Source organism: Marmota flaviventris, chromosome 11 (genome assembly GCF_047511675.1).
Source record: "Marmota flaviventris isolate mMarFla1 chromosome 11, mMarFla1.hap1, whole genome shotgun sequence".
Classification (NCBI taxonomy): domain Eukaryota; kingdom Metazoa; phylum Chordata; class Mammalia; order Rodentia; family Sciuridae; genus Marmota; species Marmota flaviventris.
The window spans coordinates 33,532,428-33,749,179 of NC_092508.1; the positions used below are offsets into that span (position 1 = coordinate 33,532,428).

At 35.9% G+C, this 216,752-nt stretch overlaps 3 protein-coding genes and 1 non-coding gene across 7 annotated transcripts; 2 read left to right on the top strand and 2 right to left on the bottom strand.

Moving 5' to 3' along the window:
* The first annotated feature begins 7,918 nt into the window (after positions 1 to 7,918).
* On the top strand, positions 7,919 to 123,608 carry C2cd6 (C2 calcium dependent domain containing 6). Its single transcript, XM_027941943.2, is given in 16 exon segments — positions 7,919 to 8,008; positions 9,488 to 9,539; positions 11,124 to 11,269; positions 22,927 to 23,049; positions 24,497 to 24,541; positions 32,958 to 33,026; positions 34,883 to 34,962; positions 39,330 to 39,476; positions 56,776 to 56,881; positions 58,636 to 58,714; positions 61,077 to 61,120; positions 62,524 to 62,817; positions 115,968 to 116,042; positions 117,198 to 120,656; positions 123,319 to 123,585; positions 123,588 to 123,608. Coding segments are annotated over 16 exon segments (5,097 nt in total).
* Positions 123,609 to 129,933: 6,325 nt separating this feature from the next.
* Stradb (STE20 related adaptor beta) lies at positions 129,934 to 149,579 on the bottom strand. Of its 3 annotated transcripts, none has more exons than XM_027941826.2 (12): positions 149,330 to 149,579; positions 146,065 to 146,166; positions 143,947 to 144,027; positions 139,716 to 139,815; positions 135,881 to 136,002; positions 135,394 to 135,502; positions 134,267 to 134,390; positions 132,782 to 132,953; positions 132,372 to 132,476; positions 131,958 to 132,202; positions 131,233 to 131,275; positions 129,934 to 130,734 (listed from the first exon to the last, which is right to left on the bottom strand). In XM_027941826.2, the coding sequence occupies exons 2-12, from the start codon at positions 146,074 to 146,076 to the stop codon at positions 130,591 to 130,593; spliced, it is 1,257 nt and encodes a 418-aa protein (XP_027797627.2). In that variant the 5' UTR covers positions 146,077 to 146,166; positions 149,330 to 149,579; the 3' UTR covers positions 129,934 to 130,590. The 3 variants fall into 3 exon arrangements, with proteins under 3 accessions (XP_027797627.2, XP_027797625.2, XP_027797628.2); XM_027941824.2 differs by having other exon boundaries at positions 146,065 to 146,169; XM_027941827.2 differs by having other exon boundaries at positions 130,676 to 130,758; positions 146,065 to 146,169.
* Positions 149,580 to 149,686: 107 nt separating this feature from the next.
* Positions 149,687 to 207,181, top strand: Trak2 (trafficking kinesin protein 2). 2 transcript variants are annotated; one of them, XM_027941727.2, is made up of 17 exons: positions 149,687 to 149,950; positions 158,129 to 158,228; positions 168,525 to 168,814; positions 177,092 to 177,286; positions 184,655 to 184,731; positions 187,021 to 187,137; positions 188,060 to 188,269; positions 188,870 to 188,948; positions 191,018 to 191,148; positions 191,499 to 191,573; positions 192,660 to 192,797; positions 195,105 to 195,181; positions 195,601 to 195,804; positions 197,106 to 197,404; positions 198,908 to 199,174; positions 201,009 to 201,114; positions 203,291 to 207,181. In XM_027941727.2, the coding sequence occupies exons 3-17, from the start codon at positions 168,724 to 168,726 to the stop codon at positions 203,967 to 203,969; spliced, it is 2,745 nt and encodes a 914-aa protein (XP_027797528.2). In that variant the 5' UTR covers positions 149,687 to 149,950; positions 158,129 to 158,228; positions 168,525 to 168,723; the 3' UTR covers positions 203,970 to 207,181. The 2 variants fall into 2 exon arrangements, with proteins under 2 accessions (XP_027797528.2, XP_027797527.2); XM_027941726.2 differs by lacking the exon at positions 158,129 to 158,228.
* Trnaa-ugc (transfer RNA alanine (anticodon UGC)) lies at positions 201,267 to 201,340 on the bottom strand. The gene has a single exon. It is a non-coding gene; the product is annotated as a tRNA-Ala (tRNA).
* Positions 207,182 to 216,752: the final 9,571 nt, after the last annotated feature.

Consider the following 216,752-nt stretch of genomic DNA (forward strand, 5'->3'; position numbering starts at 1 on the left):
GTGGCGAGCGGCGGATCAGTCAGCCTGGATCTCCGGTTGCACAGTTGGCTTGCGTTCGAGATTCAATAACCGGTCCTCGGTGATGGAAATCCTTCCTCTAGGTTTCGGTGCACCCCGATTTTGCTGTAAATTACTGACAAGATAGCTTTTTGTTGTTCTAACTCGTTATTCACCTGCGCAGTATCGCGGTACACGGGGTGTGATGCACTCTATTCGCAGCCATCTTCCCATCCCATTTATTGATGGTTGATTTTAATTCTTGCGCCAAAGGAGGCTTATTAAGGAAGTTGGGGCCTAATCCCACATGATGGAAATTAGGGCCTACTTTTTCTTCTATTAGACGCAGGTTCTCTGGTTTTATTCCTAGGTCCTTGATTCATTTTGAGTTGAGTTTTGTGCATGGTGAGAGATAGGGTTTAATTTCATTTTGTTTCATATGGATTTCCAGTTTCTCCAGTACCATTTGTTGAAGAAGCTATCTTTTCTCCAATGCATGTTTTTGTAACCTTTCTAATATAATTGTAATTTTGTGGGTTAGTCTCTATGTCCTCTATTCTGTACCATTGGTCTACCAGTCTGTTTTGGTGCCAATGCCATGCTGTTTTTGTTACTATTGCTCTGTAGTGTAGTTTAAGGTCTGATATAGTGATGCCGCCTACTTCACTCTCCTGCTAAGGATTGCTTTAGTTATTCTGGGTCTCTTATTTTTCCAGATGAATTTCTTGATTGCATTTTCTATTTCTATGAGGAATGTCATTGGGATTTTGATTGGAATTGCATTAAATCTGTATAGTGCTTTTCAAAGGATGGTCATTTTGATAATATTAATTCTGCCTATCCAAGAGCAAGATAGATTCTTTTCATTTTCTAAGGTCTTCTTTGACTTCTTTCTTTAGGGTTATATAGTTTTCATTATATAGATCTTTCACCTATTTCACTAAGTTGATTCCAAGTGTTTTTTTTTTTTTTTTTGAGGCTATTGTAGATGGGGTGGTTTTCTTTGTCTTCCTTTCTGAGGATTTGTCACTGATATACAGAAATGCCTTTGATTTATGGGTGTTTATTTTATATCCTGGTACTTTGATTAATTCATTTACTAGTTCTAGAAGTTTTCTGGTGGAACTTTTAGGGTCTTCTAGGTATAGAATCATATCATCAGCAAGTAGTGCCAATTTGAGTTCTTCTTTTCCTATGTGTATCTCTTTAATTTCTTTTGTCTATCTAATTGCTCTGGCCAGTGTTTCAAGAACTATGTTAAATAGAAGTGGTGAAATAGTGCATTCCTGTCTTGTTCCAGTTTTTAGACGGAATACCTTCAGTTTTTCTCCATTCAGAATGATGTTGGCCTGGGGCTTAGCATAGATAGCCTTTATGATGTTGTGATGTGTTTCTGTTATCCCTAATTTTTCTAGTGTTTTGAACATGAAGGAGTGTTGTATTTTGTCAGATGCTTTTTTTTTTTTTTTTTTTTTGCTTTATTGAGATGATCATATGATTCTTATCTTTAAGTCTATTGATGTGATGAATTACACTTATTGATTTCCGTATGTTGAACCAACCTTGCATCTATGGGATGAATCACACTTGATCATGGTGCACGATCTTTTGGATATGTTTTTGTAATTGATTTACCAGAATTTTATTGAGAATTTTTGCATCTATGTTCATTAGAGATATTGGTCTGAAGTTTTCTTTTTTTGATGTGTCAGCCTGGTTTTAGAATCAGGGTGATATTTGCCTCATAGAATAAGTTTGGAAGTGCTCCTTCTTTTTCTGTGTCCTGAAATAAGTTGGAGAGTATCAGTATTAGTTCTTCTTTTAAAAGTCTTGTAGAACTTGGCTGGGTGTGCATCTGGTCCTGGGCTTTTCTTGGTTGGAAGACTTTTGATGGCATCACTTAAAATTGATCTGTTTAAATTGTATATAGCATTCTGGTTCAATTTGGACAAATTATATGATTATAGAAATTTGTCAATGCCTTCGATATTTAGTTCCCTCATTTCTAAAGGTAGGAAATTTTTCTGCTATTATTTCACTGAAAATGTGCTGCCACCCTCACAGTAGCAACAAAGGATCTTGAGTAGGGGCAATGAGAGCTGGAGAAAAATACCAAGACAAAGAAAACACACAGATATTTTTAAGTAAAGCTAGGGCCAGGTAGGACAGTGCACTCTGATGGAGGAACAGTGACTCAGAACTCACTCTGCAAGTTTATTATGTAGGGTCTCATAATCACGAAGTTAACTATAGGGGCATTGTAAATAGTTTAAGGCTTGTGAGTTATCAAGAGGTTTCTTTGTGCACTAAAAAGTTTCTGAGCTAGTAACATTTTTGTAGCTATCCTACTGTTGTAGTGCTGGGAACATTCTTCTATTATCCTGCTACACCCAGGGAGCCCATTGTCCTGGAATGTCTGAAAACGGTTAGTGTAAGAGCCAAGTGTTAATAACATCCTTGCCTGCTAAGAGCCAAGTATATGATGCATGGCATTTTTGGTCGAAAGGTGACGCCAGCTAGCCATTGAGATGATATGATTATGTTAAGATTTGCATTCATATGGATCTTGGATTCCTGCTGTTCACCTAGGCGGCTACGGGACTCCTGGAGAGTTCCCATTGGTTGGGGAAGTACAGTAGGAGGGAGTTCCGGGGGAGGAGCGCTCTCGGGCGGTTCCGAGAGGAGGCCACGTGGGTGGAAAAAATTTTTCCCGGGCGGTACCGGACATTGGCGGCAGTTTCAAAAAATAAACTTTGTTCCTGCTTGAGTGGCTCGTGATTTTGTGCCCAGCCAGACTGCTGCACTTGCCTTTTTGAAAAGGAATTTTTCCCCCCAGGCTTGGCTTTTGCTGACTCTGCAGGATCAACCAATGACTGGGGACTTATCTACTGTCCACAAAAATGTTTCTTAATGCCATTGCCTGTATCTTCAGGGTCGCTTCTAACCCAATGACTCTTAAATTTTGTCTTTTGCTGTCCCAGAGTTCTTACATATTCTTGTTGTATTTTTTTTTTCCTTTATTGCATCCTGAGTATTCAAGTTTATATACTCTCTTCAAAGCATGAAGTTCTGTCTTTGAGGCCCAAAGTTCTATTTTCTACATAATCTAATCTGTTGGTCATACTTTCAAATGGAAGTTTTTATTTGATTCATTGTGTTATTTTCAAAAAGTTCTGAATATTTTTAGTTACTCTTTTTTCTCTCTCTCTTTTTTTAATTGAAATGGCCTTTTACCTTCTGTATTTGCTCCCGTAATTTTTTTCCTCAATTCTTTTACTGGATCAAACCTTTCAATAATCATTTTTATAGTCTTTTATAGAAGTGGAATTTCATCCACTTCTGTATCTATGGGTTCCTTTGTTGGGGAATTATAAATGGTAGGGGCTTAGCTGTTCCTTCATGTTTTCAGAGGTCTTGAATTTGCTCATCTGTTGAGATGGATTCCTCTTCTTTAGGTGTATAGTTATTGTGTGTGTGTGTGTGTGTGTGTGTGTGTGTGGTAAGTTCTGTGTTCTTTGTATCTTTTAGCTTTAACCTCTAAGCTCCATGTAATCTGAGTATTAATTTGAGACTCCAGTGCTACTCAGTTTAAATCAATTATTCTCCAGTGCCACTAAGTTTTCTGCTGTTGAACAACTGATTTAATTTATTCTTAAGAGAGCTTCTGCAATCCTCTGGGTTTTTCTAAACTATGGCTTTGTGACTTTTTTTTTTCGCTGTATGAGTAGATATCCAGGAGTGGGAACTGAGGTCTTCTTATAGCTCTTTATACTTGGGACCTGGTTTTGGTTTGGAGTTTTTATCTCCCCTATTCTTTGTGTTGAAGTATTGTTGGATCTCAAATGGGACTAGTTTGTGCATGGAGTGAGGTTCACTGTTATTTGGCTGAGTTGTAGCTCTGCAGTAGGATCTCTACCCTGTGAACTTGTAATTTCTCAGTCACTTTTCAGACCCTTTTAGAAAAAGGAGGGGCAAGCAGTAGCAATAATGGTAATGACTAATACACAGCCTTAAAATAAATGTCTGGTGCCTACTTTGATGTCTAGAATACTAATTGCCACATAGAAAGGAATGGTGTTGTCAGCATTTAACATCAGTATCAGTAACAAATACCTGTGAACTACATTTTCTCCTTTAACAGCAGCTGTAAACTGTATCCTCCATCATACTAATAATCACAACAAAGTGAATGGTAGGGGCAAGAATTCTACAGACAGACAGTTTGTAGAATAGCTGACAGACAGTAAAGTTACAGTTACTTAAGTGAAGAAAAAATGAAGTAGGCAGGCATGAGAAAGTTTAAAAATATATAAAAAGTGAGCAGAGAGGAAGCAATGGAACAATTAACAGATAATGCTACAAAGAATAAAGAATGAAAATAACTAAAAATAATAATATAAAGAGGAAGAGGAAACAAAAGAATTTGGCTATTAGAGGAGAAAGAAAGTGAGGAGGAGATAATGAGAGGAACAAAAACAGATAAACAAAAAATCAAGCCAAAACGAACCCACAAAGAATCTGCCCTTCCAAAGTTAGAAAAAAAAAAAAAGGCTAAATAATAAAGAGGTAATTAAAATATGATTAAAGTGAAAGAAAAATTATCAAACTGATTAGTGCAGTGATAACACACAGAGTAAAATAGAGTAAAAAAAAACAAGTAAAAGAGACAGAGATGGAGAAAAACCTAGAGAAAAAATTCTCAATGAAAAATGAAGGGCTTGTCTGCACTGAGATGGTTAAAAACTGTTTTGCAAGGATGCATGTCACTGCCTATGCTGTTGCATCCTTCTGTGCATTTCTTTGTGGGCTATGAATCCCTTGGATCAAGGACTGACCTCTTTATGTTTCTCACCAAGATGCCAGGCAGTGTGGCCTGGAACTGGCATATGTTGTAGTAGCTCTCTGCTTCCTATCTTATGGTGTAGGGTAGTACATGTTGGGGAGTACTGACAGTTGGAGTTTTGTCTAGATGGAAAGGTCCATGCTGTCCCAGGGCTGATGCAGAGTTCTAAATGGAAACTTCCTGCAGAGAGATTTTGAGCTTGCCCCACCACCTCTGGGTTGGTTAAGATAGCCGCCTCCTCTACTCCACAGGTTCTCCCACACCAAATTTATTCACAGTGCTTTTTTCTCTTTCTGTCTCAGTTATCCCTCTTCTCTGCAAGGAACAAAGCTGATGCATCTCAAGTACATTTCTTGTTCTATGACTAAAGCTTTTTAATTTCTGTATCTCTATAATGATTTTACTGTCAGATGTTGAATTTTAGTGAATTCTTTTAGAAAACTCACCTTGCTGAGAAGGAATATTCCTACTGCTTGAATCTGAAACTGGAGTAACTTCAAAAATCTGTAGTGTTTTATACATTAATAGCAAACTATCTGAAATGTTGCATTTGTACTAGCTATAAAAAACAAAATATATGTGAATAAATTCATCCAAGGAGGTGAAATATTTCTACCCTGAAAACAACAAAACATTGATAAAAGAAGTTGAAGTGAATACAAGTAAATGGAAAGGTATTTCCATGGATTAGAAGAATTAATGTTGTTTAAATGGTTGTATTACCCAAAGCAATCTATAGATTTTATTTTTGGTATATAGGACATTAACACACTTTCAAAAAGTAAAACCACTAAATAATATACTTAGGAAATTATCACTTTCCCTTTCAGCTCATTCTCTCCACTTCACCCCACCTTCTTTCCAATTTTGGTAACCTGTTTATGATTTATTCTTCCTATATGACTTCAGATGTATACTTTAATTTTTCCCTGTAATACAAAATATGCTTTGCTTTTGTCATTCAATAATAGTGTAAATCACTGTTATTTCATAGCAATCTTCCTTATTGTTTTAAGTATATGTTATAGTTTATTCAACCAGTATCCTATTTTGGCTGTTAGGTAGTTTGCAGCATTTTGCAGTTGCAAATAATATTGTAATGAAAAACTTTGTGATGTGTTTTCACATTTTAGCAGTGTGTACTCAGGGAAAATGTATAACTTTTAAATCTTTATTTCTGATTATGTCTTTTGGCGTTAAAAAGTGTTCTCATTTGTCTTGTTTAGTAGATGTTTTACCTGAATTCTACCGACTCATATCATGGTCTAGATATCTCTGCTTTCTTATTGTTTTCTTTTTATTTAGTGTATCTGTACCTGTCCCTTTACACTTGCCTTTTGGAATCACTATTTTAGGTATATCTCTCATATTAATAGAGTGACTGTCTTGCTAAACTATCCTATCTGAAAGTCCAGAGTCCTAGGAAATACCTCAGTTCTGGGCAAACTGGAATGGTTGGTTACCCAATAATATTTATGCATAGACTTGAGTTTTGTGAATCCTTGAGCCCATTTAAATATCCTTTTCCTTTAGTATATAATGTTTAGCCCTTACATATTTATTGATGTAACTGATAATGTTTGGTTTCAATATGTCATGTCATACTTCCTATGTCTTTTTCATGTGTTGTGATTATCATTTTTCTTTAAAATTTTCTTTGGTACTTTGCAAAATGTTTTAATTTTTGTTTCCTGATCTTTTATACTTATTTCTCTGTATCATTTTCATTCTCTTCATTGTTTTCCTATCTTTTCCAGTGCCCTGTATCAAGTTTCATTTGAAACCATGCTACCTTGGGCACCTTGTCTTTATTTCTAAGATGGTTTTTCTTTTTTAGAAAATTTATTTCTTGAGTTGATACACGCTCATTTTTTTTCTTTTCAGACATTGTTGAATTGTGAATGTAGGCATTAAAAAATATCTCCAAATGCTTGTTTGAAGATCTTTAATTCAGTTTGAAAATTTGTGCTATAATTTACTTCTATTTTGTGTTGTTTTTGGAGGGCAGAATTTTTGTCAGTCACCCCCCATCCCCATTTCTTTTAATAAGAGCTTTTAATGGAGTTTGTCTGGTTTTTCTTATTTCTAATTACTTCATGTGTGTGTGTGGGGGGGTGGGGGCTATGCATGCATTTAGGTTCAGTTAAAAAAAAAAGATGAACTTGTAGATGATGAGAAGTGAGGGGATAGGTTAAATACGGTGGCCTATGGTTCCTTGTTATTTTGTTATCCTTAATTTCCCCTTGTCACATCATTCTTTCTCATTATTAGATGTATTCAAGGGACACCTCTTTCTTCCTCAGCCCAGAAGTAGTGCTTTCCAGAGAAAGCCACCTGTAATCCTTCTCTTTCAGTTCTCTTCTCTATAGCTGTTGCTATACCTCCAAATCCTAGACCCCTGGTCAGAATTTTTGTACTTAGTTTTGAACTTTCTCTTTCTCAGGATAATTATGTCTGTTCTTTCTTTATGGTTCCCACTTCTTTCTGCTCTTTCCCACAGATTCTTTTAAGAGTTTTCTTCTCTTTATCTCTGTCCCCATAGGTTGTGGCAGGAATTTCAGGGAGAGCTCTGTTGGGATTTGTATTTATTCCTCTCCTTATAGGAAATTTGAAGTTTGTGACATGCTTTTTCAAATAATGTTGGAGGCATAAGCCTTGTGTGGTCTCATTTGTATTCCTTGTTTTGACGTACTTATATTTGAATAGAAATTCAGATTCAGGTGATTCCCATTCTAGGACCAATTGGAACTCTTTTTTTTTTTTTTTTATAGTTTTCAATAGGTCTTACTGTATGTTCAGTCTTTTGACAAACTGATTAGGTCATGCTTATACTAATATGCACTTTTCTCCTTTTTCATGATTCCCTTATTGATTTTATATTTAATTGTGTACATTTTTATTTCCATGATTACTTATTGATAAATTTATTGAGGATGGGAGTGAGTTTCTTAGGTATATTAGCATCTCACTGTCTAGACTACCTGCTACTTACTGGATACTCTTGAGATAATTACTGAATTAATCTTTTATCTTGTTATATTCTTTTTCTTCTAAACCCTTTGTTTATTTACATGGTAGATGCTGAGAAAAACTCTTCAAGGGTCTGAGAATGAAGAACTAGAAATAGCACCATCTGAGCTACCATCTTTGGTGCCATTTGGGGATGTGGTATGTATGATTAACCCTCAAAAACCCAGTGTAAATTATTTATGATTGGATATAAAGCATTATTGAGGTTTATAATTTGGTAATCAAAGAGTGTGTGCATAAAATGATATTCTCTGAAAACATACTCATGAAGTTATTCTTTTTATGAGTCAGAAAAACATTATAATAATTTCTGAAATTATGGAAATCATCCTGATTCACAGAAACAGTGATTTTTTTTAATATTTATTTTTATTTGTACACAATACATTTATTTTGTTTACTTACTTTTATGTGGTGCTGAGGATCAAACCCAGGGCCTTGCATGTGCTAGGCAAGTGCTCTACCGCTGAGCCACAACCCCAGCCCCAGAAACAGTGATTTTTATACTTAAGATTCCCAAATCCAGTTGTATCAGAATTACCTGGGATACTTTTTTAAATCATTGATTTGGGCATCATCTAATATCTGCTAAGTTGGAATCTCCTTCAGAAGATGGGCCTGGGAATCGGTGTTTTACTGAGCTTTTCTATTGATTTATATATTTATTGCCAGATTGACTTTCAGTTTGAAATTGACCCCACACCCCTTCCCTGTCCAAAAAAGGTCCCACAGAAACAAAAGCCAACATAGTCATCAGACATACATACACTGGATCTGCTATTGAGGCAGAAAAGTCTGTCATTCTGTTTTGGGTGGTTTAGAGTATAGGACATGAGGATCTATGCATATTTGGAACTGAAATATCATGGCATTCCTTTACAAGAATAATGAATACCTTTATTCTTTTATAGCACTATTAGAGAAGTTACTGGGTATAAGAATTTCCCTTGTCCCTCTTCTTTACTTCCTGTCATATACAACCTTTAATATAATATTTCTTCTAATTTTATTGTTTTCTGATACTAAACATGGTTAAGTATACTTTAATAGTATATATTAGAATTAAAGTTTCCTATATTCATTTTGTATTTGATTTATGGTTAAAGCACAATTTTCTTTAACATTTAGAAAAATCTTTTAAAGTGAGAATGACTATTTCTTGATCTCTGGCGTGTTCTAGGCAATGAATGATTGTTGAATGAATTAAGTGGTTTTCGGATACTGAGTAAAAGAGCTTATTCAAAACAAAGTATATTTCTTATTTTTAATGTGCAGTATGCTGTATTTTATCATTTTCACCTAATATAAAATAAAAACAATTCAAAGAATGATGATTAGGTTTTAAGTTTATAATGAAATATTCCTTTGCTTTGTGTTCTTGTTCCTGTAAGTTTATTGGGAACTTAATCCTGCTCACTTTTTTTTCCCTCTCTGCTTCTTTCTAATGCTTTCCATTAACTAGATATTTTAAATGAGAAGCAATATTTCTAATGAGAAAAAAACAATAAAGTGAACTTGATTCTTAAAATTTTAAATATAGTTCAGTGTGAAGTGGAAGATAAGTTAACTTTGTAAAACATGCATTTACTATCTGTGTTTTTGTTTTGATGCTTGTAGGTTGGCTGCCTGGCTGTTCATGTAAAGAACTGCAGAAATTTTGCACAGAGGAGTATCCTTTCTTTGGGTTTAAAACTCATAGTATGATTATATCTCATTGTTTTAGTTATCCACTGCTGCATTCCAAACCTCTCCAACACTTTTAGGGCTATAAGACTTTAGCAGTTTTATTGTCAATAATTATCTGTGTATCCACTTGATGGTACCTCTGCTTCACAGTAGCATAGCTTGGGTAGCTGTAGTTACCTGGCAGTTCAAAAGGGCTGTGATATCTCAAGTACCACGTTTACATGTCTGGTGCTTTAGTGAGGATGACTGGAAGGTTGGGCTTAGTTGGGTTGCTGAAATTGTTGGAAGTCTCATGTACTTTTTTTTTTGTGGTGCTTGAGTTTTGCATATGTCAGGTATACATATGTCAGTGTTTTACTGAGCTTTTCAAGTAATACTGAGCTGTATTAGTTGAATTTTTCAAAACTTCTCTTTATATAAAAAGAAACACCAAGTCTCCATAATGAGTGGTTTTATGCCATAAGTTTAAAAATAAGCATTCAGTTTATTTAAGGGACTGATATAAAATAAATCTTTTAAAAATATTTAAAGGAAGCATATGTATTACTTACAAATTAGTATTATATCCAAGAAAAACTTTCATTCTTTCTATGTGGTCCATCATGCTTATTTTTTCCTATACTAATTTTGATTTTAAAATGTTAATATTTTTTATCTTGATTACTAAGATTTTAGTATTCTATTAATTTTACACCCTAGGTGAATGCCATTTTAGTCCCAGTCCTAGTCATGTCCATTGCATTTTATGGGTTAAAGTAATCATAAGGCCAGCTCAGATTCAAGGGCAGAGAAGGTAAACTCCACTTTTTTATGTGGAAGTGACAAAAGAATTTTGAACATCTATAATCTATTCCAATCATCATGCAAGTTAAAGGAAAATATATTATCTAGGATGTAATACTAATTTGTTTGAAAGTAGTATATATGCTTCCCTCAAATATTTTTAAAGGATTTATTTTATACCAGTCCCTTAAATAAACTGAATGCTTATTTTTAGACTTATGACATAAAACCATTCATTATGGAGACTTTGGTGTTTATTTTTATATAAAGAGAAGCTTTAAAAACATTTTGTGTGGAGATTTGTAAAAGATAATTAAATCATGAAAAAAAATTGTTTTAAAGACTGGAGTACTATGAAAGATAATAAAACAGATCAGTACAGTATAAATAGAGTGTATAGTAAGGTGAACTGGATAGTAGAACACTTTGCTCCAAATTCTGTTGCCTTAAAATTAAAATAATTCTTCCCAAGTGACAGTTTTCTGACTATATAATTTTTCTACAAAATTATGTTGTTATATATATATTACATATACCTGGAAGTTAATATGTAGAAAATTTTGCAAAGAAATTATGATGTATATCATATTGTATCTATCAGTGATGGGCAAAATATTATTTTAAGATTCCTTTTCTCTTTTTAAATATATTTTACAATTACCTTGTTTACTTGGTTGATTTTTTTTTTTTAGGACTTTAGCCTGAATTATAGAATGAATTAATTTTATAATGTGTATTTGTTCAATTACAACAAAAATTTATTTCCTAAACATTCTATTTTCAGTCACTTCACAACCTTTCATCGATTTGTTCATTCGCATCTCTGTAAACAACATTATGAAATCTACAAAGCGTCGTATCTTACTGCTTAGAAGTAGTGAAAAGAGCACTGTAGTTCGGTTTGATGAAATTAAGTATTTTTCCGTGCAGGTAAAGTTATAATTCTCTTCAGAATATAATATTTCTTTACAGTTTCAAATATTCTACTCTAATTATACCTTTTTTAATAGGAAGGAAAGAAAGATAAGTAGTGACTTTTTATTTGGTATTTACAGTATTCTATTTCTGTACTGTGGTCTATAATGGTATTTTTAAATAAACAGATTGCTGGGAAATGCATAATTTAGTGGATTCTTTTTTGAGATGTTATAGTCTGTGATTTTGAGTGTTTATTATGTATGTTTTTTCTGTAGTTTGGTTTTCCTTTTTCATCTACCTTCTTCTACCCTTTTTTATTTTTATCTACTTTCCTTCTTTTCTGATTTCCCCTTATATAAACTCTTAATTATGTTTACACAGATTAACATATTCAGTCTTTATAACAACTCCAAAAGATAGATTTGTAAATCTATCTATCTATATGTCACATACATGGAGATAGACACAGAGATGTACATATACATTCTCTTATTATCATCCTTATTTTACAGGAGAGGTAACTGAAGTGCTGTGTGGTTAAAGAACTTATGTTAAGGTCATAGAGCTAGTATGTGGTGAGCTGTAATATATGCACTCTGACTCCAGACCACCCATCATTAAAGTGCCTCTCACACCAGGACTTGCTGTGTTTCTATTTATAGTTAAACAGATTCTTAGATTGTAAAATGTATTTCAAACCTTTTTTTTTTTTTTGAATAGTGACACTATTTCATAGACTTGTAGGATTCATTGATTAAAGCCCAATTATTTCTTAATAGTTTTATTATATTAGTTGAATTTTAGCAAAATTCTAAAGCATTTCCTTTATACACCATGTGTTTTTACAAAGTTTGAATGTTGGATATGAAAGCATGAATGGAAAAATAAAAGCAACAAATAAGACAGTTTTGCTACAGGTAGTTCATATGGTTTCTTTTATTTTGCAAATAGCTTTCCTAAATTGATAGGCAAGTTCTCAAAAATACCAGGCATGGTGGAGCATTTTTTTTTTTAGAAAGAAACTGTGCCACTGTCAGGTATGTGAAGGTTCAGTGGAGGAGGGGAAGCTCTCCTGTGAACCAAAAGAAAAAAATTTACTGATTTCAAGGAATGCACATTCCACCATCTGGCAAATACATAAGGAAACTATCATCCTGCATAGCTGCAGTAACAGAGAAGAGATTACCAGCACTTTCCTGTGTATTCAGTGAGAGCTGGGATGGGACTTTGTTGTCTAGGCTTTCTGCATGGGAGATGAGAAGTCCCTGGAGAGAGAGTAGGGGAGAACGTGGAGAGGAGAGAGGGAGAGAGAGTCTAAGACTCAACAACCTCTGATTTTCTTTTCACTGGGTTGGTGATCACCAGCCCTGAAGGAAGTCATTGAGCTGGGAGAATGGACCTGTTGGAGGCTCTGAGCAGTAGGAGTGAGATTGATTGTCATGCAGAGGAAGATGGAGCAGCTTTCCTTTTGAAATTAGCAGTCTGAGCTTTGCTTTGTGTTAAGGGTCCAGTTTGTATGGATGTGGAATGAGATTGGAAATGGGTGTGCCTTGATTTGGTTTGGTGGAAAGCATGCCTGCCACACTCCACCCAACCCCAGACCTGGTGGGCAGCTACCTTCCCCATGCTCAGAGGTATTTGGAGGATTTGTTGGGGTAACTGAGACCCTAGCCATCCCCTGTTTCCCCCATAAAACAAATGGAGGCTCTTGTGATATGGAATGCAGCACAATCAGGATCAATCTGCAGGTGAGTGTGTTGGTCAGAAGTTCTGCTATAGCCATGCCCTGTCCCTAGGCCTACTGAGGGTGAATTTAGTTTTGCAGTAAATAGCATACACTTAGGACTTTCTGTTGTTAAGGAGGAGTGGAGCTCACCATACAAACTCCCCTAATAAATTTTGCCTATTTGGGTTGGAATTAATGAGGAACAAACTCTGATTATATCCTACACACCTACCTGTAGCTGGTGGATTCTAAAATGAAGCCCTGGAAAAAAGGGCTTAATTTTAATTACATTTTAATTGCTTCAGTAAGGAGAAATTTTAATCTTTTGTTTGTTTTCTGAGTTCATTATTTTTTGTAAATGGTTTTGTTTTATTTTCTCTCATTTGTTTTCCATATTTATATCTAATTTTATGTATATTTTTAATTAATTGACTCTTTTCAGTATTTCTTTTCTTTCTCAACTTTATTTCTATCCCATCCTTCCTCTCCACTTGCTCCTCTCCTCTTCCTTTCCCTTCCCTTCTTTTCCCTTGCTTCCTAAGATGTAATTTAAGATTTACAGGCCTTGCCAGGCATAGTGGCACATTCCTGTAATCCCAGAGGCTTGGGAGGCTGAGGCAGGAGGATGATGAGTTCAAAGCCAGCCTCAGCAACTTAGTGAGGCCCTGTCTCTAAATAAAGTATTTTAAAATGGGGTGCTGGGAATGTGGCTCAATGATTAAACACACCTGAGTTCAATCCCTGGTCCCCATTCCCCCTCAAAAAGATTTATTGGTCTTGAGGAAGGACTAGAGAATATAGGTTAATAGCATAGATAACCTATTCAGTGAAATAATGCCATAAAAGTTCCCAAAATTTGGAAATGAGATGGACATTCAGATATGGAGACATTTAGAACCCCAAATAGTCAAGACCTGAAAGAAGCCTCTCTATATTATAGTAGGGTTAAAATGCCAAAAATTCAGAACAAAGAAGGAACTTTAAAAGCTGCAAGAGAGAAATGCCAAGGCATCAATGGAGACAAACACATCAGACTAACAGGTTTTTCAGAACTCTAAAACACAGGAGACCATGGAACTATGCATATCATACCATGAAAGGAAGCATCTGCCAATCCAGATTACTATATCCTGCAAAGTTATCCTTCAGGATATAAGGAAATATAAAAACCTTCCAAGATAAACATGAACTAAAAAATTCATGACCACTAAGTCAGCATTGAAGAAGATACTTAAAGGAATCCTGCACACAGGATAAGAAGATAAAACATCCAAGTGAGCATGGAAAGGATAAATATCATTAGCAGAGTAGATAAGCACGAGAATTAGGAACAAATAAAGCATTAGAAATAAAATGACGGGAAGTATACATACCTCTCTGTAGTAACACTGTAAATGGTCTTGATTCTCCAATTAAAAGATATATACTGTCTTATTGGATTAAAAAATAAGACTCAACTGTATGTTGTCTGTTTACACACACCTCACCAGGAAAGTTACTCTCAGACTGAAATTGAAAGGATGGAAAATTATATTCCATGCAAATGAAATCTGGAAGCAAGTGGGGGTAGCTTTTTTTTTTATCATACAAAGCAAACTTCAAGCCAAGATTAAAAGAGCCAAAGGTCACTATATATTGATAAAAAGAACCATCCAACAAGAAGATATAACAATTATAAATATTTGTGCCCCAAACGTTGGTACAATTTCATAAAACAAACACTAATCAACATAAAGGAGCATATAGATCCTAATTCAATGCACTACTCTCAGTAATGGTCATTCAGACTAAAAATTAAAAAAAAAAAGACACTGCAGAGTTAAAGCAACACCTTAGATCAAATTTACTTGACATCCTCAGAATATTTCATCTAACAACAACTGAATATACCCTCTTCTCAACTGCTCACAGAACTTTCTTCAAAATAGATCATATAATAGGCTACAAAGCAAGTTTTAGCAAATATAGAAAAAAAGAATTCCTTGCTTCTTATCAGATCATAATGTAATTAAATTAGAAATCAACAGTAATAAAAGCTACAGAAACTCTTCAAAAACATGGAGATTGAATTATTGTTCAAACTTTTGAATTATGACTGACAGGGTCTTCAAAGAAATCAGGGGAAAAATTAAAAAACTCTTAAAATCAAATGGGAATGGAACCACCATTTTGACCCAGCTATTCCTCTTCTTGGACTATACCCAAAGGACCTAAAAACAGCATGCTATAGGGACACAGCCACATCAATGTTTAAAGCAGCACAATTCACAATAGCTAAACTGTGGAGCCAACCTAGATGTCCTTCAGTGGATGAATGGATAAAAAAAATGTGGCATTTATACACAATGGAATATTACTCAGCAATAAAAAATAAGATCATGGCATTTGCAGGGAAATGGATGGCATTAGAGAAGTGAAGTTAGCCAGTCCCCCAAAACAAATGCCGAATGTCTTCTCTGATACAAGGGGGGTGACTCAAAATGGGGTTGGGAGGGGGAGAGCAAGGGAGGAAGATTACCTCTAGATAGGGAATAGGGGTGGGAGGGAAAGGAGGGAGAAGGGGAATAGCATGGATTGTGAAAGGAGACCCTCATCATTATACAAAATACATGTATGAAGATGTGAATTTGGTGTCAACATACCTTCTATATAATCAAAGATATGATAAATTATGATATAATGGTGTATTAAGAATTGTAATGCAAAAATAAAAATATTTAAAAAATGAGAATAGAAACATAATATAGAAGAATCCGGAGGGTATAGTAAAGGCAGTTCTAAGAGGGAGTGCCTACATAAAAACAAAACAGATATAAAATGAATGACCTAATGCTGTATCTCAAGAGTCTTAGAAAAATGAGACCAATTCCAAACCAGTACAAAGAAAGAATTAAGATCAGAGATGAAATTATTGAAGTAGAGAATTGAAGAATAGCACAAACAATAAATGAAAAAATGAGTTGTTTTCTTTGAAAAGGTAAACAAGATTGATAAACTAATAAAATTAGAAATGGAAAAGGAGATATTATAACAGACACCACTGAAATCCAGAGGATCATTAGGGACTGTTTTGATAAACTTACATGCCAATAAAGTGGAAAATCTCTGAGAAATGGTTGCATTTCTAGACATATGTTTCATATCAAAATTGAAGCAAGAGAACATAGAAAACATAAACAGACCAACAAGCAATGAGATTGAAGCAGTAATAAAAAGTCTCCCATCGAAGAAAAAAAAGCCCAAGACCAGATGGATTCATGACTGAATTTTTTAAGCCTTTTGAAGAAGAACCAACACCAATTCTTCTCAAATTATTCTGTGAAATACAAAGGAAAGAAACACTTCCAATGCTCCTTTATTATTCCATGAAATACAAAGGAAAGGAATACTTCCAAACTCATTCTACAAAGACACTATCACCCTGAATTCAAAACTGGACAAAGACACATCAAAGAAAGAAAATTACAGGCCAATGTCCTTGATGAACATAGATGCAAAAATTCTTTTTTTTTCAGTTGTTGATGGACTTTATTTTATTCATTTATTTATATATATATATGGTGCTGAGAATCAAACTCAGTGCCTCACAATGTGAAGCAAGTGCTCTATTACTGAGCCACAACCCCAGCCCACAAAAATTCTTAATATAACATTTGCAAACCAAATTGAGTGGTGCATTAAAAATATCATACACTATGATCAAATGGGTTTTATTCCAGGGATATAAGGATGATTCAGCAATGTAATTCATATAAATTAAATCAAGGACAAAAAGCACATAATTATCTCAGTAGATGCAGAAAAAAACTTTTGACCAAATTCAGCACCCATTCATGATACAATCACCGAAGAAATTAGATTGAAGGAACTTATTTCAATATTATAAAGACTTATATATGACAAATCTAAAGCCAACATTATAGTGAATGGGGGAAAACTGAAAGTATTTTCTCTAAAATCAAGAGCAAGATAAAAGTGTTCATTTTCACCATTCCTTTTCAGTGTTGTACTGAAACTTCAGGCAGAGTAATTAAGCATGAGAAAGAAATAAAAGGGATGACAAAAAGGAGAAAAAGTCAAATTGTCAAGTGTTCCCTTTTTACACTTCATGAAATAGTTTGTGGAGCAATGGCATTCATTATTATTTAAAGGTCTGATGGAATTCAGCTGGGATTTGCTTTGTTGGAAGGGTTTGTATGATATATTCAGAATCATTGCTTCCTATTGGTCTGTTAAGGTTTTTTTTATATACTCTTGGTTCAAATTTCACAGGTCATATGTATTTAGAAATTTATCAAATTCCATTCAATTTATTGGAGTTTTCAAAATAGTCCCAAATGATCCTCTGGGTTTCAATGATGTCTAAGGTGATTTCTCCTTTTTCGTCTCCAATTTTCCTTATTTGTGCCTTCTCTCTTTTTCATTTGGTAGTTTGGCTAAGGGTTTATAAATCTTGTTTATCTTTTTAAAGTACTAAATCTTCATTATGTTGTTCCTTTGTATTATTCTCTATTTTATTATTTTTAGCTCTCATATGAATTATTCCTTCCTTCTAATGGTTTTGAAATTGGTTCTTTTCTTTTTCTAAAACCTTAAGACACATCATTAGGTTCTTAATTTGTGATCTTTCTGATGTTTTAATGTGATACTCATAGCTATAAACTTTCCTCTTAGAATCATCTTCATCAAATTCTAGAGATGCTGTGTATCTCTCTTCTCATTTGATTCTAAGAATTTCTTATTTCTTCCAATTTCTTTTATGACCCATTCACCATTCAAATTTGTATTGTTCAATCTCCCTGTGTTTATGTAGTTTTTGTAGTTTATTATACTATTGATTCCTAATTTCATTCCATTATACTCTGATAAAATAAAATGCAAGAAATTATATTTTTTTTGTATTTGCTAAAACCTCTTTTGTGACCTAAAATATGGACTAATTTGGAGAAAGTTCCATGAGCAGCTGTTTTGGGATAAAAAATTCTGTAAATATCTGTTAATTCCATTTGATTTAAGGTATCTTTTAGGTCTGAAATGTCTTTGCTGATTTTATATCTGGATGACCTATTTTTTATTCTAATTAGTTATGTATGACAGTAGAATGCGTTTTGATACATGATGTAGAGTTACACCAGTCATGTAATCATATATGCACATAGGGTAATAATGTCTGATTCATTGTACTATCATTACTACCCCCATATCACCCCCTTCAGTCCCCTCTGTCTAACCCAAAGTACCTTTATTCTTCCCTACCCATCCCCTGTGGTAGATTAGCTTCTGCATATCAGAGAAAACATTTGGTCTTTCTTTGGTTCTTTGGGATTGGCTTATTTCACTTAGCATGATATTCTTCAGTTTCATCCATTTACTGGCAAATGCCATAATTTCATTCTTCTTTAAGGCCGAGTAACATTTCATTGTGTATGTATACTACATTTTCTTTATCCATATATCTGTTGGAGGGTACCTAGATTGGTTCCATAGCTTAACAATTGTGAATTGAGATGCTATAACCATTGATGTGGCTGCATTACTATAGTATACTGATTATAAGTCTTTTGGGTATAAACTGAGGAGTGGAATAACTGGGTCAAATGGTGGTTCCATTCCAAGTTTTCTGAGGATTCTCCATACTGCTTTCCATAGTGATTGCACCAATTTGCAGCCCCACAGCAATGTATGAGTATACCTTTTTTCTCCCTACATCCTTGCCAACATTTATTGTTACTTGTATTCTCTTTTTAAAAAAAATTTTTTGTAGTTGTAGATGGACAGCATGCCTTTATTTATTTTTATGTGGTGCTAAGGATAGAACCCAGTTTCTCACACATGCTAGGCAAGTTATTTGAGCTACAACACTGAGCTACAACCCCAGCCCTGCGTATTCTTTAATTTTTTTTTAGTTGTAAATGGACACAATACCCTTATTTTGTTTATTTTTATGTGGGGCTGAGAATTGAACCCAGTGCCTCACACATGTAAGGCAAGTGCTCTGCCACTGAGCCACAATCCCAGCCCCCCTGTGTATTCTTGATAATTGCCATTCTGACTGGAATGAAATAGAATCTCAGTGTAGTTTTGATTTGCATTCTCTAATGCCTAGTGATGTTGAACTTTTTTTTTATATATTTGTTGACTGATTGTATTTTTTCTTCTGTGAAGTGCCAAAACAGTTTCTTAGCCCATATATTGATTGGGTTATTTGTTTTTTTGATGGTAAGTTTTTAGAGTTCTTTATATATCCTGGAGATTAATGCTGTATCTGAGTTCCATGGGGGAAAGATTTTCTCCCATTCTATAGGCTCTCTCATCATGTTATTGATTGTTTCCTTTGCTTTGAAGAAACTTTTTAATTTGATTCATCCCATTTATTTAGTCTTGCTATTACTTTTGGGGCTTTAGGAGTCTTGTTAAGGAAGTCAGTTCCTAAGCTGACATGGTATAGATTTGCCTACTTTTTCTTCTAGTAGGCACAGAGTCTCTGGTCTAATGCCTGGGTCTTGATCCACTTTGAGTTGAATTTTGTGCAGGGTGAGAGATAGGGGTTTAATTTCATTTTGCTACATATGGATTTCCAGTTTTCCTAGCACCGTTAGTTGAAGAGGTTATTTTTTCCCCAGTTAATGTTCTTGGCACCTTTGTTTTTGTATAAGAAAACTGTATTTATGTGGGTTTTTCTCTATGGATGATGTATCTGTTGATGAGAAAAGCATGCTGAAATCACCTGCTATTTTTGGAATTTATCTGAGCCTTTATTTCAATTACTGTTCATTTCATGTACTTAGATACACCAATGTTTGGAGCATAAATATTTTACTTTCTGTGTTAGTCAGCTTTTCATTGCTGTGACCAAAATATCCTACAATGAAAATTTAAGAGGAGGAAAAGTTTATTTTGAGTTCATGGTTTCAGAAGTTCAGCCCATGGTTGGCTTAGTTTTCTGTAAGCCCAATCTAAGGCAGAATACCATGGTGACAGAATACCATTGTGGAAGAAAGATGTCCACTTCATGGTGGTGGGGGGGGGGAAGAGAGAGAGAGAAAAAAGAAGAGGAGGAGGAGGAGAAGGCAGAGCAGGAGGAGGAGAGAGAGAAGAAGAAGGAGGAGGAGGAGGAAGAAGGAAGAAGAAGAAGGAAGGGGAGGGGGAGAGGGGGGAGGGACAAGGATATGTTATCTATCAATCTTTCACTTTTGAAAATAATGTACCTTTTTCTATGTGTGAGTGTGTTGTTGTTTTTTTCTAATTTTACTCTAATGTATTTGTATTTGGATATCTTTTTGTTATGTTGGGATATATTGACTACTTAAACCGTATTGCTGATATTCATTGATTCTGGAAAATTTTTAGCTTTCATTTTTTCAAATAGTGTCTCTCTTGCCCATTTTCTTGATCCTCTATTTTATTTTTTGGCACTCTGAATAACGTGTGTTAGATGTTCTTATTTTATCTTTCATGTCTTTTTTCTTCCTCCGTCTCTACCATTCTTCCTATCTTTCTTATTCTTGTTCTTTCTCTCTTTGTTTTTTTCCTATCACTTTGTGTCTCTGCCTTGCATTTTTGGGGCTGGGACTGTAGCTCAGAACTTGCCTAGCACATGCAAGACCCTGAGATTAATATCCAGCACTGCAGTACACACACACACACACACACACACACACACTTGCACCACACCTTTGAATATTTATTCCATTTCACTAATTTTGTTAAAATTTGAGTATTTTGTCATAAAATCCATTCAGTGAGTGCTTTTATTCAATTATTTTAGTTTTCATTTCTTCAAGTTCTGTTTGAGTCTTCTTTGTTCAGGTGTGCTAAATGGTTTTTACATTTTCTTGTAAGAACATATCAGGAGGGGTTGGGGTTGTGGCTCAGCGGTAGCGCGCTTGCCTAGCATGCATGAGGCACTGGGTTCGATTCTCCGCAACACATACAAATAAGTGAAAGTAAAAGTCCATCAACAATGAAAAATAAATAAATAAATAAAAGAGCATATCAGGAATGTATTTTCAGATTTTTTTTTTTACCTTAATTATTCTAAGCCTATTTCTCTAAAATTCCAACATTTGAGGATTTTGTGGGTCTGTTTCTACTGATCCTCATTCATGGTGTTTTATTTCCATGCTTACTTAGTTATTTTTTACTATGATCTTTCATTTTATATGGAAAATTATTTGTGGAACTCCTTTGAGGCCTAGAATGAAAATGGCAAATGTAAAAAAGATCTTTGTTTGCTTTTAAGGCATGTGAGACTACTACCAATTTTGGACCACTTTAAAACAAATGTTATATTTGAGAATTAAAAAAAAAATTATGCCAGACATGATAGTGCATGCCTGTAATCCCGGTGACTCTGGAGGCTGAGGCAGGTTGATTGCAAGTTCAAAGACAGCCTCAGCAACTTAGTGCTTAGTGAGGTCCTAAGCAACTTAGCAAGATCCTGTCTCAAAAACAAAACAAATGGTCTATGGATGTGATTCAGTAGTTAAATGTCCCTGGATTCAATCCCTATTACCAATAAATAAATAATTGAATGAATGAATGAAATAATTAAGTTGTCCTATTTTAATTTTGTGGCAGAATATACATAATATAAAATTTACCATCCATTTTAAATGTCAGGTTCAAGAGTTTTTATGCCATTAAGTGGATGTGAATTTAGGCTGCTGTTCACCAAACAGGTTTTTGCTTATTACTTATTAGGAACTCCTTGCCTCCCCTTCTTCTGTATAGTGCAACTTTCCTTGCAGCCTCTATAAATGGGATGGGAGAATGGTTCCCCATTCACTGAAGCCACAGCTCTTTGAGTTCCTAGAATTATGGAAGAAGGGTTGAACAGGAAACCTTTGTTAAATGCCTAAATGCCTCACTTGTTGTCTTCTCTTTTCTGTACCTTTCAAGGTCTTAAAAACTGCAGTTTTAGGTTAACTGATTGAGAAATACCCCATGGGAAAATGCAACTTAAGGATCAAGTTTACCTCTCTGAATGTTTACTAATACTTGGAGTTTATGTAATTACTTCTTACCATTTTATTTACACTTTCATGCTTTTAAGAAGATAACTTTTAAATTTTTATTCAGCATTGATAGTTGTAAACAAACTGGTTCTAATAATCTATATTCCACATTGCTGAAAAACTGAGCCTGCTGCTCTCTCTCTTAATCACTGCACTGCATTACAGGGCCTCATTTCCTTTTTCTCATTTCTCAGGGGAAAACAGTTACAAACATAACTTTCAGAAGTTTCATACCACCTGTGTGGTATCAACCATGGGAAGAAACATTATAGAAGGAACTAGGATCTTGGGAATGGGGAAGCATGTGATTTGTTTCTAATTAGCAAAATTGTATATAAAATGTAAACATTATATAATAATGGTATTGTACTTCAGACATCACAGGGTTGAGAGTTTCACATTCAAGTTTAATGGTATGAGTTAAAAAACAAGGGCCAGAGATATAGCTCAGTGGTAGACCATTTGCTGTACCTTAGATTTGATCCCCAACACTTTAGGATTAAAAAAAAAAAGAAATGTGGCAAAATGTTAAAGAATAGAGACAGAAAAGGATATTAGATATTCTTTAATTTTGAATATATGGGTAACCTTAATTTGAATTACCTGGATTATTTGGATTTCATATTAGATATTGATGGGATTACCTTTGATAATATAGTTTCAGTAGTTCAGAGTGAAAGTTTGTATAGCATTAAAAAAAAGGATTGTTGGCAATGGATGATTTAAACAGATCATAATTAACGTTAGATATAAACAAGGTCCTGATTTTATTAGTTATAATTAGTTATGCACATAATATAATTTATAGTATTGTACTTCAGACATCACAGGGTTGAGAGTTTCACATTCAGGTTTATTTGGAAATAATATCTGGATTTAAGACTGAAAATCTTATGGGGTTTTTTTGTATATATTTTGATATTGAGGTTCCCCGACGTCAAGATGATACACGGAATAATATTTCCTTGGAACTAATGCAACATAGCAAGACAGAAGTTTATCCTGTCTTATTAGGGAATGCTGAGGTACATCTTTATGAAGTAATTCAGGTATGTATAAAAATCTTTTTGTTTTCACCTTGATTCCACATTGTCCAGTTGGCACTTCTTGTTGTGATTCTTTATATCTAATAGACTCCTTTTGTTTTTTATCTAATAAGAATTAGTGACGCAAATATCTGAAAAACAATAGAATCACCAAAAAGCATGCAACTTAAAAGAAGAAAAATTTTTATACTCCTTTGTAATAATACAATTTGAAAGCAATTGAGGGTTATGTGAAGTATACCTCTTGACCTGGAGGGCTTTTGGAGAGAAAGTACCTTCACTTGAGCAGTCTATAAGAAAAGCATTGTATCTTCCATAGTGAGCTGGATCTTAGGTAAAGCAGAAAGGTAGAAGATATGTTTAGTGAGGCAGTTAAATGTAGGTTTGTTAACCATGGAAGTAGCAGAAGATTCTGGGAGAAAAGGGAAACATGGTTTGGGTGGATGTGGAGAGAAGACTAAACCCTGTTCTGGGTCTTTCCATGATGTATAGACCAATAGTTCTCAGACTGTGCCTAATTTTGTTCTCCATTTTATAAAGCAGTAGTTTACTATAAGCTATTCCATTCTGAGGTTAAGTACTTAGGTAGAATGATTCTACACCTTGTTTATACAAGTGAAAAACCACCATCTGCCTCATACAATAGTATGGTACAAATGGATAAATAAATTAACCATGCTAATACAAATGACCACCTGTGAACTTATCAAATTAACCAGAAGCACAGGGATGCATGAATATATCAAACTCATATGGAAAAAACAGGCCCCTGAGCTTATTGAACATACTAGACCAGTGAATGAAGCAATCCCTCACTTAAGACTCACAAAAGAAGGAACACCCTTAGACTGAACCCTGTAGCACCTGATCACATCACCTGGTCACTTGTGATGAGCCTTGCCCAGGAAAATCACCACCGTGATGTAGTTTATGAATTTATTTTGGAAAGACATGAATTTGTTTGGTCTGTTAATGACATGGCTCATTCACAATAGTGGTCTAATTCAGGACATTAGAGATGAGTACAGATGGTGACCAACATACCAAGATTTATCTGGTTTACAAGAGCACAGCAGTTCTGGGGGGAGAAGCAAGGTATTCAGTCCTGTCAAGAATCAGATCATCATGTAGATTTATGTATAAGGAACGCCCCCTCACAAAGAATATAGGCATAGCAGTTGCTCTAAGATTTGCAAAATGGTGAACTATTAACTAGCAAAAACATTTTTGTCTAAAATATAAATGCAAATATTAACATTTCTGTTACTTGTACTCAGAATTCTTTTCTTCTTTTGAACATTCATTTTATTTGTATTTTAGCTATTAGCTTATATGTGCATTTGAAAAATCATTACCTGATTCTTTCTTGCTATAATATGTTTTAGATAATATATGGGAAAACATAGATGAGTAATTCTACATTGAAGAATTTTATTTTATTTTTTTCTAGAAAGGGTGCTTTACTGAAGAATTACAGTTATTGAATAAAAATACAGTAAGAACTTTACTAAAACTTTCTAAGTTTTGTGTGCATGGAATATTCTCTTAGCAGTTTATAGAACTTTATTCTGATATTGTTTGTATTCTACATCTTTTTGGTTTTTTATTACCCTAACAGTTACTTGAATTAGTAAATTACATTTAACTAACAGTTACTTATGTGTAAAATTAGTAAAAATGTAATTAAATATAAAGTACAAATATTTGCTCACAAAATTCTCACACCTCCCGCGCCCCTTTTAAAAGCTGCTCTCTTACTGTTAAGTTGTGAAGGAGAAAATTAGAAATCCTCATGTGAGAGAATAGAATGGCTCTGACTGCTGCTTGGACCACAGAGCCTCAGGAACAACCCCCGCTGCACTGAGGGAGGATTATGTTTCTCCTTGGGGAGTTTCTGAAGAGATATTCTCAGTGCTTTATTTGTAATTAAGTTCTTAAAATTAATTAACTTGATTATTTGCTCTTCTATTCCAAGAGACTTCTGTCTCAAGGCCAAAACAAGGGCAAGGAACACAAGGTTATCTCCTTTGACATCCTTCTTCATTTCACACATAAGCAACCTGGGATTGACAGGGGTGAGATCACTTATATAAATCAAAATTTAGAGAGGGAAGATGGCGGCGAGGGGAGTGCATTGCCCCCGTGTGCTGCTTCACTGTGTGGGAGTATGACAAGTCAGGACGGCTAAAGGCTATCTTGTTAGGAATTTCCAGCAATAGTGGGGTGCTCCGGAACGTGGAGGAAGGATTTCCATCGCACGAGGATCGGCTACGGGGACTCAAACGCGAGAGGTTTGTCGCACGGAGGGTAACACTGCTTATTCAGCAAATCGCCCCGCGGCTAGAGTCTGCAGCGCGCGCTGGGAAACGAGGAGATAGCGACACAGGGATACAGCGCTGCAGTTTCTGCCAGCCGTGCAAGCACCGTACTCAGGGCTGAATTCTGGGTTCGAGACGGGGGAAGGAAGTGGTCCATCTCGGTTCTCCACACCGGTCAGACCACAGAGGAGGCCAGCAGCCACCATGTTGGAAAGCTGACGTCACCATCCCTGTTTTCGACTGACCGCAGCTCATTCAGCCATAGAACAGGTAATTTCAGGCTGCCATTCGCCTGCGGCTTGCAGACAGACTGCTAGGGTTCAGTGCCTGGGTGCTTCTTAGAACCTGATCTTATCGGAGCGAACACCGAGCGCGGGGCAGCCAAGTTCCGGCTCCCGGAACCGCCCTGGCCCAGGGCTGCGGAGCCTGCGGAGGCTGCTTCTTGGACCCTGCTCCTATCAGAGCATACACCAAGCACTAAGCGGCCGAATTCCGGCTCCCGGAACTGAGCCCACGGGGACTGCTTCTTGGAGCCTACTCTTATAGGAGCTTACACCGAGCACGGAGCGGCTGAGTTCCGGCTCCCGGAACTTCCCTGGCCCGGGGCTAGGAGCCCGCAGAAACTGCTTCTCAGTCCGGGTCCTGCTGAGGGCCGGTCAGGACTCACCCGTTGCTTTGGTTGCCCGGCAAGGGGAACGAAATGCTGCCATTCGCATAGGATACCAACATGGCAGAGATCTGATGTCATCAGAAAGCGGCGGAGGAGAGAACTTCATCAATACCAGTGGCGACATAAACAGTTGGTCTCCTGGTAGGGGGGGTGAGGCACAGACACCCGAGTCTCCTCAATTTGTTGTCGAGCCAGAGGGGAGGAGCCGGGCTGCCGCCAGCGCCCGGAGTAGGATCAGTGGCTCGCCAGCGTGGTGACTGCGTGACCCCAATTGGAGAGGGGGCGGAGCGGAGCCGCCACCCGCACCCGCAAGATGGGCAGACCCGCGACCCAGTGGTACATGGGCGTGGTAGGAGGGGCAGGGCAGAGCCGCCGTTCGCGCTTGCAAGGTAAACAGACCTGTGACAGCCTGGCGGGTCAGGCCCAGTGGCCTGCCAGTGTGGTACACACATCACCCCAACTGGAGTAGGGGCAGAGCAGATCCTTCTCCCACGCCCGGATCAGGCCCTGCCGGTGTGGTGGCCACGTGACCCCAATTGGAGTGGGGGCGGAGCGGAACCGCCACCCGTGCCCGCAGGGTGAGCAGACCTGTGACCAACCTGCAGATCAGGCCCAGGGGTCTGCAGGCATGGTAGGAGGGGCAGGGCAGATCCCCCGCCCGCGCCTCCAAGGTAGGCAGACCTGCGACAGACCAGCGGATCAGGCTCAGGAGCCTGCCGGCGTGGTACACACACCACCCTAATTGGAGTAGGGGCGGAGCAGAGTCACCGCCCGTGCCAGGAACAGGCCCAGCGTCCTGCAGGCGGGGTAGTCACGACACCCCAATTGGAGTAGGGGCAGAGCAGAGCCTCCACCCGTGCCCGAAAGGTGGGCAGATCTGCGACCGACCAGCGGGACAGGCCCAGTGGCCTGCCGGTACGACAGACACGTCACCCCATTTGGAGTAGGGGCAGAGTAGAGCCGCCGCCCGCGCCTGCAGGGTAGGCAAACCTGCAACCGACCGGCGGATCAGGCCCGGTGGCCTGCCGGCGTGGTACACTCGTCACCCCAATTGGAGTAGGGGCAGAACAGAGCCGCCGCCAGCGCCCAGAACGGGCCCAGTGACCTGCCGGCGTGGTAGCCACGACACCCCAATTGGAATAAGGAGAGAGCAGAGCCGCCACCCGCGCCTGCAGGAAAGATACGCAAGCAGTATGAAAAGACAAGGAAAGAAAGGACCACAAGCAATGCAGGTCAATGCAACTTTAGAAGAGGTAACAGCTGCAGCAGATGGAACGTCCGATAAAGAATTCAGGATATACATGCTTCAGATGATCTGGAGTATCAAGGAAGACATTAAACAGCAAAATCAGACAATGAAAGATCACTTCGACAATGAATTACGCAAACAAATCCAGGAAGCAAAGGATCAACTATACAGGGAGATAGAGGTTATAAAAAACAAACAAACAGAAATCCTAGAAATGCAGGAAGCAATAAACCAACTTAAAAACTCAATGGAGAATACTACCAGCAGAGTAGAACACTTAGAAGATAGAACATCAGACAATGAAGACAAAGTATTTCAACTGGAAAAGAACATAGACAGCTCAGCAAGACTGTTAACAAACCATGAGCAGAACATCCAAGAAATATGGGATAACATTAAGAGACCAAACTTAAGAGTCATTGGGATACAGGAAGGTACAGAGCTCCAAACCAAAGGAATGAGCAGTCTATTCAATGAAATAATACGAGAAAACTTCCCAGACTTGAAGAATGAGACAGAATCCCAAATCCTAGAAGCCTACAGGACGCTGAATGTGCAAAATCATAAGAGATCCACACCTAGACACATTATAATGAAGATGCCCAACATACAGAATAAGGAGAGAATTTTAAAAGCTACAAGAGAAAGGAAGCAGATTACATTTAGGGGTAAGCCAATCAGGATAACAGCTGATCTTTCAACACAGACTCTGAAAGCTAGAAGATCCTGGAATAACATATTTCAAACACTGAAAGAAAATGGGTTCCAACCAAGAATTGTGTATCCAGCGAAATTAAGCTTCAGGATGGAAGATGAAATTAAAACCTTCCACGATAAACAAAAGTTTAAAGAATTCGCAGCTAGAAAACCATCTCTTCAAAACATCCTCGCCAAAGCATTACAGGAAGAGGAAATGGAAAATAACAATGAAAACCAACAGTGGGAGGTAGGACAGTAAAGGGGGGAAAATAATCAAAGAGGAAAACAAACCATGTTTAGTAACAGAAATAAACAAATATGGCTGGAAGAACAACCCATATCTCAATAATAACCCTAAATGTTAATGGCTTAAACTCACCAATTAAGAGACACAGGCTAGTAGAATGGATCACAAAACAAGACCCAACAATATGCTGCCTACAGGAGACGCATTTGATAGGAAAAGACATACATAGGCTGAAGGTGAAAGGTTGGGAAAAATCATATCACTCATATGGACTTCGGAAACAAGCAGGAGTGTCCATACTCATATCAAATAAAATAGATTTCAAGCCAAAGTTAATCAAAAGGGATAAAGATGGACACTACATACTGCTTAAGGGAACCATACACCAACAAGACATAACAATCATAAATATTTATGCCCCAAACAATGGTGCAGCTATGTTCGTCAAACAAACTCTTCTCAAGTTCAAGAGTCTAATAGACCACCATACCATAATCATGGGAGACTTCAACACACCTCTCTCGCCACTGGACAGATCTTCCAAACAAAAGTTGAATAAGGAAACTATAGAACTTAATAACACTATTAATAACCTAGACCTAATTGACATATATAGAGTATACCACCCAACATCAAGCAGTTACACTTTTTTCTCAGCAGCACATGGATCCTTCTCAAAAATAGATCATATATTATGTCACAGGGCAACTCTTAGACAATATAAAGGAGTAGAGATAATACCATGCATCTTATCTGATCATAATGGAATGAAACTGAAAATCAACGATAAAAGAAGGAAGGAAAAAGCATACATCACTTGGAGAATGAACAATAGGTTACTGAATGATCAATGGGTTATAGAAGACATCAAGAAGGAAATTAAAAAATTCTTAGAGATAAATGAAAACACAGACACAACATATCGGAATCTATGGGACACATTGAAAGCAGTTCTAAGAGGAAAATTCATTGCTTGGAGTTCATTCCTTAAAAAAAGAAAAAACCAACAAATAAATGATCTCATACTTCATCTCAAAATCCTTGAAAAAGAAGAGCAAAACAACAGCAAAAGAAGTAGAAGGCAAGAAATAATTAAAATCAGAGCTGAAATTAATGAAATCGAGACAAAAGAAACAATTGAAAAAATTGACAAAACTAAAAGTTGGTTCTTTGAAAAAATAAACAAAATCGACAGACCCTTAGCGATGCTAGCGAAGAGAAGAAGAGAGAGAACTCAAATTACTAGCATACGGGATGAAAAAGGCAATATCACAACAGACACTTCAGAAATACAGAAGATAATCAAAAACTATTTTGAATCCTTATACTCCAATAAATTAGAAGATAGTGAAGGCATAGATAAATTTCTTAAGTCATATGATCTGCCCAGATTGAGTCAGGAGGATATAGAAAACCTAAACAGACCAATATCAATTGAGGAAATAGAAGAAACCATCAAAAGACTACCAACTAAGAAAAGCCCAGGACCGGATGGGTATACAGCAGAATTTTACAAAACCTTTAAAGAAGAACTAATACCAATACTTTTCAAGCTACTTCAGGAAATAGAAAAAGAGGGAGAACTTCCAAATTCATTCTATGAGGCCAACATCACCCTGATACCTAAACCAGACAAAGACACTTCAAAGAAAGAAAACTACAGACCAATATCTCTAATGAACCTAGATGCAAAAATCCTCAATAAAATTCTGGCGAATCGGATACAAAAACATATCAAAAAAATTGTACACCATGATCAAGTAGGATTCATCCCTGGGATGCAAGGCTGGTTCAATATATGGAAATCAATAAATGTTATTCACCACATCAATAGACTTAAAAATAAGAACCATATGATCATCTCGATAGATGGGGAAAAAGCATTCGACAAAGTACAGCATCCCTTTATGTTCAAAACTCTAGAAAAACTAGGGATAACAGGAACATACCTCAATATTGTAAAAGCAATCTATGCTAAGCCTCAGGCTAGCATCATTCTGAATGGAGAAAAACTGAAGGCATTCCCTCTAAAATCTGGAACAAGACAGGGATGCCCTCTCTCTCCACTTCTGTTCAACATATTTCTCGAAACACTGGCCAGAGCAATTAGACAGACGAAAGAAATTAAAGGCATCAAAATAGGAAAAGAAGAACTTAAATTATCACTATTTGCAGATGATATGATTCTATACCTAGCAGACCCAAAAGGCTCTACAAAGAAACTATTAGAGCTAATAAATGAATTCAGCAAAGTGGCAGGATATAAAATCAACACGCATAAATCAAAGGCATTCCTGTATATCAGCGACAAATCCTCTGAAATGGAAATGAGGACAACCACTCCATTCAAAATATCTTCAAAAAAAATAAAATACTTGGGAATCAACCTAACAAAAGAGGTGAAAGACTTATACAATGAAAACTACAGAACCCTAAAGAGAGAAATAGAAGAAGATCTTAGAAGATGGAAAAATATACCCTGTTTATGGATAGGCAGAACTAACATCATCAAAATGGCGATATTACCAAAAGTTCTCTATAGGTTTAATGCAATGCCAATCAAAATCCCAACAGCATTTCTTGTAGAAATAGAGAAAGCAATCATGAAATTCATATGGAAAAATAAAAGACCCAGAATAGCAAAAACAATGCTAAGCAGGAAGTGTGAATCAGGCGGTATAGCGATACCAGACTTCAAACTATACTACAGAGCAATAGTAACAAAAACAGCATGGTACTGGTACCAAAACAGGCGGGTGGACCAATGGTACAGAATAGAGGACACAGAAACCAATCCACAAAACTACAACTATCTTATATTTGATAAAGGGGCTAAAAGCATGCAATGGAGGAAGGATAGCATCTTCAACAAATGGTGCTGGGAAAACTGGAAATCCATATGCAACAAAATGAAACTGAATCCCTTTCTCTCGCCATGCACAAAAGTGAATTCAAAATGGATCAAGGAGCTTGATATCAAATCAGAGACACACCGTCTGATAGAAGAAAAAGTTGGCTACGATCTACAGTCGGTGGGGTCGGGCTCCAAATTCCTCAATAGGACACCCATAGCACAAAAGTTAATAACTAGAATCAACAAATGGGACTTACTCAAACTAAAAAGTTTTTTCTCAGCAAAAGAAACATTAAGAGAGGTAAATAGGGAGCCTACACCCTGGGAACAAATCTTTACTCCTCACACTTCAGATAGAGCCCTAATATCCAGAGTATACAAAGAACTCAAAAAATTAGACAATAAGAGAACAAACAACCCAATCAACAAATGGGCCAAGGACCTGAACAGACACTTCTCAGAGGAGGACATACAGTCAATCAACAAGTACATGAAAAAATGCTCACCATCTCTAGCTGTCAGAGAAATGCAAATCAAAACCACCCTAAGATACCATCTCACTCCAGTAAGATTGGCAGCCATTAGGAAGTCAAACAACAACAAGTGCTGGCGAGGATGTGGGGAAAAGGGTACACTTGTACATTGCTGGTGGGACTGCAGATTGGTGCAGCCAATTTGGAAAGCAGTATGGAGATTTCTTGGAAAGCTGGGAATGGAGCCACCATTTGACCCAGCTATTCCCCTTCTCGGTCTATTCCCTAAAGACCTAAAAAGAGCATGCTACAGGGACACTGCTACATCGATGTTCATAGCAGCACAGTTCACAATAGCAAGACTGTGGAACCAACCTAGATGCCCTTCAATAGACGAATGGATAAAAAAAATGTGGCATTTATACACAATGGAGTATTACTCTGCATTAAAAAATGACAAAATCATAGAATTTACAGGGAAATGGATGGCATTAGAGCAGATTATGCTAAGTGAAGCTAGCCAATCCCTAAAAAACAAATGCCAAATGTCTTCTTTGATATAAGGAGAGTAACTAAGATCAGAGTAGGGACGAAGAGCAGGAGAAGAAGATTAACATTTAACAGGGATGAGAGGTGGGAGGGAAAGGGAGAGAGAAGGGAAATTGCATGGAAATGGAAGGAGACCCTCAGGGTTATACAAAAGAACATACAAGAGGAAATGAGGGGAAAGGGAAAAATAATACAAGGGGGAGAAATGAAGGTCAGTAGAGGGGGTAGAGAGAGAAGAGAGGAGGGGAGGGGAGGGGAGGGGGGATAGTAGAGGATAGGAAAGGTAGCAGAACACGACAGTCACTAGTATGGCAATATGTAAATCAATGGATGTGTAACTGATGTGATTCTGCAATCTGTGTATGGGGTGAAGGTGGGAGTTCATAACCCACTTGAATCAAAGTGTGGAATATGATATGTCAAGAAATTTGTAATGTTTTGAACAACCCACAATAAAAAATTAAAAAATAAATAAATAAATAAATAAATAAATCAAAATTTTATCTGAAATTGGGAGTGGAGGTGTGAGGAATGTGAGTAAATAATGTACATATATGTATATGAACATGTATTTATGCCAGTGTCTTTGCCTATTAACAATTTTGAGTTGATATTTTCCATACTTTAATCATACAAAAATATTTAACTCTAACATGAAAGATTTTAACATTTCAGGAAATGAATAGATTTTCTATAAGTACTCCTTGTGTAAATATTTATTTCTTAAAATCAAGAGATTCATACTTGGGCTTTTGTAACTTACACATTTGTGAAGTAAAACTATCACTTGCTATCACCTTTCTAATGAAATACCATTCTGATCAAACAATAAAATATAGTTGCCATTTTTAGTTTATCTGCAGGTTGGAGGTGGAATTTATGTTCTCCTATGGAAATTTTGGTTATGGATTTTCACATCAGGTTAGTTCCCCTCTTTTAAAAACTTAGATTCTATTTTGGCTCTTCATTCAAATCATTTTCTTTTGAGCCTCTGTTTTTTTCCAGTTTGTTAAATACTAATTTTGAAGAATTTATGGTGGTTCATGCCTGTAATCCCAGCAGCTTGGGAGGACTGAGACAGGAGGATCTCAGTTTTGCTGCCAGCCTCAGCAACTTAGAGGCTCTAAGCAACTTAGTGAGACCCTGTGTCTAAATAAAAAATAAAAAAGTCCTGGGGAATATGGTTTAGTAAGTAAGTGCCTTTGGATTCAAACCCTGGTACCAAAATAAATGTTTTTGAAAGAATGCTGCTCTACTTTCTGCCCTTGAGGTATATAGACTTTTCTTCTGCCTAAAAACAAGAGACTTTACCATTATTTCCTTATACATTTTTAAATGTATCTTTCATGTCAGAAACTTTATTACAAAACTTGCTTTTGTGTTATACCTACAACAAGTTTATGAATTAAAATTGAAAATGAACGTATTTTAAGTATTCAAGAAATGAGTGTGGATTTTTACACTTAAAAATATTAAAAATGGAGTTATTAAAATAATGTTATTCAGATAATGTTTTCTACTTTGATTTTTCCTCCATGGTTGTTTTCAATTGAAAAAACAACCATGATTGTTTCTGTTGTTGTTTGAACTTTTTCAATTCATCAAGAGAGTAATATACTGAGAGAAGATAGCTTCTTGCCTGTTCAAATTCACTACCATATATAAATATTTGTGTACTAACCTGTATTCTTTTCTTTACATCCTTAGGCTAGATTCCTTAGAAAGAAAATTATTGTTCAAAACAATGGCCTTGTTAAGAATTTGTTCTAGAAAAGTTATACTAATATATTCTCTTACCCACTGTTTAAAAGAACTCTTGATATCTTTGAGTATTATCACAGTTTTGGGACATTTAAAAATCCAGTCCCATTAGTGCTGCTATTAAATAGGGGAAATGATCCCTATATTTCAATATTTTTTAAAGTGTTGAGTGTTTTAAAATTAGTAATTGAAAGTGGCAACATCAGCCTTATTGACTAAGCATATTGCAATGTTAACTGAGAAATCTATATATTTTAAAATTTTGCCTATGGTATATCACAATTATCTTTAATGTATTTTGAAGAAGTAAATAATATACAGGTGAAAGCTTGAAGGAACAGGTTTTCTTTTCTATTTTGTTTTTCTTTCTGTTTTCTTATGATAAGTTAGGCTATCTAGGAACCCTTAATTGTTCAGACCTTTTGAATGATAGTCATAGTTTATGAGCATGAATTTCAGAAGTAGGTTTTGAGTCCAGATAAAAGCATATCATGTAAACACAGCAATGCTTAAGGAGACAGATACTTTTCATATGAAACTGAGCAGGTATTGTTTTATATATGTGGAATTTACTAAAACAAGGAACAAAGATATACATATAGAAAAGAATGGGTTGTATCATAAAAATTCAGCTGATTTTATGCCTATGAACTATTTAGTTATCCTTATCTATCATGATACAGTAAAAAGAATACCATACTCAAGGAGAGAAAAGGCTATGTTCACATCCTGGCTCTCATGCTTATTGTTTAATTTTAAACAAATTACTGATCTCTGGTATCATCTGTAAAATAGGCAGTTACTACCTACCTCATTGATTTATTAAATGGATTGAATAAGATTAAAGTTATAAAAAAGGCTTGTAAATATTTAATACCCCCAAAAGTTCATTCTTTTCTTCATGCCTTTTCTTCTTATATTGTCACTTAAGTACTCTCTCATCGTCATGAGGGATTAATAATAATAGGATAAGTTGTAATTAAATAGTGTTAAAATATAATTACATTTTTCTTCAGTTAAAACCTCTTCAAAAAATTGTTGAACCATCTATGTTTATGAATATTGCACCACCTCCAGAAAGAACAGATCCCCTAACGTAAGTGTTTTAAGTCTCGTTAATATGGTCAGATCATGTACAATTTTAGTAAAATTTGACAGAGCAATTTAGTTATCTTAAAAAGCCTTGAGGACATGACCAGGATGGGCTAGAATCCAAGGTAAAGAAAATACTGACTTGTTTTGTTTAATAAGGTGGGAAAATATATGAATTTCTGGGTGTAGTCTTGGAGAAAGGAGATGAGAAGATGTGGAGTCAAGAAAGAGAAAGAGCCTCCTTCATGCCTGAAGGAGGAGCAGGAGAGGCTTAATGAGAAAGTTGTCCAGTGAGAGACTCCTTTCTGGGAATAGAGGTCAGGGACTTTTAAGATCAGGGTGTCAGGTAGTTGTCAGTTTTCTGTTCTACAGTATAGTAATGTTACTTCCACCTCCACAACACTCCAATTGTTACTTCCAAATCAACAGTAAAAAGACATGGTAAAAACCATCAATAGCAAAATAAAAGTAATTTAAAATATAATATGCTGATCTATCTTGAAATTTCAACAATAAAAATAAATTGAAGAAAAATGAGCACCCAAGAAAGAGATTTAATCTTTAGTGTTAAAGAATAAGAAGTGGAAAAAAATCTGAAATAGTATTGAGGGAACTCCATATAGAATGCAAAATTGTTTTCTAAATGCCTATTTTCCCTAGTCACACCAATAATGGGTATTAAAAATATACATCACCTATTTGGTATTGTGATTTGTGAAAATAATAAAGTTGTTGTATTGTTTCCTTTATATATTGACATTTTCCCCTCTGTTTATTGATTAAGTAAGAATTTACTGAATGTCTGCTATATCCCCCAGGCACTGAAACTACAAAGATAAATGAGATCTGGTTGCTGACCTCAATCTCATGGTTTAATGAAAAGATAATATGCAAAAAATTAATGATAACTAGCATTATAATGCAGATAGGGTAAGAACCCTTCTAGACCCCTTCCAGAGCTAAACATAAAGAACCATAGGACAGTTAATAAGCTTTTAATTCTCTGAGGAGTTGGGGAAGACAGTATTATCAAGTAAGGCTACAAAAAAGGAAATGTTTGAGGTAAGATTTTGGGAAAAAAAAGATACATTGAGCTGATTTCAGAGGGGTGTGGGAACACATTCTCCAAAGAGGGCACATATATAAGGCTATGCTGTATTGCAGTAGCTAGTTGTGAGTGGATAGTGAGTAGTTAGCTGTGAGTAGCTAAGAGCAGCACAGGAGCAAGGAGGGGAATAATGTGAGAGAGAGGAGTAGGCATAGGCAAGGTATAGCGATTAAGAATTCAGGATCAGGTGTGGTGGTGCCTGTGTAATCCTAGTGGCTCAGAAGGCTTAGACAGGAGGATTATGAGTTCAAAGCCAGCCTCAGCAACTTAGCGAGGCACTAAGCAACTCAGTGAGACTCTGTCTCTTCTCTAAATAGAATACAAAATAGGGCTAGGGATGTAGCTCAGTGGTTGAGTGGCTCTGAGTTCAATTCCCAGTACCAAAAAAAAAAAAAAAAAGCAGGATCTACACTGGATGGTGTATGCCTGTAATCCCAGCAGCTTGAAAGTTTGAGGCAAGAGGATCATGAGTTCAAAGACTGCCTCAGCAACGAAGCAAGGCCCTAAGTAACTAAGTGAAACCTATATATAAATAAAATATGAAAAGAGGGCAAGGATGTGGCTTTGTGCTTAAGCACCCCTAGGTTCAATCTCCAGTATTAAAAAAAAAAAAAAAGAATTCAGGCACAAGAGCCAGACTAGTTGGGTTCCAGTACTAGCTATATGACTTTGGGCAAGTTACCTAGGTAATTGATCCTTTATTTATTGAATATTTGGTCTGTGCAGAGACATATGGCTTAGAGACTGACAGAGGATTATTGTGATATTAACTAGGTGATGAGTCCAGTTGCAGCTGTGGCACTAGTTTTGGAGTAAATTAACCCATCTGGTGGTATCTGGTATACAGCTATAGATCCAGTCAATGCTTCTTCTTCCTTACTTGCTAGTAAAGACTATCAGAATCAGTTTGCATTTAGCTGGCAAGAAGAGCGCTACACTTTCCTTCTCCTGCCTCAGAGGTATATCAGCTCTCAGCCCTAGGTCATAATTTAGTTTCCCGGGATCTTGATCACGTTTTCCTTCTGTAAAATCTCATACTGGCCTATTGCATTGGTAAAATTTTGCTGATTGGACTAGTGAATAAGAAGTAGCAACTATCCTAGGTTTATCAATGAGACATTTTCACATCAGAGAGTAGGAAATAAATATGCAGAAATTCAGGAGCTTTCTACCTCAGTGGAATTTCTAAGGGCCAGTGATATTGGGCATGTTGAGATATCCCTTCTAAGGAGATTGTTGCATTTGGTCCCTCCTACAACCAAAAAAGAGACACAATACCTAGTGGGCTAATTTGGATTTGAAGGTACCCTGTTCCTCATTTGGGTGTGTTAGTATGGCCTATTTACTGAGTGACCCCCAAAGCTGGTAGTTTTGCATGGAACCCAGAACAAGAGAAGGCTCTGCAACAGTTGCAAGCTGCTTTGCCAGTTGCTCTGCCACTTGGACCCATATGATACAACAGATCTAGTGGCATAATACATGTCAGTGACAGATGGAGACAGTATGTTTGGAGATTTTAGCAAGCCTCTATGGATGAATCATGGAACAGACCCTTAGAATTTTGGAACAAAGCCCTGTCACCACCTGCAGATAGCTACTCTACTTTTCAGAAAGAGTTCCACTTAGTAGAGACTGAATGTTTAATCATAGGCTACCAAGTTACCATGCAAACTGAGCTGCTGTCATTAACTTGGTTGTCTGACCCACTAAGCCATAAAGTTGGCAGTGCACAGTGATACTTCATCATCAAACGGAAATGATATTATGTGACCGGGCCCAATCTTACAGTAGTTACATATTTTTCTTCCCTACATGCAGTGCTTCTGACAAAACTACAGTTTATGAACTTGAAAGATGCCTTTTCCATGATCATGGTATTCCACACAGCATTGTTCTAATCAAGGAACTCACTTCATAGCAAACAAAATGCAGCTTTGTTTCCATGATCATTAAATTTGTTGGTCTTATTGCCATACTGAAGCATCTGGATTAACAATGGAATAGCCTTTTGAAGATTCAGTTACAGTACCAGCTGGGTGGCACTTTTAAGTCTGGGGCAAGGTTCTTTAGAAGGTTGTTTGTACTCTGAATCAGTGACTGATATATATTGTTTTTTCTCCCATATCAAGATTCATGCATGGGTTCATGCATAAAGGTGTGGAAATGGAAGTTATGCTACTCAGTGTTACCCATAGGGATCCTCTAGCAAAATTCTTGCTCTGTTTCATGTAACCTTATCCTCCACTGACCTAGAAGTCTTAGTTCTAAGGGGACAAGTAGACATAATGACTTCCACAGAACTGGATGTGAATATTGCTATCTAGCCACTTTGGGCTCCTCATTCCTCTGCATCAGCAAGCAAACAAAGGAATTACTGCACTTGTAGGTGATTGATGTGGTGCTATTATTTCCTGAACCAGAGAATTCTGAGGCAATAATATATTTAAAGAAGGGGAAAAATGGTGAGCTCTGTTTTAGACATACTGAGTTTAAGGTGCGTACCACTATGCATAATACAGTTTAAGAACATGAGTTTTATTGTCAAAGAAGCTGTGTTCAGATGTTTGCTTTGTCATTTCTCAGCTACAAGACTTTGGGGGTAGTTGCTTAACTTCTTTAAACCTAGTTTTTTTTTTTTTTTAAAGAGAGAGAGAGAGAGAGAATTTTTTTAATATTTTTTTTTTTTAGTTTTCAGCGGACACAGCATCTTTGTTTGTATGTGGTGCTGAGGATCGAACCTGGGCCGCACGCATGCCAGGCGAGCGTGTTACTGCTTGAGCCACATCCCCAGCCCAAAAACCTAGCTTTTTATATGTAAAGTAGGATCTAATGATTTTCATCTCATTAGATGCATTTACTATGAAAACTGAGGTAATATTTTATATGGAGTCTATGAACACAGTGTCTGACACACAATATATTCCATAGAATTAATAGATTTAAAGATTGAGATACTTGGGAGACAGATTCAGCTGTAAATATTGGGAGAGAGATCTGGGCTCAGATATTTTCTATTTTTCTTTCTTCAGGTCTCTCTTCTCCCCCTTGCTGCTCATGATCTTAGTAGAAAGCAGAGTGAAGTTAACACTTTTCTCAGCAATAATTCCTGATTATTTTCTTCTTTCTTAACTCTCTACTCTGATGGCTTAAGGTAGATAGGCAAGCTGAATAAAAGACAGAAGGTTTCAGAAGTAATAGCTACCACTGGTTTTAGAAGTGCACTTTGATATATATCAATATTTAACTTTATTACCATTTTTCAGAAATGTTATTACACCACGACCAGTAGAATATCCAGCATTTTTATCCCCAGACCTGAATGTTACTGTTGGGACTCCAACTACTTCGAAGGAGACAAACCAGACACCTGTTGTGCGGCTTGAAAAACTTGAGCAACAACCCCGGGAAAGGTAAAAAACACAAAAGTTTTCATTTATTTATTATTTATGTCGTAGGTTAATTTCTTCCTTTGAGACATGGGCTTGGTATAAGTCCAGCCACATTGACTGTGTTATTTCATGGGTTCATGGATTATCCAATTCAGGTGTTTTGTTTAAAAACAACAACAACAAAAAAGTCAGTTTATAGCAAGAAAAGAGTTGAAAATTCACTTATGAGGAAGAAAGCTTATTATTTCTGTCTTCAATCAAAAATGTTTTCCGTAGCCTCTTGTTCTTTTGTGTATTTCTTATCCTTTTTCTTCTCTATGCTTCAGTCTAGATATTTTCTTCTGATTTACATTCTAGTTCAGTGGTTCTTCTTTGTTTCTAACCTGCTGTTAAACCAGTTGAATTCTTTATTTCAGTTACTTTCTTTTTATGGAATGTCCATGTATTTGTATACTTTCTATTTATCTTCCCAAACCTCTAGCCTTGTCTTCTAACACCTTAAACATATTAGTTGTGTTGGTCAGCTCAGACCACTATTAAAAAAAATACCAGAGAGGAGGTGGCTAAAACTTTATACACTTATTTTTCATAGTCCTGGAAGTTAGGAAGTCCAGAATCAAGGTGCTGACTGATTTGATTCCTGCTGAGGGCCCTGTTCCTCATTTGCAAATCACCTTCTTGCTGTACCATCACAGAGTGGAAAGGGGGGAGGGGTATATGATTTCTCTTATGTCTCTTCTTATATGGACACTAATTTCACTCAGAAAGAAATTACGTCCCAAATATCATTACCTAGGGGATTAGGGCTTCAACATATTAATTTGGGTAGGGGGAGAGCACTCAAAGTACAGGAATTATTGCTGTTTTAATGTTAAGATCTAATGACTCCATTATCTGAATCTCTTATAAATATGTTCCAAATGTCGGTTTTTATATTAGTTTTCAGTCTTTTTATTTTTTATTTTTGGCACCCAATGCTGCTTAATCACTGAGACACATCCCCAGCCTTTTTTTGTTATTTTTATTTTGACATAGGTTCTTGCTAAGTTGCTTAGCACCTTGCCAAGTTGCTGAGGCTGGCCTTGTACTTACAATCCTCCTGCCTCAGCCTCTTGAGCCTCTGAGATTATAGGTATGTGCCACTGCTCCTGGCAGATTTTACATTCTTGTATGCCTAGTTGTGCTACTGGATACAGGTACTGTATTTGAAAATTTTTAGAACTAATTTGAGGCTCTTAACTACATATTATTACAGAGAAAGTATTTATTTGCATCTGATAGCCAGTTAGGCAAAGAGTACAGGAAATTCCCAGATCACTGTAAAGCAAATAAGATTAAGACTGAAATGATTTGTAGCTGGTCTTTAGTTCCTCTGATGATTAATCTTTTTCTGCTTTACTCTTACTCCTAGTGACAGAACTGGATTTAGGAGGAGGAAAGACAACCAAGTCATGATATTTAAAGAAGCTAGATAAAAAATATTTTTCAATTTTGTTCGAAAGCCTCAATGAGGGCCAGGTGTAGTGGTGCACACCTGCAATCCCAGAGACTTGGGAGGCTGAGGCAGGAAGATTACAGGTTCAAGGAGAGTCTCTGAAATTTAGTAAGACCCTAAGCAACTTAATAAGACCCTGTCTTAAAATAAAAAAAAATAAAATGTGTTAGGGATATAGCTCAGTGACAAAGCACTCCTGAGTTAAATCCCAGTACCTTTCTCCCTTAAAATCAATGAGTTGTAGAGGTAGTGAGGGGTTGCAGATCCAAGATTCCATACAGAAAGCAAGCCCAGAGATGTTGAGCCCACAATTTGGTGCCATTTATTTTTCAAGGCATTTGTTGTGACCAAAAAGGTAAAGAACTGGTTCCATGGTTTGGCTATTGTGAGTTGTGCTGCATGAATGGCATACATGTATCACTGTAGTATGATGACTTTAATTCTTTATGATGAATTGATAAGTGGGATAGTTGGGTCTTATGTGGTTCCATTCCTAGTTTTTAGAGGAACCTCCATACTGATTTCCATAGGGGTTGTATTTTTTTTTTAAATTTACAATCTCACCAACAGTGTAAATGTGTTCCCTTTTCTCTACATCCTCTCCAGCATTTAGTATTGTTTGTATTTTTGATGGCTTCCATTTTAACTGCTGTGAGATAAAATCTCAGAGTAGTTTTGATTTGTATTCCCCTAATTGCTAATGATGTTGAGAAACTCACACACATATCATTGTTGTTCATTTCTGTATCTTTTTAAAGGAGTGTCTTTTAATTCATTTGCCCACTTATTAAGTGCATTATTGTTTTTATTTGGTGTTGAGTTTTTTGACTTTATATAGTCTAGATACTAATCCTCTATAAGAAGAACGGCTAGCAAAGATTTCTCCATTATGTAGGTTTTCTCTTCACATTCTTAATTGTTTCCTTTGCTGTGCAGAAACTTTTTAAATTTGATGCCATTCCATTTATTAATAACTCTTGGTATTATTTCAGGAGCATTAGTAGTCCTGTTAAAAGTTGTTGCCTGTGTCTATATGCTAAAGTATTGACCATATATATATATATATATTTTTTTTTTTCCTAGCAATTGCATAGTTTCTGTTCTGATTCCTAGGTCTTTAATATGTATTTAGTTGATGTTGGGGCAGGGTGAGAGAAAAGGTGTAGTCTCATTGTTCTACATATGGATAACCACTTTTCCCAGCTCCATTTGTTTAAAAGGCTGTCTTCTGCAGTGTGTTTTTGGTGCCTTTATCAAGGATCAGATGACTGTATCTGTGTGGATTTGTCTAGTGTCTCCTATTCTGTACCTTTTTTTGGTCTATGTGTCTGTTTTTATGTCAGTGACATGCAGTTTTTGTTACTATAACTCTTTAGTATAATTTGAAGTCAGATATTGTGATGCCACCAGCATTACTTTTTTGGCTTAGAATTGCTTAAACTATTCTGGATCTTTTATTTTTCTAAATGAATATTAGAACTGTTTTCTAGTTATGTGAAGAATGTTATTGATATTTTGATGGGGATTGCATTGAATCTCTATATTGCTTTGGTAGTATGGCTACATTAACATTTTAATTCTGCCTATTCATGAATATGGGAGGTCTTTTCATCTTTGTGTGTCTTCTACAATTTCTTCCTTCAATGTTCTATAGTTTTCTTTACAGTCTTTCATCTCCTTTGTTAGATTTATTCCTAGATAATTTTTTGAGGCTATTGTGAATAGGATTGTTTTCCTGATTACTTTCACAGCAGATTCATTGTTGGTATAAAAGAGATTTTTGTATATTACTTTTGTAATCAGCTACTTTGTTGAATTTGTTTAATTGATCTAGCAGTCTTTTGTTGGAGTTTTAATTTTTTTATCTTCTCAGTATAGGACCATATTTGTAAGCACTGATAATTTGACTTCTTCCTTTCCTTTTTTTTAAAATTTTTCCTGTGTGTGTGTGTGTGTGTGTGTGTGTGTGTGTGTGTGATGCTAAGGATTGAACCCAGGCCCTTGTGCATGCAAGGCAAGCACTCTGCCAACTGAGCTATATCCCAGCCCTTTCCTATTTTTATTCCTTTTATTTTCTTCTCTTGCCTAATTGCTCTGACTAGAATTTCTAGTACTAAATAGGAATAGTGAGAGTTGACATCCTTGTCTTATTCTGGATTTTAAAGGAAATTCTTTTAGTTTTTCCTGATTTACTATGATGTTGGCTTGGTGTATATATATATAATATATACTATATATATATTATATATAATATATATATAATATATACTATATATATAATTATATATAATATATATATAATATATATATAATCTCCTTTATGATGTTGAGCTAAGTTCCCTAGTTTCTTCAGTGTTCTTATTATGAATGGGTGCTGAATTTTGTCATGTTTTTTTCTGAATCTATTGAGATGACCAAGTGTTTTTTGTCCTTAATTCTGTTTGTGTGATGGACTACACTTATTGATTTGCATGTTAAACCATTCTTTCATCTCTGGGATAAAACCAAATTGGTCATGATGGTACAGTCTTCTTAATATGCTGTTGAATATGATTTGCTAATATTTTATTAAGTATTTCTACACCTAAGTTCATCAGGAATATTGGTCTCTAGTTTTCTTTCCTGATGTTTCCTTATCTGGTTTTGGTATGAGTGTGATACTAGCTACATAAAATGGACTTGTAAGTATTTCATCTCTATTTCATGGAGCATTGGCATTAATTCTTCATCACAGATCTGGTAGAATTCAGGGTTTTTCTTTGTTAGACCTTTTTTTGCTTCTATCTCATTACTATTTGTGGTCTGTTTAGGTTTTTTATGTCTTCTCAATTCAATTTTGCTGGTAATTTTTGTCTAGAAATGTTTCCATTTCTTGTAGGTTTTCCAGTTTATTAGAGTATTAAGTTTTCAGAATAGTTCTTAATGATCCACTGGATTTCTATATTTATGGTGATTTCTCCTTTTTTCATCTCTAATTTTTAAATTTGGGTCTTGTCTCTTTTTCTTTTGGTTAGTTTGCCTATAGCTTATCAATGTTGTTTACTTTTTGAAAGAGTCAACTCTTTGTTTCATTGATTCTTTGTATTTTTTTTAAATTCTCAATTTCATTAATTTTGGTTCTAATTTTAATTATATCCTTCATTTTGCTGGTTTTGGAATTGGTTTATTGTTCCTTTTCAGGGGCCTTTAGATGCATCATTAGGTTGTTTATTTGTTCTGATTTTCCTTTGTAGATATTCATAGCTATAACATTTCCTCTTTGAACTGCTTTCCTAGTGTTCCAGAGGTTCTGACATCCCATAGGAATTTTTAAATTTCTCCCCTAATTTCTTATCACACATTGATCATTCAGAAGTAAATTTTTTAATCTCCATCTGTTTATACAGTTTCTACAGGGTTGTTTTTGTGTGTGTGTGTGTGTGTGTGTGTGTGTTGATTTCATTCTGTTATGATCTGATAAGATGTAAGGAATTATATCATTTTTTTTTAACTTTTAGAGAGTTACTTTGTGGCCTAAAATATGGTCTGATTTTGAGAAGGTTCCATGATTCTCTGAGAAGAAAGTATATTCAGCTGCTGTTGGATGAAATATTCTATAGATGTCTGTTAAGTTCATTTGATTTATAATATTTTTCAGGTTCAAAGAGTCTTTACTGAGTTTATATCTCAATGATCTATCTGATAGCGAGAAAAGTATGTTGAAATCACCCAGTATTATTGTACTAAGTTCTGTCAAAGGCTTTAATTTGAGTAGTATCTCTTTTAGACCTTCTTTGTCTCTTCTGATTGATATTATTTTGAAGTCTGGTTTGTCAAATATAAGAATAGATACTTCTGCTTACTTCCAGGCTTTATTCACATGGTATATTAATTTACAGCCTTTCACTTTCAGCCTGTGACTGTCTTTGCCTAGAAGGTGTGTCTCTTGCAAACAACATATAGTTTGGTCTTGATTTTTTTCTTTTTTCTTTTTAAATTTATATATGACAGCAGAGTACATTACAATTCTTATTATACATAGAGAGCACAATTTTTCATATCTCTGGTTGTGTACAAAATATATTCACACCAATTTATATCTTCATATATGTACTTTGGATAATAATATCCATCACATTCCACCATCATTTCTAACCCCATCTTCCCTCCCTTCCCCTCCAAATCCTCTGCCCTATCTAGAGTTCATCTATTCCTCCTATGCTTCCTCTCCCTATCCCACTATGAATCAGCCTTCTTATATCAGAGAAAACATTTAGCATTTGGTTTTGGGGGATTGGCTAACTTCACTTAGCATTATCTTCTCTAATTCCATCCATTTACCTGCAAATGCCATAGTTGTATTCTCTTTTATTGCTGAGTAATATTCCATTATGTATATATGCCATATATTTTTTATCCATTCTTCTATTGAAGGGCATCTAGGTTGGTTCCACAGTTTAGCTATTGTGAATTGTGTTGCTATAAACATTGATGTGGCTGTGTCCCTGTGGTATGCAGTTTTTAAGTACTTTGGGTATAGACTGAGGAGAGGGATAGCTGGGTCGAATGGTGGTTCCATTTCCAATTTTCCAAGAAATCTCCATACTGCTTTCCATATTGGCTGCACCAAATTGCAGTTCCACCAGCAGTGTATGAGTATACCTTTTCCCCATATCCTCACCAACACTTATTGTTGTTTGTCTTCATAATAGCTGCCATTCTGACTGGAATGAGATGAAATCTTAGAGTGGTTTTGATTTGCATTTCTCTAATTGCTAGTGATGATGAACATTTTTTCATATATTTGTTGATTGATTGTATATTCTCTTCTGAGAAGTGTCTGTTCAGGTCATTGGCCCATTTATTTATTTGGGTTATTTGGTTTTTTTCTGTGCTTAGCTTTTTGAGTTCTTTACATACCCTAGAGATTAGTGCTCTATCTGATGTGTGAGGGGTAAAGATTTGCTCCCAGATGTAGGCTCTCTATTCACCTCACTGATTGTTTCTTTTGCTGAGAAGAAACTTTTTAGTTTGAGTCCATCCCATTTATTGATTGTTGATTTTAATTCTTGCGCCAAAGGAGGCTTATTAAGGAAGTTGGGGCCTAATCCCACATGATGGAAATTAGGGCCTACTTTTTCTTCTATTAGATGCAGGTTCTCTGGTTTTATTTCTAGGTCCTTGATTCATTTTGAGTTGAGTTTTGTGCATGGTGAGAGATAACAAAATTTCATTTTGTTTCATATGGATTTCCAGTTTCCCCAGCACCATTTGTTAAAGAGGCTATCTTTTCTCCAATGCATGTTTTTGTAACCTTTGTCTAATATAATTGTAATTTTGGGGTTAGTCTCTATGTCCTCTATTCTGTACCATTGGTCTACCAGTCTGTTTTGGTGCCAATGCCATGCTGTTTTTGTTACTATTGCTCTGTAGTATAGTTTAAGGTCTGGTATAGTGATGCCGCGTACTTCACTCTCCTGCTAAGGATTATTTTGGTTATTCTGGGTCTCTTATTTTTCCAGATGAATTTCTTGATTGCATTTTCTATTTCTATGAGGAACGCCATTGGGATTTTGATTGAAATTGCATTAAATCTTTATAGTGCTTTTCAAAGGATGGTCATTTTGATAATATTAATTCTGCCTATCCAAAAGCAAGATAGATCTTTCCATCTTCTAAGGTCTTCTTTGACTTCTTTCTTTAGGGTTCTATAATTTTCATTATATAGATTTTTCACCTCTTTTGTTAAGTTGATTCCTAAGTTTTTTTTTTTTGAGGCTATTATAAATGGGGTAGTTTTCTCATTTTCCTTTCTGAGGATTTATCACTAACAAAGAGAAATGCTTTTGATTTATGGGTATTGATTTTATATCCTGCTACTTTGCTGAACTCATTTACTAGTCCTAGAAATTTTGTGGTGGAACTTTAGAGTCTTCTAGGTATAGAATCATATCATCAGCAAATAGTGCTAATTTGAGTTCTTCTTTTCCTATGTGTATCTCTTTAATTTCTTTTGCCTGTCTAATTGTTCTGGCCAGTGTTTCAAGAACTATGTTAAAAGAAGTGGTGAAAGAGGGTATCCCTGATTGTTTCAGTTTTTAGAGGGAATGCCTTTAATTTTCTTCATTTAGAATGATGTTGGCCTGGGGCTTAGCATAGCCTTTATGATGTTGAGATATGTTTCTGTTTTCCCTAATTTTTCTAGTGTTTTAAACATGAAGGGGTGCTGTATTTTGTCAGATGCTTTTTTTTTTTTTTGCTTCTATTGAGATGATCATATGATTCTTATCTTTAAGTCTATTGATGTGATGAATTACACTTATTGATTTTCTTATGTTGAACCAACCTTGCATCCCTGGGATGAATCCCACTTGATTGTAGTGCATGATCTTTTTCATATATTTTTGTAATTAATTTGCCAGAATTTTATTGAGAATTTTTGCATTTATATTCATTAGAGATATTGGTCTCTTTTTTTGATGTGTGTTTGCCTGGTTTTGGAATCAGTGTCATATTGACCTCCTAGAATGAGTTTGGAAGTTCTCTCTCTTTTTCTATTTCCTGAAATAAATTGAAGAGTATTGGAATTAGTTTTTCTTTAAAGGCCTTGTAGAACTCAGCTGTGTATGCATCCGGTCCTGGGCTTTTTTTGGTTGGTAGATTTTGATGACATGACTTGAAATTGATCTGTTTAAATTGTGTGTATTGAATCCTGATTCAATTTGGGCAAATTATATGAGTCTATAAATTTGTCAATGCCTTCGATATTTTATATTTTATTGGGAGTACAAGTTTTCAAAATAATTTCTAATTATCTTCTGTATTTCTGTAGTGTCTTCCTTTTTCATCATGTATGTTAGTAATTTGAGTTTTCTCTCTCCTCTTTATTAGCATGGCTAAGAGTCTGTCAATTTTATTTATTTTTTTGAAGAACTAACTTTTTGTTCTGTCAATTTTTTTCAATTGTTTCTTTTGTTTCAATTTTATTGATTTCAGCTCTGATTTTAATTACTTCCTGCCTTCTACTGCTTTTGGTGTTGATTTGTTCTTCTTTTTTCTAGGGCTTTGAGATGTACTATCATTTATTTGTTGACTTTTTCTTCTTTTAAGGAATGAACTCCATGCAATGAACTTTCCTCTTAGAACTGCTTTCATAGTTTCCCAGAGATTTCGATATATTGTATCAGTATTCTCATTCACCTCTAAAAATTTTTAATCTCCTCCTTGATGTCTTCTGCAACCCATCCTTCATTCAGTAGCATATTATTTAGTTTCCAGGTTTTGGATTGGATTTTATTTCTTATTTTATCATTGATTTCTAATCTCATTCCATTATTATCTGGGATAGAATTCAGGGTAGTATCTCTACTTTTTTATATTTTCTAAGATTTGCTTTGTGGCATAGTGTATGGTCTATTTTAGAGAAGGACCCAAGTGCTGCTGAGAAGAAAGTGTATTTGCTTTTTGAAGGATGAAATATCCTATATATGTCAGTTAAATCCAAATTATTGATTGTAAATATTATTGAGTTCTATAGTTTCTTTGTTCAGATTTTATTTGGAAGATCTACCTAGTGATGAAAGAGGTGTGTTAAAGTCACCCAAATTTATTGAGTTATGATCTGTTTGACTCTTGAACTTGAGAAGAGTTTGTGTGATGAATGTAGATGCTCCATTGTTTGGGGTATATATATTTATAATTGTTAAGTCTTGTTGGTGTATGGTTCCCTTGAGGAGTATGTAGTGTCCTTCTTTATCCTTTTTGATTGACTTTAGTTTGAAGTTTACTTTATTTGATATGAGGATGGAAACCCCTGCTTGCTTCCGCAGTCCATGTGAGTGGTATGATTTTCCCAACCTTTCACCTTCAGTCTGTGGATGTATTTTCCTATGAGATGAGTCTCTTGGGAGCAGCATATTGTTGGGTCTTTTTTTTTTTTTTTTTTTGATCCAATTTGCTAGTGTATGTCTTTTGATTGGTGAGTTTAAGCCATTAACATTCAGGGTTATTATTGAGACATGATTTGTATTCCCAGCCATTTTTGTTTATTTTTGGTATTTAACATGACTTGGTTTCTCCTCTGATCAGATTTTCCTTTAGTGTAATCCCTCCATCTGCTGATTTTCATCATTGTTTTTCATTTTCTCCTCTTGGAATCTTTTGCTGAGGATGTTATGTAGTGCAGGCTTTCTAGTTGTAAATTCTTTTAACTTTTGTTTATCATGGAAGGTTTTTATTTCATCATCAAATAAATCTAAAGCTCAGTTTTGCTGGACATAAGATTCTTGGTTGGCATCCATTTTCTTTCAAAGCTTGGTATATGTTGTCCCATGATCTCCTGGCTTTGAGGGTCTGGGTTGAAAATTCTCCTAAGATAAGAATTGGTCTCCCCCTATATGTGATCTGATTTTCTCTCTTGCGGCTTTTAAGATTCTATCCTTATTCCGTATGCTAGGCATTTTCATTATAATGAGCCTTGATGTAGATCTGTTCTAGTTTTGTACATTTGGTGTCCTGTAAGCCTCTTGTATTTGGTTTTCCAATTCATTCTTCATGCTTGAGAAATTTTCTGATATTATCTCATTGAAGACATTGTATATTCCTTTGGTTTGAAACTCTGTGTCTTCCTCTATCTTAATAACTCTTAGATTTGGTCTTTTGATGCTGTCCCATAATTCTTGAATGTTCTATTCATGGTTTCTTATTGTCTTCACTGTGTGATCAACTTTATTTTCCATATTGTGTACTTTGACTTCATTATCTGATGTTCTTTCTTCCAAGTGATCTAGTCTGTTGGTTATGTTTTCTATTGAGTTTTTTATTTGATTTATTGTATCTTTCATTTCAAGGATTTCTGACTTTTTTTTTTCAGATTTCTTTCTCTGTCTTGAAGTAATCTTTTGCTACCTGTATTTGCTCTCTTATCTCTTTTTTGGAGTGATCAATTCTTAATTGCCTGTATTTGCTCATTAAGGTCATTCTTTAATTCACAGATCACTTTAATTCTGAACCTTCTGATCTCCTTCTCTGACATTTCATCTCATCAACTTTGCTGTACATGGGTTCTGTTATTATAGTATCCTGGTTTGTTTGGGGCACTTTCCTCCCTTGTTTTTTCATGTTGTCTATGTGTCTTCCTTTCTTGCAGTGTGGATCTGAGATATTATAGTTTCTTCCCTATATTCTTGTAGTATCCGTGCTGATTGTCTATACCTCATCTTGATGTTGGACTTTCAGACTCTGCTGGTATCCCTCAATGTATGCTACTGTATCCAAAAGTAATGGCAGCAATAGCTGAGGTAATTTGAGATAATAGTTAAGGTGCCCCAAGATGGAAGCAATGTCTTACAGAGATGGGGCTGAAAGAGTTGGCCTCATACTCCCTTTGGGATGCCTTCTCTGAAATGCAGCTGCTTCTAGGCCCTGTCTGTTGTTAAAAAGTTAGGGGCTATTGCATGGGGAAGGCTATGGCGATGACTACAGTATCCCAAGATGGAATTGGGTTAGGCTTAGGCTCCCAGGTTGCGGGGGTGGGAAGTGTACTCAGACCTACCCTGGACCTGGGTACTGTGCAAGTCGGTGTGGATGGATCTTGTCAGGGTCTGGGTTCCTGTGATAGTCTCTGGTGGTCAGAAGAGGTGGTCCTGTGCTGAAGGCTGGGCTCTGGTGGGTGTCTGGGCTCTGGCAGGTGTCTGCCCCACCGGTGGATGGGTGGACCTGGGCCTACTGTGAGCCTGGGTCCCACGCAGGCTGGTGTGGGCAGTCTGGGCTGGGCCTAGGCTGCCGCAGTTTGGTCTTGATTTTTTTGTCATTCTGCCCGTCTAAGTCTTCAGTTGAGACCATTTACGTTCAATGTTATTATAGAGAGATTCTTATTAATTCTGGCCTTTTTTATTAATTGTAACATTAATTTGGTCCTGTTTCTCATTTGCTTGGTTACTCTTCAAATAAGTTTTGTTCATTTGTGAGCACTGGGGTTTGTTTTTGATTTCTTCTGTATGTATGGAGTATTTCTTTTAGTAAGTTCTGTAATGCTGGTTTTGTAGTCATGAGATCTTTTAGTTTCTGCCTATCTTGGAAGGTTTTCTTTCTGCTTTAGTTTTGAAGGATAGCTTTGCTGGATATAACAATCTTAGTTGACAGTTATTTTTGTTCAGTGCTTAGAACACATCATTTCAAATCCTCCTGGCTTTGTGCTGGAAAATTGGAACGAATTTTGATTGTCGTGCCTCTAAATATGACCTTATGTTTTTCTCTTGAGGCTTTTACAATTGTATCCTTTTTCTATGTGTTAGGCATTTTAATGTGTCATGGAGAAATTCTTTTTTGATCTTGTCTATTTAGGGTTATGAATGATTCCTATATCTGGATGTGTATCTCATTCTCAAGGTTTGGAAATTTTTCTGTTTTTATTTCCCTGAAAATGTTACTCTTGCCATTAGCCTGCCTCTTACAACTCTCCTCAATTTCAATGATTTAGTGTCTTAATATTGTCCCAGAGTTCTTGTATATTCTGATTATGGTTACTTATTTTCTTTTCTTTAAATCCTGTCTAAATTTTCAAGGTTGGCCACTTTGTCTTCCTGCTCTGAGATTCTCTCTTCAGCTTGGTCAACTCTATTCGAGAGACTTTCAACTGAACATTTTAAAAAATTAATTTATTGTGCCTTTCATTTCAAAGATTCCTGTTTGGTTCTTTTTCAGTTATCTCTATTTCCTTTCTAAATTTCTCATTCATATCCTGAACAGACAATTGTTTTATCTGTGTTCTCTCAGAATTCATTGATCATTTTTATAATCATTTTAAAAATTCTTTCATCCACTTCAATACCTTTGGGGTCTGTTTATGGCAAATTATATGCTTTAGGAAGTGTTGTGTTACCTTGCTTTTCATATTTCTTGTATTCCTACATTGGTTTTTATGCATCTGTTGGGATGGATTTCTCTTCTAGTCTCACGTGTGGCCCTTTTTAGGGTTCTGCCTTCTCTTTCCAAAATCTTCTCTAGATTACTTCTCAGAGAGTGATCTAGATTGATATCCCCTTATAGGTGTGTTACCCACAGCCTTTGTGGTAATTTTAGCTTTTTGCTCTTAGCAGTGAATGTCTGTGTATGTGACCTGAGGGCCACCCCCTAGCCATTCCTACTGGGTACCTGGTCATTAGTTTGGGCTTTTTCCTCTTCTATTCTTTGTATTAAAGTATAGTTGAAGTTTCAATGTTAATTTGTGTGTGAAGCAAGGTATTCTGTGTTTTGGGTTAGTTTAGCAACATGGTCCCTATAGGTTTCCAGCACTTCACAGAATAGGAGTAAATAAATAATAGCAAAAACTGATGCACTAATATAAATACCTAGTTTCTAGGATGACATCTATAACGGTAATTCCCACAATGAAAACCAGTCAACAAACAAACAAGGAATGGTGGAGTCAGCAAATGTCAACAGCAAAAACAATAAATAACCATGAACTAAATCTGGCATTAAAGCAAACAGCAGGTGTCAACTGTATATCATCCAAAGTAGTAATAATTGCAACAACATGAATAGTGGAGAAAGGAGTTATATAAAGCAATTAGTTCTAAAAGATGGTACAAACAGTTCAGCAAGGGAAACAATGTGATAGGAAGCTAAAAGAGGGTTTACAGTGTCTAAAAAGTGAACAGAGAAATGTCCCTGATACTTCCAAGAGAAACCACATATGGTCAGCAAGACCCTGACATATCCTGGCAGATGGCACTACTAGTAGAGGAAAGCTTGTGTGGGAGTGCTTAATAATAATGATCTCAAAGGATTTTAGAGTTGTAAATTTTTCCTGAGTTAATTTGAGCCTGACCTCATAGACCTACAAATCTTCCTAATCTCCTACACTGATAAATTTGATCTGCTTTTCACTGATATAATTATGAGTTACTGGCTTCATGTTTTTCAGAGACTGGCTGAAATTTTAATTTCTTTTGTGCTAATTGTTTACAAGATGTAATGCTTTGCTGTTTTATTTATTGTTGTCTTAGCATGATCCCTGTCCTATGTATGAGTTGTCCAGTCACCCGCCAGATGCCACTGTGGACTTCTGGACTGCCCTAATGCTGAATATCCTTAATTGTTTAAGCCCTACCTAATAGAGAACAAGAATTTTGGTTTACTTCCCCCAACTTTGCCCTCTTTCAGCAGGAAGCAGCTTGGAGATGTCATTACCCATTTTTCTATAGAAATGGGATGTGGAAATTGACAGTGGGGTAATGTAACAGTGGTCCACTTTATGCTTTGAATATAGCCCTTGCTTCTCTGCACTGCAACTTATTTTAAAATGGACATGTTTCTTTATCTTTTTTTCTCTCTACTCCTCCCCTAATCTTTTCCCCTCCCTAATATCAAGGGAAAAAAGATTACTTTTCTTCCCCATAGTAGGAAGTTATCTGCTTCTAAGTACACACCCACCATAGGAATAAAGTAATCCAGACTTTGGGGATGGTACCAGAAGATCTCAGAAATTATTATCTCCCAAATTAACAAGTGAATTACAACTCCAACAGGGAACATGTGGAATGTAATCTTTGAATCACCTCTTTGAAAGCCCCCTGATGGGCAGCTTCTAGGATAGGAGTCCCCTGTGTTTCTCCTTTGCTAGCAAAATAATGAATCTTTTTCCTTTTTCTCATTAAAAAGAAAAGAAAAGAATGGATAGTCACTGCCTATGCCCATCTGTCCTTTCCATTTTTTCTTGAGGTATATACTAAGAGAGAAAAAGAGCAAGGGCTGGGGGTTGTTAACCCCTTTCTCTTTTTTTGTGTTGCTCACCAAACTGCCAGTTGGAGTATCTAAAACTGAAGCTGGTTGAAATATTTCTCAGCTTGCCTTCTGACCAGTATAAGGTAGGATGTCAATTGGAGTTTTTCCTGGATACACCAGATCGAATGTATTTCCAGGTTGAGGCTGCTGCAGAGTTACCAAAAGGAAGTTTTGGTGGCTAAGGCTTGGATCTAATCAGGCCGTGGGGCTTTTTTTGGGTGGTATCTGCTCTGGAGAGATTAAATTAATACACACCTAGGGCTCAGCAGATGCCAATCTCTTCTGGGAATCTGAATCCTAGAACCTTTCCACAAATTTTTCTTGTGGGGCAGGGGCAACAAATTTCACCCTTTCTTCTACCCACAAACATACATAGGCTTTCAAGACTTAGTCCCTGAACATATTCACACCTACATATTCAGATTTCCTACCCTATTCAGTTGGTCACAGAAGCCTCTAGACGTAAGGAAAAGCAAGTTGGACTCTCCTTCATTTTTCTTACTTTGAATCCCCCTGGGTACCTTTTCTGTGTTTTTGTTTCATTCATATCCTGGCAAGTAAACCCTAATCCACATGGTAGGCACTTAAGTGCTGGGAGAGTATGGCAATGTTTGCCATGAACTCCTGGGCTCCGCAGCAGCAAGCTACAGTATGAACTCCTCAAATGCTTCTCGCCTCAATTCTCCACTTGCCAGTTGAACACTTTTCAAACACCAGTTTATGTTGCAGCCTCTGAATCAGCTAAGTTACATGTTTTCTGTGCCAAATCTCTCCATTGTGTTTCTCTCCCATCCCTATGTGGTAGACTAGAACTATTGCCACTGCCACTGGTGTAGCTGGCTTGGCTTCAATGTACTCTTTCTTTAATAGACTCAAATATCTGAATCTCTTAGACACTCTGACTGTCCAAATATTGAATTTTAGTGAAATCCCTCTTTTACCTACCACACTGACAAGCAGTTTTCCCACTTTTGAATCCCAAGTAAGGGAGTGACAGAATGCAGCCTTCCTCTAACCCACCATCCTAAATCCCCTCATCAGCTCTTACATGAATTCTTTGTACTCAACTACTATTTAAATGAACAAACCCCTCCCAATATCAACTGCTTTTCTCAAATTGGCTCTCTGTGTTCTCCAGTGACCTCCTATTGGCTATTTTGGGGGTCTTTTGTTCTCAGGGCTATCATATTACTGTTTTTATACTAACTGCTTTCTCACACATATATGTTGATGCCATGAAGGTCTTATGTGTGTATATACTTTCCTGCATGGTTTCTTATAAATGTTGTCCATAGGCTTTTGGGTTTGCTACCTCAATATTCTTTATAATTTTATGTGGGGAGTTAAGATGATTCAAAAATCATGCTGCCTTTGCTGCCACTACCTTCCCAGAAGTTCCCTCTCATATCTGTTTCACTGTTTTCATACTTAAAATTATTTATATTTAATTTATAGTATCTCTCAGGTAATTTATTTAGACAATCGTTTCATCTACAAATAACAGCAGTTTCGTTTCTTTATCCCCAAACCTTATCCTCTAACTTTGTTTCCTTGACATATTATATTAGCTATAAGCACCAATTCAGGGTCTGATAAAAGTGGTAACAGTGGAGCTCTTTTTTTTCCTTCATGATCTTTAAAAGCAATACTTCTAATATTTAACATTGAAGAACATTATTTATATAGGTTCTTTTGTGTATATGTGTGTGTGCGTGTGTGCATGCATATGTGCATGTGAGCTGCAGCCAGTTAACTATATTGTTGAATATTGTTCCTAGTGATCTAAGAATTTTTTTAAAAAAAAATCATGAGTGGATGTTGAATTTTGTCTAATGATTTTTTTCTCTTTCAGTCAGTTAAATGACATTTAAATTATATTTTCTAATGTTAATATCAAAACACCCTTGTATTCTTGGGATGAATTGACTTGTTCATTGTATATTATTTTGTTTCTACAATACTGGATTTTTCAGACTGAAACTATATTTTATTCATTTATGTTTATGAATGATATTAGCCTAAAATGTCTTTGTCAGATTTTATTGTCAAAGTCATAGTGTCCTCATGAAATGAATTGGAAAACATTCTCTTTTCCATTTAATTTTTAATGGCTGCATCCTTAGATTACTCAAGCCTTTTGAAATTTCTTGGATTAAAGGCTAAATTCCTTTTATTAAAAACTGTTTTTCTATTTTTCTTTATTTTTTGCAGTGGTGGGGATTGAACCCAGGGCCTTCCACATGCTAGGCAAGTGCTTTACTACTGAGCTAAACCCTAACCCCTTAAACCTGTTTTAAGGAAACTATCATATTATACATTGATTAATTTATAAAATATGTATGTAGAGTGCTATGAACTGAATTTTTTGGCTTGCTCATCCTAATACATATGTTAAAAACCTAATCCTCAATATTACGGTATTTGGAGGTGGAACCTCTGAAAGATAATTAGGAATAGTTTAGGTTTGATGGTGAGGCCCTATAGATGGGACTAATGCCCTTGTTAAAAGAAGAAACATGAGATCCATCCCTCTCCACTCTGAGGATACAAGAAGATGGACATCTGAAACCAGAAAGAGTACCTTACCAGATACTGGATTTGCTGGCACCTTGGTATTGGACTTCTCAGCCTATAGAACTGTGAGAAATAGGTGTCTGTTGTTTCTGTTGTTTAAGTTACCCAATCTGTAGCATTTTGTTCAAGCAACCCAACCTGACCAGGGTGTGTGGTTAAAAACACTTAGAATGATATGTATTGAATAATTTCTGAAACATGTTTATATTACCTAGATATTTATGTGTCAGATTAAGATATACAATACCACCAATATCAGAAATGTGTTTTATATGCCCTTATGATAATCTCCCTAACCATCTTCAGGTAACTACTTCACTCATTTTTGTTGTAAGCATTCCATTCTTTTGACTATATCCCTAGACAATATAGTGTGTGTGTCTCTTTTAGAACTTTTTAGAAGTGTATCATACTATGTGAATCATAACATACATATTCTTTTGTTACTGACTTATTTCATCTATGACTGATTACTTTCTTTAGGCTGGAAAAAATGAAAAAAGAATATAGAAATCTGGGTACATGGAAAGAGAAAGTTGACTATTTAGAAAACATTCTGAACCCAAAATTGGAACCTAAAGAATCTTCGGTAATTGGAATAATACATTCTTCCACCTGGAGCTTTGAATACTTTTTTAAAAGAAATATTATTGTCATTAATAGTGATGATCATATGTCGCTTATTTTTGGAGAGCATGTAAAATGTTATTCTTGGCCCACACACTTTCCTATTTTGATAATGTTCCATTCACTAAGTATTTAATGATAAATTATTAGGTTTAACAATATTGATCCATTTAAAATGTACAGTTTAATGGCCTTTATTGTGTCCACCATCACAATCAATTTGAGAATATTTTACTCTCAAAAGCACACCCATACCCTTTAGCCAGCACTCCCTCAATCCACCCATTGTCCTCTAGCCCTATGCAACAATAACTAACTTTCTTCTCTATAGATTTACCTGTCCTACACATTTCATATAAATGGAATCATAACAATATATCGTCCTTCATGATTTTCCTTTTCAGTTGCCATAATGTTTTCAAAGTTTATTCTTGTTGTAATATGTATAAGTATTCCATTTCTTTTTATTTCCAAATGACATTCCATTGAATGGATATGCCATCTTTTGGTTTATTCATAATCATAAGCTGATGGACATTTGCATTGTTTTCACTGTTAAGCTAGTTTGAATAATAATGCTTTTGGACATTCATGTGCAAGTTTTTTGTGTGAGTGTATGTCTTTATTCTCTTGAGTACCTAGGAGTACCTGCATCATATGGTAATTCTCAGTTTAAATTTTTGAAAAAGTATCAAATTGTTTTCCACAGAGGTTTGTATTACCTTATATTCCAATCAGTAGAGAGTTCCAAGTCTTCACTAACTCTTATTATTTTCCATTTTATTACTATTATTACTATAGCCATCTTTGTGGGTTTGACATGGTGATTTATTGTGCTTTTGATTTGCATTTCTCTATAGATTAATGTTGTGAGCATCTTTTCATACGTTTACTGCCCATTTCTTTCTCTTCAGATCTTTGCCAATTTTTAAGTTAAATGATTTGTCTTTTTAATACTAGATCCTTGTCAGATAGGAGTAAAGGTTAATATTTAGAAATACAACCTCACCTATACTGATCTGGAAATAAAGAATTTATAGCTATCTCAGTGAAAAGATGAAACATTGACTGAGATCATAACCCTGAAAAAGTAATCATAACATTAATATTTTCATGTGTTTAAATTTCTCTATAATAGGCAGAGTTCATGTTGCTACAGGAACAAATAAGTATTTTTTAATACAGAAGTAATACTTTAGGGAAAATTTGGAGGGTTATTAATTAAAAGAACTATGGACTTTGGGTTGTTACTGAAAGATCAGTTTTTTATAAAAAGCCCATTGTCATTCTGTCTTTTAACTATTTTTAAACCCAATTTTCCTTAGAATTTTATAAAAATATACATCCTTTTTCAAGTCATAAGCCATAATGGATTACAATAAAAATAATAATCTGTTACCTACGGGTACCCTTTCTTAGTCCTTGAAGTTACAATATTATATAATTTACCCTATGTGTATCATGTACATTCATTATTCAAATACTCTACCCATTATTGGATATCTTCTCTCTAGAATATCAATTCCTCTTTAAAATGGTAGTCTTTGGATTGAATTTCTTACAAATACTTCTCTGTCTTATCCTCTGTCCTTTGTAGATTTAGCCGGGGATGGGGGAGAATATTGCATTAAAAAGAAGTTATGAAAATAAGGAACTAAAACCTTTTCCTCCTTAAATATTTTCCCCAATATTTTTTCTTTCTTTCTGTGATTTTAGGAAAGTAATTTAGATGAAGACCTTGAAAGTGAGAGTAATGATTTAGATGAAGAGAAGCCTGAAAATATCACAACATTATGTAAGAATCGAACTTGATTTCTGTGTTTATTATGAAGATAATTAAAATCAAGGTGTTATATCACAAAAATTAGTAATTTATTCTAAGTAAGTGTTATGGTTTTGTGAGAAGTTCCCGAAAAGCTCATGTGTGAGACAATGCAAGAAAGTTTAGTGGTGAAATCATTGGGTTATGAAAGGTTTAACCTAATCAGTATATTAATCCCCTGAGAGGAATTAACTGGGTGGAACTGTAGGAAGGTAGGGTATGTCTGGAGGGGGGGTGGAGAGTCATTGGCCGTGTGCCTTTGGGGTTTATATTTTGTCTGTGGTGAGATGGGAGCTCTCTTTCTCCTTCTCCCTTTCTCCCTCCCTCTCCCTCTCCCTCTCTCTCTCCCTCTCTCCCTCTCTCTCTCCCTCTCTCCCTCTCTCCCTCTCTCCCTCTCTCCCTCTCCCTCTCCCTGTTCCCACCTCTCCCCGCTTTCTCTACCTCTCCCCCTCTCCTCCTCTTCTCCTCTACTGTTCTCTCCTTCTCCCTCCATCCTTCCTTCTCCTTCCTGGTGCTATGTCCTGAGCTACTTTGCTCCGCCGTATTCTTCTGCCAGGATGTTCTGCCTCACTTCTGGCCCTGAGAAATGGAGTTGGCCATCTGTGGACTGAGACCTCTGAAACTATGAGCCCCAAATAAACTTTTCTGCCTTTGAAATTATTCTTATCAGAACTTTTGGCCACAGTAGTGAAAAAAACTGACTAAAACAGAAATTGATACCAAGAATTGGGGTCATTTCTGTGGCTAACCTGACCATGTGGTTTAGAAGCTTTTAGAGTGTTTTGGAATTTGGGAGGAATTTTTTTGTTATTGTTGTATCAGAGATTGAATCCAGGGAATGCTTAACCACTGAGCTATATCCCTAGCCCCTTTGTTTATTTTATTTAGAGACAGTATCTCACTGAGTTGCTTAGTACCTTGATAAACTGGTTGAAGCTGGCCTTGAACTTGCAATCCTCCTGCCTTAACCTCCCAAGCCACTGGGATTATAGACTTATGCCACTTCATTCCACTATGGAAAGAATTTTGAAATATCTAGAGATGCAAGCTAGGAATGTTCTAGATTATTGTAGGTTGAGCTTAATGGGTGATTCTGGTGGGAGTTCAGAAGACCAGAATGTCAATACAACTATGGACAGTAAAGACTGGGCTTGTGAGATTTTATAGGAGAAGGAGGACTCTGTTGGAAATTGGACTAGAAGCCATTTGTATTATATTCTAGCTAAGAAGTTGCCTGAATTTTTGCTCATATCGTAGACTCCTACTCAGAGCAATTAGTCAAGAAAAATAAGTAGTAGGATTTCAAATTGGAAAGAATGAAGGAAAATTTTCTTTGCCGATGTCATAATCTCATATGTAGAAAATCCTAAAGCCTCTAGAAGAAAAACCCCATTAAAACTAATTCATGGATTCAGTGAGGTTTTAGGATACGAAATCAGCATACAAAAATCTGAACACCAACCATGAACTATCTGAAAAGGAAAATGGATTAAAGACTTAAACATAATTCCTGAAACTCTAAAACCCCTAGAAGAAAATAAAGAGGAAAAATTCAATGACATTGGTGTGGTCAGTAATTTCTTTAATAGACAAAAAGCACAAGGCAACAAAAGCAACAATGGAGAATGGGGCTACCTCCAGCCAAGAAGCTTCTGTGCAATAAAAGAAACAACAGAGTGAATAGATAACCTACAGAAAGGGAAAAAATATTTGCAAATCATATATCTGATAAGGGATTCATATTTAAAATATATAAGGAATAACTTCAACTCAAGCAATAACAACAAACTAACTCAATTAAAAAATAGGCTAAGGACCTGAGTACATACTTCTTTGAAGAAGATATACAAATGATCAGTAGGTGTTTGAAAATATGCCCAACATCTTTAATCATCAGGGAAGTGCAAATCAGAATCAAAATGAGATACTATCTCACAGTTGTATTAGTATAGCTGTTATCAAAAAGTCCAAAGATCACACATTTTGTCAGGGGTGTAGAGAAAGTGGGACCCTTGTACACTATTGGTGGGAATATAAAATAGTGTAGGCACTTTTGGAAATAGCATATTTATTAAAAATAACAGGAAAATCTTATCCCTTCATGTATGTTTTGATTTCATCCCCATACTTGTTTGATTATTACTCCTCCATCTTCCCAGAGATTCATCACCCTATTTTAACTAAGCAGTGTTTATGTTAGGATAGGTGCTTTGACTTAAGTTGATGTTTGTTTGTAGTGAGAAAAAGTGTAATAATATTTATTGTGTACATAAATATAAATAATGTTTTTATTGTTTTGTGTAACAAAGTACTTCAGTTTGCTTTTTTTTAATAGATATCCCTGTTAAAGACAATGAACCTGAAATTACTCCAAGTGAGGTAAGGGAAGTTGGAAGAAAATGTCTAATAGTCATTATTTTATGAAGGGGTGAAATGCTTGTTTTTTGTTTTGTTTTGTTTTGTTTATACTAGGAATTGAATCTAGGGCACTTAACCACTGAGCCACATCCCCAACCTTTTTGTACATTTCATTTAGAGACAGGGTCTCACTAAGTTGCTTAGGGCCTTGCTAAGTTGCTGAGGCTGGCTTGGAACTTGTGATCCTCTTGCCTCAGCCTCTAGAGTCGCTGGGATAACAGGCATGTTCCACCACACCCAGCAGGGGTGAAATATTTGTGAATGGAGAAATAGTTACATATGTAAAGAAAAAAAGCACCTGAGAAATTACTCAGTTGTTGTATGGTTATTTCTATATGAGAACATTTATACCATTGTACAATTTTTTAAAGTTAAATTGCCCTCTGGAAATATTGGTTTCAGCATAAAACAGTGGCCCTTAAGAATATATATGAAGATAGGAAACAAAAGGTTTTCAGGAAGGGAAGAAAGGAAGATAAGAACAAAGTATGAAATTCTACATAAGACCTTAGACATGGTTGCCATAGACCTACCCACATTCTGGGCTCTTTCTCACCAAATCTTTTATCATATTATAAACTTTGTTCATGGAATAATATCATGTATTTGACAGTAAAAATCAGCAAAAAGAAATTCACTTAATATAATTTGCTCTTCAGCTAATTTTATAGCAGGCATCCATTCTATTATAACAGTAGATCCCATATAAACAGTAGGAAAAGTTTTTTTCTACTGCTTGACAAGTAGGATTTAATGATTTCCATTTTTTGGTCAGAGGCTCATAAATACAAATTTGAAGAATCAGTGTGTACTATCTTTCCCAGTTCAAGGAGAGAAGAAAAAAAGTGAATACATTGAATTTTTCATAAAGCTGAATTTATTTAACTAAACAGGCTATCCTTTACTTTATGACATGCTTCTTTGTAGTACTTTGCTACTAAAATTTCCTTTCTTTTATATAATATCTTGTTATTTTATAATATTGTTCTTTGTGTTATTCTATTAAAATTTCCCATGTTTCATAACATATTGGTGATAGTATAACACTAAAATGTCAGATCCCAGATTTTCTTTTTAAAGATGTTACTGATTATAAAATCCTGACCTAAGAGAACCATTATTTTATAAGCCACTGTTTTATCATTTTTAATATAAATATATATATATATATATATATATATTCTATAACTCCATGATTCCAGAATTAGAGAATTTATCATTCCTTTTGTTAATTAATGTAGTCATTACCATGTAGTCATGGTAACATGAAAAAGGATAAGGGTACAATTGATTTTAATTTGTTTTCAGTACTTTCTAGTGAATAACATTTAATTAGTAGCTTGTTTTATTGCTATATTTTCTAGTTGCTGGGTGATGATAATAAAGAAGGCATACCTACATCAACTTCGAGCCTATTGGACCAAGATTATTCAATTCTTGCTACTCCTGAGAGTGTTATGTCAACACCTCTACCCTCAGACTCTCTACTGCCCTCTATTCCTAGGCAGGAAAAAACCCTACTGGACAAAATACCATTTTTCAGTGAAGGCCAATCAGAAGTCATGCCAGAGGAAAGGAGAAGTATACCATTTCTATCAGATGCAAAATCAGATGACACACATAGAAGCATTTTAAAAGCAATTTCAGCTCTATCAGAGGTAAGGTTGAGTAGTATCTGTATGGAGCCAGAGACAATAAGGAGGAGGAATTTGGCTTCATCTTCAAGAGGAACTAGGTGGCAAAGCTGCTATCTAACCTTAGCTGAAAGGAAGAGCACAAGCTTAGTTTCCCCAGATTTGAAATTGAAAGGTAGCTCAAAGCCATGATTTAGAAGATCTTGAATTAGCCTATCTTCATATTTGAAGTACAGACTAGTGGGAAAATGATTTATTTTTTAAAAAATTAAAGACAAATAAATTGAAAATATATTCATGTCTCTAAGTAGAAATGTGTCTAAATGTATTAAATATTTCTACACCCAGTTTTTACTGATAAATGAGGAAAACTTTTGAAGAAAAAGCAAAGTGATCTGAGATACAAATTATACAAACTAATCTCCTAGGCTCATGCAAAATTCTGCTGAAAGTGTAACTTATTTAAAGTTCATTTTTAAAATTAACATCAGTAGCAAAATATAAATTCAAAGGAAATGTAAAAGCCTGGGAAGTTATTTCAGTAGAAAAATTAATGAAACTGTTGTATTTTATATTGTAGAAAATAGTGTATGTTATCCTTATTACATATAATGTTATACTTTTAAAAGAATATAAATTTAAAGGTACACCAGAGTAAAGCCTTTCTCAAAATGATAGTATTTTGCTTAGATCTTTGCATCCCATTTGAATCACTATTACAGGTATCTCTTTTTATTTTGGTACCAGGGATGAAACCAGGGATGCTCTACCACTGAGCTACATCCCCAGTCCCAGTGCTGTCCCACCTTTATTTTTTATTTTGAGACAGAGTCTTGTTAGGTTGCTCAAGTTGGCCTTTAACTTTGTGATACTCCTGTATCAACCTCCAAAGTAGCTGGAATTACAGACAGGTGTGTACTATAGGTAGCTCTTTAAAAAACAGTATGAAAAGGTGTATGGATCAAGTAAGGGTTCAAAGTAAGGCTCTGCTTCTAAATATTTCAGCTAGCTTTGTCACCTAAATCTGTAGAACTATTTCCTCATCCTTTGATATATCAGACCAGATCATTTCTAAATTCCCTTCCAAATTTCAAAAGATACAATTTTATTAAATATCTCTAGCTAGGGAGTTATTCTTTTAACTAATGCATGGCCATATAAAATTTAGAAAGTTTATATTTTATTATATCTATTTATAGATTTATCTTTATCTTCATTATTCCTATATATATACTTTAATTTTACAACTTGGATAAAACTATACGTATAATTTTATATTTTGCTTTTATGAGTTAACATTATAAGCACACCTGAATTTTCAAAAATTTGTAAGATGCAAAATATCCTCAAGTATGGTTATTCTATGATTTTTTTAAGACAGTTTGCATATTCTTGAACATTTTTTAAAGTTTGAAATTGGTGTTCTTTTACTATTTATTTGAATATGTGATTATCTAATAATACAGAAATGGCATGTTGACAAATTACTGTCCAGAAAGATTGTACGACTTTACATATTCACCAGCAGTATTTGAGTATTAACAGTCTCTAAATAATGATTAAAACCTTTTCATGCTTAATAGTCATTTTCATTTTCCCTATACGTAGAAGACCATGTCCTTTGTCTATTTTTTCTTCTTTTGAAGACATATGGATTATATATTTTTAAATTATTTCTGTTTAAGAATAGTGACAACTTGCATAGTCAAGTACTTTTCCATAGTTTGTAGTTTGCCTTTGATTTTATTCAGTCTGACTTCCAAAATGTTCATTTTTCATTTGATAAATAATTTGTTGCTGCACAACAAACCACCCTAAAACTTAGTGACTTAAGACAGTTATTATGTCTCAAGATTTTGTGGGACTGACTATGCTTAGCTGGGCACTTTTGCTTCACATGATATTGGATATTTGTTGGACTTGTGGTCATTTAGGGGCTCGATTGGGTTGAAATACTTAACGGTGGTTCACTTATATGATTGACACTTTGATGGGAACAGCTGTAAGGCTGGGCTGAGCTGGGCTGTTTGGACATCTAGTTTGATACTGCATATACTTTCTCAGAAATTGGCCCTCAACCTCTCCATGTGATCTCTTGTGGTCTATGTGGTCTTTTTAACAAGGCAGCTGAACTTATGTGGCAGCTGAGGCCTTCCAAATTACAGAAATAGAAGCTTCAGGACCTCTGAAAACTTTGGCTTCATACTAATTCAGGTTTATCTCCTCTGAATCTGTTAGTTATAGCAAGTGCCAGGCTTAGTTCAGTATGGAGGGGACCACAGAAGGGTATAAATCTTGGGAGGTGTGGTTCATTGAGGACCATATTTGGAGATTAACTACAGATTTTTAATTACTTAGCAAGTAATTTCCATCCCACATGCAAAATGTATTTATTTCCCTTCCCAGATCCTCAGTCTTCATGCTATTACTGCATTAAGCTTGGGCTTGAAATACAGAATTTCAGCATCTAAACCAAGTCCAGATGAGAGAGGCTCCTTGGTTGTGGTACCTCTCAGTTTTGAAATCTGTGAATTTATCAGTTTTCTGTCCCCTACATACAATAGTGAGTCCAGAACAGAAAAACTGGAATAGAAACGTAGGATTCCAAAGATGGAGGAGGGCCAACATGAAACATGTAGCTGTCAGTAGACCATAATAATTCTGAAGTTCTTGGCTTTCCCTCAGATTAATTCTTTTTCCATAAGGAAGAACTTCTGTTTGTAGTTGAATATCTTTTCAATTTGTGTTCTGCCTGAAAGTTGGGGATTTGAGTGTCTCTTTTTACTTTAAATTGTTCCTATTCTTTTTTTGAGGGGGTACCAAGTATTGAACCTCAGGGATACTCAACCCCTGAGCCACATCCCCAGTCCTATTTTGTACTTTATTTCTAGACAGGGTCTCATTGAGTTGCTTAGTTAGTGCCTTACTTTTCCTGAGGCTGGCTTTGAACTTGTGATCCTCCTGCCTCAGCCTCCTGAGCTATTGGGATTATAGGTGTGTGCCATGGTGCCCAGCTGTTCCTGTTCTTTTCAGTTCAAGATACTATGATTCTTTTAAAGATTTTGTGGTCATTTTATGTATTAAATTCTGATCTTAATTAGGCAATTATCATACCCCTGTATATCTTTAAGAAAGGCCTATATTTCCTTGAGTTGAGAATCAGAGTACTGTGACACAACATCCTTAAGAATTTTAGAAATGTTCCTGTCTAGCAGAGAGGGATTGAGATGCTACCTAAAATTCTGAGAATAAATTTTATCTTCCTCAGTGGGTCTATGAGGTACAACCTTACATCTTTTTGAGGTTTTAACAACAAATCTTATATCCATACCCCTGTGATCTTGGCCTTGACACCACACTTTACTGGTATTGCTGTAGATTTGATCTTCACCCTGAGGTCATTTCCTACTTTGATGGTCATTGACTAGGAGAGGTGTGTATGAGACACACTTTTATATTCCAGAAAAATTCTGGTTCATAAATATTTCTCCTGGATTCTGCTTGAAAAGGTCACTTCTTTTTATTTGTATTTTGTAATAGACATCTAAAAGAATCCATTTGTCACTTTCATCATGCTTCCTAGAAATTTCTGTAGCCAAATACTCAGTGCTTTTATTTCCCGTTAACACAGGGAGCAGGGTTGCCACACTTTTCACAACTAGAAAAAGTTGGTTATTATTTTTGTCCCTAGTAAAAATTACCTACATGTCCTTCCAGCATTATCTAACAGTTTTATTGAAGCTCCCTCAGCTATTGTCTAACATGCAGTCCCCAAATAAATTGCACTGTTTTAGGTTTTTGTTGTGGCAGCAATCTATCTCTAGGTACCTATTTTTATATATTTGCGTGCCAAACCACCCCAAAGCTTAAGTGTCTGAAAACATTTTACCACCATGCCTTTGGTGTGTTGATTGTACTTAATATGGGAAGTTCTGCTTCACATACAGTCTTCTGGGGCTTTCCTGGGTTAAATTGTCTCCAAGATGACTCATTCATATATCTGGTGCCTCATTGAAAATGACTGGAAAGTTTATCTCAATTAGGATCCTGAGATGAATGAGCCTTGTAGTCCATGTAGTTTCATAGTCTTAACTACTCTAGTGGCCTCCATGTGTTTATTTACAGTAGGGTAGCCAGACTTCTTATATGATAGCTTAAGGTTTCAGTCAGAATTATATTTAACATAAAAGTATATGTAATCTACCCTGTAATATCTTCAGGTTCCTCATCCACAGATTCAATTAATTGCAGAATGAAATTATTCTAAAAGAAAATATATCTGCATAGAACATGAACAGATTTTTTCTTGACATTTTCCCTAAGCAATGCAGTATAACAAGTATTTTCATGGTATTTACATAGTATTGATTATTATATGTAATCTAGAGATGACTTAAAGTATAACATGAGGATAGGTGTAGGCTATATGCAAATACTATACATTATTTTGTAAAAAGGTCTTGAGCATCTCAGAATTCTGATATCATCAGAGTACCTGGGACCAACCCCCTCTGGATACCAAGGGACAACTATTTGAATTTATTCTGTAGTAGGATGGCTAATAGTACCCAAAGATATCATATCCTAATCTCTGGATCCTGTAAATGTTAACCTTATATGACAAAGACTACAGATGTGATTAAGTGGTGGACCTTGAGATGGGGAAATTATAGTAGGTTGCCCAGGTGGGTACCATCCTTACATAAGAAGCAGAGGAAGATTAGACACACAGAGGAGAGGGTAATAATGAAGATGAAGCAGAGACATTGTATAGTATATCAAGCCAAGGAATGCTAGTATCCACTCACTTTGATTCCTTCAGATATAGTCCCAGGAATGGTATATACTTATATTAATTGGATTTAATACCTGTAAAAGATAGATCCCTACCTCTCACTCTGTATGAAAATAAACTCAAAATGGATCAAAGACCTTAAATATTCAGAAGAGCTTTTATTAATATTTAATGAAGGAATAGTAAGTGGTATTCTTATTTGTGCTTGGTATTATTTTAAAATCTGGGAGTGTTTTTTTCCACCATGGTTTTTGAAAGATAATTTGGCTAGATATTTAATTTTTGCTTACAGGTTTTTATTTAGTTTTTAGTGGTTTTTTTTTTTTTTTTTTTTTTTTGCCTTGCAGAACTTTTAATATCATCCCATTGTCTTACAGCCTCCATCTTTTAAAAAAAATTATTTATTTATTTTTTGTACTGGGAATTTAACCCAGGGGCATTTAACCACTAAGCCACATCCCCAGCCCCCCCCCCCCTTTTTTTTTCTTTGAGACAGGGTCTTACTAAATTGCTTTAGGGCCTTGCTAAGTTGCTGAGGCTGGCTTTGAACTTGTGATTAATTGTCTTGCCTCAGCTTCCTAAACTTCTAGAATTAGACATTAGACATGTGCCACCATGCCCAGGACAGCCTCCATAATTTCTGATAAGCAGTCAGATGTTAATCTTATTTTGGTTCATTATACATTGAGTTATTTTTATCCTACTACTTTTAAATTTTTCTCTTTTTTTCTGTTTTTCAAAAGTTTTTTCCAGATTTATTAAGGTTTAAGTGACAAATGAAAAAGTATTGGTACCTATAGTGGACAACATAATGTTCTGATATATGAAAATATATAAAATTTTGCAGGGATTAAATCAAGCTACTTAACATACCTATTGCCTCACATACATTTTTTTCATTACATAGATTTAAGGTATACAGCATGTTGTTATGAGATACTTATAGGAAGTAAAAATGTTACTGGATCAGTCAGGTTTCTGTAACTGTGACAAAATACCTGAGAAAAACAATCTAAAGGAGGAAAGGTTTATTTTGAATTACAATTTCAGAGGTTTGAGTCCATAGTCAACTTGACTCCATTTTGTTTCAGTCTGTGAGAAAGCAGAACATCAAGGTGGCAGGACCTGGTGGAGAAAGCAGCTCACCTCCTGGCAGCCAGGAAGGAAAAAGAGAAAGGTTGTTTTTCACCGTCTCTCAATAGTCCATTCAGCTATGAATCATCAATAGATCAACCCATTGGTGAGGTTAAAGCCCTCATGATCCAATTACTTTCCAAAGCCTCACCTCTGAACATTGTTACATTAAGGACCAGGCCTTTACCACTTTATACAATGCTGTGATTACAATAGTTAGAACACATTGGGTCTGAGAACCATGGACTGAAAGCAGGAGTGACCCTGCTTAGTATCATTCACAGTGATATACTTGCTAGGGTCATCATATATTTAGTAAATAGAAATACAGAAAACTCAGTAAAATTTGAATTTCTTATAAACAAAAAGTAAATCTCTATTACAGTTTGGATCTAGAATGTCTCATTTGTTGAAGACTTTGTCCCCAGTTGGTGGCACTACAGGGAGGTGTAGAAACTTTAGGGGCCTAGGTAGAAAAAGGCATGCCTCTGAAGGGTATGTTTTGTTCCTGGACCTTTCTTCTCTCCCTCTTCCTCCTGGCCACCATGAGGTGAGCAGCTGTACTGTACCATGCCTTTCTGCCCTGGTGCTCTGCCTTGTCATGGGCCCCAAAGTAATGGGGCTAGCCAACCATGGACTGGAACCATGGGCCAAAATTTATCATTTTTCCTGTAATTTGATCTTCTCATGTATTTTAACCATACCAACAGAAAGCTAACACATTGTTCTAGCAATATTTGATACTTAAAAATATATTTATATTTACATATTCAAAATATTTTTACTTAAACATTTCTTATTTATCTGAATTTCAATTTAATTTAATTTTATCTTTAATTCAAATTTAATTTTATTTTTTTTAAATTTTATTTATTTATTTATTTTTAGTCATACATGACATCAGAATGTATTTTGACATAATACATACATGGAATGTACATACATCAATCATATTGTCTATTCTATTCTGCTGCCCTTCCTATCCTCCCTACTCCTCCCCTCCTCTCCCATCCTTTCTGTCTATCCAATTTAATGTGACACACTTTTTTTTCTTTTTCTCATCACAGCATCATATATGTATTCTGTATAACAATGAGGTTCTCCTTCCATCTTCTATACAACTTCCTTTCTCCCTTTTATTCCCTTCCCACCTCTCTTTCCTATTTAGTGGTAGTCTTCTTCTCATGCTCTTCCTCCCTATCCCATTTTGAGTCACCCCCCTTATATCAGAGAAGACATTCGGCATTTGTTTTTTAGGGATTGGCTAACTTCACTTAGCATAATCTGCTCTAATGCCATCCATTTGCCTGCAAATGCCATGATCTTGTTATTTTTTAGTGCTGAGTAATATTCCATTGTGTATAAATGCCACATTTTTTAAATCCATTCATCTATTGAGGGGCATCTAGGTTGGTTCCACATTCTAGCTATTGTGAATTGTGCTGCTATAAACATTGATGTGGCTGTGTCCCTGTAGTATGCTCTTTTTAGGTCTTTTGGGCATAGTCCGAGAAGGGGAATAGCTGGGTCAAATGGTGGTTCCATTCCCAGCTTTCCAAGGAATCTCCATACTGCTTTCCAAATTGGCTGCACCAATTTGCAGTCCCACCAGCAATGTATGAGTGTACCTTTTTCCCCACATCCTCGCCAACACTCATTGTTGTTTGACTTCATAATGGCTGCCATTCTTATTGGAGTGAGATGGTATCTTAGAGTAGTTTTAATTTGCATTTCTCTGATTGCTAGAGATGGTGAGCATTTTTTCATGTATTTGTTGATTGATTGTATATCCTGAGAAATTTCTGTTCAAGTCCTTGGCCCATTTGTTGATTGGGTTATTTGCTTTTTTGAGTTCTTTGTATACTCTAGAGATTAGAGCTCTATCTGATGTTTGAGGGTAAAAATTTGTTCCTAGGATGTAGGCTCCCTATTCACCTTGCATATTATTTCTCTTGCTGAGAAAAAACTTTTTAGTTTGAATTTTGTTGATTCTTGGTTTTAACTCTTGTGCTATAGGTGTCTTATTAAGAAATTTGGGGCCTGCCCCCATGTGATGAAGATTAGGGCCAACTTTATCTTCTATAAGACACAGAGTCTCTGGTCTGATTCCTAGCTCCTTGATCCATTTTGAGTTGACTTTTGTGCATGGTGAGAGAAAGGGATTCAATTTCATTTTGTTACATATGGATTTCTAGTTCTCCCAGCACCATTTGTTGAAGATGCTATCCTTTCTCCATTGCATGATTTTAGCACCTTTGCCTAATATAAGGTAGTTGTAATTTTGTGGATTTGTCTCTGTGTCCTCTATTCTGAACCATTGGTCTACCAGCCTGTTTTGGTGCCAGTACCATGCTGTTTTTGTTACTATTGCTCTATAGTATAGTTTACAATCTGGAATCATGATACCACCAATTTCACTCTTCCTGCTTAGAATTACTTTAGCTATTCTGGGTCTCTTATTTTTCCAGATGAATTTCATGATTGCTTTTTCTATTTCTGCAAGGAATGTCATTGGGATTTTGATGGGAATTGCATTGATCTGTAAAGTGCTTTTGGTAGTAATATGGCCATCTTAATAATATTAATTCTACCAATCCATGAGCAAGGTAAATCCTTCCATCTTCTAAGGTCTTCTTCTATTTCTTTCTTCAGGGTTCTGTAGTTTTCATTGTATAGATCTTTCACCTCTTTTGTTAAGTTGATTCCCAGGTATTTTATTTTATTTTTTTGAGGATATTGTGAACGGAGTAGTTGTCCTCATTTCCATTTCAGAGAATTTGTCACTGATATACAGGAATGCCTTTGATTTATTGGTATTGATTTTATATCCTGCCACTTTGCTGAATTCATTTACTAGTTCTAGAAGTTTCTTGGTTGAACTTTTTGGGTCTGCTAGGTATAGGATCATGTCATCGGCAAATAGTGCTAATTTAAGTTCTTCTTTTCCTATATTTATGCCTTTAATTTCTTTCGTCTGTCTAATTGCTCTGGCTAGTGTTTCAAGAACTATGTTGAATAGAAGTGGTGAGAGAGGGCATCCCTGTCTTGTTCCAGATTTTAAAGGGAATGCCTTCAATTTTTCTCCATTTAGAATGATGCTGATCTGAGGCTTAGCGTATATAGCTTTTACCATGTTGAGGTAATTTCCTGTTATCCCTAATTTTTCTAGAGTTTTGAACATAAAGGGATGCTGTATTTTGTCAAATGCTTTTTTCAGCATCTATTGAGATGATCATATGGTTCTTATCTTTAAGTCTATTGATGTGGTGAATTACATTTGTTGATTTCCATATATTGAACCAGCCTTGCATCCCAGGGATGAATCCCACTTGGTCATGGTGCATGATCTTTTTGATATGTTTTTGTATCTGATTTGCCAGAATTTTATTGAGGATTTTTGCATCTAATATTCATTAGGGATATTGGTCTGAAGTTTTCTTTATTTGAAGTGTCTTTATCTGGTTTTGGAATCAGGGTGATGTTGGCCTCATAGAATGAATTTGGAAGTACTCCCTCTTTTTCTATCTCCTAAAATAGATTGAAGAGTATTGGTATTAGTTCTTCTTTAAAGTTCTTGTAAAACTCTGCTGTATATCCGTCTGGTCCTGGGATTTTCTTGGTCGGTAGTCTTTTGATGGCTTCTTCTAATCCCTCACTTGATATTGGTCTGTTTAGGTTGTTTATATCATCCTGACTCAATCTGGGTAGCTCATATGCCTTAAGGAATTTATTGATGCCTTCACTATCCTCTATTTTATTAAAGTATAGGGTTTCAAAATAATTTTTAATTATCTTCTGTATTTCTGAAGTGTCTGTTGTGATGTTGCCTTTTTCATCCTGTAAGCTAGTAATTTGGGTTCTCTCTCTTCTTCTCTTTGTTAGTGTGCCTAGTGGTCTATCAATCTTATTTATTTTTTCAAAGAACCAACTTTTAGTTTTGTCATTTTTTTTCGATTGTTTCTTTTGTTTCGATTTCATTGATTTCAGCTCTGATTTTAATTATTTCTTGCCTTCTACTGTATTTGCTGTTGATTTGTTCTTCTTTTTCTAAGGCTTTGAGGTGTAGTATGAGGTCATTTATTTGTTGGCTTTTCCTTCTTTTAAGGAATGAACTCCATGAAATGAATTTTCCTCTTAGTACTGCTTTCATAGTGTCCCAGAGATTTCGATATGTTGTGTCTGAGTTTTCATTTACCTCTAAGAATTTTTAAATTTCCTCTTTGATGTCTTCTGTAACCCTTTGTTCATTCAGTAGCATATTGTTTATTCTCCATGTGATGTAGGATTTTTTCTTTCTTATTTTATTATTGATTTCCAATTTCATTCCATTATGATCAGATAAAATGCATGGTAGTATCTCTAATCCTTTGTATTTGCTAAGATTTGCCCTGTGACATAATATATAGTCTATTTTTGAGAAGGATCCATGTGCTGCTGAGAAGAAAGTGTATCCGCTTGATGTTGGGTGGTATGTTCTATATATGTCAATTAAGTCTAAGTTATTAATTGTATTATTGAGCTCTATGTTTTCTTTATTCAACTTTTGTTTGGAAGATCTGTCCAGTGGTGAGAGAGGTGTGTTAAAATCTCCCATGATTATTGTGTTGTGGTCTGTTTGACTCTGGAACTTGAGAAGAGTTTGTTTGATGAACATAGCTGTTTGGGGCATATATATTAATGATCATTAAGTCTTGTTGGTGTATGGTTCCCTTGAGCAGGATGTAGTGTCCTTTTTTATCCCTTTTGATTAACTTTGGCTTGAAGTCTATTTTATTTGATACAAGTATGGACACCCCTGCTTGCTTTCGAGGTCCATATGAGTGGTATGATTTTTCCCAACCTGTCACCTTCAGTCTGTGTATGTCTTTTCCTATCAGATGAGTCTCCTGTAGGCAGCATATTGTTGGATCTTTTTTTTTAATCCAGTCTACTAGCCTATGTCTTTTGATTGGTGCATTTAAGCCATTAACATTTAGGGTTACTATTGAGATATGGTTTGTACTTCCAGCCATATTTGTTTATTTATGTTACTTAACATGATTTGTTTTTCCTCTTTGATTAGTTTTTCCTTTACTGTACTTCCTCCCGCTGTTGGTTTTCATTGTTATTTTTCATTTCCTCTTTCTGTAATGTTTTGCCAAGAATGTTTTGAAGAGCTGGTTTTCTAGCTGCAAATTCTTTTAACTTTTGTTTATCGTGGAAGATTTTTATTTTATCTTCAATCCTGTTTTATTCAGCAACCCATCACTTGGGAAGTTTGTGCTTTCTGTTTCACAACTCTGGGCTCTGTGAGTTTAGAGATCTTGCTTCCCAAATAGGGGACACTTCCATCAGGAGGAGGTTCATTTTACTATAAGCCTGGCCAGGTAATTCTACTTCTTGGGACAAGTCACCAGTAAATAGGAAGAGGAGTCACCGTCTTGTCAGGGATAATTGAGTTTGATCACCCAGAGGAAGTAGGGCTGCTGTTGTGCAATGGGAGCATGGAGGAACATGGGACATGGAGAAGATCTAGTTTGGTGCCTCCTGGGAATTCCTTGTCCAATTTTCATCATAATCAAACCAGCTACCTCAGTCCAAGAAGTGACCAAAGGCTCAGACATGGTGACCAAAGGCTCAGACCCTTCAGAAGTGAGGCATTATAACTGGGTAAACCATCAAGATCAGCAGAAATGCTAACTGAAAATCAGCAGAATCTAGAATGGATAGTTAAGGAGAGAAATTTTGATTCAGTTATCTCTGAGACCAGCTGCAGAGGTGGGAGCTATAGTATGTCCCAATAATTTTCTTCTTCTAGATTTCTCCTAGGAAGAGAGGTCCCCTGGAATCCTTGAGGATCTGCTTCCAGAACCTGTATGAAGGATTGGATTTTTGCAGCACAAAGGATGGACTTTGTGGATGTCATAATTTGCCATTTAGAGCCTATTTTATGAATATAGGACTTGCTTCCAAGCTGTTGGGGTGCTGTTGGAGGAAAGCCTTTAGCTGTCAACCCTCTGGGAATTGTTTCAGCTGAAGAAAACTTTATACAAGCATTTGCTTATCCCTCAAGCCACTGGACACCACCAATTGACATCTGTCTCTATGGATTTACCTATTCTGAATATTTAATGTAAATGGAATTATACAATATATAACCTTTTGTGTCTGACTTTTTTACTTAGCATAATATCTTTCAAGTTTCATCATGTTGTAGCATATATAAGCACTTCATTTTTTAAGTTTTTTGGGGGGGAGCAAATAAAATCATATCTGTTACAGTTCGGATATAAGGTGTCCCCCAGAAGCTCACGTGTGAGGCGATGTAAGAAGGTTCAGAGGAGAAATGAATGGGTTGTGAGAGTGGTAACCCAATTAGTTGATTAATCCCCTGATAGGGATTAACTGAGTGGTGACTAAAGTGGTAGGGTGTGGCTGGAGGAGGTGGGAATTGGGGCATGGCTTTGGGGTGTATATTTGTGTCTGGCAAGGAGACTCACTCTCTCTGCACTTTCTGATCACTGTATGAGCTGCTTCCCTCTGCCACACTCTTCTGCCATGATGTTCTGCTTCACCTCAAGCCCTGAGGAATGGAGCTGGCCTTCTATGCACTAACACCTCTGAAACTGTGAGCCCTCAAATAAACTTTAACTCCTCTACTGTTGTTCTGGTCAGGTCCCTTAGTCACAGCAGATAAAAAGCTGACTAAAACAATATATATTTTTGGTGTACAACATGATGTTTTGTAATATGTATACATTGTGGAACAGCTAAGCCAAGCTAATTAACATATGGATTTACTTTGTATGTTAGGGAAAAGAACATTTAAAATCCCTCTTATCCAGTTTCAAGCTGATACATTGTTACTAACTATAGTCACTGTGTGGTATAACGAATCTCTTTAAGGTATTCTTTCTGTTTGACCAACCCTCACCCTAATTTCTGGTCATCATCATTCTTCAGATCTACTTTTTTACATTCCACTTAGCTGTATTTGCTGTTCTGTGCCTGTTATTAGTATACTGTCCTCTAGGTTCATCCTTGTTGTCACAAATCACAGGATTTCCTTCTTTTTTTGAGGCTGAATATTATTCTCTGGTGAATATGTACCATATTTTTTTTATCATTTCATCTGTTGGTGTATACATAGGTGGATTCCATAGCTTAGGTGTTGAAAATAATGCTGCAGTGTAGTCATGGAAATGCAGATATCTCTTCTTCATATCAGTTTCATTTCTTTTCAATATATATTCGGTAGAAGGATGCTGCTTCATATGGTATTTCTAATTTTAATTTATTGATGATCCTCTATATAGTCGTCCATAATGACTATCTAATTTAAATTCCCACCAACAGTGTATTGGAGTTCCCTTTCCTCAACATTCTGGAAATACATGTTGTGTTTTTCATCTTTTTAATATAGACACTTCAATATATGTGAAATGATATTGTGACTTTAATTTTCATTTCCCTGATGACTAGACATGATGAGCACTTTTCATATACCTGTTAACTGTATGTCTTCTTTTGAGAAATGTATACTTAGGTCTGTTTTTAAATTGCGGGGGGATGTCTTACTATTAAGTTGTTTTAATTCCTTATATATTTTGAATATTAACCCTTTATCAGACATTAAGTTTGTAAATACTTTATTCCGTTCTATAGATTGTCTTCCTTTATTGTACAGTAGCTTTTTAAATCCCATTTGTTTGGGTTTTGTTGTTGTTGTTGTTGTTGTTGCTTATGCTTTTAAGATCATATGCAAAAAATTATCACCTGCACCAATGTTATACACTTTCCCACTGTATTTTCTTCTAGTAGTTTTATAGTTTCAATCTTACATTTGTCTTTAACCCATTTCAAGTTGATTTTTATATATGGTGTAAGATCCAGATCCAAATGCATGCATTCATCTGCAAGTGGGACATGTTTTTTTTCTGTCACTATTTACTGACGGAACTATTTTTCCTTATTGTTTGTTTTTGGCTTCTTTGTTGAAAACTAATTGAATACAAATGCATGGATTTATTTCTAGGCTCTCTATTCAGTTCCATTCATCTATGTGTCTGGTTTTTATACCAAGAACATGCTGTTTTAATTGCTATAGCTTTGTAGTAGAAGTTAATATCAGGTAGTGTATTGCCTCCAGTTTTGTTCAGTTTGCTTAAAATTTCTTTGATTAATCAGAGTCTCTTCTTATTCCATATAAATTTTAGAATTTTTTTTTCTGTGAAAAACAAGTGACATTGGAATTTTGACAGAGATTGAATTGAATCTGTAGATTGGGGTAATACAAACATTTTGCCAGATTTATTCTTCCAATTGATGACCACAGGATATCTTCCCATTTATTTGTGTCTACTTCAGTTGTTCCCATCACTGATTGTGGTTTTCAGTGCACAGATCTTCCACCTTGTTAAAAATTTATTCCTAATGTTTTTAGCTCTTATATAAATGGGATTGCTTTCCTGATTTCTTTTTCAGTTAGTTCCTTGTTAGTGTAAAGAAACACAATTGATTTTTTATGTTGATTTTCTATTCTGTAAATTGAATTAACTTTTTAGCTATAACAGAATTTTGGAGGATTCTTTAGGCTTTTTACATATAAGATCATATCATCTGCATACAGAAACAGTAACATCTCTCTTTTTATTCAGTATGCATTTTCTTTCTTTCTTTTGTTTCATTGTTCTGGTGAAGACACCCAGTGCTATGTTGAATAGAAGTGGGAAGAATGGACATCCTTGTTTCTGATCTTAGAGGAAGAACTTTCAGCTTTTCACTGTGGAGTAGAATGTTAGCTAATGGTATTATGGGCTTTGTTGTGTTGAGGTACATTGCTTTGATGTCCAATTGTTGGTCACTTTTGTTATGAAAGAGTGTTGAATTCTGTCAAACGATTTTTCTGAGTCTATTGAGATTTTTTTTGTCCTTTACTTTGTAAATGTTGTATAACACATTCATATATAAATCCCACTTGTTCATGGTGAATGATCCTTTTAATATGCTTTGAATTTGGCCTGCTAGTGAATTATTGAGGAATCTTGCATGTGTATTCATGATGAATACTGATCTGTGGTTTTCTTTTCTTGTAATGTCCTTATCTAGCTTTGGGTATCAGGGTAATGCTTGCCCCATAAAATGAGTATGGAAGTATTTCCTCCTATTCAATTTTTTGGAAGAGTTTGAGAATAGGTGATATTAGTTCTTTAAATGTTTGTTAGAATATAGTAAAGTCATGTAATCATGGGTTTCCTTTTCCCCACTTTTTAATAAAAAGTGAAAGGTTTTTTTTCGGTTGACTTATTTTCTTTTTTTATTGATTTTTTTTTTAAATAAATGACAGTGGAATGCATTAGAATTCTTAAATTTTTTTAGAGAAGAGAGAGAATTTTTTAATATTTATTTTTCAGTTTTTTCAGTGGATACAACATCTTCATTTTAGTTTTTTTATGTGGTACTGAGGATTGAATCCAGCGCCCAGCGCACGCCAGGCGAGTGTGTTACCGCTTGAGCCACATCCCCAGCCTGCAATTCTTATTACACATAACAGCACAGTTTTTCATAACTCTGTATATAAAGTATGTTGACACCAATTTTGTGTCTTCATACATGTACTTTGGATAATGATGTCCATCACATTCTATCACCTTTGATAATCCTCTGCCCCCTCCCTTTCCCTCCCACCCCTCTGCCCTATCTAGAATTCATCTATTCCTCCCATGCTCCCCCTCCCTACCCCACTATGAGTCAGTCTTCTGATATCAGAGAAAACATTCCGCATTCTTTTTTGGGGTATTGGCTAACTTCATTTAGCATTATCTTCTCCAACTCCATCCATTTACCTGCAAATGCCATGATTTTGTTCTCTTTTATTGCTGAGTAAAATTCCATTGTGTGTATATGCCACATTTTTTTAATCCATTCATCCACTGAAGAGCATCTAGGTTGGCTCCACAGTTTAGCTATTGTGAATTGTGCTGCTATAAACATTGATGTGGCTGTGGCCCTGCAGTATGCTGTTTTTAAGTCTTTTGGGTATAGACTAAGGAGAGGAATAGCTGGGCCGAATGGTGGTTCCATTCCCAGATTTCCAAGAAATCTCCATACTCCTTTCCATATTGGCTGCACCAATTTGCAGTCCCACCAGCAGTGTATGAGTGTACCTTTTTCCCTACATCCTCACCAACACTTATCATTTTTTGTATTCATAATAGCTGCCATCCTGACTGGAGTGAGATGATATCTTAGAATAGTTTTGATTTGCATTTCTCTAATTGCTAGCGATGATGAACATTTTTTCATATATTTGTTGATTGATTGTATATCCTCTTCTGAGAAATGTCTGTTCAGGTCATTGGCCCATTTATTGATTGGGTTATTTGTTTTTATTTTGGTGCTTAGCTTTTTGAGTTCTTTATATACCCTAGATTTTAGTGCTCTATCTGATGTATGAGGGGTAAAAATTTGCTCCCAGGATGTAGGCTCTCTGTTGGGGGTTTCTTTGATGGGAGATGTCTTACTATTGGCTGATTCAGTTGCATTCCTTATTACTGGTCTATTCAGGTTATCTGGGTTTTTTTTTGTTTGTTTGTTTTTTGTTTTTTTATTAAGACTTGTTAGAATGTTTCTAGAAAATTGTCCATTTCTTGTAGGTTGTCCAATTTATTGATATGTAATATTCATAGTAGTCTCTTGTGGTCTTTTAGAATTCTAAATTTTAGTTTCATGATTGTTTCTGGTTTTTTATTGATAATGAAATTCATTTAACTATGCTTGGATTTTCATTATTTTTTTCTTCCTACTCACTTTGGATTTTATTTGTTTTTTTCCTAGTTTGTGAAGGTGTAATGCTAGTTGTTTATTTGAGGTCCTTCTTGATTTTTGATGTAGGCACTTATTGCTTTCAAATTCCCTCTTAGAAATGTCTTCTGCTGCATACTATAAGTTTTGTAATGTTGTGGGCCCATTTTCATTTGTCTCAAGATATTTTTCAGGAGAAGTTGTTTAATATTCATGTAATTGTGATTTTTCCAAAATTCCTCCTGTTATTGATTTCTATTTCATACCACTGTAATCAGGGAAGATACTTGATATGATTTTAGTCTTCTGAAATTTGTTAATACTTGTTTTGCACCCTACCTGGAGAATGTTCTGAGTATACTTGAGAAAAATGTGTATTTTGCTGCTTCTGGATGAATTTTAAGGTAATTATTGATAGGTAAAGACTTACTGCTAACATTTTGTTAATGTTAGCAGATAGAAAGTTCTGTGTATATCTTTTAGGTCTAATTGGTCTAAAGTGTAGTTCAAATCCAATGCCTCTATATTGACTTTTTGTCTGGATTATCTATCCATTGTTCAAAATTGGGATATTGAAGTTCTCTACAATTGTTGTATTACAGTCTCTCTTTCTCTCTTCAGATCTATTAATGTTTGCTTTATATTTAGGTATTTCCATATTGGGGGCATACAGATATTCCTGCAGTTATGATAGACTTACATCCTGATAAACTCAGTGTAAGCTGAAAATTTTGTTAAGCCAAAAAATGCATTTAATACTGTACACCTAGCCTACCAAACATCATCACTTTGCAATATAGTGCATTATAGAGTGCTGCTTGCATGACAGATCCGTGGTTCACTGCCACTGCTCAGCATAATGAGAAAATATCATATTGGTTATTATTAGCCTGGGAAAAGATCAAGATTCAAAGTATAGTTTCTATTGAGTGTGTTTTGCTTTTTGAACCATCATAAAGTTGAAACATCATCAGTCAAGTCATCATAAGTTTGAGGACTGTCCATTTAGAATTATTATATACTTTTGATAAATCAACCCCTTGTCATTATATACTGACATTCTGTCTCTTAAAACTTTTAATTAAAAAATCTAATTTTATCTGATATATGTATAGCTACTCCAGTTCTCTTTTGGTTTCTATTTGCATGTTATGTCTTTTTCCATCCCTTCATTTTCAGTCTAAATTTAGTGTCTTTAAAGGTGAAATGACTTTCTTGTAGGAAACATACTGTTGGGTTTCATTTAATCCATTCAGATACTCCATTCTTTTGGTAGGAAAATTTTGTCCATTTACATTTAAGGTAATTGTCGATAGGTAAAGACTCACTGCTAACATTTTGTTAATTGTTTTATAGTTGTTTTGCAGATCCTTTGTTCTTTTCTTCTATTGCTGTCTCCCTTTGAGATTGAATGATTTTGTTTATTTTTTAGTGGTGGTATGCTTTGATTTTTTACTTTTTATTTTTTCTGTATCTACTATAGGTATTGCTTTTTGGTTAGGCTTACATAAAACATAGTGGTAATAGGCTATTTGAAGTTTATGACAACTTAATTTTCATTGCTTAAAAAACAAAAAACAAACAAACGAACAAATAAACCTCTACAGTTTTGCCAGGTGTGGTGGTACACATCCTGGAATCCAGCAGTTCAGGAAGTTGAGGCAGAAGAATTGCAAGTTTGAGGTCAACCTCAGCAACTTAGTCAGGCCCTAATCAACCTAAAGAGATCCTCTATCAAAACAAAAAATTAAAATGGCTAGGGATGTGTCTCAGTGTTTAAGTACCCCTGGGTTCAATATCCAGTATCAAAAACCAAACCAAACCAAACAAATCTCTACATTTTTACCACCCCCACATACATTTTCTAGCATTCTTTATTTACTAATATGGGTTTAAGTCTAATGTCTGTGTCTTCTGTCTAATGTCCTTTCCTTTTAGCCTGAGAACTCCCTTAGCGTTTCTTACAAGACAGGTCTACTAGCAGCAAATTTTCCCCAGCTTCTCTTAGTTTGGGACACTCTCACCTTCTTCATTTTTGAAGAATAGCTTTGTTGGTTATAAAATTTTTAGTTGAGAGATTTGCCCCCACCCCCAGCATTTAAAATTTTTTTTTTTTTTGCCATTTTGACTGAAGTGAGATGGAATCTCAATATTTTTTTAATTTGCATTTCTCTAATTGCTAGAGATTTTGAACATTTTTTCATATATTTGTTGACTATTCATATTTCTTCTTTTGTGAGGTATCTGTTTAGTTTCTTTGCTCATTTATTGATTGGGTGTTTTTGTTTTTGATATTAAGTTTGTTTAGTTCTTCATATATCCTAGAGATTAATGCTCTGAGTTGCAGGTGGCAAAGATTTTCTTCCATTCCATAAACTATGTCTTCATACTTTTGAATGTTTCCTTTGCTATGAAGAAGGTTTTTAGTTTGCTGCTATTCCATTTATTGATTATTGATTTTACTACTTGTGCTTTAGGGAGCTTATTAAGGAAGACCATTTCTGAGGAAGGAAGTCAATTCCTGAGCCAGTATGGTGTAGTGTTAGGCCTACCTTTTCTTCTAGGATGTGTGGGATTTCTGGTCTAACACCTAGGTCCTTGATACAATTTGAGTTGAGTTTTGTGCAAGGTGAGAAATAGGGGTTAAAATTCATTCTACTACATATAGATTTTCAGTTTTCTCATCACCATTTGTTGAAAAAGTCTATCTTTTCTCAAATGAATGTTATTGACAACTTTGTCTAGTATAAGGTAAATGTATGTTTGTGGTTTTGTCTCTGTATCTTCTATTCTGTTCCATTGGTGGTCCTACCTGTTTTGGTGCCAATACCATGTTATTTTTGTTGCTATAGCTCTACAGTATAATTTTAGGTCTGGTATTGTGATGCTTCCTGCTTTGCTTTTCTCAGTAAAGATTGCTTTGGTTATTCTGGACCTCTTGTTTTTCCAGATGAATTTCATGAGTGCTTTTGCTATTTCCATGAAGAATATCATTGGAATTTTGATGGGAATTGCATCAAATATATACAGTGTATGTGGTAGTATGGTACTTTAAATATGTCATCCCACCATCTTCTGACCTAAATGGTTTCTGATGAAAATCTAGCTGTTAATCTTATGGAGGATCACTTGTACATGATAAGTCATTTCTTTATTGCTACTTTTAATTTCTCTCTCTGTCTTTTGGCAGTTGACTTATAATGTGTCTTGATGTGGCTCTCTTTGAGTTTATCTTCCTTGGAATTTATTGACCTTGGGTGTATAGATTTATGACTTTCATCAAATTTGGAACATGTTTGCCATTATTTATTCAAATTTTATTTCTTTTGAAAAAAATATTTTCCCTTTTCTTGTTACTGCATAATGTGTATGTTGGTAAACTTGGTTGTTCCATAGAACCTTTAGGCTCTTTTCACTTTCCTTCATTCTTTTTTCTTTATTCTCCTCATAATGAATAATTTCAAATTTCTTATTTTTAAGCTCCTTGATTCTGTCTTCTGCCTAATTTAATCTGCTATTAAACTCGAGTAGATTTTTCATTTCAGTTATTGTGCTTTATAAGTTGAATTTCTAGTTAGTTCCTTTGTATAATTTCTATTTCTTTATTAGTGTTCTCATTTTTCTTTATACTTCCTTTTCCTGGTATACTTAGTTATTTGTCAATGGTTCCCTTTAGCTTTTCAGCATATTTAGAAGAGTAGTTTAAAAATATCTGCTGTTGAGTTCAAAGTTTGGGCTTCCTCAAGAATGATTTCTATTTTTTTTTTCCTCTAAGTCGGCATATTTCATGTTTATTTATATATTTTATAGTTTTTTTTGTTGTTGAAAATCAGGCATTTTAAATATATACTATGGGTAACTCTGAAAATCAATTCTCCTCCTCCTTCAGGAATTACTGTTGTTTACTGTTGGAGGATGCGATCATCCTTCTCCTTTATTATGATCAATTTGTTTTCTATTCTGTTACCTCTTCCAGGTCAGCTAGTGACCTGGAAGAGATTTCTTTACACATCAAAATTTACCCTCCTCTTATTTCCTTTATTAAGCAGTTCCCTATTTGTTTTAGATTTTATACTGGAATTCTGAAGTAGTTAATCTCTTAGGTTTTGACAGTTCAAGTTCATTTCAGTGATTCTTTAAACATGTGTGTTACCATTTTCCCTGATGTAGTTTCTTCTTTCTTTCTTTCTTTGATATATAGTTTCATTGATATTAACCTAGTTTTTTTTTGTTGTTGTTGTTGTCCTTTAAATTACTATTCCCCCCCTGGAGCTTGGAGAATTAGAAGAGGTTTAATGATGTATGATGCAATATCATGCATTTTCTTTTAATGTTTGGGATACCTTACTTTAAATGTTTCAGTCATAGATCCCCCCAATGCACTTGTTAGTTGTAAATAAATTCTTTTTTTTTTGGTATGAGATAAAACCAAATGCTAACACTTACTCTCATTATAATAATAACAATAATGCTCTTTCAAGATTATATTGACATTTAATTATTTTTTCCTCTCTACTTCCTCTGATCTGCTTTCATTTCAGACTAGCCCAAAAAAAAGTTCAAATCTTCCTGCTTTTGTAGGTAAGTTTTAACTTACATATATATTATTATAATTTTCAAATATTCAATGAAATTTGGAATATTAATTCATATAAAATAACTATCAGTACTTTCTTTCAAAAGTAAGTAATACTTTTTTATTATGGGTATGAAGAGTGTTACACACTATCAGTAGGAAAATAATCAAAATTAAATACAGTTGGCCTTAAAATCAAGAAGCTCAGAAAATTTTTATTTTTTATCTATTATAATATAATATTGGTAAATAACATCTTACATTTGTTTATCTTTGTTTCTAAACTTTTATCTACCCTTTAGTTCTAGCTAATGAAATGGCTTTTCTAATTTAAGGATTAGATCAGTAATATCATTAACTTATCAATAAACCCAAAGGAGATAATCAAAATATTTAACAATAAATCCTTCATAAGCATGGAAAAAACAGATCCTATTCTGTTGGATCAGTGTTCCAGAAATTCCTGATGTACCATTTTGGATTTGAGGGAAATGGGAAATTCCCAGGGAATGAAGGGCAATTCATATAAAGGAAAACTTGGGATTTCTTGAAGGAGCAATGTTTTACCAATATTTAGCATAGAAATATTTTTTAAATTCTAGCAACTAAAATAGTCATAGCTATGTAGTGTCTGCATATCCATTTAGAGGTGACTATAATAATCAAAATGAAGATGAAATAGGAAGATAGCTGGACCATGTTCTATAAGGGGACAAGTGAGCAAGCAATCATATTTCTTTATAACATACAAGCATCCTTGGATTTAGAGAGGTCTCTCTAAGGATTTATGGGGAAAAGAATCATATCAAAATTGTAAATGACAAGGCAAATTTGGCTTAGCTTTAATAGAATAATATGATAAAATTGAAGGATTTTAGCATGATTGTATCTGAATACTTTAGTCATATGTGTATTTATTCATCTGTTCCATGCAGAAAGCCATTTTGGAACATAATATATCAATTTCTGGAACCAATGCATGAAATGGCAGGAAAAATCTAAAATACACTTCAACTGTTTTTTATTTTAGAAGAAAAAAACATTTGGAAAAATATTCAGGATTAATAAGATATCTTGAGAGACTGGGATTACTTGGTTGCCTATAAAATGATAATGCTGTGATTAGAATGTGTCTGCCAAAAAGCATGTGTTGCAAACTTCATTATCAGTACAACAGTATAAAGAGGGGGGCTAATAAGAGGAAATTACACCATGAGGTTGGAGGGAATGGATTAATGACTTTTTCTTGAGAGTGGGTTTGTTATCATGGGACTCCTCTGCAATAAAAGGTGAAGCTGGTTTCCTTTTTCTCTGCCTCCCTCCCTCCCTCTTTGTCTCCTTTTCTCTCTCTTGCTTTTCTGTCTTCTGCTGTGGGAGATCCCCACCAGATGCTGGCCCCTTGATCTTAGATTTCCCAGCCTCTGGAAGTATCAGAAATATATTTCCATTCCTTATAAATTACCAGTCTCAGGTATTCTGTTACAGCAGTACAAAATGGACTAAGACACAAAGTTGCTATAACAAATACCTGAAAATATGAAAGCAGCTTTGAAGTTGCACAATGAATTAGAGGTGAAAGAATTTGGAGGAGCAAGCTGTAGGTTGAGCTGGGTGCAGGGGCACATGCCTATAACCCCAGCAACTAGGGAGGCTGAAGCAGGAGGTCTGCAAGTTCAAGGCCAGCCTCAGCAATTTAGTGAGACATGAGGCCCTCAGCATTTCATTGAGACCCTGTCTCAAAAATTTAAAAAAATTTTTTTTTTCTTTTAAAGAGTGGGGATGTGGCTCAGTGGTAAAGCACACTGGGTTAAATTCCTGGTGCAAAAAAAACCCTGGAAATAAATAGGCCAGCATGTAAATTTTGGTGAGGGCTCAGAAGAGGAAAGCTATAGGGAAAATCTGAAAGTTCTTAGAGATTACTTAGGGGTTGTGGTCAGAATATTTGTAGAACTATGGATGGTAAAGACAATTCTGAGGAAATCTAATTGGAAATGGGGAACAAGGTTTAGAAACTGGAGAAAAAAATCATCCTTATTATAAAATGGCAAAGGACTTGGCTGAATTGTGTTCATACCTAGAGACTTTACAGAAAGAAGAATCTGGCAGAAGAAATTTCTAAGCAAAATACTGAGAAACTTCATGGTTTATTTTAACTGCATTAGTAAAATACTAGAGGAAGGAAATAAATTTAAAAAAGGAATTTATAATTACACAGGAAGCAGAATGGAAAGATTTGGAAAATTCATAACCAGGTCATACACATAGTGAAACACTGTGCTTAGGAAAGCAAACCAAGAGTGTGGCCAAGCAACCATTTGCTAAAAAGTTTAGTAAAGGTAGAAGGGAGCCAAGTGCTATTCATTAAGAAAATGGGACAGTGAGTCCAAAGGCATTTTTGAGAACTTCTAGGACCTTCATGGCAAGGTTTCCAGTGAGACATTTATAGGACCTCTAAATTTTCTGTCCTGTGCCACCTCAAATATCTGCTCCCTGTATTCTGGCACAGTGCTCCTCAACCACACAACCATGGTGGAAGCCAGCCACTACTCCAGAAGGTGAACATCATGGGCCCTAGTAGCATCATATGTTGTTAATTCTGCAGGCACACAGAGTTTATAAACTGTGGAGGCATGGTTACAGTCACCTAAATTTCAAAGGATATCAACCTGAAGAACCCAGTAGAAACTTGTCACAAGGGCAGAGCCACTACAGAAAACCTTTTCAAGGGAAATTCACAGTGGCATTGTGGTGTCAAGGCTGATGCAAACCCCCAGAACTACCAGCATGCAATGCCAGCCTGCAAGAGCACCAGAGACTCTGAGACTCCAAACTGTGAGAGCTGCAAGCTGCCTGAGGCCTAGAGGTTAGACCAAACCCACATCCCAGATGGCCACAGAATAGGACATGGAGTTAAGTAAGACTATGCTGTAGTCTTAACATTTGATGTTGGTTTTCCCCTTGGATTTTTGGGCTGACTGGGAACCAGTTGCCCCTTTCTTGACTATTTCTCATTTTTGGAATGACAATGCCTATCATATGCCCAATGCCAACATTGTATTTTGGAAGTTGAAAACTTGTTTAATTTTCCAGTCTCACAGCTGGAGGAAAATTTGCATCAGAATGAATCATGGCTTGAGTCTCAACCATATCTGATTTGATGAGACCCTAGACTTTGGACTTCTGAGTTTCTGGACTGAGTCAAGACTTTGGGGCTATTGGGACAGAATTATATTTTACATGTGAGAAAGATGAATTTTGAGGGTTGGGGGCAGAATGCTGTGGTTGAATGTGTTTCCCAGAAAGCTTGTGTTGGAAATTTAATCCCTAGTGCAAGTATTGGGAGGTAGAGCCTAATGGGAGATGATTATGCCATAAGGGTAGAATGAATGGATTAATGCCATTATTGTAAGAGTGGGTTTGTTAAGGAGTGGATTCCTTAACAGGGAGAGTTTGGGCCCTCCTTGTCTCTGTCTTCCTTATTCTCTCTTGCCCTTCTGCCTTCTGCCATGGCATAATGAAATAAGAAGGCCCTCACCAGATGCTGGCCCCTTGATCTTGGACTTTCCAGCCTCCAGAACTGTAAGAAATAAATTTCTGTTCCTTACAAATTACTCAGACTCAGGAATTCTGTTATAGCAGCACAAAACAGACTAAGATACTGATAAAAATTTTGTTCTAATATCTTTTGGATTCTTTTAACCATAGAAGAACTTTTGAAGTGAAATTTTGGAGATTCTCATTCTATTATTCTCAATTATTTGTTGGAAAAGGGGAATTATTGTATCAAGTAAAATGAAGTTATAAAGTAGGTCTCGTCCCTGCTTTTCCATGATGTCTGTGACTTAGACAATTATTTGTCTTATAAAAGCCTGTTTTCCCACTTTAAATATGAAAGAATGGAACTTGGTACTAAGTATAATATTCCAATTCTTTGCAGTTTCTTTATATTACCTCAATCCATCTTCAGAATTCTGTGAATGCTTCACATATATTACCTTATTTAATTTTCATATGTGCTATGAAATTGCATCACTCTAGTTTTAGAGAAGTGGCAACTAAGGCATGAAAAGTTTGAATAATGTGAAAATACTACAAAAGGGTTATATTAAAGAATTAGTGGTCCAGTTTCTTCTGACCACTAAGTAATGACAAATACAATCTGTGGTAGATATAAAATAAATGCAAATACTTGGGAGAAAATGTGGCTTATTTTCTTATCGACCACCACTATCTAGTTCTTGGGCAGCTTAACTTTTCTCAATTTTTCTCATGTTTAAAATGAGAAAGAGGTAGAAGCCTGGGGAGGGAGGAGGGAAGATATAGGGATTGAAATTGACCAAATTATGTTGTTATATTGTGGGCATGTATTAATAAGTAACAATAAATCCTGCATATATTAATATGTAACAATAAAATTTCACATAGTGAAATTTTGTTCAATTTTTTTATCAGTGGATTATAATTATACATAACAACAAAAACAAAAAACCAGAGAGGTGGTTTAAGGACTGTTTTGTCTCCTATTACTCTATAAGTTTATATATTTATATCTGAACAGAGTCTTTAAAAACTATTTAAGTCTGTAATTCCAGCGACTCAGAAAGCTGAGGCAGGAAGATCGATCTCAAGTTCAAGACCAGCCTGGGCAACTGAGCAAACCCTATCTCAAAATAAAAAACAAGGGCTGGGGTTATGGTTCAGTTGTAGACCTCTTGCCTCGCATATGTGGAGCACTGGGTTTGATCCTCAGCACCACATGAGTAAATAAAATAAAGGTATTATGTCATCTACAACTAAAATAAGAATTAAAAAAAAAAAAAGGCTGGAGATGTAGCTTAGTGGTAGAGCACACCTGGTTTCAATCTCCAGTACTGGGGGGGGGGGCCTAACCTATTCATATAAGATATCTATATCTATCTATCTAGATAGATAGATAGATAGATAGATAGACATAGATAGATAAGTGCTTTTGCTATACCTTCCATTGTACATTTCAGTTTGCTCTTGCAGACTAGTCTCATTAACCCAATACATTATATAAAAACATTACATAAAGTATATCTACATTATATAAAGTGAAATACAGTACACTAAAAAGATTATTTTTAAACTTTAGCACTTTCATATAGCACTCTTGTTAAATTCCTTGAATTATTATCACTGTAAGTAAATTAGATGTGTGTGGCTAGCCCAGTTAACTTTGGAGCATCTCTCAATGTGACCTTCTCATTCCTTGTATGTATATATGTGTGTTTGTATATGTATGTGTATATATTTATTTCAGCCTAGCCCTGTAACTCACTGAAAATCATAGTCATTCCCCTCCCTACTTTAAAATTCTCTTAGTTTCTTAATAATATTTCTCTATAGAATCATGAATTGAATTCTTAAGAAAATAGAGTTATTCATGAAAAGTATCTGGACTACAGGTTGTGTTTTTGCACAGCTTTACCAGGTTGAGTGTGTGTACCAAAGATATGATGGAAGATTACCCAAATGACTGACAGAGGAAGGCTAACCTGTGGTAGCTCCAAGAAAGATGATTAAAAGCTATTCTTAATATGGTCAGTGAAGCACAGCTTTGACTAATGTATATGATATTTAGCAGCCATAAAAATGGTCAGAATCATCAGAAGTGCAATAGTGAGATATTCTTTAAAAGTTTTAGTTTAGTTTAGTACAAGTACTGAATACCAACATTTACTCTAATCTAACTAAAAGATAGTCCCTAATGTACATGAAAATACAGAGAGCATAGTGACATTTAATTTTAATCACTTAATGTATACATTTCAACAATACAATTGAAAATAGCAGTTAGGGTTATTAGGTGACAAACCCAAGAGTACAGTGTATTCAGGGATCAGAGAAAAGAGGAGCATTGTAATGATATCAACAAAACTTACATTCACTTTGTGCTTCTCTTGTTCCAGATACAGTGTTAGATGCTTCGGTCCACTGAACTACATAGCAGCCTTAGGAGAGTGTCTTCATTCTTTGATAGATGAGGTACATGAAGCTGAGAGAGGCAATATTAGTTGCCCAAATTTAAATGGTTAGTTGCAGGAACTGTCCAAGCAGTCAGGTCCAGGGGCTGCACTCAGCCACTATGCTTCCGTATAATCACTAGGGAGGCATGAGCCTTTACAAAACACACGTCAAATGCCTTACATGGAATTTACTTATGTACTCATTTTTCTCATTCTTTTTCAGATATGGACATGAAAGATAAAGGCATTGGATATAAAAATTCAAATAGAAAAGGGAAAACAGTAAGTAGATTGCTGTATCCTTTAAAAACAATTGTTAGCATTTATATTCTTTTGAGTCATTAATATTTATTGGTAGCATTCTGTCATCAAGAAAGTTATTTTATAAAAGTATGATTTTATTATAAATCGGTTTTATCATGTATTCATTTTTACTTATTTTTATACATTTATAAATTATTATAAAGCAATAGAAACATCAACTTTAGCAGGCTACACTACTTAATTTATTGCTTCTGCCTTCCCACAAATAGTTATTGCTTAATAGGCAAACCACAATAATATTAGGAAAGTACAGACCATACAAGACCTTCCATTGTGAGATGAACTGTTTTTAAAAAACCATCCTCCTTATCTCAATTGCCTACTGCCTATTAATACTTGAATTTAACTATTTTGGATTTCTTTTTTTGAAACTTTTTAATTATTCAGTTGTATAAATATCATGCCACGCTAATAGTAAGTATTTTAGAAACACAACAGGAGTTATATGGCTTGAGATAAGGATCAGGCAAGAAAGGAATATTGAGATGAAAGGTGAGAAGAGAAAGAAAAATGTGTTTTACCTCATATTTTGCAATCAGAAGGCAAGAACTATGCTCACACAGGGTAGAAGAGTCTGACTCCTAAAAGAAGTGTCAGTGCTTTTCCTTATAATTTCTTTTTCTTTTTTTAATTTCCTTTTTTAAAAATTGTTATTGTTGTTGTACTGGGAAGTTAAGCCAAGGGCACTTTACCAATGGGTTACATTCTCAAGTCCTTTTTAATTTTTTTTTTTAAATAGGATCTTGCTAAGTTTCTTAGGGCTTCACTGTTTTGCTGAGGCTGTTCTCAAATTTGTAATCCTCCTGCTTCAGCCTCCTGAATTGCTGGGATTACAGGCATGCATCACTACACCTGGCAATCTTATAATTTTTGGTGATTAACTGACTCCTTAATCCAAGACAGTGCCAGATCATGCTAATATCCTTGTAGAAAATGGAATTTGATGTGAGAATTTCCAGGACTCCAAGCAATAGGATATAGTTACTTTAAAAGACTGCAATTTCCAAATTGTGCAAGACATTAGTAATTCTAATATTCAGTCCAGTTGTTCCAATAAGACATTAAAATGTCCTGGAAATATTAATTTTTGTATTTAAACTACTTCTTCCTGATTGATTTATGCACTTAAAAATATTACAAAAAAATGCATCTGACTACATGGTCTAGGTATGTATCTATAAGTTGTTAACACATCAATACAGAAAGAATGCATATTTCAGAAGACTTGAATTCTGGCATTAGTCTTTTCACTTGTTAGCTGGAGGATAAATGTGTACAGTTTATGAAAAATTTATAGAAATACCTATTATGTAGCAGACACCATGCTAATTAATACTTGATGAGATTATAATGTATGATATCATACTAAACTTTTTATGAACATGTTTTATTTAGTTCTCCTGAAATTAGGCATTTATATTATTTACCTTTTGAAGATGAAAAAAACTGAGGCTCTGTGAGGTTAGATAACTGTGTAAGGATGTTAGGACTTGGTCCTAGAGTGCATATATTTAACCACCTTCTCTTGCTTTCCAATCTTAAGAAATTAAAAATATTCATTTATGAATTTATGCATCACTTAATGATGGGGATAGGTTCTGAGAAAAGCATCATTGGGCCATCTCATTGTGCAAATGTCATAGAGTGTACTTACAAAATAAGACAGCTATGTTATCACTAGGTGATATAATCTTATCAGACAACTATCTCATATGTGGTCCACCATCATTGACTAAAATGCCATTGTGGAGCTCAAAACTGTATTAGTGAATGTGACAGAAAAGTAAGAAAGAATTATTATATAGCTATATTAGATAAATGCACAGGGTTCCCTTAGGAGCATCTTATGAAGAATGCACTTAATGGGGACCTAGAGTAGGGGAAGGGAGAGTAAAAATAGGTAATGAAAACTCTTTTTAGTCAAAAGAGGTAATACATAGAGAATATAAAATATTGTCTAGTGCCTTGCACATACAACTTGCATTGTGTAGGTTGAATTGAACTAAAGCCTCCAAGCAATAAAATTTCTAGGACTATTTAAACAGTTCATGTTGTGGTAGTATCATTGAGCAAAAAAAAAAAAAAAAAAAAAGGAAATTATATGTTCAATCCAAATTTGAATATTTTGACAAAGATAAATTTTAGCAGACATATGTAGCCGTAAGTGTCTCCAAGGGATTCAAAAATGGTTTTCTAAGCAAAGTACAAACCGTTTCCTAAAAGCTAGTGTACCAAGGTCTTCAGTCATTCTTGTCACTCTTTTTCATCAGAATGTCAGCTCCTTGAGTGCGAAGAGTTTGTGTACTTTATGTTCCCAGCATCTAGGACAGTATCTGAGCCCCCAACAAATACTTTTTGAATGAGTACCTACTAAATGCCAGGAACTAAGGATACAAAAATTAAAAGAATACAGCCCTAAGTTCAAAGACCTTTCAGCCGGATAGATTATTTCGATAAAAAGAAATAGTTTACTCAAGTAAATCTATTTGTTCTAACGGAGATGCACTTACAAAATACTTTGTATAATAGGTATAGGAAAGCAGCACTTAAAGATCTGATAGCTGGCTTAAGATTGGGCTTGACTTCATATTAGGTGATTTGGCACATTATACCACTGCTATAAAACAAGGTCATAAACTGAGTGGCTTGTGAATAATGGAAATTTATTTCTTACTATTTTGGAGACTGAGAAATCCATGGTCAAGGCACTTGCAGATTCATTGTTGGGTGAGGGCTTGCTTCCTGGCTTATAGAGAGATTCCTATCTTCTCTACGTGTTCTCACATGGTGATAGGGATGAGAGAGACAGATTTTTCATGAAGGTAGTAATCCCATTTATAAGGGCCTCCAAATACTATCCTCATGACCTCCAAATACTATCATATTGAAGATTAGGTTTCCACATGATTTTGGAGGGCACATAAATATTCTGTCTATAGCATTTCATCCTCAGTCTCCTAAAATTCATGTCCTTCTCACATGAGAAATGAATTCATTCCATCCCAACAGCCCCAAGAGTCTTAACTCATTCTAGCATCAGTTCAAAAATCTAAAATCCAATGTCTTATGTAAATATCATCTAAGTCAGATATGGGTGAGATGTAAGGTATCCTGACACCAATTCCCTATCAGTTATGAACCTGTGAAGCCAAACATATAATGTCTACCAAAATACAACTGTGGAATAAGAATAAAAGGAACATCCCATTCCAAATGGAAGAAATATGAAGGAAGAAAGGAGTAGCAAGTCCAAGAAAGTATAAATTCTACAAGCAAACTATAAGGTTTTGAGGTTTAAAACAGAAAGTATAAATTCTACAAGCAAACTATAAGGTTTTAAGGTTTAAAACAGTTCTTTTGGGCTTTTCTGCACTCAAGGATGTTCTGCACTCAAGGCCTACTGGGCTGAGATCCTGCCTTCTAACCCACTGGGACAGAGAATGCTCCCACAGCATTGCCAGAAAGAACTTGGATCCCAGGATCCAAGTAGCCCTCCTGCTCCTATGGCCTTGTGTGATCCCATCTCCACAACTTTGAATAAGGACCATCCAATCTGTTGAAAATTGAAAAATGATCCCCTTTTTGAAACCTAAGAGGGAAACCTAATGATTTCTGAATTCTTCTGGGGCATTCTTCCTTGTTTTGAATAGTAGTGCCTGACTTCTGTTGAGATGGCTGATAAGGCTGTGATTCTCACCTATATACTTATCTCCTTATTATATGGTCACTTGGTCAAGTCCTTAGTGTCCATGCTTTCTCATCTTCTGCAAAATGAATAGGCTAAAAATTTACCAGTTCTAGTTCCTTTTTACTTAACTACTCAATCTTGGAAGTCATTCTTCTCTGATGTTTATAATTAGTGGTTAGGATGAGCCAAGTCATGCCTTCAACACTGCTTAGAAATGGCTTCAGCTAAATATCCAATTCCATAGCTCACAAGGTGTACCTTCTGAAAATTCTAGAACATAAACACAATGCAGCCAAATGCTTTACCACTTTATAACAAGGATCACCTTTCCTCTAATTTCCAATAATATGTTTGTCATTTCCATCTGAGACCAGACTCTGCGACTTAGTGAGTTTCTGTCTCAAAAAATTAGAAAGGGCTGGAGATGTGGCTCAGTGGTAAAGTACCTGCATGCTAACTGGGTTCAATCCCAGTCCCAGAAAAAAAAAAAATGGATTTTACCACTCATAGTTTACCTACCAACATTCTGTTCAGGATTACTTAGGTATTATCTAAGAAGACTGATTTTCTACTGCTCTTTTCTTCCTGAGCCCTCACCAGAATCACTTTTTAAGTTCTGTTTGTAGAAATATAGACTTAGTCTAGCTTGTGTCTTCATTTTCAGATGTTTGTTATAGCAGTACTCCACACCTGGTACAAATTTCTGCCTTAGTCCATTTGTGCTGCTATTTTAAAAATGCCATGGACCAGGTGGCTTATAAGTAGAAGGAGTTTTTGTCATGGTTCTAGAGACTAAGAAGTTCAAGATAAAGGAACTGGCAGACAGGAGTCTGTTAAGGGATCCCTTCCTGGATCACAGATGGGCATCTTCTAATCCTGGTATCACATGGCAGGAGGGACAAGGAAGCTCTCTAAAGTCTCCTTTCAGGGCAGTGACTTAGTACTTTCTGTGCTACTATAAAAACAATACTATAGATTGGATAATTTATAATGAACATAAATTATTTGTTCATGGGTCTGAAGGTTGGGAAGTCCAAGGTTGAGGAGCTCACATCTAGAGAGAACTTTCTTGCCTCATCATCCCATGGCAAAGGGTCACAGAGAAGGCAAGAGAGAACAAGAGAGGGACAATTGGTCATTTTATAAGGAGCCCACTCCTGTGTAAACAAACCCACTCCAAGTCCTAACCCAGACACCTCCCATGAGGTCCCATCTCCCAATACATTGGGAATAAAACCTCCAACACGTGAACTTTGGGGAACACATTTGAATCACAGCTGGTATTAATCCCTTTCATGAGGGATATGCCCTTCTGACCAAATCGTCTTTCACAGGCCTCATGTACAAATATCATGACTTTGAAGATTAGGTTTCAATATACAAATTTGGGGAAGACATAAAATTCAGTATATAGTATCACCAAAGCAATATCCCATTCTTTATAACTAAGTTTGTGACCATATCCCTTACTAGATTGGGACAAGAGATTTATCCCATTCAATCAGATGTTTAAATTATCTAACAAGGATCTTAAAACAACCCTCACAGAAATTCTTCATCAAGCATTACAAGCTCTCTAGCAACAAATGAAAAAATAGAATTTCTCAGCTGAGAAATAAAAGTATTATAGCTTGGATCTGGAATGTATTCCAAAGACTCATTTGTTGAAGACTTGGTCCATGAACAATGAACAATGCAGCAGTGTTCATAGGTGGGGCTTTTGAGAAGTGATTTGATGAGAAAGGCACTAAATTCATTGGCAGATTAATTCATTAATGAATTCATAATTTGATGACAATATAGGTTGTAGAAACTATAAAAGGTGGGGCCTAGTTGGAGAAAGTAGGCCACAGGAAGCAGGTCCCTGTAGGGGATATCATATACCTGGGCCCTTCCTTTCTATCTCTCTTTGCTTCCTAGCCATCACAAAGTGAGTAGCTTTGTTCTGCTATGCCCTTCACCATGATGTTTCCGCCTTGGAGTCTGCCAATCATGGAATAAGATTTCTGAAACCACAAACCAAAATAAAATCTCTTAGTTGATTTTTCCCTGGTATTTTGTCACAGTGACAAAAAACTGACTAACAGGGGAGGGAGGAGGAAAGGCTGGGGAGTGATATTGGTCAAGTTATATTGTTATATTGTGTGCATGTACAAATATGTAACAACGAATTCCATCAATAGGTACAGCTATAATGCACCAGTAAAAAATGTGGGAAAAATAGCTAACAATAATAAATTACAAAAATAGTAATAAAAAGATTATAGAACTGGAAAAAAATCTGTATCCCTATCTCAGTCAGGCTTAATAGTAAACATATGACAGAGGAAAGACGCCGAGAACTTGAGGGAAGATAAACAGAATTTAGCCAATCTGAGCAACAGAGAGAAAATAGAAGAAAAAGAAAATAAGCAGAGCTCCAGGTACTGTGGAACAATAACAAAAAGAGTTAATGCTTATATCATTAGAGTCTCAGTAAAAGAGGATGGGGAGAGAGAGAGGACACATAGAAATGAGGAGGGAAGGAGGTCAGAAGAAGGGAGGAAAATAAAATGAGCAAATTGGAAGAAATAATTGTTGAAACATCCCCATATTTGGTGAAAGACATAAAACTACAGATTCAAGAAGCTGAGCAAAATTCAAATAGAATAAACCCAAAGAAATTCACAATAAGACATATTATCATTAAAGTTTGGAAAATCAAAAACAAAAAATCCTGAAAGCAGTTAGAGAGAAATAATGCATTACATATAAGGAAATACCAATTTTAATGACAGTGATTTTCTTATTTAAAAACCATGGAGAACAGAAAGATATGATATAATATTTTTTAATATTGAAAAAAAATCTGTCACTTGTTACCCCTATACCTAGAAAAATATATTTTATGAATAAAGGAATAATAAAGACATGTTCAAAATAAATCTAAGACAATTTGTTGACAGCAAACATTAAAGAAAGGCTATGAGAAGTTCTCTAAACCAAAAAAAAAAAAGGAGAAAAGGCAGCATTTCAGAAACAAAAGAACATTAGAATGATAATAGATTATCCTACTTCTTAGGAGTATTAAATAAGATGTGATGGTTGAAGCAAAGATTATAAACCATCTGAGATCATGCTCAATGGAGTTAGAGGAAATACTTTAGACACTTATATTTAAAAAGTAGAGATGGCCAAAGGATCTAAATGGATAAGATTTCTATCTTTTTCTTGAAATGATATAATTATCAGAAGGGTATGATAAGCTACACAAATATATTTTAAGATGTAGAGAGTCACTACTAAGGAAACTATACATGGTGTATGCTCAAAACACTGTAAATAAATCCAGGTGAAATTCTTAAAAAGTAGTTCAAATAGCTCACAGGAAGGGAGAGAAAGAGAAATGAGGAATAGCAGAAATAAATAGAAATAACAAAATGGCAGACTTAAATTCCAACATGCCAAATATTGTCTTAAATCTAAATGGTCTAAAAAATTCCACTTAAAAGTGCTGATGGTGTGAAAAAAAAACATGATCCAACAATATACTGTCTGGAAGAAGCTAACTTCAAATACAATGACATAGTAAAGGAATGGGAGAGATTATTATAAATAAAATTTATAAGAATTTCTAAGAGGATTAAATACTTCTAAGTCTAACAAAACATATGCAAAATCTGTATGATAAAACTTAAAAAGTTAATGAAAGAAATTATCCACATATCAATTTGCCCCAATTTATCTGTAGATTTAATGCAAATTCTATCTAACTTACAGCTTTTTAGAAGTAGGCAGAGACAAGATCATTCCAAAAAGTGTGTACAAAGGCCTAGACCCTAGGATAGCTAAAACAGTCTTTAAAAAGGAAATAGCAGGAGAAATCACTTTTCTTGAGATTAAGTAATCAAAATTCAAGAGAGCATGGTATTGGAGGAGAGGTAGACATGTAGATAAATGGAACAGAATAGACATCACCCAAATAGACCCACAAAATATGTTAAACTTATTTTGACAGTTCTACAAAAAACAATTCAGTGGAAGGAAGACAACATTTCGACAACTGGTGCTTGTACAACTGAATATTCATGTACGAAACAAAGAAGGAGAAGAAGAATGGCCTAAGTCTCATATCTAAAATTAAAAACAGGATGAAACTCAATACTGGTGAAATGTGGAGAACTTTTTGGTAGATAATTAAATTTTAAAGCCACTCCTGAAAACAGTTTGACAGTTTCTTAAAAACATTATATGTACAGCCACCAAATGACCTAGCCACTGAACTTGGTCATTTATCCTAGATTAAAATTTACCTATTCACAAAAAAAATGCCTGTATGCCTGTGTGTTCATAATAGCCCCAAACTAGAAACAACTCACATATCCTTCAGTTGGTGAATCAACAAACCACAACACATTCATATCAGAAAATAATACTTGACAATAAAAGGGGACGAAGTAATAGTACAAACAACAATCTTCAAGAATTTTCAGAGAATTATAGTGAGTGAAAAAAAAAGAAAATGCCCAAATATTTTACACTGTATGATTCCACTTACATAACATTCTTGAAATGAAAAATTATAAAAAAACAGAAAGCATATTAGTGGTTGGTAGGGATTATGCAAGGTATGGAGGCAAGAAGGAAATTAGGGATCCTGTGGAAATGTTCTTCGTCTTTTAACTGTACAATGTCAGTATCCTGGTTGTGAAATTGTACTATAGTTTTGCAAGATGTTACTGTTGAAAAAATCTAAAGAGTACATAGACTCTGTTATTCCTTACAACTGCATGTGAACCTATAGTTAGAGCCTGTAGAGTTTTAATTTTAAAGAAAATTTGATTTTTAGAAGAAAAAGCAAACTTACCTTAAAGTTGTTCTTAAGGGTGGTACCCAAACCTGTACAAACATATAAAACTTCATGAAAATTAAACAAGGCAATTTAGTTGGCAACCCATAAAACAGATCATATGCAATCAACAGAATTAGAAGTTTGAAAGAATCTATCACCTAGGGCAACAGATTTTAAACTGAAGACATATCAGAGTGCTAGAACAAATTTCTAAAAGTCCAAGTTAATTACTTCACAAACAAATTGCAAAATCTTCAGAATTCTATGAAAATAAACCTTGGAGTTGTTGGAAGTTAAAAGAAGAGTTTTCTATGAACCAAAGTAGACAGTATGTTAAAGGAATGCAGAATTGCAAGACAGACTTCTGGAATACTAATCTGAATTGGAAAGGATTGAAAACATCTCTTTCAACTCATAGCTGATGCAGGTGAAAGTTTTTCAATAGTTCCTTCACATTTTTAGAGCCCCCTCCATAAAATAAGACTTTCAAGATATGCTAAATTAGCTTCCGTTTAGACCCTGACCTTGTCTGGCCTCAAAATCAGTTCCCCAAAGGTCAGGATGCAAAAAGGTGGGGAGAGATGAGGAATTTAATTTTACTCACCAAGGAAAGAGAGTGTTTGGTGGTGGTAAGAGAAATAATATAGTAAAAAGAGCTTGGATTTTACAGGCAGAAATACCTAGATTCAAATCCAGATTCTTCCATTTCCATGGTTACATAACTGGGCAATTTACGTCTCAGTTTCAGTTTTCTCATCTTCAAAATGTGTACACTCTCACCTATTTCAGAGAATTTTAAAGGGCTTGGAACATAATAGGCACTTATTAAATGGTAAGTATTATCTTTATTAACATGTACAAGTACATTGTAGGATAATACAAGAAGTAGAATTGTTGGATCAAGGAGTATGAGCATGTTTAATTTTGATAGGCACTGCTAGATTAGCCTTGAAACCAGATATACTACTTTGCATTTGTACTGAAAATAAAGGAAAATAACCATTATCCCACAGTCAACAGTTTAGTTTTTTTTTTAATTTGATGCACAAAAATAATATTCCATGATATTTTATTTGCATTTTTCTGATTGTTAATGAGAGTAAATAATTTTCATGTGCATCTTATTCATTTGTACTTCTGTTGACTTTATAATCTGTCATATTAACAAATTGGGTTGTATGTTTATTTGTGAGAATGCTTTATGTATTCTGAATTATAAGACTTTGTCATCTGTGCTGTTTATGATCAGCAAAATCTGTATGATTCTCTGGGGTTCTAGCCATTTCAAATGTTTATATGATCAAATCTGATAACTTCTCTTTTGTGGTTATTAGTTTATAACTTGTTTAGGAGGTCTTTTCTCTCCCTAAGATTATATAAGTATTCTCCTACAAGTTTTTCTGTTATATGCTTTTTATGTTTAACTATTCAATCTACCTATACTTTATTTTTTCTGTATAATGTAAGAATCTACCAATATCTTGCTGAAATGGATAGACTATTGTCTCAATATCGTTAAATTTTCCATAGTCGACATGTTTTAATCTGTTAGGATCCCTTCCTGAGGAAATCATTTCCACCCCCCATCTAATCTCTAGTTGGTTGGCAATCGAATACTTATAACATTCTGCTTCTGTTGATGCCAGGATGACCAGGAAATTTATATAAGAATGGTAAAAAAGGAAGTCTTTATATTTTTATAGCAGTAGCTGCTAATGGTGGTTTTCCTACCAAGTGAAAAAAGATGCCTATGAAAGCAAATATGGAGAGATGAACAGTCATGGAGAGTTTCCTGATCACATCGAGTCCATGGAACTTAATGAACCAATACATTCTTTTTTTTTAATGAAATATATTACTTACAAAGCAAACCATAAGTGCATTGGTATCTTTAAAGTCAAATGGACATGTTAAGGATGATTATACTTAGGTGTTATTCCATTATTGGGGTAAGGAAGGGAGAAGAGAGCAACTGTCACCCAGCATTTAGGTTGCTGCCTAGTATTTAGCATTTGATGCATACATTCGAGAGCTGGAAACTAATTAATTATTAAGTAAAAGATGACAAATGAGTAGATTCATATAAAAATTCACTAAGAAGCACTTTAAAAATAAAATTAAGTAAGACAATTGATAAAACTTCTAAGTGTGAAAATAGTGAGAAGTAAATAATATCTTTATTTTTATTTATTTTTCCATAGCTTTTTTTGAGCTAAAATTGAAATGCAATAAAATGCACATATTTCAAGTTTGCAATTTGATCAGTTTTGAAATGTATGTTACCAATACAATCAATATAAAAAACATTCCCATTCTTTTTAAAATTTGAAATCATGCAGACTGTGTTTCCTGCATAATTTATTACATTAGAATCCAATCTCCTTAAGATATATAGAATTCCACCACCACATGTCAACTATTTCAAAATTAAATGGCTCACTTACAATTTTTTTTAATTGACAGAATTCACTGCATGAAATAATAAACACCATTTGGGGTTTCCATTTAAATGACAAATAGAACATGGGTTTGATGTTAAATTTGAGAAAATTGTTAAAATCTTTATCTGGAAGTGGCTTCTGAGATCTAAATTTCAGAGCACTTGAAATCATTTGTAAACGTAGACAATTGAAACTATCCCAAACTTAAAAACTTCCTTGCATCAATGAAAACAGTGGACAGAGTGAAAAAAATAACCTGTGGAATTTGAGAATATTTGTAAATCAAGTATCTGATAATGGGTTAATATCCATATTATATAAGGAATTCCTAGAAATCAACAACAAGATATCAAATAACTCAGAAAACCAAGAAAATATACAATTGCTTGTAAGCATATGAAAAGGTGCTCAATATCACTAATCAAATGAGAAAGGCCAATCAGAACACAGTGAGTTATTAGCTTATACTCATTAGATTAGTCACTATCAAAAGAAAGAAAAAGTGTTAGTGGGGATATGGAGAAATTTGAACCCTTATGCACATTGACAGGAACATAAAATGATGTAGTCGATGCAATTGCTATGGAAAACAGTATGGAGGATCCTCAAAAAACTATTATTACCATATGATCCTATAATCTCACTGTTAGGTATATATTCAAAAGAATTCAAAGTAGGATCTTGAAGAAATATGTGAGCACCCATATTCACTACAGCATTGTTCATAATACTCAAGATGTAGAAGCAATCCAAATGTTCTTGGACAGGTACATACATGGAGTGGAATATCATGTAACCTTAAAAAGGAAGCAATTCTGTTTCATGCTATAGCATGTTTAAAGTTTGAGATCATTATACTATGTTTAAAGTTTGAGATCATTGTACTAAGTGAAATAAGCCATTCACAGAAGGACAAACACTGCATGATTCCCCTTATCTGAAGTATCTAAAGTACCCAAAGCCATAGAAATCAAAAGTAGAAAGGTGTTTGCCAAGGACTGAGGAAAGTAATGCTTATTAATTATAGTTTCTGTTTTACAAGATAAATTCCATATATCTGCTACACAGTAATGTGAAAATACTTAGCACTACTGAGCTGTATACTAAAAACATGGTTAATATGGTAAATTTAATATTATGTTCTTTTAATCACAATAAAAAAAAAAAACCAAAAAAAAAAAAACTCTCTCAATTGTAGGAAATACTCATTGTCTATAATTCCTTAAAGTCTAAACTTTGACATCTTCATTTTTATTATTTTAGATCAACTAATATTAATTTCAGTGATTCACTGCATTTTTATTCTTTGAAGAGAGATAAGAAATCCATTTGTCAGCCCACATGTGTTCCTTAAAATTAGTTTCCCTAATTTGCAAATGAAAATCTTGACTACGTAGACCATCTTTTCCCACTGTGTTGACATTTACTTTTATCATATGCTAATTTGTTATGTTAATTACCACATGCTAATTTCCTTGTTTGCACGGGGATATTTCAGTAGTCTGCATTATGTTCCATTAATATAATTTTGTTGTACTACACTACTATACAACTTCAATTACTATGGTTTTAAATTCATTTAATGTTGATAGGCAACATACTTAATTACCATATCAACTTTTTCAACTTCAAACAGGAGGAAAGTTTTGTAGCACTTTTAGTCCCCTTCTCCCAGGTACCAAGAAGCACTCTTGGTCATGAGTAGTGGAACCACTAGTTCCCAGTTTCCCTCATGAGACTGGAGGGAACATAGCCATCCTTTTTGGGGGATCATTGTGTCTGTCTGCTCTAACTTGGTGGGGAGCCGGGCTTGCTTATCTCCATATCTGCATACATTGGAATGCAAGTGGGGAAAGCAGTGGGAACTGGTCATAAAAGCTATAAGAGGCCAACAAACTCACATACAACTGGGTCAGGAGATTCTGAGTGAGGATTTATGATAGAACATCTAAGATGCAGTAGGGATCGTTTTTTGTTTTTTTGTTTACAAATTCAGTCTTTTTATTGGAAGTTATTCATATGGTCTGCTTTTTCTTGAGTCAGTTTTGGTAGTTTGGCTCTTTAATTTTTTAAAAATTTTTATTCTTTTTAGTTATACATGACAGTGGAATGTATATTGACATACATACATGGAGTATAACTTCCCATGGTTGTGGTTATACATGATATGGAGTCACACTGGTCATGTATTCATATATGAACATAGGAAAATTATGTCCAATTCATTCGATTATCTTTCTCATTCCCATCTCCTCTCTCTTCCCCCATTCCCCTCTGTCTAATCCAGTGAACCTGCACTCCTCCCTGTCCCCAACCGATTGTAAATCAGCATTTACATATCACAGAGAATATTTGGCCTTTGGTTTTGGGGGATTGAGTTATTTCACTCAGCATGATTGCCTCCAGTTCTATCCATTTACCAGCAAATGCCATAATTTTTTTCTTATTTATGGCTGAGTAATATTCCATTGTGTATGTGTACCACATTTTCTTTATCGATTCATCTATTGAAGGACACCTAAGTTGGTTCCATAGTGTAGCTATTGTAAATTGTGCTGATATAAACCTTGATGGACTGTGTCACTATATAGTATGCTGATTTTAAGTCCTTTGGGGATAAACCTAGGAGTGGGATGACAAGGTCAAATGGTAGTTCCATCCAGGTTTTCTGAGGAATCTCCATACTGCTTTCCAGAGTGGTTGCACCAATTTGCAGACCCACCAGCAATGTATGAGTGTGCATTTTCCCACACATTCTCACAACATTTATTGTTACTTGTATTCCTGATAATTGCCACTCTGACTGGAATGAGAAAGAATCTCAGTGTAATTTTCATTTGCATTTCTCTAATTGCTAGTAATGAACATTTTTCGTATATTTGTTGACCATTTGTATTTCTTTTTCTGTGAAGTACCTATTTAGTTCCTCTGACCATTTATTGATTGGATTATTTGGGGTTTTGGTGTTAAGTGTTTTGAGTTCTTTATATATCCTGGAGATTAGTACTCTATCTGAGGTGCATGTGGTATAAATTTTTTCCCATTCCATACGCTTTCCACATTATTGTTTCCTTTGCTGTGAAGAAGCTTTTTAGTTTGAATCCATCCCATTTATTGATTATTAATTTTACTTCTTGTGCATTATAAATATGGTTGAGGAAGTTGGTTCCTATGCCAACATGATGTACACTTGGGCCTACTTTTTCTTCTAGTAGGCACAGGGTTTCTGGTCTCATGCCGAGGCCCTTCATCTACTTTGAGTTGAGTTTTGTGCACGGTGAAAGATAGGGGTTGAATTTCATTTTGTTACATATGTATTTCCAGTTTTCCCAGCACCATTTGTTGAAGAGGCTATCTTTTTTCCAATGTATGTTTTTGGTGCCTTTGTCTAGTATGAGATAACTCTATTTATGTGGATTTGTCTCTGTGTCTTCTATTCTGTAATTGGTCTTCTTGCCTGTTTTGGTGAATACCATGCCATTTTTGTTACTACATCTATGTAGTATAATCGAACATCTGGTATTGTGATGCTTCCTGCTTCACTTTTCTTGCTAAGGATTGCTTTGGCTATTCTTGGCCTCTTATTTTTCCAAATGAATTTCATGACTGCTCTTTCTATTTCTGTGAAGAATGCCATTGGAACCTTAATAGAAATTGCATTAAATCTGTATAGCACTTTTGGTAGTATGGCCATTTTTACAATATTAATTCTGCCTATCTAAGAAGATGGGAGATCATTTCCATCTTCTAATGTCTTCTTCAATTTATTTCTGTAGTTTTCATTATAGAGGTCTCTCACCTCTTTTGTTAGATTGATTCCCAAGTATTATTTTTTTTGAGGCTATTGTGAATGAGATAGTTTTCTTAATTTCTCTTTCAGTTGATTCATCACTGATGTATAGGAACACAATTGATTTATGGGTGTTAATTTTATATCCTACTACTTTGCTGAATTCATTTATGAGTTCTAGAAGTTTTCTAGTGGAGTTTTTGGATATAAATATACATAAATATAGAACATATAGAATCATGTCATCATAAAATAGGTATAGTTTGAGTTCTTTTTCTATTTGTATCCCTTTAATTTCTTTCTTTTGTTGATGCTCTGGCTAGAGTTTCCAGGATGTGTTGTATAGAAGTGGAGAAAGAGAGGGCATCCCTGTCTTGTTCCAGTTCTTGGAGGATGATTTCAATTTAGAATGATGTTGGCCTTGGGTTTAGCATATATAACTTTTACAATGTTAAGGTATGTTTCTACTATACCTAGTTTTTCTTGTGTTTTGAACATGAATCGATGCTAAATTTTATCAAATGCTTTTTCTGCATCCAATGAGATAATCATGTGATTCTTGTCTTTAAGTTTACTGGTCTGATGAATTATGTTTACTGATTTCCATATGTGGAACCAACCAACCTTGCCTCCCTGGGATGAACCCTACTTGATCATGGTGCATTTTCTTTTTAATATTTTTGTATGTGATTTACCAGCATTTTATTAAGAATTTTTGCATCTATGTTCACCAGGGATACTGGTCAGAAATTTTCTTTCCTTGATGTGCCTTTGACTGATTTTGGTACTAGGGTGATACTAGCTTTATAGAATGAGTTTGGAAGGGGTTCCCTTCTTTTCTATTTCATGGAATAATTTGAAGAGGATTGATGTTAGTTATTCTTTGAAGGTCTGGTAGAACTAAGCTGAGAATCCATCTGGTCCTGGGCTTTTGATGTTGTCTTCAATTTCATTGCTTGAAATTGATCTGTTTAAATTTACTATGTCCTCCTGATAAAATTTGGGTAGTTCATATGTTTCTAGAAATTTAGTAGTGTCTTCAGGATTTTCTATTTAATATTATTAGAATACAAATTTTCAAAATAGTTTCTGATTATTGTCTGTATTTCATTAATGTCCTTTTTGATATTTCCTTTTACATCATGAATTTTAATAATTTGGCTTTTCTCTGTCTCTCTTCATTAGCTTAGCTAATTTTGTCCATTTTTTTCAACTTTTTGTTTTTTCAATTTTTTGGAATGTTTCTTTTGTTTTAATTTCATTTCTGATTTTAATTATTTCCTGCTTCTGCTTTTGGTGTTGATTTGTTCTTTTTTTTCTAGGACTTTGAAATGTACTGTTGGGTTATTTGTTGACTTTCTATTCTTTTAATGAATGAGCTCAATGCAATGAGCTTTCCTTTTACCCCTGTCTTCATAGTGTCCCAGAGATTTTAACATGTTGTGTCATTATTCTCATTTACCTCTAAGCATTTTTTTAAATTTCATCCCTGATTTCTTCTGCTATCCATAGGTTATTCAATACTATATTATTTAGTCTCCAGGTCTTAGAATAGTTTCTATTTTTTATTTTGTTGTTGATTTTTAATTTTATTCCCTTATGAGCTGATAGAACACAAGGTATTATCTCTCTCTTTTTTCTATTTGCTAAGAGTTGCTTTGTGACCTAAGGTCTATTTTAGAAATCATTTGTGTGCTGCTGAGAGGAAAGCGTATTTAGTTATTGATGGATGAAATATTCTATATATGTCTGTTAAGTCTAAATTATTAATTGTATTTTTTAGTTCTGTAGCTTCATTATTTAGTTTTTGTTTGGAGGATCTATCTAGTGGTGAGAGAGGTGTTAAAGTCACCCAGTATTATTGTGTTGTGGTCCTTTGGATTCTTGAGATTCAGAAGGGTTTATTTGATGTATGCTCCATTGTTTGGGGCATAAATATTTACAATTTTTATGTCTTATTGCTGTATAATTCCCTTAAGTAGTATAAAATGTGTCCTTTTGATTAACTTTGGCTGGCTTGAAAAGTCCACTTTATCTGATATGAGGATAGAAACCCTGCTTGTTTATAAGTTCTATGTGAATGATATATTTTTCTTCATCCTTTCACCTTCAGTCTGTGCATGTCTTTGCCTATGAGTTGAGACTCTTCAAGAGGGCATATTGTCAGGTCTCTTGTTTTTGTTTTTGTTTTTTAATTTATTTTTTAGTTTTCAGTGGACACAACATCTTTATTTTATTTTTATGTGGTACTGAGGATCCAACCCAGTGCCCCACGCATGCCAGGCGAGCACGTTACCACTTGAGCCACATCCCCAGCCCTCAGGTCTTGTTTTTTAATCCAATGTGCCAGTCTGTGTCTTTTGATTGGTGAGTTTAAGCCTTTCACATTCAATGTTATTATTGAGATATGATTTTTATTTCCTGTCATTTTGATTTATTTCTAGTTTTTAATTTGAATTAGTTTCTCCTTTGATTAACTATTCCTTTAGTGTAGTTCCTCCCTCTGCTGGTTTTCACTTTTGTTTTTTATTTCTTCTTCTAAAATATCTTATTATTGAGTATGCTCTGTAGTGCAGACATTCTAGTGGTGAATTCTTTTAACTTTTGTTTATCATGGAAGGTTTGTATTTCATTGTCAATTATGAAGTTTAATTTTGCTTGGTATGGTATGCTTGGCTGGCATTCATTTTCTTTAAGAGCTATATTATTTCAAGATCTACTGGATTTGAGAACTGGATTGGTTTCCCTCTAAATGTTACCTGTTATTTTTCTCTGTCAGTCTTTATAATTCTATTTTTATTCTCTATTAGGCATTTTCATAATAATGTGCCTTGGTGTAGGTCTATTTGTATATTTTGGGTCCTGTAAGCCTCCTATATTTGATTTTCCATTTCATTCTTTAGATTTTGGAAATTTTCTCATTTAATTGAAGAGATTGTACATTCCTTTGGTTTGTTCACCTATCCTAATAAATCTTAAATTTGTTTTTTCAGGTTATCCCATATTTCTTGGAAGTTCTGTTCATGGTCTTTTAGCATCTTTTCTCCATGGTCACCATTGTTTTCAAAATTATATATTTTGTCTTCATTGCCTGAAACTATGTCTTCCAAATGATCTAGTATATTGGTGATGCTTTCAATTTAATTTTTAATTTGGTCTAGTGATTCCTTTATTTCAAGAATTTCTGCTTGATTTTTTTCCCCAGAATCTCCATCTCTTTATTGAAGCAATCTTTCACTTCCTGTATTTTCTCTCTGATTTCACTCCTTATATCATCCTTTACCCCACACATCAGTTTAACTATGTACATTCTAAATTCCCTCTCTGACATTTCTTCCACTGTGGTGTCAATGGATTTTGTTATTGAAGTATCTTGGTTTGTTTGGGGCAATTTATTCCCTTACTTTTTCATGTTGTTTGTGTGTCTACCCATCTGATAGGATGCATCTGAGATAGTAGAATTTCTACCCTGTGTACTTACAGTGTCCCTGGAGGTTTCTACTACACCACCACTTAGGGGGAGACAAATAACAACAACCAATGTAAACAATAAACAGCATTAAACTAAATAGTTTCTGCTATGACATCTACAGTGTTAATTGTCACAATAAACGAAATGATATGATCAGTTATTGCCTATAATAAAAACAGAAAGTTTGCAAAAGATTTCACAATTTCAAATGGTGAACAGAGGGAGAGAACAGAAATTATATATAATGTGATGATTATACGGGAGAAGGAAAGAAGATACAAGTAAAAAAAATAAAGGAAGAGTTCAAGAGAACAATAGAGATTAATTGTTAATGGAAGAGAGAGAATCCAGGGAAACAGGTAAGAGAAAAATAAATTAAAAAAAAAAAAAAAAAAAAAAATATATATATATATATATATATATACACACACACACACACACACATATATTTTTTTCTCATTTCTAGCATTTTTGAAGCCAGTTATTTTTCATGGGTCAGTTTTTTGAAGACTAGGATGCTTGATCAGTATATTTCAGAGTTTTTTTATTTTTATTTTTTAAAATTATATATATGTGTGTGTATATATATATATATATATATATATATATATATAATTAAAAAATAAAATTAAAATTATATTTTTATATATTTTTTTATTTTTAAAATTATATATATAATTTTAAAAATAAAATTAAAATTATATATATAATATATATATGTGTATATATATAATTAAAAAAATAAAATTAAAATTATATTTTTATATATTTTTTATTTTTTAAAATTATATATATATAATTTTAAAAAATAAAATTATATATATATATATGTATATATATATATATATATATAATTTTAAAAAATAAAAATAAAAATAAAAAAACCCTGAAATATACTGATCAAGCATCCTAGTCTTCAAAAAACTGACCCATGAAAAATTACTGGCTTCAAAAATGCTAGAAATGAGAAAAAAATATGAGTATATATAAATGTTCATGAACCATTAAGGTCACAATTAGAGAAAAGAAAGAAAAAAGAAAAAACAAATCAATGAAAAGTTAAAGAATTTTTTCATTGGAGTTCCAAAGATTCTCAGCTTCTCTTCTGGGCAGAATTACTGAAGTATCTGGAACGTGATGCTCCACAATCTGGATTGCTGGAGTGAGAGAGGTATTCCGAGGTGGAATTTAGATTTAGTTGGACTGCAGGCTCTTTGCTAAATGCCAATTGATATGGAGATTTTAAATCAGTGCATCTCTAGGGCCCAGCAATTGCTGGTCCATTCTAAAAGACTGCACCCCAGGGATCTCTCCTGAGTTCTACTCTTGTGGTGGGGGACCCAATTTTTAGTCCCCTGTGAAACCTGTAGACCCCACATTTCCTGTCTCGGGTTCAGTCTTCAAACAATTTCTCTTGTCCCAACCCTTTAAATTCCTGGCCAAGTGCATCTCTCCCAGCTAGTCCTACAAAGCAGCCAGATTGGAATGGGAGGGGGAGATTAGGATGGGTTTCCATGAAGTAATCTTTCACTTCCTGGATTTTCTCTCTGATATAAACGTCACTCTATGTTTGATTTTCTCCTGGTCACTTAGGCATATCTATGTCATGCTGTGTGTAGGTTTGCCAGACCTGTATTTTCCAGAAATCAACTCCCCCAGCTACCAGACTCTCCCCAGCCACTGCAAAAATGGTTCCTTCTTCTGTTCTCTCCAGGCAACCAGGAAAGAGGGTGGCTTCTTCCACACAGAAGGATATTGTGCAGCGTGCCTTTCAGTTTTGTCAGGCAGTGTCTTTGATCTCTAAACTCTCCATATCCAGACACACCTCAGGCCTCCTTTAAAATGTGGGTTCCTTTAATTGCCTTTTCCACTTTGCTCGAGGAGGGACTACTATGGCTAGTGTTGCTGGAGGCAGCAGGTATTGCTGGGGATGTTTTCCTTATTTTATTATATCCAACCTCCTGAGTCCCCAATCTGCTTTGAATGTCCAGTTTTAAATTCCTATAAAGTCCTACCCCCTGCCATTTTTTTTTTTCTTTTTCCACCCACCTTGCTGAGAAGCTGTCTGTCTGCTTTCTTGGTTTCATGCCACAGAGTAGTCAGGAAAGTGGCATCTCTATTCTGCCATCTTAAAACCCCATTTTGGCTCTTTTGAAGGATTTGTCTAAGTTATTCCCCTGGGTATACAGATGTTCATATGATGCCCTGTAATCCTTATTTCTATAATATCAGTAGTAATATCTTGTCTCCATTTTTGAATTTAGTAATTTGAGTATTTCCTTTTTTCTTAGTCTAGCTAAAAGTTACTTATTTCTGTTGGTTTTTTCAAAGAATCAGCTTTTAGTTTTATTCATATTCTCTGTTGTCTTTCTAGTCTCTATTTTATTTTCCTCTAATTTTTATTATTTCCTTCTTTATCTTAGCTTTGGGTTTAATTTTCTCTTCTTCTGGTTCCTTAAGGTTTATGATTGAATTGTTGATTTGAGATCTTTCTATTTTTTAATGTAAATCTTCTAGCCATACATTTCTCTCTTAGCAACTGATCTTACTGCATCCCCTAAAATTTGAGTATGTTGTGTTTTCATTTTCTTTTGTTGTAATGGGTTTGTAATTTCTCCCATATCCCACTGATCGTTTAAGAATTATTTAATTGTCGGGCTGTGATTGTAGCTCAGTGATGGAACACTTGCCTAGCATGTGTGAGGCCCTGGGTTCCATTCTCAGCACCACATAAGATTAAATAAAATAAAGGTATTGTGTCCATCTACAACTAAAATAATAACAATATTTTTAAAAGAATTATTTAATTGCCACATATTTGTGAATTTTTCAGTTTTCTTGGATTAGTGATTTATAGCTTCATTCTACTGTGGGAGAATAAATTCAGTATGTGTGAAAATTGTTAGATCAGTTAAGAACCATGTTGAGTTCTAAGTAACAAAAACTTATAAACAGTGGTGTAAACAGTGATGCAGTGGTTTCAGGATGTCATCAGGGACCCAGGTTCCCTTTTTGGACAGTGATCCTCAGCATGTTCTTGTTACTTGCCAAAAGACTCCCTGTCTCCAGGCATCCAGTGTTTTCCAAGCAGGAAGAAGGAAGTGTATTCTTGTCAGCTTAGTCTGTCTCTGATTTAAGATATTCTCTCTGAGCCTTGTCCCAGCAGCTCCCAATTATATCTAGTTGGCCATAATTTTGTCATATGTCCTCTCCTGTTTGCAAGAGGCCAGAATATCCTTTTTAGCTGTGGACATTTCTGCCCCATATAAGCTTTTGAGGTTCTTGAAAGAATATATTCTCAGAAGACAACTAGCAGTCTGTCACAGGGAACAAGAGTCCACTGTTTGGAGAGAGATGATGGTGGCTGGTACTATAGTGATAGTGGGAGTTATAATGAAAAGTGACTGTATACTTGATGTATTTTGAAGGCAGCAGTCATAGGACTTAATATTGGATTAGCTATAGAAAGGAAAAAGAGGAGAGGAATAAAAGGTGACTCTTAGATTTCTGCCCTGACAATTCAGCAGGTGTTAGCATCATTGACTGAGATAAGGAAAAACAGAAGCCAAGGGTATGTTCTGTTTTGTTGGTTTATTTGGGGGATGGGTAGTAATCTAGAGTTATGTTTTATATACTTTAAATATAAGATGATGGGGCTCATGATATAGCTTAGTAGTAGGTGTGTGCTTAGCATGAGTGAGGCCCTGGGTTTAATTCCTAGTATCCCATCCCATACCCCAGTTGAGATGACTGTTATATAGTTAAGGGGAAATCAATATTCTCTTGAATATCCCAGAGGATACTATTTGGGATCTTTTCCACAACTCACTACCCTCCTCAGAAATATTTCTCTATTTACTCTGGAGTTAATTCCTTTCGTCCTTATAGAAACTTCACTTGTATGTGTTGACTTTCCCCATATATCTGTTAAACTTTGTTCACTTAAATTTGTAGATAGAGGAGTATGTTGGTGGTAGAAGTATGCTCTGTGTAGGTGACAGGCATGCTTCCCTGGAGGATATGTGCAGATGGAAGACCTCAGGCTGGATGGCTGGAAATTTCCAAAGAATCTGTCTCTTTCATGGATATAACTTCTTTTGTAATGCTGGGAATTGAAACCAGGAACACTTTATCATAGAGCTACATGCCCAGCACGATTTATTTATTTATTTAGAGACAAGTTCTTGCTGAGGCTGGACTTAAATTTATAGTCCTTCTGCCTCAGCCTCCCAGTCCCTGGGATTATAGGTGTGCTTCACTGTGCCCAGCTTTTCTGTTCTTTTTTTAAATCCCCTTGTAGTTGTCTGATGTGGAACTATGAGCTTCAGCAGGCTCTACTCTGTTTCTCTGTCAAGGTCCAAAAGTCACATAAAATCTCACCTAGGCAGATAGCACTTTTTAAAAATTCTTTTTATATATACATGACCATGGAGTGTATTTTGACATATTATACATACATGGAGTATAACTACCCATTGTTATGGTTGTACATGATGTGAAGTTTCACTGGTAGTGTATTCATATATGAATACAGGAAAGTTTTGTCTTTCCCATTCCCATCCCACTCCTTTCCCTTCATTCCCCTTTGTCTAATTCAATGAACTTCTATTCCACCCCCCCACACCACACCCACCTACTTTATTATGTGTCAGAGATGGCACTTTCTGTTGAGAACAGTTTATTGACTTTTGGGTGAGTGATTAGGGAAAGATAGTATGTCCAGCAGTGTGTTCTCTGTTAAGCACAGAAAAAGAGAACAATGATGAAGGGCCCAAGTGATCCTTCTGTTCTATTTTTTTTTTTTTTTTGTTCTCCTACCAATTTTTTTTTAAATTTTTTTATTGTTGTTTGTTCAAAACATTACATAGTTCTTGATATATCATATTTCACACTTTGATTCAAGTGGGTTATGAACTCCCATTTTTACCCCGTATACAAATTGCAGAATCACATCAGTTACACATCCATTGATTTACATATTGCCATACTAGTGTCTGTTGTATTCTGCTGCCTTTCCTATCCTCTACTATCCCCCCTCCCCTCCCCTCCCCTCCCCTCTTCTCTCTCTACCCGCTCTACTGTCATTCATTTCTCCCCCTTGTATTATTTTCCCCTTTCCCCTCACTTCCTCTTGTATGAAATTTTGTATAACCCTGAGGGTCTCCTTCCATTTCCATGCAATTTCCCTTCTCTCTCCCTTTCCCTCCCACCTCTCATCCCAGTTTAATGTTAATCTAATCTCCTACCAATTTTTATTTTTTTTTTCCACTGGGAACAGCTTTATTTTTTTTTTATTGGTTGTTCAAAACATTATAGAGCTCTTGACATATCATATTTCATACATTAGATTCAAGTTGGTTATGAACTCCCAATTTTACCCCAAATACAGATTGCAGAATAGAGGATAGGAAAGGTAGCAGAATACAACAGTTACTAATAGGGGATCCTTCTGTTCTAAATGCAGCTATTTCATTAAAAATTGAAAACTGCCCCATGATCTGACTTTCTTTGTATATACTGACTTTGAATTTTTACTTCACCTGATTTCTGATGTTTAAAGTTGTAGTTTTCCTGATTTTTTCCATTAAATCAATTCCATATTTTCTGAATTTTCTCAAACTTTCTGGATCCTGAAGTCTCACCTACTGATTTCCAGTATTACCATAGGTTCTTTCCTTTTGAAATAATGCTTTCAGTTAAGGCCCTGAAGCCTTGGAAAGTGGGAGCATGGACACACGTGTGCAGTCCACTATGCCGCAGCTCCTGTGTGGGTTTGTTTTGCTTTTTCTGGCTTCCTAATATGAATGCCTATAGCATTTCCTCTCACTATAGTTTTACTGAAGCTTTCCATTTACAGAAGTATCAGATGACCATCCAATTAATAATAGAAAGTTAAACAGAGTAAAAGTAGGGGAGAAACTCTTCCCTCCTCCAGAGTTACTCCCTTGAGAAAATGATGTTAGTATTTCAAATCCATTTACACATTTTCTCATGTTTATGTTAGGGGGTAATTCTTGTTTTTTTTTTTTTTTTTTTTTTTCAAAATGAAATCTTATTTTTCTACTTCATTTTCATAGATGTTTCATTTATTTTCATTTTTTAGTAAATTCAATTAAAACAAAATTTTCAGTGTTAGAAGTTAAACTGTGAGAGATTTTTGGAAATTTAAACAAAAACATTATGAGCAAAATAACAGGTATAGAAGTACAAGATGTATTTCGGGAATTTAGAATTAGACACACTTGGCTGGAGGAGAGGGACTGTTGGGGAATGCTGAGGAGCTTGCAGAGGTGGAGTCTGTGTGAGAAGGCAACAAATAGCAGCATAAGTGGGAAACCACTGAAGATGTGAGTATAAGGTCATGATGTTAACCACTTACAATAAAAATCTTAAAATAATCCAAAAGTATTTCTAATGAAAACATCACTCACAGAATGATTTTGTTGACCAGGTATGTAATAAATCTTCCACAGACTAAAGGAGATAACATATAGGATGGTGGTTTGAACTGTCAAGTGTTCTACAGTGATGTCAAGTTTTCCTTGGCCACGTTGACAATGTAGAGGTACATTAGGATGCTTCTAAGGCCACCCAGACTCCCTCAATGCTGTTTTGATTGTGTGGTGGAAGAAGTACCTGGTGATGACTTAGGACTCACAATCTAGGCTACTAATCATCTGGGTATCTTGGGGAAAAGAACTTCAACTTTCTATTCTTGTGTAAAATAAGGATTAAGACTAGATTATCTCTAAAGTGGCTTCATCTCCAAAAGTTCAATGGTTCTATGATTTTAGAATAGTTCTTACATACCTTGCTTAAGCACCAATTATTTCTTTAGGCACTTTATAGTATTCATGTAATAATGCCAAGATGAGAATCATCAGGAAATGTTATGTCAGTATACTTTCCTTCCCTCCCTCTCTCCCTCCCTTCCTCCCTCCCTCCTTCCATTCATCCCTTCCTTCCTTTCTCACAGTTCTGGGAATTGAATCCAGGGCTTGAGCATGCTAGGCAAGCACTCTACCACTAAGCTACATCTCCAGTTTTAGAAGATTTTCACAACCTTTTAAAAATCACATGACATTTGTTCTGACAGTTCTATTTTATTTTTACTTTTCTTTCTGCTTAAAGTGGCTGTGCATTATTTTGATTTTACAAAATTATAATACTAAGGAAGCTAGTAGTACATATACATTTATTTGAAAAAGTTTGAAACAGCAGTTATAAGAAAAATACTTATTTAGGTTTAAAAATTATTTTATATCTTTAATGACTGTTGGAAGAATAAAATGACCTTAACAAATATCCTTTTATTACAAGTAGTTTAAATTAAAACTTCTTCTTTTATAAGGTGGCTTTTTCATCAAAAGAATATTTTCCATCACATTTCAGACCAGAATATATAGAATTGAAACCAAAATATCAGGTGAGTCCTGAGTTATCCTATCTCAATATCAAGTATAGTTAATTACTGGGCTTCTCCAATACTTAATTGATACATATATACTTAATTCATACACGTATACGATACAGGTGTAGAAGTACAAGGTGTATTTCAGGAATTTAGAATTAGACACACTTATATGTGATTTAAAGATTCCAAAACCATGCTGCTCACATTAGAAACACCTGTCTTTAATAAAAAGTATTTAATCACAGGTCTCATCTGACTTAATGAATCTCCATCTGGAAATGGAAACTGGGAACCTACATTTTTCAAGAAACTTCAGGGGATTCTTAGTGTGTCCCACTAGTATTTCTTACTCTGTATCCACCAGCATTTGTAAACCATTATAATACTTACATCCATTAAAATAACCTTGAACTACTAAGTTAAAATAAAACAAATATTAGGCTGATTATTTCAGATTTTGCATTTTTTATTGTATAATGTAGAAGTTGTATGAAAAGGATTTGAATGAAAAACTTCATTTTGAAGACTTTCAATGATAGAATAGCTTGATCCCCAAACTACAAATTGCTTATTTTTTACACTGAAATTTCACTTTTAGCCCAAGTTTTTGTGTGCTGTTCTCTTTTAACCATTTCTAAATCAAAAACATTATGCATCAAAAAGCAAGAATCCACTGTGACATGTTGAGGATTGGGTTTCATCAGTTTTGAAACTCTCTGACTTAAGGAGATGATATTTGTCCCCAACAAAGTCTTTAAATGATATTCTGATACTTTTCATATGATGTCTATTATTTGCTTGCATTCTTAAAAAATTTCCTACATTGCCGATAAACACTTATATGGCTAAGACTTAAATCCTGATATTAGCCACTGTTTTACTATCTAAGCAAACACAGCTAACACTGGAAATTCAGTCAGTAAGAAGCTATTTATGGGTGACTATTCCAGGTGCAAAAGCATTTAGATACGAGGTAGTGTCAAAATTAGGAATTTGATATTTTTGCTTCAAAAGCTTTTTTTTTAATTCAAGTTTTAAAATAATTAGTTTGTAGAAGGTAGGAGGATGAATAGATTAAAAAATGGTAGGAGGATGAATAGATAAATTGACATTATTCAAAGAAAATTGACTAAAAATTTTATTATGAATTCAAAGTAAATGCTACAGAATTTCTTATTTATATTGCAATTTCAGAAATTCAACAAAGGCGGTTTTGATCCTTTTCTAAGGAACATAAACAAGATGTCGGTCAGGAAAAGGAAAGACCAAGATATATATCAGTTTAGAAATGTTTTAAGTCAGGAGGTTATAGAGCAAGAAGACCAAGATCCTCCTTACCCAACACGTTCAAAATCTGGAGGATATAGCAGTGTATCCTGGGCCCATGATCCTGATACCATCCCAAAAAAGAATAAGTCAGCTTGTGATCCTACTATCAATGCAATGAAAACTTTGGACCCTAAGAGTAAGCCAGCCCATGATCCTGCTATCAATACAATGAAGACTTTAGACCCTAATAATAAGTTAAAAGAAAAACTACCAAGTTTAACTTTACCAAGCTTAAGAGAACCACCAATGACTGGAAACATAAATACCTTTTGCCTCTCAAAGTCATTAAATTTTACCCCCCATATAGAAAATTTAAAACAATCAATAGTGCTCAAGTCAATTTTAAGTAAAAATCTGCAAGATCTTTCAGATAAGTTATTTTCTAAACCAGAAGTTTGTCTGAACACTGAAGCAATGAAGAAAAGTAGTTCTTCACATCTATGCATTCAGGACAAACCAGTCAGTGATTTGGAAATAAAAGCATTGGAACCAATTCAAGATTTAAACTGCCAGCTTTCAGAAAAAGACATTTCAAAGTCAAAGTCTCTTTTAAATCAAGTAATTAAAAACATCACCTCAGATTTACTTTCAGAAGGTAAACCAGGAAAATCTCCAGATGTAGAAGACGTTGTCTCGGAGGCTGATGGAATAGATTTTTCAATGAAAAAAAAGAGTTGTTTCAAAAAGAAACATATAACAAGTGAAGTGTCTAGCCCTATGCTGGGTTTCAGTGGAAGTATACACGACTATATTATAAAGCAAATATTCACTGCACCTATCTTTTCACTGTTGGAAAAAAGCATGAAAGAACTGAGTGAGACACAGATGAACCTGCAGGATCAGTTACTCAAATCTTGGGAGACAAAATTGTCTTCCAATATTCTAGTTAACTATGGAGATAAGGATGATGAAATAGAATTGCCACAGCCCAAATCTGTGATAAGCGAGATAATACAAGCATTTCCTATAGATACACTTTTAGAATCTGGGATAATCAAAGTGATGGAACTAGATAAAGAACAACAGATGGGTGCTTTGGTAGATACAGAGAAATCCTCTTCTGAAGAAACCCTCAGGGATTCCACAGAAGATGATTCAGAAATTAAATGCAAAACACAATTTCTTTCAAGACCCAGTGTTCCCAAAGAAGGCACTTCTTCTATACGTAGAGTTGAATTTGTAGAAGACAGACAAAACATGTTCCTACATGATTCAGAATATCATTCAACACCAGACATAAAAACAGATTTGTCATGTCAGGGGCTTGATGGAGAAGAAAGTCACCTAATGTTTGATTTAGAAAGTTTCAGTAACTTGCTAACAGATAACCTTCATGAGTCTGATCCACCAACGTTACAATCCTTTTTAAAAAACGTATTTAATGCTTTTTTCAAATATAATCAGCCTGAAAGAAGACAGCAACCAGAAAAGGAATTAGAAAATCTAATTCAACATTCTTTTCCAACTGACATAGAACACTCTGAAGAAATTCAAGGGGATTCAGATAAAGCAGACAGATTAGACAGAAAAGCTGTTTTGAGTCCAAAGCTACGTGTGTTTCTAGAAGAACTCTCAGAGTCAGAAATTAAAAATTTAAAATCTGAATTGAGTAAACATATACAGCATTATCTTGTAGAAAGACTTTCAGAATCAGGACATATCACCAAGGAGGATTTACCAAAAATCTACCAAAATCTGTATCTGATGAATGAGAAAGAACTGAAAGAACAAAATGCTTTTCCAGGGAAATATTCAGAAACTGTTAAAGAAATCATGTCTTTTGTAAATAAATTTAATCATCAATTCATAGATAAACATTTAGAAATAAAGCTAAGATCTTTTTTAAATGAAATTCTCCAAAACTATTTCCTTACAAACCTTGCAGAGAGCAGTTTATTTAATGAGACAGAATCCATGACTATCCACTCAAACATGTCTTCTCTAAGAACCCAAAGTGCCTCATTATCTCCTCATGATATTTCAAGGGGGAGTTTTGATAGAAGGCTTGAAATAAACATGAAATATCCTTTAAATCAACCTCTACAAAGCCTACTTAAAGCTTTATCAGAAAATGACTTCTTAAATTTAAAAGATGATTTAAGCAAACAGCTCCAGAGACTTTTTATAGAAAAGCTTTCAAAATTAGGACTAATGACAGAGAGGCAATTAGAGGGGGTCAACGAGCATGTAAGCTTAAGTGATTCTGATTCAATACCATTAAAATATATAAAAACAGATTTACCTTTCCGAGATGAAAATTACTTTGTGGGGGAGCATTCAGAAAAGCAAAGTAAATATTCAAAACTTGGACAAAACACTTTACCAAAGGTTTCTGAGGATAAACGTATCAGACCAGAATTGGTCAGAACTGAAGAAAAGGACTATTCTTCTTTGAAAAATTTAAAAGAGAATCCATCAACAATTAGGGAACAGAAAAATTATTTCCCTGGAGAAGGAATTAAAGCAATAAGTTTAATAAAAGTACAGTCTTCCAACAAAAATATCCAGGCTGTTCCATTAAATAAGTCATCAGACAGAGCTACAGATATATTGTTTAAGAAATACAAGAAAGAACATGGTTTCCTGCAATTTCCTCGAGCAGAAAATTGTATTTATACAACAGAGATTCAAGACCCATACAGTTGGGAGGGTAAATCAAAAATAGTTTCATCAAAAGTTTGCTGTGAAAGGACATTGAAATTGAAGCCCTTTGATAGAAAGGAGAACATTAACATTTGCAAATTTACTGCTCAGGAAAAAACAGAAACAGTACTGCCATCGTATTCAAGAATTCCTAGTTGCAAAATGCCAAGGGAAGAGGAAGAATATTTAAATAGATTCGCCTCCCCTTTCTGGCAGAATAACTCTTTATCTCACTTCAATTTAGAGGCTGAAGAACAATCGAAGTTAGACCTGTACTGTCAGAGATTGAAAGGAAACAATAACAACAATAAAAAACATTTAGTAACAGTCACACAAAATGAAAGAGAAATTCAAAATCTTTCTATAAGCCCAAATGAAATTTGCAATGAAAAATATTCCAAGGTCCCCAAACCACAATCCTTTAAATATAAAGAAAATAAGAAAAACTCAAAACCATCCTTCTTCCCAGAAGTATTAAAGAGAGAAAACATAAAACCCAAGGTTCGAAAAGAAAAAGATCATGCCACCAAACCAAAAAAGTCACTTAACAAGGTAGTTAGGATCCTACCAACCACACTGCCTACCACAAGAAGTCATTTAAGGAAATCTGTGCCAAGGACTTTGCTTCACTGGACTGCACGGAAGACTATACACGTAATAATGTTTTCCCTGTCTTCTACTTCTCTTATTTGTCAAAGTTCTATCAATAACTTCCCTTAATCCTGAATGCAAGTGTGGGTATAAATTTAATTGCCCCAGGAGATACAGACCTCCAAGCTTAAAAATTCTTCTGGAATTCAAATTATCACCTTGCCTGATTGATAGTCTAACCACAAAATCAGGGGGGACTATTAATATATCTAATACCTTTTTATGAACTAGATAAAGGGCAGCCTCTCTGGGACAGGATTTAGAAAAAGATGTCCTTTCCTCTGGGCGGACCCTCCATCTGGCATAGCCTAGAACCTCTAGGAACCTGCTGCATATTTGCATGGATCAAAATTAGCCAGAATTAGGTTGTGCAACAGCCTGCACAACCTTTAGTAGTGGTGGAATACTATAGAAACATAATTCAGATTTTCTTTTCTGAGAGATTTAACTATAAATGTTTAAGGCTTTTTTCAGATAGCTGAATTTATCTGTAAATAAATGTGGTACTCCTTCTATGTGCTAGTTATTCTGCTAAGAACTAGGGATATGCAGAATTTACAATCTGTGGATAATGAATTGAAATTTTTTAACTTCTTTTTTCTTCTTTTACCACGACTCCTCTGCTGTATCATATGCTGAGATCTTGAGAATTCAAGTCTATTCTTAGCATTAACATAAAATAATTAGGAAGGTGAATCTGTTACTAGACTGTACAAATGGTTCTAAAGCACTTAAAATTTAGGAATAGAAGGTACTTATTTTAATTTTCGGAACCAATACTTTTCTCAGTATGTATTACAGGCATGACTCATAAATTTAAAAACTCATAAGATCAACAATTGATCTTAAATTGATATTTTGATGTGTAAGATCCTGCCTCTGAATGAGAAAGTAAATATAATTTCAAAATATTTGCTTTGAATTTGTTTTCCACAGTAAATAAAGCAGGTTGTTAGCTTTACAGTGGCAGGGCAAAAATTATATACCTATATATTATATATAATATATTATATAGCTAAATATTCTATTAGCTATATAGTGGCAGGGTAAATATTCTTATCACTTGTACTCTTAAGTTTGGATTTTTTCTTTTCTATTTAAATTCAATCATTTAATATTGAACAAGCAAATGTGGGGGTGGGTGTGGGGGGGTGTGCATATGAAGAAAAGGAAATTGAAGATAGGCTCATAGTTTTTGGCAAAAAAAAATTTCTGAAGTTCCTTTAGACAAATGGAATCTTTAATACAACTTTTTCAAATGAAAAAAAATAAAAACAACTGCATTTATGTCAAACACTGTAAGGTCATCTTACAACCCTTTACTTAACAGCGGACGAGGGAGTTAGGATTCTCATTCTTGTTATTTCCCTCTGTTAAGCCAAGTGTTTCTTAACTTTAGAATTGAGTGATAAAAGGCAATTGTCAGATGATCAGAAAGGTACTCATTTTATTTTCTAAATCCTAGGAATCTTCAAAAGCCTCTAATCAGAAGCAAGATAAGTTGAGCCATAGGAGCTTTCAGAAAAGGAAGCAGTGGTGTGGGTCTCCAAGGCCTTCCACTGATCCTTGTAGTTAGTGATCAGCTGTGGAACAAGTTAAGCACTACTCACTAACATAGCAGAAACTCTTAAAAATTGAGCTTGCCTTATTATTCCAGGAAGGTAAGAGGAAGGAGGAAGTTCTCCCTGCCTTCTCCAAACCCAGGCACAGAGGTAAAGTAGATGGAATTGGCCTTCCTCTTCATACCTTCTTTTTTCTAGATCTTTTTCTGGCTGTCTTAATTCTTAACAGTTCCTCCCACCTTCCTGACCCCTCAGTTTTATTAGTGTACTCTCCCCATGTCTCCAATCAAAGCAGCCCATTTCTTTGCTGTGGCTCTCTCTGCGAGGTGTCGAGGAATGGACTGCTCAAACTGCCGAGAGAACTAGTTTATACTAAAACTACCCAAAGAGGTACTTATAGATTATTATGTTTTTAACTATAAAATATTTGTTATAGAAAATTTGAAAAAAGAGAATTAACATTTTTCTCTTATTATTTCAGTGTATATCCTTCCAGTTACTTTCTTGAATGTTATACTTGTTTTATTCTCAGAATGTACATTGAAATTTTTATTTGAAATTTTTTATTTTAATGTAAACATTACAACCACATTCTTGCATGCTATCTGTGCTCTCTTTCTCTAGATACACACACACACACATACACACACACACGTATAAAGACTAAAGATTTATTAAAGTAACCTTTAGAGAATGAAAGCTCAAAGTTTGGATGATGTAAAAAGCTAAATATAAAAGTTAATCATTTATATTTGGGGTTAGGGCAACAGAAGTTTTGGTGGAAAAAGAATTGCAATGTAGCTGGCCAACTTTGCCTAAGAATCTGACCCCTGAGTATAACTCCCTTAGGCTTTTCTAGTTTCCAGATTCATCTCTTCCATCCCTTTTGAAACAAAATATTTTTTGGAACAGTAAGATTTTTAAAAAGCCTGGTTTCTAAGGTAGCATCTAAGGGAAATCATTGAGTGTAGAGTCTGAATCTGGGGATAGCCCAGGAAGCATTCGGTGCTTTCATTCTCTTTGTCAATATTACAACTTTAGTCCTTGTAAATTTCAAGTGTACTTTTTAACTTACCAATTTGATGTTTTATTTTAAAATTTAGGATTGTTCAGATAGATTTGAGGATCTACAAGAGCCCTCAATGCAGCATCTTAATAAAACAAAATCAAGAGTAAGACTTTTAGCAAAGAGCCCAGATGATAGCCATATTCAGGCAAAACAAGCTGCAAGACCTTATACTGCTCCAGAGCCTAACAAACGACGAGAATACTACACTGGAAAATTCACAAGTCCTCAAGTGGTTTCATCAGGATTAGCTAATACAAATGATACAACCCCAGATTATGAAATACGTAAAATGCAATCAAAAGAAAGATTAAAAGAGGATATTGAAAAATGTTCGCTCATTTGTGATATTATCCAAATGTTAAAAAGTTCAGAATGATATGTGAGGCCAACAGTCAGAATTATCACTTCTCCATTAACAAAATGGTTTGGAACTCTGTCCTTGTGTGTGATAGAAGTAGCAACCAAATTTCATCTTGTTAGAACCATTTTGTTACAATTAAAATGAAAAATAAACACATTTGATGGAAACGTGTTTTTGTTTATAAGCCTTAGGGAACCAACCCAGAAGTATATATCTAGTTGATATTCACTAGAAAACTTGTTTCCCAGCTTTCCCCCTTTTTCACAAATATAAAAATATCACTCCATATTTCTTTGACTTCTCCCAACCTTTGTGACACTCTAAATTATCGCTGTCCACCCAGTTTTCAGATTCTCTTTTTGTAGTGATCTATGTTTAGTCTTTTTGTTATGAACAAATTTTACACATCAGCTCTAGTTATATTCCCTAGACTAAGCAGTTCTCTGAGTCTGTAGAACTTCTGCTAATTTAACATCATCTAATAATTGCTTCCCCTCACCTCCAGTGCTGAGGATCAAACCCAAGGCCTTGTGCTCTACCACTGAACTACACCCCCAGCCTTGGTAATATATCTTTTTACACTATAAATAAGGATAATAAAAGCTTTTAATGCTAATTCCTGAGGCATCTCCACCTAGAGTGACTTTCTAAATTGAAAACTCTTTAGTCTTTTTAATTGCACCAAAATTAGGAAATGGCACAACAACATATAATCTAAAATCAAAGGATTTAAATCAGAGATGTCTGAGAATTGGTTCTATTTCTATAAAGCATAGTCTTTACTGAACTTTACTCCACTTTTGAAAAAACAAAAATGTCAATTTACAGAATTTTTGTCAGTTTTAATCTTTTTACAAGAATTTATAAAGACTTGAGGGTTTAAATAGGATTGCCTAGTGGAAAACATAATTCCTGGTCATTCATTCCATGTTATTATCAGGGTGGTAATTTTTTTTTTTTTTTTAATGGAAACCAAGAATTTCCTGCAATCCTCAAAGTTGTCAGTACAGATAGTTTGACTTAGGATTTTTTACCTTTATGATAGTGTGAAACTGATATGCATTCAATAGAAACCATACTTTGAATTTGGAATTTTGATGTTTTCCTGGGTTAGTGGTACACACACCGTCCTCACATGCTGGTAGGCAGAAGCAGTGAGTCATCAGGGGAAGCTATGAACTCTGCACCGTGCTGTTCGGCTAAGCCCTGAGGTTTTGTAGGTTAGATGTCTTAAATGCGTTTTCCACTTGGAGTTATTTTCAATTTACAATGGATTTATTAGGACAAAACCCTTTAAGACAAGGAGCCATTATACTTGTACCAGTTAGCATGGAACTGGGAAAACACAACTCCAGAACTTTCGGGTAGAAGGAATACAGGAAATTGGTTTTATGAACAATGGAACTAAGGCTAAGAAAACAAAAGCGTTAGTGAGGGAACCCAGAGATTAGCAAAAACTGAAAGTGTTCCCACCTCTGAGCTGAAGGGGAAGCAGGAGAAGGTGAAGTTATCAGAGTCTTAAAGCTGGAAGACAAGATACAGCCATTGGGGCTGGGGATGTGGCTCAAGCGGTAGCACACTCGCCTGGCATGCATGCGGCCCGGGTTCGATCCTCAGCACTACATACAAACAAAGATGTTGTGTCCGCCAAAAACTAAAAAATAAATATTAAAATTCTCTCTCTCTTTAAAAAAAAGATACAGCCATTGCCAGGAAACAGGAATGGGGCACAGGGTGAGAAATACCATGTTTCTTCCCTGGACACCGGAGAAGGAGGGTGCATGGGAAACATAGTTCCTGGTTAAGCAGAGCAAGAAAGAGTGAAGAAATGGATTTGAGAGCTAATAGGCAATTGATCGATGGTGCTTAAGAGGAAAATCTCTGATCTGGCTTGAAGTAAAGGAGAAATTACTTACTAGATGGAAATCTCAAGTTCCTTTAGCTCATTACAATTTTAATGACAATATTGTGACCCACAAAGAATTAAAAATTTCTTACCATAGAAATCTCTAAAATTGTCAAGTCCTTTTTAAAATTCATACACTTTATTCAAGAAAGAATTTGTTAAATATTTATTAAACATCTATAATACGTCAGACATTTTTGCTAAATACTAGGAGTATTCTAGTATTTAGAATAAGACTATAGTCTTGAAGAGTCCACAGACTGACTAGTCAGAGACATAAACACAGAAGTCATTAAAATAGATTTGTGTTAAGGAAAGCTCTATAGAAGCTTACAGGTGTTTTAACTCAGACGACTATGCTAGCTTGGGTCCTTCAAAAAGCAGGCATCAAGATAAAGTTAGACATTATGCTGCAAACTAATGGCCCCCAAACCTGTCCGTATCCTAATTCCAGAAGGGGATTTTGCAAACTATAATTAAGGGTCCTGAGGTGGGAAAATTTCCTGGATTACTTGGCATAAGGGTCAATTAGAGGTGATGTGGCCACAGACGTAGAAGTTGAAGTCATGCTGTGTCATGAGGCAAAGGAAATCAGGAAGCCTCTAGTTGCTGAAAGGTAAGAGATTCTCCTTTAGAGGCTCCAGAAAGAATGTAGCCCTGTCAACCCATTTTAAACTTAAGGCCTCCAGAACTTTAAGATAACAAATTGTGTTAAGCAATTAAATCTGTGGTAATTTGTCAGAGCAGCAGTAAGAGACATGAAAAAGATTTTTTTGGAGGAGAGTGGGGAGCCTTTGAGGAAAAATGAGGAGACTGGGAGATCTGTCAGTCATGGAGTAGGTCTGACCACTGTGAAAGAGGGAAGAACACAGGGTAGACCAGGAAATGTCAGAATGCAGTGTCACTATGTTAATTTCAGCACAGCTGATGGAGAGTCCCCTAGCCAAAGCCACTCATCACAAAATGCTTTTGTCTGCTAGGAAAGTTGGTTTAGTCAGCTTTTTCACTGCTGTGACTAAAAGACCAACCAGAATACCTGTAGAGGAGGAAAAGTTTATCTGGGGGCTTATGGTTTCAGAGGTCTCAATTCATAGACAGCAGACTCCATTCCTTGGGGCTCCAGGTGAAGCAGGATATCATGGCAGAGGGAAGTGACTCAAGTCATGATCAGGAAGCAGAGAGAGAGAGAGCTATACTTGCCAGATACAAATATATACCTGAAAGCCATGCCCCCAATGCTTCACCTCCTCCAGCCACACCCCATTTGCCTTTAGCTACCACTCAATTAATCCCATCAGGAGACTAATTGATGACTGGTTAAGGACCTCATAACATTTCTTGTCTGAATCTTCTTTCATTGTCTCACATGTGAGCTTTTGGTGAATACCTTACATCCAAACCATAACAAAAAGGTCTGACTTACTATCCTGGCTGCCAGGAATAAGGACTGGAGTGAGGAAAGTATAATAGGAAGAATTATATCATCCCAAAGATGACAACACAGTAAACACTAGAACCTATGAATATGTGAGGTTGTACAACTAAGGGGAATCAAAGTTGCTTATCTCTGACTATGTGGCAGGGAAATTACCTTGTATTATTTGGCTATGACCAGTATAAATCACTAGGGTGTTTAAAAAGAAAAATGTCTGGGCATGGTGATGCATTCCTATAATCCCAGCAACTCGGGAGGCTAAGGCAGGAGGATCAAAAGTTCAAAGACAGTCTCAGCAACCTAGTGAGGCCCTAAGCAACTTAATGAAACCCTGTCTCAAAATAAAAAATAAAAGGGTTCAGGATGTGGCTCAGTGGTTAAGTGACCCTGGGTTAAATACCTGGTACCAAAAAAAAATTGAATGGGAAGAAAGCCAGCGAAATGACAGTATGAAGACTCTTCTCAATGGGGATGACGTGGGGGAAAAGGTACACTCATACATTGCTGGTGGGACTGCAAATTGGTGCAACCAATATGGAAAGCAGTATGGAGATTTCTTGGAGAACTGGGAATGGAACCACCATTTGATCCAGCTATCTCATGCCTTGGTCTATACCCAAAGGACTTAAAAACACCATACTACAGGGACACAACCACATCAAAGTTTATAGCAGCACAATTCACAGTAGCTAAACTGTGGGACCAATCTAGATGCCCTTCGGTAGATGAATGGATTAAAAAATGTGGCATATATACACAATGGAATATTACTCAGCATTAAAAGAGAATAAAATCATGGCATTTGCAGGTAAATGGATGGAGTTGGAGAAGATAATGCTAAGTGAAGTTTGCCAATCCCCCAAAACAAATGCCAAATGTTTTCTCTGATATAAGAAGGCTGACTCATAGTGGGGTAGAGAGGGGGAGCATGGGAGGAACAGATGAACTCTAGATAGGGCAGAGGGGTGGGAGGGGAAGGGAGAGGTCAGGGGGTTAGCAGTGATGGTGGAATGTGATGGACATCATTATCCAAAGTACATGTATGAAGACATGAATTGGTGAACATACTTTATATACAACCAGAGGTATGAAAAATTGTGCTCTATATATGTAATATATGGAAAAAAAAGACTCTTCCCAACATTGCTGACTTTGAAGTTGGACAATAAGCTGAGGTGGGCCATAAGCTGAGGGATATGGATAACTCTAAATGCAGGAGACAGCAGGGTAAAATGGATTCTCCTACAGAGCCTCCAGAAAGAATGCAGCCTGCCCACACCTCAGATTTACCTGAGACCCAAATTATAGAACTACAAAACAATAAGTTGGTATTGTTTTAAGCCACTAAATTTGTGATTTGGTATAGCAGCCATAGAAAACCAATACAGCAAGTGAGGTGACTATGATAGAAAATTCAAGGTACTCATGCAAAAGATGAAGCTGTCAGTTATAATACCCAATGTCATGGTTAATTTTATGGCTCAACAGTACTAGGCCACAGGATACACAGATATGTGAAATATTATTCTGGGTTTTCTGTAAGGGTGTTTTTGGAAGAAATCAACATTTCAGTTGGTGAGCTAGTAAAACAGACTGTCATCCCTAATGTGGGTGAGCCTTACACAATCAGTTAAAGACTTGACTAGGTCAAAAAGGCTGAACCTTCACCAAGTAAGTTCCCCTCACCAAGTAAGTTCCCCTCACCCAACTGCCTTTAACTGAGACACTGGTTTTTCCCTGTCTGGCCTCAAACTGAAACATTCACAATTCCTAGGTCTTAAGCCTGACAACCTTTGGACTTGAACTCTACTATGGGCTCACAAAGCACATCAGGAACCTGTCAGCTTCTGCAATTGCATGAGTTGATTCTTCAAAATAAATGTGTGCATATATACATATATTTGTATACAAGTTAATAAGAAACTTGAAACACAATCCTTTTTATATTATTGCCTAGACCTTTTTAAGAAGGAAGGTTGGGATTACTCTCTTAATGCAGCTACTAAGACCTTCCAAGGAGAAAACATTCAGAATGGATAGGAGGGATGAAGAGGATGAAGCCCCAAGAGCAACTGCTGTACATAAAGATTTTATATATTTTATTACATAAAAAATATACATTTTACACATATGTATATATGACAGACATACACATATATATTATATGTGCACACATTCTCTTGTCTCTGGAGAACCTTAATATTCCCATAGATCTGAGAGGCACCATTTATGAGCTCTCAACCCACCTTTTGCACTATACACATGCAGAACTACCCTACAGATGTGGGAGAACCTGTGAGGTACCCCTGGGACTCTGACTAAGGGGAATTCAGAAGGGAGAGGTTGGTGGGATGAACCTCAGCCCCCACCACTGCAGCTGCTCTCAGGGCCTTGACTGGTCTTTATCCTCTCCCTCCTCTACTACCCAATCTAAATTCTTTCACCTTGGCAGGTTTTGGTGGCTGCACTAAAAGGAGTAACCCAATCTTTGTTCTTGAAAGGATCTAACCAATAAACATAAAAGGGATTATGTTAAAGTTGTTTGTGAATTTGTATATTATTTATCATTTTGGTTTTAATTTTTTAGTCTTAAGATAATCATTTAAAAATAATTTTTAGTGTAATATAAATAAAAGTGTAAAGATTACAAAAATCAACTGATAGGCTCCAATTCACCACCACTCAAACTACACTTTTTGAGATGTAGTATCCCTCTTGTACTAATAAGGAAATATCATTAATTAAGACCTCTATGCCCTTAAGTGTTGCACCTGTGACAGGAGCAATAATTATGTCAAAGGCCAAAATGCCTTTTGCTTCCATTGGGTTGTCCCCAGTCTATAAGGTTATGTAAATCAGTTTGAGACACAGCTTTTCTTGACTAAACAAATTGAAATCTGTTTCAACTTTATCAAACCACACATGGAAAATAAATAAAAGCATAAGCTGGATTCAATAAATTTTTATTGAGCTCCCTCAGGGTGCATGAATTTAGGATCTATAATTTACATAGGTAGAAAAGTGTCACTTTAGCCCCCCTTTTTAAAAAAGCAAATTATATCTTCTCTATGTGTTTCAAGTGAATCATTTAAAGTGAGTGAGGCTCAGTGTGATGTTACCATATGTTTTAACAGAAGAAAAAGGAATAGGATAAACATTTTCCCTTTCCCAAAATAAGGGTTTAGTGCCAAGATAGACTAGCCTTGGTCTAACAAGAGCTGATCAAAAGGCTGGAGAATTTGGAAGATAAAGATGTACTTGGAAGCACTATCCTCTGAGGACAGCAAAATGTCAAAAAACTAACTGGCTCAAAAATTATACTGGGAGATCAAGAGAAGAGTTAGTCACAGCTTGGGAAAAAAACTGAAAATTAGATGACACTATCTGTAGCTAATTCTGATGTTTCCCTGGAGTTGTGAAAGCACTCTAAATAGAGGGGTTATGGCTTCATACCCCTGTGAGCAGAGTGGTTTTAAATGGTAGATTCTCCAGTGCACCAACTGTATTTTCAAGTATAATTCTGGTATTTATACCTAGCAATATAGAAGAAAAAGCAGCAAGGAGAAAGTGTCAAGTATACAGGACATAAAATGAGTTGGTAGCCCTAAAATTCCCAGTACAAGTCTTTTTCGTTAGGAAAATCACATTCTGGCTCAGTCCAAGGCAACATTGGAGGTACTGCTTCTGATGGCTTATTATAAGCAGGAGGCAGTAGTGAGAGTATTGAATCCTGGCTTTCTTCTTTCATCTGTTAAGGAAATCCAAAATAGGGCTGTTGGTAGATGAATTTAATATGTCAGTTCTGTTACTAATAAAAAAAATCATTAAAGAAACTGTTTTTTAAGTGTTTAAATTGTTCTTAGGTATTTTCCCTAAAAATGCTTTTGACTGATAATCTGAAAAAAAGAATAAAGAGCCAAGTAAACTGATTTTTATCAGAATTATTTTGTCCTTTCATCATTTCTAGCCAATACAGAAAAAGAAAATGTCTCTAATGAAAACATACACTGAACATATAATAGCATCTGATGGTAGTCCAATTTGCTTTTACTCACTTTGTTTTACAGAATATGAATCTTTTAGAAAGTCTATATGTAATTAAATTACCAAAAATTTTTTTCTTGTTTTTAGCTTTATTTTGTAAGAAAGTTACTAGTCAGACTCTTGACAACCGTAAGTATTCCTTTAGCCAATGAAATGACTTTTTAATAGTACTTAAAAATATCTGGACAACAGATCAGCTTACCTGTTTGAAGAATACATGGGACAATAAGCTGCTTGCTGATGGCCTGAAATTTTTAAAAAGTTATTGAAAAAACAGAACCTCATATTAGAATGTAGATTTAAGATATATACTAGAAATTATTAGAAATTAGGTTTAGAGCCATAAAACCCAACTAAAAATTACAAAGAAAATGAATATATGTCCAAAGCCAAATTCTTAGTTCCAATCTTGACTAATGGGAAGCATTAATTCTAGAAGTATCCGTCAATTAATCTATACTCAACATTTATTGTGCACATACTATTTACAAGGAACTATATGAGGCACTAAGGGGCTAAAAACAGATAACTAAACATATCTTCTTTCCAAAATACTAATGCTAATATATAGCTATGCAGAGTAATAATTTATATTAGTATAATAGGAGCAATTTATATTTTTATACTGTTTGGAGGTTTCTAAAATGTCTTAACATAAATGTACTAATTAATGTCCAGGAAAAGGAACAGATTTTTACAGGTGAGTTGGCTAGGAAATGGTACAACTAAGACTAGAGCCCAACTTGTGCTATTAATTCAATGTTCTCATTTGCTTTTCATCTCAAGTTGTCCTCAGCATTAATATTTTCTATATTAGGCTAGTTTTTTGATCAAAAGATTTGAATTTTACAGGAAGGGTAATATCACAAATCTTCTATATGAAATCAACATGTATATTTTGTGCTATTTATAGATAGCCAATATTACCTTTTCTCAGGATCTTGCTGCAAACAAAGCTGTACCAAGCTAAAGAAGGCAGGAGAGAAGGTTTTTGAGGATGGTGTGTGCAGTCGGTCACTATTGACTGTGTGAGTTCCGCTGGAGACAAGTACACTCTCTCCAATTCCAGAGTCTATGCCTGACCGGGAATTCTTCATTCTAGAGTCTGATTGTGGGAAAATACTGATATCCAGTGGGCTGTATGGAGGACCTTTCAGTTTCTGTAACAGCATCTAAAAAAACCCAAAAATTTCCTTCAACCCTTTTCAGGCAAAATATTAAAACAACAATAATAACAATAAAGTTCCTAAGAGTCTACAATAAACATGTTTAACAAAAATTATCTACAGTGTAAGAGAACCTATGAAAGGGAAGAAGTTCAGTAATTTTAGTAGCACTTACCTGAGTTCTCTGCATGTCCTGGAAAGGTACTTGCCCACTGGCTAATTCACATGCTGTTATCCCAACACTGTAAATATCTGACTTCACATTATATCCATGTAAATCCTAGAGAATACAATTAATTTGATGTCCTTTAGTGCAAAAAAATTAATAAAAAGTTAATAAACATGTGCTCTTTTGATACAATATGGTGAATGACAGTGGGGAAAAATACCCGTAAGCGCAAAAATCAAGATCTACCTAATGTATGGCTTATGATTAAAAATTCCTAACATAATTTTGACAAGAAAGAGGGAAAGTCTTGTAGTAGGCCATTCATCAATCCAAATATAAGGATGCAACTGTCCTTTAATCAAACTCAGAAGACACTCGAGACGCACAGACAACCCAATGCCACGGCCACACCTGACCTGTCTCAGTAGTTCTGGGCTCAGCCACGGCTGCACTGATGTGCTGAACTGTGGGAAATCAAACACAGCCCTATGCCTCTGTCCGTGCTTAACCAAACTATGCAGGTGGGACAGGCCAGAGAGGGTCACTAGGCCATCACCAGAAATGAGGATGTGGCTGGCTTTAAAACTCCTAGAACAAAAAGAAACAGTCCTAAGTACTAGGAATCTGGCCCATAAAGAGAGAATAAAAGTCTGGTCAGAATGAATCTATCCTTGGAACTTAAATACCCTTTATAAATAACAGTGCCTCATATATACTGCTCTACATATGGAAATGTTGAGGGAATTAAGGAAGTCTTCCACCTCCTTAATATAGCACTAGAACAAAGAAAATACAAATGACAGCTACATGTATGGAACTGGTAATTTTTTTCAAATAAGGAATGGAATAAAGTTATTAATTTCACTATTTTAGGTTGTTGTTGCAAAAAACACCCAAAGTGTCCAAAATATCAAATAATATTTGAAGAGATAAGGTTATAATTTAAGGTTAAATGTGATATTATCCATTAAAAACAGTCTCTCATGATATAACATCATTTATAAAGATATTTTGTATAAAAATTCCCTTTGCCAGATAAATAATAAAAGAGTCTTAATTTTTTCCCCCAAACACTGAATTTGGACACTAAGAAAGCAGGTCAGCCAAGACACTGGTAAGGTATATGGAAACTTCAGTAAATTAGAATATACCATTTGAAATCCTCAGTTAACAAAATGTTGCTAATAAACAAATTACAAGTCAAAGGCTTCAAGGAAATTGAAACAAAACAATAAGAAAGCAAGCTTATTTAAAAGCAACTTAATTAAAAAGCAAAAAAAAGTCCCAGCATATCTTAAAAGAACACTGCTTTTCACATTCAGTCAATTACTTCTGCAACTGCAGTTTGGTAATGAGAATTTATACTTAATATGATAATCTCAGGGTGCTGCAATATATTTCAAAAATTAAGAAAGGATTAATTATAATTTGATAATTATATATATATATATATATATATATATATATATATATGTGTGTGTGTGTGTGTGTGTGTGTGTGTTTGTGTGTGTGTATAAAAGCTGGAAAGCAGATAAAGAAACTCTTTGTTTGTTTAAAAAAAGAGAAACCAACAAAAAATTCAGCTAATGAGGACCCCTTTCCCTACAACTGATACTCTGAACATACAGGTTCTTATATCCCTCATGAGATTCAGACTGCATGCTCTGTTAGGTCAGGTGCTCCACCAGCACCAAGGACAGCACTTGGCACAGATGATGTGGTCTCAAAATGGTTGGATAAAAGGTAAGCATCCACTGGCTCCTTCCTTCCTAAATTTTTGTTCATATATTTCTCATCCCTTTTTTCTTTTTAAACTTCTTTTTTACTTCCTCCTAACAACTTTCTTTCCTAAAAGATGTCTTACAACTCTTTAATTTTGTAAAATGCAAATAAGTAAATACCTATGAATACAGCCATTTTGGTGCAGATAGTTCAACCCACGCACTGCTCCAAAGAGAATGTTTCTTATTAAATCTTCGCTCATTCCTTCAGGAAAGTAGGTCCTCAAGAGCTGACTTGCTGAACCTGAAAGAACCCTGACATCTTTACATGAACATTGAAAGTGATTTTGCTCCCATCTATGTTTTTTTAATGTATTTATTTGTTCTAATTATTTATATATGACAGTAAATTCATTTGGACACATCATACATAAACGGAATCCATCTATGTTTTAAAAAGTGTTCTTTTCAACCATAAACTCACACATACACCTGTTAGTTGGGAACCTAACTACTTTCCCATGTGAAAGTGAGTTTTCTTCAAGAATCTATAAGACTCTTTTTTCTTGGCTGGGGATATAACTTAGTGGTAGAGTGCTTGCCTAGCATGGTTCCATCCCCAGCAACACACACATACATACACAGTTTTTTTCTAATGACCTAAAAAGTTAGGAAAGAGAATTAATGATTTTTCATTATTACCAGTAAAAATACATATTGCATATGTATGTAATATGTAATGTTTTAAATCCAGAAGAAATCCACAAAAGCTGTTATAAAGATCCAAGCTATACAATTTATTCACTTATTTATTCAACACTCTTGAATAAATAAGTCTTGAATAAATGTGAGCACTTGGGGGACCCAAAACAGAAAATATAAATGCTCCTTGCTCTCAAGAGTCACCGGTGAGGGAGACGGGCATACACACACATTTATAATAACATGAAATTGGTTCACAGTGCAGTGAACATGAATGGTATGCATAGGTGGGAAAACTATTTTCCTGCAAAATTACAGATGCTCTCTGAAACAGGGGAAGAGATAGCTTGAGCAATGGCATAAAATTCTTAGAGAATTAATGTTGGTTTCATTGATCATCATACCCATTATACTTTTTTCTGAAGACCGAAAGTCAACATGATAGAGAAATATATCATAAAATATAGATATCATAAAATCTAGAATTGGTCATTAGATATATAAATTAAAAGCAATGAATAATAAATCTAAGATCTCATTCATCTTTGTAATGATAGCATCCAGACTAAACAATGATTTATTTTATTTAATACCAGTTTTCTTACCATAAGCCATAAATGGAGAAATAACCCAAAGCCAGCTGCCCACAGTGAAAACTGTCCAATAAGTTGTAATATTGGGGTGCCGGAAAAAGTGGGATAGAATCACTGCTTTCTAGGATAAACATACAAGAGACAAGACATTTTTACAACCTTTATTTTTCTTATAAGAGAGCAGCAGTAGTGGCAGCTAAACACCCAGGGAGCTTCTTACACTAAGCTCTGTTCTTTTTGTTTCCATCCCTCTAAATCTCACAGCCACGCCGTGAAATACATGGTTCCCATTTTTTAGAGGATAGCACTTTTTAATACGAGAGTCACTTGAAGGAATTAACAGTCGTTACCAAAGTTTGAATGTATTTGTTCTTTCACAGAGTGGATCTGGCTGTCAAGTGTGTTTTCCAATACAGTAACTTTGTGTTGATAAGAGGAAAGAAATCTATCCCCTCAAACAGACATTCCATTAAGTATGTCCTTTTCTTCCTACTGTTACCTGCAAAGCTTTTAGGCGTTCTTCAGTGCAGTTTTCCAGATTTGTAATTTTTATAGTCACCAGTGTTCCTGTAGGAGTATGCCGTGCGAGATGGACAGAAGTAAAATTATCAAATCCTCTTCCTGTAATAAGACATAAAATTAAAGATAGCAACAAAAAGAAAAAATTGACACTGTGTACTTTATCAAAATTAGAAACTCCTGTTCTTAAAAAAATTATTAAGTGAGAAGGCAAACCACTAACTAAAAGTATTAATAATACTTATATCTGATAAAACTTCCATTCAGAATACATAAAGAACTCCTATGACTCTGTAAGGTGACAAGCAGTCCAATTAAAAAAAAGACAGAAGATTAACAGGCAATTCACAAAATAAGATATGGGAAAGTCCAAAAAATGAGTGAAAAGATATGAGATAGGGAAATGCAAATTAAAATAATGCCAGACCATTATATATCTACTATAACAGCTAAAATTGTAACTTTAGCAAGTTGTGATATAGTCAAAAAAATGGAGGGCTGGGGATGTGGCTCAAGCGGTAACGCGCTTGCCTGGCATGCATGGGGTGCTGGGTTCGAACCTCAGTATCAGATAAAAATAAAGATGTTGTGTCCACCGAAAACTGAAAAATAAATATTAAAAAAAAATTTCTCTCTTAAACAAACAAAAACAGAATGTCATTTGGCTACCTCCTACTCTATTTCTAGGACCTGACAATTATTGATCTGATTTTTATTTGTCATCTAAATGATATCAAAAAGGATGTAAACTTTTGTGTTTAGCTTCTTTCCCCCAGCATAATGGTTTTGAGATTCACCTGTCACATCAGTAGTTATTTTTCTATTGCTGAGTTATGTATGGAGAATTTATTTATCCATTCACAGGTTGGTGGATACTTGAGCTGCTTTCAATTTTTGGTGGCTAGAAATAGAGCTGGCAAAAACACCCCTGCACAGGTCTTTAAGGAGACATATGCTTTCATCTCTCTTTGACAAAATACCTGAGGGTCAAACTGATGGGCCATGGATTAAATTATGTTTAAATTTATAAGTTGCCCAACTGTTTCCAAAAGTGGCTGAACTATTTCGCATTCCTACAATGTATGAGACCTGCAGTTGTTTGGCACACTCACCAGCCTTTGGTGGTACATTTTTAAGTGTGACACTGTGCACCTATTAACAAGCACCCGATCGATGTCAGTTCTCTCCTTCTATCCAGTCACCAAAATCTGTCTGTTTTACCTCTGAAATGAAATTATGCTCACGTTCTCCTCTCCAGAGTCTACTTCCTGCCTTAATTGAAGTCCTTCCTCTCTCCCTGGATATATACCACTCCCTGTATTCTCAACCATGGCATGTACTAGAATTATGAGAGAACTTCTTCAAAGTGCCTATGCTTAGGTCCCATTCCCTAGAAATATTGATTAAGGGCTCTGTAATGGAATACAGACATTGCAATTTTGTAAAAGACACAGGTAATAGGGATGATATTTCTGGTTGTGAATCACTGATCTACTGTATCTTCCAAACTACTACCAGAGTTGTTCTAAAGTTGGCATTTTATCAGTAGGAGGGTACTGTGGTGCAACAGTTGAAAGCTTAGACCCCACAGTCAGAAAGATCTGGTTTCAAATTTCTAGCTATTATAATTGTATCTATCTATCTATCTATTTGTATAAGATAATATATAGATGATTTGAAATCTCTAGCTGTTATAGCTGAGGCTACTGAGACTCTGCAAAACAAAAGTGATAAAGGGTTAAATGAAGAAAACACATGTTACTGTTCAGCATAATGACTGTTAGATGCCACCATTACCAGTGCCATTATCAACAATGTCTCTCTAGCACTAAGAGGATAAATTCCAAACTTCTGCCTTAAATCCTTAAGAAAGTGGATAAGATGTGGGGGCCAGCAGTCTGAACTTCTAAATATATCTTATAAAGTCCTTCACAATGTGTTCCCTACATGCCTTTGCAGATTTATTTCCTACCACTGCCCACTCTTCTTTCCACTTCTATTTACAGAGGAACTATGTAGCATTCTCCAACCATCCTTCTGCAGTCATTTACTGTGGTAAGCATTTTTACCTTTCTTAGACTGGCACCATCTGAATTGCCTTTCAGATGCTGATAAATTGCCTTTCTAATGCTGATAAATTTGCTACCAGGTAAGATTCTTATTCTCCCTTGATCTCCTTGACCCTGGCATGTGCTCTACGCATGGCCAACTGGAGGATAGAGGGAGTGACATAAGAAGTAGGGGTTATCAGAACTCATTGCAATGAGGCCCCATGTCTGTGGCAGCTATACCCAACTAAGTAGTGCACCATGCTGCCTAGTCCATGGCTCTTGTCTTATTCACTCAGCTCCTTTGGGATTCTTCCAAGCCTATTTCTCTAGTCAACAATTCTGTGAGTATTGTTCTTGAACAGTATTGTTCAAGAATTCCCTTTTTGCATAAGTTACCAGTATTGTTTTTTGCTGTTTACAACAACAACAAAAACTAACTAGAACATGTAGCAAACTTTTCCTGATTTTTTTCTTTGACTCCTAGAGGTTTGGTCGTATGCTCAATCTTCTCTGCTCCCAGAACATTTAGCACATACCTCTACTGTAGTACTCTCAAGACCATGAAACAGCACTATCTAATGTCGTCATCTTCCCAGAGGTGCATTTTGCATTGTGAGATGTACATGAGATTTTGGGTGCCAGAGAATAAAATGTTATGGTTTAGATGAGGTATCCCTCAAAAGCTCCTGCATAGGAATATTTTGGAGGTGAAATGATTGGATTGTGAGAGTGCTAGAATCTAATCAGTCCATCCTAGTTTGAAAGGACAAACTGGGTGGTAACTGTAGGCAAGTGGGGTGTGGCTGGAGAAGGCAGCTCATAGGGTCAGAGTGGGTGCTCTGGAAGGGTTCATCTTCCCTGCAGCCCACTCTCCTTTCTCTTTCTTCTTCCTGGCCATCACAAATGGAGCAGTGCTCCTTCACCACAGGCTTCCACCATGATGTTCTGCCTCATCTTGGGAGTCAGTAGAGTCAGACCACCATAGACTGAACTGCTGAAACAATGAGCCAAAATAAACTTTTCCCCCTTTAAGTTGTCACAGTGATGGATTTTTTGATCATAGTAATCATAAGCCAACTAACACAACTCCTCAAGTGTTTGCATCCCCAGAATCTACCACTCACTGATTTAAAAGGTATTTCTCAATGTTCAGAGTTATATAGAATATTTCACATATAGAAAGCTATAAACGAATACTCATTTTATTGCACACTTAACTGAGAAATATTTCTACTATAAATGGAATTTTGGATAAAATTTTAAATTAGAAAGTAATTGGTTAAAGGTCTACGACTGAGAAAATTTACATGCTGTAAGTTGTACACAGTGTTATTCGCCTGTATTCTCAGGATGCTGAGGTAGGAGGATTGCTTGAGTTTAGGAGTTTGAGACTAGATGGGCAACAAAACCCCATATCAAAAAAATTTACATTATGTGATTTTAATCCATACTCAGTATAAAATTAAACCCACAAAACTAGAAGCTTCCCACAATAAAGAAAAAAAATAATAAGTTTTTGAATTTGTGTCTTCCTTCTCTGAATGTACTTCAATGGAAACGTAAAACTTCTAGACAGTAATCTTAAATTCTGGGTCATTATTTTGAGATAGATATAAAATTAATTCAATATTTGATTGACATTATTAATACCCAGTTTTATGCTACAGGTTACAACAGAAAAAGATTTGCCTCTAAAATAATTTTTTGTCATTAATTTTATTTCTAGCAATGAAGGGTCAGTTATGTGAAATTCAGGATTATTACCTATTTCTACTTGTAGTTCATAGTGAGAAACATTGGTGGAACATATCACTTCATGGGCTCTAGCAGATGGAGGCGACCAGGAAACAGTTGGCTCATTGACCTGTGTTTTTTTTTACAAGATGAAAACAAAATAAGTAAATTTTTTTCTTAGTTCCCCAAGTAGGCTCCCCCTCCTCAATATAAGTACTGATGTATTTTCAAATAGGTACTCATTAGGAAGGCACTGAAAGATACTGAAGAAATTTTTAAGATCTAAAAGGAATTTACCAATTGCTAATTGATGTGAGTTGGGGAGCTCTTCACCTATAAAGGGGAAGTCGACAGGAAAAGCAGAATTATAAATAAGCAGGAATACTATTCAATGAAATTTCTTATAAAATTTTTAGAAGTTGCTGAGAATGCCTGATAATTCTTCAGGGTATCTAATAAATGTATCATCAGAAGAGCTGCAGCAACCTGTGAGGGAAATCTCATGCTTGTGCTCTTTACTCTAGTAGTTGCCAGTTATATCCATTTCTCCTACAAGGTACATGCTCTACTAGAGCAGCTGTTAACAGGAAACAATTTGCCTATTAAAATTGCTAAAGAAGTTTTTCATAAGATGAATCAAAAGGGAGGTCAAAAAGAAATAGGGTACATCCCTAGTGAAGGACCACCAGATCTCATGGGGTGCTTTGAAGTCAGGGTCAGGTTTGCACCTAAATATAGTGGCATTGAAATAAACACACATACAGGAGAAAGAAGAAGCCTAAACCACTGGTGTCATATGATAGCCATGAGGATCTTCTAAAGGACATCAGGACCCTAAAGAACACTTACAAGTCTTTACTGGCACCAGCAGGTGGCAGGAATCTTGTTACTACCTTCAGGGCGGGGAAGCAGACAAAGGGGAAAAAATAACATTACTATGTGCTAGGAATTGTGCTAACTTCTTTTCACATTCTTGACTCAGAAGAAAGAAATGGAGTCTGAAAGTGACAGATGCACTTCTATACACAGTGGTAGATATGAGCCCTAATTTTTTTTCCTTTTTTTTTTGGAGGGGGGACGCTGGGGATCAATTCCAGGGCTTTGCACATTACTAAGCAAGCATTCTACCACTGAGCTACACTTCCAGCCTTGTTCCCTAAACTTTTAAGAGAACAGAAAAAATAATAATAATAATTTCAAGCTCATGTCTAAAGATGAAAAAGGTGAATATTGTCCAAGAGGAATGAAATATTGTAGAGAAATTCTACCAAGCAATTGGAAATAATCCCAATAAAAAGAGAAAAGAAATCTAAAAAAATCAATTTAGTTTTCTAAGAACAGGTAGTATTCAAATAAACTCAGATTTAAAGAAAAAATATAAGAAATAAAAAAGCATATAATGATTTTTTAAAATTTTAAAGTCATATCAACCCATAAGCTCACCAGGAAGGCTAGAAACATAATGAAGTGAGGCTTTACGGTTCATTGCTTACAAAATGGTCTCATGTTACTGTGTGACAGATTAAAACTACAGTTCAGCAAATGGAAAAATAGAAACAAAAAATATCTGATGCATACCAATGCCTGCTTACAGCAAAAGAAAAGTACTGTGATATGAATTCCAAGTAATCTGAAACCTCCATACTGCCTTTAATTATTCTTTGGTCTTTCTTACAATTTTAAGGAAAGAATGGATTGATGATGCAATGTAAGAGCACCATTTCCTGTGACAGTGGGAGACTAGGTTTACACCAGTCTAATGAATTTGCCTCTATGGATCTACTCTAGATTTCCTGACTAAACCCAGTTTCTGATCCTAAGAGACTAAGGAACAAACCCCAAATCACAGTTTAAAAACCAAGACACGAATGGCCCTTAGTAAAATATTTTTGAAATATTCTGCTAGACTTTTACTTGTGGTGAAACATATCTTTCTATTTTATTTCCTATGATGAAGTTTTTTAAAAATTTGGATTTATACAATAACTCAATGATATTGCAGAGAACACTCCCTGAATGGGTTGAAAATTGGACTGGATGGCCTTTCAGGAATTATTACACTGCTAAAATCCTATTTATTTATTTATTTGGTACCAGGGATTAAACTCAGGGTACTCAACCACTAAGCCACAACCCCAGCCCTTTCTTATATTTTATTTAGAGACAGGGTTACATTGAGTTGCTTAGGGCCTCACTAAATTGCTGAGGCTGGCTTTGAACTTGAAATCCTCCTGCCTTAGCCTCCCAAGCCTCTGGGATTATAGGCATGTGCCACTGTGCCCAGCTAAAATCACATTATTTTAAAAAGCAGCATTTCAACTCAGTCATCATAGCCTTTCATTTGTAAAGGCTAATTAAAGAAAATGGGCTTTTTAAAAAAATAGGTATAGAGGTTTCCAAAGTGAGAAAAGAACATAAATCATTTGGAAAACTAAAGACTATTCTGGAAACATGATCTTTTAACCTAACATGTAATCCTGTATTTAGGATCCATGTTAATGAAGAATTACACATTGCACAAATAGAAGATCACAGGTAGTGTTTTGAAGTGTAACTCAAGGAGGGCCCCAGAAGCTTATTCTAATCATCAGGCACCAGTTTCCAGCTGGTGTCAATTTATGTTACATAACTTCTCCAGTTTAGTTTCTCTACTAGGGACTTCAGACAGATTATACCTCTGCTTCCTTAAGACTTTGGTCTAACTCCAATAACAGAGCACTCCTTAAAATATAAAGTAGTTCTATTTTGGAAGTTTGAAGTATTTCACCACGGAAGTTTCCCGAGCTCTAAGTTCCTGTCTTGGTAACAGGAGGACACAACAGTCAGGTGACTCTGAACTACCTTGGCCATAAAGGTATTACTTGAGCCAAATCTTGGATTGGACACTATCTCCTAGTGTACCAGAAGGCAAGCACCTAGAAGGCTTTAGAGTACTAGTGCCTAAAAAGTGAAATGACAAAAATGAAGACAGTTCAAGATAAAAGTGGGATACATTATAAGCAGGAGCAAATGGAATTACCTAATTTTATAGCAAACTTAGTAAGACATGTTCCATTTTGTAGTAAAAACTGCAGCCTAAATTAAGGATTAAAAGGAGGAAAAGATCCCAGATAAATATTTATTACCAAGCATGTTACTTTAAATATTATTTGATATATCACACACTGCCAAAGGGAGATAAAGATGAATAAGACAGGATGCTTCTTTTATAAGTATCACATTATGGTTGAAGAGACATACACATCAACCACTGAGAGATAAAATACTATTATGAGAATGTCTATGGTAGATGAAAGTATAATGGAAAAGATGTCACAGATCAAACTATTTGACCAATTCTTTATAGCTAAGAAGGAATTTCTAGGGGAGAAAAAAAAGGGCATTTCAAGTAGAAAGATGAGTGTGAGCTAAGATTCACTAACAAGAAACAAAACTCAAAAACTAGACATATTCCATACCATTGAGAGTATGTTAACATGTTAAGAAGTTTAGATTTTGTCCTACAGGTTTTAGGAAGTCAATGGAAGTTTTCAAACTGCAAAATGAAACAAGCAGGCCTATCTTGGTAGAATACTGATGTGGGAGAAGACCACGTGTGTGTCTTGGAGACTCAGGCAATGAGTCTACCTGCAATAGGCCAAGTGGGAGATGATGAGACTTGAGTAGCAGCAGTGCTTCGTTAAGGCGGGCACGGACTCAAGGACTTTCATGGACAGACTCCTAAAATGCGGGATCTAAATACATATGGGGTCGGGTTAGAGGCAAAGTGAGAATAGCTTCTAAGTTTCTAAAGTAAATGACTAAGAAGATGACTTAGTAGATAACTTAAAGATAACTTAATGGATGGGTTTTCAGTAACTAAAAGAGGAAATACAATGGGTTAGTGAGGTGTGAAAAAGGATTAAGGTTTTAATCAAATTCAGCAGAGATTCCTTTGACAAATGTAACTGGACATATTCTATAGACACATTTGGTTCCCAGGAAAGAGTAAAAATCTAAGAATCATCAGTTCTGTTTGATGCCAGTGTCTCTTCAGGACACCTGACTTAGCACCAGGACAATCTGAAACTTGAGCAACTGATAAGTGAGGCTGCTTCAGGGAGCGCTGGTCTAGGAAGAGAGGAGGTCAATTATAGTAGCAGGAGAGGAGTAAGAAACAGTAAAAGACACTGCAAAGAAAAAGAGCTGTAAGAGTTGAGGAGTGAATGGTATTACAGAAAAGCAAAGGATGAGCATTAATTATACTCAACGATTTTCTTACCAAGTATTGATGGATACTGCTTTCAGATTGTTTTTCAGGTCTGAGTGATTCAACTCGTGTTCGTGAAGTACAGAAACAATCCTGGAAGTCAAAAATATATTAAGTTAAAAGTATGGTGCAGGATAAGCAGGAGTGGCATATGGATAAAAAAGGTCTTGAAATGAGGAGGGGAACAGAGAGAAAGAACAGCCCGGACTTGAAGCCAGGATCCATACCATGGAGGTCCTCAGTATGGGGGGAGAAGGAAGGAATAGCTAGGTGTGCAGAAGGCAAACTTTATATCTGTTAATTGGGCACTTTTGATGAATTTCTGAATATTTAGCTAAAAATTATTCTGTATTCATTATAATAATTTTAATTTTGATCCTCATTTTTCTTCTTCAGTATAAGGATCATGTTTATAACATTAAACCACATATTAAGTGTATTGGGAACCTATTTTTTTTAAGGTGACAAGCATGTCTCAAAGCAGATTGAAAGAGACTTACTTCTATTATCACAATTATGTTTTCTTGCATGTTAACCCATGACTCTAACATGTATTATTAAAAGAAATTTAACATCTGCATGTTATCTATCACCTCATCAATTAGTGGGTACAGCTGATCTTATACCATTTAAGAAAAAAGTATATCAAAAGAAAAGCATAAACACATTGATGAGAGACTTTTATAATAAATTATTTTCAAGCATCTCATCAACATTCATATTTATATGAACATTTGAGTATAATATCAAATGATTCTTTTAAAGTCCATCCATGCCTACTTAATATTTTGTAGTCAGTTACTTAAAAGTAACCAAAGTTCTTTTCTTTTAAGATATGTCAGCATTTCTAGATAATCAAACTAGTCATTTCTGCAGTTTACCTAGTTTACTGATTATTTTAAGTTGAATTCAGTCCCTGCAGCTCAGAATCTTCATCTATCAAATGGAGGAACTAACATAAACAGTCTTTTCTATCTTCTCCAACTTACAAACTGATAGAAAATTACCAATCTTAAGTAATCCTTTAAAGCAGGGATGAGCAAAATAGGGTCCATGTGCCAAATCTGGTTCATGGCTGTTTTGAGAATAAAGTCTTATTGGAACAATCATTCACTTTTATTCATTAACAATGCCTATGATATGGCTGTTTCTCTGCTACAAAGGCAGAAAAGCCGTAGTAACAGAGACAACAAGGTGTGTAAATACTGTTTGGACTTTATAGACAAGTTTGCTGATCCCTGCTTTAGAGAATGAGGTATTTCAATGCACTTCTGAAGATATAAATTTAAAGTAAATGACTTATGCATTTTTGCACATAAATAATGATATAGTATCCTAACTTCATAGTTCTGCCTATCAGCCCTGTTGACTGTTGGAATGGAGTAAATTAGCAGATATGAGTTTGAACCATGGCTCCATTCTTGGCAAATTCAAATTAGGATGATGCTCTCTCTCACAATTATAAAGACAAAGATTATTGTCTTAATATAAAAAAATTCCCTGTTCAAGTTATACTCCATTTATGTATGATGTGTCAAAATGCATCCTACTGTCAAGTATAGCTAATTAGAACAAATAAAAATTTTTAAAAATGTCAAAAAATTCCCGTTCAAACATTATACTTTATATAAAACAAAGTGAAAGTCCTCAAGATATTTAATCTAAAGTGGATATCATGGATCTAATATAAACAGAAAACAAGGAGGCATCTATACCTCATTATTATATATTGATCCAAATGTTTTTGTCTGATTAAGTCAAAGAGCTTACTTTTAACACTACCTTGCTTGCCTTTATTCAGATGAAAATTTTAGAAGGGATTTTTGAAAGATTTAAAGGATGAGGCATAATTAACTGGATGGAACTAACAAAGTAAAACATATATGTAAGAAAAACTGGACACAGGATAAAGGGATGAGGATAAGGAGTATATAAAAAATATATAGAAGAAGCTCTTTTCAGAAAAGACAAAAACTCACTAATAATTCATTTCTCAAAACCACAAGTCATTCAGGTAAAAACATCTTAGAACATAGTGTACTCCATCAGAATATATGCCTTCTGTTATGGCTCTGCACAAACATCTGACTGCTCATGACACCAAGTTAGATCATGTTAATAAAAACTTACCAAAAGAGACATTGAATCGCTTTAGTTCACAGAAAATGACAAAAATCCATCTATTTCAAAGAAGAGTTTTGATTTATCTTCCTTTTGAGATGCAGAAATATCCTACTAAAAAAAACACAAAAGCCAAATAATTTAGATTTATATATAAAAGTTCCTTGAAAAACTAGTTGTCATAAACTCCTTCAATATGTAGGCAGCTATTCCTTGACACAGGACTAGAGACATTCTGACAAATATCTTTAAAGAGCATTTCCTTTTACTGAACACTATTTGGGATCACCACAGAAAGGTAGAGTGAAGTTGAAGGGAGGTTCTGAATATTTCTGAAACTTCGGTATATTCAGTATATTTGCATCTCTCCTATCTTCTCTGTACTGGTTTTTGAAAGAATCCTGGGCAAACATGAAAGCAATGTAGAAATGCAATTTTGGATTCACTTTACAATTTTGGACTCAATATACATGGGCCCATTTACAATAAACTCCAAGAATTTCCAATATTTTTATTTATTAGCAAACTTTGAGACTTTCCAAAACTTTCTGATTGGATTAACCTATTAAATCATATGGGGTCCCTGATTACCAAATCTGGGAAAGAATTAGAATTAGTAACAGATGAAGAAACAATTTTTTCTTGTTACCATGTTTAAAAAAAGGAGAAAGGCATTTTTTGTTGTTTTTATGTAAAAATGACATTTTTTGTAAGAAATTGTTTTACCTTATAATTTTTAGTTCTTAATTCTACTCTTAAAATTTGTTGATATCAAATATATATATTATTATGCAAATATTCCTATCCATTTTCACTAATAAAATATTAATCTCAATAATCTGTGAAATTCTGCAACAGATGAGAAATTTTTTTTCTTTTTATCTTTTTTGGGGGGCTAGGGGGTACTAGGGATTGAACTCAGGGGCACTTGACCACTGAGCCACATCCCCAGCCCTATATTTTGTGTTTTATTTAGAGACAGGGTCTCACTGAGCTTAGAGCCTCGCTGTTGCAGAGGCTGGCTCTAAACTTGTGATCTTCCTGTCTTAGCATCCCGGGCCATTGGGATCACAGGCATGCACCACTGTGCCTGGCAACAGATGAGAATTTTTACTTGGTAACATCTTTGGATTCAGGGAGATACAAAAGCACCAGACCTCTACTAATAAAAAAAGGGAGCCATGTTCTAAGCTTGCTAGCACTTGGTGCTCCCTTATTTCTAAACAATGTCATTTCTTTCATTTAAATTGTACTCAAGTCCACAAATTTCATCAAGGCATCTACAAATATCTGAGCAAAATGAGAAAAGTAAGAGTTTATAGACCATAAGTATTATAGAGCAGTATCCAATTTTATTGCTAAAGGAAGAAGTGAATTTACTCAGGATGTTCACTATTAACCAAAAGCAAAGAAAAGGAGGAAGAAGAACCTGAAAGATGATGATTATTTCATTGCCAGCCAGGCATTACTATCAATTAAGGCACTAGAGTTTCCTGTAGTACAAAAGGGGAAAAGCAATGCCTGTCCTCCCTACCCTCCAGGATGACTGAGATCAAATGGGATACTTCATCTGAAAGTGCTCATAACTACCAAACACTGTACACAAGATAGAGCTGATGCTCTGAAAGATGCAATGATGGCAGTACAAAATGCTAAGGCTTATTTGGAAAGCAAGTTGGCAATGGTTTGATAACCATGAAAATATTCATACTTTGTGACCCAGTAAAATTCCCACTTCTAATAATCTGTTCCAAGGAGACATTCAAGTAAATGAATCAAACACACAAAGTCAATGCACTGTTACTGGTAACAGCTAAGTATTCATTCCACACATGTATAATGGTTCATGCACTGTGTGGGACACTGGGGACATCCAGGGTTAATCAAGACAGACAAGGACCTGACTACTTGGAGTAGTTTTTTCCCATAAACAGAAAGTTTAGGGATATCATGATGAATTGAATTTTCTGGTTACCATGATTTTGAATCCTGTTTTTTTCACTTAATAGCTGCCAAGTTGTTACTGATTTTGTTGTCTTAAACAGTTTGAAAGTCCATGACATCATTTATTTTTCAGAAAAATCCACAAGAAAATCTGTGAGAATTGTTAGTTCTAAAAGGATTGTCCCTGTGGGGTGGTTTAATCCTACAGACTTTGCCTTAGATACACCAGACTATTAAGAGATAATTTTACAAGACATTTTGAGGTCAGGGCAGCAGCTGCACCTGGCAAAGGAGTGGGGCAAAAGATTTGCTGTCAATTTTATTGGGCATGCTCTTTCACTAGTTATGAATATAAATCCTTTTTTAAAAACTCATACTTAAAAGACCTATATTTGTGAGGGTTTTCAAGACCATTTCAGTACAGCCCCTTGCAAATGAATCTAGAAGCTAATTACAATAAAGCTTTATAAATAATATGTTCCATAACTGAATGGTTCATCTTAAGGCTTTAATCTGAAAGTTGAACACTTTTAGTGGAAATAAAGGGCAAATCTATTTACAGAACTCGGGTTCTGAGTTAATTTAGGCATCCAATGAGGCAACACCACAGGAAATACAAACAAAACAAACAGAAAGAAAAAAAAAAAAACAGCTTTAACTCTTTGTTGAGCTTCGAAAATACTGTAATTTTCAAAGTGATCTTGGGAACCCATAAAAACATAGATTAGAGCGACGCACAGCTCGGTAGAATTTTCCAAACTTAGTATCATGACTCATGCTTTCAACAAGTGTTTACTGAGTGCCTACTGTGTGCCAGGCTCCGTGCTAGGTAGGCGCCGTGTGTCATATCCTGACCAAGTTTTGAGGAAATAAGTATTGACACAACAAACCTACGAGGAGAAAACAACGCTAAACTTAAATGCTGAGGACAAAGCGACCCCAGAGCATTTAATTTTGTTAAAGTTTCCTTCCTAGACCTGCAGAGAGATCGAGCCAGGGCCAGTGTCTTCGGTTTAGAAATTCGCCAGACCCGTGAGCGCGGCTAAAGGTGAGAGCTGGGGGAGAGGAACCACTGGTGGCTCCTGCCCGCGTACCTGGCGCTGTCAACCCTTCGGGGTACCAGTCCACCCGCACTCATGTGCCTGGACCACCGCACGCGCTGGAACTCGCGGCCCAGGGATTCCCGCAGAGCCGCTCGCTGAGCCACACTCCAGCCCGGGTTCCAAGTGGGCGGCCGGTTCTAGCCCCTGGCTTCCCGGGGCATGAGTGGACCGAGCCGCACTCCCTCTCCTCACCCACAGACCCCAAGTCATTTCCCTCCCCTTATTACCCTAGCGGCGACCACGGCCAGTGACTCTTCAGGTTGCCTGCTGTGCGGGGCCAGGGTGGGCCCGGAGCACCAGAATCCGGGAGCCCAGCTCGCAGAGGGGCGAAGGGAGAGCGCTAGGCCCGCTCCCAGCGCGGGCCAAAGAGCACAGAGTGCAGCACGACGGCGACAGGAGACCGTCAGCCTGGAACTCTGTCCCAGAGCCAGGCAACCGGCCCGGACAGGATCCGCCCCACCCCTGCCCAGGTCCCGGTCCGGCCCGCCGCCCCGCCTCTCGCCCCTGGGCCGGGCAACAAGGGGGTGGGGGGCGGGGCCTCCGAGCGGGGGGCGGGGCGAACAGGAAACTACAGTTCCCAGTAGGTCGTGCGTTGGGGCTGTGGAGGCTGCTGGGAGAGTGGGTCTCCTTGGAGCTTCCCCTGTTGTGCGGGGGCTGTCATTGACCCAGCGTCACTGCAGAATCGAGGTCGCCGAGTGATGATGTGAAGTCGCCCGCCCTTCCCTGCCACGCCCGAGTGGTTACTGGCTGCGGCGGCAGCTTGGGCTGCTGCTCTCAGGCTTCCGCCGCTTCAGGTGCTTATTCCTGAGGTATTGGGGGCGTAGGACCGCAGACGCCGGGCCATTCCAGTGAGTAACCTTCCCGCGCGCGACTCGAATTTGCCCTTGCCAACTTCGCCGGAAGGCGGAGGAGCCATCCCGCCCTGCGCCCCTTCAGTTCTCGGAGGTCGCGCGCGGACACCGGGTTCCGAGGCTGGGTACCGGGAGTGCTGTGTGCACGCCGGGTCCTCCCCCCGAGGTGGGAAGGAGACTGTTTCCGAAGTGTAGGTGCGAAGTGATGGTGGCTCTGGCCTCGGGATTTACCCCAGCTGCCCCTCTGAGGATTGGCAGCCTCTTATCCTCTGCCCGACAACATCCATCTGGAGCCCTGTCTTTTAGGATGAGTGGCTTTAGTGTTTGGACATTAGACCTTAAGCCTCGGTGGCCATCTGTGATGCAAACGGGAGGAGAGGATATTGGAAAGAGCACTTTCTGAGTTGTGTTGGGCTTTTCTTTGCAATTGATTTGAAGCCAGACGACACATTAAAAAGAAATGGTTGGCTATAATTTTAAGCGTGAATAATGGATATTGGCATTGTCCTTTTTAGTACCAGCATAAAAATAATCTAAACAGTTAAAAAAATTGTCATGGCAGTAGTTACATGCTCATACAGCTTTTACTTACATCTACTGTTTCTTTCCTGGCAAAATAGTAACTTTTCATTGGAAATTCATCAAGCTGAAATGGACCATAAGAACAAAGTGAAACAGACTCTTCCAGTTCTAGAGCTCTCTAAGTAAATTTTTTCATGACCTTCAAATCTTTGCTGTTGCCTTGTAAGTCTGAGCTACAGTTATCTCTAAATTGCATGGTAATGGTGGTGAAGGGCACTTAACAAATGGTGAAGGGCATTTGGTGTTGAGGAAGGGCAGAGATGAAGACACTATCATAGCAACAGTTATTCCAGTTTTCTATTTTTAAAATTAAGTAATGTCCAACAAGTCTCAGACATTTAGCAGGCACATAGTATGTGAAAGAATGTTTTATAAATCTTACAAATTTTGTTCATATGATGGAAGAGGTAGGAAAGAGTCAGTATTTGAGTACTTGTAATCTGCCAGGCACGCCAGTTATGAGCTCTATATACATAGCTAACTTAATCACTTAACAAACCAGTTGCAGTAATCAGGCTTAAATACTTTGCTTATGTAACAACTAGAGATTTAAATCTAGATCTGCTTTGTTTCAAAGTTATAGATCAGGTAACTTACCTACTTCAGAAATTACAGATCTTAAAGACTGGCTAAAAAGGAGTTTGGGGTATTATTTCCTAATACTGGTTTCAACACATCTGGCCCTTGCTTTAGTACTTTTGAACAAATTTTTCCCTTTGCCTACAATTTCCATCCCTCCCATTAAGACCCTAAAAACTCATTCCAAATATACTTCAGTCTATTTTTGTAAGAAATTATAGGATTGGACTTTTATCACAAAGGTCCTTTCCAGTTCATAGGTTTTTATGGTTCTACAGTTCAAATTATAAGCCAAGAAGTGTTATTCTCCACTGTGAATGATTAACGTATATAGTCACAAATAGTAGAAAAATTTTTTTTTTCAATGCTCCAAATATGTTAAATACTAATATAAGGAATGAGGCAGATGATAATGTGTTATTTCATGTTCATTTTGATTTTTTGTTTGTTTGTTTTTTTAAACATCATCAGCACTGACTTTTGACCCTCTTTAGTTTGTCCTATTTGGTTGAAAAGAAACCTGAGGCATTAAGGTAATTGTCACATTTAAATGAGTTAGTCATGAAAGGAGCTAAATTATTCATGGTTTTCTGTCACTTCTGTTCAGACCTGAAGTGTTCTTATAATAATAATAGGAAACATTTGTAGACTTACTATGTGATATGTACTAAAAGTTTTACCTACATTAACTTATCCTCATGTTAACACCATGAAATGTTTTTTGTTTTTTATAGAGAGGCAACTAAAGCAAAGGGAATAGTAAACATACCCAAGGTAATTTACTGAGTGGTAAAACCGGGTGTCAAACCAGACAAGATCAAATCTTTAATATTCGAGTATCTGTTACCAACCCAATAATGGTATTTTTATTGTGATTAAATCATATATTTGTGCAGCTACCTTTTTAGAATGCAAATTCAGCATTAAATGATTTTGTTACAAAGTAAATGAACAGAGCCAGGATTTGAACCCATGCTTCCCTTACTTCAAGGTCCATGTTCTTTTCCTCTACTTCCTGTTAATCAAATCTTTATTAAATTCTTTCTGTGGTTCACTGTCCTAGATGCTAGGACATAGTCTTTGTTGTTAAGGTATACAATCTGAAGAGGGAGACACAATTAGGATAGTGTGTTGAGAAGTGTACAGAGGTCCTACAGGAACACAAAGAAAGAGCACTGAAATCAGCCTGGAGTGAGAAGGCTTGGGCCAATCCTGAGAAAACAAATTAAAATTAGCCTTGGCAAAGAAAGGGGGTAAGTTTTATTTGAGCTAAACTGTGTCATTCCAAAATTTTCATGTTGAAGCCCTAAGCCTCATAACCTCAAAATATAACACTTTTGGGATAGGGCTTTTGAAGTGATTGAATTAAACTGAGGCTTTTAGGGTGGGCTCTAATTCAATCTGACAGGTGTCCTTATAAGAGGTAGAAATTTGGACACAAAAATTTACCAGAGATGCGCCTGCACAGAGGAAAAGACCCTGTGAGGATATGTCAAGAAGACCAAGGAAACAGGCCTCAGGCCAACACACTAACCTTGGACTCTACCCTCCAGAATTGTAAGAAAATAAAGTTCTGTTGTTTAAGCCTCTCAGTCTGTGGTATTTTGTTTTGACATCCCCAGCAAACGAACAAACAGCTATATTCTAGTCAAAAGGAATGACATATAAAAAGCCTTTTAGGTGTGGCCAGGTGATTTAGGTTTCATGGTGAGAAGTTTTGAGAGATGAAGCTGGAGACTAGGCTGGCCAGGTTAGGAAGATTTTGTTTGAGAACCTGAGGGGTTTAAACTTTATACTAAAGGAGATGGAATGGTGGAGGGATTTTTAGCAATGGAAAAACAAATTTGCATTTTAGAAACATTATTCTGAGCCTTGGGGGTGGGATAATATAAAAGGGATAAGATTGGAGGCAGGGAGACCAAATTAGTGGCTATTGCCATAAGAAGCTGAACTAAAGATTTTCTTAGACTATTGAGCCGTCAAACTAAAACACAACCATTGTTGATATAAGGAAGACTATAACAGAAGTAGCTAACCTTAGGGCATACAGAAAGAATTTATATATAGCTCATTGTACTTAGACACTGGCTTTGTTTTGACCTTTTGCTTTCCTTATATGGGTCATAAAGCTTTATACAACTATAGTTGTATTTTTCCACTATGAACAATGATTTTATGTATTTAATAGACATTTATGATGCTTACACCATTTAAGCCCAATCCTCTGAGAGACTTATAAACTACCTACTGTTATCTCCATTTTATACATAAATATATAGTAACATAGAGAGGCTATGTAACTTGCTTAAATTCACGTTAGCTAATATACAGCAAAGACTCAACTCAAGCAGTCTATCTTCTGAGTCTTAGCCTTTCACTACTTGAGAATCAGGGAGGAATACAAATATAAATTGAGTATGTTTGGTCTCTGGGATAGACAGTTTGTAAGTGAAAATGATAAAGAGATGATTTAAAATTATTTTATAGAAAAGTAGAGTGATGGAAGAATTGCTTATTTTGAATTGGGCTTCTGGAAAGACTTGGTAGAAAAAGTGGCATTTGAGCTGCTGTGTGAAGAATGGTTAGAATTTGGATCTGCAGAGTTGGGAGAGAACATCAGAGATAGACAAAATTGCGTGAACAAAATTACAGGATTGGGAACTTGCTGGTGTGTCTAGGGACCTAGTAAATGCAGTCCTGGAATATATTGTGTGGTTGGGGAAGGAAGTTGGAGAAGCCAGTTTGTGGGGTGGGGAACCAAACTCTGGAGAAGAGAACTTTCAAGTGTGAGATGCAAGGAAATTGAAGTTTCAAGCCTGAATAACTGAAGTGTATGCCAGATGTGGTTATCTCTGAAGACAGAAAAATTATCAAATCCCAAATCATTAGTTGATAAGTTCTATTTTCACTATTTCACAAGTCCCTCTCTCTTACTGTTGCCATTCACCTGTTTTATGACTTTATGAAAGTAATCCATATATAATGTGATAAAATGTCCTAATTATTTTTCTGTCTCCATTCTGTCTATTCCTGAAATTTATCACCATTCTGCCTCTGGATTTATTTTCCTCAATGTCACTTTCCATTTAGAAATTTGTTTCCTACAGTATTAAGTTCAGACTTCTTATGTTGAGCTACTCAGATTTAAATCTCCAAATACCTTACCCACAATCCTTACCACTCAGATTGGTGTTTATACTGCTACCTTGCTTTTGGATCTCTTTTTGGAGGCTTGTGTGTGTGCTTTTTAAAAATTACATTATTCTAACAGATATACTCCATTTTCATCGAAGTCTTTTAATCCTTAAGAAACCCATGAAAATTTTACATTCTATGTGAAGCCAGAAAAGAGTTCTCCCTACAACACTATCTATAGAACTGTTAGGTTGTAATACCCATTAAATATTTGTTAACTAGTGGTGTTATCTTATTTTCTTAGGTTTCTTAGATATTATGTCTAATCTAGATCATAGAGATCATTAGTGCTTTCCCCATAAATACTAGATTTCTTAAATCTTTAACCTTCTTTTGCACAGAGGCTGTATATCTCTTTTTAGTACTTTTCAGTTTAATTCACATGGCATTTATTGAAAGCTGTTCAATAAATAGCTGACTGACTAGTTTTTGATTGAGATCATTTTATTGGTATTTATTTTAGAACTGTCTGCTTCGTATGTAATGTTCTGACTTTATTCCTAGCTTTACCACTGACTAATATAACCTTGAGAACATTCTGTTTAACCCTGCATTTATGTTAGAAAATGAGCATACAGAAATTGCCAGAGGTATAGAGGTAGAACTAATTCACTTTATAATGATTGTTGAGATTTTTGAAGTGTAATCTATATTTATTTGTCAGTGTTTGCCAAACTTTGAGTTCTTACTCTTTAGAAAACTTTTTGAAATCATAGAAGGTAAAGGAGTAGTTAAAATAGGGCCTAAATTAAGAATGTTATACTATTTTTTGTAACAGTGGAGTTGATGAATTATACTTGGTGAAAGTATTCATTCACCCACCAATTTAGTTAGTAATTCAATTTCAGCAAGTATTTATTGAGTTACTTGATCTCCTGCCATTGTATTTGTGTTCTGATCAGTAAGGAGAAGGAAAGGGAGGAGATGGAATCTTCTCTTTTCTTGCAAGAGGACTTCCAGGAAATAAATTATAGTATTATGAAAGATGCAAATGAGATGCTTTGTTATAGAACAAAGGTGGGCAGGGAAGGCCACTTCAGATCAGGTGAACTGGTAACTTCTCTCCAAGCATGACTTTTAAGCTGAGACCTGAAGGATGAAAAGTAGTTATCATATAAAGAACAAGAAAGAAGAGTATTCTAAGTATGATAAATGACAGTTACAGAGGCCCATAGATAAAAGAGAACAGGAGAAGGAGGTGAAAAGAAGTGACAAAAGGCATTTATCTCAGTGGCTTAGTATGACCAGGAGGAGAGTGACGCAAGAAGGTGAGGGAGGAGGAATGGGCAGGGACCAGGCTGGGCCAGACCTTATAAGACTGTGACTAGAGGTGTGACACTTATTGTAGGTATTATCCAACTTTTTTTTAAGAAGGAGTTTAGTTTTTAAAACATGATTCTTGCTGCCTTATAGAGAAGGAAGAGGAGCAAGAAATTTAAGCATGAAGTCCTGTTACAAGGTTGGTTTGTAAACTGAGGGATGATAGTGGCTTGAACTCTGATGGTGGTAGAGAAGACAGAAGAGTGGGTAGATTTGAGGTGTATATTGGTAGTTGACTGTACAGGATTTATTAACAGATTGGCTGTGGCAGGGTGAGGGAGGAAGGAATCTAGCATTCAGTGTATTCTAAATAACCTGTGGGAAATTTGAGGGGAGCTCAGGAAGCAGTCTGAAGAGCCAATTTGAGAGTTATTAACTGAAGTGGCAGTGTAATCTGTGGTGGTAGTTGGCTGGCACAACGGTAAATGAAAAAAAAAAATTAAAACCAAGTCCAACGGCAACAAGAACAAAAAGTATAGTCACTATCGGAACTGTGGAAAGTATAAAATTTAAGGATCAAGAGGAGAGGGTTGGATGACCCAGTGAGAGATCTGAGAACAAGCCTGGGAAGATGTAGGTTCCAGGGGAGCCAAGGAAGGAAACTTGAAGGAGAGAGTCATCAATCAACACTGAACCAGAAATGAGTTAACCATTGGCAAAGTAGGGTTAGATTGGTTGGCAGGGACTCTTGGCAGAGGAAGAGAGAATGATTTCAGAAGTATCAGGTTATGGTGGAAATGATGTGTATGAAGAGAGATGGGGTAGAAAAAATAAAACACTCTTTGGAGAAGCCGTGCAAGCATCTCCTGAGAGGAAGTTGCTAGAGGGGAACCTACAGTCTTGGGAAAGGGAGACTTTTGTAACTTTATCTGGTTTTAGTAAAGGGGAAGATTTTGAGCATGTTAATAAGCCAAGAAAGATGGTGAAGCTAGTGGAGGACAAGGATAGCCAGTGGAGCAAGGTTTAGATAAGGCAGGAGTTATGTAAATGACGTGGAACTCATGTTTAGGGGTTTTTTAAACTGGATATGAATATATACACGGTCAAAAATTGCAAAAACATGATGAAAAGTCAGTTTCTCTCCTCTTTTTGTCTTCTAAGCACTTACTTCTTTTATGACTATTACTAATTCACATCCCCATCAACAAGTGTGCAAGAGCATGATTGAAATTATGCTTACACTTAATGCTCAGTATTTAGAGAGAATGTTAGCTGTAGATTTTGTGAATTTACTGGAGGAATGAGAGAAATGGAGAATAGAGAGGGGGTCAGAGAAGAATAAGAGAGATGTGGTATGGAATTGTGTCAGAAGAAAAATGGCATTTAAGAGAATCATGGAGTACATGCCTGTGGTGGGAGGCCTGTGGTTGGTGACTGTTTTCAGGAGCTTCATTCCATGTGGTTTTGTGACCCTTCAGGAGAATTAACTGCTCCTTTATATTTAAAATGCAAGTGAACGTAGAAAACGAACTGCTTAAAAATTTATCTCTTATATCAAGTAAATAATGTTTGGAATCCAAGTGGCAGAGCTCTGCTCTCTGCTCTTACTACTTTCTGTCAAGGCATGTCATGTATAGTGCTGGAGTTCCTCAAGCCAGTGTTATAAATCAAAACAAAGGGAAGTTTGTTGGTTAAGAAAGAGCACTCTGTCTGGAGGAAGGGAGGAGGAGGAGCCTAGAAACCAATACAAATGTCTCTGAGATGGGCTACTGTTCCTAAAGCATATAATTTAACAACTTAAAAAAAAAAATCTTTTCAACCCTTCTCATTTTTCTCAGCTAGTATTAGGCCAAACCTCTGAATTTGCTTTTATTTTCTTTTTAGTCATGAAATTCAAAGACTACAAATGAGGCTTATTTTAGCAGTTGTGAATTTTTAAAAGAAGATATTGAATCATTTCTCATTTGATGCAGGGCTTATTTTAAATGTGTTTATAATCAGCTGCAGATGCTTAGTAGATAGCATAAAAAACTAATCAAAGCCAAAGAAAGTTTAAATTCTTTTAGCTATTTTAGAAAAGTGGTACTGTGTCGTTACTATAAAAATGATAGATCACTCTAACACAACTCTTTTATATAGAGTTTTTCATAAAACAAATAACAGTGTTTTCTTCAAAGTGTTCAATCTTAGCTGGATTTTGTTTTTCGAGCCAACTCATTTAGTTGATGTTGGACTGAAAATCTATTTAAACATCTAAATGTTATTAAATGTTAACTAAATGTTGACATTTTAATCTGTAAGCTTAATGCATTACGTGTATTACAATCTTTCACGTGTCAGTTGCTGTAAGATTTCAGACACATAAAAGATATCTTCCTTCAAGGAGCTCAGAGTGTAATGAGGGAGAAATGACAAGGGAGCACATTGTCCTCTGGGATAATCCAAGAAACGGCTTCATTAAACACTGATAAAGAACAAAATCACAGTGAGAAATTTAAAGATTTCCCAAACCTTTTTTTCCATGTTTGTAATGCACTCTGTATTTCCTTGTATCAACAGTAAAATTCTCACAAAAGAAGAGGAGGACCTGTGCTTTTCTTGGGAGGCAGTAAAGAAAGAACAGTGTGTATTCAGAGCCAGCCTAGGAAAAAGAATACAGGTGAGAAAAACAGTTGACAATAGTGCGAAAGGAAGAAAAGAATGCCAGCTAAATCCCTGGTGCTGAAGGGGTGAAAGACAGAGGTTCTTGGGAAACCAGCCAGGGGTAGAAAAACAGGTCCTCTGGTTCAGTCTCAAGCAGACACCTTATGCGTTCTCTGATAACCTGGTTATCTGGTTTCTTAGCCCAACATCAGGTTAGAAAGGGGAGAAGCACACTGGCAACACTGAAGTGTAATGGCTGATAGCCTCCTCACAGGAAAAGGAAACAAAATTAGAAGTGGACGTACAATCTAAAAAGAAAAAAATATTAATTTGGGGTCATTTAATATATAGAAAAAGAACTCTAAAAGCTTATAATCCTGGAGGATATCAGCATACCTTATTATATATGCATATATTGCATTTTATATTGCTGTAAATGCTATTCATGATAATGACTGTGAGTCATCTGGTTATTTTCAGTCTTTTTTATACAAAGACATATCTTTTTCCTGCTATAGCAGTTTATTGGACTTTTCCTCGTTATCACGTCTTAACAGTAGATGGAAAACATTTTACCATCAATGTTTTTAAAATAAGAAGACTACCACCATTTGACTCAGCTATCCCACTCTTGATCTATACCCAAAGGACTTAAAATCAGCGTACTATACTGATGTAGCCATACCAATGTTTAAAGCAGCTGAATTCACAATAGCTAAACTGTGGAACCAACCTAGATATCCATCAATAGATGAATTGATAAAGAAACTGTGGTATATGTACACAATGGAATATTATTCAGCATTAAAAGAGAATAAAATAATGGCATTTGCAGATAAATGGATGCAGTTGGAGAATATTATGCTAAGTGAAATAGCTAATCCCCAAAAACTAAAGGCCTAATGTTTTCTCTGATTAGTGGATGCTGATCTGTGATGGAGGAGGGGGGATGGGAAGAATGGAGGAACTTTGAATTGGGAAAAGGGAAGGGTTGAGATGGGTTATAGGGGTAGGAAAGATGGCAGAATGAGATGGACATTATTACCCTAGGTACACGTATGATTGCACGAATGGTGCGTCTCAAAACTGTGTACAACCAGAGAATTGAAATGTTGCATTCCATTTGTGTATGATGAATTGAAATCCATTCTGCTGTCATGCACAAGTAAGTAGAACAAATTTTTAAAAAGATAAATGCAGGTGATTGCAGGCAGCTTGCTAGCCAGGCTCCCCAGCAGCCCTTCAGCAGAAATAAAGGTTGGTTCTGCCCACCCACTTTAAGCACATGTTTGATTTCTTGTGGCACCTCATTATTTCTAACATGATGAATTCTCAGGTGAACTTTTCTCATTACTAAACATCTATTTGAATTTGAAAATATTTATGTTTTATTAAGGCATGTAATAAACTATTCTTTGAAACCTGTTGAATAGAATAAAATTTAAAGCCATATTGTAAAAGATGGCATACTGATTGCAAAATAAACAAAAAAACATCATTTAAAGAAAAATAAGATATGGAAAACCAAAAATATATGTATATATTGAAGGTTTGTGGTGTTTATCACAATGCTGTTAATTCCATCTCCAGGGTATGTTTGCAACTATGGTGTAAATGATGGGCTTTATTGATATACCCCTGCACATACATATACAACTATTACTCAAGCCCATAAGAGACCTAGTAGATTTTTGTAGATTGGGCTAAGAAAGCCGTCAATTTTCAAATGCTCTTAATTCTCATGTTTCTCATGTAGTTTAATTTTTGTCCTATTGTAGACTGCAAGGATACAACTAAACTATAGCCTATTCATTCATTTAACCTATTTTTAAACTATTTTTTAGTTGTAGATGGACATAATATCTTTATTTTTTTACTTATTCATTTTCATGTGGTGCTGAGATTGAACCCAGTACCTCATTTGTGCAAGGCAAGCGCTCTACCACTGAGCTACAACCCCAACCCCTAACATATTTATTGAATGCCTGTCATTTACAAGATAGTACTATGTAAGTAGACTTAATTTACTGGAATAAGGATTTATTTTGATCTGTATTCTGCTTATTACTGTTAACAGCTCAAAACAAGTAACAGAATTATTTCTTATTTACAATAATGATCTGTATTTTTGTTGTAGTTGTTGTTGTAGAATAACCATTTAAAGGCAGAATTGAATTTAGATTTGGGGACTGTCTTTTTAAAGAGGCAAATGATGTATTTAAAAACACAGATCACTTCTGCTTCGAAGTAAATTTACTCAACTTTGGGACTAGATAACTCATTTTTAAGAGCAAATGTAAACTACTTGACAGAGTTTATTTCCTCCCTTTTTATTTCTTCTTTCTTCAGTAATCAGTATGTGTTTTAAAAAATTGGAATGGAGAAATAGGATTGTATTGGAATTATCTGAGGCTTTTTTCAAACTACATATACACTTCTTGTCCTCCATACTTCTAGTCTTGTACACCTTAGAGGTTAGAGGTCCCCAGCTTTAGAGAAACAGTTGGACATCATTCCTAGTTTTTAAGCAAGGTAATTAAAGAGAAATATGGGCAAAAAGCATTTAATGTGATACTAGGCACACAGTAAATGCTCTGTCAGTGTTAGCTATTATTATTAGAAAAGACTAAAATTGCAACAGAAATGCAAATATATTTAACATTTTCATTTGAAACTCAGAAAGCTCTTATGCTCATATTATAAATTGTTTACTATTACAAGCTGATTTTAGAAAACTTCTGCAGTATAATTTCATTTGGTATATTCTTCAATAAAGTCATGCATTATCTAAAAGCCGTTAGTGTCAAAGAGCTAGTTCCTGCTCAGGAAAACTCTCATGGTGCAGTGTTACCTCCTCCTCAGTTGTGCAGGTCTAGTAACTGAAGTTTTCTCAGTATACTCAAAGTTGAAGAGGCCTGGAGGTATGTCACAATAAACAAACTCACTAACAAATGGTAATTAAGCCAGAATATCTGATCTTAATATATAATGTAATTGTTGAATGAATTGTGTATTTTGTCTCCCATAGAGTTAGTACATTTTTCCCTTATAGGAAAATCTGCACCAGAAACCCAAGTTGCCAGAAATTTAGAGGCAAAAGACACTGGAATTATAGGAACAGCATACTGAAAGAATGGGGAGGGCAAGTAGGGTAGCAATTTGTATTCCAAGAGCTATGCTAGCTTAGAGTAAGAAAGCCAGACCAGGTCAGAAGCTCTTGTAGTACCCAAGGATAGAGAAAGGTTTAAAGTAAGACCAGCACAGTAGCCTTGGAAAATAAATCCACAGGAACTAGTGACCACATGCAAAGCAGGGGTTGAGGAGAGAAAGGATGACTTATTATTAACTTATCAGTGAAGCAGGAAAAAACAGATTTCATGCAAGAAGGAATTCAGTTTAGAATGTAGGGAATTTGTGGTACCAATTATAAATTGATATTGAGATTTCCAATTTAAAGTCATGAAATGCCAGTTGGAACTAAAGAGAAAACTTGAGGAGTAACTCACACAGTTGGAAATTAAGACCTTTGAAGTAGAAGGATTCCTGAGGAGAAAAAAAGAGAGTCCATGAGAAAATGCTGAAGAACTGGTGAATACTAGCCATTAAAGGCAGGTCAAAGAAGAGAATTCCTGAATTTCCTCAGCTACCTACTAACTGTATCTTCAAGCTCAGGATCTCATGGTCTCCTGAGGTGCAGATAGCCAACAGCTATCCAAAACATTATCTGTTCTTATTTGTTTCCAAAATTTCATTGGCAAATCAGAATCATCCAACACATGTCAATTCTCATTCAAAAGTAACCTTATCTTGAAATCCTGGAGATGACTGTGACAACTGGTTTTGAAAAACAAGTATTATGTCTAATCGTAATATAATTAGAAAGTCTCTTGCCTAGGAGAATTACATTATTAAAATAGTTACATGACAGACAAGCAGATAATTCTAGAATAGTTCTTAAATTACATGTGTTTATAAATATGTTTGTAATAACTATTCTTCCATCCTGAACGTCACTCACCTCCATTTTTAAGTTACACCCTGTTCCTGGTCATATAAGATTGCATGTCCTAGTGTCAGTGATAATGTTTACTTGTAGAGCAATATTGCCTACAGTTTTGCTTTTGGCATCTATCACATGGGACCTTCTGCTTTTAAAGGCTTTAAGTACAATAATTTTTAAATAACTGAAGAATTTAAGATCATTTTAAGCAACCCAAAGCAATTTACATTTTATTGTTGGGATATGATCAAATTATATGCATGTATGAAAATATTACAAACCCATTATTTTATATAATTAGTATATGCTAATAGATATAATAAAAACCACGATTTTTTCCTGGTGTTCTTTTAAAAACGTGTGTATTTCTTACTGTTACGTGAAAGCTTCATTTCAAGGGGCCTTCTTAGATGTTTTATTTGGCACTAAGTCCTGAAGAACAGATTATAAAGTAATACTCTTAAGTCTGACAGCATAATTATATCTATTGTTCAGTCCATTTCTTAATCTTCCATAAAGTGTTTCTAGATTTGCCAGTTGATAGTGTCTTTTGATTTAATCTACTAACTAAATTTTGCTAGTCAACATTGAGAGAAAATACTTTCTGACTTGCTGGAGAAGGATTTACTTGGTTCCAGAAGTATAGAACATATTTTAATAACCCCAGAATCAATTGTATAAAATGCTTCTGCTTGAGGTGTTTTTTCCATTTTGCAGGGTGGTGGGGAGGAGAACAGGAAACCCACAAACTCTGCAGTGCCCTTTACTCTGCTTTACTCATTTTTTGAAGATCTCTATTTGTCTTTTCCTTTCTTCAACCATTACTTTAATCAAAGGATCTTATTTTCTATGTTTCAGAAAAAGATGAAGCCAAGGGTACGCACTTGTAGACCCAGCTACTCTGGAGTCTGAGACAGAATATTCACTTGAGCCCAGGAATTCAAGGGCAACCTGGGCAACATAGTGAGACCCTGCCTCAATAATAACAAGAAAAGATTTAAAAATAAAATAACATAATTTTATTAATATCCTGGATCTTAATTCTTGGTAGCAGCTGCCCTTATAAGCTAATAATGTATCTGTAACCTAATGTCAGCAAGTGTCCAGATCCTTCAAGAGGTAAATAGTTGGCTCAAACTTTCAGTTTCATATTAGGGGGAAGCCAAAACACTCCCTAGGATTTCCTTGTGTTTTTCAAGCTGCTGCCATCTCCATTGGACCTCTCTTCCTTCCCTCTTCCTTTAAAAAAAAAGATAAATATTATTCCCCTCATCTCATGCAGATCAGCTTAGCTGCTGTGAAGCTATCAGAAATGGTTTTGGCAGAGGATCGTTATTAAAATAGAATGCCTACTTAGTCAGAGGTTAATTCAGGTAAAGGTTAGGAGTTCAGCACCTTAAAGGCTGAGTGTAGTGAATGAAAGTGCTCTGTGGAAACTTAACGAAAACTACAGATGGCACCATGGGTTCCAGGCCTTTTATCTGCAGGCAGAGCTCTGATGCAGAGGTTACCACCCTTCTGTTGGTAAAGATTGTAGCAGGGAGGGGTTTTGCCTCCACAAATGTTTATTCTAAACAGAAAAAAATGCTCAAAATATATAAGATAGGAAGAAATGCTGAGCCCAGAAGCCTAAACCTCTTTCATGGTTTTGGATGTTTAAACTGATGGATTTAACAGCTTTTTTGGAATCCAGTGTTTGTAAGTAGAGCTACCTCTGGGCGTTTCATATTCTGAAAACTCTAGTGATCAATAAATTGAATGACAATTAAAAAAAAAAGAGGAAGAGATTGCTAGAAGAATAGCTGTGCTGTTCTGTACAATTGCTGGTAGAATAGCTATGCTGGAATGTAGCCAGTGTAGTTCTCTATGGACTCACTGCAGCTGGACATGGTGTATGGTCTCTGCCTTCAGGAGGTCTGCTGATCCCTAGCTAGGCTGGATTTTGGTGGTGACACCCTTTCACACACATGTTGCCATTTTTCCCCCTCTAACTTTTAGCACAGAAGCCCTGCTGGAATCTTCATGTGGCTCATTATTTGATTTTTAAATTACTGTAGCTTTGGAGTACATTTTGTCTGGTGTAACCAGGTATAGTACCATTAATGATTCTTCGTCAACAATCTATTATGTAATATAGGGTCATGGTGAATTTATTTTATTTTTAAAATTACATAGCTTATGTCTGGGTTAGTTTGCTACTGCCTGGGGAGCTGCTGCAGAGTTGGTGATCGGCACTGTTTCCACTCCTACATGTAGATCAGCAGCCAAATTAATACCCAAAAATCATTTGTAAAATAAAATTTGGAAATATATTTCCAGTATCAGTGTTTCATTAAGTCATTGCATTTACTGTATTTCCAGACTTTACATTCCCTCAAGTTTGTTCTCCTTGAGTTATTTTATCCCTTTCCTTTTTTTTTTTTTTTTTTACCAGAATATCCTGTTTTAAGGAAGTAGCAAGATTTTTTTTTTTTTTTTTTAAGGTACAGGGCCTATATTTAGGCATTCACTGTTGATCAGTTAGTTCCAGGGCTGAGCTAAACTAAGTAATTTGCCATGTTTTTTCTACCAGCAATATTTATATTACTAACCTGTTTTGGGTTTGTCTTTTTAAGTCTCATTCTTTTATTTTTTTTTAATATTTTTAAAATTGTCAATGGACCTTCATTTTATTAATTTATTTATATGTGGTGATAATCGAACCCAGTGCCTCACACCTGCTAGGCAAATGCTCTACCACTGAGCCACAACCCCAGCCTTGAAGTCTCATTCTTATTAAAATAAGTTTTTTGGTTAGTTTATTTTCTTTTTTTCTCCTATATGTGCATGAATTACAGAGGCCTGCTTTTTTGTTAAGTAATGCATACTTGACTTTTTTTTTTTTTTTTAAAGAACAGTTGTTTCTAAAACGATTGAATTAAGATCTAGCAGAAAAAGTAGGTGGCTCTCAAAGAAGTACTAAGAATATGTGTGTACAAACTAGGAAAGATACTGAAAATGTGTTGTTTGTGCTTGTCAAAATTTAGCTTCTACTAAGTTCAGAACTCTGACTGTGCTTTCTGTTTATTCATACATCTAAGAGACTAAAAGAAAATGATTGCCCTGAACTTAACATAATTTGCCAGAGGGCAGGAAATAAATGTGACTTATGTTGAGAGAAGATGCCATCAAGCTGTCAATAGGTTTTCCATTGCACCCAACATTGTGTAAGGTACAATAATAGTATCATAATGACAATAAGAATGCACTATGGTGGTGATAGAAATAACAAATAATACTCATATAGCATTTACTGTATTCTGTGGCATTATTCCAAGATGTATGTACATGTGAACTCATGTAATTCCCTCAATAACACCCTGAGGCTGATGCTACTATTACTTCCTCATAACTCATTTAATCCCCATTATACCTCCACAAAAGTAAGTCCTGTTATTAGGCCCATTTAATAGATGAAGAAATGAGATTAATTTGACCAAGATCATATAACAAGTAAGTGGTGGCTCTGCAATTCAGACTAAGGCACTGTAGCTGCAGAATTCATGTTCTTAACCACAGTGGTAGGCTGAAAAATGGCCCTCAAAGGTATCCAGACCTGACTCCCACAACCTGTGAATGTTACATTAAGCAAAAGGGATTTTGCAGACATGACTAAATAAAGATCTTGAGATGGATTATCCTGGATTATCCTGTTGAACCTTAAACATAATTACAAGTGTCCTTATAAGAAGGAGGCAAAGGGAGATTTTGGCAAAAAAGGTAGCAGTGGGACAATGGAAGCAGAGAAAGAGATTTGAAGATGTTGTGCTGCTGGCTTTGAAGATGGTGGAAGAGACCCTGAGCCAAGAAGTACAGCTGTAGAGGTTCAAAGAGGCAAGGGAATGGATTTTCCCTTGGGGCCTCCAGAGGGAGAGAACACTGCCCTGCCAACATCTTGGTATTTGGTCCAGTGAAACAGTTTCGTCCTTCTGACCTCCAAACTGTAAGATAAGACCTGGGTGGGTGGTTATTTAAGCCACTGAGTTTGCAGCAATTTTTTTGTAGCAGCTATAGGAGCTAATATAACCACTATGTTATGGAGAAAATTAAGACTTTCTATTATAAGAAAACCTTCCTCAGAATTGCAAAGGAATGAGCTTTGATAATAATACCCTCGGTAGTTCCAACATTATGACACTGTTACTATATTCCCGAGTTACTTTATTCCTTTATTACCTGAGTAGTCTCTTCTGTGCTCCTTTTTACTTTATTTCCAGGATCACAAAAAAGATTACTCAAGTAATCTTCTGATGCATTTGTTCCATACTTGAATATTACAGAAACTTGAGAAATATTAGGTAGAAAACATCTTTTCTTCAGGCCCAAGCTGTAGTAGGGAGAAGCTGAAAGGAATGGGCATCTCCTATGTGTCAGGTTCCAAGAAGGGAAGTTTTTTTTTGTTTGTTTATTTTTTAATTTAATCCTCATATATGACCTTTCTCTTAAGGGTAGTTAATATTCCCCTCTTAGCAATAAAGAGTGAGACTCAAAAATGGTAAATTATGTGCAAGAAAAGCAGAAAATGGGATTAAAATTCAGACTTGAATTATGCCAAGGTGCATACTTGTACTGTGTTTACTGCTGCTACTCCAAATTGATTTTACTGAGTTCAGATTTAGACCATGGCATGTTCTAAGTAGTCACCAGGAAGAGCATTCCATTTGCAGGTCTCTGACCTGCTGCATAGTGTACAGGATGGACAGGTTCCTGGATTGTCCTGGAGATCTACATTCTTCCTACATGACACTTAAAGTGATCTTAGTTCTGTGTTCAATTTGTTTTTCTCTATTCTTGTGTGTAAGGGTTCAGACCAAACCATTAACAAAACCTCCAGAGCTAATTAAAAAGCAGTTCTCTAGAGCAAAGTCTGGAATCCATTGTCAAAACTTAGATACAGTTTTTTGTGTTCTTGTGTGATATATAAATACAAAAAAAAAAAAAAATAGAAGTTAAAAAATAGAAATGGTAATGTAAACATAAGATTAAACTAGCTTGTATGTAACTAACTGGTGGATAGAAGATCTCAAGGTTATTATTAGATTTTCACAGTGGTTTTTTATTAAAATATGATTAAAAGAGTCCCAGTTCTTTTTAAAAATCAGTTTAAATCAGACCAGTATGAGAGTACTTAGCTTTTATCCTTTTCCTTTTTATCCTTTTCCTCTTCCCTGCTTTTCACTTCCTTCTCTTTGCTGTCTCCCTCCCCACTCTTCCCTTTTCACAAGAAATCTGTAACTTATTACTTTTTAAAAAATGCTTTCTTAGAAGTTGAAAATAATTTTTCTTTTTTAAATTGATTTTATTTTTTAATAACTGTCAGCAGAATGTATTACATTTCTTATTACACATATAGAGCACAATTTTTCATATCTCTGTTTATATATAAAGTATGTTCACACCAACTCATGTCTTCATACATGTACTTTGGATAAATAATTTTTTCTTATAACACCTGGTCAGTGCAGGACAGAGACGCTGCTGAACCATGTTACCCAAATGACTGAAGATGACAATAGTGGCCAGGCTGAGAAACCTAAGTTGTTATTCCATTTCATCTCTGTTGTTGATTTGGTATATATAATTCTTACTTATGTCATTGCTTACTTTCAGGTTTATAAAATACCTGTTTAACTTATCAAGTCTACCTCCCTTTTTAATTTATCACAGTCTACCTTTAAACGGTATTTTACTATTTGACATAAAGTATAAAAGCCTTGTAGTAGGATGCCTCTGTTTTTCCCTCCTGGCCTCTATGCTAGTGTACTGCATTTTACTTCTCTATATGTTCTAGTCCCTATACTATGTTATTATTGTATTCCTTTAAACAGTTGATTTCCTTTAAAAATAATGTAAATAGCTATATTGAAAAATAATTAACATGCACCAAACTGCATGTTTTAGATATGCAATTTGATCATATTTCACGCACAAACACACATAAAGTCATCACTACAATCAAAATAATGATCATATTCATCATCTCCCAGACTTTTTCTCCTACCCTTTAGTAATTTCTCCCCCAATCCAGGCAGCTTCTGATCTGCTTTCTGTCACTGAAGATAAGTTGAATTTTTTCTAGAATTTTTATTTAAATGGAATCATAAACGATATACTTTTTCAGTCTTGACTTTTTTCAGCATAATTCCTTTGAGATTTATGCATATTGTTATGTATATCATTAGAAAAATATTTTTAATGACAGACTTGCCAGGTAGATTACTGTTATTAAAGAACATGCTGAATTCTAGTCACGTGATTTGTTCTTTGTTTTAGGTCATGACTGTCCAAGTGATGATAATCACATGAGAGCACTCATTGCTGCAGATGCTATTTGACTCATCAGGGAAAATCTGTGCAAAAGAAAATATCCATATGCCTACTTCTATTTCTTTATTAAATGGCTTGATGGATTTCCTTTACTCTGATTCATACCAAAGCTGTCCTTTTCAACCAAAGCAAGAAAGGATCCTGCATGAGTCAGTCGCAGAATGCCATTTTTACATCACCAACAGGTGAAGAAAACCTCATGAGTAGCAATCACAGAGACTCGGAGAGCATCACTGGTAAGTCCAATTTGATAATATCAAAGTGATGTTGCTTATAGGATAATATGCAGATACCTCAGTCTACCCTATGTGACCTGCCATGATGAAACTTCAGCCTCCCTCTCTGGCCGGGTTTCCTTGGACTGAATTAATCTCTCCATACCCTGGTGTCCTTTCGCATTATCAAAATCTCCCTTGTATGCTATTCTGTGTCTGTGTCTGACTTCCATATGCCCTCTGGTGCGCTGGTGAGCAAGGACTGCCTCACACCAATCTTCTTATCTCACCACAGGACAAAAACAGGGTTACCTGTGTTTGTGTACCCTACCAGCACCTGACAACAGTGCCTCACATACAAGAACCTCTTGGGACTTACAGGGTATGCAAACATAAGTACAGGACCTTAACACCTCATATGCAGTGCTAAATTTAAACAAACAAACAAACAAACTCAGAACACTCAAAAAAGTTTTTTCTAAACTTTGGTTCTAAAACTCATTTCTCTGGTTTCTGTGGTCTCTTCTAGATTTATCTGAGAATATTCATGTTTGCTGAAGATGTGTTAATATATTAAATATGGGATGTAGCTACAAAACCAGATGGGAATGTTATGTAACACACAGTACCACTTTTTTAAAAAATCAAAAGAATTCCAAATACTGACAGCCATCCAAACCCAAAGTTATGTTTTTTTGTTTTGTTTCTTTAGTTCAGCTATATGGCTGTGCTAACTACTTGGGAGGCTGAAGCAGGAAGATTGAAAATTTGAGGCCAGCCTGGGCAACTTAGTAAGACCCCATCTCAAAATAAAAAATAAAAAGGGTTGGGGATATATAGCTTAGTAGTACAGAGACCCTGGGTTCAATCCCCAGTATTGTTAAAAAAAAAAATTAAAAATCAGCTTTATTGAACCATCTTTATTAAAATACAATAAAAACACCCATTTTAAGTGTACAGTTTGAGTTTTTACAAATGTATACACTCATATAACTACCAGTACAATCAAAGTTTTAGAACGTTTTTATCTTTCTACAAAAGTTTCCTTGTAACAAATCTTTCCACTCCTTACTTCTGGCTCCAGACATCATACATCTGCTTTTTGCCACAATAGATTAAATTTGCTTATTCTGGAATTACAGATAAATTAAAAATTTTGTGCTGGCTTTTTTTGTGCTACAAAATGTTTTTGAGATTTATCCACTTGTGTTAAGGTTAGCATCGTAGTTCATTTGTTTTTACTATGAAGTTGCAACATCTCTGTTATAGCAGAAAAGCCACCATAGGGGATACATAAACAAAGAGTGTGAATATGTTCCAGTGAAATTTGATTTATAAAGCCAGGCAGAGGCAGCAAGCTGGAGTTGGCACTCCAGGCTGAAGCTTTCTCACCATCATCAGTACTGATAAGGTCATTGCTTTTGTTCATCTAGTAGATGTGTACTGGCTTCACTTTGTTGTATTATTTTAGATTTTATTGATGCCTAATGATGTTTAGCATCTTTTCATATGTTTATTGTCCATTTATGGATATCATTTTGAATTGTCTATGCAAGTCATTTGCATGTTTTTTTTAAAAAACCTTTTACTATTGAATTGTAAGTACTGAATTATAAGTGTTCCTTATATATTCTAGATGTAAGTTCTTTGTTAGACAAATGGATTGCAAATATTTTCTCTAACTAGCTTCCTTCCCTTTTATTAATGATGTCTTTTAAAAAGCAGAGATTTTAAATTTGATGTTTATTTTAGCAATTTTTGCTTTAACAGTTCATTTTTTGTGCCATTCTGAGAAATCTTTGCATATATAAAAAATCACTAAGATTTTGTCCTGTTTTCTCTAAAGGTTTTATAGTTTTTGATTCTATAGTTGGGTCAGTGGTCCATTTAATAGTTTTGTTTTTGTACCAGGGGTGTTCAAAACTGAGCCATATCCTAGTCCTTTTTATTTCTTATTTTGAGATAGTCTTGCTAAGTTGCTTAGGGGCTCCCTATAAGTTACTGAGGCTGGCCTCAAAATTGAGATCCTCCTTCCTCACCCTCCCAAGCTGCTAGGATTACAGGAATATGTCCAATGCCTGGCTATAGTTACTTTTAAGTATAAAATGAGGTTAGGATCTAGTTTTTTTTTTTGTATGTATATTTTTTTCCAATCAAATATTTAGTTGTTCCTGTGAATTTATTAAATTATCTTGGTAATTCCATTGCAGGTCACTTAGTTCATATATATGTGTGTCTGTTTCTGGACTCTATTGTGTTGCTTTACTCACCAAGTCTATGTTTACAGAAATACTACATTGTCTTGATACTCTAACTAGTAAATCTTGAAATCAGGTAATGCAAATCCTCTAATTTTGTTTTTTTTTTTTTCAGAAATTATTTTGACCATTCAAGATCTTTCACATTTTTACATAAATTTTAGATACAGCTTTTTAATTTCTACCAAAAAGGAGTGTTGGAATTTTGAATGGAATTGCATAAATCATTTCATAGAGTATTGACATCTGGAGAATTTTGGATCTTTCAATCCATGAACTTGATATATCTTTTCATTTTTTTAAGTTTTCTTTAATTTCTCTTAACAGTATTTTGTAGTTTTTGTTGTTCAGGTCTTACATTTTATAAAATTTAATCTTACATATTTTTGTTTTTAAAGGGCATTACTTCTTTAATTTCATTCCTCAACTGTTACTGGCATATAGAAATGAAATATTTTTATATTAACCTTGTATTCTGCAACTGCCTGGATTTCTTATTAGTTTTAGTAACTTTCTGGTAGATTCCTTTGTATTTTCTATAGATACCATCATGTCATCTGAAAATGGAGACAGTTTTACATATTGCTTTTCAATCTGGATGCCTTTTTATTTCTTTTTCTTGCCCCATTGACTAGGACAGGATCTCACTATATTGTTGAATAAAAGTGGTAAGAACAGATATTCTTTTTTTATTATTTTTTAATTTGTTCTAATTATTTATACATGACAGTAGAATTCATTTTGACACATTGTACACAAATGGAGCACAACTTCTCCTTCCTCTGGCTGTACATGGTGCAGAGTCATACTGGTAGTATAATCATAAGAACAGATATTCTTGCCATATTTCCATTCTTAGGAGAAAAATTAGCCTTTCACAGATGTTGTCTCAAGAATTCCCTTTATCAAATTGAGTCATCCTAAGTAAGATCAGAAATAAAAGTAATAAATAATAAAATATTTATGATAAAATTACTTAAAGTGAATAAAATTGAAATATTTTTGCTCTCCACATATTGCAAGATTGATTTACTAATGTTTTGTTAGAGAGAGAGAGAGAGAGAGTGTGTGTGTGTGTGTGTGTGTGTATAAATCTTTCCATTTAAAGAACACCTTGTACAGGTAAATTACAGTTGAATTGTTGTCTTTTTTTAACCCAGTCTGACAGTCTCTGCTTCCTAATTATAACATTTAGATTATTTACTTTTAATGTAATTATTAATTTAGTTGAGTCTACTGTGCTACAATTTGTTTTCTATTTGTTCTTTCTTTTGTCCTCATTTTGAAAAATTGAGTATTCTATTAAAGATTCCATTCTAATTCCATTGTTGGTTTAGTAGCTATATCTTCTCTTTGTCTAAATGGTTCCTCTAGCTTGCAATATGTATCATAATTGATCACAGCCTATCTTCAGATAACATTATAGTATTTCATAAAGTAGTATTCTTAAAATAATATTCTTTCATTTTCCCCTACCATTCTGCGTATTACTATTGTCATGCCTTTTATATCTACATATGTTATACATGTTATACTTTTATTATTTTTCTTTTAAAACTTTAATTATAAATTATGAGACCAAAGGCTTATTACCCACAGATTTACCATTTCTATCACTTTTTATTTCTTGCTTGTCTGGGAAAAAAAAGAAAGAAGAAATTCTCACCTTTTTTGAAAGATGTTTTCACTGGTAAATAATTTTAAGTTGACCTTTTTTTTTTTTTTCATATTTTAATGATGGTTTCCATTGTTATCTACATTGCACTCTGTCCAGTGAATTAGTGTTAGTTCATTCTTTTTTCCCTTAATGTAATGTATCCCTTTTCTCTGCTTTTAGGAGTTTTCTCTCTATCATTGGTGTTTTGCAGTTTGGTTTAGTCTGGTTTTCCTTTTGTTTATCCTGCTTGAAGTTGTTGAGTTTCTTTAAACTATGGGTTTATAGTTTTAATTAAATTTGGAAGTTTTGGGCTATTCTTCAGGTATGTTTTTGATTCTCACCTCTCTCCTCCTCTTCTATGACGCTGATTGAAGCAGTCACTGATGTTCTTTTTAATTTCCCCCCAGTCTTTTTCATCCTATGCTTAATTTTGGATAATTTCCATTTCTATGCCTTTAGATTTTCCTGTTCTTTTGTTCTAGAGAATATCTAATTGGTTAATCATCTAGTGAACTTTTCATTTTTGAGATTGTACTCCAATTTTATCCTGGTTTTATAATTATAGATATATCTTTTGTTTCTTGTTAAATTCATGTTTCTCTTTTAAATCTTTGAACACATTAATTATTAACTGTTTTAATGTTGTGCTAATTCTGTCATCTCTGTCACTACCGAGTTTTTTTCTTGCCGCATTTTTCATCTGATTATGGATTTAAATTAGTTTAATCTTTGCAATATCTGGCAATTTTTTATGGAATGCTGAGTATTATAACTGTTAAATTGTTAGCTATTTGGATTTTGTTGTCTTCCTTGGAAGAGTGTTAAAAATTTGTTTTGGGCAGATTATTTGCTGATAAGGTTAATATTTTGTGTGGCTGTTATGTGGATATCTGTACCATACTCTAATATTCTTTATTATAGCATTAATTTACTCCTACTACCAGTAGGCATGGCCCTTCTGAAATCTTTATTCATTGCCCAAAATATTCCATGAGGTTTTTCTCTACTGGCTAGATGAAATTTAAATCTCTCTCTCTCTCTCTCTCTCTCTCTCTCTTTGGTACCAGGCATAGAACTCAGGGGCACTTGACCACTGAGCCACATCCCCAGCCCTATTTTGTATTTCATTTAGAGAAAGGGTCTCATTGAATTGCTTAGGGCCTCGCTGAATTGCTGAGGCTGGCTTTAAATTTGAAATCCTCCTGCCTTAGCTTCCCAAGCCACTGGGATTGCAGGCATACACCACGTTGCCCCACTAAATCTCTCCTAGCCTTAAGTAGGAGAGTGATAGATGATTTGGAGGGTGAGTTGAATGCAATGCATGCAGACCAATTCTGAGGACCTATTTAAGAGGAACAAGGAAGCCCTGAACCTAAATGGAGGCAATGTGAATAGAAAGAAGTAGGTTTGATGGGGAGACATTGGAAGATAAGGTTGTAAAGGGTGGGTTGTAAAGTTTGTTACAAACAGAAGAATAATATAGTACTTCAGAATCCCAGCAGCTTGGGAAACTGAGGCAGGAGGATCATGAGTTCAAAGCCAGCCTTAGTAACGGTGAGGCACTAAGCAACTCAGTGAGACCCTGTCTCTAAATAAAATACAAAATAGGGCTGGGGCTGGGGCTCAGTGGTTGAATGCCCCTGAGTTCAATCCCCAGTACCCCCCCCCCCCCAAAAAAAAGAGTACATCAGAATATGTAAGCAAGTAGGAGGAACTAGTCTGAAGAATATTTATCTACTAAACCTGGATTGTACCCTAATTTTTTAAATTACATTTTAGAAGCAGGAAATTGGTGAGTTTGAATTTTTGGAGGATTTCATTAACACTTACTAAAAGAAAACTCCCAAATGTTAGCAGAATTATAATTAAAGTTTAAATGAACCTCATCTCTCCTTGGGATTATGAAGCCACTGCTTATTCTTCTGGGTGCATAGGAATGCCCAATATTGCTAGTCTCATTGTATTTGACTCATTAAATTGTAGTTGGTGCTGGTGCGAAGGTACACGCCTATGACTCAGTGGTGGAGTACCCCTGAGTTCAATCTCCGGTACCAAAAAAAATAACAATAACTGTAATAACTGTAATTGGTAAGTTCAGGTCAAGTAGTATAAGTTTACTCTTTTAAGCTTTGTATTCTTAAATACTTTGTTGGGGGTTTCTTGGTTAGTTTTGTTGTGGTGTTGGTGGTGATGGTGGTGGGTTTTGTTGTTGTTGTTTTTTTTTTTTTTTTTTTGCCAGAGTTAGGGCATGTTCCTTTATACCACCCACAAAGGAAATATCAGATCTCTTAAAAATAAATACCACATCCTGTATTTTCTCTATTTTAAGCCCTAGTATTTTAAGCATGTTAAAAGGGATAACTCTTTCTTTTTTATATAAATGGCTAAATTTGGAAGGTGTTAAATGATGGATAGTCTTGGGAACAGGAAGCCAGGAACAGACACAAAAAGAAGAAAATCCAACTTGTATTCAGGGACAGTGGGCCTGTGAGAGAATAGTGATATGAGTAGTATTCAGTGGGTACCTACTATGTGCCAATCATTACCTTGGGTGCCTTAACTGTTTCTTTGTTTTGTTTTTTTACTTCTAACTGCTGTGTGTAGAAAATGATCTCTTTATTTTACAAATGGGGAAAATTAAGTTTCAGAAAAAGTAAGTCATATGTCTAACATTCCATAGCCAATAAGTGGAGAAATCAGATTTAGGAACTAGGTCTAATGCCAAATTCCATGTTCTTTCTAGTATTAAGAATGAAAAATAAGCCAGGTACAGTGGCGTACACTTGTAATCCCAGGAGCTCGCAAGGCTGAGGCAGGAGGATCACAGTTCAAAGCCAGCCTCAACAAAAGCAAGGCACTAAGCAACTCAGTGAGACATCCTGTCTCTAAATAAAGTACAAAATATGGCTGGGGATGTATCTCAGCAGTTGAATACCCCTGAGTTCTATCCCCAGTACCAAAAGAATGAAAAATAAGTTAGGCTAGGCACCTGAAGGAATTAGGAGGTACATGAGACTAATGTGGAATGATAGAGACATGATGTGTATGAACTTGCCTTCTAGGACAAGTGAAGTGGTAAGCCTTTGTCCTATAAGTAAATGGGAGACAGCAATAAGACATGACCTGTAGTTGAGTAGGCATAGTGCTGGATAAGAAATTGAGACACAAATCCAGTGGTCCTCAGCAACTCACTCATTTTTAAGTCTTAGTTTCTTTTATCTAGGAGGCGATAGTGGATGATTTCTGAAGTGCCTTCTACCATTGATTTTTTTGTGATTATTTAGATTCTATGGGAACTGAAGCCTTGATTTGATGTCTAGGTATAAAAAAAAATTCAGTTGCAAAATAGTAATAGAAATAACTAACATTTAGAGATGCCTTCATGGTGTGCCAGGTATTGAACCTAAATATAGGTATTTTTCATGCATTTATGTCACTTAGTTCATAGAGCAGCCATGAAAGCACCAGATACTGTCACTGTCTCCATTTTATAGATGAGGAAACTGAGGCATAGAGATTATATAAGCTATCATGCAGTGGCAGACTCAAACTCAGGACTATCTGACTGACAAGTTGATGTTCTTTGTATCATACTAAATTTATATTATGTTAAGGCTATAAAAGTGAAGAAATTTTTTTCCCTCCCCTTTTAAAATTTCTTCTAATATAGTAAGGGCTTCTGTATATCACATTTTTAAAATAAAAAATGATCAAGTACTTACTTCGCTGTCAAATATACTAAAATGTAATTTTTCCAGATTTTGAAGATTCCTTCTATGAATTGAAGTTTTATTATTAGAGAAACTGTAATTTAATCCCTTTTGAATTGGCTATTTTCTGCTGGTCGTTTCATGTTGCTCCCCTTGCCTCTAGCATATAAGTTAAGGTGAGAACTCTTAAAAACAGTGTTAAATAGATTGATAAGGAAGAAATAAGAAATTTGTTCCAATTCATTTAAAATTTTAAGAACATAATTTTATTATCACTAAGCAATATATTTTTAGATAATGTGTAGTTAAATTTTATGGTTGTCATTTTTTAAAAAAATTTTTGTTGTTTGATGGACTTTATTTTATTTATTTTTTTATATGCAATACTGAGAATCGAACCCAGTGCCTCACACCTGTGAGGCAAGTGCTCTACAACTGAGCCACAACCCCAGCCCTGTGGTTATCATTTTTACCTTGGAAGTTCTCTTTTTAAAGAAATCTAGAGAGAGACTAACAGTAGTACTAGAACATGTTAATAAAAATCAGTAGAGAAGTTATCTTGTCTGATGTCTCTTTGGTTTCCTACTTTTGAAAAACTAATTTCATCAATTTTTTTTCTGTAGCCCAAGAAACTGAAATGCACTGGTTTCATTTTATGGTATCTCCTCTTTAGATGTCTGCTCCAATGAGGATCTCCCTGAAGTTGAGCTGGTGAATCTGCTAGAAGAACAGCTACCACAGTACAAGCTAAGAGTAGACTCTCTCTTTCTGTATGAAAATCAGGACTGGACACAGTCGCCTCAGCACCAGCACCATGCATCTGATGCCCTCTCTCCAGTCCTTGCTGAAGAGACTTTCCGTTACATGAGTGAGTATTTTATTTCTTTGTTTGTTTTACCTATTTAGAGTCTGTCCAGTACTATAGAGAAAAAGAGAGAATCATGAACTGAATTCAGTTTCCATGCATGTATAAGTTTGTCAGAATGAACCCAACTACTATGTATAATTGTAAAGCTCTAATAAAAAAATGGGAAAAGAAAAATAGAGTCTGTCCATGGAAATGAAGATCATTATATCTTGGTATTGACTTCTGAAACATTTGACATTTAGTAGCATTACTTGCTGTATACCTGCTTTAATTCTAACCGATTTAACAGAAAGGTTATCATCCTTTTGATGCTGAGTGGCCAGCATTGCAAGTATGCTTTTGTTTCTTTCCTGTTTTACTTGATATCTTCCTCAGACTGAATAGAAAAGAGAACTTTTTTAAAAAGTAGTGAAATTTTTAAAAATTTTAATATCCCTGTGTACGTCAACTTTTATTATCCCAATAGTGTGCCATTAGTTTTGTTAAACACAGTCCCAGAAATTTTCAGTCATTAAGGAGCACAATTCATAGATACATAAGTAATTTGATCAAGCCAAGGAGAAATACATGTACTACTATATAGTAAGCATCATTATTTTCTCAAGAATCTAGAGAGAATAGTTCTTTGAGAGGGTAAGCCTAATTTGTTCTGAAATAGTTCTGCTTTATACCAAGCTGCCAGAAATGACAAAATTAAATAAAGGAGTTTTTAAACTTTGAAGTATGGAAACCTCTTCCCATTTGTTCTTCTCCCACAGTTCTACATTAAGGCTAAACTTTTTCTTTTCCTTTTTTTTTTTTTTTCTTCCCATTTACTTAATTCAGTATAAAAATGTTGTGTGCATAGAAGCTGTTAGAATTTAAAAGGAAAGTCTAAATTCATTATTGATATGTTTGTGAACTTCTTTTAATTTAAACTAAATGAGAGATTTCATCAAGTGGTAGACATTTTTCCCAGTGAGTGCTTCAATGTTTTTAATGGAAGATTGTTGCTGGAGAATAATTGTTATGAAAGTTTCAATTCCATAGTAATCATTAACTAACTGGTTTTTACTGGTAGTTTCCTAGAACCACAGTCTCTTATTTACTTCTTGTAGAACTTACTGCCCAGGGGGAATAATTATAAACATTGTTTAAACTTGAATTGAAATATCACAAAGCCCAAATAAAACTGTATTTCTGTCCGTAAGTTTTCTTTTAAGTAGCTGAATTAAGTTAAACTAAGGCTCTCATGGTTTTTGTTAAGTTTTTATTTGAGAAATTTGGTTTGTCATTATTTTGATAAAATAACACAAACAGCCTTTTATTTTAATGTTTATTGTACTTCAGGCCATGAAGAGGGAAGGGTGGGCTAGAAAGATGACTCAGGATCATGTTTTAATGAAGTCTCCTCTAGAACAATTTTAAATTAAGACTAGAAATAAAATGTAAAGAAATTCTAAAATACTTCTCAAGACTTTATACAAAATGACCAAGGAGCAAAGTTTTCAACTTGAGATTATTAATGGGATACAAGTCTGTACGTCGAGGTTCTGAAAAAGTATTCTATTCCTTTAGTCTAATGGTACTATTTTCACTTCAACAAATTTCAAAATTGAACTATAAATGATATACCTAAGATCAGGAAATAAATAGGCTATGATTTTTTTTTTTTTTTGTACCAGGGATTGGACTCAGGGACACTCAACCACTGAGTCACGTCCGCAGCCCTATTTTGTATTTTATTTAGAGACAGGGTCTCACTGAGTTGCTTAGTGCCTCACGGCTGCTGAGGTTGGCTTTGAACTTGTCTCAGCCTCCAGAGCTGCTGGGATTATAGGCATGCACCACCGCGCCCATCTACTAAGCTATGATTTTAATTGTCATTAATATTTTTTTCTCCGTACTGTAATTTCACTGATTTTAAAGGTATCAATTCTTTGGGTTAATAATTCAATAAAATATAAATAAACTTCATTATGGATTTGCATCCAATGAATGTAAAAAACACGTGATTCATTTTATTTAGCAATTGAGCAAAGTTTGACATGTAAAACATTCTTCAACCCTTTCTCAGAATTTTCTATCCCCCTGAGACGTCAAAATTTATTATTATTACATACCCTGGCAGGACATCTAGGGTTCTGCTCCCTCGTGCTGCTTTAGCTCCTTATCTGTACTCCTCTCCTGTTGCAAGGGGTACTTGTGCTCAATAAAATGAAATTTTAATAACTAATACAAAGAGGTAGCTGACATGGTGGCACTCGCCTATGATACTGCTGGTTACCTTGAACAAGTCCTTGCTTCCCCAAATGCTGAAGTATAACACGAGAGAAGCAGGAGAGTAGAAAGCAAAAGGCTTTATTGAAGGATAGCAGAACAGACTCCCCCCCCCCCCCCCCAGGATGCAGGGGATCCAAAAGTCGGAATCTGTGGGATGAGGAAGTCCCATCCCTTTTATATCTAAGGTTTTCTTTGTCCTTCTACATTCCTGTCCTTTATCTTGCTTATTTCCCTTTATCCTACATGTGTTGGAGGATGCAGGTGGGAAGGCCAAAAGGTGGGAAACTGGTGGGCCAATGTGGGGGTGGTGTGGGGAGTGATCCTCGCAGGAAGGGCTTAGGCTGAATTGATTAGCACCTCCCTATCTGCTGGGAGTTGCTTCATTAACAGTTCTTTAGGATGGTCCAGGGGACCTTGGGGACAATAACATTTCAATCTCCCAGGTGCGGTTTCTGATTTCCCAGACTCAGATGACTCCATTTTCTTTATTAGACTCAAGTCTATTTTTCTCTGTATCAGACCCGATTTACCTAGCTACACTAACTACGTATCTTTAAATCTGGCGTCACCTATAATCCCGGTGGCTTGGGAGCCTAAGGAAGGAAAATCGCAAGCTCAAAGCCAACCTCAGCAAAAGAGAGGTGCTAAGCAACTCTGTGAGACCGTCTCTAAATAAAATACAAAATAGGGCTGAGGATGTGGCTCAGTGGTCTAGTGCCCTTGAGTTCAATCCCCAGTACAACCACTCCCCCACATGCACACACACAAAAAGGGGTAGCACAGGCAAAGGCACTTCCCCTAGTATAACACAAAGAATTAGAGCTGTGAGAATAGTGATTTAGTAGGAAACATTTGGGTTTAGGAGCCTATGTCACATGAAAGAAGGTCTATGAAGTCACCCAAACCAGAAATAGATTATTTATTTTTAAAATAGAATGCTTGATCCAGGTATCGTGGCACATGCAAGTTGCAGGCTAGCCTCAGCAACTTAGTGAGACCCTGTCTCAAAAAATAAACAGGGGTGGGTATGTAGGTCAGTGGTAAAGTGCCCCTGGGTTTCATTCCTAGTACCAAAATAAATAAATAAATAAATAAAATGCTTGAGAGCTGTGAGTGGGCCCAAAAAATAATGTCGCGTCACTTACAAAACTCAAGATGCTTAATGAATGTGTTACTGTGCATGCAGGTTACTCCAGGTGTTTCCTTATCTTTTTACAGGTAAGCCCTAGCTATGGGGTTAGCTGTACAATAAAAACACATAAGGTATAGAAAGAACCTTTGTTCATGTAAAAGCTAAAAATAAAAACCTGATGTGCCTTTCTGGAGATTTTATTTGGGAATCAAGGACCACTCTCTAAGGTATAAGAAGAGGGAAGGGGCATGGGATTTATTATATATAAGTTTTATTTAAGGCAACGTTCCCCAAATGTGAACCCTGCCGTCCACATCACTTGATAACTCATCAGTAATGCAGATTCTTGAGCCCCTAATCCACCTACAGAATCGGAAACTCCAGGGGTGAGACACAGCACTCTGCTTCAACATATCTTCCTGGTGATGCTGATACACTGTTAAATTTGAGAAGCACTGATACAAAGCATTATAAACCAAAGCTAATGACCTTTTTTACAATGACCTTAATTAGGAAATTAAGGAATTAGGGAGAATATAAAACTTTACAGAGAAATACACTTGTAGAAATTATTACTTCTTATTGGTACATGCACTTTCCTTTGTGTTCTGCCCTCTAAAGCCATTAACGGTACTGGAAATGACTGATAATGTTCAGAAAACATTAATTATGAGCCAGGTCCTAGAGATTAGCAGAGTTACAATCCCTCTAGATCAACCCTCTCATTTTCATGAGAAAAATTTAGCTATATGTCCAAATACATCTCAGTTTTTATATTACAGTTTTTTATATTGTAGAAATGTTTGAACCCAGGGCCTCACACATGTTAGGTAAACACTCTACTACTGATATGTCCCCAGTCCTTTTTATTTTATTTTGAGACAGGGTCTCCCTGAGTTGCCCAGGCCAACCTTGAACTTGTGATATTCCTGCCTCAGTCTCCCAAGTAGTCAGAACTACATGCAGTCACTTCTTTAGGGTTAAAACCACAAGACCTGCTTATAGTTGTCAAAAACTGTTTTACTATGCAAGTGGTACGTGCTTTTTTTTTTTTTTTTTTTTTTTTTTTGCGTTGCTAGGGATTGAACCCAGGGCCTTGTGCATGCCAGGCAAGCACTCTACCAACTGAGCTATATCCCCAGCCCTTTTTTGTTTTTTTTGATTCAGTTTTGGGTTTTGGTGAGGGAAGGTTGGAGACTGATGAAAGATTAGAGTTCTTTTTAAAATTCAGAAATTATGATAAAAACCTATCTTGGAAGGGACATATTAAAGAATTATTGAGCACCTCATATAAATGACAGTTCAGAATGGAGTAACATTGGTGTTTCCCATCCTGAAAAAAAATATGAGAATGGATTAGACAGGGATGGAACACAGAAAGTAAGAATTAATGAAGCTCTTCTATGTACTAGCCCCCCACACCATATTTTTAGAAACATTAGATTTTCCAACTATTATGCCGAAAGTGTGAACATTAACAACTCTCAGAAACCAAGTGGCAAAATTGTCCCGTCCGGCAGGACACATCAACGTGGGCAGCGAACCTAGATGGGGAGGAATGAAGGGACAAGAGACACGAAAGGTGACAGCAAGACAAAAGTTCTGATCAAGCTGCAAACTTTTATTGTTCACACAGGGGTATTTATATGGTGGGGATGGGGAAGCTCTCTTATCGGCAGTTGCTGGATGTCTGCACAAGGTGAGATAACCGCAGGATGTTTCAGGAAGATAGGTTTCAGGAAGATAGGTGGCCGCAGGATGTCTCAGGTGAGATAAGTAGCTGCAGGATGCCTCCCAGGCAGGATGTCTCCCAGGGGGCTGTCAGGCTAATCTTTGAAGGAGAATTTCCTTCTAGTCCCTGACACAAAATTGTTCCATAAAAATGTTTATTATCTCCCTGATGTATAAATATAAATATATATATATAAATATATATATATACACACACACACACACACACACACACATTTATTTTTTATTTTTTTAAGAGAGAGGAAAGTTCAGTCTGGATCATTGCTAATGATCAGCAGGGATCATTCCTAATTTCTGAGCCATTTAACATATTTTTTGTTTTAACAGCTGAGCAGTAAAGGGAAAATAGATTTTGATAGGATTGATTGGAATAAAGGCTGCCTTCTTGCCTCTCTCAGTGTATGACTTTTGAAGCATTTAATTACAGTACCTAAATACCAAGAGGATTCTAAGAGCTTTTCTCTGAGCTCTTTTGGAATCATCCCAAGAAGAATCTTTACTGAGAACCTTGTGTGAAGGAAGAGAAGACCACTGATTAGGTTGCAGAGAGGAAGCCATTGTGTTCCTTATCTGCTTTGAGGCTGACTTGGAAGTAGTCCAGTCTTTGGGGCTTGGACCATAGGCCGTTTCACATAAAACATAAGAATTGGAGATTAAGGTTGTTAACTGTTTGACATAATAAATATTTAAGCATTTTAAAGTTCATTTTTGTGTTTTGAAAACTCTTAACAAGTGTTGCTGTTTTTTTTTTATAATCCCTACTGAGATAACATCTGTTGACATTTTAATGTATGTCCTTCCAGCCTTAGCTTTAGCTGGGGGGGGGGGGCAGAGGGGGTGCCGTGTTTGTTTGGTTTTTGGTTTTAGAGGTTTTTATTTTTATTTTTTTGGTACTAAGGGTTGAACCCAAGGGTGTTTAACCATTGAGCCACTTTTTATTTTTAAATTTTGAGACAGGGTTTGCTAAGTTGCTAAGGGCCTCCCAAGTTTGCTGAGACTGGCTTTGAACTTATGATCCTCCTGCATCAGACTGCCGAGCTGCTAGGATTACAGGAATGTGGTACCACACCTAGCTAGATTGGTATTTTTCATCCCTGGCTTCATGTTAGAACACCAGGGAATCTTATACATGCTATCAGTGTCCTAGAACTCCTCCAGATACATTAAATATGAAGCACTGCTCCAGATTATATTTGGTTTTGCAATCATTGGCTGGCTTTCTGTAACTAATTTACAGCATGAATATTTGTTTTTTTACTTCTGATTTGTTATTGTGTGATCAGAAGTAGAAGAGACCACTTACTGTAGGTATCTGTCTTAATTTTTTAATTCTTTGTTCATGCTAAGAATTTAAGTGTTCCACTTAAATTATTTATTCCTATAGGCCCAAATGCCCTTTTCCCTTATCACTGTGGTTAAATTATGCAACTAATAACATGGCATACAATTAATTTTATAGCAAAGATGTAGAAATTATGTAGATTATTACAGATAAAGTGTTTTTAATTAAATTTAAAAGGATTGTGGCTCAAAGTCCTACAAAGTTTACAATAGATTACATGTTAGCCTGGCTTGGTGTGCATGCCTGTAATCCCAGCAACTTGGGAGACTGAGGCAGGAGGATTCCAAGTTCAAAGCCAGCCTCAGCAAAAACAAGGCACTAAGCAAATCAGTAAGACCCTATCTCTAAATAAAATACAAAATAGGGCTAGAGACATGGCTCAGTGGTTGAGTGCCTCTAAGTTCAATCCCCAGTACCAAAAAAAAAAAAAAGATTATATGTTAGATAATCTTTCATGGTCAACAAAATCACAGGAGAATGCTAATTAAATTCCTCTTTAACTGCATTACCCCTCACTAACTCAGCCCTCAGTAACTTTAATTTAAATAGGGCTCAAACTATAGTGGACAGCTTAATCCATTCTCCCAGGCCACACTCTCAGATGTGACTAGGCCAAGCTTCTTATTTTGGGCAGGGGAAGTGGTCAAGAAGTGACTGCCTTCTGATCATTTGATACTTTTAAATTCTTTGTATGATATGGACTTTGTAATGGTTAGTCTGTTTCCTGATTGGCTAATACAATAAAAATCTTTCCTTTTTTCACATACATTTTAATACTCCAGAATGACTTTTTGTAAAAATATGGAGCTTTTGTTGTTATCTTTTAATTCTTATGAGTATTTTAAATTTTCTCTTATTTCTTAAGTTATTTTTAACTTAGTTCTAGGTACAGACAGAGTGGAGCAGATGACCAAAACTTACAATGACATTGACATGGTTACACATCTCCTTGCAGAGGTAGGAGTTTATCTTTTATTTCTCTAGTACAAAAAGCTAAAACTGGGGACCGGGGTTGTAGCTTAGTGAGTGCTTACCTAGCATGTGTGAGGCACTGGTTTAATCCCCAGCACCACATACAAATAAACAAATAAAGGTAATGTGTCCATCTCCAACTTTAAAAATATTTTTTAAAAAAAGCTAAAACTGAGGATCATTTGTAATCTATCAGATTTGCACATTAGATGAAAAATGGTGACGTCTGTGCTCTGGGTTCTTTTTGGGTAAGATTGTTACAACTGAAACATCTGGCATACCATCTCACATTACAAACTAAATTGTTTCTGAACCGTTGATTATTGTGAAGTTATAGAGGACTGATTGATCGATCAGTTGACTGATTGATTAATATGGTGCAGGCTGGACTGTCTCTTCTAGAAAAAGATCTTGTTTTTAAATTGTCCCTGCTGTTATGCTGGAGTAGAGCCGCCCATTCAAGAAGATCCATTGCAAATAAATACCTGCAGTTTCAGTCAGCTTTTTTGTCACTGTACCAAAAGACCTAACAAGAACAGTTTGAGAAGGAGAAGTTTATTTGGCATTCATGGTTTCAGAGGTTTCAGTCCATTAACAGCAGATTCCATTCCTCTGGGCTTGAGGTGAAGCAGAACATCATGATGAAAGAGTGTGGTGGAAAGCAGCTCAGGACATAGCAATCAGGAAGCAGAGAGAGATCTGCTCACCAGGGACAAAATGTATACCCCAAAGGCATGCCCCAGTGACCTTCCGCCCCCAGCAACATCCTACTTGATTACAGTTATAACTCAGTTAATATATTCAAGTGAATATATTCAAGTGAATTAATGCACCTGTTAAGGCTTTCATAAACCAGTGATTTCACCTCTAAACTTTCTTGCGTTGTCTCACACATGAGTTTTTTGGAGGACACTTCATATCTAAACTATAACATAAAAGCATTTCCTTTTTTTATTTTCAATTTGATCTATTTGATCTTAGTTTGTTTATGGCATTTTAAACATGTATAGTGTATATCTTCCAGTTAATAGTCAATAGTGTTCTCTTCTTATATCTGTTTCGTTTGACTTTCTCTTTGACATATACCTGCCCCCTCTCCTCCCCAGATTTTCAGACTAATTTTTGTATATGCCACTTAGCCTATATTTAAATGAGATAAATGACCTTGATACTTGGGAGATAATCCATCCATTTTTATGTGCTATGGGAGGGAAACAATTTTATTCATAATGATTAATGTAAACTGAACTCATGTTTTAGGCAGTTAGAGATATGTGACAGTTTTCCATGCCATGAATATAATCCTTACCACTACCATACAGATGGGATTCCAGGGCTCTAACTGACTATAACTCTGAATTAAGGCTTGTTGCTTGGCCTCTCTGCGTCACTACCACCAACTTCACTAGACTCTCTTCTCCTAGAGGCAGACCCCTGAGCCTCAAATTTCCAATCCTTTATTCCTTATTTTATTTCACATCATTATTCTTACACCATTTATCAGTGGGGCTCTTGACTGTGTTTTCCTCTAAGCTACTGGCAAGAGTGCATATAAACTTTGCCCTAAACAAAACTATTCTCAATATGATATGATCCCCATATCTTAAATGGCTAATTCTGTATCATTATCATACTTAATACACAATTATGCTTAACAGATATTTGGGCTTTATGGTATAGTTTCCATCTTGGGGGGGGGGGGGTTGTTCACTGGGGGTTTAACCCAGGTCCCTGAGCATGCTAAACGCACATTCTACTATTGAGCTACATTTCCATCCCCCATCCTTATTTTTTTTAAAGCCTCTATTAATTTTTCTAATTCTCCAGTTATAAGTTTAAGGGTTTAATTGTTGGGCTCTAGTGACCAGAATGATCAATAAACTGTCACTCAGTCTCAAAAAAAGAGATGCTCTCCTGCATTTATAACTATAGTAGTCATCCATTTGATTAATTTTTTTAATTTTTTGTAGTTGTAGATGGACAGCATGTCTTTATTTTATTTTTAGGTGGTGCTAAGGGTCAAACCCAGTGCCTCACCCATGCTAGGCAAGCACTCTGCCACTGAGCTACAGCCCCAGCCCTGATTTATATTTATTAAACACTACCTGTGTGTGCCTGACCCTGTATTCATTTGCAGTATCTGGTCATTAAAATGAATCTCAATGTTTTATAGGAGATTGCTTTTGAGTTTATCAAAATTGACTGCAGAATTTCTAAGCTGACATCTAATTCTGTTAGTACTCAAAGAAGTGTGTTTATTTGGTGTTTTAACAGAGGGATCGTGATCTGGAGTTAGCTGCTCGAATTGGACAAGCTCTCTTAAAGCGGAACCATGTCTTGTCTGAGCAAAATGAAGCCTTGGAAGAGCAATTGGGACAAGCCTTTGATCAAGTAAAATCTTTGATCTAGTATTTGCAGCATGAAACATTTAGGTCTTGTGTAGTGGAGACCTTTATTTTTCCAGATATTCTTGAAATGATGATAGTAGGTAAATACCAGTCCCTGTTGGCAACCATCAAACTAAATAGTAGAGAAATGAAATGTTACTATATAGAACACTCAGGTGACCCTACCTTAGTCAATTAAAGCCTATATTCAGTATCCATAGTGCTTCTAGCACCCTGCTTAGATCCTAAGACTGTCCTTACCCCTTTGCATGAAGTCTTTGTATGTGATCATAAAGTGTAGGTATCTTTACTCTGAAGCCAAAACAAAAGGCAGAAAAGAAAAAGAAATTTTTAAAAATGCATTTATTCCATATCAATAAATATTTGTATTAAGAACTAATTTATTGTCAACTTGAATGGTTAAATTTCAGATTTCCTATAACTTGTTATTTTTATCAGTTTTCATGTATCTTTTATAAATATATTATAGTTGATAATATTTATATCTATGTTGAAAATATTTATTTCCTAGAACTAAAATTAATATTCCTAGGAAGACATGCAAAGTTATATATAACTTAAAGTATAAGCTCTTGGGTTGAAAATTTGAAGTAGGGGGTCTATTCTGGTACTTTGAAGGTTGTTCTGTACTGTTTTCAACTAAGATTGTGTCATCATCTTAAGTGAAATTTTCTTATCTTTTAGAGTATGAAAATTGAATTTTCTTCTTACCTACTAAAGAAAAATCAGTATTAGTTGAGTTAATGGTCAAAAACTGTATTTTAGGAAGTATCTGGGATTTGTTACTATCTTTAACACTTGTTATTTTTGTCATTCAAATCTAGCATCTGATTTTATAATTTTTTATGGCAAAAAACAGTTGTTCCATATAGTAGAAGCTATAATCAAGCACTTTTTATACGCAGGTTAATCAGCTGCAACATGAGCTATCCAAGAAAGACGAATTACTTCGAATCGTCTCTATTGCTTCTGAAGAGAGTGAAACTGATTCCAGCTGTTCTACACCTCTTAGGTTCAATGAGTCCTTTAGCTTATCTCAAGGTTTGCTACAGCTGGACATGCTACAAGAAAAGCTCAAGGAACTGGAAGAAGAGAACATGGCTCTTCGATCCAAGGTACATTTGACCTCATTCTCATTGTCCTTTACTTTAAAGGCTACAAGGTTCAGTTGCAGGTAGAATTGAGATAAATTATGGCATAACATTCTTATTAAGGGTTGCCAGACAAGGAACTGTTTGCCTTCCATTGTTCCTTAGAGCCCACTGAAAAGTGGATGATAGCAGGTTGACAAGTAAAATGGGGATAGCCATAGCATAGGATGGACATCAAATGGAGTTTATATATATAAATAAGTAACTGGAAGAAGAACTATGTCCAAAAAATTCAGGTTTCTATGAACTGGCATAATGTAGTGAATCAAAGATGTCCTACTTAAGCAAGTGACATTTTAACCAAGCCTAGAGATTCATTAGAGATGTAGATTACAGGGGGCATGAATGGGCGTGTGCAAAGACCCTGAGAGCAAGGAGGAGAGATGCTTTTCATGTTCTTTTCCCTACATTTATTTTGTGGTAGGTGAAGTTTGACAGACTGTTAGTATTTTTTTTTCCTTTGAAAGTGGTGAGCTTAAATTTTTAAACAACAAAGCCTTTTGTAGTTGTTAATACAAAAGCATTAGACGATATTGTCACAGACTGATTTTTTTTTTCTTGAAGGCTTGTCATATAAAGACAGAAACTTGTACTTACGAAGAGAAGGAACAACAACTTGTGAATGACTGTGTTAAAGAACTTCGTAAGTAGTAATATATTCTGTTTCATAGCCTTTGTGCAATTCTTTGTTAGGAAATCTCCAACTCAGAAATTTGATTAATAGTTTCAATAGAAGTATCTCAAGAAACAGTTTAAAATTTACTTAGTCTATTTTGTGTTGCTATAACAAATACCTGAGAATGAGTAACTTACAAAGTAAAGAGGCTTATTTAGCTCACAATTCTAGTGGCTAGAGATTCCAAACATTGTGATGACTACATCCTGGCAAGGGTCCTGGCTGGCTTACAACATGGCAGAGAGGTGGAAAGGGAGCTAGCTGTATGCAAAATGGGCCAAGCATTTGGGGTGTTCTTGCTTTATAACAACCAAAATCTAGAAATCTAACATAATTGGAGAGACCAGCTTTAATCCCTTCTGTAGGCAGTGTCCTCATGACCCAAATACCTTCCACTAGGTCCCACCTCCTAGAGATCTCACTACCTCCACACCACCACACTTTTCCAACACATCAACCTTTCAAAGACAGACCACATCTAAACCATAGCAATTACTAAAAGTTCTATAATATCACATTGAGCCTACAACCCTAAATAAGATACCACATGTATTTTTAAGAAATACATGTTTCAAATAACCATCATCATTAAAGAAGTCCCTGAATTTCTTTTTTTTCCCTCCTTTCACATGTTTTTATTGGTGCATTATAGTTGTACATAATGATGAGATTTCTTATTACATATTCATACATGCGCACAATATAACAATATAATTTGGTCAGTATCGCTTCCCACCACCTCCCCACTCTCTCCCCTTTTCCTACCCTGAGTCCCTTTTCTCTGCTGATTTCCCTCTGATTTTCATGAGATCCAAGCCCTGTATTTCTATAAATAAATTATAACATAATAGCAAGAAAAGAATTAAAGCTCTCATTTTGTTGCTGAGGAAATAATCCTAGAGAGGATATGATTTGCCAAAGTCAGAAAACCGATTAGAGGCAGAACAAGGGCTTAAAATATGGCATAAAATCTAATGTTTATGGAACACCCAAATATTCCAGTAAGGACAGGAATATATTTTGATTTAAAGTAATGTTCTCTAAAACAACTTAAAAAATAAATCATAGAAAAAGATTGACTTCACCAGAAAAAGATTTAAATTTCTCTGTAAACATAGCCTTTTATATTGAAAGATACAATATGATAATGTCACATCAATTCATTTTGGCTGTGCGTCTCAAAATATGACACCTTAGAGTAACAGAATATTAGAGAACCAAAAAGAATGTAATTGAATCTTCTCTACTACCTTTACCAACTTCAGAAAGAAGTGACTTTCCCCAAAGCTCAGCTCCAGGTCTCCTCCCTTTCTATTATTATCCTTTGAAATACAAGAGGCTCTCCATCAAGTTAAAAATAACTTTCATACAACAGTGCAAAGTAGTTTTTCCACTTGTAATTAGATGTCAAATTTTTCATATGAAATATAGGTTTATTTCTCCAGTGGAATTCTGAAGGTTCTATTTTATGTACATGCAAGAATGCTAGGCTGCAAGAATTACTCTGGAGGTCCTACTTATTCTTCTGGGTAGCCCAGAAAGTCTGTCTCACACAGAAGCATCTCAGTAGCTTTATCACATTCTGTCACAGATTGTGACTGTCCCATTCTGTAACTGTTCCTTTGTTAGATTAGTTAAGATTAATTATCATTGTTTGTGGGATTTAAGTTACATATCCCTGAAGAGTTCTCAAAGACAAATGAAATTGCCTGTTAATGCTTGCAAAAATATGTAATTCACTTAGCTCTCCTTTTAGTTTTTCAGTCCGTCATTAAGAGAAATATTGGAACAACTGTCTTACATAAAGAAAAAAATTGAAGTAAAACATTTAGCCTTTGGCCTTTATAAGTCATCTCTTTTTCAGTGTCATTGTCTCCTGTATAATTCCCAGCATTTGCCTATCTCAGAAAAAGCTTTTGTAATTTATGTTAAAGAAAAATGTATTTATGCTTGTCCAGTCCTTGTTACTAATCAGAATTCAGCCTATAGGCAGTAGTTTGCCAACCCTTGCTATACCTTTTAATTTTGCTTCCTAGGAGAAACAAATGCTCAGATGTCCAAAATGACTGAAGAATTGTCAGGGAAGAGTGATGAACTGATTCGATACCAAGAGGAGATCTCCTCGCTTTTGTCTCAGATTGTAGATCTGCAGCACAAACTTAAAGAAGTAGGTGTATTCATTCATTCAGCTAATGTTTGCTAAGCAGCACTAGATACATGGAGCAAAATATACAGGTCCCCAGCCCTTTTTAATGCCTTAGTCTAATTACTGTTTTAATCTTCCTTATTTCCTAAAATATCTTAAATAGTTTGGAGTCACTATTTTTCTCTTAAATGGTGTTAGATTTTCCTTAGAATTTTGCTCACTTTATTGTTCTTAATTGGCTTTTAAAAGCCTTTTAAAGGACTTAAGAATACGTGTCCCACAGAGAAACTTTTAAGATGTTTTTAAAAGTTAAGGTAGTAGCCATTTTTAATATGGGAAAGTCTCATGTGTCTCTTTTAATATATTGTTAGCATGTGATTGAAAAGGAAGAACTAAGACTTCACCTACAAGCTTCCAAAGATGCCCAGCGACAACTGACAATGGAGGTAGTGAAATCTTCCTTGATCTTGTATAATTCAGGAGGGCTGGGATGAGTAGTTTTTTTTCCGTCTTTGAGACTAAATTATTAAAGGGGAATTACCAGGTTTGAAAAACATCCAAAGATTTAGATGAAATTATAAGATCTGTGAAGAAAAGCATTTTTAAAATTGTGTCTCTAAAACTAATAATGGCAACATCCTTCTTGATTAGTAGGGAAAACCTTGACCTTTGTAAGATTCTTTAGAAATATAGGACCCTTTTACTGGTCTGCCTTAAATAGTCCAGCAGTTTTTAAATAAGATCATTTCTCAGTAGTAAGAGAAATAGCAAAACTTTTACTTTCTGTCTACATAAACATTTTATATGTTAGATATAACTTAGTGGTAATTTAGTATGCATAAGAATCACCTGGGAGAGCAGGTTTTCAATGGAAATGCCCAGGCACCATCCCAAGAGTTTCTAATTCAATTAATTTAGAGCAAGGGCCTAGAATGTACTTTTTATTTTTTGGTACTAGGGATTGAACCCAAGGGTGCTTAACCACTGAAACACATCCCCAGCCCTTTTTTAAGACAGGGTCTCACTAAATTGCTTAGGGCCTTGCTAAACTGCTGAGGCTGGCTTTGCCTTCTGAGCCACTGGAATCTTAGTGTGTACCACCGTGCCCAGCTGCTAGATGTTCATTTTAATGAACATCCCTGGCTCTGGTGATTCTGATGAGTAACAGTACACATACTAGAAGAAATTTTTTTCAGTTCTGAAAATTATATACTCTTTTACCAGACTTGTGTATCTAGCTGTAAAAGAAGATTCTGAAACAAGAGGGAAAAACTACTTGCTTCAGATGATTGAACAGCCTGATATCAAGTACAACACTTTCTGTACTCTTGATCTTGTCACTTAAAGACTTCAGAGTGATGTTTAAAGGAAAGATATGACTTGACCATATCTTTTAAACCTCCTCTGTAAGCTTGATAAAGTTAGCTTAACCCCCTGGATAAAATTAATACTTATCCCCAGGATTTCTGTGGTTTTTTTTCCTATTGTTGTTTTGAGAAGATAGTGAAGTACACTGCTGTCCTTTCTTTCAGCTACATGAGTTACAAGACAGGAATATGGAGTGTTTGGGAATGTTACATGAATCCCAAGAAGAAATAAAGGAACTTCGTAGCAGGTCTGGCCCTGCTGCTCATCTGTACTTCTCCCAATCTTATGGAGCTTTTACTGGGGTAAGAAACAGAAAGATGCCATGAATTTAAGGAAAAGATTAGATTGTCCTAAGAGTGAGAGGATTTATGATGGCATAAGTTGCCTTGAGATGAGATAACATGGTTTGTTCTTGTTTCTGAGATCCAGTTATAGATTTAGACTTCAATTTGATATATCCCTATCTTAATACTCTTACTAATTCTAACAGATGACCTTCTAGAGTACTGTAATAAGTAAGATGAACTGTAAGGAAATTACATTTTAATCTGTGTACTAAGAGCTACTTAAACATGGTTCATCTCACCTGAGGTCCATCATCTACTAATTATTTAAACAGTACTTTAAGTATCTAAAACCTCTTTCAGTACCTCTTGAAGTTTCTTGTTATGTTTAACTCCATTTAGAATGTAAGCCCCATGAGAATAGGAGTTATTTAATTCATTAGTAGACAGTATCTTTTTTTTTAATTTGTTTTAATTAGTTATAGATGACAGAATGCATTTTGATACATCATATATAATGGAGTATAATTTCTCATTCTTCTGGTTGTACATGATGTAGTAGACAGTATATTTTTAATGGTAGAAATTAATAAAAGCTTCTGAGTTTTTGCCAGAATTTGTGATGTTGGTTCAAAGATTTACCTTAGCAATCTTGTTCTTAAACACTTACATGGAGTCCTGTGAAATTTTTAAAAAACCAAAACTCTAAATTTTGGTAGATTTTCTTAAGGATATGAGGGTAGAAGTTTTGTTTTTTAATTTTGAAATAAGTTTGGATTTAAAATTCCAAATATAGTAAAGAGAACTCTTATATATTCTTGAACTATTAACATACTACTGTATTTACTAATTACATGTCCTTTTTTTATTCTGGACCATTTAATAAGTTGCAGATACAACATATTACCCCTTAGTATGTAAGTGTGTGTCTGCTAAAAGCAAGGACACTCAGGAGGACTTGCCTACATAATCACACTATGACCATCAGCATCAGGAAGTTGACTTGATGTAATACTGTTGTCTAATCGACAGAGCCCATAGATATTTTCCCAGTTCTCCGAATAATGTCCTTTAAAAGATGCATGGCATTTAGTAATTTAAACCAAGGAAGATTCTTTTGGTTTTTTTATTTCATAACCTTTATAGAATGTCCTCAATTTAATGCCATATTATTCTCAGTGCATCATATTAGGAGGCTACACAATGTCTATATATTACTTTATTCATGATATTAGTATTTTGTGCAGAGAGACTTTGAAATTAAATGTCCTGTTTCTCCTCAGACTTTCCATGCATGGTGTTAGCTCCATTGATTGTTCTCATCTGGTTTGGTTATTACTATTGTGATTGCCAAATGGTGATTTTCTAATTCCATTTTTCTACATTTTTTAATGACATTCTTTTGTAAGAGCTTTTCTACCCTATTTATTTATTCATTTGCTCCTTGAGTTATATCAATATGAATTCCTATTTTATTCAATGGATTATAAAATATTATTATTATGTATTTTCATATTTAAATTGTCCCAGAGATGGCCAGTGGGATTTCCTTCAAGCTTATATTTACTTTTTGTCCCAGCCCTGGAATTGGCCCTTTCTCCAAGGAGCTCTGATGACATTTTTACAGAGGAATGGTATTCTGAATGCAAGACTGGGTGCTGGGATACCCATTACCACTAGAGTATTTTTGCTTCTAGGCCCTCTCAGCAGATAAAGCTAGGAAATATTTTCTATTTCATACATATACCTAGACAATACATAGGTCTATTTTTCCACTCATATTTATATTTACATATGTATATATAATAAAAATCTCGAGTTCACATGATTGGCTTTAGTTCCATTTATTCTCAGCTCAAATTACTGAGCATGTCAACCATGCTACTTGAATCCTCATCTCTGACCAGGGGAAGAAATAACTTACTTAATTTCTTAATGATTTTTCTAATGTTACAAAAATTTATACATGTATGATATGGATAAGTTAGAAATTACAGAAAACAAAAAGTAATTGTTGCAGAGAATCACAGTTCTTGGCTTATGGTCTTTCAGACCTTTTTGTTTTTGTATATTTGCTCGTGTAATATTTTCTGTTTATCATAATTCCCATTGCTTTCTTATAAAAATATTTCATGAAAAGATAGTTGGTTCTTGCTCAAATGTTTTATTTCCACAGTGTCTCTTTTTATTCACCCTGAGTTTTAGCTTGTGACTATTTTCTTGTGTTTTCTTTTATTATAACACCAAAAATATAGGCTGCTTGAAAATCTGTTGATTAATTTAAGGGCCATGTTCACTTTAGGGAGCACATACTCTTTTTTTCAGGAATCTTTGGCAGCTGAGATTGAGGGGACCATGCGTAAAAAGTTGAGTTTGGATGAGGAATCTCTCTTTAAACAAAAGTAAGTACAGATCACAAGGTGATCTCAACTACTGGAATGGACATTAAACAGAAGCCACAGGTCTGGGGTTGTTGCTCAGCCTAGTATGTGCAAGGCCCTGGGTTCAGCCACCAGCACTAAACGGGAAAAAAGAAGCCACAATCCAAAGTGGTAACTGTTATGAAATTCAGTAGTAAATCTTCTTACTATTCTTTTTTTTCCCTTCATTATACTGACTTAAGAGAATTTTCTTGTTCTTAAAGTTTATTTTCTACTAAAAACTAAACAAAGAATTAAACTGAGAGTTCTAAGAACTAAAGTCTCTAAACTTTAAAAACTGTTCAGGGTGGCTTTATTTCTAATGAACTGTACATTCAAGACTCTGCTAAAGCACCCTAGTGGATGGCAGAGATAGTAACGAATGCTTCCTTTTTTGACAGAGCCCAGCAGAAAAGGGTGTTTGATACTGTCAAGGTTGCAAATGACACACGGGGCCGCTCTGTCCCATTTCCAGCTCTGCTACCCATCCCAGGCTCAAACCGTTCAAGTGTCATCATGACAGCAAAACCTTTTGAGTCTGGTGTACAGCAAACAGAGGACAAAACACTCCCAAACCCAGGGAGCAACTCAGAGGAGGCTCCAGGGTAAGAAACAGATGACAGCAGTGATTCTGCATTTCTGTGGCATTGGCATACCAAATACATATACTGAGTATTCCAGCACTCCTCTATACTGTAAAGGTTCTATAACTCTCCATTCTCATTCAGTTTCGATGTCCTACATTATGTGTAGGATATTATCGATTTCAATCAATGTTTTTGAGTGAAAAGGTGTGTTCAAAACAGAGTTTGCATTTAACTTCAAAATTTTTCACTTCTTATAAGTCTAAATCTTCATGTTCAAAGTCAATTTGTTCGAATCAATTTGGTCAGTGTTATAAATGCATCAGATGACATTTTCTCCTATCCCATGTTTATAATCTCAAACACTTTGGTGCTTTGGATAAAGAATGAATTTAAGTACATATTGTGAAGCTCCAGGTTGCTTCTGATTTCTTACTTGTTTAAACTCAAATTATTTTCCTTCTTTTCATTAATTCAGTTCTTTAAATTACATATAATTAGAAGCTAAGCAGCTTTATTAGAAAAAGTCAACTGGAAACCTTTGAAACATGAGTATATGGCACTTTAGGAAAATCTTACCTAATGCAGAAATCTGTCACACAAGGTTTCATTTGTGTTGCTTGGTCTGTCATGAGCATGGTGTGTCCCTTGTTATATAGTTGTCTTAGGAGAAGCTCTGAAACAGATCTATGGGAATTCACACAGTTACTAAGCAAGTATAATCTTTCCTTTGATGTTATTTGTAAAATAATTTCTAATTTTCCAATGTTGAAAAGTTTAAAAAAAAATGTGCACCAGAGAACTATGAAAATTCAGTATTATACAAATCTTATTATCTTTTAAATACTTTGCAACATTCACAGCCCAAAGGAAATTTTTTCATAATTTCATATTTTTAAACTGTTGTTTTTCAACTAATGACATGTCATTTAATGGATAGCATGTTCTCTTTTATCATATTACTTAAAATAATGATACCTCTTATAACCAATGGATAGATTCAGTAAAATGTGATATTTACTTTTCTGACTACCTGATATGAACATATAGATGGACATATCTATAGCTTCATAAATCAAATAGAAAAATTGACAAACACAACATAACAATAAAATATATGTTTTGCCTCTCTAAAGTAATTTGAAATATCTGTAAAAATGACATTTAGTAAGTATTGCTGGTGATTTGGATTTGTTGTTATTGTACTCCAGATATTCTATGAGAATACCTCACTTTTAAAATCAGTCTCTTAAATGTTCACCCTTATAGGAAGGAGAGGTCATGACTTTATGATCTGATCAGTGAATTTGATTTTCCTGCAGAAGCTCTCAGTCGGTGAGCCAGCCAGAACCTTCAGAAGACAGTGATTTGGCTACAGCACTGCATCGCCTCAGCCTGCGTCGACAGAACTACTTAAGTGAGAAGCAGTTCTTTGCTGAAGAGTGGGAACGGAAGATCCGGGTTCTGGCTGACCAAAAAGAGGGGGTTAGTGGCTATGACACCCCCACAGAGAGCCTTGCATCTGTTTGCACCGACCAGTCAGAGATCACAGACCTCAGCAGTGCCAGTTGCCTTCGAGGCTTTATGCCAGAAAAATTACAAATCGTCAAGCCCCTTGAAGGTAATAAGTCAGTAAGGGCTCTGTCCAAACTAGGCAGCATTTGGACTTTCCTTTCCCTGGACTTGAGATTCTGTTGTAACTATAAGAGCACTGTGTGTGGAAGATATATTTTCAAATCTCACTGTTTGGCTGATAGGGCATTACGTGTTTTGTGGAAAATTAGTAAATGAGATCAGCGTTCTCTAAGTCATCGTCCATCAGTTCTTTTCTGATATTTTTAATATAAATATGAGGGGGGAGGAGGAGGAATCTTTTCCTGTCCTTTGCTAAGGACTGTCATTAATAGCAGTTTCCATAGTATGAAAAACGAAAATGAACTGGAGATGATGCCTCATGTCCATCTTCCTATTCGAAAAAGAATTCTATATCCAGGAACAATAATTACTTTGGGGTTTGTATGCTTGCATTTTTTTTTTCTTAATTTCTGTTTCAGTTCAGTTTTTATTCTAAGGTAGTACTTGAATTCAAAATAAATTTCTTTGTTTTATGGGATATTGACAGTTCTCAAATGAGACTCTGCCATTATCATAACCATTATTATAAAAGAATTATGCATTAAACAAAATTTGGGGTAGTTAACCTATAAGGATCCCTCAACTCAAAGGATCCACAACTTAGTTTGATGTAGGCATTTGTCAGAGTTGTCATTCTTAGGATGAAATGACTGTAGTGACATAATTAGATGCTGCATCTGGTGCAGGTGCTTGGGATGAGTGTTTACCAGGGACCCATACACTAGAACCAAGGGAATGTATCTTTTTTTATCATTTTCATTTTCCTTTTCTTCCTGGGAACCCAGAGGAGAAAGAATCATGAGCAAGATGGGGAAGTACATAAAGAAATTACTGAAAATTCAACTTATCTCCCAACCTAGGAGCCTGGCTTTTGGCTTCCAAGTTTATAAGCCCTGTTCCAGGCCAGGGGAGTATTGATTTTTATCACCAGGGAAAACACAACCCACCTCTCAGGTACATCCCATCCTTTTCCTCACTGCTTCAGCATCCTGATTCCCATTAAGAATGTCTTCTTGGATTTTTTCCCCTCCCCTTCTTTAAATATCCTTTTATAAAATTTATTTATTTATTATTTTGGAGGGGATACCGGGGATTGAACTCAGGGGCACCCAACCACTGAGCCACTCTCCCAGACCTATTTTGTATTTTATTTAGAGCCAGGGTCTCACTGAGTTGCTTAGTGCCTTGCTTTTGCCAAGGCTGGCTTTGAACTTTCAATCCTACCTCAGCCTCCCGAGCCGCAGGAATTACAGGAGTGTGCCACCATACCCTGCTAATTGTCCTTTTTAAAGTTGACTTTTGAAATCGGTTATTACACCCCCAATGTCTTATCAGTCTTTCACAGAGAATTTTAATTTGCCAAGCTTATTAACAAAATATTAAGATCAATAAGTAGTTTTATTACTATCATTATTACTATTGCACACATAATTTTAACTTCTGTTCAAGATTTAAGATGTCTCTCTTTTCCCTTGGCTTGTACATTCAGGATCACAAACTCTACATCACTGGCAGCAGCTTGCTCAACCAAACTTGGGAACTATTCTTGATCCACGACCAGGTGTCATTACTAAAGGCTTTACCCAGTTGCCCAAAGGTGCCATCTATCACATCTCGGATTTAGAGGAGGATGAAGAGGAGGGCATCACTTTTCAGGTTCAGCAGCCTCTTCACGTGGAGCAGAAACCTACAGTATCCAAACCAGTAACAGGGATCTTCCTACCACCCATTTCTTCAACAGTTGGACCAGTTGCAGGTAAGAAGAGTGCTTGGTTGAACATGGCCTAGTAACCAGTAGCTTTTTGCATTCTGACTGATCAACTGGCTTCCTCTGCTCAAATCTCACTGGAATGTATTCAGTATTGGATTTATGATAATGCCTATCTGTGGCACTAGTGACATTCTAATTCTCTCTACTTTATCTCAGCCATGCCTTCATGGATTGGTCAGAGATTGATCAATTCAGTCAGTTTGCAAAAGGTTTGCATACCTTTTGGTCTCAGTATCTGTTAAAAATTTTTGAGAATTCAAGACAGAGTTTCTATGAAGGTTGTGTTACATCAATTGATAGTTGCTGTTAGAAAACAACTGGCAGAAGTAAGAGTTTTTTTAATATTTTTAATATTTTTTTTAAAATATTAAATCACTGTTACACAAATACTATGCTTTATTTTTTTAAAAAAAGTCTTTTTTTTAAGAAGTAATAAAAATTGTTTTGTTTTTTTTTTTAACAGTTTTACAAGCCTTTAGATTCTGACTTAACAGAAGGTAGCAGAATTCTCATTATCAGTATCTACATTCAGTCTTTCACAGTATGTTGTTTTGATTGAGCAATACAAAAAAATTGCAGCCTCACATAAACATGTAGAAGTTGAAAAAGGAAAGAGTATTTTAATAGTCTTTTCAGGTGTTTATTGATATTCTTCAATATTATAACCAAAACTTGGTCCATGGTAGTTTCTTGAACATTTATAGCAATGTAGATTCTGCAATTCTATCAATGAATTTTCATACTTTGTTACATAAAACGGATTGGTCCTGTATTTTTAACTTATTTACTCAGGCACAGTTTTGAAACATGTATTGGTCATTAATAAAATACTGGTTTAGTGAGTTATGCAGATCTTCTAATGGTTGAAACATTTCATTATTTTATATTGAAATTGTATTAATATCACCACCTATCCCAAAAGAAAATTCTTAAATATTAGGAAACTTTCAAGCTCTCTAGTGGTAGATACGAGTTTTCCAAAACTCTGATTTTTATTTGAAACCTACAATTTTGTCAATGGCAGAAAATATTATTGTTATTTCTTTTGAAGGAGTAGGTTCATTTCATTCGTTTTGGAGAAAAATGCCTGCCAGATACCCAAGACTGACTAACTATAGCTTGCCTCTTATTCTTTCAAGTAAAAATGTGGCTTCCTGGCAAAATTTCAACTCATCTGCACAAATGCTTTTTCTTCTAGATAATCATTACCTTGATGTGCAACAGAAGTACTAACGCATACTTCATTTTATTGCATGGCATTAAGATTTATGGGCCAAGATTCAAGATTTAGTAAAGAATTTTTACTAAATTCATCAAGGGCATTCTTAGCTAAATCTGGCTTTTTTTTTTCTTTTTCCTGTTACTATGAGTGCATGAGAATGAAAAATACAAGTATAGTTTGGAGACATTGCCTTGATTTGTACTAAAGAGCCAGCAATTTTACCCATCAAAAAGAAAAATTCCCTATCATAGCATAACTGTAAAAGCAGCTTTGACCACACTTTGAAAATCACAGAAGTAATTTAGATGACTAGATGTTGATTTTTTTAATGTATTTTTTCAGAATGTATTTTTCTCTCATTGCTAAACTATTTTTATGCCTTTTTATTTACAGTTTTAAAGTTTTGAAGGATTAAGCTAAATACTAATCAGTTAATACTTGTGCATGCAATCTTTTTATTTTATTTCCATATTTGGGGATTTTTACTACAAAAGGCAGATGATAAATGCTTTAATATTAATAAATAATGATGAGCTTCTTATAATATTAACCTAGTCTTTCAATTTTGTGTTTGGCTCCCTGAAAATCTCATTTCAGTTTCAACCTCAAACCCAGGAAAGTGTCTGTCATGCACGAACTCGACATTCACCTTCACCACCTGTAGGATATTACATCCCTCTGATATCACTCAGGTTACCCCTAGGTAAGAGGGCCTGGGAAATCTGGCGCCTCACATAAATTTCTTTATAAAATTACCTTCATTTTAATTCCCAGAATTTTAAGTAATGTTCTGTATAATTTGTCTTTAGTCTATTTTCACATTTGATCATTTTAACTCTTTTTTTTTTTTTTTTTTTGTGGTACTGGGGGTTGAACCCAGGGCCTTGTGCATGCAAGGCAAGCACTCTACCAACTGAGCTATATCCCCAGCCCCATTTTAACTCTTTGAAGTAGACAGGATAAGTGAGTATATATTGTTTAAAATGAAGAAACTGGGACATTGAAAGTTGAAGTGACTGGTCCAAGGGCAGACAGCTAGTAAATGACCCAGCCAAGGCTATATCCAGAGTTAGCCACACTGCAGAATTTGAAGGACCAGTGCCCTGCACAATACCACCTTCACTTCTGACACCACCTATAAAGTTCAAGGGGTTTCCACAACTCTGTCAAGTTTATTAATTTGTTAGGACTCACAGAAAGCTGTTTTACTTGTTTTATTACAAAGAAAGAACATAGGTTAAAATTATCTAAATAAAGAAATGTATAGGGCAGAGTCTGTGGGGTTTCTACACATGAAGAATCTCTTGTCATTACTCTCCTGGCATCAATGGGTAACAGTGTGTGACTCAAGCCTTAGTGTCCAGAGTTTTACTGGTGCTTCATTGTGTCAGCATAATTGGTTGATTTCCCACATGGTTGAATTCAGCCTCCAGTACAACTGATATTGTATGACCCAAAGCTTCAAGCCTTAATCACACTGTTGGTCATTCTGGCATGGCCAGTCTTCACCCTAAGACTATTTGGTGTGGCCAGACCCATCATAAGATCTGTGACTAGCTCCCACTCTAACCAAAGACATTCCTATAGACTGCTTCCCAAAAGAGCTGAAGACAAAGACCAGACCTCTCTGGGCAAAGCCAAATTATTTATTGCACAAGCTTCTCTTGGATGTTGTTTCCATCCTGCCAATTCCCAAAAGAGTCTGTGGTAGCTTTCAGAGACCCATTGACTATTGTAGGGATATTGTTAACTAGAAGTAAAAAAGAAAGAAGATGTAAAACGGAATCAAGGATACAAAATGGGTACAGGAATAAAACCTAGTGCACAAAATGTACCATAAAGTCTCATCTACTAGATAAGGTGATCCATGCATTTGAGTCTTACTTTCTAGCTTCCAGTGTGCAGGGAAATAAGATTATGATTTATAATATCTATAAGATAGAAATAAATAAATTGTTTATGGAAGCATTTAAATGATATCCAATAATGATTCCAATCTACAGTGTTCTTACAATCACCAAGATAATTTTTATAAAATTCGTTCTTGAAGGGACTTTTAATTGAAATATATAATTTGGGAAAGGACAGGCAAATCTACAGTAAGATAAGATTATTAAGTGTAGAGATGGCATAGAGAATATGGACTGCACCAGATCAGAGGTTCTCAGTTGGATTAATTTGACCAAGGAAGGAGTCAAACTTGCTTGACTAGCTTTTATACGAGTTGGTGCTACAAAAATTTGCATTTTTTTCCTAATCTTTAAAAATATTGAAATTGTGATACACTGAGCATTTTGTAATAAAGTGAAAGTTTATTAAATACTGATAACATTTGTTCAGGAGAAAATTGGCTAAAGAACTCTCCATTCTGTCACCATTTCCTTAAGTACATGATTTCTTATTTAGTTTTTCTTCTTAACTGAGCATAAAATAAGAAGAAAGAGTCTAATGGTTGCAAAATTTTTAATTATTTCTAACTTCCTAAAAACACATGTTCTAAGTTAATGTACTGAAAAATTTATTTCTCAAGTATTCATGTATTACTGCTGTTTGGAATTAACATTTCTTGGAAAATGGGAATTGAATAGTCAGAGGTTTGTTATTTCTCAGTGATATAAAACTGAAAATTTGCTAGGCACAGTGGTACATACCTATAATCCCAGCTCCTTGGGGAGGCTGAGGCAGGAGTATCCTAAGTTCAAGGCCAGCCTTTGCAACTTAGTGATACCCTGTCTCAAACTAAAAAATAAAAAAGACGGGATGTAGCCCAGTAGTAGAATGCCCTTGGGTTCAATCACCAGTACAAAAAAAAAAATTAAACACCAGTTTGGGATTGCTGTTTTATTCTTAAATACTCTCTTCCTGCTTCTTTCTTTGAGCTCTGGATTCCCTTCGCTATCCTGTGGAAGTAGTGGGAATAGTTCATCGAACACAGCTATGAATTCTCCTGCCATGTCCTATAGACTCAGCATTGGTGAATCCATCACAAACCGACGAGATTCTACTGTAACCTTCAGTAGCACCATGAGCTTGGCCAAACTTCTACAGGAGCATGGCATCTCTGCTAAAGTGTACCACAGCCCAATTTCAGAGAACCCCCTTCTCACGCCTCTTCCAAAAGCCCTTGCTATCCCTTCCACACCTCCAAATTCCCCATCTCATTCACCATGCCCCTCTCCCTTGCCCTTTGAGACCCGAGTGCATCTCTCTGAAAATTTTTTGGCCTCCCGTCCAGCTGAAACATTCCTCCAGGAAATGTATGGCTTGAGACCTTCCCGGAACCCTCCTGATGTTGGCCAGTTGAAGATGAACCTAGTGGATAGGCTGAAGCGACTAGGGATAGCCAGAGTCGTCAAGACCCCTGACAGCCAGGAGAATGGAAAAAGCCAAGAGGCAGAAATCAGCCTACAAAAACCAGACACTGCTGTTTATTTAAATTCCGGTAGCAGCTTAATGGGTGGACTGAGAAGGAATCAGAGTCTTCCAGTCATGATGGGTAGCTTTGGTGTCCCTGTTTGCACATCCTCACCCAAAATGAGTATCCTGAAGGAGGACTGAAACTCATCATTAACTGAACCCTTGTACAGATTAGCACATGAAGGATTGATATGCACTGATACAAGCAATCTAGTCTGACTTGAGAGAAAAGGAATGTTGCAGAAGGGTTGCGAATGTGGAGAGGGCAGTGGAGGTGTGGAAACAAGATTGGGCTGAGGTCCCTGTGGATGAAGTCTGGTAAATTGAAAGTAGAAACGAATTGAGCCATGAGTGTTTGGAGAAAGAAAAGAAAGGTTTAACAATCTTTTAATTGAATTTTCTTGTCTTGAAAATAGAGAATGAATAGAAATTCAGTAGTATTAGAACACACCAGAAAACTGAACTTGCTGATACCTTTACTTCTGATGAGCATAGCAGGATGGGAAGAGAAAAAGAGCAACTTTGACGGTCACTCAGAGAAAGCTCTTCCAAAAGATTGGTGTGGTGATTTCAGTCTGTTACTTGGATGGTAGCGAGATGCTCAAATGTTACTCTGCTAATGTCTGGTTAAATCATGCATCCATCTAATGGTGTGCTCATAGCATTCGCAAAACAAGGAATTTTATCTTTTTAGTTAGATCATAAGTTGAGACTCCTTTTTTCCTGTTTTCAGGCCTTTGAGCCACTGTGAGCTCAAACGCCATCCAAATTCCTTCATATTAAATTATTGAAAGCTCATTTATAAATTTGTATTTTTATACAATATCCAAACAAAAAAAAAAAAAGTGAGTAGGGGTTGGGAGGGATTTTCTTTAAGAAGGAAAATATGGGTTAAGTTGGAACCAAGGAAACTTGTTTTTAGAATATTTTTGTTGGATAATACAGTGGCCAGGAAAGACAAACATCAAGTGCATGTCTTTCAAATTTTCTTGGAGGCTCGAAGGGGTTAAACCAAAAGTGCAATCAATAGGAATTAGGTTATGTTGTATATTTATATGCGTAAAAATTTTTTTGTAAGGAAAGTTGACCACAACTTTTTCCAAAGTGCGCTATGCATATTTTTCATGAAAGATGATGTGTATTTGCACAAAAATTCTCAAGCACATTAAATTATTATAAACTGAAGTAAAACCCAGGTGCTTGCTTTGAGAGTGTATTTTGTTGTTGTTGTTGTTGTTGGGGTTTTTTCCCTAATAAAACATACCTGCCTCATACTTAGTATCCATAGAATTAGAGGACAAACTTTATCATGGAAAAGTTAAGCTTCTTTTCTCTGGGGTTCTTTTTTGACAAACTGAAATAGTAAAGTGAGACCATGAGATTCGGTTTCAGTATTCAGCTGTATGATGAAAGCCTGTGAATTGGGAAGAAGTCTTTCTGTTTTGTGAGTGTTGCTGATCAGGGTCTGTCCCTCGTCAGGTGGCATGGCTTTGTATGACTGGGGCTGGAATATCATTACATGAAAAATATGATAGGGAGAAGGTGGGGGAGGAGACTTATTACTTTGTTCATGAAAACAGGAGATGTATCAATTGATCTTTCTGGTGCTTAATTTGCAATTGCTTTGTTGCTTTGTCCTGAATTAACTGAAAGACAATTTTCTAAAGAGATCTCGACTCCGTCTCCTGTGGTACCACTAGTATACCTATTCCCAGGCCAGGGATGGTCCTTCCTCTCTCCTTTTGAGGTGCCTCCCCTATATAAAGAGCTACAAGCTCCAAAGAATTAAAAAACCAACATGCATACACAGTGGTAAGATTGTATGAGTTTTTCATAATTTTTAGAATCTTTTAATAAAACTTTTCTAAATAAATTCCTCAAAAACAAAGGGTGGAGAGAGAACTCTTCCCATTCTTTCCCCTTGGCTCAGCCGTGCTGATGTCAGCAAGCATACACGCACACAATCAGAAAGGATTCCAGGCAAGTAAGTAAGGCATTAGAACAGAATTGTTGAATTTCCTAAATATTCCAACTCACTTTTTTAAAAATGGCATTTGAATTTCTACTCTGTAAAGTAGCTCTGGGGTGCTTACTTTAGCCAACTCTTAAAGCTTTTTATTTGTTTCCTAAAAAAGTAATCTTCCTGTTTCCTGGACATTTATAATTTCAAAGCAACATCAGGAAGTAGGAAAACATAAGGTTAGGAAGTAATAAAGAATGTTAAATTACCAGATTTATATGCATATTATATAAATCCCTTTAAATTATGCTAGATTTTGTAGTGTTCTGCGTTGAGCATAATTTTTTATAATCAATGCCTAAATGATCACTGGAAGCAGAGTGGGTGTATTAGCAATCAAATAAGAACATCTGATTAAAGAAAACCAGACTGGGGTTTTTGAAAATTCAATTGATACTGATGTCATCGGAAACCATAATTATATGCTGGTGCATGCTTGTCTCTAGAAATGTATCCTATCTTAAAACTGGGTTTTGCTATTTTTGAAGTTTCCACTAAAATCATTTTTGGTACAGCCTGAGAATCTGCAAAGTATAGTAAGAACTAGAGCCTCACAGCAAGTTCTTCCTCAGTTTATCTTATATGCTTTGGTTCTATTTGTGGTTTTTTTCCTCTGGTGTTAGCTGTATCTGTTATTTCGTGCTAGTTTAGGAAATCCCAATCTTTTTTTTTTCCCTCCAACAATGTTTTCAGTGATTAATACCTCAGGTATTTCTGAGTATCCTGTTATCTAGTAGGAGAGATAACTTTCTTGAGCTCAGAATTAAAAGTTCTCCTGAATTAGGAAGATCCCAAATCTTAAGTAAATAGCTGAAGGCATGGATCTTTAGGGAGAAGTTAATGATTATTGTTAAAAGTCATTTTTTTAAACATTTTTGTGCTGTATGCTCTTGATTTGACATAAATGGTCAGACTTTGGCAAGAGAGGAAATAAATTAGAGACGCACAACAGAAACCTATTCTCTTTTAAAAGGTATATTTTGCACAGTATTCAAAGTTTGTTTTTTTCTGACCGTTCTAGTACATAGTTAGTAGTAGGTGGTTCTAACATCTTTGGACATCTGGAACTAGGGCTGTCAGTATTTAGTGTGCTGTCCCTTGCACAGGGATCTGTTCTCTATGTGTACAACAGCAACAGCACAGTGTTGTAACTGAGCTGTTGCATCACAGAGCACAGACCCCTGGGAGTAGGCACAAGTACCCTCTGTTTGGGACAGCCAGAGAAATACCATTTTGTGATGTCTGGGATTTGACTTTGTCAAACAACTCTTTGTGCACCTTCCTTTGCTTTGTAAAATGTAAATCAGATAATAAACATGAGAAGCTTCTTAAATTTTCCTTTGTCTCCCTGTGTTTTGTCCCAGGTCTTGCTCAGATGAGCCTGCACTGTCTCTTCTATGTTGTTTTTAGTTGGAAAACAACATCTACTTGTTGAGCCAACACACAAAACAGACAAGTAACACAGTCAAGTAGTAAACAGATTTTATTGTATGTCACACATACTTTTTTAGAAGTAGTGTCTCTCTATCCCATATTTCCTTAGCAAAGTAATAGTAGTAATAAACTCTAATGACTGGAGATGCAGCTCAGTGTATAGCACTTGCATAGTGTGCCTGAGGCCCTGGGTTGAATCCCCACCACTGCCCAAAAAAATAAAAATAAAATCTGAAGTCATTGATATGCAGATATTAAGTTTGAGAAGATTCAGAAGTGTGAAATAATTCTTTTCCACAATTTTCTCTTGAGATTCTTAACCAGTTAGAAATGGTTTCCAAGAAACTAAATTTAAATACTCTTGGCCTCTAAAGAAAAGGTCCTTCTATATTCTCATCTCCTTCACAATTTCTGTATTTTTAAGACTGGGGTTGTGGCTCAGTGGTAGGGCACTTGCCTAGCATGCATGAGGCACGGTTTTGAGCCTCAGCACCACATAAAGATAAATAAATATGCTATTTTCTCCATCTACAACTAAAAATATATATATACATATATTTTTAAAATTCGGTATTTTTAAAGACTCATCCATATAGAATTTTGGACAATTTTGTGAGGAATAAATTCAATATAAGACTCTTCTTTGAGGGGCTGGGGTTGTGGCTCAGCGATACAGCGCTTTGTCTAGCATGTGTGAGGCGCTGGGTTCAATCCTCAGCATCACATAAAAAAATAAAGACATTGTGTCCAACTATAACTAAAAAATATTTTTTAAAAAAGACTCTTCTTTTGATATGAAATTCAGTAACACTCTTAGAGCATCTTTAATAATGTGTCTTTTTTTCATAAATGAATATCAGTAGATTAAGTCCAGAGACCTTTTGATGGGGGTAAAGATTTGGGACTTTGCTCATTTTCTTTTCTGTATATTAAGTTGGAATTATGCTGCTATCAAGTTTTGTGTGTCTTTTTTTCATTGGCTTATAAAATTAAGGGTCAGAGTGCCACAGAACTTTCACATGAACAAAAGATGCCAAAGTACAACAGCTGGTTGGCAAGCATTGTCCACAATAGCATAAAGTGGTTTTGTTCTTTATTTTAAGAAAGTGCAAGTATGCATAAAATGATATTAGAAGTTAGTGAAAAATATATTACCTGAATATATAAAAATCAAAGTATTATTTCATAAAAGTTAACTTTCTTACCTCCTCAGCAAAACACTAAGTGATTAAAAAGCAAGATTTTCACGTCATATGCAAACAATCTCATATAGCCTCTTATATGACTATTTTTGCCATCACATAATCTTCTTCTTTTTTTTTTTGCTACTGGGGATTGAACCCAGGGGCACTTAACCACTGAGCCACATCCCCATCCCTTTTTTATATTTTAGTTAGAGACAGGTCTAAGTTGCTTAGGGCCTCGCTCAGTTGCTTAGGCTGGCTTTGAACTCCTGATCCTCCTGTCTCAGCCTCCCAAATTGCTGGGATTATAGTGTGTGCCACCACACCTGGCCCATAATCTCTTGACCTTTCCAGTGGTATGAAGATTTGGTACTATGCTTGGTTCATGTCCCATCTGGACTTACAGATGAGGAATCAGGATTCATATTGTAAATTGTTCTCCAGCCACCATATGCAGTTTTTGCAAATATTACTCCAATATCTAAGTACCTGTGGAATTAAAATTAATGCATTAAAAGAAGCAAAAATAAAAAGATGTTCAGCACATCTGGAAAACAGTATTCCCTCGTACATGAATCTTGCACTAATGCTGAGAGGTTTTGTAAGTTACCTTTTCTGTTACCTAACTACTGCTGCCCCAATTCCTTCTCCATTCTAAAGCAATATCTATCTCCGACCTTAACAGATGAATAAATCACAAACATCCATAGTATTTAGATGTAGTCATCTTGTTTTGAAAGTATTGTGGTTTAGATATGTGGTATCCCTGAAAAACTTGTGTGTGAGTCAATCCAAGAAACTTTAGAGGTGAAATAGTTGAGTTATGAGAGTCTTAACCCAATCAGTGGATTAATCCATTGAGATTAATACAGTGTTAATTGTAGACAGGTGGGGTGTGGCTGAAGGAGGTGGATCACTGGTGTGTATTTTATTCCCTGGTGAGTGAAAGCTCTCTCTGCTTCCTGATAGTCGTGTCCTGAGCTTTTCTCCTCCACACCTTTCCACCATGATGTTCTGGCCCAAAGCAGGAGTCAGCCATTTATGGTCTAAGATCCCTGAAACCATGTTTTTATCACATCTTTTGGTCACAGCAACAAAAAACAGAAGGTAAAGAGCAAGAGATGTGGAAAAAAGCATTCCCTGAGGTCTGAATGATGTTCATGATGGGAGCTGATGTTTAGCTGTGTGGATCTTGCTGTTGCAGAGCTGAGCTCCAGATCAATGAACCAAGGTGTCTGTGTCTGTCCCTGCTATGCCAGGGCTCAGAAGAGTGTCCCCTCTTTCTAGACATAAGGCTTTCACATGATTCCTGCACCTCCTGTTTGGCCATCAGGAACAGCTAAACGAGTCCAGAAGAGTTAGCATGGCACCCTAAATTAGATCTTGAAATACAGGAAATGATCAAAGGGAAGGGAGAAGGTTAGAGACAATTGCAAGCTCCTTGAGAGAACACTGCCTTTTCCACACTGGGAATAGTTTCCTCTCACTTCTCACAACTGATCACACTTGAGGCCACAGCATCAGACAAGATGGTGTCCCTTCCCCCAGTGTACACAGTAGTTTGGGTAATGTAATCAGTTTGTTAAGACATAGTTTCTCTCATTCATCTCCCTTACACTTAAACCCTCAGTGTTCTGGCCTCCTCTCACCTCTGTTCCAAACATAAAGCCATGTTTTTTGGCAGAAGACACTGAGAATGCCATTTCCCTGAGCCCAATCAAAAAGAAGAGTGGCTAACCCTCGGGTCCTGAGAGCTTCCCTTCCCTCCCCTCTGCCGTTTTGAGAAGCGGTAATCTCTTGGCCTCCTCACATGGTGGATTCCCTTCAGCTCCCTCTGCCTTCCTGCCTTTGTTTTCAGCCTCTCCACTCAACCCAAATCCTGCTGCTAATTAATCATAAATAGAACTTAAGAACAGAATTTTACATGATAAACGGACTCTATTATCCGACCCCCAGGTGTAGATGGACTTGACTAGATCAATAGTGAAATCTACCAATTTTTCTCTTTGTAGTATTTCCTCCTTTTGAGCTTTGAACACCTGTCTTCAGTTGTGGCAGTGCCAGGGCCACCATGAGGCTTCCCTCAGTCAACACACTGGGCCTCAGAGAGTCGGGTTTGCCAAATCTGTGTACTGACACGGATGGCATTGCCTTCAGACTTCGTATCTCACAAAGTTTATAAGCCTCTTTGACTTAAGCCACTAATAGGCAAGTAATAGTTGTACATATTTTAACTAACCCATGGCCCACCTTTTGAAAAACGTCATAGTAAATACTGGTGTTCCTTAGGGCTCAGTTCTAAGAAGACCCTGTCTTCTTATATGATACCATCTTCCTGCATCTGCTGACTCAGAGTAAAGTTGCCTACTACTTTTAGATTCCCTTGTATACCCCTTATAATGGAAAGAGGGCATCCATAAACAATCTCCTAAGGGGAGAACCCAGTCTTTCTAGTAAGGATAGACCTAATCCTCAACAAAGCAATGGGAAACACCTGGTCCCAGTGTAGTTAGGTTTCCTCACACAGTTTGCTTAATTGTAACTTTAGAGTTTGGTTCATTCACTCCACCTTCCCAGAACTCTGAGGACAGTATGCTGTGTGTAACTTCCAGAGAAGGAACCCCTTTGCCACCAATTGTACCACCCCAGCCATGTACCCTGGCCCATTACCCAGTCCCATAATGTTTATGATTCCAAGCTGAGGAATGATTTCCTTTAGGAGAAATGGGGCCACTCATTTGCCTCTTCTGTGACAGTAGGGAAGGCCTCTATCCAGCTGAGAAATTACACACAAAGACTAGCAAATACTTAACCTCAAACCCAGGCTATCTCAGTGAAGCCCAAAACTATATATTTTTTTTAATATTTATTTTTTAGGTGCAGATGGACACAACACAATGCCTTTATTTTTATGTGGTGCTGAGGATCGAACCCGGGTCCTGCCTGTGCTAGGCGAGTGCTTTACTGCTGAGCCACAATCCCAGCCCCACAAAACTATAATTTCAAATGGCCCCCCCAACATATTGCACCCAGGAATTAGGTCCCTGACACATGTTACTTCGGCACATGTTTCACACTGTTTGCACGCCACTCGAGCTATGCTGGAGAGCTGGGGAATGTAGAATATGTTGGCCAAATGTGTCCTCAAGAGCCATTCAGCCAATGTGGGTCTTCCAGTGGAACTGCTTGGCTGGAGCTAGGCTAGGGACTCAGGAATTGCTTTTGGGCCATTTTCAAATCTTCATCTGCCCAGGAAATAGCTCTCATTTTCAGTTTTAAACCAGGTGTTCTCACATTGTAAGTATTTTAGGTCCCATTCAGAGCCATTGATTCTATTGCTGCCTTGGAGGTCATGAGTTTTGCCTCTCAGTCTGCTTTACAGTTTTCCCAAGCGATGGTGGCATTTCCCCTCTTATGTCCCCAACAGTGCATGACTGCCACCTTTTTAAAAGCCCATACAGCATCTAAGGTTCAAGAATTTCTTTGAATACTTTATGTCTTTCCCTCCTGAGTTGATTAGGCCCTTTTTTTTTTTTTTTTAATATACAAAGCTCTGTCCATGTGGAGGGTGGTGAAGGCATATTTAGAGTCTGGTATATATTGATACATATCCCTGCTGACAGCTGAAGGGTTCAGGTCAGCTCAACAAGTTCTGCTTTTTGTGCTGAGGTTCCTTTTGGCAGAGGTTTTGCCTCAATGATGGGGTCACCATGGAGGACCCAAAATTTAGGGTCATGAATTTAGGGTCACCATGGAGGACCCAGCAAGGCATTCTTCCTCTCCACAAAATTGCTACCATCAGTGAAGTATTTAGCATCAGATCGTTGAGAGGCTGGTCTTTTAAGTCCAGTCATCTGGAAAATACCTCATCCATGACTTCAATGCAATCATAATCTGGTTGACCTTGAAAAATAGGCAGTAGGGTCCTGTGGTTTAAGGTCCACACTACTTCCAGGTGGAGGTACAGATTTTTTGCACAACATTCCCTGGTATCTGACCATCCGGGCATTAGTCGATATTGACCCTTATATGTCAGTACTGAGTGTGACACTGTTCTTGTCCCATAGTCATTTTGTCAGCTCTGACACTAAAAGGGCTGTGGCCACAGTGCTCATAAGCAGGGTGGCCAGCCTGGGCGACAGAGTCAAGTTGTTTAGAGAGGTATGCCACTAGATGATGCCATAACCCCAGCATTGGGTCAGGACCCCCATGGCAATGCCAGTATGCTTGTATGTACAAGAAAGGCTTGGACATGTCTGGGAGTCCCAAGCTGGGCGCATTGGGAGGGCCAAATTAATATCCTCAAAGGCCTTTTTTGGGGCTCATTCCCAACAAAGTTGGGAAGTTTCTCCTCCCCTCTTTGTAGCCTCATAAAAGAGGGGTTTTTTTGCCAAGATAGAGAAGTTAGGTATCCAGTTTCTACAGAAACCTGCAGCCATTTGGAAATCTTGAACTTGGTGTTGGGTTAATGAAACCGGGATTGAGCAAAGAGGCCGTTTATTCTGTAGGCCAATGTCCTTGGGATAGGTAAAAAAACGGAGGTATTTGACTTTTTCTTGAGAGATTTGGGCCTTTTTCCTCAAAACCTTGTAACCAGCTTTCCATAGGAGGGTGGGGAGTAGTGTTCCTTCATACAATCCTCCTGTGTCTTCTCAGCCAGCAATAGGTTGTCTACATACTAGAGCACTGGACAATTATGTTGGTCCACTGGGAAAGCTTCTAAATCAGAGGCTGTTGTGGTGCCAGAAATGGTTGGAGAATTTTCAAATCCACCTCAGCCGAGCTTTGTCTTCATCTCAGGATTTTCCCACTGGAAGGCAGAGACTATTTGACTCCGAGGGGCTGGGCAGATACAGAAGAAGGCATCCTTGAGTCCACACAGGTGAAGAAGGCAGCTTCAAAGGGGATAAGACCCAGGAGAGTATAGGGATTAAGCACTACTGGGTGTAGGGTAACAGTGGCCTGGTTTACTGCTTATAGGTCCTGGACTAGCCAATAATCATCTGTTCCCAGCTGCCAGATTGGCAGGAGAGATGTGTTCCAGGACGACTGGCACGGTCAAAGGATTCCATACTGTTAGTTTCAGAGCAGGCTGAACAAATGTTAGCTGCAGGGTGGGCTGAACACTCCACCCTCACTCTCATTCATCTATTCCTTATCACTTGTTTGCCTCAAGTCTGAACACTCGACCCCAGTCAAGGCTGAACACTCAGCCCCCACCTCTCTGGTGCAACAGTAACCCACATCTGATCCCTGCCCCGTCTGCCTGAAGGCAGAAGATGACACCCTAGCAACTACTGTGTGACCCAATCACTGTACGCCAACAAGGAAGCTTCCAGACCCAGAAACCCCATTAGATTTTGGCTATAAAAACTCTCTCCTGCCAGGGCCCCCCCTCTCTTACTCTTTCTTTTCTCTCTCTCTTCTCTTTCTCACTCTCTATCACCCCACTCTCTCTCTCTTGCTTTATTTCATGTTCTCTCTCTTCTCTCTCCTCTCTCTCTCTCTTTCCTCCTCTTTCTCACTCTTGGTCACTCTGAGTGTCATGGTCACTTTCCTTTCATCTGGTCCAAAACCTGGGAAGAGGGTGAAAACCCACTTTTGGGTCCCTCTTCCTTCGGAAGTGCCACTCACTGGATGACCTGAACCTTATTTTCTCAACCGCCAGAATTACATCCACCACTGGCTTTCGATTGGTGAGTTCCCCTTCCTGGAGTCCTAAACCCAATGTCAGAAGGATTTGACTGTTGATTATCTGGCAAACCTCTTCACCCACCTTCGGGGAAGAAAGCACCCCACCACAGCCTTCAAGGCCATGGTGGTCCTCAGGGACTCCCTCCTCTGGCAGATTCAACTCTTGGGTCCAAAATTATTTTCCTTCCCCTTCCCTGGCATAGACTTTACACATCATCTTCAAAGTACAAAGGACTGTGTAACCTCCAGGAATACACAACAGAGAACTTAGGATCATACCCCACCCAGACCTTCACGGTCACAGTGGCCCTCATATAGTCCTCTCACTTTTAAGACTCGGCAGCTAGAAATACGCTTACCCTCCCCTTCCACTCTCCTTCTCCGGCCCTGGGAGTCACCGGCCTCTCCAGAAGGGATCCCAAAAGCCTTGGCCATGGCTCCGGCCCCGTCCAGGACGGGAGCCTCAACTGTCAGAAATTGGTGACAACCAATCTCTGTAGCTCGAACCTGCCACTGGGAACTGTCTAATTTTGGCTGTTGTGGGGACATCCCTTTTGCCAATAAATCAGTTCCTTTCCCCTCCCTTTATACTATATTTGCGACATGGGTAATGTGTCCTCTCTGCTGGTTGACTCTCCCTTTTAGCCAACCTCAAAACCCTCTCCTTGACATGGGACATCAAACTCCCCAAAATTGATCAAATATAGCACCCAGGCTTGCTTGGCCCACTTATCCCCTAGACAACCAAAATAAATGGCTCACATTTGGGTCTTTAGATCCCTGTATTCTAGGGGGTCTCTACAACTACTGTGAGCATTCAAAAAAATGAATAAAGAGCCCCTATGTCCAAGCTTTCTTCTTGCTCTGATCCAATCCTGCTCTCTGCACCTCTTACAAACCTCTACAAATTCCTCTAGCTTGCAAACCAACACCCACCCCAACCAGCGATCCCCAACCTTCTCCTCCTCCAGACTCATCCACTACTTTTGACCCTGCTGATGAACCCCACCCTATTGCCTGGCTCAAATAGGTCCTCATCCTCAACCTTATGCCCCAGCCCCTCCACTGCCGCGTCCGGCCAAGGGAGCCGAGTCCGGCGAGGGACGGCGAGGTTAAAAGACACACAGGACACCAAGGTTCTTCATCCAGGAGTCAATAATAATCTTTATTGCCAACACACCTTTTTTTATACCCCAAGCAGCAGAAGTGGAAAACTACCCAAAAGCAGGAGGGAGGGGGGAGAAATTTAGTTTCAACATCTATTATTGTCAGGTACCGAAACCTCCCTTAACAATAAGTCCATCAGACCAGAAAAGGTCAAGGCATTCCCGTGGGATACATATGTCTCAGACGGACAAGCAGGAACAGAAAAACCGCAAGTTCGCCATGGCCTTGTGAGCTGGCCACACTGGCATGCAGAACAAACTAGTGGAGGTAGGGCTCCAGGGGCCAGGGTGGACCTGCTGCCAACACTCCACCATCACCCCTGCCTCAGCAACCTGCTTTCTTCCCCCCAATTACTAGATAAAAAACCTATACCACCACCTGCTGAGAGCCATAGCCAAGTAGGAATGATGCATGGCATTTTGGGGTTGAAAGATGACCCTGCTCAGGGATTAGGGTGGCTCCGGGTTTAGGGTGGATCCTGCTGGGATTAGGGTGTATCCTGCTGCCTCAGGCACCCGCTCCTTTGGAGTTCCTGTTGAGTTCTCGCAGGGTTCTGAGAGCATTGGTACGCAGAGCCCGGTGGAGGGAGTGTATTTTCCCAGAACGTGCGTGTAGAGTACCAGTGAGAGTTCGGGAATAAAGAGTTGCTGTTTGAATCTACAAGGCTTTGTGGTGGCTCCGTTATTTTGTGCCCAGCCAGACTGCAGCAACCACCCTTCCTCAGACCATTGTCCCCTTGCGTGAGGTAACAGGTACTAAAGATACCCCTCCACCCACTCACTCCTCTCTTCTCCTGTCAGTGCCCACACCCGGTCCCACCAGGTCCTCTTACCAGCAAACCCAAAGCTCAAACCAGCTGAGGAGGTCCCCCAGGCCCCTATCCAAGATCTGATGAAAATGGCCTTTAAAGTTGCTTTGTCATCACTGAAAACAAGGTTACTAAGAATTTAAAGTTTCTTATACACTTTTTGGTATATTCGCTCCCGTCTTCCCCTCTGCTCTACCTGTTCTACTGCTCAAGTTTTCCTTGCTAGGGAAAAATCCCAAATCCCTTTCCCATTATTATTTTGCATCTCCTTCCTCATTGTTAGATCCAACTGAGCTGCTCTCAGTCCAGTCTTCCTGTCTCCCCCTCCCTACCCAGGCCCACAGAAAAGTCTTAACTGACCTTCTCCAGAAATCTTCACTACGGCTGATTTTAGGACTGTCAGCAAAAGAGTCTCTACAAAAAGGTTCAATGCAGATAAACTTCCTCTTTTCATGTTGCTCTATTTTACTTGGCCACTGGATGGGAAAAAATCAGCACTCCAGATGCTAGACACTCTCTAACTAGTTTTTCACAAAAATATGTAAACAAGGCCTCTGGCCTTGAGCTGGAGCTTCACAGAGATGTCTACATTTCTAAGAGAAGTTACCAACTGGGCT

Coding starts and splice junctions, on each gene's coding strand:
- Stradb (XM_027941826.2), bottom strand. Junction 139,816..143,946: donor GCAGTATCCATCAATACTTG/GTAAGAAAATCG, acceptor AAAAAAACACAG/GTCAATGAGCCAACTGTTTC. Junction 131,276..131,957: donor CAGCAAGATCCTGAGAAAAG/GTAATATTGGCT, acceptor TAAAAATTTCAG/GCCATCAGCAAGCAGCTTAT.
- Trak2 (XM_027941727.2), top strand. CDS start 168,724: ATGAGTCAGTCGCAGAATGCCATTTTTACATCACCAACAGGTGAAGAA. Junction 168,815..177,091: donor AGACTCGGAGAGCATCACTG/GTAAGTCCAATT, acceptor TCTCCTCTTTAG/ATGTCTGCTCCAATGAGGAT. Junction 195,182..195,600: donor GAATCTCTCTTTAAACAAAA/GTAAGTACAGAT, acceptor CTTTTTTGACAG/AGCCCAGCAGAAAAGGGTGT.